Here is a 288,358-nt window from a genome sequence, read left to right as displayed (position 1 = left end):
TCCCGCTACTGACACCAACGATGGGGCACTATTCCCGCTACTGACACCAACGATGGGGCACTATTCCCACCACTGACACCAACGATGGGGCACTATTCCTTCCACTGACACCAACAATGGGGCACTATTCCTCCCACTGACACCAACAATGGGGCACTATTCCTCCCACTGACACCAACAATGGGGCACTATTCCTCCCACTGACACCAATGATGGGGCACTATTCCCGCTACTGACACCAATGATGGGGCACTATTCCCGCTACTGACACCAACGATGGGGCACTATTCCCGCTACTGACACCAACAATGTGCCATTATTTCTTCCACTGATACCGACAAAGAGGCACTATTCCTCCCAACGACACAAACTATGGGACACTATTTCTGACACCAATGATGGGAACTATTCCTGCCACTGACACCAAAGATGGGGCACTATTCCTGCCACTGACACCAATGACAAAATGCTGGATGGACCCTCTGCACACTGCTATACACCCTCTCTAGCAAACTATGCAATGAAAAACATGGACCTTGTTTTTCATTGCATAGTTTGCTGGAAAAGGTGTATAGCAGTGTGCAGAGGGTCCATCCAGAATTTGTAGTGCTAATATGGGACCACATATTAACACTACACCCCTTTAGCACCTGATAATTTAAATGCATGTACAAGCTTTTGGGATTTGAGCATTGGTATATCTTTTCACTATTCTTGTCACTGACACCAATGATGGGGCACTGTTGCTGCCACTGACACCAACAATTGGGGCACTATTCCTCCCCCTAATACCAAAGATGGGGCACTGCTTACTCACACTGTCAGGACATTTTTAACTTCCGCTGGCCACACTCCGGCTCCCCATAGTCGTAAACTTGTCCCTTTGTTTAAAAAATTTGGAGTCCCCTGCCCTACAGCATCCAAAAGCCTCTGACGCTGATGAGCAGGACAGAAGTGACGTCAATGCGGTATGCCATAGAATACTTTCTGCTCCCTTAAGGGCAAATGTGAGCCATCCCGGGAAAGGTTTCAGCACCTGTCCCATGTGCCCTATGGTGATCTGAACCCACAATACAGACAGGCATGTGGGGCGAGGTGGGATGGATGGGACAACCCCCCTCTGCATGTTAAAGCTCAACTCCTAGAGGAAAAAAAAAAAATAAAGGTTTCCCCATGCAGGGGGTCTGTGTCTGCACTGCAGGGGTCACCTGCTCACTTTTGTCTAAGGGGATTGGAGAACGGTGCTCTACTTACCTAATTTCCCAATCCTCTCTGCACAAGTCCGGTCTCTGTGGCTTTCGTCCCCCCCAATGGTCTAGCAATTTTGTGCGGTGGACTGTTCAACGTCATCATACCCACAGATCTGCTCTGGATGCAATTACTTCAGGAACAGTCCACTGCTGCATTGTGGGGGAGCGCTGTTTGCAGGTGGAGCCGAGGATTGGGTGGGCATACAGCTTTCTACTCTCCCCTGGACAATAATAGCAGTTGACCCGTGCAGCGCGGACACAGTCCCACTGCACGGGACATTTTTGTTTTGCCCGGATGTTGGGACCTAAGTCGGACATGACCACCGTAATGTCAAGAAACATGCTACCAAGGGCATGTGACAAGTGTCTTATCCCTGACACACACAGATCAAGCATGAGGGTCATCTCAGTCCATATTTAACATGGGAGGAGGCAAACTGGGCCCACTAAAACTGAACTTTACCATTAGGATGATCGGAACCTCAAGAGGAAAAAAAAAATCAAAAATATAAACCTCTGAAATAAGAGTAAGGAGCCCATATAAAAAAAATATATAATTTCTGCTGCCCACCTATCTTTCAGGTCCACTGTCCTGCAGTAAAAGCTTTGACCGGGCGGGGGACCCTGCAAACCCAGTACAGTGGCCTAAAGGGAATAGGTGACATTGTTCCTGCTAAGCCAAGGAAACATCAATATCTGAGGCCGACAATTTAATGTGAGCCTTGCGCTTCCTGTTTTAGGTAGGCAGAGAATTATGTATGTTCATGGAAGGTGATCTTTTACTAGGCAAGTCTGAGGAGGGCCTACAAAGTTCAGTCAATGCCCCTTTCTACTCCTTACCCATACAGCCATCTTCATCCAGGAATTGCTTTGATTTCAGGACTCTTCTACGCTTTCTCCTCTTCTCTCCAGGTTGTGTCTAAAGGGAAAAAAAAATGGATGTAAGCTCTCAGGATAAAAACCAGATCTGCACCCTAGAGATATCAAACATTAACCACTTCCCCCTAGGACGACGTCATATGACGTCGTAAACTTTGCGGGGGTATACCGGGATGATGCCTCTAGCTAGTTGTTTGAAGCCGACGGTCGGCTTTCCGTCGGTACCGATCGATGCGGCTCGGGAGCCGCTCGATCGTTACCCTGGGGGGCAGGAGGGGACGTCCCCCCCCTCCTGCGGCTTTTACCGGGGCTCCCGTCCCACCGGGAGCCCCGAGCACCCAGCCGGCGCGTCCGCCGGCTGGATGGAGTCCCGATGAATGCCGGAAACGGCATCGATCGGGTCTCCGATGACGTAACCCGGAGGCGGCGTCCATGACGTCACTTCCGGGTTAGTGTGCTGCAAAACGGCGCCAAATTTGAAAAACGGCTATATGCAAAAACGGCGTTTTGCATACAGGGAAGTGTAGTGGAGGGATCTAGGTTCTTTTAGACCCTCGATCCCTCCATAAAGTGTACCTGTCACTGCATATTGCTGTCACAAGGGATGTTTACATTGCTTGTGACAGCAATAAAAGTGATCAGATTTTTTTTTTTTTTTTAAAAACTGTAATAAAGTTAATAAATAAAATAAATGGGGAAAAAAAAAAAAAAAAAAAATTTAGCCGCCCCGATCACCGTTAGCTCGCGCACAAAAAAAAAAAACGTATACGGAAGTCGAGCCGCGAATGAAATTGCTGTTCAAACCACACATGTGAGGTATCGCCGCGATCGCCAGAGCGTGAGCAATAATTTAAAAAAAAGAGCTACACTCTAACTCTAAACTGGTAACCGTTAAATAAATTTAAAGCGTCGCCTATTGAGATCTCTATTGACCGTAGTTTGTCGCCATCCCACAGGGGGGCGCAATTTTAAACCGTAACATGTTGGGTATCCATTTACTCGGCATGACATCATCTTTCACAATATACAAAAAAAATGGGCTAACTTTACTGTTTATTATTTTTTAAATGCAGTGAAATGTAATTTTTCCCAAAAAAATGGCGTTTTAAAGACCGCTGCGCAAATACCGCGTGACAAAAAATATTGCAATGACCGCCATTTTATTCTCAAGAGTCTTTGCTAAAAAAATATATATAATGTTTGGGGGTTCTAAGTAGTTTTCTAGGAAAAAATACTGGTTTTAACTTGTAAACACAAAGTGTCCGAAATAGGCCTGGTATGGAAGTGGTTAAACAGAACAAATTGGGTGCTAAATGGACTGAAATACTTTAACTCCTCACCACCAGCTATAGATACATACATAACTGTCCCCTGAGGAAGTCACGTGACTGACAACACGCGTAGGGCGGAGCCGGGTGACGTGATTAACATCTGTAACCGGAAGGAAAGCGGGAGCCATGGCCCCGCTGTCAGATTTATGTGCCTGGCACTTTAAAGTAAATGTAAGTGCATTTTTAATTAAATAAAATCAGTTTTACAACTTACTGCATGATGAGGGGTTCCTACGTCTTGTAATCTTACTTGCAGAGTGGAGACCGGTACGGGGTCGAGACCTTAACCACTCTGCAACCGCTCACAGTAATACTACTGCGGCAGAGTGGTTCGTTATCGTCCAGCCACGTAGTATTAACGTGACTGGACACTCCCCCTTCTGGGCGGCGCTTGCGCGCCGCTGGAGGCTCGCTCCCGCTGTTTTCATTCACAGCGGGAGTCGGGCCAGGGGAGGAGCAGCGGCGATCGCCGCTGCTCTTACCCGATCGTCGGGGATCGAGTCTGGGATCTCCATAGTGACAGGGAGTGACAGATCGGACTGTTCAGCATAGCTGGACATCCGATCTGTCCTTCTGTCACACAGTCACCTCCCCCCCACACGTCAGTAAGCACCAGGCATACATTAACCCCTCCCTCTCCAATAAAATTAACCCCTTCCCTGCCAGTGTCATTTTTACAGTAACAGTGCACATATATATAGCACTGATTACTGCAGTAATGTCACTGGTACCCCCAAAAGTGTCAAAAATGTCAGTCAGGGGTCTGGTCTGTCCGCCGCAATGTCGCAGTCCCGCAAAAAAAAATCGCAGATCGCCGCCATTACGCGTTAAAAAAAAAACACCAAAAATGACAGAAATCTTTCCCTTTGTTAGTAAACGCAATAACTTTTGCGCAAACCAATCAAAATACGCTTATTGCGATTTTTTTTACCAAACATATGTAGCAGAAAACAAATTGGCCAAAAACTTTTAAAAAAATTGGTTTTTACATCTTTTTTGGGGGGAATTTCATATAAAAAAATGTGAAAAATATTGTTATTTTTTCAAAATAAACGCTCTTTTTTTGTTTATAGCGCAAAAAGTAAAAAATCGCACAGGTGATCAAATACCACCAAAAGAAAGCTCTGTTTGTGGGAAAAAAAGGACGTAAATTTCGTTTGGGTACGGCGTCGCACGACCGCGCAATTGTCAGTTGAAGTCGAACAGCGCCGAATCGCAAAAAGTGGCCTGGACGGAAGACAGCAAAATCCTCCGGTTGTAAAGTGGTTAAAGGGGCTCCACACCGGTTTGTCTTTGAGGTTCCATATGCCACCATCTTAGGTTTATAAGGAAGAGTGCCACCAGTAAAGACATCAGAGTGGAAGCTGAATAGATCCAGTGAGGCACAATGGTGGTGGGAGTCACTGAGCTCGATTTGAAGGATTCATTTACTATGATGTTTAATTTACACACATAGTGAATTGTGAATAAGAATTGACAAGAATAACAGCAGAGACTTTTTAGGTGGATTTTTATTGTTAAGCCGTATTTATGAGCACACAATATATCACATGTAAACAGGTGGCGCGGCATTCATTATCTAATATATATGTGGCAGTGTGGTGATGTGGTCTTTAACCGCTTGCCGACCGCCGCAAGTACATATACTGCGGCGGTCACCCCCGGCCAGGCAAAGTGACGTATAGGTATGTCACTAGCCTGGGAGCCAATAGCGGGCAAGCGCGTGCCCCCGCTCGTTCCCTAACGAGTCCGCGCGTGTGACCGGCGGACCAGATGTCCGCCGGTCGCTCGCGATCGTCCGCCGTGAAGGGAGAAAGGCAGGCGGCTAATGTAAACAAAGCCTCCTGTCATTCTCCCCTGTGTAAAAATGGAGATCAGACGGTTCTACTATGTAGGACCGTTGATCTCTGTTCTTACACTAGTAGCCATGTCCAATCACAGTAAGAAACACGCCCCTAGGGACACACTTAACCCCTCCTTCCCCAATAAAGTTAACCCCTTCCCTGCCAGTGTCATTTTTACAGTAACAGTGCATATGTATAGCACTGATTACTGCAGTAATGTCACTGGTAACCCCAAAGTGTCAAAAATGTCAGTCAAGGGTCCGATCTGTCCGCCGCAATGTTGCAGTCCCGCAAAAAAAAAAAAAAAAAACGCAGATCGCCGCCATTACTTAACCACTTGCCGACTGCCTAACGCCGATCTACGTCGGCAGTCAGCCCCTCACAGGCAAAGTGACGTAGGGCTACGTCACTAGCTTGTGAGGGTCTAGGGAGCGAGCGCCCCCGGAGGCGCGCTCCCGCGTGGTCACGGACCCCCCCCCGCGCGTGTGACCAGCGGACCCGATGTCCGCCGGTCACTCGGCGATCGGCGGGGGAGAGGGAGAATGTCAGGCAGCTTGTGTAAACAAAGCCACCTGTCATTCTCCTCGCTGTAAAGACACTGATCAAACGGATCTAGTATGTAGATCCGTTGATCAGTGTCCTTACAGCTCAAGCCACAGCCAATCACAGTAGAAAGCACGCCCCTAGGGATACACACAGCCCCTCCCTCCCAAATAAAGTTAACCCCTTCACAACCAGTGTATTTTTACAGTAACAGTGCCTATGTATAGCACTGATTACTGTAGAAATGTCACTGGTAACCCCAAAAGTGTCACAAATGTCAGTCAAGGGTCCGATCTGTCCGCCCCAATGTCGCAGTACCGCAAAAAAAAAAAAAAAAAAATCGCAGATCGCCGCCATTACGCGTTAAAAAAAAAAAAAACAACAAAAATTACAAATCTTTCCCTTGGTTAGTAAACGCGATAACTTTTGCGCAAACCAATCAAAATACGCTTTTTGCGATTTTTTTTACCAAACATATGTAGCATAAAACAAATTGGCCGAAAATTTTAAAAAATTTTGATTTTTACTTTTTTTTTGGGGGGAATTTCATATAAAAAAATGTGAAAAATATTGTTATTTTTGCAAAATTGACGCTCTTTTTTTGTTTATAGCGCGTGATCAAAAAAAATTGCACAGGTGATCAAATACCACCAAAAGAAAGCTCTGTTTGTGGGAAAAAAAAAAGGACGTCAAATTCGTTTAGGTACAGCGTCGCACAACCGCGCAATTGTCCGTTAAATTCACGCAGTGCCAAATCGCAAAATAGGCCCTGGTCAGGAAGGGGGTAAAATCTTCCGGGGCTTAAGTGGTTAAACACCAAGCTGCCATATACAGGTGCATCTTCAAAAATCTGAATACATGATGTATCATCAAAAAGTTAATTTCAGTAATATAAATCAAAAAGTGAACCTCATTATTTAGAGATTCATTACACGCAGAATTACATATTTCAAGCACTTCTCTTTTTTAATTATGAGGATTATGGCTTACAACTAGTGACCCCCCAAAATTCAGTATCTCCGAACAGTAGAATATTGTAGACTCACGGTGTCACACTCCTATCAGTTAATCAATTCAAAAACACCTGTAAAAGGTTTCCTGAGCCTTTAATTTGTCTCTCAGCCTGGTTCAGTAGGTTACACAATCATGGGGAAGACTGCTGACTTGACAGTTGTCCAGTAGACATCCTCCACAAGGTGGAAAAGTCACAAAAGGTCATTGCTAAAGAACATGGCTGTTCATGGAATTAATGGAAAGTTGAGTGGAAGGAAAAAGTGCGGTAGAAAAAAGTGCACAAGCAACAGGGATAACCGCAGCCTTGAGAGGATTGTGAAGCAAAGGGCATTCAAGAACTTGAGGGAGTTTCACAAGGAGGGAAATACAGCTGGTGTCAGTGCTTCAAGAGCTGCCAAACGGGCGGGCCTGTCCTGAAGCCGACCTGCACGGATGCTTAGGAGAGCCGCTTTCTCCGAGCCCGCAGCTACATCTTACATTTAGGGGGCTTTCCTCTCTTGCTACATGGGCAGATCCAGGCCCACTCGCCCCACTAAAGCCAGGGGACCCTCCCAACCTCCTCCGCATCGGCCGACATGCCGCCGGGAGGAGCAGACAAGTTGGCGACGCATGCCTCTCCATCCCGTGCCTCACCGCAGTTCTCTTCCTCAGTGGTGGATCGGGCTCCTGCGGACACCGTGATACCGGCCCAGGACGGCAAAAGCTCACCAACACCACCAGGAGCAGCGAGTGCTTCCCCCTGGCAACTCCCCTCTCTGCTGCACCGCGTGGAGCACAGGCCTCACCCACTCCAGCCCCCAGGTCCTACACCCAATGCTCTAACACCTTCCCGCTTCTGAGGAAAGCATCTGAACCCTGCCTGCATCCGTGCACTGATGGGGAAAGCCCTGGGTCCCCCGCTTCCTCGGACCACTCCAACTTCTTCCTTCTCATCATGGACCGCTGCAATCACCAGTCCATCCAGTGTCGGTGATCAGGTATTTGGAGTCACACATGCCCTCATGCCTCCATATCAGCACCCACCTCTCCCAAGTCTCAGAGGTCGCCTCAGTACCAAGATTCCAGCTCCTCCAGGGGTGCTACAGGGCCCCCCACACCTCTGTCTACGCCAATTGTTTTTCTGCTCCATTCCAAAGGGGGGGAATTCAGTCCACCTGCCTCCTCTCCCCCACACACTCTGGTGTGGTAGGAGCCGTGGGATCCTCACCTGCTGCCTCTCCTCCAAACTCAGCATGCTGTCCCAGTGGCGTCACAATTGGTGCCTTCTTCCCCCCCACCTGCCTTTACAGACGGTAGCAGCTGCTCCTCTTCCCCAAGTACCTCCTTCCTGGCATTCTCTTTTTCAAGTTATCCCCAATAAAGAAGACTTTAAGCAGTTAATAGGATGTTTTTGTTCTGCTCTTCAGCCATAAGTTAGCTCTGCCACCTAGCTGAAGTCTACTTAGTTACATCATAGTGTGGAGTGTGAACCATATTCTGTGGCATTGGGGTGGCTGAATGCCGAGTACCGCTCGGTTTAGCCGGCCCCGGGCCTCGACAATCCGGGTACTTATGTCGGGTTGCCAGGGTTGTGGGGTGGGGAGGTTGGACTGGGTTAGGGAGTCCCTCTTTTTCTGTATTCACGGTGTGAGGCTGTTATTTTTATGTTCTGTACTGTATATGTTTTTGTGGTTGTTCGTTGCAAAAATGGAATAAAAAGAATTTTACAAAAAAAAAAAAATAAAAAGCAGTTAATAGAAGATGTTAAGTCTATATGCCGTACTGAAATCCAAGCCCTCCAAACGGATCTCAAGCACCTTGCGGACGGGGTGGATATGGCGGAAGAGAAGATCCAGGAAACTAAATTGGCAGTTCATTGCCCCCAACTGCAAGGAGCTGACCATCGTCTCCTACTACGGGACTTGGACAATAGGGGGCGCAGGAACAATATTCGTGAGAGGCCTACCTGAGTCGGACGGCTCTGAAGATTTACAATCTACCCTACAGACTCTGTTTACCAACCCATTTATTGGGTGAACTCCCCACTAAATACATCGAGATGGACCGAGCTCATTGTGTCCTGCGACCTAAAAAGGTACTTCTTCTAAGCCATGAGATGTTATTTGCAGAATTTACTCAAATCCTTTGAAAGAGGACATTATGCGAGAAGCCCGCTCCTCCCACAAAGTGGTATTTGAAGGAACTCCGGTACAGCTATATCCTGATCTCTCACCTGAACGTCTCAGGTGAAAACCCCATATGCCCTGTCCTCTTCAGCCCAAGTGACTAATGGCACCCGACAGGGCTGCCCGCTTTCCCCCTTATTATTTGTATTATGTGTTGAGCCCCTAGCTGCATCTATCCGTCTTAGTCCGGACATATCTGTCAGAGGGAAGGAATTCAAATTTTGCTGTTCGTGGACGACATTATCCTTACCCTGACCTACCCTAGATCTCCCTACTAAACCTGTACGCTGAACTGGATTGTTATGAAGCCCTCTCGGTATACAAAGTAAACTCGTCTAAGTCGGAGGCCTTCCCCGTTAACATCCCTGGGGACGAATTCAGACACTTAATGACTTGTTTTCCTTACTCTTGGAAATATACTGCTCTAAAATATTTGGGGGTTTACATTACTCTGACTTTTGCTACACTGTATAAAGAATACTTTCCCCCCTCTCTATCAGATCAGATTAACAATACAACGATGGAAGCAGCATCATATCGCTTCGGTTAAGATGTCCATTCTTCCCAAGCTTCTGTACTTGTTCCAAACACTACCTATTCCTGCTCCCTCTGCACACATTAAAAAGATGCAAGCAGACCTCCTGTAATTTGTTTGGACACCAGAATGTCAGGATAGTCATCCAGCGAAGTCTACATCAATCTCCAGTAACATTTATTGCCCAGGGAATCCGAAATTTGGCACAGTTTAATATGCAAATACTGACATTTACATAAAGACAGCACTTGCTTCTGCCCATCCCATCCCATCTAATGACTGGTCAATGAGGCTGTCCATCACATCGATGGGCCAACCATGAGGCATGGAAGTGAGAGGGGTGGAGCCCGAGCACCAATATCCTAGTAGGAAGTCGGTATTTATATAAAATGAGCAAACATGGTTTTGGCCTCCCCAGTGAACTATGAAAGCTTTAGAGGAGGGCAGCCAGCTATGGAATCAGGCGGGCAGGTAAGGGCAGACTATACATTTCCCTCACAGCGGGGGTTTCCTTGTTAGGGCGACAGGTCCCCTTTTTTAAAAGGCCTCACCTGTGGCTGACTTTCAGTTTCCATCTTCACAGCAGGCTCCGGCGGAGGGGATGGTGTCCTCACATCTGGCACAGGAACCTCTACAGGAAGGAATACAGAGGGTAAGAAGACTAGACAGCTTAGTAATAATAAACCTGTACAAAGATATATTCCATCGTCACGTATCGAGTCCCGGCATTTTCCATTGAAGCAATTGTCTACTATTTACAACTCCACACTTGATGTGGTTGTTTCACCTTATTCTCTACAGTCTCTCCAGTAACATACAAATCAGCTTGCTGCACAATTCCATCCATTCCTTAAGATCTTTCTAATAGTACATCACAGACCGATAATGTGCCTGCACAGGACATGAAACCTGGAACAGGGAGGACATTGCACATCAGACACAGACGGCCATGCATACACTCTGCCAATTCAAGAAGAATGGCAGCCTAAAGTCCAAATATGGCAGGTTGACAGTTGGCCTTGATTGGGAGTGCGTCTATCGGTGCCGCCTCATCAGTGCCCACCAGCGCCGCCCTCATCAGTGCCCATCAGTGCCCACCAGCGCAGCGCTGTGTTCCTGCAGCAGGTTAGGGACTTCCTGTTTCACTCCCAGAACCAAATCAAGTCAGGCTGAGTACTGTTTAGCTATTCATGGGAAGCTTTGTATTCTATGCATGAGCCATCTATGAGCTCTCCGATTGGCTGAGGCGGAGATGTTTCCAGGAGTCTGACATTGCACCTGCCATCCACCGATTGGGTGGAAATAGCAGGCGCATGTAAAAAAAAAAAAAAAAGATAAAGTGGTTACACTCCATTAGGTGCCACATCCCTGAAAATTGGACACAAAGAAGGTGGGGGTTCCCCTATTAATGGGATATTCTAGGCACTCAATTATATACACCAAATGAAAAATACATTTCTTAAAAACAAGTACTTTTTTTTCAGTACAGCACTGGATAAAAGAAAAATACTTGGTATAAACAGCTATTAGATACACCAACTGTATGAATGTGATGATTATACAGTATAACTTCTTCCACCCGACGCGTTTCAGAGATTGAGAATCTCCTTCGTCAGGGGTATGAGAGGTATAGTTCATGATCAATCAAATGGTGCTAAAGTCGAACATTTAATATTTCAAATAAAATCAGTCCTAAAATTCTCCTGATCTGCCCGACCTTCAAGATAATATATCCAAGGGCGTTATTCCCCCCCCCCCCCCAAAAAAAAAAAAAAGGGGAAATAGGAAGACATTTATTTTTCATTTGGCATATAACCAAGTGCCTAGAAAGTAAGGATCCGCCGATATGCACTTTCCCCGATAAATCGAAATCGGCCCCGGAGGTTACCGATACTGCCGATATTTTGGGAAAGTGCTGTACTGGAGTGATGCCTGCAGCTAGAGGCATCACCCCGGTACCGGCGTCCATAGCCGATGGTGGGCTGTCTTGTAATGACAACTGATGCGGCTGAGAAGCCGCTCGGCTGTCATTACAAGGAGCGGGAGGGATCGTCCCCCCGTCCAACCATCCTGCACAGCCGCCGAAGAGAAGACCCGATCAAAGCCGCATTCGGCTCTCCATATAAAAACCCGGAAGTGATGTCATGACATCACTTCCGGGTACTCAGCGCCAGATTAAAAAAAATGACAGCATTCAAAACAGCCAAACTTGGCTGTTTTGAATGCTTTTAAGTTCAGAGGAGGGGTTTGAGGTCTTTTAGACCCCCAGGTCCCTCCACAACAGTACCTGTCAAGTGTATAAAAAAAAATAAAAAAATACCGATATTCAAATGGCCAAAATATCGTTATCGGTAACGAAAATCTAATGATCGGTCAATCACTACTAGAAAGTCCCATCAATAGGGGAACCCCCACCCTGTGTGTGTACTCTGAAGGAACCGCAACCCGGGCCGTTCCTCTTGAGCCCTGTACCGTAAACGGCGGCTCCCACATGCATGTGCAGGAGTGACATCATCGCTGCACCAGCCAGTCACAGAGCCGTAGTCAGAACTCAGAAGGAAGATGGGCGCGCCTGCAGCTCCGACATCTCGGCACTAGAAGGGCTTCATTTAAGGCAAGTTTAACAATGTGCTAGTAAGCAGGGCACGAAAAATAAGAAAATACGTCCAGTGGTCTACTACCACTTTAATGGTTATAGGGGGTTGTAGTGATTGGGTTTCCACTTAGAAAACCGATATACATTTATTTAATCTAAAATGCAGTCCACCCTGACCTAAGCTGACTCAGCAACATTAGTCTAAATGCAGTGATAGAAGATAAGCCATCATGGTTGTAAACGCTGGTCCAACTTCACCAGCCACATCTAGCTAACCTCATGTGACAAGCAGCGAATCGGTGACCTTTTCCAGCTTAGCATAAAGTGACACTGTGGAATAAAGGAACGTGTAACAAAAAAGGGACATGAACAGATACGGTGCCCAAGGGCCGAGCTCACTGCGGAGCTGGGGGGAGGCTCGGGGGCCCCGACTATGCAGGGAGGCACTTAAGCTGCTAACTTTACACTGGGCACAGCAGCCGCTGCCAGCTCTCATTAATGCTACTGGGTCTGAATCCCAGAGCTCGGCGGGACGGTGAAGAATGAAAACAAGACATCAAACGCAAAGCTGGTGTGACGGCCTTCCCCCAGGCGACGCAGGCCTGCGTGGTGCCCCGACGAGTACAGAAACAAACACTTGATCTTTGACGGGATGAATGGCCGTGTTTTGGCAGGCGGCGCTGCGGGAAGTGACAGGGAGCACAGTAAACAGTGTGTGGGTGTGATACGACGACTGAAGGAGTCCCATTTACATCAGCAGAGAAACCTTTACGCTATCTGACGGAACAGGCGCGGCGTCAGCAACTCACCGTCCTCCTCGTCACTGCTGTCCGGTCTGGGCTGTTTGATCCTACGCCTCCTTTTCACCAGCTTCACCTCTTCTTCTTCGCTGTCTGACATTTCTGCCCTCTTAAGCCTGCTGAGTAAAAAATCATGAACTCAGCGATTTAAAGCTGAACTCCAGGCAGATATAAGAGACACAAATAACGCAGCTCGCTATTCATTAATACATCATTAAATTTATTTTTTAAAGCTGAACTCCCGGGCCCCGATGGCATTCCTGGAGAGTGGTATAGGATGCACACGGCTGACCTTGCACCTAGGATTCTTCCCCTTTACTCTAATTGCATAGGACACATGGCACTACCCCCCTGTAACAAATCCACATTGTTTTAATTACTAAACCAGGGAAAAATTGGTCCAATTGTGCCTCCTATAGGCCAATTTCCATGTTAAATTTTGACTTTAAAAAGGGTAACCACTTTCGTGGGGGGGGGGGGGGGGAAACAATATAGCGTATACAAGTGCGACACAAATCCTATTGTAATTGAATGTTATTAAAAATGACCTTTCCTTTTCAATCTGCAGCTGTTGTCATTTTCTGAAAATGCAATTCAATATGGCCGCCTGGAGGTGTTCTGTTCACAGAATCTATACTGACCACACCCCCAGAAACATCATTTCCTGCTTGTGTGATTGGCTCACCAATTTTTCCAGAAGTCTAAAAACAAATGTTCCTGCGAGCAAACCAGATTTAGCACTTTTCTAGGGACTGCGGCAGGAACAACACTCTCTCATAGGTGTAAGCAATTAAATAAATTAATAGTGCTGCGCAGTTTAAAGTTCTCCAAAAGGGATATAGGTATAAATACGTGTAAAGATATTAAATTGACAAAATCAATATAACAGGGTGATCAACCTCTGTAAATAATATGAAATAATTCATCATAAATATATAAATTACATAAGTGATGATCAACACATTTATCAGAGCGATAAAAACGTGCAAAATTGATTGAATATAAATATAAAATCAGTCAATTAGTGCCGGTTCACACTGTTCCGACTTGTCAGGCGACTTGGTCGCCTGACAAGTCGCAGACCATGCTGTGCAATTGGAACCGCTCTAATAGGAGCGACTCAAGTCGCTCCGACTTAGAAAAAGGTTCCTGCACTACTTTTGGACAAAGTTGGAGCGACTTGCATTGACTTCCATTATGTGAAGTCCGTGCAAGTCGCGTCGCCATAGTGTGAACCGACACTAAAAGGAAAATATCTAAGTGATTCAAAGAGCATTTTGTAAACCGTGTTCTCTTATAAAGTGACTAAACTGCTAATAGCAATCTCTTCCGTGATCGTAAATTAATAATATATTACCAAAAAATGTGAAATAATATATATGAATATAGTCCACTTCAAAAAAGTGAAAAATAGTGTATCCAAAGGACTCCTCCGTAGTGAATCGTGCCTTCATCACCTGCCTAAGATACAAGTCAGATTTGAGGCATCCCCTACGACAAAAATATCATTTTTGGTGAGCTACTCCCAATAAAAAACATGTCTAAATGGATGCAGACCCAGCAGATTTCTTCATTAGAGCTCTGCAGCTGCCACAGCTGATAGATAATTATGAAACCACTCCCATTGACCCACTCAGCAGAGAGGAATAACAAAGGTAGGAATCTGCAAAAAAGTTTGTTAAAATCTCTGACGGTGGAGGTCTGTCTGCTGGGGGACCCTCCAGCCTATCACAGAGCCTCTAGAACCCTTATCAGACTATTTGTTGTTTTACGCCAGGAAGGCCATTGTGCTCAAATGGAAATCCACAACTGCCTCCACTCTCAATTTTTGGTAAAGGTCAATTTGACTGCCACTGCATAAGGCCACTTATTTATCAAGGGGATGTCCCAAAAAAAAAAAATATGTAAAAGTGTGGGATATTTGGGTTGACACTCCTTCCAACAATGCCGACGCATACTCTTCTGTTTAAATGAACTGGCTTTAAGATGACCCTTGTGATTTTACTGGTATCACATTATGGAATATGCAGTTCAGTTTTGGGCACCAGTTCTCAAAAAGGATATCGGGGAACTGGAGAAAGTGCAGAGAAGGGCAACCAAACTGATAAGAGGCATGGAGGAGGAGAAAAGATTAGAGGAACTGAATTTATTCTCTCTTGAGAAGAGGAGATTAAGGGGGGATATGATCAACATGTATAAATACATAAGGGGGTCCAAATAGTGAACTTAGTGTAGTTTTTTTTAATTTAAGGTCATCACAGAGAACAAGGGGGCGCTCTTTACATCTAGAGGAAAAGATTCCATCTCCAAATACAGAAAGGTTTCTTTACAGTAAGAGCTGTGAAAATGTGGAATGGACTCCCTCCAGAGGTGGTTCTGGTCAGCTCAGCAGATTGCTTTAAAAAAGGCCTGGATTCTTTCCTAGGTGTATACAGTAAACCCCCGCTCCAACGCGGTTCACTTTTTGCGGTCCCGGTATATTGCGTTTTTTTTCTGTAATGTTATTTTACCACATAAATCATTAAAAATTAAATATTTGTGTGTTTTCCATAGCTCTTGCTCTGTCTCTCTAATGTGTGTGTAAATGAGTTTCTATTGTTTTAAAAGTGTGTTTAGCCGGTTGCCGACCGCCGCACGACTATTTACTGCGGCGGTCAGCCCTGGCCAGGCAAAGTGACGTAGATCTACGTCACTAGCCTGGGAGCCAATAGCGGGCGAGCGTGCACCCCCGAAGGTGCGCTCCTACCCCGGCTCATTCACGAACGAGTCCACGCGTGTGACCGACGGACCTGATGTCCGCCGGTCACTTGTGATCGTCCGCCGTGAAGGGAGAAAGGCAGGCGGCTGATGTAAACAAAGCTGCCTGTCATTCTCCCCTGTGTAAAAATGGAGATCAGACGGTTCTACTATGTAGGACCGTTGGATCTCTGTTCTTACACCTGAAGCCATGTCCAATCACAGTTAGAAACACGCCCCTAGGGACACACTTAACCCCTCCTTCCCCAATAAAGTTAACCCCTTCCCTGCCAGTGTCATTTTTACAGTAACAGTGCATATTTATAGCACTGATTACTGCAGTAATGTCACTGGTACCCCCAAAAGTGTCAAAAATGTCAGTCAAGGGTCCGATCTGTCCGCAGCAGTCCCGCAAAAAAAAAAAAAAAAGACAAAAATCTTTCCCTTAGTTAGTAAACGCAATAACTTTTGCGCAAACCAATCAAAATACGCTTATTGTGATTTTTTTTTACCAAACATATGTAGCAGAAAACAAATTGGCCAAAAATGTTAAAAAATTTTGATTTTTACTTTGTTTGGGGGGGAATTTCATATAAAAAAGCTGGGTTATACTTACTGATAACTCCTTTTCTAATAGTCTTCCAGGACAGCCCATGAGACGTTAGGCTCCTCCCCCAGGGACAGGAAACACATTCCAAAATTAAAATAAAAGGCGGTCCCTTAGTCCTCACCTTCAGTATTTCATGAGAACCACAGGACACCCTGTAAAACATATACATAGATATATAGACACATATCATACATTATACATAATACCAGATAGTTCGGGTGGGAATCCGGCTGTCCTGGAAGACTATTAGAAAAGTAGTTATCAGTAAGTATAACCCAGCTTTTCTCAAAGTCGTCTTCCAGGACAGCCCATGAGACGATGAGCAAGCACTTACCAGTCTAGGGAGGGACAACTGCCTGGAGCACCTTTCGACCAAACGCCTGTTCCTGAGAAGAGAGGAGGTCCAGGCGATAATGTCTAACAAAGGTCGAAAAGTTAGACCAGGTAGCTGCCTTACAGATTTGGTCTGGTGAGGCACCGGCCCTTTCAGCCCAAGACGTGGACAATGCTCTAGTAGAGTGTGCAGTAATGAAAGGTGGAGCCACCTTTTTCACTATATAGGCTTCTGTGATAGCCTGTTTGATCCATCTAGCTAAGGTTGCCTTAGAAGCTTTTTCCCCTTTATGGGAGCCGGAAAATTGTAAAAACAAAGTATCAGTCTTCCTGAAGGTTTTAGTCACCTCCAGGTATCTCAGGAGGGCTCTTCTGACATCCAAACAGCTAAATTCTTTCTCTTTATTGTTGTTCGGGAAATTGCAAAAGGAAGGAAGGACTATGTCCTGAGTCCTATGAAAAGAAGAGACCCTTTTTGGCAAAAATCCTGGATCTGTTTTTAGCACAATCCTGTCATCAAAAATCATAAGAAAAGGTTCTCTGATTGAGAGAGCCTGTAATTCGCTAACTCTTCTAGCTGAAGTTATAGCTACTAAAAATAAAGTTTTTAGGGTGAGCATTTTTACTGATAGGTCTACCAAGGGTTCAAACGGACTGGTAACCAAGGCCTGGAGTACCAGGGATAGATTCCAAGCTGGACACGTTTTAAGCACGGTTGGCTTTGTCCGGGCAATTGCTCTGAAAAAGGCATTCACATTTGGGTCTTCTCTAAGGGAAAACTGAAGAAAGACACTAAGGGCGGCAGCCTGTACCTTTAAAGTCCCTAAGGAGAGACCTTTGTCTATGCCTTCCTGAAAAAAATCCAAGATAGTTGGTATATCTGGGGAATGTCTCTGATTCTCCATCATCCAAAAATGAAATTTCTTCCAGATTTTAGCATACATTTTTCTAGTGACCGGCTTTCGACAGCTGGTCAATGTTTTGATGACTCTGTCTGAGAACCCCTGAGAGCCTAGTATTTGTTCCTCAGATACCAGGCCGTCAGGTTTAGGGTCCTGAGAAATGGATGGACCACCGGACCTTGTGTTAAGAGATCTGGTCTCCAAGGTAAGGTCATTGGAGGTTGCGCTGCCAACGCCTGAAGGCGTGCAAACCATGGCCTTTTGGGCCAGTATGGGGTTATCAGTATCATCTCTGTGTCTTCTAGGATGAATTTCTGAAGAACCTGTGGGATCAATCTGATCGGAGGAAATGCGTAACAGAGTCTGACTTTCCAGGGGTGGGCGAAAGCGTCTATGCCTAACGCCTGATCCCCTTGAGTTATGGAAAAGAATTTTTCTGTTTTCCTGTTTGCCTGGGAGGCAAATAGATCCACTACCGGTAGGCCCCATGAGGTTGTGATTTTGAGAAACACCTCTGGGTTGAGGGACCAATTGTCCTGGTTCATCTGGTGGCGGCTGAGATGGTCTGCCAGATAATTCTGCGTCCCTTTTAGGTGAATGGCCGAAATGGATGTTAGGTTCCGCTCGGCCCAGACAAAGATTTTCTGTGCAATGGTTTGTAGGCCCAGACTTCGAGTACCTCCCTGCTTGTTCAGGTACGCTACCGTTGCTATATTGTCTGACCTGATCTGTAGATGGCTCCCTTCTACCTCTACCTGAAAAAACTCCAAGGCCTTTTGGACCGCCATAAGTTCTTTTTGGTTTGATGAAGACTTCCTTTGTGCTGGGGACCATGTACCCTGCGCCCATCTGTCCTGCAGATATGCTCCCCATCCGGAAGCGCTTGCATCCGTGGTAATCCTCTGTGATACCTGGATGGTCCAGTTTAGCCCTCTTGATAGGTGAAGAGAGGATCTCCACCACCAAAGAGTCCTTTTTATCTTGGTGGGAATCCTTACTTTTTGTTCCAAGGAACTTGACTGCCCATCCCAATTCTGTAGAAAGAATTTTTGGAGTGGACGTTGTTGGAACCTTGCCCAGGGGACTGCTGGGAAACAGGAGGTCATCAAGCCTATCACTCTTGTGACATCCCTCAGAGAGACCCATAAGTTGGTCTGTAAAGAGGCAACCATCAGGTTCATTTTCTCCATCTTGCACTGAGGGAGGAAGATCATCTGATCCCGTGAGGAGATTTCGTAACCCAGGTAGGTCACTCTTTGTGAGGGTACCAGGCAAGACTTTTGTCTGTTGATTATCCAGCCTAGGGAAGTTAAGAATTCCTGAACTATGAGGAGGTCGGCTTCCAGTTTCTGGTATGATTCTGCCACTACCAAGATGTCGTCCAGGTAGGGGGTGATCATGATAGCTTTTAGCCTTAGAGGGGCTAGTGCTTCCCCTAGGACTTTGGTAAAAATCCGTGGGGCTGAGGACAGCCCGAAGGGCAGTGCCCTGAACTGGAAGTGCTTGACTTCCGGTCCTATCTTTACTGCTAGCCTCAGGAATTTCTGATAGGATGTGTGTATGGGGATGTGAAAATACGCATCTTTCAAATCTAGGGTTGCCATGAAACACCCTGGGAACAGTAGGTTCCCTATGGAGTATATTGATTCCATGCGAAAGCGTTTGTATGCTATTGAAAGGTTCAGATTGCGTAAGTTCAGGATCAGTCGATGACTTCCTGAGGGTTTTTGAATCACAAAGATGTGAGAATAAAACCCTGTTCCTTGTTCTTCTCTGGGGACTGGGATAATTACTTTTTGATCTAATAGGTCCCCTAACTGAAGACTCAAGGCGGAGGCCTTGACTGGATCCCTGGGAAGATTTGTGATCAGGATCCTTTCTGGAGGTTGAAGACAGAACTCCAGCCTGTGTCCTTGGCCTAACATCTCCCGACCATGTCTTGAGCCATAGGCTTCTTCTGGCCGTATTAGCTAAAGCTGAGGTCCTTGCTTCCATTCTTACAGCTTCAGCTGAAGAATCCGCCAGGAATCCTATTGCCTGGAATAAGAGTGGAAATGATTTATTAATCTGTTCCCTCGATGTTCCTGCAGTCAAGTGTGTTTGGATTTGAGATAGCCACAGCTCCAGGTGTCTGGCTATGCAGGTGGATGCCAGGGCTGGCTTTAAGCTCATAATGGAGGCTTCCCAGACCCTACGTAAAGAGATATCAGTTCTCTTATCCATAGGGTCTTTTAGTGCTCCTGAATCCTCAAATTCCAAGTCAGTTCCTTTGGAGATTCTGGCAAGAGAGGCATCCAGCTTAGGGATTTTGTTCCAGGGCTGTTCCACACTTTCGTCAAATGGATACCTTCTTTTTAAGTTTCTTGGAAAAAAAGGCTTTTTATCAGGAGAATTCCATTCCTGTTTAATCACATCCAATAGTGAGCTATGCACAGGGAACACTCTAGCATGCTTTTTATGACTAGCGTACATTAAGTCATGCTTAGAGAGATGCACTTCTTCCTCCTCAATCTCTAGAGTGGTATAAACCGCTTTGAGTAGATCATTTACATCCTCCAGGCTCGGTTTAAAGTTGGAGCTATCATGGGAAACATTGCTTTTTGGTTCCTCTCCTGATCCTGATCCCTCTGCAGAAGAGTGGGAAGAAGAAACTTCCTCCTCCAAAATCAATTAGGGATGGTGGAGCCTGAGCTGGGGTGGAAGGCTGGGCTGGTGCCTGCATCTTTTCAATGAGAGTCCTGAATGAACTAAATGTACTTTTTAGTTCATCTCTCACTGAGGACAGCATTTTCTGGGTAGAGACTGCAGAATCGTCTCTGACCAGTTTAGCTATGCATGCCCGGCACACTGCTTTGTTCCAAGAGGAACTCAATTTTTCTCCGCATACAGCACATTTCTTTTTGGGGGGCTGAGGTGGGTTATTGTCCTGAGCCTTGGCCTGGAAGATAAAAGACAAGGGAATTTAATTAGAGATACTTGTCCTCCTCCCACCTCCCACTTTTCCCCCTCCACCTTGTGGATAGAAAAGAGGGAGCGGTGCTGCTTAACCCCTGCCCCTAACGATAGAAAAGAGAGGGGGGAAGGGGAACGGAGTTCCTAACAGGTACCTGCAAATAGGGTGTCGTTCCCCCTTGCTTACCTGAGAGGTGCCGATGCCAGAGCCGACTTCCGCCGCCTGTGCGGTTGCTGCCGTGGTGTCCATCGCTCTGTATGGTGGTCCCAGCAACTGCTGTTTCCCCTAACATCGGTCGCCCATTTGAACTCTCTGTTCGCGCCTTCGGAAACTGGAACGAGGGTTTCCGGCGCCCGCGGATGCCGTCACTGCGCCGGAAGTGACACTGTCACTTCCCGTGAGGCCAGAGTGGATACGCTGAGTTCCGCCCCCTCCGTCTTTGGCGCCAACTTCAAAATTTCTTCCGAAGTTAGCGGTTCACGGGTACACAGCACTGCTGCTCCAAGGAACCGGCCGACCAACGGAGTGAACTCCCCAACGCTCCACCAGACAGCATCCGTAGTCCTGCCGAGAGGCTAGGAGAACAGGAGACAGCGGTCAGCCCCTATTGCGGCACTAAGGGGTACCGCTATGGGCCGAGGAGATGCATCTTTCCAAGTCTTTCCATGGACAGTCCAGGAGACCGGGAGCTTCAGTTCCAGGAACATGTTACCCCCTGTCCGGAGGAAACAAAAATACTGAAGGTGAGGACTAAGGGACCGCCTTTTATTTTAATTTTGGAATGTGTTTCCTGTCCCTGGGGGAGGAGCCTAACGTCTCATGGGCTGTCCTGGAAGACGACTTTGAGAAAAAAATGTGAAAAATATTGTTATTTTTTCAAAATTGTCACTTTTTTTTGTTTATAGCGCGTGATCAAAAAAATCGCACAGGTGATCAAATACCACCAAAAGAAAGCTCTGTTTGTGGGAAAAAAAGGAAGTCAAATTAGTTTAGGTACAGCGTCACAGGACCGCGCAATTGTCCGTTAAAGTCACGCAGTGCCGAATCGCAAAATAGGGCCTGGTCAGGAAGGGGGTAAATTCTTCCGGGGCTTAAGTGGTTAGAGACCTCAATATATTTTTACACGTACATTGACAGTAAAAAACATGCCTACAGAGTATTTTAATAGGGCTTTTCTATTTCGCGGATTTTCACTTTTCGCAGCTGGGTCAGAACGTAACCCCCGCGATAGAGGGGGGTTTACTGTATACCAGGCCTCGATAATCCCCGGGCGCCAGGTCGCATTTGCGACTAGAATTAGCGACCTGGCGCCTGGGGTGCCCAGCAGGAGGTGTCCTGTCCCTTTTGCGCCCCCCACCTTCTTTCCCGAGTGCACAGACTTCCACGCCGTCCATAAATTGAGGCCCCGGCTTTTCGGCCTTCTTCTGTGAGATGAGAGGCTAGGGGAACTGGCGCCCTCTTGTGGTGGCCGGGAGGAATGCATGTTCTCAATGCCTTCCCTCTCATCTGCTCTTTGGAAGGAGATGGGAAGTTTTTGCAGGCTTCATCTCTGTCCAGTTACCTTTGCTTAAAAGGTAAGTGGACAGGGAGTGTGGTTATTATTATCATCAATTTATTTTTTAAATTTAATAAAAAAAAATAATTTCTTTCATTTTTTTTCAAATTATTATTAAAAATATATATATATATAATTTTTTTTTTCTCATCGTCGTGCCACAGCCGAAGGCCCCTTTCACACGGGCTGTCTGATCAGGTCCGCCTGTCAGTTTTTCAGGCAGACCTGATCGGACCCTTCATTCTCCTCTATGGAGCGGTAATCTGCCGCCATCTGATCCTGTCCTCCAAAAACAGATGGATGGTGGTTCTATTTTCTATCCATCCCGTGGATCGGATCAGATGGCATCGGATGGAAAGAGACAGACAGTCTCCCGGACTTTTACCGAACTTTTCCCGGACACCGAACCCCATTTCGGCCTTCTTCTGTGAGATGAGAAGCTAGGGGAACTGGCGCCCTCTTGTGGTGGCCGGGAGTAATGCATGTTCTCAATGCCAAAGAGGAGAAGAGAGGGAATTTTTTTTAAGGCTTCATCTCTCTGTCCAGTTACCTTTGCTTAAAGGTAAGTGGACAGGGAGTGTGGTTATTATTATTAATTTATTTTTTAAATGTAAAAAAAATAAATAATTTTTTTTTTTAATTATTAAAAAAAAAATATATATATATATATATATATATATATATATATTTTTTTTCCCCCTCATCGCCGTGCCACAGCCGAAGGCCCCTTTCACACGGGCTGTCTGATCAGGTCCGCCTGTCAGTTTTTCAGGCAGACCTGATCGGACCCTTCATTCTCCTCTATGGAGCAGTAATCTGCCGCCATCTGACCCTGCCCGCCAAAAACAGACGGATGGTGGTTCTATTTTCTATCCATCCCGTGGATCGGATCAGATGGCATCGGATGGAAAGAGACAGACAGTCTGTTTTCATCCAATTGCGCTATAGAGGAGAGTGGGGTTCTAGTCGTATTTATGTGTAAATTTAGTATCCGTTTTATTAAATAAAGCTTGGTTGTTAGTTTAAAAAAAAAAAAAAAAAAACTGGCTCCTAACTTTTTTAGCTGGCTCCTAGATTTCAGGCAAATTTGTCAAGCCCTGCTGTATACTATAACTGGTTACTAACATTTATAGGTAATATTGATCCAGGGAATATCCGATTGCCTCTTTGGGGGGGGGGGGGGGAATCAGGAAGAAATTTCTCCCCCTGCTATAACAAATTGGATCATACTTTGTTGGGGTTTTTCACCTTTCTCTGGAAGAACTGCGAGTATAGGATTGTGTATATGGGATTGCAAAATTTGTTTTTTTTTTTTTTATTGGTTGAGCTAAATGGACTTGAGTCTTTTTTCAACCTATGTAACATTATTTTGGCGTTTAGGACGAATCATGGAGAGAGCCTTTTCTATCCTATGATAGGTTTTATCCTGGATTCTCTGAGCCCTAGCATATTGTACAGGTCCCTGTGTGGTTGATAAGCGTGCTATTGTTTTGCTATTTGAGTATATATGTTGTGTGAAGCACCTATATGTACAGAATCGCACCTGGGAATGCCCAATAGGCTTCATTTTATATACTAATTTAAAAAAAAAAAAAAAAAAAAAAAAAAGGGAAGAAGAACTCCAGCCTGGAGAAATAAGAAATAAAATATAATAAAAATGTTCCTTACCTTGTGCAAAAATGCTTTTGCTTTTAAAAGGGATATTAACCACTTGCCGAGCGCCGCACGACAATTTACTGCGGCAGTCAGCCTCTCCTGGGCAAAGCAACATAGATCTATGTCGCTAACACACGAGCCTGTAGGGGGCAAGCGCACGCCACCGGTGGCGCGCTCCCGCCCCTGCTCGTTCCCTGCCTAACCAGCGCGTGTGACCGGCGGCTCTGATGTCCGCTGGCCAATCGCGATCTCCCACAGGAGAGGGAGAAAGACAGACGGATGATGTAAACACAGCCGTCCGTCATTCTCCCTGAAGTGATCACAGAGGCTATGTGATCCTGCTATATAGGATCGCATGTCTCTGATTACTTCACTAGCCACGCCCCCTAACAGTTAGAATCACGCCCCTAGGGACACACTTAACCGCTTGATCACCAATAATGTTAACCCCTTCCCTGCCAGTGTCATTTTTACAGTAACAGTGCATATTTATAGCCCCGATTACTGTAGTAATGTCACCGGTATCCCCAAAAGTGTAAAAAATGTCAGTCAGGGGTCCGATCTGACCGCTGCAAAAAAAAAAAAAAAAAAAACGCAGATCGCCACCATTAGTAGTTAAAAAATAAATAAAAATGACAAATCTTTCCCGTAGTTAGTAAACGCACTAACTTTTGCGCAAACCAATCAAAATACGCTTATTGCAATTTTTTTTACCAAAAATATGTAGCAGAAAACAAATTGGCCCAAAATGTTAAATTTTTACATTTTTTTGGGGAATTTCATATAAAATTTTTTTTAAAAAAATAGTTATTTTTTCAAAATTGTCGCTCTTTTTTTGTTTATAGCGCAAAAAAAAAAAAAAAAAAAAAAAAAAAAAAAAAAAAAAAAAAAAAATCGCACAGGTGATCAAATGCCACCAAAAGAAAGCTCTATTTGTGGGAAAAAAAGGACATCAATTTCATTTGGGTACAGCGTTGCACGCCCGCGCAATTGTCCGTTAAAGTCATGCAGTGCCGAATCGCAAAATAGTGTCTGGTCTTTGAGCAGCCAAATCCTCCGGGGCTAAAGGCATTTTTTTTTTTTTTTAAATAAACGTGTTCTACTCACCGACTTTGTGTAATAGTTTTGCACAAAGCAGCCCTCATCTTCTTCTCTTGCCATACTACCACTCCAAGCAGCTCCACCCGTTGACTATAGAACACACGCTGCCCCCCCCCCCCCCAATTCAATAAGGAGGAGGAAGACATTAGTAGTCCGTATCAGGAGAGCAGCCTAAAGTGAGGTACACGCTATAAGAAAGTCAGACGGACGATCGTCCGATTTTCCTTGCGTTTCACAGCAAATCTGAACCGAAAGGAAATTTGTACGAAAATTCTCGCACGACAAAAGCTTTTTTTGGTTGTTTATTGTATCTGATCATGCGCAGTCTTATTTTTCTGATGTTTCTTGTCCAAAAATCATACGAAAACAGTACACAGTAAACGAAAATCGTTCATCTTTTCCCTTACGAGAAAACATTTGAGTTTGTCCCATCGAGAATTTTCGTAAGAAAATTATGAATGGTCTGTAGAAAGTGGTGTACATACCAAAATCGTACGAAAATTCTTTGGATGAAAATGTTCGTCCAATTTTCTTATAGTGTGTACGAAGGTGACAAAGCTGCTCCTTCACAAACACAGGAAAGTGTTGTCACCCTAGGACAGGAAGTGTGTTACAGGCAGGATCATCAGTTGAAAATAGAGGAGATAAAAGCCTAAAAAAAGAAAACGAATGTAGCCACATCAAAGGCCTGACAAGCTGCAATGTGTTACATTACCGCCCTCAGGTTTAGATATGCTTCAAAAACACAAAAGGTTACACAGTCACCTCTTCTTCTCTTTTTCTGGTGCCTTTGTGTCTTTAACTTCTTTTGGTTCTGGGGGTGGCACATCGATTGGCTGGGCTGCTGGTTTCTCCTCCTTTACCGGCTCGATGGCTGGCGCGCTCGCTTTGGGTTTATCTAGGAATGAGCGTTACACAAGAGTCAGTCCCAGAAGGACAATCCTAGAACAGTATAGATAACATCCATGTAAGGGAGAGCGCTGCCATGTTCTGCACACCCCCATTGTAGATCAGTAGGACACATACAGCGGGGACTTCACACAGCACTTCAGAGTCAATATTAAGAGGTCAAAATTAGGAGACTTCCTGTCTCAGTGACCCCAGGGAGGGGAAAACCTACAGAAACATTAACCCTTTCCCACTCTGTCCAAAGCTAAAATACACATTTTAGCTAAAGAAATGACTTCTATGTTATGGCTGGGAAAAATATGGTTGCTGCAACTTTACCACTTGAAGACCCGGCCTTTTCCTGACATTGCTGCTTACAAGTTCAAATCAGTATTTTTTTCTAGAAAATTACTTAGAACACCCAAACATTTTATAATATATATATATATACACACACACACACACACACTATATCAGGGCTCAAAATTTCAAGTCATGAGCTACTAGCCAGGCCTTAAGGGTTACTCGCCACTTGTTGCCCCACCCAAACCCTACCCTGCCCCGCCCCTAAACACGCCCTCGTAAAATATCTTCTAAAATTACGCTGTTAAATGTTTTATTCAGAATTAAGTTACAAAAAAATATTAACAACTTTAGAGTGACCACAGCGTGCCCCCTTTCAATGCAGAGTGCCCACAGCGTGCTCCCTTTCAATGCAGAGTGCCCACAGCGTGCTCCCTTTCAATGCAGAGTGCCCACAGCGTGCTCCCTTTCAATGCAGAGTGCCCACAGCGTGCCCCCTTTCAATGCAGAGTGACCACAGTGAGCCCCCTTTCAATGCAGAGTGACCACAGCGTGCTCCCTTTCAATGCAGAGTGCCCACAGCGTGACCCCTTTCAATGCAGAGTGCCCACAGCGTGACCCCTTTCAATGCAGAGTGCCCACAGCGTGACCCCTTTCAATGCAGAGTGCCCACAGCGTGACCCCTTTCAATGCAGAGTGCCCACAGCGTGACCCCTTTCAATGCAGAGTGCCCACAGCGTGACCCCTTTCAATGCAGAGTGCCCACAGCGTGACCCCTTTCAATGCAGAGTGCCCACAGCGTGACCCCTTTCAATGCAGAGTGCCCACAGCGTGCTCCCTTTCAATGCAGAGAGCCCACAGCGTGACCCCTTTAAATGCAGAGAGACCACAGCGTGCTCCCTTTCAATGCAGAGTGCCCACAGCGTGACCCCTTTCAATGCAGAGTGCCCACAGCGTGCTCCCTTTCAATGCAGAGTGCCCATAGCGTGACCCCTTTCAATGCAGAGTGCCCATAGCGTGCCCCCTTTCAATGCAGAGTGCCCATAGCGTTACCCCTTTCAATGCAGAGTGCCCACAGCACCTGGAGAGAGTGCAGCTCCACCCAATCCACAGGAAACACTGCCAAATAAAAACTCTTCCTCTTCCACCATGCCTCAGTCATAGAGTTGCCTCCGACATGCTGGAAAACAGAACATAAACAACTACCACAGGTTAAACATTTACAAATTATATTATAAACAAAACCAAAGGGGGGGTAGCTGCTGCTGTCCTGAAAGGCTCCTAGAAATACCGTCACCGGTAAGTAACTAAGGTTTTCTCAGGTCGCCTTTCAGGACAGCACCTGGAGAGGATAAGCGAGTAACTTACACTTAGAGTGGGACCACTGCCTGCAGAACCTTTCTGCCAAAGGCTTGATCCTGAGCTGACAACAAGTCAAACCTGTAGTGTCTAATAAAGGTTGAAAAGCTGGACCAGGTAGCTGCGTTGCAAATCTTTTCAGGCGAAGCACCGGCCCTTTCAGCCCATGAGGTTGCCACAGACCTTGTAGAATGCGCCAAGATGCCTTCTGGAGGTTCTTCTCCTTGAGCTGCATAAGCCTGTTCAATTGCTCATCTGAGCCATTTGCCTAAAGTGCTCTTTGATGCTTTTTCTCCTATACGGGACCCTGAGAAGATGACAAATAATGCATTTGTCTTTCTAAATTCTTTAGTTACCAGAAGGAAGTGAAGTAAGCATCTCCTCATGTCCAAGGTATGAAAGGATTCTTCCCGAGTATTACTAGGAGTTGAGGAGAAGGTTGGTAAGACAATTTCTTGTGATCTATGAAAAGATGAAGGCTGGGTCCGTTCTTAGGACTACTCGATCTGCAAAAATTGTCAAAAAAGGGTCTGAAACTGAGAGGGCCTGAATCTCACTGATCCTTCTGGCCGAGGTTATTGCTATCAAAAAGATAGTCTTCAATACCAAATTCTCCAGATAAGCCCCTTTTAATGGTTCAAAAGGAAACTTTGTCAGACCTTGTAACACAATGGTCAAATCCCATTTGGGAAATACTTTAAGGGCTATTGGCCTATTGCGGGCTAATGCCTTGAAAAATCTAATAATTAGAGTCTCTTGGGACAAAGTCTTATCAAAAAAAACTGAAAGAGCCGCTACTTGCGTTTTTAGAGTGCTCGCTGCTAGTCCCTTCTCCATTCCTTCATGGAGGAACTCAAGCACTGAAACTAAATTCTTTAATTCCAAATTCTTGCTGGAACACCAGAAGTTATATTTTCTCCAGACTTTCATGTAAATATCCCTGGTCACCTTCTTCCTACTGAAAAGAAGGGTAGAGATAACTTTTTCCGACAGGCCTCTGGCTCTTAAGAGGTCTTCCTCAGAAACCACGCTGTCAGTTGTAAGTGGTCCAGTTCCGGATACACCAGGTTCCCCTGTGTCAAAAGATCTCTCCTGGACGGGAGTCTCCAGGGAGGTTCTGAGGCAAGATTCAGCAGGAGAGCAAACCAAGGTCTCTTTGGCCAAAAAGGTGTAATCAGAATTAAGTTGGTCTTTTCTTCCCTGAATTTTTTGAGAACCAACGGAATCAGCTGGAATGGAGGGAACGCGTAAGACAAAGGGAAGTCCCAGGGATGAGCTAGAGCATCCAGGCCCCAGTCCTGATCCTCCCTGTGTAGGGAAAAGAATCTTTGGACTTTGGTGTTCTGTTGACAAGCGAACAGATCTATTTGGGGAAGACCCAAGCTTCCACAATTTCCGTAAATACTTCTTGGTTCAGACTCCATTCTGATTCCAACACCTTTCTTCTGCTCAGCAAATCTGCTAGAAGATTTTGTGATCCTTTTAGATGTACAGCTGTCAAGGAGGCTAGATTTTTCTCCGACCAGGAGAGTAGCTGTATTGCCAGATCTGAAAGCTGCCTGCTTCTTGTGCCTCCTTGTTTTGATATAGGCCACCGCTGTCATGTTGTCCGACAGAACTTGCACATGATGCCCCTTGACTGCCTGTTGAAAGGACCAAAGACCCAGAAGGATGGCTTTCAACTCCCGCCAGTTGGATGACTTCCTGGACTCTGCTTCAGAACCATAACAGTCTTCCTCCCACTGGAAGACAGCTGTCACTTGCTTTTGGTCGCCTGGTCAGGTGGTCTGAAGAGGACTCCACCTTTCCCTTTGCCTTTTTGGGAGGCCTATCTTGATCTCTGATCTTGTTCACGTCCTCTGTTGGCTTGCTGAACAGAACGAAATCTCTTTTTAGGAGGCGATTTCTTTTTTGACGGAAAGGCCTTCTTTTTATCCGCCGTCCTGTCAAGAATTGCTTCCAGTTCTGGCCCAAACAGCAAGTCACCAGCAAAAGGTAAACCACAAAGTTTCACCTTAGAAGCTGAATCACCCGATCAAGTTTTCAACCAGACTGCCCTCCTGGTAGAGTTGACAAGGGCTGCTGACCTGGCGGACATTTTAATAGATTCAGCAGAAGCATCAGCCATATATTTTACTGCCTTTAGGAGCAGCGGAAAAGACTCCAGGAGATCTTTCCTTGCTGTCCCAGCCTCCACATGCCCTTTGAGTTGTTCGAGCCAGCATTCAAGGTTTCTGGCTACCACAGTGGAGGCCATGGCCGGCTTAAGGCTGGACGTAGAGGAATCCCAAGCCTTTTTAAGGAGAGAATCTGCCCTTTTATCCATGGCGTCCTTCAGAACACCCATGTCTTCAAAAGCCAAATCCGTGCGGCGAGACACCTGAGAAAAAGCCGCATCCACTCTGGGCTTTTTGTTCCACAGATGTGCCGTATCCTCTTCAAAAGGAAACCTCCTTTTTAGGGATTTAGAGAAAAAAAGGGGCCCTCTCCGGGTCCTTCCATTCTTTCTCAATGAATTCCGTAAGGACTTTCTGAACAGGAAAAACCCTGCGTTTTGTCTGCTCCAGGCCCTGGTACATTTTGTCATGTATCGAAACTTGCACTTTTTCCTCTGCGATTTCTAACGTGGTGTAAATTGCCCCAAGCAAATCCGCTACTTCTTCCAATGATAAAATTGTATCTGGAAGATCTAGCCACCTCTTTTACTTCCTCCTCTGAATCCCTGAGGGAACAGAGAGCACTTTCCCCTTCATCTTCTGAGTCACTAGATACTGCAGATTTAGAAGGATGGCTGGGAAGATGTTCCACCCGTTTGTTGGGAATCTGATAGAATTGGTGGCGTCCTGGATAACAGGGAACGAACTGAGGACAGGGTGTCTGTAAGTTCCTTGAATGAAGAGATGAAGTCACTATTCTGCTGAATAGACTCTTCTTTCACCAGATCAGCAATACAAGATTTGCAAAGTGGCTTCACCCAGGAATCTGAGCGGATTTTTGCATGAAGGGCATTTCCTTGATGCTGGGGCTCTGGTCTTCACTGTGGCTTTAACCTAGTAAAGAAAAAGCCACCATGAATCCCCAATAACCACTATTGAAAACCACCACCTAGTGATTTTATGAAAGGGAGAAACAGTGACCCACACCAAAAAAGGATCAGAGAAGAAAGACTCCCAGATGCATACATATCCTGTCAGACTAGGAACAGTTACTCAGTACTGCAGGGCAGGCTCCAAAGGAGGCAAAGAGAAAACCCCAAATAAAAGCTCACATGGTAATAGAAAAAGAGGCACCACTGCACTGCACCTCTCCTACCTGAGATTGGCCGGCGCTGGCGGTGCCTGCTTCCACCGACGCTGCAGTCCTTTCTTCCATGTCTTTCCGAAAGTGCAGCTTACTGGTAGATCTCTCCCAATTTAAATACCACTTCCCGCGTCCTCTGTGAACCGGAAGCGCTGACCTTGCGACCTGCCTCTGACCCCTGCGTGTAATACGGCCGGAGCTATAGCCGCCATGCCCCCACCGGAAGTCCCGTCCACCGGAAGGGACGTCGCGCGTCCCCGGGATCAGAGTCCGAAAGATGCGGGAGATTCAAAAGTCTAAAACGACTCCCCGCCTGCTGTAGAGCCGAAAGCGCAGACCTCTGACACCCGGACCGGATCCTCCGATGGGTCTCAGCTCCCTGAGCGAGCAAGGTGAGAGGCTCCGGAGCGTACCCCCTTTGACAACTCCAGGAAGGGGAGCTGGGATGGTCGCCATTACGGACAAACAAAAAATGGGCAATAACTTTTCTCCCCCTGGAGAGAGCGCAGCCCTTCCACACAGCTCCTGCAATGCTTCCACCATGGCGGAGGAAACACAAATGACTGAGGCATGGTGGAAGAGGAGGAGTTATTTGGCAGTGTTTCCTGTGGATTGGGTGGAGCTGCGCTCTCTCCAGGTGCTGTCCTGAAAGGCGACCTGAGAAAAAAAAAAAAAAGTCTGGCTACAACTTTGGGCAGCCCCAGGGTGTATATACCCTCTGTTATAGGTACTCAGTTTTGTTACAAGCAGTGTCAGAATTACAACTCCACAGAGGGGTGGATGCTGTGTCCGTCAATTAACATCAGAGAAATGGATTTTACGCCAAGTCAAAAATCCCATTTTCTTTTTTGTTCATTGACGGTCACAGCTCCCGATCTTCTTAACCATTGGGACGTCCCAAAGCAGTGTCAAACCTGAGAGGTGTGAACAGCGAAAAATAAATTCCCAAGGATAAACTATAGCCAACCAGGTAAACAGCTCAACCAAAACTGGAGCCCACCTGAAAAAACAGAATACAAAGAGGACCAGGTCCTCTAAACCGCATCCTGCAAAACTGTGCGGCCAAAAGAAGCATCCGCAGATACCAACATATCCACTTTATAGAACTTTGTGAAAATGTGGACAGACGACCAGGTGGCCGCCTTGCAAACCTGCATCACTGATGCCGGATGACGGAAAGCCTAGGAGGCACTGAGCGCCCGAGTAGAGTGCGCCTTCACAGGGAAAGAAGGAACCTGACACTTGATGAAATAGACCTGAAACCCCCGCCTGTCTGATCCATCTGGAAATGGTCGCAGAGAAAGCGGACAACCCTTTCCGAAGCCCATCCACAAGCACAAATAGAAAGTCTGACTTCCTAAAAAAAAAAGACTCCGAAACTGCCAGGTACACCCTAATCGCCCGGACCACATCCAAGGCATTCAAAGAAATTTCCTTCTGATGTGTTGGCCTGTGACACAGGGGCAGCGTAAGCAGGGGAATCTCCTGAATATTTTCAAAGGGAGGCTTCTGTAGAGCTGAAAGCACCAAATTAGAATCCCAAGGCGGCAACAGAGGCCGCACTGGAGGAACCAAATTTCGGACACCCTGAAGAAAGGTACGCACCAGGGAGTGTGTGGCCAAAGGTCATTGGAAGAAGACCGCTAAAGCAGACACCTGGCCGTTGATGGTACTCAAGGACATTTTCTGTTCAACTCCCCCGTTGAAGGAAGGTCAAGATCCCAGCTACCGAGAAGGAGCAAGGAAGAACCCCAAGAGACTCGCACGTCTTCCACGTACAATGGTAGACCTTCTTAGAGGTAGATTTCCTAGCTTTCAGCAGTGTAGGAATCACCGACTCAAGATAAACCCCTATCCTTCAGCACATGGCATTCAACAGCTAAGCCGCTAAAGCCAGCGACTGTAAAGAAGGATGGAAGATCGGTCCTTGGGACAGAAGATCCTGCCGGACAGGAAGCTGCCAAGGAACTTTGGGAACAGCCACACCAGATCGGCGTATCAAGCCCGTCGAGGCCAGTCTAGAGCCACTAAGATGACCGGAATCCCTTCTGGTTCCATGCGTAGAAGTCTGGGCAGAAGCTTGAGAGGAGGGAAGAAATAAATCAGACGATACTGACCCCACGGGGCCTCCAGCGCGTCTGTGGTGTCCACCAGAGGATCCCTTGACTGAGCCACAAACCTCTGCACCTTTTTGTTGAGCCGAGATGTCAACAGATCCACCTTGGGAATGCCCCCCTGGAGACACAGCTGAAACACCTATGGATGAAGGGACCACTCTCCGTGGTCCAACTCCTGCCACTGAGGTAATCCGCCTGCCAATTTTCCACCCCGGGAAGGTGTACCATGGAGAGGGCTGGAACGAACCGCCCTTCCCACATTAGAATGCCGGCTACCTCCAGAGCACCCATGACACTTCTTGTTCCCCCTTGGTGAGTGACACGGCCGTGGCATTGTCCGGTTGAATGTGCACTGGACAACTCTGAAGAGGATCAGTTCAATGATCCAGACAGCCTGATCGCTGTCCAATACATTAAAAATCGGGAGTCTGGTCTCTTTCAGCATTCAGATCCCCTGAGCAGAATGCTTGCCGAGGACGCCTTCCCAACCAGATAGGCTGGCATCCGCAGTGACCACTGTCCAATACAAGGGGAGGAAGGATTTTCCCAACCGAAGCGCCGGAGAATGAAGCCACCATATCAGGGACTCCGTGCCCCGACTCAGCCGGATCGGATTGTCCAGGGACTGCAGAATCTTGTCCCATTTGGTCAGAATTTTCCTTTGCAGGGACCTCGTATGGAACTGTGCAAACAGAACCGCTTTGAAGGTAGACACCATCAGGCCCAGCAAAGCAGGTGAGATGACCATTTGTTGGATAGCAGGAGGCAAATTGCAACTAGGGATGCACCGATCAGATATTCCGATTGGAAATCTGCCCCAATCGGGACAAAATAGCTGGATCGGAGATCGGTAAGATTTAGCCGTCCCACGGGTCGATCCGTTTTTTGCTGAATAACGGCTCAGCCATCCCTTACTAGGTGCAGTAATAGTATGGGATGGGAGCCGCTACTTCCTGTATAGGTCCGGCTCACAGGCAGAGTGATATCAGATGCACTCAGCCTGTAAATGGAGGAGCCACACACATGAAGCTTTGCTCTGTACTGCAGCCGCTTTGCTTTGTGTGGAGCTCCGGATCGGTTCCGTATCGGTATCGGCAATTTCACAATGCCAGATATCGGTATTGGCTCCAAAAAAGTCGGATCGGTGCATCCCTAATTGCAACCTGCAATTTTTGGAGTTTGTCCAGAGGAAGGAGCACTCTAGCTAAAGTAGAGTCCAGGATCAGGCCCACAGTCCAGCTTTGTGGACGGAACTAGAGTAGACTTCTGAAAATTCAGAACCCAGCCGAACTCCCGCAGAGTTCATATTGGGATCTCCAGGTTCCCCACCAGAGCAAAGGGAGACTCCGCTCGAAGAAGGAGAGTGTCCAAGTAGGCCAGTACCTCGATCCTCCGTTGGCGTAGCAAAGCTAGCACCCGGGCTAACACTTTTGTGAAGACCCCAGGAGCAGATGCGAGACCAAAGGGTAACGCAACAAACTGATAATGCTCCTCTCCCACAGCAAAGTGGAGAAAACGCTGGTGACTGGCACATATTGGAATCTGAAGGTAGGCATCCTTGATATCAATAGAGGCAAGGAAATCCCCCTGACGCTCGGATGCCACCACCATTCTGAACTTCTGTCCCTGCACAAAGCAGTTTAGCGACTTGAGGTCCAGGACCGGACGTACTTTGCCTTCCTTTCGGGAAACTGAACAGGTTTGAGTAAAAACCCTGAAAACGTTCCAAGGTCGAAACCGGGACAATCACCCCTTGAAGGAACAGGTCTTGTACCGCCCCAAACAGGCCCTATAAGTGGTCCAGGGACAGGCGCAAGTTGGAAGGAAAAACCTTGCCTGGGGACAAGAGCGAAACGCGATCTTGTAGCCGGACCAAATTACTTTGTGGACCCACTTGTCTTGCATTCGGGAAGTCCACGGGTTGGGAAAACAGGGAAGATGTCCCTCCACCCCTGATATGGGTGAGGGCGCACCTTCATGCAGAAGGAGCCTTGTTCACGGGTCTGGAGAAGCCCGATCTTGGCTTGCCAGACCAGGTTCGTTTGGATCCTCCAGAAGAGGCCCTGAAAGGCTTCGAGCCCTTGTCAATCGACCCTGAGGGATGAAAAAACTTCTTAGGAGCTGAGAAGGAAGGCCCATGTCTACTGCCCCCTTGTGGGCAGCGTTTGCGCGCCGCCGGAGGCTCGCTCCCGCTGTTTTCAGTCACAGCGGGAGTCGGGCCAGGGGAGGAGCAGTGGCGATCGCCTCTGCTCTTCCCCGATCGTCGGGGATCTAGTGTGGAGATCCGCCTGCTTGTTTAAACACAAGCGGGCGGATCTCCCAAGTGACAGGCAGGGTCAGATTGCAGGGTTCAGCATTGTGTCACACAGTCACCTGCCCCCCACACGTCAGTAAGCACCAGGCATACATTAACCCCTCCCTCTCCAATAAAATTAACCCCTTCCCTGCCAGTGTCATTTTTACAGTAACAGTGCATATATATAGCACCGATTACTGCAGTAATGTCACTGGTACCCCTAAAAGTGTCAAAAATGTCCGTCAAGGGTCCAATCTGTCCACCGCAATGTCGCAGTCCCGCATAAAAAAAAAAAAAAAATAAAAAAAACGCAGATCACTGGCCATTACGGGTTAAAAAAAAAACAAAAAAAAAAAAAAAAACAAAAATGACAGAAATCTTTCCCTTTGTTAGTAAATGCAATAACTTTTGCGCAAACCAATCAAAATACACTTATTGTGAATTTTTTTACCAAACATAGGTAGCAGAAAACAAATTGGCCAAAAATGTTAAAAAAAATTTGATTTTTACATTTTTTTGGAGGGAATTTCATATAAAAAAATTTAAAAAAATTTGAAAAATGTTGTTTTTTCAAAATTTACGCTTTTTTTTGTTTATAGCGCACAGGTGATCAAATACCACCAAAAGAAAGCTCTGTTTGTGGAAAAAAAAAGGACGTAAATTTCGTTTGGGTATGGCGTCGCACGACCGCGCAATTGTCAGTTAAAGTCGCACAGCGCCGAATCGCAAAAAGTGGCCCAGACGTAAGACAGCAAAATCCTCCGGTGGTAAAGTGGTTAAACAATGTCATCCAGGGTAGTTCCAAAAAGGCGATCTCCTTGAGAAGAAAGATTAGTCAAGGTCTTTTTTGAAGTCTGATCCACAGACCAGCACTTGACAAAACAGAGTCGAGCCATCAGGGGAGCCGCATCAAAAGAGGCATCACAGATATACTGCAGCCCCTGGACCGCCAGCTGGTCCGCCCTTCAGGTCACAGTGATGACACTAGGGCAATGATGAATACCGGCCTCACTGCAAAACCAGCCAAAGTGTACATAGTGCGGGCAACAGCCTCCGCCTTCCGGTCAGCCGGATCCTTAAAGACTGGGGACTCTTCAACCGGAATCATGGTTGCCTTGTTTAATCTGGAAACCGAAGGGTCCACCTCTTAAGGGACTCTTCCTAGGGGTAACGCCTAGTAAAGCGCTTAGGGACCCCACAGGGATGCTTTGGTCGTCCCCACTCATAGCGTCAATTCTGTCAAAATTCGCAGGGAAAGGAAACCCCTTTTGCCGCTCTGGATGGCTTGTGAGAGCCAAAGAGCAATTGCGCCTCTGTCGCACCTTCAGGGTCTCACACACAGATACAATCAGTGCATCCACCAGGGCCTTTTTGTGAGCGGTGTGTTGCCTATAAGGCAACAGGTGGCAGATGTGGAGGAATCATCCTCACTATCAGAGGATTCCAGGTGCGTGGTTGCTGACCCGGCAGGGTTACCCTCGTCCAGGGCAGCCAAATCAGATTCAGGATTGGAGGAGGCAGGGGAAGGCGGGGGGCGCTTTTTTGCTAGCCCGTCGCCCACAAGCCACCTCCACCAGGGACACAAGAGACTCCAGAACCACCGTCAGTGCATGGATGGATGGATGATTGGGACCGGAAGGGCCCCCGCAGCGTCAGAGAGGGGATCAGGTGGGGAAATGTGCTCCAAAGACTCCATGAGTCACCAGGGGGACCCCAAAAAAAGTGTAAAAATACTGCTAAGGGACAACCCCCACCGCGCTGGTAGCACCACCAAGCGATCCTCAGCAGAGAGGGAGAGGACCCCTTCAGAGTCAGCCCCCAGGAGAATATGCACTACACGTGTGGCGATCAGGAAGTAAAATGATCCAGGAGTCAGCACCATGGGATGAGGAGGGGCTCCCACCGCCGAAATCGCCGCCACTATTTCCTCGGGGGGGTCTGCTGTGAGGGTTTACCGGGATTATATATATATATATATATATATATATATATATATATATATATACACACATACATACATATACACACACACACACACACACACACACACACACACACACACACACACACATATATATATATACATACATATATATACCAAGCTTAACTGCAAGGTCACACATAGTGAGGTGAGCACCCACCCATTGGGGGGTCACGAGAGTGGAGGTGATGCACCTGACAAGCTGTTATTATATCTATCTATCTATCTATTACAATTTATCACTGGTGATTGGGACTGTTTGATTATCAACTTTTGAAAGGAATTCTTTACTTCTGTTTTCACATTTGCTTTAGTGATTAATCATCAATTGCACACATTGAAATTGTATATCATTTATAAATATTTTTTTTTCCTTTTATGAACAGTAATTATGTATATATTAAATTTAAATATTTAATAACACAAATTATAAAAAAATTTCAGTCGATCGCCCAGCCCCCATCGCCAGTTAGCGCCCTGCCCCCATCCCAGGAAAGTGGCCAGACCACCCAAACAGGTGATCAAATACCACCAAAAGAAAGCTCTATTTGTGGGGAAAAAAAAAGGACATCAATTTTATTTGGGTACAGCGACACACGACCGTGCAATTGTCCATTAAAGTAACGCAGTGCAGAATTTTTTGGGGAAAAAATTACGAAAAATCACATTTTACTGCATTTAAAAAATACTAAACAGTAAAGTTAGCCCATTTTTTTGTATATTGTGAAAGATGATGTCACGCCGAGTAAATAAATACCCAAAATGTTACGGTGTAATATTGCGCACACCCGTGGAATGGCGACAAACTACGGTCAATAGAAATCTCAATAGGCGACGCTTTAAATTTTTTTAGCGGTTACCAGCTTAGAGTTAGAGTGTAGTTCTTTTTTTTTTTTTTTTTAATTATTGCTCACGCTCTGGCGATCGCGGCGTTACCTCACATGTGTGGTTTGAACAGTGATTTAATTTGCGGCTCTACTTCGATATACGTTTTCTTTTGTGCGCAAGCTCACGGCGACGGGGGTGGCAAAACATTTTTTTTTTTAACTTTAACACAGGTTTAAAAAAAAAATAAAATAAAAATCTGATCACTTTTATTGCTGTCACAAGCAATGTAAACATCCCTTGTGACAGTAATAGGCAGTGACAGGTACTCTTTATGGAGAGATCGAGGGTCTAAAAGACCCCAAACCCCTCCACTACACTTCCATGTATTCAAAACGCCAAAAACTGCATTTTTGAATACAGCCGTTTTTTTAATCTTCCGCCTTTAGCAGCAGTGTAACCCGCTGCCTCCGGGTTACGTCATCGGAGACCCGATCGAAGCCGCTTCCGGCTTAGATCGGGACTGTATCCAGCCGGCGGACTTGACGCCTGGTTGCTCGGGTCTCCCGGTGGGACGGGAGACTCGGGCAAAGCCGCGGAAGGCGGTGGGAGGACGTCCCCTCCCGCTCGCCGGGGTAACGATCGAGCGGCTCCCAAGTCACATCGGTCGTTACCGGCGGAAAGCCGACCGCCGGCTCTAAACAACAGTACTGGGATGGTGCCTCTAGCTAGAGGCATCATCCCGGTATAACCCCGCAAAGTCAGCTGACGTACCCATACGTCACTTTGCGGTAAGTGGTTAAGGGGGAAAATCTTCGGGTCCAGAAGTGGTTAAAGTGCGATATTGCTGAAAGCTGAAAATTAGCCTGGGCAGGAAAGGGGTGAAAGTGCCCAGTAGTCAAGTGGTTAAACTTTAGGAGGATATAGGAGTCTGTAGGGCAGCTGTTTGGGGGTGCTAGGAGGTATTTTGGGGTGCCAAGCACCCTATTACAGTACATTCAGTTCTGGAACTGCGCACCGCCACATTTCTGCTGAAGTTCAGCTTCAAACACAAACTCAATAAGGGATTACTTACTTAGTGATGCTTTGCCAAAGAAGTTGTCCATAGATCTGGACTTGGTGGAGGATTTGCTGCTCGTTTCTGGAGCCTGGAGAAAACAAAAGTGAGGAAGAATATAAAGGTTACACCTACAGAAAAAGCTACAGGGCAACTGTAACCGTCATCCAAACCCAAGAAGAAAACTCAATACATTGCCTTACTAGTCCTCAGAGGTGTAAACTGCATTCGTTTTGCTTTATTTTCTCTGGTGATCCTACCAGTAACACCATCCTGTCCTAGTGTGACAACACCCACTCACTGCACCTATGAAGTATTAGCGTTGTCATCCTAGGACAAGAAGTGTTAGGACCACAAGCCCCCCCCACTCTCCTCATCCCCACGAATGAAGTGTTCTGTATTCCATGGAAAACTAAAATCGTTTAGAAACTAGAGCACCTCTATGACGTCAATCCATCACCATGGATGTATTGGGGTCAGTGGCAGCTGGGCAACAGCCATTCTTGTCTGTACTGGTTTACTGTAACCACATCAGCTCCTATCTTTATACCCCCTTAAAGCAGTGGTCCTCAACTCCGGTCCTCAGGGCCCACTAACAGGCCAGATTTTAAGTATTACCTTGGGGAGATGCAGGCTAGAATACTGCAATCACTGAGCAGCAAATGAGATCACCTGTGATGTAATTTAGTTATCTTGCAAACCTGGTCTGTTAGTGTACCCCGAGGACCGGAGTTGAAGACCCCTGCCTTAAAGGATAAGTTCGCCTGTAATCAGGGTTAGTCCTGCACTCGTCACAAATTAAAAAAGACGCAACCTTGGGGGGCCCCCATCCACGTGATTCATTCACAGAGTTCTGTAAATGGAAAACTACAAGTACCAACAGCCTTTACAGCTGTCAGCTTGTAGTTCTCAATCAACTACCAAGGCGCTGTTGATCACTCTAGGTCAGGGGTGTCAACCTCAATTTAATCGCGGACCGCATCAGCATTATAGTTGCCCTCAAAAGGGCCGGTAAGACCAGATGTCCAGAGCATCCCCTACCCTTACATAAGACGTCAAGAGCCTCAGAAACTGAGTCCTCCACCCTCCCTTACATCACCGTGCACCCCCTTATCTTGGGAAGAAGCTGTAGGCATTGCTGAAAAGCAAAAAGTACAGGGTCTGGAGGAGGACTGGAGCTCTCCTGCAGCTGCAGGATAGGTGCAAGGGCCACGTGAAATGGCCTTGAGGGCCTGATTTGGCCCGCGGGCCTTGTGTTTGACACCTGTGCTCTAGGTACTTAACCACTTCCCGCAAAATCTGTACCTCATTTTGAAGAAGTGGTTGCACCGGGGAGATGCCTGCAGCTAGAGGCATCACCCGGTACCATTTTTTAGAGCCGGCGGTCGGCTTTCTAGTAATAACAGACAACGGCGCAGACTTAAAAAAAAAAAAAAACTGAATTTTTGTAAAATCTTACCGTAAAATTCCTTTCTCTGAGTCCTCCGACAGTCGCCGCCCACTCACAAGTCTTCACCAATTGGTATTGACCTTTGCTCCGCAGGAGTAGCTAGGCAACAAGAATTGTTAATACAAAGCTTTTAACATAGACACACCCTAGGGGCTGTCCCCTCAGTCAATACCTCCCTGCACCAGCATTCCCAACTCAGTTTGGTAGCATAGAAGTAGGAGTACACAAAAACCCCAAAAGAGGGGCGGGGGGCGGCGACTGTCGGAGGACTCAGAGAAAGGAATTTTACGGTAAGATTTTACAAAAATTCCGTTTTCTCTTACGTCCTCCGACAGTCGCCACCCACTCACAAGTCTTCACCAATGGGATGTCCCAAAGCAGTGTAGACATGAGGGGTGGGAGACGCAACCGTAGAAAAGGCAACGCAGTACCCACAGAGAAAGGAACCTTACCATAGTAAGAGAACCAACTGGGCAACAGGAAAAACGTGCTCAACAGGAGCAACAACCCAGGAAAACAAGTAACCCAAGGGTAAAACACCCCAATAACCAAGGGCCCAAAAAAAACAAGGGTCCCTAAGAAACTGCCGCACTGAGAACTTTACGGCCAAAGGAGGCATCGGCCGATGCCTGAACGTCCACCTTATAAAATTTTGAGAAGGTGTGAACGGACGACCAAGTCGCTGCCTTACACACCTGGGCCACAGAAGCCTGATGACGGTAAGCCCAAGACGTACTCAAAGATCTGGTAGAGTGCGCCTTCACAGGGAAGGGAGGAACCTTCCCCTTCAAGGCATAGGCTTGCTCAATGGTCTGTCTGATCCATTTGGCGATGGTCGCAGCCGACGCCGCCATGCCCTTCCGAGGTCCCTCAGGAAGGACAAAGAGGGAATCCGACTTGCGAAAGGATTTAGTGGACGACAGGTAAACCCTGATAGCCCGAACAACATCCAAAGAATGCAAGGCAACCTCCTTCGGATGCTTAGGCTTCCCGCAGAGCGAAGGCAAGACAATGTCTTCATTAATGTGAAACTGAGATCCTTTTCGGAAGAAAGGATGGGTTAGGTCGCAAGACCACCTTATCCTTGTGAATCAAAAGGTAGGGAGAGCTGCAGGACAAAGCCGCAAGCTCCGACACCCTGCGAGCCAAAGTGATCGCCACCAAAAAGGCAACCTTTTTGGACAACAGAGACAACGAGATCTCCCTGATCTTTTCAAAGGGAGCCTGTTGTAACACGGACAGAACTAAGTTCAAGTCCCATGGAGGCCAAGGTTCCCTCCTAGGAGGGACCAAATGTCGCACCCCTTGAACAAAGGTGCCAACCAAAGAGTTAGACGCCACAGGGCGTTGAAAGAACAGCCAGCGCAGAAATCTGACCCTTAATCGTGGCCAACGCCAAACGCTGATCCACTCCAGTTTGGAGGAAAGCCAACACTCTTGACACCGAGTATGAGCGAGGGGAATACCCCCTGGACTCACACCAGGCAAAGTATGCTTTCCAAGTACGGTAGTAGATTTTTCCTGAAGAGGCTTTTCTAGCCTTGATCAAAGTGGGAATGACCTCAGGGGAGAGACCCCTATCCTTCAGGACCTGGCTTTCAACAGCCAGGCCGTTAAAGCCAGCGACTGTAAAGCAGGATGGAATATCGGCCCTTGAGACAGAAGGTCTTCCCGAAGCAGCAGGCGCCACGGAGCGTCGACTGCCAGATTTACGAGGTCTGCGTACCAAGACTGGCGAGGCCAGTCCGGTGCCACCAGAATCACCGCATGCTGTTCCGAGGCTAATCTGCGAAGCAGCCTGGACAGTAGTTGAATCGGGGGAAAGGCATCCCGATGGTCGTCGGCTGCGACCATCGCCAAATGGATCAGACAGACCATTGAGCAAGCCTATGCCTTGAAGGGGAAGGGTCCTCCCTTCCCTGTGAAGGCGCACTCTACATCAGACAATACTGATGCCAGGGCGCCACTAACGCGTCCGAGGCGTCCGCCCGAGGATCGCGCGTTCTTGCCACGAACCTTTCCACATCTGGAGAACCCCACTTCGAGCACAACATCTGGAAGACATCCGGGTGAAGGGACCATTCCCCCTGGTCCAGGGTCTGGCGACTCAGATAGTCCGCCTGCCAGTTCTCCACCCCCGGTACGTGAACTGCCGTTATCGCCGGGAAGTGCGTCTCGGCCCAAGACAGAATGTCGGCCACTTCCTGAGCAGCCCGGGCACTCCTGGTGCCCCCTTGATGGTCGATATAGGCTACCGCGGTGGCATTGTCCGTCTGAACCCAAACTGGACAGCCCCGAAGCCGGTCCGTCCATCGCAGAAGGCAAAGCTTCATCGCCCTCAATTCCAGAATGTTGATCGGAAGGGAGGACTCCTCCTCCGACCAAGTTCCCTGGTCGGACAGAATGCCCAGAACACCACCCCAGCCCGACAGGCTGGCATCCGTGGTGATCACCGTCCACAATAATGGACGAAAAGACACTGCCGGGGACTGGAGCCACCACAGAAGATCCCTTCTGGTGCTTTGGCTCAACGAGATCCGCAGATCCAGGGATTGCGGCCGCCTGCCCATCCCACTCGGCAAGAATCTCCGCTTGGAGACCCCGCGTGTGAAACTGGGCAAAGGGGATCGCCTCGAAAGCCGAGACCATTAAACCTAGGCATCTCATGCATGTCCGGAGAGACGAGTGCCGGTTGTCCCTGAGGGACCTGACCTCGTCCTGAAGTGTCCGAAGCTTGTCTTCCGGTAGGAAGACCCTCGCCTGGACAGAGTCCAGAATCATTCCCAGGTAGGGAAGACGAACTGAAGGACAGAGTCGACTTCGGAATGTTTATGGTCCAACCGAACTCCTGCAGTGTCCGCATCGTGGTGGACAGGTCGGTCATCAGGCACTGACTGGCGTTTGACCGTATCAGGATATCGTCCAGATACCCCAAGACAGCAATGCCCTGTGCTCGTAACAGGGCCAGAACCGGTGCCAGCACCTTGGTAAAAACCCGCGGAGCCAAAGCAAGACCGAAAGGCAACGCCACGAATTGGTAGTGATCCTCCGCAATGGCGAATCGAAGGTACCTCTGGTGACCCTCGAAAATGGGGATGTGTAGGTACGCATCCTTCAGATCGATGGAGGCCATGAATTCCCCCGGACTCAGGGCAGCCACCACTGAGCGCAGGGATTCCATGCGGAACTTGCGAACCCGCACAAAGCGGTTCAGAGCTTTCAAGTCCAGAATCGGACGCACCTTGCCCTCCTTTCTGGGCACAGTGAACAGATTGGAGTAAAACCCCCGAAATCTGTCCTGATGAGGCACCGGAACAACCACCCCTTGGGCCCGCACCGCCAGGTGCAGATCCTGCAAGCGCTCCGGAGACAGCTGAAGATTTGAGGGAAAAAATCTGCCCGCCGGCCGAGAGAGAAATTCGATCTTGTAACCAGATCGAACGATTTCCTGAACCCATCTGTCCCGAATGTGGGTCAGCCAAGGTTGTAGGAAACCGCGCAGACGTCCCCCCACCCCAGAAACGGGTGAGGGCGCCCCTTCAGGCGGAAGTGGTATGTGAAGTCGAACTGGACTGGCCGGACTTCTGCTTACCTGCCCACGGCTTCTTCTGGGAGCCTTGGCCTTTGAAGGGCTTGCCCTTGGATTGCGACCTAAAGGCACGAAAGGACCCCTGAGAGGGCCTAAACGAGGAATTCCGTTTACCACGGAAGGACTTATGCTTGTGAGACTGGGGTAAGAGAGTACTCTTGCCCCCCGTAACTCCCTTAATCAGAGTATCCAAAGCCTCGCCAAAAAGGCGAGATCCCGCGTAGGGAAAATCCGCCAGTGTCTTGCGAGAAGATTGGTCGACCGACCAACTTTTCAGCCATTTCAGACGACGGTTCAGTATTGCCACGCTGGACAGGCGCGCAGCCAAGGGAGCTAAATTCAAGTCCACATCACACAAGTACATGACACCCTGATGGATCTGATCCACCATAGCCAACGTGGTAGGCGGGGGCCGAATCAGCCACCAGGGTGCGCCTGAGCATCTTCGTCCAATCTGCAACAGCCTGTGCCGCCATAATGGAAGCAAAAATAGGCTTCAGCATAGAACCAGCAACCATATAGGCATGACGGGCAAGAGACTCCAATCTCCTGTCCGTGGGATCCCGGAAAACCGGGGTATCCTCAGAAGGAACCGCAGTAGCCTTGTTCAAAATGGCCACCGCGTGATCCACCTGAGGCGCCACACACCAACGCTCGTCGGTGGAGGGCGCAAACGGATAAAGCAGTTTAAACTTACTTGGCACAGTAAAGGGCTTCTTTAAATTGCGCCACTGCTCGTTAACAGTATGATGAAATTCCGCAGGGCAGGGAAAAACCTGCGCCGATTTTCGAGTTCTCTGCGTTCCAAAAGAGGACACCCTAGCAGGAGGAGTAGGCTCATCCTCTAGGTGCAAGGTGTCTTTAATGGAGGCAATCAGCTCATTCATGAGTGCAAGCTCTTCAGGCAAGCCAGGGGGAGAAACATCAACCCCCTCCACCTCTGCCTCCCCCTAGGACCCCATAAGGTCCAAAGATGAGCGGGACCCCGAGAAGGGTACGCCAGCCACATCGCCCTCTGAATTAGAGGAAATTGACAACCTGGCCCTTTTTGCGGATCGATCAGCCATCAGCATCTGCACCTGAGAAACCAAGGACACCACCACCGTGGCCAGATCAGCCCCCTCGGGGGGTGCAGCAGCCCCCTGGTCCCCCACCAGGGCGGGGGGGAAACTTGCTATCCTGAGAATCCATGCCCAAGCAATGAAAAGGAAAAAAAGGTACTGGCCCTTTAACACCACGGCGAGCGCAGCCCACCGTACACTACTGTATGCACCGATCCCGCAGGGATAGAGAACACTGAGCAAGGAATGACAGGACAAAGAAGGTAAAAACCTGGAGAGAGCACAACAGGCTGCTGCCACCGATCGCTGTTCCCAGAGAAAGAGGAAGTGATGCAATAGCTGGCTGACTGATATAGCCTATGAGGCTCCGCAAACATGGCCGCTCGGCTGAGGGATGAGGCTACAGGAAAATGGCGCCGACATGTGCTCGAACGAGCGTGGCCCGCAAAAATGGCGGCGAATGGCGCCAAAACACGGCGCTGTACAGGGACAGGGCCGGCCACAGCATACATGCAAAAAAATTGGCGGATCGCAGCAGCGGCCGCCGCACAACACATTCCTGTACCTAAATCTGCACCCAGAGCATAACTCACAGCAGAGCAGGATGGCCCCCCCCCCCCCCCCTCGCAGCTCACAGGCAATGCAGCCATACAGGGATCTGAGAGGGAGCCCGCATTTACACAGACATGGGGGGTTCTACACAGCCACAGACTGACACCCACACAGAAGGTCCTCACACAGAAGGTGCTTACCGTACCAGATGGCGTGGGGAGCCGTCTCCAGCGGCAAACCGCTATCAAGGCAGACAGGGAGTGCCGCAGCCAGGACGCTTGTGGACCGCAGCCATAGACCGCAGCATGGCGTCCAGTGAGGTAGCCACCTCACAAGGCAGCATCCCTGCAGCGAACAGGGATGGGTCGTTCAATGTGCCAGGGCAAACCTAAGCTGAACGCTCGATGGCAGGCTGGGGATCCATCTGGCACTCAGCCCTGAGATCCAGGGCGGCCAGTCCGAGACCCAGCTCCGCATGAACATCTTCATCCGAAGAACCCTAAACTAAAGCTGACAAAATAACAGCTAGTAAAGAAAAGAAAAATACTTTGAAATAAAATCAAAAAAGGGTAGAAGGCTGAGACTGAAGCCCCAGCACAGGAAAGCCTGCTACTCCTAAGCTAGGCAAGATCAAACTGAGTTGGGAATGCTGGTGCAGGGAGGTATTGACTGAGGGGACAGCCCCTAGGGGTGTGTCTATGCTGAAAGCTTTTATTAACAATTCTTGTTGCCTAGCTACTCCTGCGGAGCAAAGGTCAATACCCATTGGTGAAGACTTGTGAGTGGGCGGCGACTGTCGGAGGATGTAAGAGAAAGACAGTATTCAAAAAAGCCAATCTTGGCGTTTTGAATACTTTAAGTGCAGAGGAGGGGTCTGGTGTCTTTTAGACCCACGATCCCTCCATAAAGAATACCTGTCACTGCCTATTACTATCAAAAGGAATGTTTACAAAATGCAAAAGGGAAAGAGTAAAAATAAAATGAATAAGTAAAAAAAAAAAAAAAAAAAGTGCCCCATCGCTCCGTAGTCATGCGCCAAAGAAAAAAAGCATACGCAAATCGCACCTGCAAATGTAAACAGTGTTCAAATCACATGTGAGGCGTCGCCATGATCGTTAGAGCGAGAGCAATAATTCTAGCCCTAGACCTCCTCTGTAACTCTAAACTGGTAACTTTTAAAAGGTTTAAAGCGTTACCTATGGAAATTTTTTAAGTATCGTAGTTTTGTCACCATTCCACCAGAGTGCGCAATTTTAAAGCATGACATGTTAGAGGTATCTACTTACTCAGCATAACATCGTTCACAATACACAAAAAAAAAAAATTGGGATAACTTTACTGTTTAGTTTTTTTTAATTCATTGAAAAGTATATTTTCCCCAAAAAATTGTGCTGAAAGACCGCTGCGCAAATAGAGTTTGACATAAAATATTGCACCGACCGCCATTTTATTCTCTAGGGTCTCTGCTAAAAAATATATAATGTTTGGGGGTACCAAGTAATTTTCTAGCAAAAACGTATTTTAACTTGTCAACCAATAGGCCCGGTCTTGAAGTTGTTAACCACTTAAGCCCCGGAAGAATTTACCCCCTTCCTGACCAGGCCCTATTTTGCGATTCGGCACTGCGTGACTTTAACGGACAATTGCGCGGTCGTGCGACGCTGTACCTAAACGAATTTGACGTCCTTTTTTTCTTTTGGTGGTATTTGATCACCTGTGTGATTTTTTGATCATGCGCTATAAACAAAAAAAGAGCGACAATTTTGCAAAAATAACAATATTTTTCAAATTTTTTATATGAAATTCCCCCCCAAAAAAATGTCAAAATCAAAATTTAACATTTTAGGCCAATTGGTTTTCTGCTACATGTTTGGTAAAAAAAAAAAAAAAAATTTGCAATAAGCGTATTTTGATTGGTTTGCGCAAAAGTTATTGCGTTTACTAACAAAGGGAAAGATTTTTGTCATTTATTGTTTTTTTTTTTTTTTTTTTTAACGAGTAATGGCGGCGATCTGTGATATTTTTTGCGGGACTGTGACATTGTGGCGGACAGATCGGACCCTTGACTGACACTTTTGGGGTTACCAGTGACATTACTACAGTAATCAGTGCTATACATATGCACTGTTACTGTAAAAATGACACTGGCAGGGAAGGGGTTAACTTTATTGGAGAAGGAGGGGTTAAATGTGTCCCTAGGGGCGTGATTCTAACTGTGATTGGATGTGGCTGTTTGTGTAACTACAGAGATCTACGGTCCTAGATAGCAGGACCGTATGATCTCTGCATTTACACAGGGGAGAATGACAGGCGGCTGTGTTTACATCAGCCGCCTGCCTTTCTCCCTCTCCAGCAGGAGATCGCGAGTGGCCAGCGGACATCGGGTCCACTGGTCACACGCGCGGGCATCACAGTGAACGAGCGGGGGCGGAAGCGCGCCCCTGGCGGCGCGCGTTCGCCCCCTATTGGCTCGCAGGCGAGTGATGTACCCCTATGTTACTTTGCCTGCACGGGACTGACCGCTGCAATATATGTACTTGTGGCGGTCGGCAAGTGGTTAAGTGCAGAGGAGGGGTTTGGGGTCTTTTAGACCCCCGATCCCTCCATAAAGAGTACCTGTCACTGCCTATTACTGTCAAAAGGGATGTTTACATTCCTTGTGACAGCAATAAAAAAGTGATCAGAAACAAAATGTAAAAGGGAAAGAGTAAAAATAAAATTTATATATCTCTATATATCTATATATCTATATATATATATATATATATATATATATATATATATATATATATATATATATATATATATATATATATATATATATATATATATATATATTTTTTTTTTTTTTTAATGTGCCCCATCCCTCCGTAGTCATGCGTCAAAAAAAAAAAAAAAAAAAAAAAAAAAGCATACGCAAGTCAAACTTACAAATGTAAACGGTGTTCAAATCACATGTGAGGTATCGCCGTGATCGTTAGAGCGAGAGCAATAACTCTGGCCCTAAACCTTCTCTGTACCTCTAAATCATGATCATTCCAGGGAGAAGAATGGCAAGCTGTGTTTACAACAGCAGCCCGTCCTATCTCAGCGGGGGAGCGATCACGGGGTGGCCGGTGGCAATCGGAGCCGCCTTCCCCGTGCATCGGAGTCCCCGCTGCCGAGTAGCTGCAGGCAAGGGACCGACTTACAGTTACGTCGGTTTGCGCAGGAGGGGCTGCCTGCCGCAGCGGTCGCTGAGTAGTTAAAGACGTGTTACTCTTCCCTTCACATGGATGTGCCCTCTTTCAGAAAGGAAGATATCTCAGCACTAGAGGATGGAGTAAACCATACGGAATATAAAAACGGGGGAGTTGGCGACTGCTTATAATGAGGCTGAGGATGATATGCATGCAATAGAAATTATATTGGCCGATCTTAAAGATGGATCCCGCAGGAACAATATAAAAGTTCAGCGGGATATCGCAAACCGCGCTAGCGTCGGACCTATGGAGGTGCAACAGATGATTTCCACCCTACTCCCGGAAACGCCGGACAGAGAAATTGTCACATCTCCCGACAATACACCCAGAGACCTCATAGCTAAAATTCATTATTACCATGTCAAAGATGAATGGATGCCATTCTCAAGGAAAGAAATTCTCCCTTGCCTGGTCCTTCTATAGTGATACATCGTTATACGCTGACCTGTCTCATATCTTACAGACAAGGAACAGAGACAAAGCTACTACACAATCATATTATCCCTTACTGGATGGGACTTCCCACCAAACTGATACCAGAGAACACCGCGACCTACCATCAATCTCTGCCAATATCGATGGAACGACTATCAGCCCAGCCCCTCATGCCAAGGTCCTAGGTCTAGTCCTGGACTCTGAACTCTCCTGCAAGCCGCTAGGTCTAGTCCTGGACTCTGAACTCTCCTGCAAGCCGCTAGGTCTAGTCCTGGACTCTGAACTCTCCTGCAAGCCGCTAGGTCTAGTCCTGGACTCTGAACTCTCCTGCAAGCCGCTAGGTCTAGTCCTGGACTCTGAACTCTCCTGCAAGCCGCTAGGTCTAGTCCTGGACTCTGAACTCTCCTGCAAGCCGCTAGGTCTAGTCCTGGACTCCGAACTCTCCTGCAAGCCGCTAGGTCTAGTCCTGGACTCCGAACTCTCCTGCAAGCCGCTAGGTCTAGTCCTGGACTCCGAACTCTCCTGCAAGCCGCTAGGTCTAGTCCTGGACTCCGAACTCTCCTGCAAGCCGCTAGGTCTAGTCCTGGACTCCGAACTCTCCTGCAAGCCGCTAGGTCTAGTCCTGGACTCCGAACTCTCCTGCAAGCCGCTAGGTCTAGTCCTGGACTCCGAACTCTCCTGCAAGCCGCTAGGTCTAGTCCTGGACTCCGAACTCTCCTGCAAGCCGCTAGGTCTAGTCCTGGACTCCGAACTCTCCTGCAAGCCGCTAGGTCTAGTCCTGGACTCCGAACTCTCCTGCAAGCCGCTAGGTCTAGTCCTGGACTCCGAACTCTCCTGCAAGCCGCTAGGTCTAGTCCTGGACTCTGAACTCTCCTGCAAGCCCCACGTCCAATCGCTGTCCAAATCTTACCTCCTCAACATCTCCAAATATACTAAATACGCCCTTTTCTAACCAATGACACAACAAAACTCCTAGTTCACTCCCTGGTCATATCACGCCTTGACTACTGCAACTCCCTCCTCATTGGCTTACCTCAACATAGGCTCCCCCCCCCCTTCAATCCATCATGAATGCTGCTGCCAGACTCATCCACCTTACCAATCGCTCAGTGTCCTCTGCTCCTCCCTGCCGATCCCTCCACTGGCTTCCGCTCACCCAACTAATTAAATTCAAAATACTAACAATATCTTACAAAGCCATCCCCAGCTTAGCCCCTAACTACATCACTAGCCTAGTCTCAAAATACCAACGTAATCGCTCTCTTCGTTCCTCTCAAAACCTCCTGCTCTCTAGCCCCCTCGTCACCTCCAGGACTTTTCCAGAGCCTCTCCAATCCTATGGAACTCCTTACCCCAATCTGTCCGATTATCTCCTACTCTATTAGCTTTTAGACCATGGGTGTCCAAACTTTTGGCTTCTCTGGGCCACATGAGTGTAGAGAAATTTTCTCGGGCCGCATATAAAATATATAATAGTTAAGGTATATAAGTAATAAAATGTCGCCGCGCCCCCCCGCACTAACTTAGCACAACCAGAGGATGATCAAATGAAATGGAATCAGTATACAGAGGTTTACTTCTTCTGAGAGATAATAAAGGAACACTCTAACCACCATGTATTCAGTAATTTGAAGTGTTAACGGTGGTAGGAGTCAGAAACACTGCACATGCTCGCCCCCCCCCCCCCCCTTCCCTCCAAAGCAGCCTCTGCCTACAGTTAGTTGGAAGCTGCTGTGGCCATGCTCCCGACCCGACTTCCTTCCTCCCCAGCAACAAAAAAAAAAATTGTCAGGGGGCAGTGGGCCGCATTGCCTGCAGTTCCGGGCCGCAGGTTGGACATGCCTGTTTTAAACGATCCCTGAAAACCCTCTTCAAAGAAGCCTATCCTACCCATCAGTGAAAACCCTCCTCTTCAAAGAAGCCTATCCTACCCATCCGTGAAAACTCTCCTCTTCAAAGAAGCCTATCCTACCCATCCGTGAAAACTCTCCTCTTCAAAGAAGCCTATCCTACCCATCCGTGAAAACCCTCCTCTTCAAAGAAGCCTATCCTACCCATCAGTGAAAACCCTCCTCTTCAAAGAAGCCTATCCTACCCATCCGTGAAAACCCTCCTCTTCAAAGAAGCCTATCCTACCCATCCGTGAAAACCCTCCTCTTCAAAAGAAGCCTATCCTACCCATCCGTGAAAACCCTCCTCTTCAAAGAAGCCTATCCTACCTATCCGTGAAAACCCTCCTCTTCAAAGAAGCCTATCCTACCCACACCTAACAACAGTACTTCCATTTTCTCCATCAGCCCATCCCACTCGGTTATTGCCTTTTGTTTCACTTGATCCTCCCTTCTAGATTGTAAGCTCTAAAGAGCAGGGCCCTCTGATTCCTCCTGTATTGAATTGTATTATAACCGTATTGTTTTCCCTGCGCAAACTGTTGGCGCTATATAAATCCTGAACAATTATAATAATTTGCGATTCGCACTGAGGAGGAGGGAGTCAAACTGGACAAAAAAAAATGGATTTTTGTAAAATCTTACCGTAAAATCCTTTTCTCTTAGCTCATCGACAGACGTAGTCCTCGGTGATACACCACCTTCGGGTTATGTTACCTCCGCAGGAGCAGGACTAGACAGGAAATTAAAAAGCTCTGGCCACACCCTAGGGGCAGTCCCAGAGGGTATATCCTCTCTCTCTCTGCCTCAGCAAATCAGTTATGTGAAAAAGCAGTGCTTAGAGAATTTAACCCAACCCAACTCCAAAACAGAGGGGCGGGGACTACGTCTGTCGATGAGCTAAGAGAAAAGGATTTTACGGTAAGATTTTACAAAAATCCATTTTTCTCTAGCGCTCATCGACAGACGTAGTCCTCGGTGATACACCACCTTCGGGACGTCCCAGAGCAGTATCACAACTGAGGGGTGGGAAAATGGAAATCAATCCCAATCTAGAAGGCCCAACCGGTGCCAACTAGAAGTTTACAATGCTCATCCTTAATGATGAGACTCAACCAAAAAAAGAGAAAACAATTTTTTTTTTTTTTTTTTTTCAAACAGAAAAAAACCCTCGAGGTAGACCACCGGTCTCCTCAAATTACGGCCTGCAAAACCTTGCGGCCAAATGAGGCATCCGCCGATGCCGTCACATCAATTTTATAGAATTTAGTAAAGGTATGTACCGACGACCAGGTGGCCGCCTTACATACCTGGACCACTGACGCCTGATGGCGAAAGGCCCAGGAAGTACTGAGCGCTCGAGTGGAGTGCGCCCTAACAGGGAACGGAGGACTCTGACCCTTAATAGAATAAGCCTGTACCACCGTTTGTCTAATCCATGGCAATGGTCGCGGCAGATGCAGGCAAACCCTTTCTGGGGCCATCCGTGATCACAAAAAGTGAATCCGTCTTACGGAATGATTCCGTAGCTTTCAGGTATACCCTGATTGCCCGAACCACATCCAAGGAATGCAACGCATGTTCCCGATGATGCTTGGGCTGAGGACACAAGGAAGGTAGTACAATCTCTTCATTCAGATGAAAATCTGAAACCACCTTGGGAAGAAAAGATGGCTTAGGATGAAGTACTACCTTATCCCTATGAATCACTAGGTATGGTGACTGGCATGATAATGCAGCCAGTTCTGACACCCTGCGAGCAGAAGTAATAGCCACCAAGAAGGCCACCTTCTGGGATAGAGTAAGCAAGGGAATCTCCCTGATGTTTTCAAAGGGAGGTTTCTGTAGAACCGACAAAACCAAATTAAGATCCCAGGGCGGTAAGGGCGCGCGGACTGGAGGAGCCAGGTGCCGCACCCCCTGGATGAAATTCCGCACCAAGGATTTGGTAGCTAAAGGCTTCTGAAAGAAGATTGCTAATGCTGAAACTTGACCCTTGATGGTGCTCAAGGCTAGCTTCTGCTCAACCCCTTGTTGCAAAAAGGCCAATATTCGAGTCACCGAATAGGTACGTGGAGGAAATCCTAAAGATTCGCACCACGCAATATAAGTCTTCCATGTGTGATAATAGACTTTGCTGGAAGTCGCTTTCCTTGCTTTAATAAGGGTAGGAATGACTGAAGTAGACAAACCTCTGTCCTTCAGTACTTGGGTCTCAATGGCCAGGCCATTAAAACCAGCGACTGTAAAGCACGAAGGTAAATTGGTCCTTGAGACCACAGACACTCCCTGAGACGAAGTTCCCACGGAACGTCTGCGACTAACATGTCCAAGTCGGCCAGGCCGGCTTGAGGAGGCCAGCCTAGAATTTCTAGGACCACTGGCGCTGATTGGATCTGAACCAGGCGTCCCTAGAGCTATCTGGCCCCGACCATCCGAGAAAGTCTGGTCGTTTTCTGTTCCCACACATTTATCAGATACCTGATAGTTATCAGGAAAAGTGATCTTTTCTGGTTGAACCTCAGGGACCGAAGTCACCCGACTAGAGGCTGCTTGGCCTATCTGGTCAACCAGATCCGATTCCTGTGAGGTATAGGGACTAATCTTAGGAAAAGGTAAAGGAAAAGATCTATTCAGGGAACGATAACTACCGCTTCCTGTAGTACTTAAATGTTGGAAGGGAAGAATCGCACCGGTAGTAGTGGTTGATGCTCGATCTAATGTCCTGAATACCGGTGAAAACGTCCCCCCACCCTGAAACCGGGTGGGGGCGCACCTTCAGGCTGTGTACTCCTTTGCTTCGGGTTTGGCTGGGTTGGTCCCCTTCTTGAACCCTCCTGGAGGAGTCTTGCCTTTCCCGCTAGTACCAGCCGGGCGCCCTTTATGGGCGGTAAAGAAAGGTCCTCGCTTGTTGCGAGGTCCCTTAGCTTTTGCAGCCTGTGGCAAAAAAGTGCTCTTGCCCCCAGTGGCATCCTTAATGATTTCATCTAGGTTGGCCCCAAATAGACGATTCCCCTGAAAGGGGAGATTGGTCAAGGTCTTTTTGGAACCTAGGTCAGCTGACCAGCATTTTAACCACAGCACACGTCTGAGGATCACTGCTAACTTAGATGCATGCCCTAATAGGGGAGTAGTGTCCAAGGCTGCGTCACAGATAAACTGTAGCCCTTGTATGATCTGTTCCATCAAATCAGATGTCTCCTGGGGAATATCTTTTCCCCTAAGATCTTGGCGTACCATTTTCGCCCATTCCGTAAGTGTCTGGGAAACTAGACCAATAACAATTACTGGTCTAAATGCTGACCCTATCAGAGAGAAGATGGTGCGGGACTCTGCTTCTATCTTTCGATCCACCGGATCCTTAAAGGACGAAGTGTCCTCCACTGGAATAACCGTGGCTTTATTCAGCCTGGAAATAGGCGGATCCACGACTGGTGGTACCGTCCATTTCTTAATGATGGATTCCTCAAACGGATAGCGTCTAGCAATACGCTTGGAAATAGTAAAGGTACGTTTAGAATGCTCCCATTCTCCTTTAATCTGATTACCAAAACATTTAGGTACAGGAAAAGCCTTCGCCGTCTTGATGGGCTTATTAGTCCCAAAAGGCCTCTCTGTTTCAGTTGCCTCTGCCGGTAAAGCCTCAAGTTTTAAGGTTTCTTGCACTGCCACAACTAGTGCGTCCACCAATGCTTCTTCCTGAATTATAGCAAGAGAAGAAGCGTCCTCCTCACTGTCTGAGGGGGCTTTACCTGGGATAACAGCCTTTGCAGAGGAACCTGCAACTGCCGTGACCATCTCTGAATCTGAGTCAGAGGTGTCAGATGGTATAGGGGTAGGCGGGGGTCGCTTCCTAGACCCTCGCCCCTGACAGGCCGCCTCCACCCGAGCCACCATAGACTCCAAAATTGCTGTAAATGACTCTATACTCTGTGCACCGGCGGGTCCCGAGGCCCCCTCGAGGGAAACAGGTGGGGGAATATGTGTGGCAGGGTCCATGATAATTCCAGTTACTTCCTGGATAATATAATTCAAAAGTAAAGAAAAAAACCTTTTTTTTTTTTTTCTTTTCTGACCCCCAGCGCCACAAAAAAGCCCCTTAGTGTTACCTGCTTAGGGATCCCTATCGATCGAGAGAGAGAGAGAGATAAACCCCCAGGCTCACCACTTGATGCTCAGAGTTAAACTGCAACAGCTTACAGCGCTGTCTCGACAGACAGGAAGTCTCTTGGCTGGCTGCCCAGGAAGAAAGGAGGCGGCTCCGCCCCTCTGCACGCCTTCCGGCGCCTCCCCCAAGCTCCACGAGGTGTAGGATCACCTCAAACATGGCCGCCCCCATGCTGGAGACACGAGGCTACGCCAAAATGGCGGCTCGTGCGATCCAGCAAAAAAAATGGCGGCGGCCTAAACTGAATAGCGGTGTGCTGCAGGGCACACAACACTCTCTCTGCATGGGGATATGGCGTGGTTGGCGGTACCGGCCCTGGCGGACCGCGTGGCCGTTCGGGAGGCCTGCTATTAGCTGGAGATCTGATTTGGAAGGCAGTCTACATGTCCGTGGCTTCTGACTGGTAGGTAGCTTATACTTAACCCATAAGATTCCCAGAATGCCACAGATTACATCTTTAAAACATGTATACAATAGATTGTTAGCTCCCAAGCCAAGCCTCCTGGCTTTTGCACACATAAATCACACTCAAAGTAGGAGGATTTGTGACATGTTATAGGATAGAAAGGACTCTTTCTTACCATACAGAGAGGGGCCCGCGTTCACCACAAAACCCGTCAGGGAAAAAGGGGGAACATACTACTCACCATACCGGAACCAGGCGGGCACCAACTCCTGACAGTACCCCTCTCCACCGGGGCGGGAGGGCTGTCGACCGATACGGACGCCGTGACTCATGGTCTTTGGCGTTTCGGCGAGACGTTTAACTCGCGTGGGCAGTCCTTTAATGGGACTTTGTCGCGGCCGACCCAGCGCGGAGCTATGGCCTGCACGCGCTCGTAGGCTGAACTGGGGTGACCACCGGATCTCAACATCCAGCCCGTCGCCCAGTTCAGCTTTCTTGCTTGAAGATCTCACAGGAACACTGGAGAAAAAAAAAGCTGTCTAAAAAATCTTTTTAAGAAAAAAATCTTGCCAGGACCTAAGATCCCAGCAAGGTATCTAGGTCCTTACTCCTAACTAGACAGAAAATAACTGATTTGCTGAGGCAGAGAGAGAGAGGATATACCCTCTGGGACTGCCCCTAGGGTGTGGCCAGAGCTTTTTAATTTCCTGTCTAGTCCTGCTCCTGCGGAGGTAACATAACCCGAAGGTGGTGTATCACCGAGGACTACGTCTGTCGATGAGCGCTAGAGAAATGGGGTTTACTCCCGAGTGACAAGAACTCCCTGCCACTAGCAACTTCACCTAGCAGAGTCTCGAGGGAATGGGAAAAAGTACCTGTGCGCTCAACTACCCGCAGCCTTAACCACTTCTGTACCGGAAAGATTTGCCCCCTTAATGACCAGGCCATATTTTGCAATTCGGCACTGAGTTATTTTAACAAACAATTGCGCAGTCGTGCGACGCTGTACCCAAATAAAATTGATGTCTTTTTTTCCCCACAAATTTAACTTTCTTTTGGTGGTATTTGGTCACCTCTGCGATTTTAATTTTTTGCACTATAAACAAAAAAAGAGCGACAATTCTGAAAAAAATAAAAAATAAATAAATATATTTTTCACATTCTGCTATATGACATTCTCAAAAAAGAAATAATAAAAATCTAAATTTAACATTTTAGGCCAATTTGCTTTCCGTTACATATTTTAGGCAAAAAAAAAAAAAAAAAGAAAAAAAAAAAATCACAATAAGCGTATTTTGATTGGTTTGCACAAAAGTTATTGCATTTACAAACTACGGGAAAGATTTATCATTTTTATTGTTTTTTTTTTACTAACAATGGCGGTGATCTGCGATTTTTTTGCAGGACAGCGACATTGCGGCGGACAGATCGGACCCCTGACTGACACTTTTGGGGGGACCAGTGACATTACTACAGTAATCAATGCTATAAATATGCACTGTAATAATGACACTGGCAGGGAAGGGGTTAACACTGTGGGTGATCAAGAGGTTAAATGTGTACCTAGGGTCGTGTTTCTAACTGTATGGGGGCAGGGCTTGTGAAATGACCATAGAGACCTGTGTTCCTGTATAGAAGGATCACAGGCACTCTGATCATTGCAGGGAGAAGAACGGTCAGCTGTGTTTACAACATCCGACCGTCCTTCTCTCTCAGCGGGGAACGATCGTGGGTGTCAGGCGTCAATCAGAGCCGCCTGCCCGATGCATCGCAGTCCCTGCTGACGCCCCCACGGTTCGCTCAGGAGCGGCTGCCTGTCGCAGTATAACTGCGGTGGGTGGTCGTAAAGCGGTTAAAGGCCATGAAAGCCAGAACTGAGTAGTAACTGCAGTGGCAGTCTCAAACTATCCACATACTATTCACTATGTGCGGGACTGTGCTTCAGGCCCCCCGGAGGATACCCCTTCTAAATAATGTGGCGAAAGCCATTCATTGATGTTTTTTTATAGTAACTCTGAAAATTACACCGTAGTTTACAGGTATTGTTGTTTCCTAATTTTTCCTTTCTCTTTTACGTTCAATACACTAATGTCTGCTGAGCAACAATTGCTGAATATGTATCCACGGCTACGACGCTTTCCAAAGATGATCTCCAGAACTGTAAGTCTCTACCTACTAATAATCACATTAGTTTTCACCACCACATATCCACCACTAGAGGGCCTCCACTTCCATCTTCTGCACAGAAGAATAAAATAGGTTTGAAGGTAATCACCACCACATATCCACCACTAGAGGGCCTCCACTTCCATCTTCTGCACAGAAGAATAAAATGGGTTTGAAGGTACTATCTCTGAACGCACACAGCCTTATGGAACGTTGTCAGAAAACCTACCGTTCGATCACCATATATACTAGTTGTCTGTCTTTTCTGTTTGTTTGGGCTATATGGTTCTCTTTCTTACTAGAAATAGTATAGAATATTCTTGTGTACATTAGAAATGCACTACATTGTTGTTAGTAACATTTCTGTTGGTCACTTGGCCGTACCCTGACTGCTAAGTCAGAAATGCACAAAGGTTCCCAGCGTCATTTCTGTTATACCTACACTGCTATTAACCACTTCAGCCCCGGAGGATTTGGCTGCTCAAAGACCAGGCCCTATTTTGCGATTCGGCACTGCGTGACTTTAACTGACAACTGCGCGGTCGTGCGACGCTGTACCCAAATGAAATCGACGTCCTTTTTTTCCCACAAACAGAGCTTTCTTTTGATGGTATTTGATCACCTGTGCGATTTTTATTTTTTGTGCTATAAACAAAAAAAGAGCGACAATTTTGAAAAAATAATTTTTCTAATTTTTCAAAAAAAAAAAAATGTAAAAATCAAAATTTTTTAACATTCTAGGCCAATTTGTTTTCTGCTACATATTTCTGCTACAGCAGATTGTGGGTGCAATGCAACAGTCCTACTGTACCTCCGATACAGGCAGGCAGTTACACTCGGACAGGAAGCATCAATGAACTTCCACAGCACTCAGTGATATGGCGGTTGATTAAAAACTACAAACCGACAGCCGCAAAGGCTGCTGGACCTTGTAGTTTTTCCAGTCACAGAACTCAGAGTTTTTTGCAGACTGTGACAGCTAGAGGGGGGAGAGAAGATCCCCCGCTAGCTGTCAGAATAAGGGATTTGGGGGGGACATAGAATACGGGTGTAACATGTTACAAAAGGTGAACTTCTTTAAATCTGCAGTAACCATTATCAATTTCATAGTCTATTGGCGATTGAATGCTTTCCACACAGCGGGACTTACCGCGGCTTCCTTGGGTTCGGTCTTTGTCTCTTTTGGAGGTTCCTGGGATTTGGACGCAGGGCGTGAAAACATTCCCATAATGCCCTTGGGTTGCGGAGCGGCCGCTTTAGCAACAGGGGGTGAGGCGTGTCCATTGATCCTGGGAGTGCTGGTTACTTCTTGCGTTGTCTGGCAATTTACTTTCTGAAGCTGCGCAATTTCCTCAGGAGAACGCGGGACAGCGGCCGGACAATGGATAGCGCTGAACCTGGGATAAGGCAATAAAATAGTCAGGATCAGACATGGAGCATAAATCTCCCCATTTCCCATCTCTGTCAAGGAGGCCTCGTTCACACAGGCGTACAAAGGGCCATTTGTGCCCTCATGGGATGCACAGCTCTTCCATGTGTCTGAGTGCAAGCAGTCCCATTCATTGTCAATTAGGAGGCAGCGCCTGCAGACACAGCTGCTGCTCCCAATTTGATATCTGTGCAGGTGCAAGACTCCAAATTCCCAAAGTCTGCATTTAGAGACTTGTACCCACATGGATGTCAAATTAGGAACAGCAGCTACATCTGTGAAACTGCTGCGTCTGTCTGCGTTTGAGGACTTGTACCCACATGAAGTCAATTTGGAAGCAGCGACTGCATCTGTGCACTGTCTGCGTTCAGGGACTTGTACCCACATGGATGTCATATTGGGAACAGCAACCGCTGCGTCTCACATTGTCTGTGTTCGGGACTTGTACTCACATGGATGTCAAAATTAGTAGCAGCGGCTGCGTCTGTGCAAAAACTGCATCTCATCCTGCCTGCGTTCAGGGACTTGTACCCACATGGATATCAAATTGGGAGCAACGGCTGTGTCTGTGCAACCGCTGCGTTGTCTGCGTTCGGGGACTTGTACCCACATTGATATCAAATTGGGAACAGCGGCTGGGTCTGTGCAAATGCTGCATCTCATTCTGCCTGTGTTTGGGGACTTTTACCCACATGGTTGTCAAATAGGGAGCAGCGGCTGCGTCTGTGCAACCCCTACGTCTCACAGTCTGTGTTCAGGGGACTTGTACCCACATGGATGAAAAATAGGGAGCAGCAGCTGGGTCTGTGCAACCACTGCATCTCACATTGTCTGTGTTCAGGGACTTTTACCAACATGGATGTCAAGTTAGGAGCAGCAACGGTGACTGTGCAACCAGTGTGTCTCACACAGTCTGTGTTCGGGGACTTGTCCCCACATGGTTGTCAAATTGGGAGCAGCGGCTGCGTCTGTGCAACCACTGCATCTCACATTGTCTGTGTTCGGGGACTTGTACTCACATGTATTTCAAATTGGGAACAGCGGCTGGGTCTGTGCAAATGCTGCATCTCATCCTGTCTGCGTTTGGGGACTTTTACCCACATGGTTGTCAAATAGGGAGCAGCGGCTGCATCTGTGCAACCCCTACGCCTCACGGGCTGTGTTCAGGGGACTTGTACCCACATGGATGAAAAAGTGGGAGCAGCAGCGGTGACTGTGCAACCGTTGCATCTCACACAGTCTGCGTTTGGGGACTTTTACCCACATGGATGTCAAATTAGGAGCAGCAACGGTGACTGTGCAACCAGTGCACCTCAAACTGTCTGCGTTCGGAGACTTGTCCCCACATGGATGACAAATTGGGAGCAGCGGCAGCGTCTGTGCAAATGCTGCGTCTCATCCTGCCTGCGTTCAGGGACTTGTCCCCACATGGATGTCAAATTGGGAGCAACGGCTGCGTCTGTGCCACCACTGCATTTCACATTGTCTGTGTTCGGGGACTTGTACCTACATGCATTTCAAATTGGGAGCAGCGGCTGGGTCTGTGCAACCGCTATGTCTCACTGTCTGCGTTCAGGGACTTGTACCCACATGGATGACAAATTGGGAGCAGCAGCGGTGACTGTGCAACTGTTGCATCTCACGTGGTCTGCGTTCGGGGACTTGTACCCACAAGGATGACAAATTGGGAAGCAGCAGCTGTGACTGTGCAGCTGCTGCTTCCCAATTGACAATGAATGGGACTACCTGCATGCGAATACACAGAACACATGGGCATCCTTTATGGGGAAATACATATAACCTTTAGTACACCCATCTGAATGAGGTCTAACCCAAAGCTAGAACCAGCGAGGTGCTGGTCACATACTTGTTACAGTTCTGGAGATTATTCTTCACAATGTCATAGTCTGTATTGAAGAGGGGAGCGCTGTCCTTTAATGTCGCTTTCTGCACGCTATACACATGGATGTTCGCCACCACCGCCAGCTTGGATTTGGCTGCTACAAAAACAAAATAAAAAAATGGCGTGAGAAGAAAAATTTGCTTTAATTAGAATAATAACGCCTTATAAAAATAACTGCGTCTACCTTCAAGCTTCTCCTCCTTCACTACTGCCACCTTGTGGTACTGAAACGACAGTCAGCAGAGAACAGTGAAGAGAAGCACATATGCAAAATTATAATGAACCAAACTAAGTTTACTAAACAGCCTAAAGGGGGGGGGGGGGGGACTGCCATTGGCACCATCCTCTGAGAAAGCTCAATTAGCTATTTACAGCATTAAGACGTGTAGATGCATTTACATGCAGTAGAAACGCACAATCTGCACGGAATCAGGCGCATCTTTTATTACGCTGCTAAACGCAGCACGAAATAATATGCCCGTCTGAATGTCCCAACTCAATACCAGGCACTTTCACCCCTTCTTTTCCAGGCCAATTTTCAGTGCCCATAAGTGCTGCCTGTCAGTGCCCATCATTACCCTGATTACAGAAACGTGTAAAACAGTCCCAATCAGTGCCCACCATCAGTGCCTGCTCGTCTGTTTCCTGCCCGTCAGTACCGCCCGTCAGTGCCCATCATTGCCCTGATTACAGAAACCTGTAAAACAGTCCCAATCAGTGCCGCCCATCAGTGCCCTGATTACAGAAACGTGTAAAACAGTCCCAATCAGTGCCCACCATCAGTGCCGCCAGTCAGTGCACATCGTTGCCCTGATTAAAGAAACGTGTAAAACAGTCCCAATCAGTACCCACCATCAGTGCCTGCTCATCTGTGCCTCCCGTCAGTGCCCATCAGTGCCCCGATTACAGAAACCTGTAAAACAGTGCCAATCAGTGCCTGCTCATCTGTGCCACCCATCAGTGCCACCCGTCAGTGCCCTGATTACAGAAACGTGTAAAACAGTCCCAATCAGTGCCCACCATCAGTGCCTGCTCGTCTGTTTCCTGCCCGTCAGTACCGCCCGTCAGTGCCCATCATTGCCCTGATTACAGAAACCTGTAAAACAGTCCCAATCAGTGCCGCCCATCAGTGCCCTGATTACAGAAACGTGTAAAACAGTCCCAATCAGTGCCCACCATCAGTGCCGCCAGTCAGTGCACATCGTTGCCCTGATTAAAGAAACGTGTAACAGTGCCAATCAGTACCCACCATCAGTGCCTGCTCATCTGTGCCGCCCGTCAGTGCCCATCAGTGCCCTGATTACAGAAACCTGTAAAACAGTGCCAATCAGTGCCCACCATCAGTGCCTGCTCATCTGTGCCACCCATCAGTGCCACCCGTCAGTGCCCTGATTACAGAAACGTGTAAAACAGTCCCAATCAGTGCCCACCATCAGTGCCGCCAGTCAGTGCCCATCGTTGCCCTGATTAAAGAAATGTGTAAAACAGTCCCAATCAGTGCCCACCATCAGTGCCTGCTCATCAGTGTCGCCCGTCAGTGCCCTGATTACAGAAACCTGTAAAACAGTCCCAATCAGTGCCCACCATCAGTGCCTGCTCATCTGTGCCGCATATTAGTACCTCTTCATCAGTGCTGCCTCATCAGCGCACATCAGTGAAGGAGGAGAAAAAAATTATCTATTTTCAAAATTTACAGAAAATAAGAAAAACTTTTCAAAATTTTCTGTCTTTTTCCTTTTTTTTTTTTTTGTAAGAAATAAAAAACCCAGCAGTGATTAAATGCCACCAAAAGAAATCTCCATTTGTGTGAAAAAAATTATAACTTTTTTTATATAGGTACAGTGTAGCATGACAGCGCAACTGTCAAAGTGTAAGAGCGCTGAAAGCTGAAAATTGGCCTGGGCAGCAAGGGGGGTGAAAGTGCCTGGCATTGAAGTGGTTAAAAACACGTTTGAAAAAAAATTGCGGCGCAAATACCGTGCGACATAAAAAGCTGCAATGACCACCATTTTATTCCCTAAGGTCTCTGCTAAAAAAACAAATAACGTTTGGGGGTTCTGAGTAATTTTCTAGCAATAAAAAAAAAGATGATGATTTCTACATGTAGGAGAGGAATGCCGCGGGCGGTTATTCCTACTTACCGGAAATCCCTCGGTCACACATTTCCCGGTCACCAGATAGGTAACGTGTACGTGAGCGCTGCGATTCTCCTTCCTCTTCCGGGTGACGTAATCATACAACATCCTGCAGACCGGAGGGAAGAGTCCGTCATCTGTCCAACCAACTCCAGACAATTCCTACTCACATTGTTATGGAAGAACACCAACTTTACATTTACCAAACCTTTGTAATGTGAGGACCGGCCTAAACTAACCAATCAGACAGGCCCTTGCATTACATACTTCGTAGATCTAAAGGAAATTGTACAATCAGATTGTAACGTGTGTGGGGAGCATAAAGGACAGAAATATGGAAGCACACAGGACTGGATTTAGGGTACTCACTGTTTAGCTTGATTGACATGGACCCCCAGCGTGTGGCTCAGCCACTTATAGGTCACCTACAATTAGACAAAGAGGAACGGAAATTACAAACCAAAACCTGAGATTTCTAAACTAAAAAGAAGAGCAAAGCTGGAGGAAAGGAAAGGAAAGGCAAGGAGGAAAGGAAAGGAAAGGCAAGGAGGAAAGGAAAGGAAAGGCAAGGAGGAAAGGAAAGGAAAGGCAAGGAGGAAAGGAAAGGAAAGGCAAGGAGGAAAGGAAAGGAAAGGCAAGGAGGAAAGGCAAGGCAAGGCAAGGAGGAAAGGAAAGGCAAGGCAAGGCGGAAAGGAAAGGCAAGGCAAGGAGGAAAGGCGAGGAAAGGCAAGGAGGAAAGGCGAGGAAAGGCAAGGAGGAAAGGCGAGGAAAGGCAAGGCAAGGAGGAAAGGCAAGGCAAGGAGGAAAGGCAAGGAGGAAAGGAAAGGCAAGGAGGAAAGGCAAGGCAAGGAGGAAAGGCAAGGCAAGGAGGAAAGGCAAGGCAAGGAGGAAAGGAAAGGCAAGGAGGAAAGGAAAGGCAAGGCAAGGAGGAAAGGAAAGGCAAGGCAAGGAGGAAAGGAAAGGCAAGGCAAGGAGGAAAGGCAAGGCAAGGAGGAAAGGCAAGGCAAGGAGGAAAGGCAAGGCAAGGAGGAAAGGCAAGGCAAGGAGGAAAGGAAAGGCAAGGAGGAAAGGAAAGGCAAGGAGGAAAGGAAAGGCAAGGAGGAAAGGAAAGGCAAGGAGGAAAGGAAAGGCAAGGCGGAAAGGCAAGGCAAGGCGGAAAGGCAAGGCAAGGCGGAAAGGCAAGGAGGAAAGGCAAGGCAAGGAGGAAAGGAAAGGCCGGAGGAAAGGAAAGGAAAGGCCAGGGGAAAGGCTGGGGATGGATTTCTAAAACTGAAATATCTAATGCGGATGTGCATGGTAGCCAATCAGCTTCTAACTTCAGCTTGTTCAATTAAGCTTTGACAATAAAAGCTGGAAGCTGATTGGTGGGTATGCAGAGCTGCACACTTCAGTTTTAGTAAATCCCCCCCACTGTGATCAGGTCAGACTGGGCCAATAAAATAAGGGAATTAGAAAAAAGGAGGGGGGGGGGGGGCAGTGCACTGTAAGGTAGAATTATTAAAGGGATCGCTGGTGTAGAGGGTAATAGGCAGGTATGGGGGGGGGGGGGGGTAAGAAGAGGATATAGATGGGAGAGTCTTAAAGCTGACATTTAATCTGCTTAGACCCCCCCCCCCCCCCCCCAATCAACATGATAATGACATTAATAAATACATTACAAGCAGTAATCAGAGTGTCGGCTTTTCTGATTTTTTTTTCACAAAGAAATGAAAGAAAAAGAAAAAAAAAGACTTTGGAGGTCCACAGAGGATGGGAGGAGAAGGACCGCTTCAGGGTCGAGAGAGGTAACGGTGTTGTTGAGGGTGATGGGGGGACCCCAGGTAACGGTGTTGTTGGGGGGGGGGACCCCAGGTAACGGTGTTGTTGGGGTTGATGGGGGAGGGGTATTGGGGGGGGTCACGTGTCGGCTCTCACGATCTTGTTGTGGTCGGTGACCAGCTCATCGATGTTATCCAGGTACATCTCGTCCATGGCGGAGCCGGAGATTACGGTCTGGATCTCGGCGACAGATTTGGCGCCGCGGAAGACACGCTCAGAGCACTAAAAAGCACATGCGCCGAAACCTCATCTCTGATTGGCCATGGCGACGTCCCGACAGATTGCCGACCAATAAGAAGAAGTTCTCCGTGCGGCTAGACCCACGTGCTTGCTATTGGACGGCCTTGTCTTGTCTTTCTCTCGGCCAATCAGCGTTCAACCCCTCTGTCCTGCGGGAACTTAGTAACTCATTCGTTGCCGGTGATGCTGTGAGTCACGTGGTGAGGATAATAGAAGGCTCCCTGTGCTGGGGGTGAAGCTGATATAAAAGGAGAGCTGTGTATTTGTATTAGCTGTAAGGCTCTGCTCACAGTACAATACAATAGGACGCCTTTGGGTTTTTTGTGCATTGAGATAAAGTGCAGTGGGTGGGGGTTGATTTTGTAAAGCGTGCTGCAGAAAGGCGCACGGCGCTGCGTTTTATGTGATTTGGTGTTTTTCACGGACTTTATAAAGGTGGAATGAAGAGCCAATGACATCGCAGCGCGCCTGATAAAAAAAAAAAAAGTGTTTTTGTTCCCCACCTTTTTTTTTTTTTTTTTTTGCTATAATCAAAAAAAAGAGCGACAATTCTGGAAAAAAAAAAATATGTATTTTTTTAACATTCTGCTATATAATATTCCCAATAAAAAAATAAAAAAATGTCATAATTTTAGGCCAATTAGGTTTCTGCTCCATATTTTTGGTAAAAAAAAATCGCAATAAGCGTATTCTGATTGGTTTGCGCAAAAGTTATCGCGTCTACAAACTACGGGAAAGATTTGTAATTTTTTTTTTTTTACTAGTAATGGCGGCGATCTGCGATTTTTTGCAGGACTGTGACATTGCGGTGGACAGATCGGACCCTTGACTGACATTTTTGACACTTTTGGGGGGACCAGTGACATTACTGCAGTAATCAGTGCTATACATATGCACTGTTACTGTAATAATGACACTGGCAGGGAAGGAGTTAATATCGTGGGTGATCAAGGGGTTAAATGTGAGCCTAGGGGAGTGATTCTAACTGTGGGGGGGGGGGGGGGGGGCGTGGCTTGTGAAATGACCATAGAGACCGGGTGTCAGATGGCAATTGAAACCGCCTGACCCGTGCATCGGCTTCCCCATGCTCGCCCCCTAGCTGCCTGCGCACGACCGTCATAGACCTACGCAGGAGAGCCACCAATAGAGAAAATTAGATAGATGGTGCCAAGTATTTATCCCCAGAAAATTGGCAAAAAGGGAAGAGGAAATATCTTGGGACTTTAACCACTTTACCGCTGCTCACTAGAGCTCTACTGCGGCAAAGTGGTTCCTTATCGTAGACCTACGTCGCTAGACACTCCCCCTTCTCGGCGGCGCACGCGCGCCGCTGGAGGCTCGCTCCCGCTGTATTCAGTCACAGCGGGAGTTGGGCCAGGGGAGGAGCGGCGGTGATCACTGCCGCTCTTCCCCGATCGTCGGGGAATCGAGTCTTGTGTAAACAGAGCGGGCGGATCTCCTAAGTGACAGGCAGGGTCAGATTGCAGGGTTCAGCATAGCTGAACATGCGATCTGTCCTTGTGTCACTCAGTCACCTCCCCCCACACACGTCAGTAAGCACCAGGCATACATTAACCCCTCCCTCTCCAATAAAATTATCCCCTTCCCTGCCAGTGTCATTTTTACAGTAACAGTGCATATATATAGCACTGATTACTGTAGTAGTGTCACTGGTACCCCCAAAAGTGTCAAAAATGTCAGTCAAGGGTCCGATCTGTCCGCCGCAATGTCGCAGTCCCGCAAAAAAAAAAAAAAAAATAGCAGATCGCCGCCATTACTAGTTAAACAAAAAAAACATAAATCTTTCCCGTAGTTATTAAATGCAATAACTTATGCGCAAACCAATCTAAATACACTTATTGTGATTTTTTTTTTTTTTTACCAAAAATATGTAGCAGAAAACAAATTGGCCAAAAATGATAAAAATTTCGATTTTTAAATTTTTTTGGGGGGGAATTTCATATAAAAAAAATGATTTCTGTAGTAATGTCACTGGTAACCCCAAAAGTGTCAAAAATGTCAGTCAGGGGTCCGTTCTGTCCGCCGCAATGTCGCAGTACCGCAAAAAAAATCGCAGATCGCCGCCATTACTCGTTAAAAAAAAAAAAACACCAAAAATGACAGAAATCTTTCCCTTAGTTAGTAAACGCAATAACTTTTGCGCAAACCAATCAAAATATGCTTATTGCGATTTTTTCTTACCAAAAATAGGTAGCAGAAAACAAATTGGCCGAAAATGATAAAAAAATTTGATTTTTAAATTTTTTTGGGGGGAATTTCATATAAAAAAAATGTGAAAGATATTGTTATTTTTTCAAAATTTACACTCTTTTTTTGTTTATAGCGCAAAAAGTAAAAATCGCACAGGTGATCAAATACCACCAAAAGAAAGCTCTGTTTGTGGGAAAAAAAAGAACCTAAATTTAGTTTGGGTACAGCGTCACACGACCGCGCAATTGTCAGTTAAAGTCGCACAGCGCCGAATCACAAAAAGTGGCCCAGACGTAAGACAGCAAAATCCTCCGGTGGTAAAGTGGTTAAAGGCGCATGTTTTACTTTTTGTACTAGTACAACCAGAAAAAGAAATGACACATTAACCCCTTGCCGACCGCCGCACGACTATATACTGCGGCGGTCAGCCCCTGCTGGGCAAAGCGATATACCGGTACGTCGCTCGCCCACGAGCCTCTAGAGGGCGAGCGCGCGCCGCCAGAGGCACGCTCCCGCTCCCGCCCCCGCTCATTCCCTGACATCCCCGCGCGAGTGACCGGCGGCTCCGATGTCCGCTGGCCACCCGCGATCTCCCGCTGGAGAGGGAGAAAGGCAGGTGGCTGATGTAAACAAAGCCGCCTGTCATTCTCCCTGGTGTAACAGCAGAGATCATACGATCCTGCTATGTAGGATCATATGTCTCTATGGTTACATCACAAGCCACGCCCCCTGACAGTTAGAATCATGCCCCGAGGGATACATTTAACCCACTGATCACCAATAAAGTTAACCCCTTCCCTGCCAGTGTCATTTTTACAGTAACAGTGCATATTTTTAGCACTGATTACTGTAGTAATGTCACTGGTCCCCCCAAAAGTGTCAAAAATGTCAGTCAAGGGTCCGATCTGTCCGCAGCAATGTCGCAGTCCTGCAAAAAAAATCGCAGATCGCCGCCATTATTAGTTTAACAAAAAACAATAAAAATGACAGAAATCTTTCCTACTGTTAGTAAACGGAATAACTTTTGCGCAAGCCAATCAAAATACGCTTATTGCAATTTTTTTCACCAACAATTTGTAGCAGAAAACAAATTGGCCTAAAATGTTAAAAAAAAATTAGATTTTTTGGGGGGAAATTGATATAAAAAAATGTGAAAAATATTGTTATTTTTTCAGAATTGTCGCTCTTTTTTTGTTTATAGCGCAAAAAGTAAAAATCGCACAGGTGATCAAATACCACCAAAAGAAAGCTCTGTTTGTGGGAAAAAAAGGACATCAATTTTATTTGGGTACGGCGTCGCACGACCGCGCAATTGTCAGTTAAAATCACGCAGTGACGAATCGCAAAATACCCCCTGGTCTTTGAGCAGCCAAATCCTCCGGAGCTTAAGTGGTTAAAAAGAAAAAAAAAAACATATTCATTTTTATTAAAGTATCACAATTAAAATAGAATTCACAAACATTTAGCCCCGGTTCACACTGGGGCGACCTGGTCGCCTCACAGGTCGCCGCAGTTCGCCTCCCATAGGAAAGCTGCGGACCCGTTCTAATAGGAGCAACACAAGTCGCTCCGACCTAGAAAAAGGGTCCGGAGCTTCTTTGGGGCGACCAGGAGGCGACCGCCATAGACTTCAATGTTATGAAGTCCGTGGCGGCCGCTCCGAGGTCGCGGCGCTCCTATGTGAACCGGCGCTTAGACATGAGATGCCGATGTAATATGCCAAATACAAACATGAGACATGGATTGGTCCTTTACGCTGGACACAATCTGACCGGTTTCGCCAGAAAGGCATCTTCAGAGATTGTGCCTGAATGTGGATCCCACTATTAAGAGTCGGTTCACACTGAGGCGATCCGACTTCGGGGGGCGACCTGTGAAGTTGCGTGCACCGCTGTGCACTGCGACTTCGGCACGACTTGCAGGGACTTCACATAATGGAAGTCTATGCAAGTCGCTCTGAGGTCGCCCCAAAGAAGCTCCGGACCCTTTTTCTAAGTCGGAGCGACTTGTGTCGCTCCTATTAGAACCGGTCCTGTACTACTCAATGGACCGCGACTTGTCACGCTGACAAGTCACGGCAGTGTGAATGGGCTCTAAATAAAAATATATGTATCAGAAAAAAAATGTGAAATATACATACAGTAAACAAAAAACAGGGGATCTCATTCATCAGGACTGAATGTTCATTGCATGAAAACGTAGGCTGCCCTGCGAAACCCCAAAATAAAAATCTGGTCCATACCTGAGGCGTGGAACAGATATAGTGTGGGGGGATATGTGAGCATCGAACATCCAAAAAGCGTGTAAATCCCGCCGCTGGTGGTCACCCGCAGAGGGGGATAGGAGAACCAATATCACAAAGTTTGTACCCAGTAAGCATGACATGATAATATTAGCCTCTACAAACTAGGGGAAAGATTTAGAGCCGGTTCACACTGGGGCGACTTGTCAGGCGACCTGACAAGTCGCGGTGGGTCGCCTGCCATAGATTAGCACAGGACACGTTCTAATAGGAGCGATACAAGTCGCTCCGACTTACAAAAAGGGTCCTGTACTACTTTGGGGCGACCTCGGAGCGACCTGCATTGACGTCAATGATATGAAGTCCGTGCATGTCGCTCCGAGGTCGCGGTGCGCGCTGTGCACCGCGACTTCACAGGTCGCCCCGGCAAGTTGGATTGCCTCAGTGTGAACCGGCTCTTATGTCATTTTTATTTATTTATTTTTACTAGTAATGACGGCAATTTGTGATTTTTTATCGGGACTGCGACATTGCGGCGGACAAATCTGACACTTTTGGGGGCGTCTACAAACTAGGGGGAAGATTTATGTCATTTTTATTTTTCTAAATTTTTTTTTACTAGTAATGGCGGCGATCTGCATTTTTTAGCGGGACTGCGATATTGCGGCGGACACATCGGACCCCTAACTGACATTTTTGACACTTTTGGGGGTACCAGTGACATTACTACAGTAATCAGTGCTAAAAATATGCACTGTCACTGTACTAATGACACTGGCAGGGAAGGGGTTATCTCAGGGCAGACATGGGAGTAAGTCACACATGTGCAAGTCACAAGTAAGTCTCAAGTCTTAACCTTCAAGTCCCAAGCTACGGTGGCGAAAAGCAAGCAAGTCAAGTCGAGTCGCTGCTAGAAGTCAAGCAAGTCAAGTCATTTATTTTGGTCAAGTCACAAATCAATTCAAAATACCGATCTACCCCAATTTTCACCTTTAAATCAGTTAAAAGTCAGTGGTCAGGAAAGGTTTTGTTTTATTTTCCACATTAACAAAACTGCTTAGTGCTTTTTTCTTGGCGTATTAACCACTTAAGCCCCGGAATATTTTACCCCCTTCCTGACCAGGGGGTATTTTGCGATTCGGCACTGCGTGACTTTAACGGACAATTGCGCGGTCGTGCAATGCTGTACCTAAACGAATTTGGCGTCCTTTTTTCCCCACAAACAGAGCTTTCTTTTGGCGGTATTTGATCACCTGTGCGATTTTTTGATCACGCGCTATAAACAAAAAAAGAGCGTCAATTTTGCAAAAATAACAATATTTTTCCCTTTTTTTTATATGAAATTCCCCCCAAAAAAATGTAAAAATCAAAATTTTTTAACATTTTCGGCCAATTTGTTTTATGCTACCTATGTTTGATAAAAAAAATTGCAAAAAGCGTATTTTGATTGGTTTGCGCAAAAGTTATTGCGTTTACTAACTAAGGGAAAGATTTTTGTCATTTTTGTTGGTTTTTTTTAACGCGTAATGGCAGCGATCTGCGATTTTTTTTGCGGTACTGCGACATTGCGGCGGACAGATCGGACCCTTGACTGACATTTTTGACACTTTTGGGGTTACCAGTGACATTTCTACAGTAATCAGTGCTATACATATGCACTGTTACTGTAAAAATACACTGGTAGTGAAGGGGTTAACTTTATTTGGGAGGGAGGGGCTGTGTGTGTCCCTAGGGGCGTGCTTTCTACTGTGATTGGCTGTGGCTTGAGCTGTAAGGACACTGATCAACGGATCTACATAGTAGATCCATGTGATCAGTGTCTTTACAGCGAGGAGAATGACAGGTCGCTTGTTTACACAAGCTGCCTGACATTCTCCCTCTCCCCCGCCGATCGCCGAGTGGCCGGCGGACATCGGGTCCGCTGGTCACACGCGCGGGGGGGTCCGTGACCACGCGGGAGCGGGAGCGCGCCTCCGGCGGCGCGCGCTCGCTCCCTAGACCCTCACAAGCAAGCAATGTAGCCCTACGTTAGTTTGCCTGTGAGGGGCTGACCGCCGACGTAGATAGTCGTGCGGCGGTCGGCAAGTGGTTAAAGAAACACTTTGAATGCCCAAACAGATCAAAATCCTTCGTCCGGTCATGTTGCAACACCACAGTCACTAAAAACACGTTAAGTATTTCCATTGTTAAACAGCCAGTGTCCTAAAAATCAGAACACACTGAGGTGTTTTAAGTGACTGTGGTGTCAGAAACATAACAGGCACATTCATTTTGCTTTAACACTTCTTGAGAAAATGCAAATATTTAATAACTTAAAAAAGTAAAGTCATTTCGAGTCATATGTCTCAAGTCAAAGTCAAGTCTCAAGTCATGAATACCAAGTCAAAGTCAAGTCGAGTCTTTTATTCATTTTAGTCAAGCAAGTCCTCAAACTGGTGACTTAAGTTAAGTCATGTGACTCAAGTCCCCCACCTCTGTCTCAGGGGGTGATCAAAGGGTTAAGTGTGAGCCTAGGGGAGTGTTTTCTAACTGTATGGGGGAGGGACATGTGGAATCAACATCCTATATAGAAGGATCACAGGAGCTCTGTGTTCATTCCAGAGAGGAGAACGGTCAGCTGTGTTTACAACAGCAGACCGTCGTTCTCTCTCAGCATGGCTTAACAGCAGGGGGTGATCAAAGAGTTAAATGTGTGCCTAGGGGGTTCTTTCTAACTGTGTGGGGGTTGTAATCACTGGATGAACACAGAGATCTGAGTTCCTGAATAGGAGAATCACGGGATCCCTGTGTTTATCACTGACAGAAAAGCGGTGAGATTCCCATTCCCATAGACACACTCCTAAACCTTGTGGACAGCCTTCCCAGAAGAGTTGAAGCTGTTATAGCTGCAAAGGGTGGGCCAACTCAATATTGAACCCTATGGACTAAGACTGGGATGCCAAAAACCACTTACCGCAAATAGACGTAGCCCTGCGTCGGCTGCAGTAAGTGGTTGTACCGGGGTGATGCCTCCAGGCATCATCCCGGTACCGTTTTTAGAGCCAGCGGTTGGCTTTCAAGGCGGTAACAACCGTTGCGGCTCAGGAGCCACTCGATCATTACCCCAGCGAGCGGGAGGGGACCCCTCCCGCCGCCTTCCGCGGCTCTGACCGGGGTTTCCCGTCCCACCGGGAGATCCGAGCAACCAGCCGGCACCTCCGCCGGCTGGATGGAGTCCTGCTCAAAGCCGGATGCGGTTTCGATCGGGTCTCCGATGACGTAACCCGGAGGCGGCGTCCATGACGTCACATCCAGGTTACTCGGCTGCTAAAGGCGCCAAATTTAAAAAGTGACTGTATTCAAAAATGCAGTTTTTTCGGCATTTTGAATACATGGAAGTGTGGTGGAGGGGTTTGGGGTCTTTTAGACCCCCGATCCCTCCATAAAGAGTACCTGTCACTGCATACTACTGTGAAGGTAGTAGGCTCCGCGCTTAGGAGTATGTGATGTGGATATATTATGTAGGCTGCAGCCTCTCTATACTATAGTCAAAGACTATATAAAGGATGAGGTAAAATTAGGGGAATGGCACTGTCTACTAAAAAGATATATATATATAAAGTGATGGAAGTAATAATAAATAGTCGAGAAAATGTGTAAAAGATAATTGGTAGATAAATACACAAAATTGAGCAATAATAAACACAATAAATAAAATGCAGTGGGTAAAAAATGATGAGTGATGGAATCCAAAAGTGCTAAGAATAAATAAATAGTGGCAAATTGTATATCAATAGATGTGGTGGGCAAGTGCACACAAGAAATATAAATATATGTATCAAATATATAAAGTGCAATAAAGGTGCAAATAATCAATAATGTGATAATGTGCGCAAAATTGTCTGGAGGTCACCGAGCATCTCACCTATTACCCACCACCGGGTCACCTCCAGTATATATATATTTTTTTTTATACCAAGATTTTCATCACTTTTACCCATTTATGGACTGTCTATGCCACTTAGTCACCTTATTGGATTATTATTCTGCCACCTAGCCACTTTATTTTGTTCTACTGGCTATCTATATGAACTTTATTCATTTGTTGGCACTTGGTCACTTTATTTAATTCATTGCTCATGTGCACAGGTCGCTTTACTATCTTTACAGGGGCAATTTTGTGCACATTAACACTTTATTGATTATTTGCACCTTTATTGCACTTTATATATTTGATACATATATTTATATTTCTTGTGTGCACTTGCCCACCACATCTATTGATATACCATTTGCCATTATTTATTTATTCTTAGCACTTTTCGATTCCATCAGTCTCCGTTCACACTATGTTGGATCCGACTTCGGGGCGACTTGTGAAGTCGCGTGCAGCGCGAATTCGGCGCGACTTGCACGGACTTCATAAAATGAATGTCTATGCAAGTCGCTCAGGTCGCCCTGAAGTAGTACAGGACCCTTTTTCTAAGTCGGAGCGACTCGTGTCGCTCCTATTAGAACCGTTCCAGTACTACACTATGGGATGCGACGGTGCGTGACTCGTCAGGCTGACAAGTCGCGGTCCAAGTCGGATCAGTGTGAATGGGCTGTCACTCATCATTTTTTACCCACTGCATTTTATTTATTGTGTTTATTATTGCTCAATTTTGTGTATTTATCTACCAATTATCTTTTACACATTTTCTTGACTGTTTATTATTACTGACATGATATCACTTTATATATATATATATATATTTTTTTTAGAAGACGCATTCCCTTAATTTTACCACTGCCTATTGCTGTCACAAGGGATGTTTACTTTGCTTGTGGCAGCAATAAAAGTGATCAGATTTTTAGTTTTTTTTTAAAACCTGTGCTAAAATTAAAAAAAAAGAAAATAAATAGGAAATAAATATATATTTTAACCGCCCCCGTCGTATACGGAAGTCGCACCCGCATATGAAATCGCTGTTCAAACCACACATGTGAGGTATCGCTGCGATCGCCAGAGCGTGAGCAATAATTAAGAACAAAAGAGCTACTCTGTAACTCTAAACTGGTAACTGTTAAAATTTTTTAAAACGTCGCCTATGGAGATTTTTATTGACCGTAGTCTATCGCCATTCCGCAGGTGTGAGCAATTTTAAACCGTAACATGTTGGGTATCTATTTACTCAGCGTGACATCATTTTTCACAATATAAAAAAAAAAAAAACAGCTAACTTTACTGGTTCGTTTTTTTTTTTTTAAATGCAGTGAAATGTGATTTTTTCCCCCCTAAAAAATGACGTTTGAAAGACCGCTGCGCAAGCAAATACCGCATGACAAAAAATATTGCAATAACCGCCATTTTATTCTCCAGAGTCTTTACTAAAAAAAAAAATATATATATATATATATATATATATATATATAATGTTTGTGGGTTCTAAGTAATTTTCTAGCAAAAAATACTGATTTTAACTTGTAAACAACAAATGTCAGAAATGGGCTCGGTCCTTAATTGGTTAAAGTTGATGTGTGTGTAAAGGCAGGCGTCCCAATACTTTTGGTAATATGGTGTATGTGGATTATTCAAAATTCACGCGGTATTCCTGACATCACTGCTCTTTGTGTTTGCACATCCCTGTGTGCACTTTGGGTGAAGAATGGATGGTGTGTAATGGCTAGTTTGTTACCACTATGCATAAAAGCAGGTTGCCTCTAAAATAATTTTTATTATAATTATATTATAGTTGTTTATTATAAAAGAAAAGCGAGGTGCCAATAAAAAGTAAGAACGGCCCGAAGAAAAAAATAATGAATGAAATTTCACTTAAAAAATATAACCTTAGTCTACCTTAAGGTGGAACTTTAACCACTATAAGCCCCTTTGGATTTGGCTGCTCAAAGACCAGGCCCTATTTTGCGATTCGGCATTGTGTGATTTTAACGGACAATTGCGCGGTCGTGCGATGCTGTACCCAAATGAAATTGACGTCCTTTTTTCCCACAAACAGAGCTTTCTTTTGGTGGTATTTGATCACCTGTGCGATTTTTTTTTTTGCGATATAAACAAAAAAAGAGCAACAATTTTGAAAAAATAACAATATTTTTCAATTTTATTGATCTGAAATTCTCAAAAAAACAAATGTAAAAATCAAAATTTTTTTAAACTTTTTAGGCCAATTTGTTTTCTGCTACATATTTTTGGTAAAAAAAATCGCAATAAGCGTTTTTTGATTGGTTTGCGCAAAAGTTATTGCGTTTGCTAACTACGGGAAAGATTTATGTCATTTTTGTTTTTTTTTTTAACTAGTTATGGCAGCGATCTGCGATTTTTTTTGCGGGACTGCGACATTGCGGCGGACAGATCGGAAAAATCGAAGAAAAATTACCGCACTCAGGAGAAATATGAAGAATGAAGTGTTTATTCCCCCATGGAATATAAATCATACAAAGCTACACGTAGACACAGGACAGGTAAAAGCGTTTTGTGATTCTAGGATCGCTTAATCATTACCAATTTTTCAATCATTTTTGTTTTTTTTTAACTAGTTTTGGCGGCGATCTGCAATTTTTTTTGCGGGACTGCGACATTGCGGCGGACAGATTGGGCCCTTACTGTAGTAATGTAGTAGTAGCCCTTACTGTAGTAATGTCACTGGTACCCCCAACATTTTTGGGGGTACCAGTGACATTACTACAGTAATCAGTGCTATAAATATGCATTGTTACTGCAATAATGACACTGGCAGGGAAGGGGTTAACTTTATTGGTGATCGGTGGGTTAAATGTATCCCTAGGGGCGTGATTCTAACTGTGGGGGGGGGCGTGGCTTGTGATGTAACTACAGAGACATACGATCCTACATAGCAGGATCGTATGATCTCTGTTCTTACACCAGGGAGAATGACAGACGGCTGTGTTTACATCAGCCGCCTGCCTTTCTCCCTCTCCTGTGGGAGATCGCGAGTGACCGGCAGACATCGGAGCCGCGGGCGGGGATTCCTGTGAATGAGCAGGGGCGGGAGCGTGCCTCCGGCGGCGCGCTCGCCCCCTACAGGCTCCTGGATGAGCGAAGTAGCCCTACGTCGGTTTGCCCAGCAGCGTCTGACTGCCGCAGTGAATAGTCGTGCGGCGGTCAGCAAGTGGTTAGGTAGCATAAGATTTGCAAACGGGCACATATTTTTTTATTGCAGAAGAGATATGCTATGCATTAGAAAATTCTTACCTGCTTACCTGCAATTTTGCCATCTGCCAACATGAATGAATTCCTGTGCATGTAAAGGAGTGACGTAATCTCAGCCTGTCCAATCAAAGTGGCTGAAGATAATGATCGGAACCCAAAAGAAGGTGGTTGGAAGATGTTAATGGCCAGTGACTTCACAAGTGTACAGCGGTCATTAGTATGTAGGGCAGTGTACAGAGGTCAGTAGTTTTCTGGGCAGAGTATAAGGGTCAGTATTTTGTAGAGCAGATTACAAGGGACAGTAGTTTGCAGGGCATAGTATAGGGGTCGGTAGTTTGCAGGGCAGAATACAGGGTTCAGCAGTTTGCAGGGAAGAATATAGGGATCAGTAGTTTGCAGGGTTGAGTACAGGGTCAGTAGTTTGCACGGCTGAGTACAGCGGTCAGTAGTTTGCAGGGCTCAGTAGAGGGGTCAGTAGTTTGCAGGGCTCAGTACAGGGGTCATTCGTTTGCAGGGCTCAGTACGAGGGTCAGTAGTTTGTAGGGCTCAGTACAGGGGTCAGTAGTTTGCAGGGTTCAGGACAGGGGTCAGAAGTTTGCAGGGCTCAGGACAGGGGTCAGAAGTTTGCAGGGCTCAGTACAGGAGTAAGTAGTTTGCAGGGCTCAGAACAGGGGTCAGTAGTTTGTAGGGCTCAGTTCAGGGGTCAGTAGTTTGCACGGCTCACTACAGGAGTCAGTAGTTTGCAGGGCTCAGTACAGGAGTCATTAGTTTGTAGGGCTCAGTTCAGGGGTCAGTAGTTTGTAGGGCTCAGTACAGGAGTTAGTAGTTTGCAGGGCTCAGTACAGGGGTCAGTATTTTGCAGGGCTCAGTACAGAGGTCAGTAGTTTGTAGGGCTCAGTACAGGGGTCAGTAGTTTGCAGGGCTTAGTACAGGGGTCAGTATTTTGCAAGGCTTGATACAGGGGTCAGTAGTTTGCAGGGCTCAGTACAGGGGTCAGAAGTTTGCAGGGCTCAGTACAGGAGTCAGTAGTTTACAGGGCTCAGTAGTTTGCAGGGCTCAGTACGAGGGTCAGTAGTTTGCAGGCCTCAGTACAGGAGTCAGTAGTTTGCAGGGCTCAGTTCAGGGGTCAGTAGTTTGTAGGGCTCAGTACAGGAGTCAGTAGTTTACAGGGCTCGATACAGGGGTCAGTAGTTTACAGGGCTCGATACAGGAGTCAGTAGTTTACAGGGCTTGATACAGGGGTCAGTAGTTTGCAGGGCTCTGTACAGGGATCAGAAGTTTGCAGGGCTCAGTACAGAGGTCAGTAGTTTGCAGGGCTCAGTACGAGGGTCAGTAGTTTGCAGGGCTCAGTACGAGGGTCAGTAGTTTGCACGGCTCAGTAGTTTGCAGGGCTCAGTACAGGAGTCAGTAGTTTGCAGGGCTCAGTTCAGGGGTCAGTAGTTTGTAGGGCTAAGTACAGGAGTCAGTAGTTTACAGGGCTCGGTACAGGGGTCAGTAGTTTGCAGGGCTCGGTACAGGGGTCAGTAGTTTGCAGGGCTCTGTACAGGGGTCAGTAGTTTGCAGGGCTTAGTACAGGGGTCAAAAGTTTGCAGGGCTCAGTACGAGGGTCAGTAGTCTGCAGGGCTCAGTACGAGGATCAGTAGTTTGCAGGGCTCAGTACAGGGGTCAGTAGTTTGCAGGGCTCAGTACAGGGGTCAGTAGTTTGCAGGGCTCAGTACGAGGGTCAGTAGTTTGCAGGGCTCAGTACAAGGGTCAGTAGTTTGCAGGGCTCAGTACGAGGGTCAGTAGTTTGCAGGGCTCAGTACGAGGGTCAGTAGTTTGCAGGGCTCAGTACAGGGGTCAGTAGTTTGCATGGCTCAGTAGTTTGCAGGGCTCAGTACAGGGGGTCAGTAGTTTGCAGGGCTCAGTACAGGGGTCAGTAGTTTGCAGGGCTCAGTACAGGGGGTCAGTAGTGTGCAGGGCTCAGTACAGGGGTCAGTAGTTTGCAGGGCTCAGGACAGGGGTCAGAAGTTTGCAGGGCTCAGTACAGAAGTCAGAAGTTTGCAGGGCTCAGAACAGGGGTCTGTAGTTTGCAGGGCTTAGTACAGGGGCCAGTAGTTTGCAGGGCTCAGTACAGGAGTCAGTCGTTTGTAGGGCTCAGTTCAAGGGTCAGTAGTTTGTAGGGCTCAGTACAGGAGTCAGTAGTTTACAGGGCTCGGTACAGGGGTCAGTAGTTTGCAGGGCTCGGTACAGGGGTCACTAGTTTGCAGGGCTCTGTACAGGGGTCAGTAGTTTGCAGGGCTTAGTACAGGGGTCAGTAGTTTGCAGGGCTCAGTACAGTGGTCAGAAGTTTGCAGGGCTCAGTACGAGGGTCAGTAGTCTGCAGGGCTCAGTACGAGGATCAGTAGTTTGCACGGCTCAGTAGTTTGCACGGCTCAGTAGTTTGCAGGGCTCAGTACAGGGGTCAGTAGTTTGCAGGGCTCAGTACAGGGGTCAGTAGTTTGCAGGGCTCAGTACGAGGGTCAGTAGTTTGCAGGGCTCAGGACAGGGGTCAGAAGTTTGCAGAGCTCAGTACAGAAGTCAGAAGTTTGCATGGCTCAGTAGTTTGCAGGGCTCAGTACAGGGGGTCAGTAGTTTGCAGGGCTCAGTACAGGGGTCAGTAGTTTGCATGGCTCAGTAGTTTGCAGGGCTCAGTACAGGGGGTCAGTAGTTTGCAGGGCTCAGTACAGGGGTCAGTAGTTTGCAGGGCTCAGTACAGGGGGTCAGTAGTGTGCAGGGCTCAGTACAGGGGTCAGTAGTTTGCAGGGCTCAGGACAGGGGTCAGAAGTTTGCAGGGCTCAGTACAGAAGTCAGAAGTTTGCAGGGCTCAGAACAGGGGTCTGTAGTTTGCAGGGCTTAGTACAGGGGCCAGTAGTTTGCAGGGCTCAGTACAGGAGTCAGTTGTTTGTAGGGCTCAGTTCAAGGGTCAGTAGTTTGTAGGGCTCAGTACAGGAGTCAGTAGTTTACAGGGCTCGGTACAGGGGTCAGTAGTTTGCAGGGCTCGGTACAGGGGTCAGTAGTTTGCAGGGCTCTGTACAGGGGTCAGTATTTTGCAGGGCTCAGTACAGTGGTCAGAAGTTTGCAGGGCTCAGTACGAGGGTCAGTAGTCTGCAGGGCTCAGTACGAGGGTCAGTAGTTTGCACGGCTCAGTAGTTTGCAGGGCTCAGTACAGGGGTCAGTAGTTTGCAGGGCTCAGTACAGGGGTCAGTAGTTTGCAGGGCTCAGTACGAGGGTCAGTAGTTTGCAGGGCTCAGTACAAGGGTCAGTAGTTTGCAGGGCTCAGTACGAGGGTCAGTAGTTTGCAGGGCTCAGTACGAGGGTCAGTAGTTTGCAGGGCTCAGTACAGGGGTCAGTAGTTTGCATGGCTCAGTAGTTTGCAGGGCTCGGTAGTTTGCAGGGCTCAGTACAGGGGTCAGTAGTTTGCAGGGCTCAGGACAGGGGTCAGAAGTTTGCAGGGCTCAGTACAGAAGTCAGAAGTTTGCAGGGCTCAGAACAGGGGTCTGTAGTTTGCAGGGCTTAGTACAGGGGCCAGTAGTTTTCAGGGCTCAGTACAGGAGTCAGTCGTTTGTAGGGCTCAGTTCAAAGGTCAGTAGTTTGTAGGGCTCAGTTCAGGGGTCAGTAGTTTGTAGGGCTCAGTACAGGAGTCAGTAGTTTACAGGGCTCGGTACAGGGGTCAGTAGTTTGCAGGGCTCGGTACAGGGGTCAGTAGTTTGCAGGGCTCGGTACAGGGGTCAGTAGTTTGCAGGGCTTAGTATGAGGGTCAGTAGTTTGCACGGCTCAGTAGTTTGCAGGGCTCAGTACAGGGGTCAGTAGTTTGCAGGGCTCAGTACAGGGGTGAGTAGTTTGCAGGGCTCAGTACGAGGGTCAGTAGTTTGCAGGGCTTAGTACGAGGGTCAGTAGTTTGCATGGCTCAGTAGTTTGCAGGGCTCAGTACAGGGGGTCAGTAGTTTGCAGGGCTCAGTACAGGGGTCAGAAGTTTGCAGGGCTCAGTACAGGGGTCAGAAGTTTGCAGGGCTCAGTACAGGGGGTCAGTAGTTTGCAGGGCTCAGTACAGGGGTCAGAAGTTTGCAGGGCTCAGTACAGGAGTCAGTAGTTTGCAGGGCTCAGTACAGGGGTCAGTAGTTTGTAGGGCTCAGTACAGGGGTCAGTAGTTTGTAGGGCTCAGTACAGGGGTTAGTAGTTTGCAGGGCTCGGTACAGGGGTCAGTAGTTTGCAGGGCTCAGTACAGGGGTCAGTAGTTTGCAGGGCAGAGTGCAGGGGTCAGTAGTTTGTAGGGCTCAGTACAGGAGTCAGTAGTTTGCAGGGCTCAGTACAGGGGTCAGTAGTTTGCAGGGCTCAGTAGTTTGCAGGGCAGAGTGCAGGGGTCAGTAGTTTGCAGGGCTCAGTACAGGGGTCAGTAGTTTGTAGGGCTCAGTACAGGGGTCAGTAGTTTGTAGGGCTCAGTACAGGGGTCAGTAGTTTGTACAGCTCAGTACGGGGGTCAGTAGTTTGCAGGGCTCAGTACAGGGGTCAGTAGTTTGTAGGGCTCAGTAGTTTGTAGGGCTCAGTACAGGGGACAGTAGTTTTGAGGGCTCAGTACAGGAGTCAGTAGTTTGCAGGGCTCAGAACAGGGGACAGTAGTTTGGAGGGCTCAATACAGGAGTCAGTAGTTTTCAGGGCTCAGTACAGGAGTCAGTATTTTGCAGGGCTCAGTACAGGGGTCAGTAGTTTGCAGGGCTCAGTACAGGGGTCAGTAGTTTGCAGGGCTCAGTAGTTTGCAGGGCAGAGTAGGTTTCCATGCTGACAGTGTGCTCCCACCACCACAGCGACCAAGCTGTCATAGACAGCTCACAGTTTCTAGTCATGTGTTGGTAGCCAGCAGGATGAGCTCCAAATCATGTGACCACTGTAATAGCCAATGAAAGTGGTCACATGATCATGAAGTCCCTCCCTTCCCTGGAAGTAAAGACCCACCTAAGGGGACGCTGGGGCTGGGCAGGGAGGGAGGGATTTATGACGACTTTAGGTTTAAAATCTTTTAAGAATACAATGTTTTTGTTACACTTATTTTCCAGGATGTTGGTAATTTATTAAGTAATTGTTAACGAATCTCTTGATGGTCAATGATTTCTCAATGGGTTTTCTATCCACACTGATCTTGTATTTTTTGTGTTTTAGGGCTTGTATGCAGAAGTTGAGCTGCCCCAGCACCCCAAAAGCCTGCACCACTATGCCACAACTGCATGCCTTGCAAACGACCCCATACACCTGAACAGGGCAGATAATTCTTGTTGTGCCATGATGTTTTTCTTATGCACACCCGTCTGCTGAATCTGCAGTCTAAATGGAAACGGGTGGAGGGACAGTAAAAAATACGGCTTAACCACGTTCATATCCTGGCTTTTGCGCAGCCTTGACTGGTATTGGCATCTCACAGTGATATAGTCCTGGGTAAGTGTCAGACATTGAGTTCTTTTCATTTCATTACATTTCTAATAATCAATAGATCTGATTTCTCTCTTCTTATAGATCCCTGAAATAAGTGATGTAACGGGACCGCAACCCCACAAAGTGCTTGTGTGCTTCCGTCAGAATATCGCTTCCTTCAGTCTTTAACATAGATATCAGATATTACAGCCACCCCCATAAAAAACTAGCCGAGAATAGCTTGTATAAAATCTGAAACATTTATTGAACAATTCACACCGAATATATACCCCATCAGGTCAGGGGTTGCCTGATTATATTAATGCAGATGAAATTGTATACAGAAACATAATAAACCTGAGCTATTTACATAGCCATCTGGACAGAAACAATAGGTGAGTTAATTAACAATGATAGACATGCTTAACAGAAAATACAGAACACCTCAATACACAGACAATAGCAGGAGACCACCAGTGACAGACTGTCCGTCTCTTACATTGAAGAACATGGAACAGAGGCCAATGTGATTAGCTCTTTCAATGAACATGTTCAGAATCAAACAGACCAGGAATGGTCTTCATATATTTCTTGAGAGATATTACTAAAAAATATTAAATGTCCCATGTGAAGTAATCCAAACCATATTCTCAGTGTCCATTAAGTAGCTGTCCATATATTTTCTTGGTCACCCTGTGCCCCTAATAGACACCGGGTGACTTACACATAAGAGGGGCCAGGGAGCTGGAAAATGTATTTCCAGAGCTCTCAAAGGTAAGCTGGGTTCCACAGGCCCCCCAACCAAAGTGACTCTCGTCACATCCAAGTGATGTATCTATTAAAATAAAGTATAATTCTCATTTTAACTTATTTTTTTCTTGCTGTTTTTACAAACTGACAATTCCTCCTGATTTATTAAGCAACTTTTAGGTAGGTTTTACTTAACGCTGAGCACCAAATTAATGGTACAGAGGTAATGTACATGCATCTTTCATAGACTAATATTTCTGGGGGACAGTCAATACAGTTAGCCTTCTATTCCCTGAGAGACCAGTCACCTAAGAGCTTCTTTCCACACCTGCACCATAATGACGTAACTTGGCAAGCTCAACCTTCGCCCAAGAATTATTTAAGCCCAGATGTAGGCAGCTGCAGTGTACTTCCTCCCCTGCAGGTGGTTCTATTCCACAGCCGCACTGCAGCTGGAAAGGAAGTCAAGAGGAATATAGTTCCTCTATGTTTTCCTAGGTCATCGGAGAAGCGATCCAACTGGATGCTGCAGCCCCATGTGACTTAAGCAGCCATCCAGTGTCCGGCAGAGCCTATTTTAGGCCCCGGTTGTCAGGCTTGGCGCGCATTTTGCAAGTGGGCAAAGTAGAGAAAGGTACACCGTCTGTTAGGAACAGTACCAGCATTAAGGAAATGTTCCTGACGAGAAAGGAAGGCGTAGGGTCGCATCTCCTCTGGACTACTTCCTGATTGGTCACAAGATGGCCAGGCGACATTCTGTTCCCTCTCAACAGATGCTGTCAATCCAGTTGGAGTCTGCTTCTTTTACGTTGATGGAAACTGTGAGTTCATCCGGCTGGGAAGCCTTCCCGCAGTGTTTGTTGTGAACTGGTACTGCATTACTATAATACAAGTCTTCTATTGCACCTACCTGTGTGAGTTATTGCCTCTGCATCACCCCTACCTAGATGCTACCAAATTTGTTTGTGGTGAGGGTGTAGGGAAACTATAATGACGTTTCCAATTTTATGTTCTGTCATTCACCTGAACATTCCTTTTACTTCCTCCACCACAGCAACAAACGTCCACGTGCACATTTGCACAATGATTACAATACTCTATATCGGTACCACTGGGCTTCTCTAAGGCCCTGGTACCCAACCTGCGGCCTGGGAGCCACATGCAGCCCTTTGTTCTTTGACGTTGACCCATCCGCCCTAGCAGTCAGTAGAGGCAATACGTATTTGTAAAGAGGCCTTTAATAACAGTAATCTCTAGCAGTTTTGTGTAACGTTTTCCTAGCTTCTGACTGTCCCCTACAACATGACTTCAGTCTCCAACCACTCCTGTAGAACAGTCTCTGATCATTTCCTCTAGTAAGTCTTTAGTCTATGATGGTCTTCTCTAGCATTACATATAATATAGACTATATTGTCAAATGTATTGGGATGCCTGCCTTAGCATTCACATGAAATTGCATCCCAGTCTTAGTCCGTAGGGTTCAATATTGAGTTGGCCCACCCTTTGCAGCTATAACAGCTTTAACTCTTCTGGGAAGGCTGTCCACAAGATTTAGGAGCGTGTCTATGGAAATGTTTGACCATTCTTCCAGAAGCTCATTTGTGAGGTTAGACACTGATGTGGACAAGAGGCCTGGCTTGCAGTCTTCGCTCTAATTCATCCCAAAGTTGTTCTATCGGGTTGAGGTCAGAACTCTTAAGGCGTCAGCATACCAAGACATTTTGGACAATTTCATGCTCCCAACTTTGGGGATGACTCCTCTGGGTGCTCTACACCCTTACCTTACTGCTGTAAGGTAACAGCATGGGAAAGGTCGACTGGTGGTATTTTGGTGTTCACTCGTTGAGATGGAGAGGGACCCGTTAGATGACTTGGCTTCTTTATATATACTTAGGCAGTATTGTTTTAAACTCGAGCAGGATGACATGGAAGGATACAAAAATCCATATAGTGTAATATGTAGTGGCTCGTTTTAATGAAGTGAATATAAACACTCACATTTAAGTAGAGTATGAGAAACATAGGGCATAACAGTGATGTGTCCTCCCGTGGCTCCGCCGGCCGCACGTCCGGGTTTGCCTATCGTATACGTCCCAACGCGTATCATCAGGGTCACGACAGACTCAGAACTAGACTTGAAAAACTTAACATAAATAAGTCACCGAGACGAGATGGTTTACACCAGAGGGTCCTTAAGGAACTCAGCCAGGTGATAGCCAGGCCGTTGTTCCTGATTTTGGTGGATAGTCTTAGTCTACTGATGGAGATGGTACCAGCTGATTGGAAAAAGGCCAATGTGGTACCAATATTTAAAAAAGGGCCAAGATATATCCTGGGGAACTACAGGCCGGTTAGCCTAACATCAATAGTCTGTAAGATATTGGAGGGAATGATAAGGGACTATATACAAGACTTTAGTAATGAAAACAGTATCATTAGTAGAAATCAGCATGGAATCATGAAAAATCGCTCTTGCCAGACCAATCTATTAACCTTCTATGAAGAAGTTCGCTGCAATCTAGATAAAGGAAGGCCTGTGGATGTGGTGTATCTGGATTTTGCAAAGGCATTTGATACAGTTCCCAACAAACATTTACTGTACAAACTAAGCTACATAGGTATGGACCATAGAGTGAGTACCTGGATTGAAAACTGGCTTCAGGGGCGAGTCCAGAGGGTGGTGATAAATGGGGATCGGGACCAATCCTATTTAATTTATTCATAAACGACCTAGAGGATAGGATAAACAGCTCAATCTCTGTATTTGCGAACGATACTAAATTAAGCAGGGCAATAACTTCTACGCAGGAAGTGGTAATCTTACAGGATGACCTGAACAAAATAATGGGATGGGCATCTACATGGCAAATGAGGTTTAATGTTGAAAAATGTAAGGTAATGCATTTGGGTGCCAGAAATACGAACACAAGCTACTCACTAGGGGGAGAGCCTTTGGGGAAATCAATGATGGAAAAGGACCTGGGGGTCCTAGTAGACCTCAAGCTCAGCAATGGCTTGCAATGCCAAGCTGCTGCAAGCAAAGCCAACAGAATACTAGCATGTATTAAAAAGGGGATTCACTCTAGGGATAAAACAATTATTCTCCCACTCTACAAGACTCTGGTCCAGCCACATCTGGAGTATGCCATCCAGTTCTGGGCACCGGTCCTCAGGAAGGATGTGCTGGAACTGGAGAGAGTCCAGAGAAGGGCAACAAAGCTAATAAAGGGACTGGAGGATCTCAGCTATGAGGAAAGACTACAGGCATTGAACTTATTCTCTCTGGAGAAGAGACGCTTGAGAGTGGATAAGATATCAATGTATAAATACCGTACTGGTGATGATCCTAGCATATGGAACAAACTATTCAGTGAAAGGGAATACAAAAGGACTTGCGGCCATTCGCTAACATTAGAAGAGAAACGGTTTAACCTTAAACTGCGTAAAGGGATCTATGCCGTCAGAGCAGTAAGGATGTGAAATTCTCTTCCACAAGCAGTGGTATCAGCAGGGAGCATCAATAGTTTCAAAAAACTATTAGATGGGCACCTTAACAACCACAACATACAGGGGTATACAAGGTACTATATTGACATAAAACACTTATCACACACACTCATCATAGGTTGAACTGGATGGACTGGTGTATTTTTTTAGCCTCACTAACTATGTTAAATATGAGTGTTTTTATTCACTTCATTAAAACAAGCCACTACATATTACACTATATGGAGTTTTGTATTCTTCAATGTCATCCTGCCGAGTTTAAGAGTTTAAAACAATACTGCATAAGTATGTAGCACTGCCCCCATAGGGACTGCTTGATATTTATTCTGTAGGTTCCCCCTGGTTACCAGCACCCCGCCATACTGTAAGGACAAGTCCTTGATTCTCCTTGGCTCACACTCAAATCATCAATCCAGGGGTATTTGGTTGTTTTTCTGGTTTATTGTAAAATGGGGGATAGGAGAAGGAAATAACGGAATTTTTGTAAAATCTTACCTGTAAAATTCCTTTCTCTGAGTCCTCTGACAGTCGCCGCCTCTTCATATTAGTCACAATGGGGTATTAGACTTTGCTCCGAAGGAGTAGCTAGGCAACAGAATATTTTAACATTAAAGCTTTTAACATATCCCACCCACAGGGGGTGGTCCCCTCAGTCAATACCCTCCTACTTCCTGCAACCATATCTCAGTTTCAGTGGAATAGCAGTAGAGTATACAACCAAACCCCAAAAGAGGGGCGGGGGCGGCGACTGTCGGAGGACTCAGAGAAAGGAATTTTACAGGTAAGATTTTACAAAAATTCCGTTTTCTCTTACGTCCTCCGACAGTCGCCGCCTCTTCATATTCGTCACAATGGGGACGTCCCAAAGCAGTGCAAACATGAGGGGTGGGAAACGCAGCCGCGCCGTAAGGCAACGCAGTCTCCACATCAAAGAAAGGAACCTTACCAAAGGAAGGACACCAGCTGGGCAACAGGAAAAAAACTTGCTCAACAGGAGCAACAACCCAGGAAAAAACAAATAACCCAGGGATAAAAACGTATCCCAACAGCCAGGGGTCCAAAACAAAAGGACCCTAAGGAACTGCCGCACTAAGAACCTTGCGGCCAAAGGAAGCATCTGCCGATGCCTGAACATCTACTCTGTAGAATTTTGTGAAATTGTGTACGGTCGACCAGGTCGCCGCCTTACACACCTGGGCCACAGAAGCCCCATGACGACAGGCCCAAGACGTACTCAGACATCTAGTAGAGTGCGCCTTCACAGGCACAGGAGGAACTTTCCCCTGCAAAGCATATGCCTGTTCAATGGTCTGTCTGATCCATTTGGCGATGGTAGAAGCCGACGCCGCCATACCCTTCCGAGGACCCTCCGGAAGGACAAACAAAGAATCCGTCTTGCGAAAAGACTCAGTCGATTTAAGGTAAACCCTTATCGCCCGAACAACATCCAAAGAGTGCAACCTCACCTCCTTCGGATGTTTAGGCTTCGCGCACAGCGAAGGCAAGACAATATCCTCATTGAGATGGAATGCCGAAACTCGCTTCGGAAGAAAAGAAGGATTAGGTCGCAAGACCACCTTATCCAAGTGAATGACCAGATACGGAGACTTGCAGGACAAAGCCGCCAGCTCCGACACTCTGCGAGCCGAAGTGATCGCCACCAAAAAGGCGACCTTCTTGGACAACATGGACAACGAGATCTCCCTGATCTGTTCAAAGGGAGCACCTTGTAACACAGATAGAACGAGATTCAAGTCCCAAGGAGGCAGAGGTTCCCTCCTAGGAGGGACCAGATGCCGCACTCCTTGAACAAAAGTGGCAACCAAGGAGTTAGAAGCCACAGGACGTTGAAAAAGAAAGGCCAGCGCAGACACCTGACACTTGACCGTAGCCAGCGCCAAACGCTGGTCGACACCCGTTTGAAGGAAGGACAACACTCGAGAAACCGAGTACGTGCGAGGTGAAAACCCCCTGGACTCACACCAGGCAAAATAGGCCTTCCAAGTACGGTAATAGACCTTCCCTGAGGAAGGTTTCCTCGCGTTGATCAAAGTGCGAATGACCTCAGGGGAGAGACCCCTATCCTTCAGGACCTCGGTCTCAACAGCCAGGCCGTCAAAGCCAGCGACTGTAAAGCAGGATGGAATATCGGGCCCTGAGACAGGAGATCGTCTCGAAGAGGTAGACGCCATGGGGCGTCGACCGCCAGATTCACGAGGTCTGCGTACCAGGACCGGCGAGGCCAGTCCGGTGCCACAAGAATCACCGTGCTGCGTTCCGAGTGCAACCTGCGGAGGAACCTGGACAGCAATTGAATCGGTGGAAACGCATACATCAGTCTGTACTGATGCCACGGGGCTACCAACGCGTCTGATGCGTCTGCCCGAGGGTCGCGTGTCCTTGCCACGAACCTTCTATCCTTGTTGTTCAGACGAGACGCGAACAGGTCCACATCTGAAAGACCCCACTTCTCGCACAACATCTGGAAGACAGCCGGGTGGAGAGACCATTCCCCCTGATCCAGAGTCTGGCGACTCAGATAGTCCGCCTGCCAGTTCTCCACCCCCGGAATGTGAACTGCCGTTATCGCCGGGACATGGGTCTCGGCCCAAGACACAATGTCGGCCACTTCCCGAGCCGCTCGGGCACTCCTGGTGCCCCCTTGGTGGTTGATGTAGGCCACCGCCGTGGCATTGTCCGTCTGCACCCGAACCGGACAGCCCTGCAGTCGGTCCGTCCAGCGACGAAGGCAGAGATTTATCGCACGCAATTCCAGAATGTTGATCGGAAGGGAGGACTCCCCCTCCGACCAAGTTCCCTGGGCGGACAGAACGCCCAGAACACCACCCCAGCCCGACAGGCTGGCATCCGTGGTGATAACTGTCCATGAGATAGGACGAAAGGACTTGCCCCCCGATATCATCGGGGACTGGAGCCACCACAGAAGATCCCTTCTGGTGCGAAAGCTCAACGAAATTAGAAGATCCAGAGATTGCGGTCGCCCGTCCCACTTGGACAGGATCTCCGCCTGGAGACCCCGCGTGTGAAACTGGGCGAAGGGAATCGCCTCGAAAGCCGAGACCATCAATCCCAGACATCTCATGCATGTCCGGAGGGACGAGCACGGACTGTCCCTGAGGGACCTGACTTCCTCCTGAAGAGTCCTGAGCTTGTCTTCCAGCAGGAAGACCTTCGCCTGGATCGAGTCCAGGATCATTCCCAGGTAGGGAAGACGAACCGACGGACTCAGCGTCGACTTTGGAAAATCTATCGTCCAACCAAACTCCTGTAGAGTTTGCATCGTGACGGACAGGTCCTTTTCCAGACCCTGGCTGGACGCAGACCGAACCAGAATGTCGTCCAGATACCCCAGGACAGAGATGCCCTGAGCTCTCAACAAAGCAAGAACGGGAGCAAGCACCTTGGTGAAAACCCGAGGAGCCGAGGCGAGACCAAAAGGCAACGCCACGAATTGGTAATGATCCTCCGCAATGGCGAATCGAAGGAACCTCTGGTGACCCTCGAAAATCGGGATGTGAAGGTACGCATCCTTCAGATCGATGGAGGCCATGAATTCCCCCGGGAACCAGGGCAGCCACCACCGACCGCAGGGATTCCATGCGGAACTTGCGAACCCGCACAAAGCGGTTCAAAGCCTTTAAGTCCAGAATTAGACGAACCTTGCCCTCCTTCCTGGGCACAGTGAACAGATTTGAATAAAACCCCCGAAATCTGTCCCGATGAGGCACCGGAACCACCACTCCCTGAGCCCTCAGGTCCCGCACCGCTAGGTGCAGGTCCCGCAAACGCTCCGGAGACAGCTGAAGATTTAAGGGAAAGAATCTGCTCTCCGGCCGAGAGAGAAACTCGATCTTGTAGACAGATCGAACGATTTCCTGAACCCACCGGTCCCGCACGCGGGCCAGCCAGGGTTGAAGAAAAAAGAGCAAGCGTCCCCCCACCCCAGAACTTGGTGAGGGCGCCCCTTCAGGTCGCACTGTTATGGGTAGAGGGTCCGGACTGACCGGACTTCTGTTTTCCAGACCACGGCTTCTTTTGGGAGCCTTGACCCTTGGAACGGTTTGCCCTTGTAGTGCGACCGAAAGGCACGAAAGGACCCCTGAGGAGGCCGAAAATTAGTATGCTTCTTACCAGGGGCCCCCTTAGCCTTGGGGAAGTGGGGCAAGAGCGTGCTCTTACCGCCCGTGATCCCCTTAATCAACGTATCCAAGGACTCCCCAAAAAGGCGAGATCCATCATAAGGCAGATTGGCTAAGGTCTTGCGCGAAGATTGGTCCACCGACCAACACTTCAACCAAACCAGGCGGCGAGACAACACCGCCACGCTTTGTACATGTGCAGCCAACGGCACTAAGTCCAAGTCCGCATCACACAGGTACATGACACCCTGATGGATTTGATCCACCATATCCAATGTCGCCGGCGAGGCCGAATCAGCCACTAGGACGCGCCTAAGCACCTGCGTCCAACTTGCGACAGCCTGGGCTGCCATAAGAGAGGCAAACAGAGCTTTAAGCATCGAACCCGTAACAGAATAAGTATGCCGGGCAAGAGACTCCATCCTCCTATCCGTGGCATCTCGGAACACCGGGGTATCCTCTGCAGGAATCGCAGTGGATTTGTTCAAAACCGCAATGGCGTGATCCACCGGGGGTGGCACACACCACCGTTCATCAGTGGCAGGCGTGAAAGGATAACGCAGCCTGAACCTACTTGGCACAGCAAAAGGTTTGCGTAAATTGCGCCATTGTTCCTTAACAGCGCGCTGAAAATCATCAGTGCAGGGAAAGACCTGCGATGTCTTGCGTCTTTTCTGCGTCCCATAAGCTGCCAAGGCAGCGGGAGGACACAGTTCATCCTGCAAACGCAGCGTTTGTTTTATAGAAGCAACCAATTCATCCATGATTGCAAGCTCTTCAGGCGAGCCAGGGGGAGAATTATCAACCCCTTCAACCTCAGCCTCCACCTCGGACCCCACGAGATCCAGGGAGGAACGGGACCCTGATAAGGAGACCCCAGCCATAGCAGCCCCATCACCTTCACCCTCAGAATCAGAGGAAATAGAAACTCTGGGTCTTTTAGTGGATTGAGCAGCCACCAGCATCTGCACCTGAGCAGCAAGGTTAGCCACCACTTTGGCTAAATCCCCCCCTGGGGGGGGAAACAGCAGTCCCCTGGCTTCCCACCAAGGTGGCAGGAAATTTGCCCTCCTGAGAATCCATTTGCCCCCAAAAAATATGCCGGAGAATAAAGGGTTAACTGCCCCTTTAACAAGCGCGGCGAGCGCAGCCCACCGCACACACACACACAAGCACAATGAGACCCCCACAGGGATAAAACTGAACACAGGCAATGGATATAGGAAGGAACAGAAGGATAAAACCTGAGGAGACCCCTGCTGCTGCTGCCGCCTCGATCGGTGCACCCAGGAAAGAGGAAGTGATGCAATCAGGGCGCTCTATTAAAGCCTATGGAAGGCTACAAGAAAATGGCCGCCCGCAGTGAAAACATGCGGCTGGAGCGAGCGCAGGCAAAATGGCACCGTTTGGCGCCAAAACCGCCGCTCCCCCACTACTGTGATGCATATAACACCACCCATGTAAAAAACATGGCGGATCGCCGCAGCGATCGCTGTATCGTGCCCCAAACATGACAAAAACATGCCCCACAGCACACAGCCCTTCACACTGTATACAGGCTGACACAGACAGTGCCACACAGCCCCCCCCCTGCAGCCCACAGCATGCAGCCAGAGCGATAGGGAGACAAACAGTGTGAACAGAGGCAGGTTACACAGTCCCAGACTGACACCCCCCCGACAGACAGGTCCCCACATAGACACACTTACCTCATAATGGCGTGGGGAACCCGCACAGGCGAACAAGCCGCTGCACATGAGGCAGGGAGAGTCGCATCCAGGACGCACAAAATCGGGGTTAAGAAACCGCACAGCGTCCAGTGAGGTAGCCACCTCACCAATCATCCCTGCACCGAACAGGGATGGGTCGTTCACTGCGCCAGGAGCGTTACCTGGCTGAACGCTCGATGGCAGGCTGGGAAGCCACTGACCCACGTCCTGCGACCAGGGGGATCAGCCCGAGACCCAGCCCGCACGAATCCTCTTCATCAGAAGAACTAACGCTGACAAAAAGAACAGCTAAGTAAAGAGAGAGAAAAAACTCAAACAAAAAATCAAAAAAGAAGAGAAAGGCTGAGGCAAAAAGCCCCAGCATAGAGAGATCCAGCTACTCCTGACAAGCTAGACATTGAAACTGAGATATGGTTGCAGGAAGTAGGAGGGTATTGACTGAGGGGACCACCCCCTGTGGGTGGGATGTGTTAAAAGCTTTAATGTTAACATATTCTGTTGCCTAGCTACTCCTTCGGAGCAAAGTCTAATACCCCATTGTGACGAATATGAAGAGGCGGCGACTGTCGGAGGACGTAAGAGAAAGTGAGATACTCCAACTTTAACTATTCACAGTGATTGAGGACTCCTATATTCTCTGCTTTACTATAGATTTGGAACAGCCAGGCTGTTGATTCATTCTGCCACTTCGGATGAATGTGGATTAAGCCTCTTATTCCTAAGATGACTTGGTGAACAACTAGTTATCTTCAGGACACTCTCCCTAGTATCCTCTCTCTCTTCTTCAGCTGACACCCATCCACTGACTGTCCTACTAGCAGGGATGGCCCCCCTCAGGTCAGGCCCCTTGACACAAGTCACTGTATTCACGATACTGTAGTCCCAGGGTCTCCCCTCTCAGTCAGCTCTCCTGGACCTCTGGGTTCAGCTTCTCTCCACCACTCCTCTGGCCCTCAGAATGACTTCCTGCGACCAAATGGCACCCCTACAGAGGAGGAGGCAGCCGCCCCCTCCCTCCAGGACTCCGCTCTGCAGCCAAATACCCCGCAGCACATGTGCTCCTGGCTTTTATACAGTATCCCAGAATGCACCGAGGTGACCTGCCCTCTGCCAATCACCAGGAGTGATCAAAAGCCTATGCACCCATTCGTCAGGTTTCCTCCCACTTTCCAACATGCCTCCCTATTGGATCAGCGTAAAACACTCTTTAGACTGAATGAATTGCATATTGAGCACAATGAGCAGACCTCACTAATAGATCCTGCTCTCTGGTAGGCAGAGAACAATATAGATTTAGCTGCAGCTCCTCTGGTAAGCAGACAGAGCTCAAAACTATACTATCTCACTACCACCTACCTAGGAGGGTGCTACATGTATATTTAAAGAAACCAAGTCATCTAAAGGATCCCTCTCCATCTCATTGAGTGAACACCACAATGCCACCAGTGGACCTTTCCCATGCTGTTACCTTGCAGCAGTCAGGTAAGGGTGTAGAGCACCCAGGAGTCAACCCCTCCTTGGTTTATTGGTTTGGTGTTGGGTCTTGCCAAAATCACCTTCTCATCTTTATTCAGTGTTGTGTTTGTCACCACTCCAGGATTCACCACATTTGATTCACTTGTTTGATCCATGATCAAAGGACTTTATTAAGATTAATTTCACTTTGTTTATTGGTCATCTATTTCATTTTATATTGTCACATTGTTTATTCACTTTTTTAAACATCATATTTTATCACCTCAACTTGATTATACGGATAATGGATTCATTTGCTTGTATTTGTTTTTGAGCCACCACTATGATATTGTCATTATCATATACTGTATTACTGCCACATCCATCTTTAGAATACACACACTTTGTTCAACTTTCCTTGATTTTACCAATTATACACATCTTGTTTAACATTTCACATGTTCACCACATTTTTGGAGTTTTATCATTGTTTATTTGGTTAGCGCAGCTCCACACCCTGTTAACTTTATTGATATCTTTCTCAGCTTTGGAAAAGCTGATCAGTAGTTTCAGCTATCATTTGATTTTGATTATTTTCAAGATAGCGAAGGGGTATCTCCTTTATCTTGTCTGGGGGTGGCCCCTTCCTGTTCCAATATAATTGCACTCCAGTGCACAAAGCAAGGTCCATAGTCCTGACCTCAACCCGATAGAACACCTTTAGGATAAATTAGAGCGGAGACTGCGAGCCAGGCCTTCTCGTTCAACATCAGTGCCTGACCTCATAAATGCGCTTCAAGAAAAATGGTCAAACATTCACAAGACTAAACTTTGTTAACAGCCTTCCCAGAAGAGTTGAAGCTGTTATAGCTGCAAGGGGTGGACCAACTCAATATTGAACCCTAGGGACTAAGAATGGGATGCAATTAAAGTTTATGTGCATGTAAAGGAAGGTGTCCCAATACTTTTGACAATATAGTGTATATGGCCCTTTGGGCTCATCATGGGTTGCATTTGAGGCCCCCTTTACCTATAGCAGTGACCTTTAAACACGAGTAAAAAATGCTGTGAAGGACTAAAGATGAGCTGAACATTATACATGGGAGCCTGCAATAAAATATAGGGCCTACCTTCAAAAACATGTCTGTCCTCTGGCTCTCTGCCTTCGATACTTTAGTTACTGACTTGGAATAAGTATGTTATTTGTAAAGTCAGTGGAACGTTACCGCTTCTTCTAGCCCAATAACTAGGAAAGCATTGAAGCCCAGTAATCAACATCACAACTAGACCATTAGCATTTTATGGAAGGGTCAGTAATGACTGCCTTCTATACCTTGCTGGTAGAATTGCTAAATTGGAACTATAGTCTCCCATTTAAAAAAAAAAAAACATATGTACTGAAAACTTGCTAGTGCATATGCAATGCCCTGCTTCTGTTGCTGAAACCTCCCACTGTGAGCTGCAGTGTCTGGGAGGGGCATGTGTGAGACACAAATGAAGGAGGATTTGGCTCACTCAGAGACAGAAAATTAAGTTATTTTGTATTTTATGAGGCTTGTGCATAACAATGTCAGGGCCTGGACTTGAACCCAGGACCTCTACTGTGTCTGTCAGTAACTCTTCTTACTGAACTACCTGAGATGCTGGAAAGCACCCTATCTGACCAATTAGACAATCCTGCCTTGTTTTCTGCTAAACCTTGAACTCTTTACTCCTCCCATTAAATTCCTGATATAAGCCATGTCTCTGTACTTTGTTTGCCAGATTATTGTGCTCTTCTCCAGCCAATATCTTGCTTTTTTCACTCCTGCTGCACCCGTATCTCCGCTACCATTCATTACTGACTTTTTACTTGTTCCTCCAGTACCCTTCTGCCTAATCCCAACCTGCAACCACTTGTTACTGACCTTTGGCTTGTTTACTGACTATGCTTTTGCTTATCTCTACCTGCTATATCTGCTACTGGACCCCAGCTTGCTCATCTTCTGGTGGGACTATCCTGAGGACCGCAACCTGGTACTAACAGGCAGCAAAACCCATCTCCACAATCAGGAGCTCTGGTGAACAGCAGTTTGTACTTAGATCCCGCACCTCAGATGTGCCCCCGTCATCCACCAGGGTGACCTGCTAGTTAACATATCCTGCTGGTCAGTGGGACCCTCTCTACTACTATAGCTACTGGTCTCTGAGCTTGGCCGTGACACATAGTAAGTGGATTTGGGACCGGTTTAGACACACACAAGCATTTAGATGTACTTTAAGGCCCTCTCTAGTCCCGTATGGTTCTTATGATGCCTCTTCTGCTAAGCTTAGCATAACCTCCTGCTGTAAGCAAAAATGTCGCTGTCGACTGGAAACTTGTTCCCTGTGGTGCTGGGGGGTCATGGGAACCGAAGATACTTAACATCAATGACATCTATTATAGCAAAGTTTTCATTCACATTCACGAACGGCTGTCAAAATAGATTTCTCCTTATTTTGACAGCCGTATCATAAAAAAACTTAAGGCTTATATAGTATTTATAATCTACCCAATCCTACCTTCACCAGTGTGGTGTCTGTCAATAAAGCCTGTAAAACATGTCACAAAAAAATGTATCCTGTATAGACACAGAAAAAAAGAGGCACAACCAATGCATAGCTTCGTCTGGTGCCCAATAAGTGACTGATCTCATATAGGAGGGTAAAGTACCATCACACTCCCAGTGACTGTTCAGCACTTGTTAGATGTATTAGCACCACATACGTGCCGATCCACAGTATATATTGCACCAACCTTGTGGAAGCCGGCATACGCTCATGGTATGATCTCCATCAGGATGGCCTAGCGGTATTACTCACACCTGTGTACATTCATTAATTTGATGCTTGAACCGCAGGTAATGCGGGATGTATTCATAATGGCAGAAAGAGCCGCTCAGGTGAGGTAGAGTACTCCAGTACAGGTCGGATCCGCCGTCCAAATAGTTAGCAATCAAAAGGAAAGTTGACTGCACTTAGGAGCATGATGAAGTAGAAGTGCTTTAATTCCCCATAAAAGATGAATACATACAGTGCATCACAAGGACATGGGACAGGTTAACGCGTTTCACAATTTAGAAGATTGCTTACTCATAACTTTCCTTTTGATTGCTAACTATTCAGTGCGGCATGTAGGTTAAGCACATATGTTACATCTAAGATTTTAAGACATCACCATCTTTGATACGGAAGATCCATAGGTGTCGGGACCCCTCTGGTAACTGTGGACTTCTATTCACTGCGGAAATTGCCTTAAATATCACTGGAAGGTCCTAACCATATCATCGTCCCAATAGTAAGCTGGACTATGGTGTGTCAGGATGAATTTTTCTATTGGGGACACACCATAGTCCAGCTTACTATTGGGACGATGATATGGTCCACAGTAACCAGAGGGGTCCCGGCACTATTCATGGTTCTCATATAGTGCTTACCCTTATTGATCAGTCACTTGCCCTCACAGCTCGAGCTCCCAGGGGTCCACACAGGGGAATTCCACATTCACAAATAATTTGATAGGATACAGACACAACGTGTTTGCCGCTGGAAATCCTCCTGTCTTGCATTATTCCTGGCATCCAGAAGGTCTTTTCTTCTGTGTGGTTTTGAGTCTTGTTTTTTTTTTGTTTTATGCGAGTTTGGTCACACGCATTGATGTGGGTTTGGCATTTTTCCTGTCCGGGATATTTTTGATGTTTTTCGCATTTATTAAAGAAATGTCTCTAGTGTGAATAATAAAGCAACATTGCAAATATATTTTACAAACAGTATCCCTTCGCCACTTTTATTTGTCAACATAATAGCCTCTTTTTTCCTGTGTCTATACAGGATACATTTTTTTGGGACATGTTTTATAGGCTATGTTGACAGACGCCACACTGGTGAAGGTAGGATTGGGTAGATTATCAATACTATAAGCCTTAATTAAATTTTTTTTTATAATACTGCTGTCAAAATAAGGAGCAATCTAAATTTTTAAATCCAACCACATTGTCAAAGGTTCTATTGAATCGAGGTCGTCTTTTGAATGACACACATAATTGTTGAACTGTTGATAATATGAGTACAAAGTTCTTTGCTCAGCATTGCATGACATTATATGACCCATTAGCTGACACTGAAATAAGTCAAACTGAGAAGGAATTTTTTTTTTGGAAACATTTTAATAGTTATTGAATGTTCTACATCTTACAGTAAATATCGTACAGTTACAAACTCTTGGCTTAAATGTTTCAGGGAGATCTAGAAATGATCATTAAAATAAAAAAGAGCAACAAACTTTACACTTCATATTCACAAGGCGGAGTCCTGGGGCGTTTACGATTATCTGCGGTTAGGAGTGGAGACCTTGGAAGACTTGGCTTTGCTTTTCATCTGTTAATACCCAGGAAAGCAGAAGATACCAAATCCAATTAATCCATGTAAAAACGACTTCCCAGGTAGCAAATTAAATGGCGTTTGAAAAAAGCCTCATTTATGGTAGCTCAAACCCATCAAACGACTAATTAACTTACTGGGGCCATGTGAGGAAATACAGGAAACACCTGCCTATTCCTTCACTAGAAACCAGTGACATCACTGTGGTACTCCAGCCTGCCTATCTGTTCATTGGAAGCCAGTGACATCACTGTGGTACTCCAGCCTGCCTATCTGTTCACTGGAAGACAGTGACATTGCTGTGGTACTCCAGCAAATTAATTTACTAGAAGCCAATGGCATTGCTGTGGTATTCCAGCCTATCCTTCTACTGGAAGCCAGTGATGCCGTTGTGGTACTCCAGCCTATCCATTTACTGGAAGCCAGTGACATCACTGTGGTACTTCAGCCAATCCGCTAACTAGAAACCAGTAACATCACTGTGGTACTCCAGCCTACCCCTTCACTAGAAGCCAGGGACATCTTTGTGGTACTCAAGACTATGAGTTCACAGAAAGCCAGTGCTGTTGCTGTAGCACTCCCAGCAACCGATTCACTAAAAGCCAATGTTTTGGTGCTCCAGTCTATCTTCACTAGCAGCCAGTGACATCATTGTGGTACTCCAGCTTTCCCGATCACTGGAAGCCAGTGATATCACTGCGGTGCTCCAGCCTATCTGATCACTGAAAGCCAGTGATATTGCTGAGGTATTCCAGCCTATCCGATCACTGGAAGCCAGTAATATTGTTGCGGTACTCCAGCCTATCCGATCACTGGAAGCCAGTGATATCACCGCAGTACTCAAACCTATCTGATCATTAGAAGGCAGTGACATCATTGTAGTGCTCCAGCCCTGTCTTTTAACAGAAGCCACTGAGATTTCTGTGGTACAGCCACTCGCTGGAAGATGGTGGCGTCACAAAAAAAAGGGCCCCTCCACTGTCTAACTATGATAGTTACAGAATAGTAGGCCACATGCTACAAGTAAATTAATCGGTTAAACAATGTCTCCTTCACTGTCCATGGATGACAAATTAACTATTAAATTCAATTTTTCTTTATTTGCCTTGTATCTACGCTGGACTTTAACTGAAATTATTTTTTATTGAAAGGCAAGTCCACGGAAGCATGGTATATTACCCACTAGTTGTCTCCTGAAACCCTGGTGATCTGACCACCTGAGTTTCCAACTTGGTCCATCTATAGCTATGATGATGGGTCTTGATGGTATCTCCCTTTAAGATATGTTATGTGGAATTCACCAGAAAGAGACCCAATATCTTGACTTCTTAATCCAACTGCATCGGAAAGTAAGTGGAGTTGGGAGCCTTTTAAGAAGGTATTTCCTCCCACTGCCTGCTAGGGCTCTGGTATGAGTAGAACTGTCTAGTTCTCTTTTCTTGAATTGACTCTCCATTTAGTCATGTAGAGAATCCACAAAGCGTCTTATATAACCTCAACCATAAAGCTGGTACCACTGCCCCTGTTGGATTCTCCATGGAGAGAGAATGCTCTCCAGTGATAGGAAACAGAGAGTTCAACTCACAGCAGAGCATTTAACACTGCTTGGCCAGGCTAGGTGGACAGACAGTAGAAAAAACCCAAAAGATGTCCTAATCAATCTGTACTAATCAATTTCAAAATAGATGTTCAATTTTAATACATGTAAATGCTATAAACACTACCCCAAGAATGATGGCAGTAAAATCCCACTAGCGTCCAATAATTTAACCGAGTAATATTAAAAAATCAATTTTAAAGAACATTCTATCACCTTTATTACCGCAAACCTGGCTATGTACTTCATAGAGGCAGCCATCTTGGGTTCTTCACAATCAAAAAACTTTGCTCCTACCTACCCAATCATTTTTTCTATTTTATTCTCAAATTCACTTTAGCAGTAAAAGGATTCTCACTGCTTAGTGTTAAAGAAAACATACTTTGGACCCTTCATACATTGGGCCCAAGATGGCTGCTTTCAGGTTCTTAGTTGTGGCACCACCAATATTCACCCTTCAGTTATCAACATGTTTCCTCAATTTGCATGACTGTGTGTATACAACCTGCAACAGCTTATTTCACTAATTAGAGGTTTAGAGGTGCTTGCGTACTCATGACCATCGTGGCTTTTGTATGAAAAGGGAGCTCAAGGAGAACATTTTTTTTGTTCTCCACCTCTGAAAATCGAACAAGAGTTTGAGCAGCTGTATGGGCACACATTCCGTAAAACAGATCCACAGAGTTCCTGTAATGAAAGTGTGCGATAGCAAGAAACTCTTGCCGCCTCCACCAGCTCATGTTATTTTGAAAACGGCACTCTGGCAGCTATAGGCAAGAAGAAAATGTTCCATCTAGCACACTTCTCATACATCATCCCCATATGTATTTGTTATGCATCATACTGAACTGCAACTGGCAGTCGGGCTGAATACACACTTCTAACAGCATGAATAATAATATTTTTTTTGTTTGAACCTTAAATCTGAACCCAGGGGGAAAAAAAAAAAAAAAAACATTTACCCTTGTGATGCATCCCCTTCCCCACTGCAAGAGTTAACTGCTTGTTTCGCCTAAGGGATGACGGATGAGATGTTATACTTGCCTTATTTCTTGCTCCCCTCCGATGTCTGATGCTGTGGAACCTGGGTGGGCTCTCGGAGTACTCAAATACAATGCAGGACTGCTGCTCCTGCATTTCATGGGGTGACATCAGAGACCTGCAGCCAGTCAGGCAGTGAAGGGAGGAGGCTTTGAAGAGAGAATGGGGAATGGGGAATAAGGAAAGTGTATCGCTTTATCCATCATCCCCTAGGCAAAACGAGTTGGAAGATGGACCCCACTGCAAGGGCTTTTTTTTTTGTCTCTTGCAGTTTAGCTTTAAAGGAAAAAAAAAAAGCTACATGCTCCAACCAAGACAAATGCAAAAGCCCCAAGACTTGTGTTTCTGAAATGTTCTGCATCATTACATTTCTTCTAGTTAAGTTTAATAAACATCAACTGCTCAAACAAAAACGCAAATAACACTTATGGTAAAATAAAAAAAGTGTCATAAATTACATAATCAAACTGCAGAAAAATTAAAAAAATTAAACAAAAACACTAGCCGTCGTTCCTAAATTTACAAGAGCAAATACTCGTACACACAGATCAGCTTGCGTGGAGCTGACTATCGGGGCCAAGAAAACTATCAATATGCATTTTTTTTTCAAGTCTTGCATTACAGTATATTTAAAGCAAAGATATATTCCATTTATATTTATATATACGCATATAAGGGCTTGCTTACTAATGGTATAATTGTAGCACTGAACGGATATAACTACTATATGTTCATACTTTCCCCTTTACAAGGATTTGAATGTGGATTGTACACAATGTATCGATTGTAAGAAAATCCTTCTCTGTTTTCATCTCCACCTTATTAAAAAAAAAACTGAGCAGTGATCGATCTTACAGAAAACAAAAAATCCCAGACATTAAAAAGGACAAAAAACTAGTGACTATGTGGAGGGTTGGTATACAATGTACACAGAATAGCAGCTTCAAGATCAGTTTGTAGGTCAGGAGGTCCACTAGGCCGGGATCAATGAAGCGGAGTGAGTGAAGTGTGAAAATAAAAATAATGCTTGGAGGGAAGTATTTCATCAGGCTGTTTTTGTTGCCAAATGAAACAAATGAAATGTGAATTTTAGTCTCCCAATGCAATATGGGAGATTAAAAAAGGAGATTGCTTGCAAGACAATTTTTCCCTGAATTGTTTTGTAAATGAAACATACTGACTTGTTCTGTTCATCAGGGAAAATAATATGAAAATTAACGTCTCCTGGTAGGGGGCTGCAATGGGCACCAGTTCACACCCCTCTTAGCTAAAATTCAAACATCAACATAGAGGGCTGCAATGGGCACAGTACACACCCTTCTCTCTCTTCCTCAACTAAGTATCAAACATCGACACAGCCATACACAGTCTAAAAAAGGATTCACAGCACACAACCCTGCCATATAGAGGTAGAGAATAGACTACATTGTTTGCCTGGGTGTTAAGAGTTTCAGACTTTTATGATCCCAACACCTCAAGGAGACACAATAGTGGAGGTGGAGGTAGGCAAGATCAGTAAATATTGGTGGATATTGAAAGAACCATGTCCCATAACAGTTTTAAAGTGTATCAAAACCCATCAAATATTTAATAAATTGTAGCTTAGGGGTAACAGCTTCATTTGTTTTATTTTTCAGGCTTTTCTTTTTTCATCTAATTATCCTATGAATTATTGTTATTCTAGCACCGACAGTTGACACAGAGCTTTATATTCTGCACAGTCACATCAGTCCCTTCCCTTGAGGAGCTTACAATCTACAGCACACCCCATCTAAGGACTAGTAAGATGCATTATATTTTTATTCATGGGATTCAATATCCTTTAGCTACGGCGCCAATTGCAAACACCAAGAAGAGCCTGTGTGACGCAGAAAGGGCCCTTTAGGATTCACCTAACCCAAGGTATGTACCATATGCAAATTCCAGCAATTCACAGCTCTGGGACTCTTCCTTCATTCCAAAGCACAATTCAAAAACCACCAACAAAATATGCACAGTGCTTGCATTGCAGGAAGTGGGGAATTCCCACCCACATGGGTACAGATTTGAATATAAAATGTCAGCTCAGATTCTGGGGGTCACTGGATCAAATTTTTATGTGATCTAGGCATGGGTGCCATCAATAAGCGACTGAACTGCTTTTTAGTCTATTATGGTGAGAGGTTTCCTTTAAGTCACTAAGTCATGGAAGCAAGGGCTTTCTTTCATGCTATACTCATAGTGACCCAATGATCTCTCGCTAGTGCATTTGTCTTTTATGTAAAAAAAAGTTACTATTAATCTCGGAATCACATGATGCCAAAAAAGTTTGACATTATAGCAAAGTTTTTCTTAGGAAATGCTTATTTCAGTAAACTTAAAATAATCTGGTAAACTCTAAAGCCATCCCAAAAAGAGTGTCCTATTCAGTGTGATATATTGTACTATGTAGAGGATATCAAATTTAATGAACAAAGGTTAGATAGTAAATTTTCTGTCTTTGCAGTTCTACAGATAGGACTGTGGACATCAACAGAAATACGGTCCCAGAGACAGCAAGTGTATGATCTATGACACGGGGAGTCTGTGTGGGATTGATTTTTGTCCAATTTGGGTGAAAGGAAATTGTCATTGTAAATACTCATTTGATATTGAGGCACAATCTGCAGCAGTATGGAAAATGTGCATAGCTATATCAAAACATACACACGGGTGGTTTGCTGAAGCCAACTTGACCTTCAATGTTTAAATATCACTGTCGACTACATTTTATTGGTGGACTCCCCTTCAAAAAATGGTAGCTTACATTACATGGGTGGTGATAAGGTGACAGACACACTTATAGTGTATGTAAACACTAACAATGAACTTCTCCTGTTTGAAGAACCTGAAGATAAAATAATAAGCTAATTAAGCGAAGAGTGATTTAACGGCTTCGGGTCTTCAGGCAGAACAGCAGTACATATGGTACGACGGGGCTTCCTCCTCCATTAAGAAAAGTTCTTACATTGATTACACTGCCTGTAATACTATCTGTGAATTGGGGGAGAGAATCCTGTGACTGATCAGACTCTCCCTCATTTACAGATCATGGTACAAATAGTGTAATCAATGTAAGAACTTTTTTCAATGGAGGAGGAGGAACCCCCGTCATACCATCTGTACTGCTGTTCTGCCTGAACACCGAAAGCTGTTAACTAATGCATTAATGCATCATCAGAGGTTCAGAAACAGGAAAAGGACAGGAATCCTTGCAGTGAAGATTTCACCAGGATCCGGCTGCCTGCACAATGTCAGACATCCTTCATTACATGTAATGAGACTAGGATTTTTTTTTCTTTTTAGCTAAACTTATGCTTTAAAGTAAATGTATCATATATTTAGGCTTTTACAACACATGTGTGGATATGATTGATTGATGTACAGGTATTAGACCAAAAATAGGAGATGCCCGAACCTCACCTCCACCTCCCTGTGTTCAGCACACATGGCATGCCGCCACTGCATATAGGTGTGGTTACGCTGTACAAGCAGTGGTGTCCTGCAGAGTGTATCAGTGCTTGGCTGTTCTGTGGAGTAAAATATAAAGTTTTTGGAGAGTTACATGACCTATTATCATAGAATGCACTGTTCTAGGGAAAAAAGTGATGCTGGCATTTTTTGCTTGTCAATACCAGAGGGCACTGTGTAGTGAAAATGTACTGGCAGCATTTACTATGTTGACTTATCTGCAAAAACAAATCTAAAAATTAGGAAGTGCAGGTCTTCTTGCAGGGAGCTGTAATGGGCTCTATCAAACACCCCACTTAGTTTTCACTTGGCTTCATCACAATTCAACAATACACAGTTGAACAAGATTTACTCACAGCACAAAGGCAACAAATCAGCATCAAACTACATGTGCTCTCCCTGCTGGTTAAGCAATGCAAGGTGTGATCTGAGACCCCCCCCCCCTAACTGCTCAATACAGAGGAGTCTTGAAGCATTGTGTAGCTTCCATTTATATTTTAGAATGAAACTTTTAGTTATAAATTTGAAACAGGTTTGACAGGTCCAGTTTGCTTGTGGGGCTGAGTACATTTTACTAAAAGTGGTAGTAAACTCTGTTACACCACTTATATCTACAGATAAGCCAATAATGAGGCTTACCTGTAGGTACTGTGAATATCTCCTAAACTTGCACTGTTTAGGGCATATTCAGAGTGCATGCAGCCAGTGACTTCACCAGTATACAGTGCCGGACCTTCAGAGCCCGTGCTGTAAACGGCCGCTCCCACGTGCATGTGTTGGAGTGACGTCATTGCGCCCCCTGCCACTCATGTAGCCGGAGGCTGCGAACCCAGAAGGAAGACCAGAGGAAGATGTCAGCCCTCTCAGCAGTGACAGTGCAGCACTGGAGGGCTTCGTTCTAAGATAAGTTTCTAATAATGTGCTAGTATGCGATGCATATGCACATTATGACATTGCCTTGCAGGGAAATATTTTCCCCAATTGCTGTTTACTACCGCTTTAAGTGCTTGGGTGATTACTCCTCCAGTATGCACTTCTCCATGCTAGTTTTGAACTGAACATCGAATTAATTGTTATTTCTAATTAAATTGCATCATAATTTATTTTTAGTTCAGCAAGGCATCATGGAAGCAGAGTTCCTTCCTTAACGAGTGTAAGCTGAGCGGGAGCAGCTACATGGGGACTGTTATAGGCATGGACCTCGGTAGCTGCCAATTTCTTAGCAAATGCAGATTAACATGAAACTGCTAAATGTACACAGAGAGAGGTATGAAACTTTTTGAGGTTGACAAAGGTGGAGTAAATGTATCCTTTAAATGAAAACTATTTAACTATTTTAGCTATAAATGTAGATATAATACATTTAATGTAATGTGCCTACCCAGCCACACTCCTTTGCCGCTGCAACAACCCAACCTAAGCTTTAATGTTAGAACTTAGAAAGGGAGATGAGGTTATGCCTCTCCCCCAACCAACTTAACAGTGTCTGGGTCTGGTTACTGGTGGCACATTCTCGGTGGGCCAGTGTCACTTGAGTGTGGTCATGTGTTCCCCAAGGCCAAAAAGCAGTGGCATTGGAGGATGGCTGGGTAAGTGCAGTTACCAGGGGGTGAGCTATCTGCAGACTCTATCCCTGTGCTGTGAATGGAAATAGTCCAATTTTCTTTAACTATTAACACTTATCAAATTCCCTGATAAAAAAAGGGACCACTAGAGAGCGCATTTCTGTACAAAACAAGATTATGGATCAGCAAGTCTGTAAAAATGTGAAAGTCATGTTGAAAGTTGCTGGTAGCTAAATGTTGCACTACTGACCCAAATGAAACAAAATTCTCTTTAATTTCTGTTTAAACAGATAGAAAGGGGCAAACATAACAAGCACACAACACTTCACTGACACCCTCCTAGTCCTCTAAAGAGAAACATGAAAAAAATCCAAAATTTTTTATATTTTGCACATGCACACACAACAAATGTATTGCTTAAACCTAATCTCTCCGAATAACCTCAAGTACCGTCTGCAGAAGAAAGAGTAACAAGTGCAAAGTACCTTTACAAACACCTATGTCACTATTGTGCATCCAGGGAGGAGCAAGTCTATTGGTCAAGTAAAGAGCCCCTCCCCTCTTGCAGGAGGCAAGTTATTGCTACTACTTTTCATAGGTTCCTTCAATGTCAAATCAGCTAGACCACGCCACTTCTTGGAGAGCCAATTAAAAAGCCAGACAAGGAACAACTGCAGCCACAAAGACCGCACACAGTGCAATACTACATGACAACACTATACGGTATTTGCAACAAACACATCCGATGTACAACGCTGCTCAATATACAAAATGCTGGAAAAAATAGCGATTTTATTGTTTTCCTGAAAAGACTGGATACGTTTTGTATTAAAAGCCAGTAAAACCAATACACAAGTAGGTGACTGAATGTAGGTTTGTGTTGTCTCTTTGAGGGCATAATAAGCTGGCGCTGGACTATGTGGATTCAACAGATGCAGATTTGCACTGCGGTTTAAGAGCCATTCACGCCACACTATGGTGCGCTGCAACGCATGGGTTTGAGGCGCATTGCGTAAGTCCATTTTGAATTTGCTATCAATGCATGAAAAATAGAACCTGTGCTTTTTTCCAAAATGCATTACACTAAAATGCACAGAGCATTAGCATCTGTGTGTTATGATGCATTATGGTGCACTTCAGTCCAGGTGCATTGCAGCGTACTATAGATGCGCTCTGGGTGCAACAGACAATGAATGGTAATGCACAGCAACGCATTATAACATATAACATATAAGACCACGTGATGTGAACGAGTCCTAACATTTCAGCAGCAGAAAAAATACTTCCACCTGAAACTTTTAAAATTTGGATCAGAAGGTTTTTTTTGTTCCAGAGCTCCCTGGAGGCCCCTAAACCCAGTGCACTCAGTCTGATAGCCACTTCCAACTGCAATAGAGATGGTGGCACTACAGGATGGGAAAGGCATGCCAATTCATTGACCTCCTAGCTGCAATAGAGATGGTGGCACTACAGGATTGGAAAGGCATGCCAATTCATTGACCTCCAAGCTGCAATATAGATAGTGGCACTACAGTATGGGAAAGGCATGCCAACTCAATGACTTCCAAACTGCAATAGAGATGGCGGCATTGCAGAATGGGAAAGGCATGCCAAGTCATTGACTTCCAAGCGGCAATAGAGATGGTGGCACTGCAGGATGGGAAAGGCATGCCAAGTTATTGACTTCCAAGCTGCAACAGAGATGGCGGCACTGCAGGATGGGAAAGGCATGCCAAGTCATTGACCTTGAAGGTGCAATAGAGATGGTGGCACTACAGGATGGGAAAGGCATGCCAACTCAATGACTTCCAAACTGCAATAGAGTTGGTGGCATTGCAGAATGGGAAAGGCATACCAAGTCATTGACTTCCAAGCGGCAATAGAGATTCTGGCACTGCAGAAAGGGAAAGGCATGCCAAGTCACTGACTTCCATGCTGCAATACAGATGGTGGCACTGCAGGATGGGAAAGGCATGCCAAGTCATTGACTTCCAAGCTGCAATAGAGATGGTGGCACCACAGGATGGAAAAGGCATGCAAAGTCAATGACTTCCATGCTGCAATACAGATGGTGGCACTGCAGGATGGGAAAGGCATGCCAAGTCATTTACTTCCAAGCTGCACTAGATATGGTGGCACTGCAGGATGGGAAAGGCATGCCAAGTCGATGAGTTCTGAGCTGCAAGTCCGTAATTGTACTGCTAGGTTCTAAGCCCCCTGGTCTCTCTGTAAATGAAAAGGGACAAGACCTGTGGGAGTATAGGAACTCTGACATGCAAATTCATGGAAGGATATGCCACTCCCCCAGACTGTAAATGAGCCATGACGCCTCACTGCACCAGAGCCCATGTTAATCAAGAGGGGCTTCCAGGTATGAGGGAGCTTGTCACCTTCTTAATTTGACAGTGTCTGGGTCTGAGCTGCAACTCACCAAGACCCAACATTGTAACGTGGAAGGGCTCATGGGATAACCCTCCCTGTCTAGACTCCCAACACTGAGCCATAGACCAGATGGAATTCTGCAGTAGGAAGCAGCAGGTTGTTGGGTAAGTATACATGCTTGGGTTGATGGGCTATATGCAGACGATGTTACATTGTTCTAATTGGGAAAGGGGCTTCCAGGTATGAGGGAGCTCGTCACCTTCTTCATTTGACAGTGTCTGGGTCTGAGCTGCAACTCACAAAGACCCAACATTGTAACGTGGAAGGGCTCATGGGAAAACCCTCCCTGTCTAGACTCCCAACACTGAGCCATAGACCAGATGGGATTCTGCAGTAGGAAGCAGCAGGTTGTTGGGTAAGTATACATGCTTGGGTTGCTGGGCTATATGCAGACAATGTTACTTTGTCCTTATTGGGAAAGGTAAGTGTGTCTCTTTTGCAAGCTGCCCTTGGGGGCCCATCCCAAAGTTCAAAATGGCATTGTGAAACGATGACCAATACTGAAAATCACCAAAAAAATGAAACAAGGACTGGTCTGTAGTGTATTCTGAGGTTTAGTGTTCTAGAAAGTTAGGCTTATTGGAAATTCCAGTGCTAAGCTGAGGTAATTGTGTAATCGTGACTTGAGGGGTAGAAGAGGGGATGGTGGCCAAAATGTACACTAAAATACCACTTAATATATGACAGACTCCAGCTACAGAAACTAGAACCACAGCTAGAGGCATGGGCATTGGGCAAGTTGGCCTCTCTGTGGCGACAGGGGAACTACAATGTCCAGTGTGCCCTTAAAGACAAGCCGGAGCTTGCAGTTCCTCAGCCACAGGAAAGAGACCATGCGCCTGGACTAAGGCTTGTATATTGCATATCTGCTGCAGAGGCTTCATACATCTTTGCATTGAGCAGATAGTCATTGAACCGGACAAGCGGCTGTAAAAGGAGGGAGTCAAAGTTTCTTAATAGGAGGGTAAAAGTGGCTCACTGCTTTGCCATGGCAGGCCCTGTACATCGTGGAGTAATTGTTCATTCCTATGCGAACATGCAAACTAGGACTGAGCTATCTACAATAACACTCAAGCCTTTCTATCCATAACACTGTCTCACAAATACAACATCTCATCAACTAGAGTAAAAGACTGGACCGCGTGCGGGGTCCCAGGCGCCACTCGGGTCAATGACACCGGAATATGGGTACAATTGTAGTGTAATTGTGATAGCACGTTGGTATAGTGGTCTTGTGCCGGTTTTATTAACTGTTCAGATGAGGGGGCAAGGCCCGTGGCAGGGGGGGGGGGGATGTTTGATGCCCTCCAATATAAAAAAAAAAACACGAGACATGTCTGTATTTTGTGCTTTTACAGAAAAGTGGTGGTTAGTACGTAACATGTAGAATACTTCTAGTTTTTCCCACAAGAAAAAAAACTAGTATAGCAGCCTCGAATTTCATTGCAAAAATAAAACAAAGCAAAAAAAAAAAAACAAAAAAAGTTGCATTCGTTTCGTAGTTTTCTTGTGATAAAGCGAGGGCCATCACAGCTACGACGAGAACAGAATTTTCGACAATTCTCTAATGCCAGACAGTGAGCTTTGGAAGACACAATTTTAAAACTGCATTAATGAAATTTCGAAAACTGAAGGAGGAGAAAATAAAAAACAAAATAATAAACTGGGAAGAAAAAAAGAAATAAAAAAAAAAAGGGAAAATGTATTAATGAGTGGCAGAAAAATGAAACTGTGATACCAGTAAAAAGCGCAGAGACGTCAGCGATGTTGTAGGCGGAGAAGGGGGGGGGGCGGTCCCTGCGCTCGGGAACAGGTAACGCGTGACACATGAAAAACAGAAAAGGTGGCGGCTTACAGAAAAGCAGCTTTTACAAAAACACTAAGAATATTAAAGTGACCGATGCACTTTTTTTTTTTTGTGTGTGTTCCGTTGTTTTTGATCTTGCAGAAAGACTTGGTGCCGCTCATCAGTTGTTCCAGCACCCATGTAAGACTTGAGCGTTTGCATACAATGTTTTACTCCAGATCTGCAAGATAGAAAAACATTAAAAAGTTTGGTCACAGATATTATTATACAGGATTTATAAAGTGCCAACAGCTTGCTCAGTGCTTTATAGTACAAAGGGGGGGACAGTACAATTACAATACATTTCAATAAAGAAGGGATAGGAGGGCTCTGCTCACGGAGCCTACACCAAGTGGGCTTTTCACTATCTGCCTGGTTATATGCAAACATATTCATGTACAGTAAAAAAAATGAAGACCCCCCCATAATAAAAAATGGAAACTCAGATGTGTCATTCCAGAACCATTTATTCATAAGTCCTTCAGTTTAGTTATCCCTCTAGTCAGTTATCTTGCAAATCTGGCCTGTTAGTGGGTCCTGTAGGCCAGGGTTGAGGACCACTGTGATAAACCATAAAATGTCCATGCACAAATGGCGCCTCCACAAGGGGATTAGAAGTAAAATCCAGCATGAGCAACGAAGTATAAAAGAGAAGAAAGGCGCCTCTAAGTGTAGCAATATGGTTACATTTAACCACTTGCCGACCGCTCACATGGAGCATACTGCGGCAAAGTGGTTCGTTATCGTCCAGCGACGTAGACGTACGTCACTGGACTCCTCCCCTTGTGGGTGGCGCGCGAGCGCCACCGGAGGCTAGCTCCCGCTGTATTCAGACACAGCGGGAGTCGGGCCAGGGGAGAAGAGGCGATGATCACCGCCGCTCTTCCCTCATTGCCGGGGATCGAGTGAGGAGATCCGCCCGCTTGTGTAAACAAACAGTCACAGAATACAGGATTCAGCATAGCTGAACCTGCAATCTTTGTCTGTGTCACACAGTCCCCTCCCCCCACACACATCAGTAAGCACCAGGCATACATTAACCCCTTGATCACAAATAAAGTTAACCCCTTCCCTGCCAGTGACATTATTACAGTAACAGTGCATATGTATAGCACTGATTACTGTAGTAATGTCACTGGTACCCCCAAAAGTGTCAAAAATGTCAGTTAGGGGTCCGATCTGTCCGCCGCAATGTCGCAGTCCCACAAAAAAAATCGCAGATTACCGCCAGATCGCCGCCATTACTAGTTAAAAAAACAATAAAAATGACATAAATTTCCCGTAGCTGCGATAACTTTTGCGCAAACCAATCAAAATACGCTTATTGTGATTTTTTTTACCAAAAATATGTAGCAGAAAACAAATTGGCCTAAAATGTTAAAAAGTTTTGATTTTTACATTGGGGGGGGGGGGGGATTTCATATAAAAAAATTTGAAAAATATTGTTATTTTTTCAAAATTGTCGCGCAAAAAGTAAAAATCGCACAGGTGATCAAGTACCACCAAAAGAAAGCTCTATTTGTGGGGGAAAAAAAGGACATAAATTTAACTTGGGTACAGCGTCGCACGACCGCACAATTGTCCGTTAAAATAAAGCAGTGCCGAATCGCAAAATATGGCCTGGTCAGGAATGGGGTAAAATCTTCCGGTCTTAAAACGGTTAAAAATACGCTCATTGAGAATTTTTTTGTCAAAGACATGTAGCTAAATACATTTTGGCCTAAATATATGACAAAAATTGAATATATTGGATATTTTTTAACTGTCAAAGTAGAAAAATATTGTTATTTTTTCAAAATTGTCGCTCGTTTTTTTATTAATATCGCAAAAAATGAAAATCACAGAGGTGATCAAATACCACCAAAAGAAAGCTCTATTTGTGGGGAAAAAAGGACGTAAATTTCGTTTGGGTACGGCGTTGCATGACCGCGCAATTGTCAGTTAAAGTCGCACAGTGCCAAGTTGCAAAAAGTGGCCTGGACGTAAAGCAGGAAAATCCTCCGGTCCTAAAGTGGTTAATGAACGTTCAACATTTAGCCACTCAGATGGTTGATGTATAAAAGAGGCACATCTAAGTATGCAGGCATCCGGGGTAAAGCTGTCCACCTCTCTTCTCTTTTATACTAAGTTGGGACATGACCATACTTGTGTATCAAGACATTGCTTGTTTATCAAGTCAAAGTTTCTAAAAAAATTTTGCTTGTCTTGCAAAACGCTCTCAAACCAAGTTACTCTCAATACAAGGTTTTACTGTACTCACATGTACTTGCAGACCACCTAACGGGGAGAATACGTTACTCTGACCTTTGAATACGGGGGTATGGATGCAGCTAGATGCCATAGTCCTAGTACTGAAACTTTTTGCTAAAAGTGATCCGAGTGGCTGATTAGCTGCTGGATAAATTTAAGAAGTGGTGGGAGAGGTCCACTTTCTGCTGCTTTCTGGTGGTTCTCAGGCTTACATGGCTGGTCGTGAAGCCCACTTCAATTCAATCCGGCGGTTGGCCACAGAGATAAACAGAGGAAAGATGGCCTCTGCTCATCTCTATGGCCTAGGAGGACCGGACCAATGTCATGACGTCACTTCCGGTTCACGGCCGATATAAACAAGGACATTTTTTTTTTAAATCTTAGGCATTAAGCACTTTAAGACCGGAAGGATTTGCCCCCTTAATGACCAGGCCAAATGCTGGGCACTGCGTTATTTTAACGGACAATTGCGTGGTCGTGCGGCGCTGTACCCAAATAAAATTGACGTCCTTTTTACCCCACAAATATAGCTTTCGTTTGGTGGTATTTGATCACCTGTGCGATCTTTATTTTTTGCGCTATAAACAAAAAAATATTTTTCACATTCTGCTATATAACATTCCCCCCCAAAAAATGTAAAAATCTATATTTTTTTTTAACATTTTAGGCCAATTTGTTTTCTGCTACATATTTTTGGTAAAAAAAAAAAAAATCGCAGTAAGCGTATTTTGAGTGGTTTGCGCAAAAGTTATTGCGTTTACTAACTACGGGAAAGATTTGTCATTTTTATTGTTTTCTTTTTTTTTTTCTAATAATGGCGGCAATCTGCTTTTTTTTGAGGGACTGCGACAATGCGGCGGACAGATCGGACCTCTAGGTGACATTTTTGGGGGTACCAGTGACATTACTACAGTAATCAGTGCTAAAAATATGCACTGTTAGTGTAATAATGACATTGGTGGGGAAGGGGTTAACCCTGTGGGAGATCAAGGGGTTAAATGTAAGCCTAGGGGAGTGATTCTAACTGGGGGGGGGGGGGGGGGGGGCGTGGACATGTGATCCTATATAGAAGGAGCACAGGCGCTCTATGATCATTTCAGAGAGAAGAACGGTCAGATGTGTTAACAACAGCTGACCGTCCTTCTCTCTCGGTGGGGAGCGATCGCGGGTGTGTCAGGTGGCAATCAGAGCTGCCTGCCCCGTGCATCAGAGTCCCCGTTGACAAGGGGGGGCGGGAAACCGCTGGTGGCGGGTGCTAAACCCCTTTCCTGCCAGTGTCATTAGTACAGTGACAGTGCATTTTTTTATACCAAAAATATATAGCAGAATATATATTGGCCTAAATTGATGAAAAACGTAGATTTTTAACAAACAACAAAATGTGTTTTATAGCAGAAAGTAAAAAATATATATATTTTTTCAAAATTGTCGGTCTTTTTGTTTATATCACAAAAAGGAAAACCACAGCGGTGATCAAATACCACCAAAAGAAAGCTCTATACAAAAAAGTCATCAATTTTATTTGGGTACATTGTTGCATAACAACGCAATAGTCTGGTTAAAGTAACGCAGTGTCGTATGGCAAAAAAATATGGCCTGGTCATGAAGAGGAATATGGAAAATCCCCTATGGGTGGGACTTTAATGGCACCAAAAAGTAGTAGAGGGTAAATTGATAAAAGCTATTTTTATTAATATAAATTCATAAAAACGCTAATACATGGAAATATATAGCGGCATATACAAATATGATACAAACAGGAAGACATGGAGATACCAAGTATATAGCACCATGAGATACAACGGGTTGACATCAATCACCCAATGCGTTTCAGGGCTGAAAAGCTCCTTCATCAGGGGTATGACTGAAGATGACAACCTATATCAAAAAGTGATGTATAAGCCGGCCTGGCTCCCTGCTGTCTACGGAGACACATTGCTCCTGGATGTTGGACTATATCCTCTGGGTTTGCGCCCTTTCTTGACCCCAGCGTCCAAGTATAAAGCACCATGAGATACAACGGGTTGACATCAATCACCCAACACGTTCCGGGGCTGAAAAGCTCCTTCATCAGAGGTATGACTGAACTTGACAACCTATATCATTCTTTGGTGTCAGTGGGAGGAATTGTGCCCCATCATTGGTGTCAGTGGGAGGATTTGTGCCCCATCATTGGTGTCAGTGGGAGAAATTGTGCCCCATCTTTGGTGTCAGTGGGAGGAATTGTGCCCCATCTTTGGTATCAGTGGGAGGAATTTTGCCCCATCTTTGGTGTCAGTGGGAGGAATTTTGCACCATCTTTGGTGTCAGTGGGCCCAAATGTTGGTATCATTGGGATGTATTGTGCCCCATCTTTGGAGTCAGTGGGAGGAATTGTGCCCCATGTTTAGAATCATTGGGCCCAAACGTTGGTATAATTGGGTGGCATTGTGCTCCATCTTTGGTGTCAGTGGGAGGGACCGTGCCCCTTCATTGGTGTCATTGGGCCCAATTGTTGGTATCATTGGGAGAAATTGTGCCCCATCGATGGGGTTATAGGGGAGGAATCGTGCCCCTTTACTGGTCTCAGTGGGGGGGGGGGGAGGAATTGTGCCCAATTATTGGCATACAGTGCCCCAAGGGCCGCATAAAGGCAAGCAAAGGGCTGCATTTGGTCCCCAGGCCGCAGTTTGGAGACCACTGGCCTAGGCGGTCATAGAGGGTACCTGTCAAAATCAGATACCCCCGGAGGGAACTAGTCCTCAAAGCTGAACGTCCCCTTTTGGGTGGCGCTCCGCTTTAAATTAACGAGTATCATGACCCCCCCCCCCCCCCGTTGAATTTTGATAGAATACTCACCCGCTTAGTGAATCATGTCCTGTGATCACTTGAAAAGCCGGCACTCGCTGGGTCGTGCGACTTCATCTCCTTGGCTGGTGTCACCAGGAGGCTGGCTGTCTCTTTTGGGTCCTAGCAGCCAGCCTCCTGAATGACGCTCCACTGCGCAATTGCAGTGTGTTCTACATAACCCCAAAGCCTCCTGGGATGCATGACGTGTGTATCCTAGGAAGCTTTGTAACATGGGGAGACTTCCTTCTCGCCTAAGTGATAAAGGCAGGCTGCTCTCTGCAGAAAAAGTTTTTTTTTTTTTGTTTGCAATTTGCTGAAAAAAAAAACAGTGGCGGGGAGGAGGAGTAAGATGCATGAAAGTTGTAATAGTAAATAAATGTCCAACTTCACGTCAGGTTTTGTGACCTCCGACTGGGGAGATTTTCGCTCAATGGCTCCAGAGAGGCAGCTAACCTGAATTAAGGCTTCCTTACAACGGGAGGTGGAGGCAAGATGCCAAATGTACTAAAAATGAGATATTGAGTGCATATGCTTTATACACATTGTGACTCAATGACTGAAATGGCATGAGTGAGAGCAACGCACAATAGGAATGGGCCCTTGCTAAGTCAATTGTGTCCTAGCATGATCATGCTGTTCACTGAGGCACCATAAGAGGTCTCCCTAGTACCCCCATAGCTGTGTATATAAATGGGCCCTTGCTAAGTCAATTGTGTCCTAGCATGATCATGCAGTTCACTGAGGCACCACAAGAGGTCTCCCTAGTACCCCCATAGCTGTGTATATAAAGTATGAGCATGGCTATTGTACTTACATAGACAGGCCAGCGGATTACCAGTGGGGAGGTACATAGCTGTACGCTGGGGTTCCTTGAGCTCTGTATGTTGGCACAGAGACTTGATGTGCTCCTAGGGCAGTGTGCTGAGGCGTGGTCAGTAACGTGCCTGGATAAAAAGAAAAGTGATGAAAGTTAGGATCTGTCCTACTAATTCCATAAGATTCTATCATTCATGGTCAGTCTGCTTCATGACTTTGTCCTTCCTGTGGGACAGAGAGATTGCAATTGGCACAAATAATTTGGTGCGCCGTCAACATACCGCTGGATTGGAAAGAGTGATATCTCGGTCATCACTGCAGCGAAGAAGCCGCTGGATTACTTTTACAGGCTGCGGAAGGGGGTCTGACCTCCCCCTCCCTGCTCTCCCGTGCGATTTGGGAGCCTGGTAAGGATGCGACTGGAGGCATCCGGTTGCGAGGACACAATGAGAGGTACTGATGTTGCTCAGTACCTCTCAGAGGTATCCGAAACCAGAAGTGACGAGGATTTCATCACTTCCAGTCTTATATAAACAAGCCATTATTAGTTTGAACAAGCATCAGATCAACCTGATCTCTGTGTGATCAGATGCTTTGGAGGCCAGAGGAGAGATCTGGGGTATAATAGACCCCAGATCTCTCCATAAAGAGGACCTATCATGGCCTATGCTGTCACAACAGATGTTGTTCATCCCTTCTTTTTTTTAACCACTTACGGACTGCCCACCGTGTATTTACGTCAGTACTGACGTTAAATACCAGGGTTAGGGCAGCAGAAAGCTGCTATAACCCCGGTATTTTTTTAAACAGCAGGCAGTCCGCTTTAATATAAGGGTGGTCCCAGCGGCGGATTCGACGTGGGATCACCCTTATGGGTGGCGGGAGAGGTGTGTCCTCCCCACCTCCAGGTCGTATCCGGAGGCATCAGATTCCTGGGACACAATGAAAGGTACTGATGTTGTTCCTCCAACTATGTGACATCAGAAACCAGAAGTGACGAGGATTTCATCACTTCCGGTCTTATATAAACAAGCCGTTACCGGTTTGAACAAGCATCAGATCAGATGCTATGGAAGCCAGAGGAGAGATCTGGGGTGTAATAGACCCCAGATCTCTCCTTAAAGAGGACCTGTCATGGCCCAGCTGTTGTTCATCCCTTCTTTTTTTTAACCACTTACGGACTGCCTACCGTGTATTTACGTTGTTACTGATGTTATAGACCGGGGTTATGGCAGCAGATAGCCACCATAACCCCAGTATTTTTTTAAAAGGAGGGCGGACCGCTTTAACATAAGGGTGATCCCAGCGGCAGATTCGCCACGGGATCACCTTTACAGGGTTCATACACATTTTCAACAAAAAAATTCCATGATTTTTCCATGACTTCACGTAAAAATTCATGACCTAATGTTTCATGAAATGTCTATGTATACATGTTAAATAAGAAGAAAATCCATGTCCCACCCAGCATATTGTTACTAAAATAAATGACAATCTTTGTAGTGTACAGTACCTCTGCAGTTAGGGTTTAGTTTCTGGATACAGCGTGACTCAAAATGGTCCCTTGTTTTACAGTGGATGAGATGGAAGCACCGCTGCCGCAGCTGGGAGCCGGTGTCACTTCAGGCGCACGGGTGAAAAAGCCAGCGATCAGATTGGAAGCTGTCAAGCACGCAGCTGCAGACTGGTGCTTTGCACCTTTAGCGTGGCTAGACAGCGCTGCCTCTCCCATGTTCGAAATGTCAAACGTTTTACGACACACACTGTACATTTAGCGGACATGATACAGGAGAAGGTCAGAGGCTGCGGACATGATACAGGACAAGGTCAGAGGCTGCGGACATGATACAGGAGGTGGTCAGAGACTGCAGACATGATACAGGAGGTGGTCAGTCTGCGGACAGGATACAGGAGGTGGTCAGAGGCTGCGGACATGATACAGGAGGTGGTCAGAGGCTGCGGACATGATACAGGAGGTGGTCAGAGGCTGCGGACATGATACAGGAGGTGGTCAGAGGCTGCGGACATGATACAGGAGGTGGTCAGAGGCTGCGGACATGATACAGGAGGTGGTCAGAGGCTGCGGACATGATACAGGAGGTGGTCAGAGGCTGCGGACATGATACAGGAGGTGGTCAGAGGCTGCGGACATGATACAGGAGGTGCTCAAAGGCTGCGGACATGATACCGGAGGTGCTCAGAGGCTGCAGACATGATACAGGAGGTAGTCAGAGGCTGCGGACATGATACAAGAGAAGGTCAGAGACTGCGGACATGATAGAAGAGCACAGGGGAAGCAGAGAGCACTGGAGGAGCTGAAGGGCACGGGGGGGGGGGAGGGACTGGAGAGAATTAAGGGGGGGGTTTGGAAAGCATTGCAGGGGGGTTGGAAGGCGCGCGAAACGGTTACTGCCCCCTTCCGCGTCATCATCACGTTCATGCGGCCGGCCCGCCCTCCAGTGACGCTTTCGCTTGGTTGACAATCTCCCGGCTGTTACTGCTGCTGCTAGCCAGTCACAGTGTCTCCAGGCAAACCGCGGCCGGCCCTCCCCGCTGCCTGATTGGGTCATCTCTTCGGCTGCTGCTGGCCAATGACAGCCCGCACATACCGCGGACCCGGAAGGACGCTAATACAGCGAAATGTAAATACAGTATGTGGCAATATAATTATAAGATAATTAAAATAATTAAGCATCTGCTCCCCGCTTCTCCACAGTAATTTAATTCCATGACTTTTCCAAAACCTAGTGTGTTTCCTAATTTTCCATGACCTTTCCAGGCCTGGAAAGTGTCATCTAAAAATTCCAAAACATTTCCAGGATTTCCATGACCGTATGAATCCTGCCTTTAAGGGTGGCGGGAGAGGTGCGTCCCCCTCCTGCCACTTCCCCGCTTACCAGACCCGTCGGTACCGGGGAAAACGACCCGGTCTGCTCTCCTCTCAGGCAGGAAGTCGAGTCAGGGCAAGATGGCCCCCACTGCACTCTATGGCCTTGGAGGACCGGAGCGACGTCATATGTTGCTTACTAGCAACAGATTTAAAGAGCCCATTTTTTTCATCATAAAAAAAAAAATTACTTTTGGAGGAGGGCGAAACGTGTCAACGCAATTTCCGGCTTTACGCTAGACGATACGTCACTTCTGGTCACGGTGGAACGCAAGCCGGGACCAGCGCAGCCCCGAGCGAGCACTGCTTCATAGGAAGTCTCCTCAGCCGCCATATGATTACATCTGTAACAGGGCTTTTCTTACCATCTAAAATGTGAGTGTTACTCTTGCTGTATATAATAAACAAATTCAAACGGGATTACACTCATTTGAGTCTTCCTTCCCTACGGTTCTATATCCTACTGGTCCATCTGGGGGAGATCGATTACTGGAATCTAACCAGTCCTAAGGATAAAGATCCCATTCCACACCGGACCTAGCGTGCTTGACCCACATGCAGTATTGCTAGGGGGTCCTGGCAGTCTGGTAAGTGGAATCATCCATAGGGAGTGGATCCTCACGAGATTGTACCTTATTTTGGCACAGATTGGCACTGACCTGCATAATAAGAAGCACCTTAGCACCTTTGCACTTTCACTGGCTACTAGTTTAGAGAATTGAACTTTTTTGGGACTTATGAATATTAAAGCTTTTAACATATCCCACCCCCAGGGGGTGGTCCCCTCAGTTAATACCCTCCTGCTTCCTGTATCCATACCTCAGTTTCAGTAGAATAGCAGTAGAGTACACAAAACAAACCCCAAAAGAGGGGCGGCGACTATCGGAGGACTCAGAGAAAGGAATTTTACAGGTAAGATTTTACAAAAATTCAGTTTTCTCTTACGTCCTCCGACAGTCGCCGCCTCTTCATATTCGTCAGTATGGGGATGTCCCAAAGCAGTGCATACATGAGGAGTGGGAAACTCAGCCGCGCCCAAGGCAACGCAGTACCCACAGCAGAAAAAAGGAACCTTACCAAAGGAAGGAAACCAGCTGGGCAGCATGAAAAAACTTGCTCAACAGGAGCAACAACCCAGGTAAAACAAATAACCTAGGGACAAAAAAACATCCCAAAACAGCCAAGGGCCCAAAAATAAGGGACCCTAAGGCACTGCCGCACTAAGAACCTTGCGGCCAAAGGAAGCATCTGCCGATGCCTGAACATCCACTTTGTAGAACTTTGAGAAGGTGTGAACGGACGACCAAGTCGCTGCCTTACACACCTGAGCCACAGAAGCCCGATAATGACAGGCCCAAGACGTACTCAAAGATCTGGTAGAGTGCGCCTTCACAGGCATAGGAGGAACTTTTCCCTGCAAAGCATATGCCTGTTCAATGGTCTGTCTGATCCATTTGGCGATGGTAGAAGCCGACGCCGCCATGCCCTTCCGAGGCCCCTCTGGAAGGACATATAGAGAATCCATCTTGCAAAAGGATTTAGTCGATGACAGGTAAACCCTGATCGCCCGAACAACATCCAAGGAGTGTAAATCCACCTCCTTTAGATGTTTAGGCTTCGCGCAAAGCGAAGGCAAGACGATGTCCTCATTGAGATGAAACTCCGAATTCCTCTTCGGAAGAAAAGAAGGATTAGGTCGCAAGACCACCTTATCCAAGTGAATCACCAAATACGGAGACCTGCAGGACAAGGCTGCCAGCTCCGACACCCTACGAGCCGAGGTGATTGCCACCAAAAAAGCGACCTTCTTGGACAACATGGACAATGAGATCTCCCTGATCTTCTCAAAGGGAGCATGCTGTAACACGGACAGAACAAGGTTCAAGTCCCATGGAGGCAAAGGCTCCCTCCTAGGAGGGACCAGATGCCGCACCCCTTGAACAAAGGTGCTAACCAAGGGGTTAGATGCCACAGGGCGCTGAAAAAGAATGTCCAGCGCAGAAATCTGACCCTTAATCGTGGCCAACGCCAAACGCTGGTCCACACCCGTTTGAAGGAAAGACAACACCCTAGACACCGAGTATGAGCGAGGGGAAAACCCCCTGGACTCACACCAGGCAAAATAGGCCTTCCAAGTACGGTAGTAAACCTTCCCCGAAGAGGCCTTTCTAGCGTTGATCAAAGTGTGAATGACCTCAGGGGAGAGACCCCTATCCCTCAGGACCTCGGTTTCAACAGCCAGGCCGTCAAAGCTAGCGACTGTAAAGCAGGATGGAATATCGGTCCTTGAGACAGAAGATCTTCTCGTAAAGGCAGACGCCATGGAGCGTCGACCGCCAGATTCACGAGGTCTGCGTACCAAGACCGGCGAGGCCAGTCTGGCGCCACCAGAATCACCGTGAGCGGTTCCGAAGACAACCTGTGAAGGAACCTGGATAGCAGCTGAATCGGTGGAAATGCAAACATCAGTCGATACTGATGCCACGGAGCCACTAACGCGTCCGACGCGCGAGGATCGCGCGTCCTTGCCACGAACCTTCCCACCTTGTTGTTCAGACGAGACGCGAACAGGTCCACATCCGGGAGACCCCACTTCGCGCACAACATCTGGAAGACATCCGGGTGGAGTGACCATTCTCCCTGGTCCAGGGTCTGGCGACTCAGATAATCCGCCTGCCAGTTCTCCACCCCCGGAATGTGAACCGCCGTGATCGCTGGGACGTGCGTCTCGGCCCAAGACAGAATGTCGGCCACCTCCCGAGCCGCTCGGGCACTCCTGGTGCCCCCTTGGTGGTTGATGTAGGCCACCGCTGTGGCATTGTCCGTCTGCACCCGAACCGGACGGCCCTGAAGCCTGTCCGTCCAACGTCGAAGGCAGAGATTTATCGCCCGCAATTCCAGAATGTTGATCGGAAGGGAGGATTCCTCCTCCGACCAAGTTCCCTGGGCGGACAGAACACCCAGAACACCACCCCAGCCCGACAGGCTGGCATCCGTGGTGATCACCGTCCACGAAAGAGGGCGAAAAGACTTGCCCCCCGACACCGCCGGGGACTGTAGCCACCACAGAAGATCCCTTCTGGTGCGAGGACTCAACGAGATCTGAAGATCCAGAGATTGCGGTCGCCCGTCCCACCTGGACAGGTTCTCCGCTTGGAGACCCCTCGTGTGAAACTGGGCAAAGGGAATCGCCTCGAAAGCCGAGACCATCAATCCCAGACACCTCATGCCCGTCCGGAGGGACGAGCACGGAACGTCCCTGAGGGACCTGACTTCTTCCTGAAGTGTCCTGAGCTTGTCCTCCGGCAGGAAGACCTTCGCCTGAACAGAGTCCAGGATCATTCCCAGGTAGGGAAGACGAACCGACGGGCACAGCGTCGATTTTGGAAAGTTTATCGTCCAACCAAACTCCTGTAGAGTTTACATTGTGACGGACAGGTCTTTTACCAGACCCTGACTGGTCGCAGACCGAACCAGAATGTCGTCCAGATACCCCAGGACCGAGATGCCCTGGGCTCTCAATAAAGCCAGAACCGATGCAAGCACCTTGGTGAACACCCGCGGAGCCGAAGCGAGACCAAAAGGCAGCGCCACGAATTGGTAATGATCCTCCACAATGGCGAATCGAAGGTACCTCTGGTGACCCTCGAAAATGGGGATGTGAAGGTACGCATCCTTCAAATCGATGGATGCCATGAATTCTCCCGGAACTAGAGCAGCCACCACCGAGTGCAGGGATTCCATGCGGAACTTGCAAACCTGCACAGAGCGGTTCAGAGCTTTTAAGTCCAGAATCGGACGTACCTTGCCCTCCTTTCTGGGCACAGTGAACAGATTTGAATAAAACCCCCGAAATCTGTCCCGATGAGGCACCGGAACCACCACTCCCTGAGCCCGCAGGTCCCGCACCGCCAGGTGCAGATCCCGCAAACGCTCCGGAGACAGCTGAAGATTTGAGGGGAAAAATCTGCTCGCCGGCCGAGAGAGAAACTCGATCTTGTAACCGGACCGAACGATCTCCTGAACCCACCTGTCCCGAACGCGGGCCAGCCAGGGTTGAAGAAAACCGAGCAAACGTCCCCCCACCCCAGAACTGGGTGAGGGCGCCCCGTCAGGCCGCATTGTTATGGGCAGCGGACCCGGACTGGCCAGACTTCTGCTTACCTGTCCACGGCTTCTTTTGGGAGCCTTGACCTTTGAAGGGTTTGCCCTTATAGTGCGACCGAAAGGCACGAAAGGACCCCTGAGAGGGTCTAAACGAAGCATGCTTCTTACCTTGAGCAAACTTAGCCTTGTGAGACTGGGGCAAGAGCGTGCTCTTACCCCCAGTGATCCCCTTAATCAGTGTATCCAAGGAATCGCCAAAGAGGCGAGATCCCGTATAAGGTAGATTAGCTAAAGTTTTGCGAGAAGATTGGTCCACAGACCAACATTTCAGCCATATCAAGCGGCGTGTCAACACCGCCACGCTGTGCACACGTGCAGCCAAAGGGACTATATCTAAGTCCGCATCACACAAATACATGACACCCTGATGAATTTGATCCACCATAGCCAGCGTTGTCGGCGGGGCAGAATCAGCCACCAGGACGCGCCTGAGCACCTGCGTCCAATCCGCGACAGCCTGAGCTGCCATAAGGGAAGCAAAAATAGCTTGTAGCATGGAACCGGTAACCGAGTAAGTATGGCGGGCAAGAGACTCCAGTCTCCTGTCCGTGGGATCCCGGAACACCGGGGTATCCTCCGCCGGAATTGCAGTAGATTTATTCAAAACTGCCACCGCGTGATCCACCGGAGGCGGCACACATCAACGTTCATCAGTGGCGGGTGTGAAGGGATAACGCAGCTTGAACCTACTTGGCACAGCAAAAGGCTTCTTTATATTGCGCCATTGTTCACTAACAGCGCGCTGAAAATCCTCAGTGCAAGGAAAAACCTGCGATGATTTGCGTCTCCGCTGCGTCCCATAAGAGGCCAGGACGGCAGGAGGACATGGTTCATCCTGCAAATGCAGTGTTTGTTTGATAGAAGCAACCAATTCATCCATGATTGCAAGCTCTTCAGACGAGCCAGGGGGGGAATCATCAACCCCTTCAACCTCTGCCTCCCCTTCCGACCCTACAAGGTCCAGGGACGAGCGGGACCCCGAAAAGGGGACCCCAGCCATAGAAGCCCCATCACCATCGCCCTCTGAATCAGAGGAAATTGAAACTCTGGGCCATTTTGTGGATTGAGCCGCCACAAGCATCTGCACCTGAGCAGCTAGGTTAGCCACAATGGTAGCCAAATCGCCCCCCTCGGGGGAAGCAGCAGACCCTTGGCCCCCCACTAAAGTGGGAGGAAATTTGCTTTCCTGAGAATCCATGACCCAAAAGTTTGCAGGAAAAAAAGGGGTACTGCCCCTTTAAGATCGCGGCGAGCGTAGCCCACCGCACACACACAGTACACACCGACCCCCACAGGGAGAAGTACAAAACTCAGACAAGGAATACAGGAATAAGGAAGGTAAACCTGCTGCTGCATCGATCGCTGTTCTCAGGGCAAAGGAAGTGATGCAATACAGACCGCTCCTATAAAGCCTATGGAAGGCTACACAAAAATGGCCGCCGGAGGAGGACTGCAAAGGCAGAGACCATGCAGCGCTGACATGTGGCCTGAGCGACCGCCGCCAAAATGGCGGCGCTTGGCGCCAAAAACGCCGCTCTCCCCACACAGTATCGGCCACCATAAGCCTGCTGCAATAAAATGGCGGACCGCCGCAGTGGTCGCCGCAAGTATGCCCACAAACATGTCTCACATCATGCCCCACAGCATACAGCATGTCACACAGAAAAAAACACAGCCTGTTACACAAAACATGACAGAGGAACCCCCCCCCTTGCAGCCCACAGAAAGCAGCAATCCAGACAGAGAGCCCCATAGTGTTTTCAGACATGCAGGGTTACACAGTCCCAGACTGACACCCACTAAACAGACAGGTCCCCACATAGAGTACACTTACCTCCTGAATGGCGTGGGGAGCCCGCCCAAGCGATCAAGCCACTGCACAGAGGACAGGGAGAGTCGCAGTCAGGACGCAATAGAACTGTGGTGCGACACCGCATGGCGTCCAGTGAGGTAGCCACCTCACCACAGCATCCCTGCAGCGAACAGGGATGGGTCGTTCACACATGCCAGGAAAAAAACCTGACTGAACGCTCGATGGCAGGCTGGGAAGCCACTGGCCCTGAGCCCTAGAACCCCAGGGAGGCCAGCCCGAGACCCAGCACCGCACGATCATCTTCATCAGAAGAACCTAACTAGTGCTGAAAAATAAACAGCTAATAAAAGGAAGAGAAAAAACTTCAAATAAAATCAAAGAAAGAAAAGAAGCTGAGACTGAAAAGCCCCAGCACAGAATCAGCCAGCCTACTCCTGAGCTAGACAATTGAAACTGAGGTATGGATACAGGAAGCAGGAGGGTATTGACTGAGGGGACCACCCCCTGGGGGTGGGATATGTTAAAAGCTTTAATATTGACATATTCTGTTGCCTAGCTACTCCTACGGAGCAAAGGTCAATAACCCCATAGTGACGAATATGAAGAGGCGGCGACTGTCGGAGGACGTAAGAGAAATTAGAATTTTTGAACAGCAGCACTTAGGGTTTTGTTTTATGCATCCATAGCGCAGAGACATTATTAGGTTTGAATTTAGAGAGATTTCCTCTCACTTCCTGTTTCATCTTCAGGATAAAAACACAAATAGAAGTCTTCCCAATGGAACTGAGACAGAAAAAAATAAACCGACAGAGGGTTTTAACCCTTTCCTAGTCTATCCAAAAGTGATTTAAAAATTGGCTATAGGTATACATGCACTTTATTTGGACTTGTCTTTTAATCCCTCTATTTGGCCATAACGGACATCTGAATTTTAGATTATTTTCTGGCAGGCTGAATTAGCCACCAATTTCTGGAATTCATCTTCTAGATTCCAGTAGCTGAGGTCTCTGCACATCTATCACCGGACATTTTAATGACAGGTCCTCTTTGGTATTTCTTTGTGAGATAACACCATATCATGTATATTGATTTTTATCAAACATTAATAGAAATAAATAATTTTATAAATTTGAATAGGGTCAATATCTGAAGCACCTAGAAAATCCCATTACTGCCTGTAAAATGCCGATTTCTCTTTGGTACAGTTCACCTCTAGCTATGGGTGATTCGGACGGATGGAGAACTCACCTGCTGACATGGCCATGGTGGTTCCGGCAACCATTCCCATTGCAACGCCGTTAGTCCGCGGTGCTGCTACGGGGGCCGGGTATATCGCAGAGGGAATGCTGTTTGGTTGGACCACAGTGGTGTGGTGGATGACGTGGGGCTGTGCGGCGTAGACAGGCTGCGTGTAGTAAGCGCCCTGAGGAACAAGAATGAAAGGTCATTTAGATACAAAAGAGGTCATGTTATATATGCCAAAAAAACAAAATAACATTCAGTCAATCCAGTTGTTTGCAGTCAAAAGCGGGGACCAATTATGTGTCTCCTAGTCCTCCCTGGCTATTCAACAAGAGCCAAATGATTAATGAAAATGTTTCTTGCTGTCTTCCTTTGTTTTCCCCAACCCCCCTTCCAGGACAAACCGGCACTTAACTCCCCCCCCCCCCCACCTCCTCTATAACATTTATAATGCTGTTCTGTCTGGCTTGTGATTCAACACCTCAGTCGCACGGTGATCCAACTATTCAATATGGTATATCCCAGTGATAGCGAACCCTTGGCACGCAGAACCCTCTCTGTGGGCATGCGAGGAAGAAGGGTGCACACCGCTGACCGGCTAACCTTTACAAGGTCAGCAGATTTGTGGGGGTGCAATAGTGAGCAGGGCATGTAGAAGTAAGCAAAGAGGGGGGCTTTGGGATGCAGAGGTGAGTAGCTGGGTTGGGGTGCATTTACATATGCAGCATCCCTTGCTGCTCTTCTGAAAAGCAATCCACGGTGGATCAACTTTCAGACGGCAGTTGGCAGATGACTGGGAGGCAATATATCACATTCCCAGCCCCGGTATTAACTCTCTGGCGCTCTGAAACAGATAAGTGTTTCAGTTTGGGCACTCTGGCTAGAAAAGGTTCACCATCACTGTTATATCCTATGCCAACTATGTAACTATTCTTCCGTAAATAGTTGTATCAGCAGGGAGCATTGATAGTTTCAAAAAACTATTAGTTGGGCACCTTAAAGACCACAACATACAGGGGTATACAATGTACAACATACAGGGGTATACAATGTACAACATACAGTGGTATACAATGTACAACATACAGGGGTATACAATGTACAACATACAGGGATATACAATGTACAACATACAGGGGTATACAATGTACAACATACAGGGGTATACAATGTACAACATACAGGGGTATACAATGTACAACATACAGGGGTATTCAATGTACAACATACAGGGGTATACAATGTACAACATAAACGGGTATACAATGTACAACATACAGGGGTATACAATGTATGGTTAACAGCAAACACACACATCATAGGTTGAACTGGATGGACTGATGTCTTTTTTCAACCTCACAAACTATGTAACTAACTGCCTATAAGACCACAAGGAAAGTCAGTGTAACATAACCCTTTACATTAAAGTGAAACTAAAGGCTATTTTTTGATTTAAAACAAAAAAGAGGTATTATTTATCTGCTCTGTGCAATGATATTGCAGAGAGAGGTTGCTTAACTCCTCTTCTGTCAGTCCCTCCGTCAGCTTCTCTCTACTCCAGGTGCTTCCTTAGCAAGGCGGGTGCTATGGCGGCACCTATGCGTACACATTCCCAAGCAGTGCTGTGTGTATCCATAGACACACACAGCACCAGTAAGCCACACCCCCACTCCCTCCTCAAGGGGGGTTTGACTGACAGCAGCAGCCTATGGCTCCCGCTGCCGTCAGTGTCTCCAGTGAAAGCAGGAAGTGAAGGGAGCGGTGCTGGAGAGGTGACAGGAGTCAGGTAAGTGTTTAGGGATGGAGGTAGGTCAGGCAACTAGTGGGGCGTAGACGTTAGAGCCATATGAAGCTCCACACAACTAGTAGATAACATAGATGTTTCTTAATTGTGCCCCCGAAGTCTTACTTTAGATCTAACAAATTTCACTTTCCAATGTTCCTCTCTTCAGGGCTTCCCCGACCTCCCATTCAAGGATCATGCACAGACCTTGTGAGAGATCTTCATCAGGACTTCCCATGATTCCTTGTATGTAGCCCATAATACACATGCATCGCCCGGGCACAGCACCAATGCACCTGAGCATGCAAGGCACCAAGTGGCATGCAAATATTCAGTCCTAGCTGGGAGCTCACAAGAACGGGTCACTCCAGGGAGACTCTGCAAGACATAGGAGCCACCCTATAGGCAGAAACCCCACATACCAAACTTTCAAAGACTCATTATGCTGTAAGAAATGCATATTAAAGAGGGTTCAGGAAACAATAATGATGTAAAATATGCCGCTACATTTATTTATTTTCATGGAGGGTTTATAAAACCTTAGTCACACTACTGGGTGCTCTCCTCTCTCCTATACGCTGCCTTATCCTCTCCCAGTGGTCAGTGGAAGAAGGACCCCCTTATATTAGTGGTCAGTGGAAGAAGGACCCCCTTATATTAGTTGTCATTGGCACAAAGTCCCCCTTATATTGGCGGTCATCTGACGAAGGACTCCCTTATATTAGAGGTCATTGGGAGAAGGACCCCCTTATATTAGTGGTAATTGGGAGAAGGACCTGCTTATACTAGTTTTCATTGGGAGAAGGACTCCCTTATATTAGTGGTCATTGGAAGAAGGACTCCCTTATATTAGAGGTTATTGGGAGAAGGACCCCCTTATATTAGAGGTCATTGGGAGAAGGACCCCCTTATATTAGTGGCAATTGGGAGAAGGACCTGCTTATACTAGTTTTCATTGGTAGAAGGACCCCCTTATATTAGTGGTCATTGGAAGAAGGACCCCCTTATATAAGTGGTCATTGGGAGAAGGACCGCCCATATATTAGTGGTCAGTGAAAGATGGACCCCCTAATTTTAGTAGTCATTGGGAAAATGACTTTTCTTATATTGGTGATCAGTGGAAGTAGGACCCCCTATATTAGTGGTACAGTGGGAGATGGACTCCTTATATAAGTGGTCATTAGAAGAACCCCCCTTATATTAGTGTTCAATGAAAGGAGGACACACTTCGGCTACTTTCGCATGGGAAATTTGGTCCGGTGTGAATGGCAGTGGCAGGAATCTGCTGATTCTTGCTGCTGTTTTTGCCATACAATTTAATGACAGGCGAGCGGCAGCCACAGCTATCCGTGGCTGTTTGAACTCACACAAAGTCTAGCAGTGACTACCGCAGCCTAGCCGCTCATAGGTTGCAAAAACAGCAGCAGGTGTCAACAGATCATTGCCGCTGCCATTCATACCGAGCCGAATCACCCGTGTGAATGTAGCTTACCACTGTCTTCAGCGGGAAGACTGCCCATCTTTTAGAAGAATCATTGATGCCAGTTGTTACTGAGATAAAGACATTGCTCACTGTTCAAGGAACCCCTAACAACGTTTGGAGGAACTCTGACTGAGAAAGGCTGGTTTAGTGTATTGTGACAGTCATTATTCTGGGTGCAGTACTCTCTTCTGACTGTAGGTGGAGCTGTATGATGACACTGGATACAAGTGCTGCACTTTGGCCATTAGCCTTTACTAAGCAATTGCTTGTGACAGGCATAGAGGTAGAGGGTCAGTACACTGGAATAATAAAATGTGTCCTCCCCCCCTTTAATCTCTATAAGAGCCCATTCACCCCACAGTGCACCCCTTATCATGAGCATAACAAGGGCTGGTGTGAGCTTTAATCAGTGATGTGATTTTTTTTTCTAAACTTCAAACTGAACTTCAGGTGTGTATTTTTTTTTTTTTTTTTGCATAGTTAAATTAGTTCAGCTTGTCAACATTTGCTCTGTAGGACTGCTATGCAGATGGACCGCTTCTACAGTGATTGTCACTGTCTACCGAGAGGCTGCCCTGCTTTAGTCAATTTTCCTTTCCATTTACCAAAACCAGGGGCGTAACTACAGGGGTTGCAATTGCAACCGGGCCCCATGCTCCAGGGGGCCTGTGCGGCTCTCCCCTGTACACCTGGATAGGAGGGGGCGGGGAAGGCAGCATGTAGAGAAATCACTGTCCTCCTTTTTCCTTCTGTAGCTGCAGGAGGAAAATGGAGGAGATTGGTTCCTCTATATGCTGCCCCCGCCACTCCTCCTATCCAGTTCACTTGTGTTCTGCCATCTCTGGGCCCCTGTGTGCCCCCCCCCCCCACTGTGCTCCCTTCCCTCTCCTGCCGGCTGCTGCAGGGGATGTGTCACAATAGAGAACCAGGAAGGGGTCGGTAAATTTACCAGCTCATTCCTTTTCTGAATGGACAAAGTCATAGTCAGTGACATTGTAAATAAAATAAAATAGAATAAAATGATAAAAAAATAATACAATTAACCACTTTACCTCCGCTCACAGTAATATTACTGCAGCAGAGTGGCTCGTTATCGTCTGACGACGTAGTACTACGTCGTCAGACACTCCCCCTTCTGGGCGGCGATTGCGCGCCGCGGGAGGCTCGCTCCCACTGTATTCAGTCACAGCGGGAGTCGGGCCAGGGGAGGAGCAGCGACGATCGCCGCTGCTCTTACCCGATCGTCGGGGATCGAGTCTGGAGATCCGCCCGCTGTGTGTAAACAGAGCGGGCGGATCTCCATAGTGACAGGGAGTGACAGATCGGAGTGTTCAGCATAGCTGGACATCCGATCTGTCCCTGTCTCACACAGTCACCTCCCCCCCTACACGTCAGTAAGCACCAGGCATACATTAACCCCTCCCTCTCCAATAAAATTAACCCCTTCCCTGCCAGTGTCATTTTTACAGTAACAGTGCATATGTATAGCACTGATTACTGCAGTAATGTCACTGGTACCCCCAAAAGTGTCAAAAATGTCAGTCAAGGGTCCGATCTGTCCGCCGCAATGTTGCAGTCCTGCAAAAAAAAAATCGCAGATCGCCGCCATTACTCGTTAAAAAAAAAAACACCAAAAATGACAGAAATCTTTCCCTTTGTTAGTAAACGCAATAACTTTTGCGCAAACCAATCAAAATACGCTTATTGCAATTTTTTTTACCAAACATAGGTAGCAGAAAACAAATTGGCCAAAAATATTTTAAAAAATTGGTTTTTACATCTTTTTTGGGGGGAATTTCATATAAAAAAAATGTTAAAAATATTGTTATTTTTTTAAAATAAACGCTCTTTTTTTGTTTATAGCGCAAAAAGTAAAAATCGCACAGGTGATCAAATACCACCAAAAGAAAGCTCTGTTTGTGGGAAAAAAAGGACGTAAATTTCGTTTGTGTACGGCGTCGCACGACCGCGCAATTGTCAGTTGAAGTCGCACAGCGCCGAATCGCAAAAAGTGGCCTGGACGGAAGACAGCAAAATCCTCCGGTGGTAAAGTGGTTAAAATACCAAAAAAATAAAAACTACTGACACCAGTGGGTGAACTTCCAGGATCGCAAAGGTCACACTTGCAACCGGCCCCTGGCATTCCACAGTGGGGAGGCCCCAAGATGGCAGGAAGGGGGCCCACTGCAGAACTTGTAAAAGGGTCCCACTGAGGGACCATAATAAAAGGGCCCCACAATGAGAGTAAAGGGCCCCTTGCTTGTGAGACATAGATAAAGGTCACATTCCCTGCTGACTGGAGAGCTCCAGCTTTGACTCAGCAGGGAGTCGGGGGGGGGGGGGGGGGTCAGACCACGGCAGAGTGAGCACTGCTTCCACACAGAGAACAAGGGTCCTTCTTTTCAGAATGCAGGCTGGGGACAGACTTTTCTACTTAGGCTGTGGCTGCTTTCTAAAGCTGGACATACATAGATAGAAATGCGTCTGGTTCAGCAGGGACCGGACACGTTTTGCTCCATTTATAGGCACCTTGGTTATACAGAGTCAATCTACCAATCAACTTTTTTTAAAACAAGCCTGTTGGAAAATTTCCACATTGATCAGTGCTGCTGGCTATAGCCGACAGCGCTGATCAGTGTATTCTGATGGTGTGGAAGTCTCCCTGCCATCAGAACAAAATAGCAAAGTCTAAGAGGTTTCCCCATGCACCTCAAATGTTTAGATGGGGAAATCAGGCCATTCTTTTTTTTTTTTTTCACCCTGCTGATTGTACAAAAAAAAAAAAAAAAAATGAATCATGCATGGGCTGTCTAAGAAATGTATTTAGCCAATTTAAACTTAAAGTTCAAAGGGGCTTTAAAAAGACAAACATGGGGAAATGTATATGAACTTATGAATTCCTGAGATGCACTGATTATTTTTTAATTTGTATAATTTACAATTAATTAATTATAATTAATAATTATATAAAATATATTATAATATAAAATTATAAATTATAATTATAAATAAAAAATATATAAATTATATAATATAATTATTAATATTATATAATAATTAAAGATGCACTGATTATTTTTTAATTTGTAGAATTTGTAGAATTTACAATTAATTATAATTAATAACTATATAAAATATATTATAATATAAAATTATAAATTATAATTATAAATTAAAAATATATAAATTATATAATATAATATTAATATTATAATTAATTATAATAATAATTAATATTAGTATTATATAAAAATATATTATATAATTATATATAAATTATAATATAAAATTATTATAAAATAATTAGAGATGCACTGATTATTTTTAAATTTGTATAATTTACAATTTATTAATTATAATTAATAATTATATAAAATATATTATAATATAAAATTATACATTTTAATTATAAATTGAGAAAAGGTGAGAAGCAGCCTATATCTAGACAAATAGTCCTCATCCCGGTTAAGTGATTTGAAAAAAATTGAGTATTCCACATCAGTGATCAGTGTTTAATTATAAATTATAAATTAAAAATATATAAATTATATAATATAATATAAATAGTATAATAATAATTAATATTAGTATTATATAAAAATATAATATTATATAATATAATTATATATAAATTATAATATAAAATTATTATAAAATAATTAGAGATGCACTGATTATTTATAAATTTGTATAATTTACAATTTATTAATTATAATTAATAATTATATAAAATATATTATAATATAAAATTATAAATTATAATTATAAATTAAAAATATATAAATTATATAATATAATATAAATAGTATAATAATAATTAATATTAGTATTATATAAAAATATATTATATAATTATATATAAATAATATAAAATAATTAGAGATGCACTGATTATTTTTAAATTTGTATAATTTGTATAATTTACAATTAATAATTATATAAAATATATTATAATATAAAATTATAAATTATAATTATAAATTAAAAATATATAAATTATATACTATAATATTAAGATTAATAATTATAATAATTAATATTAGTATTATATAATAATATAATATTATATAATATAATATAATTATATATAAATTATAATATAAAATTATTATAAAATAATTAGAGATGCACTGATTCTTTTTTAATTTGTATAATTTACAATTAATTAATTATAATTTGTATAACTTGTATTTCCAGATATACACTTCAAATATGTGCTGTACATACGCAGGTCACCCATGTGCGTTACTGGCTAGTACCCTTACCTGGGCATACAGGTTCTGCTGGGGATAGGCACTTCGGATGGGGTACATCGCGGTCTGGTATGGGTTGGGGGATGGGGAATACGGCGGAGGAGCGCTATTACTCTGCGCTGGAGGGACTTTGTAAGGGGTGCCGGCTGTGTACCCTGCAGAAGGAAGAAAAAACAGGCAGCAGATTAATAACAATATAAAAGACATAAAGCACATACACTATATTTTCTGACTATTTAATAGAGAATTGTACAGTAGAGGACAAAGAGCTCCACTTCTGGATGCAACTGGTAATTAAAAAACAATCAGATAAAATACACTAAATGGTCATGGTCTGATCATTACACTCATTTTGTCACTAATTAATAATAAGTATTCCTGTGTGAGCGTATTTAATGTCCCGTATATATTGTGTTTTTGTCCTGGAATATATTATAATGCCTATTTTCATTGATCCCAAACATACACACATTGGTTTTTTATGTCTCAACAAACTTTTGACCACAGATTGATTACTTGGTTCAAAGGCAGAATAGGTTTAATATTTTTTTTTTTTTTTCGGTGTGGAACATAATTAAATCCCCAAAATATGACAATTCACACCTTAAAAGCTGTGTTAAAAATAAATAAATAAATATATATATATAGTGCAATGTATATGTAAATTGACAGCACTATATAAGAACCTGAAATAATTAAAAATAAAATAATATATATATATACATACACACTATATTATAGTTAGGGATGCACCGAAATGAAATTCTTGGCCGAAGCCGAATAATAATAAAATGTTTGGCCGAAGGCCGAATACCGAACGCGGTGTTTTGCATTTTTTCCATTTATTTTGCCAATTTTTTGTCCTCTCTCTTGTCCTCTCGTGTCTCTCTCTCTCTCTTGTCCTCTCACTCTCTCTCTCTCGTCCTCTCATGTCTCTCTCTCTCTCTTGTCCTCTCATGTCTCTCTCTCTCCCTAAATGTTACTGTAGGGAATGGGATTCAGTGCACACTGCAGCCTTGTACCATAGGGTTAATGTTAGTGACACTGTAGGGATTGGGAAGGATGCTGGGAATGGAAATCAGGAAGTATGCAGGCAGCCTTGTAAATTTTAATTGCAGATACAGGGCACTGGGCAGGTCAGGGTTAATGTGGTAACATCAATTACTCAGTGACAGTCAGTCAGTGTCAGTGTGGACTCGATCAGATTATACAGTGACAGACAGTCTCTCATAGTGGTGGTAGTAGGAGGCTGGAAAGGAGCACAGCCGCATACATACATTACTCACTCGTGCACTGCAGCCCGCCCCACACATTCAGTGAGTCTTACTCTCCTCCCTAGTTTTTTCAATGGCACATTCAGGAAGCCAATCACGCCGTGAGTAGCGGCACAGCGGAACCAATCAGGTGTGCAGGCACGCGTGATTGGTTCGCTGTGCAGCTAATCACGTATGTATGTATGTATGCTCACCGCTGAAGTGTCCCGGTGTTCTAAAATTTTGTCGGACCCGTGAAAAAATCGGACCTCGTCACTTCCGGTGACAGAGCGTCACAAAACAGTTGATAGGAGTCGTCCGTGCGCATGCGCAGAAGACATTTTTCGAGGTTTGGCAAAATTATAACAGAGAACGGACAGCTGATTGTGAGAAGGCGGGGCTGATGTGCGACGGGACGGAGGCACATATGCAGAGCTGGCGGAGGAGGCGGGACGGAGGTGCGGCCGTGTAATATATGCAGGGCTTAAGCGACTCCCTGTTTTATTATCTTTAGTAATTATCGTATTATTTATCCTTCGGATTTCATGACATTTAGTATTTCTATAATGCAAAATAAGAAATACTAAATGTAATGAAATCCTAAGGGTAAATAATACGATAATTAGTAAAGATAATAAAACAGAAGGAGTCGCTAAAGTCCTGCATTTATTACACGGTCGCACCTCCGTCCCGCCTCCTCTATTCAGCTCTGCAGATGACGCGGCGGTGTCTTCCGTCCCACCTCAGCCCCGCCTCCTCTCATTCAACTGGTCGCTCTGTGTTATAAGTTTACCAAACCAAGATAACCGGAAGTGACGAGGTCCGATTTTTTCACGGGTCCGACAAAATTTTACAACACCGGCTTCCCCTGCCTAACACGGAAGTCTGTGAGTCCTCCTCCGAGTCCCTTCCCCCTGTAAATATCGTGACCTCGGCGATATGAATATCGCCTACGGCCACAGAACGATAGTCAATATCATATCGACTATCGTTCAGCCCTATTATTCGGCACAAAATTATTCGGCTTTTTGACTGATTCGGCCGAACACCGAAAGTGCTATTTTTTCTATTTTCGGCTGAAAAATGTTCGGCCGCCGATTATTCGGTGCATCCCTAATTATAGTGTGTGTATATAGTGTATATTATTATTTATTTATAGTAATTTATATGCAGGTTGGGTAATCAGTTCAGTATTTGCAGCACCTGAGAAGGAATTATATTTTACTAGTTTTATTTATTATCCGACAGCGTGAGAGTCACCTATTTATATATACATACACTATATTGTCTAAAGTATTGGAACGCCTGCCTTTACACACACATTAACTTTAATGGCATCCCAGTCTTAGTCTGTAGGGTTCAATATTGAGTTGGCCCACGCTTTGCAGATATAACAGCTTCAACTCTTCTGGGAAGGCTCCACAAGGTTTAGGAGTGTGTCTATGGGAATGTTTGACCATTCTTCCAGAAGCGCATTTGTAAAGGTCAGGCACTGATGTTGGACGAGGCACTGATGTTGGACAAGAAGGCCTGGTTGGCAGTCTCTGCTCTAATTCACCCCAAAGGTGTTCTATCGGGTTGAGGTCAGGACTCTGTGCAGGCCAGTCAAGTTCCTCCATCCCAAACTCGCTCATCCACATCTTTATGGACCTTGCTTTGTGCACTGGTGCGCAGTCATGTTGGAACAGGAAGGGGCCGTCCCCAAACTGTTCCCACAAAGTTGGGAGCATTAAATTGTCCAAAATATCTTGGTATGCTGACACCTTAAGAGTTCCCTTCACTGGAACTAAGGGACCAAGCCCAACCCCTGAAAAACAACCCCACACCATAATCCCCCCTCCACCAAATGGAGACTGGGATGCCAATAAAGTTCATATGCGTGTAAAGGCAGGTGTCCCAATTCTTTTGACAATATAGTGTATATTTATATCTATCTATATTATATATATATATATATATATATATATATACACACACACAGTACCCCATAAAAGTGAGTACACCCCTTACATTTTTGTAAATATTTTATTCTATCTTTTCATGTGACAACACTGCAATAATGACACTTTGCTACAATGTAAAGTAGTGAGTGTACAGCTTGTATAACAGTGTAAATTTGCTGTCCCCTCAAAATAACTCAACACACAGCCATTAATGTCTAAACCACTGGCAACAAAAGTGAGTACACCCCTAAATGAAAATGTCTAAATTGGGCCCAATTAGCCATTTTCCCTCCCCGGTGTCATGTGACTCATTAGTGTTATAAGGTCTCAGGTGTAAATGGGGAGCAGGTGTGTTAAATTTGGTGTTATCGCTCTCACTCTCTCATACTGGTCACTGGAAGTTCAACATGACACCTCATGGCAAATAACTCTCTGAGGATCTGAAAAAAGAATTGTTGCTCTACATAAAGATGGCCTAGGCTATAAGAAGATTGCCATAACCCTGAAACTGAGCTTCAGCACATTGGCCAAGACCATACAGTGGTTTAACAGGACAGGTTCCACTCAGAACAGGACACGTTATGGTCGACCAAAGGAGTTAAGTGCACGTGCTCAGGGTCATATCCAGAGGTTGTCTTTGGGAAATAGACGTATGAGTGCTGCCAGCATTGCTGCAGAGGTTGCAGGGGTGGGGGGTCAGCCTGTCAGTGCTCAGACCATACGCCGCACACTGCATCAAATTGGTCTTCATGGCTGTCAGCCCAGAAGGAAGCCTCTTCTAAAGATGATGCAAAAAGAAAGCCCACAAACAGTTTGCTGAAAACAAGCAGACTAAGGACATGGATTACTGGAACCATGTCCTGTGGTCTGATGAGTCCAAGATAAACTTATTAGGTTCAGATGGTGTCAAGTGTGTGTGGCTGCAACCAGGTGAGGAGTACAAAGACAAGTGTGTCTTACCTACAGTCAAGCATGGTGGTGGGGGTGTCATGGTCTGGGGCTGCATGAGTGCTGCCGGCACTGGGGAGCTACAGTTCATTGAGGGAACCATGAATGCCAACATGTACTGTGACCTACTGAAGCAGAGCATGATCCCCTCCCTTCAGGAACTGGGCGGCAGGGCAGTATTCCAGCATGATAACGACCCCAAACACACCTCCATGACGACCATTGCCTTGCTAAAGAAGCTGAGGGTAAAGGTGATGGACTTGCCAAGCATGTCTCCAGACCTAAACCCTATTGAGCATCTTCAAATGGAAAGTGGAGGAGCGCAAGGTCTCTAACATCCACCAGCCCTTTGATGTCGTCATGGAGGAGTGGAAGAGGACTCCAGTGGCAACCTGTGAAGCTCTGGTGAACTCCATACCCAAGAGGGTTAAGGCACTGCTGGAAAAAAATGGTGGCTACACAAAATATTGAAAATTTGGGCCCAATTTGGACATTTTGACTTAGGGGTGTACTCACTTTTGTTGCCAGCGGTTTAGACATTAATGGCTGTGTGTTGAGTTCTTTTGAGGGGACAGCAAATTTACACTGTTATGCAAGCTGTACACTCACTACTTTACATTGTAGCAAAGTGTCATTTCTTCAGTGTTGTCACATGAAAAGATAGAATAAAATATTTACAAAAATGTGAGGGGTGCACTCACTTTTGTGAGATACTGTATATATATATATATGTATATATATATGAAAGAAAGACATAGTTCATCTTTCCCCATACTGAGAGGAGAACATCTGCCTGGTATTAATGTGTTTTCTAAGGCTGCCAACAAAAAAGATAATGACGACGGTGTGATCTATAGCCAGACGAGCGCTGAGTCAGCAAGTAAAGAGAGAAAATGGATTATTTACTGAAAGCTGCAGAAGAAGCCTGGTAAGTCCTGTTCTCAGAGCCATTGTCCACAGGCAGGTGGTAAGTGCCCTCGTTGGCACAGGATGATGAGGTCTGTGGCCATGCTTGTTTCATCAGAAGTGTTGCTTAAAGACAAAATAGAAAAAAAAAAAAAAGAAGGTTACACCATGGTGGGGGGGATTCAGACTTCCTCATCCCCGCATGGCAGCCTGTGCCAATCAGGGGGGACCTGCTCACTACTGCCAACACACCGGACAAATGCTTGGGACGAACCTTCATCAGAACACATATAAAATCACATTCTCTTATCATACATTAGCCCAAAAGCAGATGGTAAAAAAATATTGTGACGGTACTCACTGTCACTGGGTGTGAAAGAGAGATACTTAATGGTTTGAATTGCTTCAAGTGGGACAGTAATATTTGTCAGCCATGTATCTCGAGAAATATGTGAGGACTTTTCCTGTTTGATTCTGAACATGTTCATTGAAAGAGCTATACACATTGGATTCTGTTCTATGTCCTTCAATGTCAGAGACAGGCTTTCCCTATTGTTTGTGTATTGCGATAATGTGTATTGAACTTCAATGTCAGACAGGCTCTCTTCCTATTGTTTGTGTAATGAAGTGGGATGTGTATTCTGTCCAGATGGCTAGATAATTAGTTCAGGTTAATTCTGTTTCTGTATACAATTTATCTGCATGTGATAATGTAATCAGGCAGAGGGGAGGGATTGTGTACACTGCATGGGAGTGACTGAGTGTAAAACTCTGTTTTTATTGGATTGTGAATTTCATGTCCTGTTCCCCACAAGGTCCACCTGGGCAGTAACCTTGTGGAGGGAAACTGTATAAAAGAGCAGCTGTACCATTAAACCTAGAGTTCTACTTCACCCTCAAGAGTCCTGTCTCTTATTGGGGGAATCTGCTACAAGGGATTGCTATGCTCTTCATACTCCCTTGGATAATCACTAAGCTTTTGCAAGAGATTGTTCTTGTTCCTGCTTCACTCTCTGGAGAAAGAGAGGTTCACCCACTGGAACCTGGAGCCTTGTCGTAGGTCCAGGGTGGGTAGGAGACGGCGAGACCCCGACCAAGCTGCGGCAGTTTGTGGGGTCTGAGGTGGTTATGGCGTCTGGTGGAGTGCTTGGAGCCCTCGGGAAGCACTAGGAGCATCCGTCAACGGAGGTACCCAGTCGGGATGCCAGTTGATGAATTACAAATATATATATATTTCACATGAAACTGGCTCACTACATGTCCCAGAAGCCAGCACAGAGCTTGAGGTCCCATTACAGAAATCCCCTGCAAAAAAAAAATAATATAGCATATACAATTTCTATACAAGCCATCTTGTAATTTAAAGTGGATGTAAACCCCATTCATGAAATCTGCCCTGGGCACATAGATCTGTAGTGTTTACTTCTCTCTCTCCAAAGCTCTAAGTTCCGTGCCTTTCTGCTGATCCTTTCCTCTGTTATCAGCATGATAACTTCTGACAAGTTCTCTGACAGAGGAGATAAAAGCAGCTGGAAATTTGTGTCAGGGAGGGTGATTAGAGATAGATTAGTAGAGAGCTGGTCAATTCACAGCACAACTCTGCATGTTTCTCTGCCTATTGGGGGGGGGGGGGGGGTGCCTTTCCTCCAATCAGCTGTCACACAGTGTATGCCAAGACTCCACACCCAGTGCTGAAACCGGAAGAAAAAACTCTAACACAATGTTCACTTTCTAAACAGCGTAGAAAGCTGGAGATAGCAGATATACAAATAAAATGTATGTAGGGAGATTTGTTTAATCTGTTTATCATCTGAGGCAGTTCACTTCACCGGGTATATGTCAGAGTTTACATCCACTTTAACCACTTAATGACCGGAAGGTTTTACCCCTTAATGACCAGGCCATTTTTTTTTGCGATATGGCACTGCGTTAATTTAACTGACAATTGCACGGTCAAGCGACGCTGTACCCAAATAAAATTGATGTCCTTTTTTCTCACAAATAGAACTTTCTTATGGTGGTATTTGGTCACCTCTGCGGTTTTTATTCTTTTATTGCGCTAAAGCAAAAAAAGAGCGACAATTCAGGGGGGGGGGGGGGGGGGAACACAATATTTTTTACTTTCTGCTATAAAACATTCCCAATAAAAAAAAATTAAAAAATAAATGTTTTTCATCAGTTTAGGCCAATATGTATTCTGCTACAAAAAATCCTAATAAGCGTATTTTGATTGGTTTGCTCAAAAGTCATCGCGTCTACAAACTATGGGAGTGCGGCACTTGCTTGTGTCATCTCTGGATCCTGTTTTGATTGAATGCCCGTTATACTGTTTTAAATGTAAGTGTATCTACCTTATTCTCATTAAATTGCTTGAACGTACTTCACCATTTTTGGCCATTCCTTTATTTATATACCGCTGAGGAGCGTGAGGTTGGCGGAGGAGTGTGAAATAATTCTGATATACTGGCGATTGTAAGGTGGATCCTTCAGGAGGGCTCAGACTTGCTCTGGATTCTGATCATTGTGTCACAACTCTGCTTGCATTGACCCCCTATAATTAAGGGGTCGGTGCCTTCTGGTAAGCATTCCCATACACTGGGTGTCCATGTTGTGAAGGGAGTGAAGATTTGTTTCATGAGGAAGAATCATCCTTTGGAGACTGCACCATTTAATTTCTGTTGGTGTATGGGACTTTACCTATGATTCACTTATTTACCTATTGTTGATGCACTTTATATTTGATAATGCACTTTGTATAGGATTATTATTTATAATTCCCCATTTACTTGTTGATGCACTTTATACTTGATTATGCACTTTATATTTAAGAGTTTATAAATTACAATACCGTATATACTCGAGTATAAGCCGACCCGAATATAAGCCGAGACCCCTACTTTAAGCACAAAAAAGTGGGAAAACTTATTGACTCGAGTATAAGCCTAGGGTGGGAAATGCAGCAGCTACTGAACCCAACTGGTCCACCACGAGACACAAAACAGGAGCTGTGGGCATAGTACAGGCATTGCACAGGTCAGGGCACAGGTGATGGTACAGGCATGGCACAGGTGATGGTACAGGCATGGCACAGGTGATGGTACAGGCATGGCACAGGTGATGGTACAGGCATGGCACAGGTGATGGTACAGGCATGGCACAGGTCATGGTACAGGCATGGCACAGGCATGGCACAGGTCATGGTACAGGTCATGGTACAGGTCATGGTACAGGTCAGGGCACAGGTCATGGTACAGGCATGGCACAGGTCAGGGCACAGGTCAGGGCACAGGTGATGGTACAGGCATGGCACAGGTGATGGTACAGGCATGGCACAGGTCAGGGCACAGGTGATGGTACAGGCATGGCACAGGTCAGGGCACAGGTGATGGTACAGGCATGGCACAGGTCAGGGCACAGGTGATGGTACAGGCATGGCACAGGTCAGGGCACAGGTGATGGTACAGGCATGGCACAGGTCATGGTACAGGCATGGCACAGGTGATGGTATAGGCATAGCACAGGTGATGGTACAGGCATGGCACAGTATGTACAGGCATGGCACAGTAGGTATAGTGATGGCACAGTAGGTATAGGGATGGCACAGTAATTACAGGCATGGCACAGGAGATGCAGTGCTGCGGGCATGGTACAGGAGAATGTCCTGTACCATGCCCGCAGCACTGCATGAGGAAATGCAGGGGCTGCGGAGGCGTCTCGCTTACCTGTCGGTGAGGCACCGTCTTCTATTTAAAAATCGCGCCACCCGGCGCCTTCATACGTCACCGCAAATGCGCCGCCGATGCTCGGGTGTTCGGCTATTCTCGGGCATGCGGCACATGCGCAGTGACACGTCGGCGCCGAGCGGCGCCATTTTTAAAAAGACACTCCAGTCAGTGACTCGAGTATAAGCCGAGGGGTGCATTTTCAGCATGAAAAAACATGCTGAAAAACTCGGCTTATACTTCAGTATATACGGTATATTTAATATATTTATTAATCACATAGTGCACTTTAGGTGTATTTTATACCACATTTTCACGATTCAGCTGCAGCCCCTTTCTTTGGTTTACACCAATATATAAATTTGTGTCATATATGCACTTTTATATTGCACTTTATGGATTTTTTTAACACTTACTATATACTTGAATATTATCTACACCTTTTACCATTTGCACAGGTATTATTGGCGCATAACGCCAATTTATTCTATCATCATCTTCCAAGGTTGACAGCTGGGCTTGATTGGGAGTGCGACTATCATTACCACATCATCAGTGCTTATCAGTGCCACCTATCAATGCCCATCAGTGCCACCTGTCAGTGCTCATCAGTGCCGCCTGTCAGTGCCCATCAGTGCCACCTGTCAGTGCCCATCAGTGCCACCTGTCAGTGCCCATCAGTGCAGCCTCATCAGTGTCACCTGCCAGTGCCACCTCATCAATGCCCATCAGCGCAGCCTTGTCAGTGCCACCTTTTTTTCAATTTTCATTTTTTTTTTATCACTTGGCACCAGGCGCAAACAATTCTTATTGCCTGACACCCCGGACGTGCAGTTCGGGGCGCTGGGCAGCGGATTTAAAAAGCGGTCTCCTAACTTTTTTTGCTGGCTCCTAGATTCTAAGCAAATTTGTCAAGCCCTGCCATAACCTGTGGTAGCAAAATGACTTATCAGAGAAGGTGTCATCCTTTGAATATTATCACATGTAGGTGGACCCAATAGGCACCGAGAGTTTCAGAGAAATAAAATTACAAAAACTTGCGAAACAAAAAAAACAAATAATTAACGAGAAGAAAAAAGAAACAGGAGAACAGGAAGAGGAAGTTAAAGGGAAAGGAAGTGCCCCGAAAAAGAAGGAAAATCTGGGTTAAAGAGGAGACGGAGCAGGGGAGGAGGAGCATAGGGACCTTACCCTGCTATCAGTCTGAGGTAAAGGAACGTGGAGATATGTTGCCCAAGGTTGCCATCTTGTATTTTAATGTTGCTACAAATGACTTTTCTTTTTCAATCTGCAGCTGCTCTGATATTCTGTAAAATTTCATGCAACATGGCCACCTGGAGGCATTTCCTACACTGTTGGGAGTACAGAACGTCTCCAACAATGTATTTTCCTGCTTGTGCAATTGGTTTACTGATTTTCCTAGAAGTATGAACTAAGTTATGGTTCAGATTTTAGGTACAACCTGCAATAGGAATTTCAGTTTTGGTAAGATACTCCCCAAGCTGGTTGTAAACCCTTCCATTTACCCAGTGCAGTGACTGGCCTCAGGTGATACAAATCAAATCCTCCTACATAAGTTGTACTTGTTTATCTGCACTTTTCTCTTCTTTAAATCCCTTTAAATTGCAGATTTTTTATAAAGCTTGTCTGAGAGTTCAGAGAAAAGGAGGTGGAGAGCTGAATTTACACTCTGCAAAGCTCAGTGAGGAGAGCTCTGAGATCTGATTGGAGGGGAGGGACACACCCCCTCATCACACAGGAACAGAGCTGAGGATATCAATCACAGACTGTGTGCTGGAGATCCCCCCTCCCCTGTCACCTTTTTTCTCTTGGTGTCAGGAAAACTTGTCAGAAGTGACTCATGCTGATAGCAGAGGAAGGAGGCAGCAGACAGAAATGACACTTAGTGCTCTAGACTGAGACAAGTACATTGTATAGAGGGATATGCTTTGTTTATATTTCACATCGGAGGTTTACAACCACTTCAATACTTCTAAAGGGATGCGGACCCTGAAGCTTTTCTCACCAGAACACTGAGAGTGCACCAGGTGATTAAAATGAGCTAGTCTCCACGTTCCAATGTGAGAAAACTTATCACTACGATTATGCAGGAATGTTTTGCTTATACTACACATCCTAATGCTTGTTTTACTTATATTGCATACAGTGTTGCTGTACCTTTATTGCTAAGGTATTGTTATTCGATACTGTTGGGCAAATTCTAGTTATGTAAACTTAAAGTAAACATATTAAAAAAAAAGCCAGACCCTCCCATTTAGAATCAGTCTGAAAAGGACATGGTGAAACAAACAGCTTTTTCTTAAGAGTGTGACAGAGAGAGACTCTGTCACTGTAAGAATATAGGAAAATGTGACACATGATTCGCATTAAGGGTTGATTCAAGGTTCAGAACTCTCATTTCTGAGTGGAGAAAGATGTGTTTTTTGGCTTTCTCCAGATTCTGTTGTTCTGGATACGAACAGTCAATCCTGTCTCCGAGTTTTGCTAGATGCCTGCAACCGGGCTGACTACACAGGTGTGCAGGGTCATTATATACGCAGTTCTGAGGATAGCTCAGAGCTCCCAGTTTAGAGACAGCTTTGGAGACTGCCCCCAGTGTGGGAGAAGGAAGGTCTCACCCATGGTCAGGGGGCCCCAGCCAGAAGCCACGAGACAGAGGTCTCACCGAGAGGTAAGAGTGGCCAACCAAGAGCCAAGAGACAGAGGGACTCATCGAGGGGTCAGAGGGCCTAGCCAGAAGCCAAGAGATAGAGGGTCTCATCTAGGCGTCAGAGGGCCCAGCCAGACACCAAGAGACAGAGGGTCTCATTGTGGGGTCAGAGGGCCCAGCCAGCCAGTAGCCAAGAGACAGAGGGTCTCATTGAGGGGTCAGAGGGCCCAGCCAGAAGCCAGGAGACAGAGCATCTCATTGAGGGTTCAGAGTGCCCAGCCAGAAGCCAAGAGACAGAGGGTCTCATTGAGGGGTCAGAGGGCCCAGCCAGAAGCCAAGAGACACAGATTGAGGGGTCAGAGGGCCCAGCCAGAAGCCGAGACAGAGAATCTCATTGAGGGGTCAGAGGGCCCAGCCAGAAGCCGAGACAGAGGGTCTCATTGAGGGGTCAGAGGGCCCAGCCAGATGCAAAGACAGAGGGTCTCATCAAGGGGTCAGAGGGCCCAGCCAGACGCCAAGAGACAGAGGGTCTCATTGAGGGGTCAGAGGGCCCAGCCAGAAGCCGAGACAGAGGGTCTCATTGAGGGGTCAGAGGGCCCAGCCAGAAGCCAAGAGACAGAGGGTCTCATTGAGGGGTCAGAGGGCCCAGCCAGAAGCAAAGAGACAGAGGGTCTCATCGAGGGGTCAGAGGGCCCAGCCAGACGCCAAGAGACAGAGGGTCTCATTGAGGGGTCAGAGGGCCCAGCCAGAAGCCGAGACAGAGGGTCTCATTGAGGGGTCAGAGGGCCCAGCCAGAAGCCAAGAGACAGAGGGTCTCATTGAGGGGTCAGAGGGCCCAGCCAGAAGCCAAGAGACAGAGGGTCTCATTGAGGGGTCAGAGGGCCCAGCCAGAAGCCAGAGCATCTCATTGAGGGTTCAGAGTGCCCAGCCAGAAGCCAAGAGACAGAGGGTCTCATTGAGGGGTCAGAGGGCCCAGCCAGAAGCCAAGAGGCAGAGGGACTCATTGAGGGGTCAGAGGGCCCAGCCAGAAGCCAAGAGACACAGGGTCTCATTGAGGGGTCAGAGGGCCCAGCCAGAAGCCGAGACAGAGGGTCTCATTGAGGGGTCAGAGGGCCCAGCCAGAAGCCGAGACAGAGGGTCTCATTGAGGGGTCAGATGGCCAAGCCAGAAGCAAAGAGACAGAGGGTCTCATCGAGGGGTCAGAGGGCCCAGCCAGACGCCAAGAGACAGAGGGTCTCATTGAGGGGTCAGAGGGCCCAGCCAGAAGCCGAGACAGAGGGTCTCATTGAGGGGTCAGAGGGCCAAGCCAGAAGCCGAGACAGAGGGTCTCATTGAGGGGTCAGAGGGCCCAGCCAGAAGCAAAGAGACAGAGGGTCTCATCGAGGGGTCAGAGGGCCCAGCCAGACGCCAAGAGACAGAGGGTCTCATTGAGGGGTCAGAGGGCCCAGCCAGAAGCCGAGACAGAGGGTCTCATTGAGGGGTCAGAGGGCCCAGCCAGAAGCCAAGAGACAGAGGGTCTCATTGAGGGGTCAGAGGGCCCAGCCAGAAGCCAAGAGACAGAGGGTCTCATTGAGGGGTCAGAAGGCCCAGCCAGAAGCCAAGAGACAGAGGGTCTCATTGAGGGTTCAGAGGGCCCAGCCAGAAGCCAAGAGACAGGGTGTCTCAGTTCCAGGAGTCAAATAACCGGTTATCTGGGGTCTAAGGAGAACCCCAATCTATAGGCCAGAGGTAAGCTGAGCAGCAGGGTGCTGTGACTAAAGACTAGACAGCCAAGTGTTGCAGGAGAGCTGGACAACACAGTCAAAGGGCCTGGTAAGAGGAGCAGCAATGCTGCCAACAAATCAATCTGCAATAAAGTTAGCTAAAACCCAAGCCTTGCACATGTGTGCATAGATATATTACTGCTTTGTATTTAGCTGCTTTCTTAAAGTTCCATCCTAAGCTATCTAAATGGGGTGAGTTTTGGCTAGTTCAGCAAGGCCTGGCTGAGATTTAATCCATCTATGGGCTGGCTGGTTGTACTGAGGTCCATCCATCAATTGCCTGCAGTACAACCAACCTGCTGATTTTTGTGTGTGATTATGGCTGGCAGCTATAGCCACTGGCAGTATTAATTTTGTTTTACCAGCAGGGAAGGCTCCCTGTCGGCAGAATACAATAGTGCTGCAGGACACTAATTGTGCTGATGGGGGAATCAAGCAATTATCTCTGCATTAGGTTCACTATCTGAAGGACGTTGGTAGGTTGGCTTGTGCACCTGTCTGCCTCGAATCCTTACCTGGCTCTGCTACTTCATCGGAAAACAAAGGGGGCCAAACCGTACATCAGGAGTTACATACTCCACTGCTTTCGGATAAATGTCAAAGATAAAACACAATCTATCCGAGAACGGCAGAAGCCTTGCCGCGATCAAGAGGCGGCAACATCAGTATCCTGACAAGAACCCGCTGAATTTTCATCTTCCTCCGGCAGCTGCATAGAGAATGACAGCTCTTGACTGACAGGCAAATGCAGCCCTCAAACATAAATCAAACATGGATTCTGCTGGTTGATCAATGTGACCTCGCTGGAGTTATTCTTTTTTTTTTTTTTATTTCTCATACTGCGCTGAGATGTCAATCTTGTGGCACTTTGAAGGTCTCGGATCAAACTGCCACAGGAAGAAAGTGTCTAAATTGGAACACAAAAGATGTTGGATGTCAGACATGGCTATGAATTCGTCTCAAGCGGCGGCTTTATTATAAATTGTGGTTGTCCTAAAACGAAGACAAAGAGTAAAAAAAAAAAAAAAAACGTACAGCGGCTAAAATAAGTACTGAACACATAACCATTTTTCTAGGTAAATATATTTTCACCACGCCGGTAACAACCCACGCAATCCATACAAACAAAGTAGTGATTGACCGATATCGGTTTTTTAATGCTGATACCAATATTTTGGTCATCGCATATCGGTATCGGCCGATATTTTCAGGCATTTAAAATTTTTTTTTTTTTTTTTTTACAGGTACTCTTGTGGAGGGATCTGGAGGTCTAAAAGACCCCAAACCCCTCCTCTGCACTTAAAAACATTCAAAACGCCAAGTTTGGCTGTTTTGAATGCTGTAATTTTTTTGAACTTGGCGCTGAGTACCCGGAAGTGATGTCATGACAGCACTTCCGGGTTTTGACATGGAGACCCGATCAGAGCTGAATGCTGCTTTGATTGGGTCTTTTGCAGCCGTGCAGGTAGGTTGCCCAGGTCTCTCGGGGGGACGTGAGACCCGGCGAGCCGCGGAAGGCGGCGGGAGGGCGTCCCCTCCCGCTCCTTGGAATGACAGTCGAGCGGCTTCTCAGCCACATTGGTTGTCATTACCAGACAGCCGACCGTCAGCTATGGACGCCGGTACCGGGGTGATGCCTCTAGCTGCAGGCATCACTCCGGCACAAGCACTTTCCTGAAATATCGGCAATATCAGTAACCTCCGGGGCCGATTCCGATATATTGGGGAAAGTGCATATCGGCCCTCGATATATCGGTCAATCCCTAATACAAAGACACCAAAACAAATAAGTTCAGAAATTATGTTTTTTATAAAAAAAAATGGAATGACAGGAAAAACGTATCGGACACAGGAAGAAAGGGAGGTGAAAAAAGACATCAGCTGAAATCTATCAGTAATTAGAAAGCAATCCTGCCCCTTGCCAGTGCAAATTAATATCAGCTGGTTCACTCTCAACTGATGGCCCTATAAAAGGGTCTCATTACCAACAAGAAACATCTCATAATGAATAAAAGCAAAGAGCTCTCTCAAGATCTGGGCAACCTTATTTTTGCAAAACATATTGATGGCATTGGTTACAGAATAATTTCTAAACTTCTGAATGTTCCAGTGGGCACTGATGGGGCAATAACATGGAAGTGGAAAGAAGATAATTTCACCATAAACCGGCCACGACTAGGTACTCCTTGCAAGATTTCTGACAGAGGAGAGAAAAGAATTATCAGAAGAGTTATCGAAGAGCCAAGGACCACTTGTGGAGAGCTTCAGAAAGATCTGGAATTAGGAGGTACAATTGTTTCAAAAAAAACAATAAGTAATGCACTCAACCGCCATGGTCTGTATACACGCTCACCATGCAAGACTCCATTGCTGAAGAAAAAGCATGTTGAAGCTCATTTAAAGTTTGCTGCACAACATTTAAGGCCCATACACATGATACTAAAATCGGAAGTAAAATTTAGTCCGAAGAACAATCTGCCATTTTCGGATCGTTAGTATGGTGCTTTCGACAGCCGATTACAAATTTTCGGACGACAAAAACTGGATGTGCAGGCTATAAAATTTTTATCGTACGTCAACACATCTGATTTTCATTTAATTAGTACAGTTTTCGTCCAAAATAAAATCTTAAGAGCAAGACTAGGCATGCTCAGCAAAGAAAGAACACATACAAAACAATTCAACACATGACATCACTTCTGAAGTAGAATTTGGTCGTACGGGATTTTCGTATGAAAGTAACTTCTTCACTTTCGACATGAGACCAGCATGCAACAAAAAACGAACGAAAGATCGTCCGATAATCTGATCGTGTGTACGAGGCTTGAGACAAGCCTGTGAAATACTGGGAGAATATAGTCTGGTCAGATAAAACCAGTATTGAACTCTTTGGATGCCATAATACACACCATGTTTGGAGGTCAAATGGCACATCACCCCAAAAACACCCTCATACCAACCGTGAGGTTTGGAGGTGAGAACATCATGGTGTGGGGCTGTTTTTAGCATACAGTACTGGCAAACTTAATTTCATTGAAGGAAGGATGAATGGAAAAATGTACCAAGACATTCTTGATAACAATCTGCTGCTGTCTACTAGCATGATGAAGATGAAACGAGGGTGGACATTTCAGCAGGACAATCATCCCAAACACAAAGCCAAGGAACCTCTCAAATGGTTTCAAAGAAAAAGAAAATAAAGCTGATACAATGGCCCAGCCAATCACCTGACTTGAATCCAATATAAAATCTATGAAAAGAACTAAAGATCAGAGTTCATAGAAGAGACCCACGGGACCTTCAAGATTTGAAGAATGGGCAGAAATCAAACTTGAGCAATGCATGCGACTAGTTTATCCACACAAGGAAGCGTCTTGAATCTGTCTTTACCAACAAAGGATTTTGTAGCAAGTATTAAATAAATTTCAGTTATCAGGTTCAATAATTTTTGCCTGGTGTCATTCCATTTGATCACAAATATCTTCATTTCTGAACTTCTTTGTTTTGTTTTCTTTGTATGTATGGATTGCATGAGTTGTCTAGAAAAATGGGTCTGTAAATACCTGGGACTCTTCCATCGGGACCACAGTAGACTTGTTTAGTCTGGAAACTGGATGATCCACCTTTGGTGGCACGGTCCACCTAGTGGAAACCACTTCCGCGAAGGGGTAGTGCCTTTTAAAGCGCTTAGGCACCACTAACGTTTGATGCGCTACTGTTCACTGTCATTGTTGTCAAAAAGTTCCGGACAGGGAAAAACCTTGCCCGTCTTCTGGGATTTGCGGATGGCAAAAGACACCTGCGTCCCTGACGCTGTAGACTCATCCGCCATTTTTAAGGTTTCCTGCACTGACACAATAAGTGCCTCCACCAGCGCGCTTTCCCGCGTGGCAGCTGACGAGGATATATCCTCCTCGCCGCCAGAATGTGAGGACGCAGATACACCAGGGTGGTATGCATCCGCGGCGACCACATCTACCTCAGAATCTGAGGATACTATAGAGGCAGGTGAAGGCATAGGGCGCTTTCGGCTAGTGGCATTTTTTAAAACTAAATCCACTTTTGATACCAGGTTTTCCTAAACTGCTGTAAAAGCAGACAGGGGCTGCGACCTGGAGGGTCCCGCAACTGCACTGAGGGGGTCTGTAGGCGAGATTTGGTCCTGGGACTCCATAGTCACTGAGTACAAAAAAAGCAGTGTTACTTTAAGAAAGTTGCAAAAACCGCGATCTGCAACGCTGCACCAGCGGTACCACAAGTCCCAGCCCTAACACAGCCTGCAGCAGGGTGAGTGAGGAATACCTACAGGGACCCCAGAAACATGCCACCAAAATGGTCTGGAGACTGCAGGAACGTTCTGTGCAGAGATGAGAAACGATCTGGGTTATGCCAAGGGCCCCTAGCTTCTCCCGTGCTGTCCAGGGATCGTGCACTTCAAGAAAATGGCCGCCCCATGCATTTCTATGGGGAACTACCAAAACACAGCTGCCCTTGCATTCCAATGAGAAACCTTTATATTGATGCAAAGCAGAAAACTACAGCAAAATGGCAGCCCCCACGGCACGCCATGCAGTCTCCAGGACCCCCAGGGGGGTCTTCAGACAGTGGCATCGGGGGGTCCCAGGAGGAGACCCCGTCAGGACAAAACTTCCCCCTGCATAACCACCGCAATACATCCCCCCCCCCCCAGAGGTAGGAACCTGCTTGTGGGGGAGGGGACAGGCCTAAGGGGGGCCTGGTAACACCAAGAGGCTAGGGAAACTGAGGGCTACTCCCAGGGAGGGGGCCCACATCCACCAGAAACCCCAGAGAAATGGGGGGACACTTACTCACCATACCACAGCATCAGGTGGGCGCCACTCCGAACAGACTACCTCTCCACCCGGGGTGGGGGTGCTGACGGGCAGGGGGTACGCTGCGACTCATCCCAGGACGTGTGTGTCCCGGCAAAGTGTTTCACTCGTAGGCCAGCCCCCATCCATCGGGGGGCTCTGTCATGGCGAGGCCTAGTGCTGGACTATACCTGCTCACGCTCGCTGGCCAGGCTGGGAGACCTTGAGGATCTAGTATATCCAGTCTGAAACCCAGCTGGCTGCTGCTTGTAGTTCTCTCAGGAACACTAACTAAAAAAAATAAAGTCATACAAAAAGGTTCCCAAAAAAAAAAAGTCCCAGCTGGGAACAAGGTCCTACTCCTAAACTAGGCAGGAACAAACTGAAGGCTATAGTATGTGTGGGTGTATGCCTGCAGGGACTGCCCCATAGGCGTGGTAAAGCTTTCTCCTGCCTAGTGTCCTACTCCTGTAGGGGGCGGCATAACCCAATGGTCAAGAAGAATATGGAGCTGCGTCTGTCAATGAACGATAGAGAAAATACTGATTTTAACTTTTAAACATGGGCTTGGACCTTAAAGAGTTTGTAAACTCGTTTAAATGTTTTTTTTTTTTTTTACAACCTGAAAGACAAAGACATAATGAGCTAGTATGCATCGCATACTAGCTCATTATGAAATACTTACCTTAGAACGAGCCCCCGCCGTGCCGCTCACTCACCTGTATGACGGGCGACATGTTCAGTCGCCCATCTTCCAGGATCGCGGCATCCGGCCAGCTGATTGGCCAGAGCCGCGGTGACGTCACTCCCGCGCACGCGCGGGAGCCGACGGTCACGGCACGGGACTCTGAAGGAACGGCACCAGCGGCCGTTCCTTCAGAGCGCATGCGCCAGTGACGTCACTGGCTGCATGTAAGGTAAATATCTCCTAAACGGTACATGTTTAGGAGATATTTACAGTACCTATAGGTAAGCCTTAATATAGGCTTACCTATAGGTAAAAGTGTCAGAGGAGGGTTTACTTCCTCTTTAAGTGGTTAAGTGATTTTGAACGTGACATGATTGTTGGTACCAGACGGGCTGATCTGAGTATTTCAAAAGCTGCTGATCTACTGGGATTTTAACACACAACCATCTCTCAGGTTTACAGAGAATGGGCCAAAAAAGAAAAAATATCCAGTGAGTGGCAGTTGTGTGGACAACAATGCCTTGTAGATGTCACAGGTCAGAGGAGAATGGGCAGATGGTAGAAAGGCCACAGTAACTCAAATAACCATTCGTTACAACCAAGGTATGCAGAATACCATCTCTGAATGCCCAAAACATCAACCCTTGAAGCAGATGGGCTACAGCAGCAGAAGAGCACCCCGGGTGCCACTCCTGTGAGCTAAGAACAGGAAACTGAGGCTACAATTCACACCGGCTCACCAAAATCGGACAACAGAAGATTGGTTAAAACATTGCCTGGTCTGATGAGTCTCCATTTCAGCTGCAACATTCAGATTGTAGGGTCAGAATTTGGTGTAAACAACATCAAAGCATGGATCCATCCTGCCTTGTATCAGCGGTTCAGGCTGGTGGTGGTGGTGTAATGGTGTGGGGGATATTTTCTTGGCACACTTTGGGCCCCTTACCAATTGAGCATTGTTTGAATACCACGGCCTACCTGAGTATTGTTGCTGACCATGTCACTCCCTTTATGACTACAGTGTCCCCATCTTCTGATGGCTCCTTCCAGCAGGATAATGCACCATGTCACAAAGCTCAAATTATCTCACCACTGGTTTCTTGAACATGACAATGAGGTCACTGGCCTCCAATGGCCTCCACACTCACCACATCTCAATCCAAAAGAGCACCTTTGGGATGTGGTGGAATGGGAGATTTGCACCATGGATGTGCAGCTGACAAATCTACAGCAACTGTGTGATGCTACCATGTCAATATGGAGCAAAATCTCTGAGGAACGTTTCTAACACCTTGTTGAATCTATGCCCCGAAGAATGAAGGCAGTTCTGAAGGCAAAAGGGGGTCCAACCCGGTACTAGCAAGGTGTACCTAATAAGGTGGCTGGAGAGTGTATAGTTACATGGAAAAGTGACAATAAACCTAAAAAAAAAATGCACAGGTAAGATTTATATAACAGAAGAGACCCTATTGGGGCCTTCTCAGTGCCTGCCAACATTATTGTACACTGAGCCACAACATGGGAGCAGCGTCATCACAGCCCAGCCAACCAATTGGCCAAAGAATTGGAAGACCAGGAGAAGATGGCAGAGCCCATGTCCAATGGGAGTACTGACAGCCAGGTGTGTGGCAGAGCCCGTGTCCAATGGGAGTACTGACAGCCAGGTGTGTGGCAGAGCCCGTGTCCAATGGGAGTACTGACAGCCAGGTGTGTGGCAGAGCCCGTGTCCAATGGGAGTACTGACAGCCAGGTATGTGGCAGAGCCCGTGTCCAATGGGAGTACTGACAGCTAGGTATGTGGCAGAGCCTGTGTCCAATGGGAGTACTGATGGCCAGGTATGTGGCAGAGGCCATGTCCAATGGGAGTACTGACAGCCAGGTGTGTGGCAGAGCCCATGTCCAATGGGAGTACTGACAGCTAGGTATGTGGCAGAGCTCATGTCCAATGGGAATACTGACAGCTAGGTATGTGGCAGAGCCCATGTCCAATGGGAGTACTGACAGCCAGGTATGTGGCAGAGCCCATGTCCAATGGGAGTACTGACAGCCAGGTATGTGGCAGAGCCCATGTTCAATGGGAGTACTGACAGCCAGGTGTGTGGCAGAGCCCGTGTCCAATGGGAGTACTGACAGCCCGGTATGTGGCAGAGCCCATGTCCAATGGGAGTACTGACAGCCAGGTGTGTGGCAGAGCCCGTGTCCAATGGGAGTACTGACAGCCAGGTGTGTGGCAGAGCCCGTGTCCAATGGGAGTACTGACAGCCAGGTGTGTGGCAGAGCCCGTGTCCAATGGGAGTACTGACAGCCAGGTATGTGGCAGAGCCCGTGTCCAATGGGAGTACTGACAGCTAGGTATGTGGCAGAGCCTGTGTCCAATGGGAGTACTGATGGCCAGGTATGTGGCAGAGGCCATGTCCAATGGGAGTACTGGCAGCCAGGTGTGTGGCAGAGCCCATGTCCAATGGGAGTACTGACAGCCAGGTATGTGGCAGAGCTCATGTCCAATGGGAGTACTGACGGCCAGGTATGTGGCAGAGCCCATGTCCAATGGGAGTACTGACAGCTAGGTATGTGGCAGAGCTCATGTCCAATGGGAATACTGACAGCTAGGTATGTGGCAGAGCCCATGTCCAATGGGAGTACTGACAGCCAGGTATGTGGCAGAGCCCATGTCCAATGGGAGTACTGACAGCCAGGTATGTGGCAGAGCCCATGTTCAATGGGAGTACTGACAGCCAGGTGTGTGGCAGAGCCCGTGTCCAATGGGAGTACTGACAGCCCGGTATGTGGCAGAGCCCATGTCCAATGGGAGTACTGACAGCCAGGTATGTGGCAGAGCCTGTGTCCAATGGGAGTACTGATGGCCAGGTATGTGCCAGAGGCCATGTCCAATGGGAGTACTGACAGCCAGGTGTGTGGCAGAGCCCGTGTCCAATGGGAGTACTGACAGCCCGGTATGTGGCAGAGCCCATGTCCAATGGGAGTACTGACAGCCAGGTATGTGGCAGAGCCCATGTCCAATGGGAGTACTGACAGCCAGGTGTGTGGCAGAGCCCGTGTCCAATGGGAGTACTGACAGCCCGGTATGTGGCAGAGCCCATGTCCAATGGGAGTACTGACAGCCAGGTATGTGGCAGAGCCCACGTCCAATGGGAGTACTGACAGCCAGGTATGTGGCAGAGCCCATGTCCAATGGGAGTACTGACAGCCAGGTGTGTGGCAGAGCCCACGTCCAATGGGAGTACTGACAGCCAGGTATGTGGCAGAGCCCATGTCCAATGGGAGTACTGACAGCCAGGTATGTGGCAGAGCCCGTGTCCAATGGGAGTACTGACAGCCCGGTATGTGGCAGAGCCCATGTCCAATGGGAGTACTGACAGCCAGGTATGTGGCAGAGCCCACGTCCAATGGGAGTACTGACAGCCAGGTATGTGGCAGAGCCCATGTCCAATGGGAGTACTGACAGCCCGGTATGTGGCAGAGCCCACGTCCAATGGGAGTACTGACAGCCAGGTATGTGGCAGAGCCCATGTCCAATGGGAGTACTGACAGCCAGGTATGTGGCAGAGCCTGTGTCCAATGGGAGTACTGATGGCCAGGTATGTGGCAGAGGCCATGTCCAATGGGAGTACTGACAGCCCGGTATGTGGCAGAGCCCATGTCCAATGAGAGCACTGACAGCTAGGTATGTGGCAGAGCCCATGTCCAATGGGAGTACTGACAGCCAGGTGTGTGGCAGAGCCCGTGTCCAATGGGAGTACTGACAGCCCGGTATGTGGCAGAGCCCATGTCCAATGGGAGTACTGACAGCCAGGTATGTGGCAAAACCCACGTCCAATGGGAGTACTGACAGCCAGGTATGTGGCAGAGCCCACGTCCAATGGGAGTACTGACAGCCCGGTATGTGGCAGAGCCCACGTCCAATGGGAGTACTGACAGCCAGGTATGTGGCAGAGCCTGTGTCCAATGGGAGTACTGATGGCCAGGTATGTGGCAGAGGCCATGTCCAATGGGAGTACTGACAGCCCGGTATGTGGCAGAGCCCATGTCCAATGAGAGCACTGACAGCTAGGTATGTGGCAGAGCCCATGTCCAATGGGAGTACTGACAGCCAGGTGTGTGGCAGAGCCCGTGTCCAATGGGAGTACTGACAGCCCGGTATGTGGCAGAGCCCATGTCCAATGGGAGTACTGACAGCCAGGTATGTGGCAAAACCCACGTCCAATGGGAGTACTGACAGCCAGGTATGTGGCAGAGCCCACGTCCAATGGGAGTACTGACAGCCCGGTATGTGGCAGAGCCCACGTCCAATGGGAGTACTGACAGCCAGGTATGTGGCAGAGCCCATGTCCAATGGGAGTACTGACAGCCAGGTGTGTGGCAGAGCCCGTGTCCAATGGGAGTACTGACAGCCCGGTATGTGGCAGAGCCCATGTCCAATGGGAGTACTGACAGCCAGGTATGTGGCAGAGCCCACGTCCAATGGGAGTACTGACAGCCAGGTATGTGGCAGAGCCCGTGTCCAATGGGAGTACTGACAGCCCGGTATGTGGCAGAGCCCACGTCCAATGGGAGTACTGACAGCCAGGTATGTGGCAGAGCCCATGTCCAATGGGAGTACTGACAGCCAGGTGTGTGGCAGAGCCCGTGTCCAATGGGAGTACTGACAGCCCGGTATGTGGCAGAGCCCATGTCCAATGGGAGTACTGACAGCCAGGTATGTGGCAGAGCCCACGTCCAATGGGAGTACTGACAGCCAGGTATGTGGCAGAGCCCATGTCCAATGGGAGTACTGACAGCCAGGTATGTACTAATATGCTGTTTGTACTTGCACATTAAGGCTAAAAGCTCCCAGGGCCCATTATATTTATTTATATTTATGGCAAAAGTTTAATTTCCGAATTATAAATAATAGGAGATTCTAGTGAATGAGTTTACATCTACTTTAATGTATCCCTTCCCAGCAACACACAGGGGGCGATTTACTAAAACTGGTGCACACAGAATCTGGTGCAACTCTGCATAGTAACCAATCAGCTTCCAGGTTTGATTACCAAATCCTAATTGAACAAGCTGAAGTTAGAAGTGGACTGGTTACTATGCACACCAGACTTTGTGTGCACCAGTTTTTGTAAATCTCCCCCATAGTTACCTTCCTTTTGCTCTTTTCAATTTCCGGGAGTGAAGAACATTTGTGTGTAAGCCAGGAGTTGCCAGAGTTGTAGCTTACACAGTTCTTCAGACTTCCTTGATTGGCTGATTGCTGTCACATGATCTGCCGTACCAGAAAAACTGAGGACATTCAGTGAGTGCAGTATGTCATTGACCTGCTTGCTGGGGGGAGGGATACACCATGGCGTCCTGCACCCACATTTAATGACGCACGTCAACACTTCTCTCTGCACTATTGAGGACTGCCTACTTTTAGAAACGAGGACCCTGCATGTCACATGATGAGTCTACAGACATCTAGACAAGGATCGTATTAACAAGGATGGAAGAGGGGAAAGTCGAACATTTAATCTGTTTTAGTGCAACCTTCTCTTACAATCAGTGAAGGCCCGTCCTTTGGGGGCGCCGACCCCCATCCATGCGTCCGGCCCCCTAATCTACATGCAGGGCGCCGGATGCATGGATTCCAATAGGGGAATTTTTTTTTTTTTTTTTTGAAGCACATTATTAGAGCCAGAGGCTCTAATAGGCTTCAAAACAGGGTGGGCTCGGGAGCACTGCGCCCTGAGCCCACCTAGTTGTATGACAATAGCGAATGAATATTCGCTATTATCACACTGATTTGCCTCCCAGCCAATCAGGAAGCAGGTCGTGAGACCCCTTTCCTAATTGGCTGAAAAGAGAAGGAAGGCCAGGAAGAGGGAGGAGACGTACAGCCAAAGGAGACTCACAGCCGCTCGGAGAAGGAGGTAAGGATGCTGGCTGACCAACCCAGGAGGGGGTGGTAGAATTGATTGCCGGGGGGGGGTGGTGTTGGTTTTGCATCCCCCCCCCCAATTTTCATTCACCAGCCACGGCTGCTTACAATGTATTACCAGATTAACTGCGATAGAAGTCTTATGGCCGGAATACACGATTAGAATATCGCCCGATCATTCGACCACTGACTTATGAAAAAGTGTTCGTTGGTCAAAAACGTTGACAACATACAGGGGCCGAATATTGTATTGCCCGACCGTTGACCATCGAAACAGTTTTCAGCGTGATGATGTTCTACATATTTCAAATGAGCAACCTTAACACCAATGTATAGAATATCGTTCATTCGCAAACGAGACGACAGAATTTTTCGTTTTTTTAAAAAGGTATTTTCCGCTCACAATATGGATATTGGCCATTGATGGCTGGGCATTAAGGAGTAGAATATCGGCCGATCGTTCGCTGAACGGAAATTTTCGGCCGATTTTCTTATCGTGTATTCCGGCCATTAGTAATGACACTTTATTACATCAGGATTTCCGTATGTGGGAGATAAGGAGCATATAGTGGGGGCTTGTCTGGGAATTAAAGTCCTGCATTCCAAACAGGTAAGTAAAAAGGGGAGCACGGGAAAACTAACCAAAGCAAATGTGTTGGACGGGCAGGGCCGGTGCTTCCACTAGAAAAACTAGGCAGCCGCCTAGGGTGCATTGCAACCTAGTGGCGCAGCCATGAGTCGGCACTCTCTGTCCATTGCCAAGGGGAGGGGCAGCAGTGGGGGAGGAAGAATGGACAGAGGAAGATGCCAGGTGTCTGGGGCAGTGGCTGAACTACCAGGCCCTGGCTTTCCACCACTGTTGGGGGGGGGGCAAGAGGCAGGAAGGGAGCCCACAGGAGTGCTGCCTGCATGATGATCCTCTTTGGCTGGAGCTGAGTGGTGTAAACCCTGGGAAGGAAGTGACTCTCTGCACTGAGCTGGTGGGCAGCCGTTAATTTCCCTGGGTCGGTATTAAGCAGGGAGTGGAGGAGAGCTGAACCTGACCCCAAGCTTGGCACTGGAGGGCGGCACCTTTACTGGAGCAGAAACGACGAGGCACCAGAATGGTCTGAGGAGGTTGGGGATTAGGGACGTGCGGAGATCTCTGACTGCTGCTTCTCCCTTCACCAGGAGCCGGTTGTAGCTGTGGTGAGCACTGTGGTCCAGAAGAGGAGTATCCTAGGAGAAGAAATCAGCAGGATCACGGTTAAAATGAGGGCAGAGTGCGGGCCACTCTCTTCATACCACCCAGTGAGTGTCCCCAGAACAGGGGATCAGGGTCCCTGGGTGTGACATGGAGGTTCCCTGGTGTGAAAGGGAATCAGGGTCACCAGGTGTGCCATGGGGGATAGGTGTCACCGGGTGTAACAGGGTTTCAGGGTCACCAGGTGTGCCATGAGGAATTGGGGTCCCTGGGTGTGCCATGGGGGACTGAGGTCCCCAGGTGTGACATGGAGAAACATCAGGGTCCCCAAGGTGTGACATGGAAAAACATAAGGGTCTTTGGGTATGACATGGAGGAACATCAGGTGCCCCTGGTGTGACATGGAGGATCATCGGGGTCCCTTGGTGTGGCATAGAGTGACATTAGGGTCCCCAGGTGTGACATGGAAGAATATGGGGGTCACTGTGTGTGACAGCATAACATAGAGGAGCCATCAGATCAGGGTCACTGCGTATGACATAGAGGAGTTTTTAACCCCTTCCCTTCCCTTTTTATTTTATTTTTTTTTTGGGGGGGGGGGGGGCGCAAGTAGCTGGTCTTGCCTAGGGCGTAAAATAGTCTAGCACCGGCCCTGTGGACGGGTGCAATACGGCAATGGCTGGATGAGACACCAGAGTGCTGGGTAGGCAGGCTGTGCTCCATGGATGTGTTTCAAGGCTGACTTTCCAGTCTTGCTGGAGTGCAGCATTAAAAAGTAATTGATCGGGTACAGGAAGCAATAAGGAGATTAATTTCGCTAACAGTGGCTGTCACCAGCGAGGTGAGCAGCAGTAATCTCCGTGTCGTTTTTCTGCTGATAAGACCACTTTGGCATCACTGGATGTGTGCTATAACCTGCCGGGACTTTCTGTGCGTGTCGCTGTAATGAGCAGGCTGGACAGAAGTGGCCTACTTACACCGCTAAAAAACACTTGCAGGAAACTGTTCGGTAAGCAATTTGCTGCAAGAAAACTCCTCGTATCATTAGGCCGAAGTCTTACCCTTCACATTTTAAAGTATATAAAAATTCAGGAGACGTGACCAGGCTTAAAGGATAGGCGCACTTTACTTTAACCGCTTTAAGACCGGAAGGATTTTCCCCCTTCCTGACCAGGCCCTATTTTGCAATTTGGCACTGCGTTACTTTAACGGACAATTGCGCGGTTAGTGCGATGCTGTACCTAAACAAAATTGACGTCCTTTTTTCCCCACAAATGGAGCTTTCTTTGGGTGGTATTTGATCACCTGTGCGATTTTTATTTTTTGCGCTATAAAAAAAATAAGAGCGACAATTTTGAAAAAAAAAAAAAAAACAATATTTTTCACTTTCTGCTATAGGACATTCTCAAAAAAAAAATTAAAAATCAAAATTTTTTAACACTTTAGGCCTATTTGTTTTCTGCTACATATTTTTGGTAAAAAAAAAATCGCAATAAGCGTATTTTGATTGGTTTGCGCAAAAGTTATCGCATCTACTAAGTACGGGAAAGATTTATGTCACTTTTATTGTTTTTTTTTTTACTAGTAATGGCGGCAATCTGCGTTTTTTTGCGGGATTTTGACATTGCGGTGGACAGATCGGACCCCTAACTGACATTTTTGACACTTTTGGGGGGACCAGTGACATTACTACAGTAATCAGTGCTAAAAATATGAACTGTCACTGTAATAATGACACAGGCAGGGAAGAAGTTAACATTATGGGTGATCAGGGGGTTAAATGTGAGCCTATGGGAGTGATTCTAACTGTGTGTGTGTGTGTGTGGGGGGGGGGGGGCGTGGATTCTGAAATGACCATAGAGACCTGTGATCCTATATAGAACGATCACATGAGCTCTGTGATCATTCCAGGGAGAAGGATGGTCAGCTGTATTTACAACAGCTGACCGTTCTCTCTCAGCGGGGAACGATCGCGGGTGTCAGGCGGAAATCGGAGCCGCCTGCCCGCTGCATCGGCTTCCCCGCTGAAGAACGGGGCGGGAACGCGCCGGCGCGCGCTCGCCCCCTACATGTATGGAGATTTGCCTGTAAGCGGCTGCCTGCCGCAGTATATCTGCGGGCGGTCGTAAAGCGGTTAAAGTTAAAAAATGTTTTTGCCCTCTTCACCTTACTCAACTCCGCCTCTGTAACGGAACCGTAACCCACACTGTGTTTTTGGGCTTCCGTCAGAATACTGCTTCCTCCAGTCTGAACATAGATATTAGATATTCTAGCCGCCCCCATACAAAACTAGCCGAGAATAGCTTGTATAAGATCTGGAACATTTATTGAACAAACTCACACCGAATATATACCCCACCAGGTCAGGTGCCTGATTACATTATCATATGCAGATGAAATTGAGTACAGAAATATAATTAACATATCTAAGGAACAACCAACGCAAACAGTATTCTACTTTCCCACTGGGGAGCTACACCAGGATATTTTGGATGTGGAGCTACACTGGGATATTTGGATGGGGAGCTACAATAGGATATTTTGGATGGGGAGCTACAAAGAGATACGTTGGATGGGGAGCTACAAAGAGATACTTTGGATGGGGAGGTACACAGGGATACTTTGGATGGGGAGGTGCACAGGGATACTTTGGATGGGGAGCTACACTGGGATATTTTGGGTAGGGAGCTACACTGGGATATTTTGGATGGGGAGCTACACTGGGATATTTTGGATGGGGAGCTACACTGGGATATTTTGGATGGGGAGCTACACTGGGATATTTTGGATGGAGGGCTACACTGGGATATTTTGGATGGAGGGGCTACACTGGGATATTTTGGATAGGGAGCTACACTGGGATATTTTGGATGGGGAGCTACACTGGGATAGTTTGGATGGGGAGCTACACTGGGATAGTTTGGATGGGGAGCTACACTGGGATATTTTGGATGGGGACCTACACTGGGATATTTTGGATGGGGACCTACACTGGGATATTTTGGATGGGGACCTACACTGGGATATTTTGGATGGGGACCTACACTGAGATATTTTGGATAGGGATCTACACTGGAATATTTTGGCTGAGGAGCTAAACCGGGATATTTTGGATGGTAAGCTACACTGGGCTATTGTAGCTGGGGAGCTACACTGGGATATTTTGGATTGGGAGCTACACTGGGACATGCTGGCTGGGGAGCTACACTGGGATATTTTCTTTTTTTTTTTGTTTAACTGATAAAAATATTCCAATTTATTAATTAGTTAATTTATTATTATTACAATATGTTAGCTTCTTTTTTTTTTTCTATCGTATTTATATCTATTGCTGTCCCGTCTTCTAATTTCAGTCTTCTTCTCTTCCTGCTCCAGTTTGTGCCAAGCTCTGCTTCCCATTTTCCCAGAAAAGGCAGAGTCACTGATTTCACCATCCTAGTAAGAATCTTGTAAATCTGGGAAAGGCAGTGTCTCGGCACCTTCTGTAAACTGAGAATTTTTTCAAAAATTAAAATGTTTTCTCCTGACCTTATTGGTTGAGTTAATGTCTTATCAACATCTTATTAAACAGTGCGGTACTTAACTTATTTTCACCCAACTTTTTTCTTGCAAGTTACATGTCCAGTCTGTGACTCTACCCTGGGATATTTTGGATTGGGGGATACACTGGGATATTTTGGATTGGGAGCTACACTGGGATATTTTCAATGGGTGCTACACTGGGATATTTCGGATTGGGTGCTACACTGGGATATTTTGGATTGGGTGCTACACCGGGATATTTTGGATTGGGAGCTACACTGGGATATTTTGGATTGGGTGCTACACCGGGATATTTTGGATTGGGAGCTACACCGGGATATTTTCAATGGGTGCTACACTGGGATATTTTGGATTGGGTGCTACACTGGGATATTTTGGATTGGGTGCTACACCGGGATATTTTGGATTGGGAGCTACACTGGGATATTTTGGATTGGGAGCTACACTGGCATATATTGGATGGGTGCTACACTGGGATATTTTGGATTGAGAGTTGCACTGGGATATTTTGGATTAGGTGCTACACTGGGATCTTTTGGATTGGGTGCTACACTGGGATATTTTGGATTGGGTGCTACACCGGGATGTTTTGGATTGGGAGCTACACTGGCATATATTGGATGGGTGCTACACTGGGATATTTTGGATTGGGTGCTACACTGGGATATTTTGGATTGGGTGCTATACCGGGATATTTTGGATTGGGAGCTACACTGGGATATTTTGGATTAGGAGATACACTGGCATATATTGGATGGGTGCTACACAGGGATATTTTGGATTGAGAGCTGCACTGGGATATTTTGGATTTGGTGCTACACTGGGATCTTTTGGATTGGGTGCTACACTGGGATCTTTTGGATTGGGTGCTACACCGGGATGTTTTGGATTGGGAGCTACACTGGCATATATTGGATGGGTGCTACACTGGGATATTTTGGATTGGGAGCTACACTGGGATATTTTGGATTGGGAGCTACACTGGGATCTTTTGGATTGGGTGCTACACTGGGATATTTTGGATTGGGTGCTACACCGGGATATTTTGTATTGGGAGCTACACTGGGATATTTTGGATGGGGAGCTACACTGGGATATTTTGGATGGGGAGCTACACTGGGATATTTTGGATGGAGGGCTACACTGGGATATTTTGGATGGAGGGGCTACACTGGGATATTTTGGATAGGGAGCTACACTGGGATATTTTGGATGGGGAGCTACACTGGGATAGTTTGGATGGGGAGCTACACTGGGATAGTTTGGATGGGGAGCTACACTGGGATAGTTTGGATGGGGAGCTACACTGGGATATTTTGGATGGGGACCTACACTGGGATATTTTGGATGGGGACCTACACTGGGATATTTTGGATGGGGACCTACACTGGGATATTTTGGATGGGGACCTACACTGAGATATTTTGGATAGGGATCTACACTGGAATATTTTGGCTGAGGAGCTAAACCGGGATATTTTGGATGGTAAGCTACACTGGGCTATTGTAGCTGGGGAGCTACACTGGGATATTTTGGATTGGGAGCTACACTGGGACATGCTGGCTGGGGAGCTACACTGGGAAATTTTCTTTTTTTTTTTTTAACTGATAAAAATATTCCAATTTATTAATTAGTTAATTTATTATTATTACAATATGTTAGCTTCTTTTTTTTTTCTATCGTATTTATATCTATTGCTGTCCCGTCTTCTAATTTCAGTCTTCTTCTCTTCCTGCTCCAGTTTGTGCCAAGCTCTGCTTCCCATTTTCCCAGAAAAGGCAGAGTCACTGATTTCACCATCCTAGTAAGAATCTTGTAAATCTGGGAAAGGCAGTGTCTCGGCACCTTCTGTAAACTGAGAATTTTTTCAAAAATTAAAATGTTTCCTCCTGACCTTATTGGTTGAGTTAATGTCTTATCAACATCTTATTAAACAGTGCGGTACTTAACTTATTTTCACCCAACTTTTTTCTTGCAAGTTACATGTCCAGTCTGTGACTCTACCCTGGGATATTTTGGATTGGGGGATACACTGGGATATTTTGGATTGGGAGCTACACTGGGATATTTTCAATGGGTGCTACACTGGGATATTTTGGATTGGGTGCTACACTGGGATATTTTGGATTGGGTGCTACACCGGGATATTTTGGATTGGGAGCTACACTGGGATATTTTGGATTGGGTGCTACACCGGGATATTTTGGATTGGGAGCTACACCGGGATATTTTCAATGGGTGCTACACTGGGATATTTTGGATTGGGTGCTACACTGGGATATTTTGGATTGGGTGCTACACCGGGATATTTTGGATTGGGAGCTACACTGGGATATTTTGGATTGGGAGCTACACTGGCATATATTGGATGGGTGCTACACTGGGATATTTTGGATTGAGAGTTGCACTGGGATATTTTGGATTAGGTGCTACACTGGGATCTTTTGGATTGGGTGCTACACTGGGATATTTTGGATTGGGTGCTACACCGGGATGTTTTGGATTGGGAGCTACACTGGCATATATTGGATGGGTGCTACACTGGGATATTTTGGATTGGGTGCTACACTGGGATATTTTGGATTGGGTGCTATACCGGGATATTTTGGATTGGGAGCTACACTGGGATATTTTGGATTAGGAGATACACCGGCATATATTGGATGGGTGCTACACAGGGATATTTTGGATTGAGAGCTGCACTGGGATATTTTGGATTTGGTGCTACACTGGGATCTTTTGGATTGGGTGCTACACTGGGATCTTTTGGATTGGGTGCTACACCGGGATGTTTTGGATTGGGAGCTACACTGGCATATATTGGATGGGTGCTACACTGGGATATTTTGGATTGGGAGCTACACTGGGATATTTTGGATTGGGAGCTACACTGGGATCTTTTGGATTGGGTGCTACACTGGGATATTTTGGATTGGGTGCTACACCGGGATATTTTGTATTGGGAGCTACACTGGGATATTTTGGATTGGGAGCTACACTGGCATATTTTGGATTGGGAGCCACAATGGGATATTTTGGATTGGGAGCTACACTGGCATATTTTGGATGGGTGCTACACTGGGATATTTTGGATCGGGAGCTACACCGGGATATTTTGGCTTGGGAGCTACACCGGGATATTTTGGCTTGGGAGCTACACTGGGATATTTTGGATTGGGAGCTACACTGGGATATTTTGGATGGGTGCTACATTGGGATATTTTGGATGGGTGCTACACTGGGATATTTTGGATGGGTGCTACACTGGGATATTTTGGATGGGTGCTACACTGGGATATTGTGGATTGGGAGCTATATTGGAATATTTTGGATAGGGAGCTACACTGTCACCACTGCTAACTACGCAGCTGCTCCAGGTTCTTTTGCATGTGCAAGGAAAGATTCCAATTCTTCTAGAGAATCCAACTATAGTTGGAATACATAACAGACATCTTCTCTCCATTAAAATGAAAATGATTTTCTCAGAAGCTAGGGACTGGTTGGACAGTTTTCAGAGGTCGCTGTGCAGACTGCCCGTAGGCCACAACAGCAGGTTGTCACAGAAGCATGGACAGCTAAGTATAACATTTTGGGTAGGGGAGGTTACTTGTAGGACGACTATATAAAAGTACAGTTACCCTACACATTTTGCTAGAAAAGAAGAATTTAACAAGACAAAACGAGAAAGGATGAAAAGAGCTGGTTAATTATTGATGTGCAAAGACTCTTTGTGTAGGAGAGAATGGAAATAACTAGGACAAGGGCATGGCTGATGTCGGTATGAATATAGCTGAAGGAATTAGTCCATTACGTGGTTTCATTCAGTTGGGTTGCATTAAAGCTCAAGACTCAGCATCTGCCCACATGAGGTCATGACCAAGGACAGGTGAGGAATTCCCATTCTTGTAGTTCCACAATAGCTGGAGGGCTTCAGCTTTCCAAAACTATGCTGTAAATGATATCTTGGCAATGTTCCCAGAGCATTCTCTCAGCCCCGTCTTTTTTTTTCAGCTTGCCGACTACCTCATCCAGCTCTCCTTCCCTAACCTTTCCCTGTTATCAGGATACTGTCTAGCCTGATGATTCGGTACTGTGCTTCCTTTCTCCATTAATTTATCACTGATTCCATTTTGGCAAACCCAATGTCCTTGGAATGTCAAACAGTACGGGGATCATTTATGAATGAGAGTGGAAATCGCTATCTGTTCTCTGCTATGCACATAATGGCCCATCCCATTTTATACATTTAAATCTGGCTGCGGTGTATAGCAAACAAAACCTTGTGAAGTTCTCTCTGCTCAGTAGAGCAGAGTGAGCTTCGTGAATGGAGGGGCACTGATCATGTGACATGATGCGGGCATTTCACTCCTTTTTAAATGAGCCTCTAAAGTCTAAATACCCCCTGGGTCCCTTCCAAAGACCACACATTGCTATATTCATTTTCCTGAACACCATATACTCACATATTCTGTATTAATAATGAAAATGCATCCCTACTACCCACCTTTCTCTCAACTCACAGTGCATACCTTCCAAACTTTCCACCCCTCAGCTCACAGAGCATTCTTTCCACCCACCTGTTGTCAGTAGAAGGAAAAAATTGCATCCCATCATTAGTGTCAGTGAAAGAAATAGTGTTATTATGGGTGTCAGTAGAAGTAATAGTGCCCTATCATTGGTGTCCGTGGGAGAAATAGTATCCCATTATTGGTGTCAGTGGGTGGAATAGTGTCCCATCTTAGGACAGTGGGAGCTAAACTCGCTCATAATTGATGTCAGTGGGAGGAATACTAACCCATTATTGGTGTCAGTGGGAGGAATAGTGAACCACTGTTGGTGTCAGTGGGGGGGGGGGGGAGGCGAATAGTGCCGCATTATTAGTGTCAGTGGGAGGAATAGTGCCCCATTATTGGTGTCAGTGGGAGGAATAGTGCCCCATTATTGGTGTCATTGGGAGGAATAGTGCCCCATTATTGGTGTCAGTGGGAGGAATAGTTACCCGTTATTGGTGTCAGTGGGAGAAATAGTGCCCCATTATTGGTATCATTTGGGAGAAATAGTGTCCCATCATTGGGAGTAATAGTGACCCATCATTGGGAGGAATAGTGACCCATCATTGCTCCAATCCTCCTCTTCTCGGGTCCCCCACCTGTGACCTTGGCTTCTCCACTTCTTTGTGTGTTACAATAGCAAGCCGTTTTCTGTGTCAGGTCACCTGTGGCCAGGTGACAAATGCACCCTGTAGGAGGCAGGGGTGCAGCGCAAGGTAGTGAACCCGATAGCAGACTGCTGCGGATGGACCGGAACGTGAGCCAAAGATTCCCCATGGCGCGGAGTCTAAGACCCAGCAGGTGTTCACCAGAGCCTCTAATGGTGAGGATGGACTTGGCTGCAGCTGGGCCCAGGTCGCGGCCCCTGGGGTCCCCCGGGTCACGCTCCGTAGGGAGAGAAGGGAAGCAGCCACTCAGGACACACAGAATCGTGATGGGTAAGACGAGGTCGGGGTAACAGGCAGACGAGGGTAACCAAGGGACAGGCCAAAGGTCAGGGTAACAGGCAAACAGGAATAGTCAGAGACAAGCCAAAGTCGTTACACAGAGAGGTAGATACAAGCACACAGCAGACAGGAAACAGGAAACAAACACTGTTGAACAGCCAAGCAGACCTGCATTGCACTGGTTAATATAGACTTCCTGTGAAGACCTGGGTGGGGCTGAACAGGAGGGAGAGATGATAAAAAGGAACCAGAAGTGAAATCTGACCTCTAATACAGACATGAAGGAACAGGTAAACTGCCAAACACTATTGCAAGTTCATGACAGTACCCCCCCCTCTTACGAGGCCTCCCCCTACCCCGCCTGGGCCCGGGTTTAGAGGGACACCTCAGATGAAACCTTTTTAACAGATGAGGTGCAAAGACCTCCGATGCAGGAACCCAAGACCTCTCCTCAGGACCAAAGCCTTTCCAATGAGCAAGGTACTGAAGAACGCCTCTACAGAGTTGGGAATCCAGAACTTGACTGACCTCGTATCTGTGGGGAAGAATCACCTCAGCTGATTTCTTACAAAACACATTCCGGTAATCGCTGTATGCAGCGGGAAGGTCAGAAGATACCGATGTGGTAGCAACCGGAAGTCTCTCCTTTGGAGACATCTTGGAAAAGGCATGACGAGAGACATGAGGGGCCCCAAGCCAGGATCTGCCCAGAGACCCAGTCCACATGGGGAGAGTGGAGCTTTAGCCAAGGAAGGCCCAGTACAATGGGGCTTTGGGTAGGATATGAAAGGATATCCACTCCTGGTGGAGAATCCCTACCGACATCCTAATAGGTAGTGTCTGGAAGCTAATAGGGCCCCCTGGAAGAACAGTGCCATCAATTGCCGAGACTACTAATGGCGTAGAAAGGGGTGAAAGGGCGAGCTTCATAGACGAAGCAGTTCTCCAGTCCATAAAGTTGCCGGCAGCCCCGGAATCCAGATATGCAAGGGTCGATTGGGGAGAAGTGCTTACATGAAGAGACACCGGAAGAAGAAGATGGGATGGCGAAGATTCTGGGTTCAATATTCCACCTTCTAAATGTATTACCCGAGCGTTTCCCGGGCGAAGCGAGCAGGAGTCACGAAAGTGGCCCTTGCCGCCACAATAGAGGTATAAGCCCAAAGTTCTGCGCCTAGCATGTTCTTCGGGGGTTAGACTGGTCCGGCCCAGCTGCATAGGTTCCTCAACAGGTAGAGGATGCTCCGATGCAGGAACCCAAGACCTCTCCTCAGGACCAAAGCCTTTCCAATGAACAAGGTACTGAAGAACGCCTCTACAGAGTCGGGAATCCAGAACTTGACTGACCTCGTATTCCTTAGGAATGGGCAAAGGCATGAGGAGACCAGCAGGAGTTTGTGTGGAGGATTTAGACTGAGCACAGACATGACAAGCCTTGACATAGTCTTTGACCTCCGAGCGGAGATTAGGCCACCAGTAGTGACGGCTGATGAGCAAGAAGGACCTGAGAAAATCCGCCTGGCCCGCCACCTTGGAATCATGTCCCCAACTGAGAATCTTAGCTCTTAGCTCAGTGGGGACAAAGGTCTTACCAAGAGGAATTTGAGTCCAGGGTGGTAGAATGGGCAACAATGCATGAAGTTGGGACGATCGGCTCAGGTTCAGGAGTGGACTCCTTGTCCAAAGTGTCAAAGGACCTGTGGGGAAGAATCACCTCAGCTGATTTCTTACAAAACAAATTCCGGTAATCGCTGTATGCAGCGGAAAGGTCAGAAGATACCGGTGCGTTATTGCAACCCTAGCTTTTATCTTTAGTAACACTTTAAGGTGTATTTTTTTTTTTTTTTACTAAAAAATATACATTTGATAAACTGATGCACGACATAAAAATATGTAACACCCACTATTTTATTCTCTAGAGCCTCTGCATAAAATATATATATACATATATGTGTGTGTGTGTGTATATATATATATATATATATATATAATAAAATAGATCCAATCTTCAGCACCTGCATAACTGGATTTTTGACTTACCATAAATTCCTTTTCTCTAAAAGTGGAGTTCCATCCATTTTAATAAATTTAGATGTATGTAATGTCCTTTAAAAATACTTTTACCAATGGAAACTTTTTTTTTTTTGCAAGGAAATACCTTTTTTTCTTCTTTAATCATCCACACTTCCGGGTCCGGCTGCCTATAGGCGATTACGTCACTCGGCGATTCGCAAGGGCTGCTGGGATGTATCAGTCCGCGCTCCACCCCGCCTCCTCTCAGTGAGCACGTACTGAAAGCATTACATTCCGTAGAGCTCACTGAGAGGAGGCGGGGCGGAGCACGGACTCAATCCAATACATCTGGTGCCGATGTAATAATGCGAGATTTCGTCACTAGGCAATTCGCAAGGGCTGTTGGGATACAAATCGCCGAGTGACGTAATCGCCTATAGGCGGCCGGAACCGGAAGTGCGGATGAATAAAGAAAAAAAAAGGTATTTCCTTGCAAAAAAAAAAAATGAGTTTCCATTGGTAAAAGTTTTTTTAACCGCTTGCCGACCGCCGCAAGTAAATTTACTGCGGCGGTCAGCCCCTGCCAGGCAGAGTGACGTTAATTAACGTCACTAGCCTGGGAGGGTCTGGGGAGCGAGCGCGCACCTGCGGAGGCGCGCTCCCGCGCGGTCACGGACTCCCCCCCCCGCGCGTGTGACTGGCGGACCCGATGTCCGCCAGCCACTCTGCGATCGGCGGGGGAGAGGGAGAAAGTCAGGCAGCTTGTGTAAACAAGCTGCCTGTCATTCTCCTCGGTGTAAAGACACTGATCACACGGATCTACTATGTAGAACCGTTGATCAGTGTCCTTACAGCTCAAGCCACAGCCAATCACAGTAGAAAGCACGCCCCTAGGGGGGACACACACAGCCCCTCCCTCCCTCCCAAATAAAGTTAACCCCTTCACTACCAGTGTATTTTTACAGTAACAGTGCATATGTATAGCACTGTAGAAGTATCTGTAGAAATGTCACTGGTAACCCCAAAAGTGTCAAAAATGTCAGTCAAGGGTCCGATCTGTCCGCCGCAATGTCGCAGTACCGCAAAAAAAATCGCAGATCGCCGCCATTACGCGTTAAAAAAAAAAAACAACAAAAATGACAAAAATCTTTCCCTTTGTTAGTAAACGCTATAACTTTTGCGCAAACCAATCAAAATACGCTTTTTGCGATTTTTTTTACCAAACATAGGTAGCATAAAACAAATTGGCCGAAAATGTTAAAAAATTTTGATCTTTACATTTTTTTTGGGGGGAATTTCATATAAAAAATGTGAAAAATATTGCTATTTTTGCAAAATTGACGCTCTTTTTTTGTTTATAGCGCGTGATCAAAAAATCGCACAGGTGATCAAATACCACCAAAAGAAAGCTCTGTTTGTGGGAAAAAAAGGACGTCAAATTCGTTAAGGTACAGCGTCGCATGACCGCGCAATTGTCCGTTAAAGTCACGCAGTGCCGAATCGCAAAATACCCCCTGGTCTTTTAGCAGGAAAATCCTCCAGGGCTTAAGTGGTTAAAGGGAATTACATACATCTAAACTTATTAAAATGGGTGGAACTCCACTTTAAGTTTATTGACGGACGCAGTTCTCTCGGATTCATATCAGTAGGGTAATACTGCCCCCTAGGACACTAGGCAGGAAAAAGTTCTGGCTACGCCTATGGGCATTCCCTGGGGGTACACCCTCTCTCTTCCTGCATAGGATGTCAGTTTTAATCTGCCAAGTCAGGAGTAAGGACCTAGTTCCTTGCTAGGATCTTTGGTCCTGGCATATAAAGTATTTTTTTATGTAGATGTTTTTTATTTAGCTAGCTTTTTCTCCGGATTTTTACCTGTGAGATCTTAAAGGCAACTATGCCGGATATGGGCGACGGGCTGGATATCTAGATCCAGTGGTCACCCCAGCCGGCCAGTGAGCGTGCCGGATATGGGCGATGGGCTGGATATCTAGATCCAGTGGTCACCCCAGCTGGCCAGTGAGCGCACCGGATATGGGCGACGGGCTGGATATCTAGATACAGTGGTCACCCCAGCTGGCCAGTGAGCGCACCAGATATGGGCGACGGGCTGGATATCTAGATCCAGTGGTCACCCCAGCTGGCCAGTGAGCGCACCGGATATGGGCGACGGGCTGGATATCTAGATACAGTGGTCACCCCAGCTGGCCAGTGAGCGCACCAGATATGGGCGACGGGCTGGATATCTAGATCCAGTGGTCACCCCAGCTGGCCAGTGAGCGCACCGGATATGGGCGACGGGCTGGATATCTAGATACAGTGGTCACCCCAGCTGGCCAGTGAGCGCACCAGATATGGGCGACGGGCTGGATATCTAGATCCAGTGGTCACCCCAGCTGGCCAGTAAGCGCACCGGATATGGGCGACGGGCTGGATATCTAGATCCAGTGGTCACCCCAGCTGGCCAGTGAGCGCGTGCAGGCCTTAGCTCCGCGCTGGGTCGGCCGCAACATAGTCCCACTGGACGAGGACTGGCCCCACGAGTTAAACGTCTCGCCAGGTCGCACATGACTGGGTCTTGGCCTGTTGCAGCGTTCCTTTTTGGCCGACAGCCCCCCACTGTCAGGAGATGGCGCCCGCCTGTGTTCCCAGTACGGTGAGTAAATGTCCCCCTCTCTTCCCTGGTGGATTTTGGGGTTGGACACGGGTCACTCACTGGTCATTTCTCATAACTGAGCTCCTCCAGCCCCCCTTATTAGCTTTGCTGCTTTTCTCTGGTCTTTCTCCAGTTCCAGCAGAGGATTGCTGACCAGAAATGGATGGCATACTGAAGATGTGATCAGACCGGAGTTTTGTAAAATGGCAGAATTATAGTTTTATCTATTAAATAAATATCTTTTTTAATAATGCATGCTATTATTCTGCTGGCGTTGCTTGCTGCAGCTTGGCATTGCATGCTTTTGCTGAGTCTGTCATCTACAAGGATCCCTAGATCTTTCTCCATCCTGGATTCCCCCTGAGGTGTTAAAAATACAGCTAATGACAAGAAATAAACATCTGGATTAAACAGCCATCTTTTTTTTTATCTCCCGGCTCACAAAAAAATGACTTCTGAATTATGAAAGCAGTAGGGAATAATCAGATTTCCGCCTTTTGTGATCTCCGGTGATTACATAAGGGCAGTGCAGTATATAAATCATTTGTGGCCCCTGACATTAATGACGAGCGAGGATCCAAAGAAGCTAATATTATTGCTGTTTAAGGAACTTCTACTAGCTGTGGTAAAAGGACAGCTAACGACTAGGAGTATGAAACTGGATAAAATCTGGATTGTTTTTATCTGCCAGCCCAGGAATCATTGCATTATGAATTGCGAAAGCAGCAGGGAAATACTGCATTGCAAGAAGCTGCTGCTGCTTTAATGCCTTACGCTATCGCAAACCATTGATTTATTTAACATGCCGTCATGTGGAAACGGCTTTCATGAAAAATTTAATTTGAAAAAAGAAATGTAAAGTTCATGGCATGCTAGGATTACTTCCAGCCCAGTGATTCAGATAAACAATTAGAACATGTATTTCCACATTTAAAGTATATTTTTAGGGCACAGAATAAGGGCAGTGCAGAAAAAAAAAAAAAAAACTTCACCCAGCAAGTTCTTAAAAAGCAAGCAATTAAGAACTTTTTAAAAGTTTAAGATATAGTAAGGAAAAGATAAAACCTGTGTTGTTTGCTTAACCTTAGCGGTATTCCCGAGTGTGGCTCTGGGTTAAATTTCAGAGCCAAAAGCGGTAACCCCGAGCCACACTCTGTGTACCGCCAGAAGCATCGCTGGATCCTGGTAGAGGGGTTACTTACCTTGTCACCGGGATCCAGCAATGTACCCCGGCGGTGTCTAGCGGCGGATCTTCCTCCCGATCCTCTCCGTGCCTCGGCTTCCGTCTCCTGCGACGTGACGTTCGCAGGGGGGTGGAACCGGCGGCAAATTCAAATGTAAAATACACCAAACACACTGATACAATGCAAAATAAAATAAATTCACATTAGACTGCCCCCCAGTGCCCTTTCCTGCAATTTTACTGTACTTTTTATGTATTTTTATGTATATATATATATATATATATATATACGTATATGTATGTGTATATATATATATATATATATGTATGTATGTATATATATATATATATATATATATATATACACACACATACATATATATATATATATATATATATATATATACACACACGTATACATAATATATATAAATGTATATATATATATATATATATATATATATATATATATATATACATACATACTTTAACTTAATTTATAGTTTTTTATTATATTATAATTTATGATTTTGTGTTTCAAACTTTATCATATCCGAGATGTTATAAAGAAGAACACACAGTAAAAAAAAAAATCCTATGTATACAGTTGGTTTGGGCTGCTCATTCTTAAGAATTACATGCAAAATAATGGTACCGCTTTCAGCACCTAAAACCAGAAAGAATCATACCGCCAGGGAGGTTAAGTATGACAGCTAAGTACGACATGTTTATTCATATTAAAAAAAGATTAAAGCTTTAGAGCCGGCTCACACTACTCTGACTTGTCAGGCAACTTGGTCGCCTGACAAGTAGTGCTCCATGCTGTGCAATGGACCTGTTCTAATCAGAGCGACTCAAGTCGCTACGACTTAGAAAAAGGTTCCTGCACTATTTTTGGGCGAAGTCGGAGCGAGTTGCATTGACTTCTATTATAAGAAGTCATTTACAAGCCGCGATGAAGTGGTGCTGCACGGGCGACTTCAAAGTTGCCCAAAGTCGGGGCAACTTTGAGTCGTGGCAGTGTGAACCGGCTCTTACAATCACTTTTACTTTTGTTTTAACACAACACATGACATGCAAGGGTGTGATCCCGGGAGCACTGATAGGCTGCACTGATGGGCACTGATAGGCTGCACTGATGGGCGCTGATAGGCTGCACTGATGGGCGCTGTTAGGCTGCACTGATGGGCACTGATAGGCTGCACTGATGGGCACTGATAGGCTGCACTGATAATCAGGACACTGATGATCAGTGCCCTGATTATCAGTGTAGATATCCACTTTCACACTTGCCGGTTACCGGTTCTCCTCTCCTCACGCTGAAAGGAATGAGGACAACCAGCAAGTGTGTTTACATCGTGATCAGCTGTGATTGGACAACAGCTGATCATGTGATAAAAGGCCGCTGTGATTGGCCCTTTACCCCATTCTGTGATCAGCTGTGTCCACCGGGTGTGCGCAGCAGCGGGCGCGGTTCTGGAAGGACGTCAAAAGATGCCCTCCCAGAACTGGATGACTGCGCTGTAGCGGTCACTCGCCTTTAGCGCAGTTGGCAAGTGGTTAATGAAGAAATTTAGGTATGGATACTTTTCAACTTGGCTATAGTAGGGAAAAGATAAAACCTGTGTTGTTTGCTGTGCCCCTCTAGAGAGTTTTCCCTTCACTTTGTTCCGAAAACCCAACAAGTGAGAGAATCCATGTCTGTGCCGGTGGATCCCCCCCCCCCCCCCCTGCCCCCTTTATACTTACCTGATGTTGATCCAGCAAGGTGCAGGAGAGCAGCATCTCACTCTGCTTTCTCTCTCCTCACTAGGCAGATTTATAGTAGCGGGAGCCATTGACTCCTGCTGCTGTCAATCACATTTTCTGACCAGAGAGCGAGGGCAGGGCCGAGCCAGGCTATCCGTGACTACAGACACGGGCAGCGCAGCTTGGGATCGAACCCGCATGAATGCCCCCATAAAAAGTTGCTTTCTATGGGGGCACTTGCCGAAGGGGAGGAGCCAGGAGCGCCAGCAGGGAACCCCAGAAGAGGAGTATTGGGGTTGCTTTGTGCAAAACCATTACAAACTAGTAAGCATGAAATGGTTATTAATAATTTAAATGAATGAATAAATAAAGCATTACAATCACTTTACTTTAACACAATGCATGATATGCCTGGGATTTGATCCCGGCCTTTGATCAAAAGAAAGCCTGCTGGCCCAATTTCTAAGCTGCAGTCGCATTCTCACCTCCTCTCATACAATGCAGGATTAATAGCTCTGCTCTATATGTCATGAGGCTAAGAGGTTTTCCACAGTCTTCGAGTTGTTGCTATTCTGTCTCTCACTGTTAAAATAAACCTACCACTAAAATTATAGACTGATCATTTCTTTGTCAGTGGACAAACGTACAAAATCAGCAAATACTTTTTTCCCCTCACTGTAGCAGTAGCGCGATGGACAGTGTCAGTAGGGCAGAGATTGGTGTTAGTAGTGTATTTTTAATATTACTTTTTTTTACAATTTAATATTTTTATTTATTTCATTTTTACAATCATTTTTTTTTACAATCATTTTTTTTTATTTTTTAGGAGCCCTATTGGGGGTCTTTGGTGAAAAATCAGGAGTCTAAACAGACCCCTGATGTCTCACTTTTAGGACAGAGAAAGGGACTGAGGACATATAATTCCCAGTCCCTTTCTCTGCAGCTAAGCAGCATTGGAAATCTGTGCAGCACAGGGTGATTAGGGTGTGCTATGCAGCCTGTATTTTCAAAGCTAAAATCCAAGGAATTTCCTAAAAATTGAAATATGGACAACCAGAGGAAATTAGAGAGTGGGGCAGTGTAGTACCACTAAGCAAGCCGATGGTGTTCCCTAAATTTGTTTTAGCCACAACCACCTCCCAATCCACAGCAGTGGCGTAGCGTAGGGGGTGCAGGGGGGGCCGGCCGCACTGGGCGCAACATCTGGGGGGGGGGGGGGCGCATCCGCAGTGTCACTCTGTCTGTCTGACATACACAGTTCACACACTGTCTGCGGCTGCCTCCATCTTTAGCCTGGGATAAGTCCAGCGCGGCCACCCTATGGCTGAAAATGGCGGGTCGGGGCGAGGCTGGACTGTGCCTCACCTGTCCATTGGTGTAGGGTGGGGTGGCGTTGCAAGCCAAGCCTCGCCTATGCCATCTCACGCTGGTCATTCTGCATTGAAAGGGGGCACGCTGGTCATTCTGCATTGAAAGGGGGCACGCTGGTCTCTCTGCATTGAAAGGGGGCACACTGGTCATTCTGCATTAAAAGGGGGCACGCTGGTCACTCTGCATTAAAAGGGGGCACGCTGGTCTCTCTGCATTGAAAGAGGGCACGCTGGTCATTCTGCATTAAAAGGGGGCACGCTGGTCATTCTGCATTAAAGGGGGGCACGCTGGTCTCTCTGCATTGAAAGGGGGCACGCTGGTCACTCTGCATTAAAAGGGGGCACGCTGGTCACTCTGCATTAAAAGGGGGCACGCTGGTCACTCTGCATTAAAAGGGGGCACGCTGGTCACTCTGCATTAAAAGGGGGCACGCTGGTCACTCTGCATTGAAAGGGGGCACGCTGGTCACTCTGCATTGAAAGGGGGCACGCTGGTCACTCTGCATTGAAAGGGGGCACACTATACCTTGATTACTGAAGGCCCCTTTCACACTTTTGTGACCTCAAAGTCGGGTTAGGGGGTGCAAATTACTTGCCTTGCCCCGGGTGCTGACAACCCACGCTACGCCACTGATCCACAGAAACATCCGGCCTGACTCTTGGCCAAGCCCTGGTGTTAGCCGAAGTCGCAACTCTCTTTCTTACCCACAATATCCAACACTTCTGGGTATAGGTACTTTGTAAAGCACTGTGCAAACTGTTGGCACTATATAAATCCTGTATAATAATAATAGAGAAGCAGAAGACCTGCTCCTATGTGACGTGTGGTCTAGCAGCCAGATGCTAATCTCAAGCAACATCACATGGCCGGGGGGGGGGGGGGGGTTGTCCCCCGCTCCGTCATGTCACCAACATTTCATTGGCCATTGAGCAGTAAGAACCAGCAAGGTAGCACTGGTAAGGCAGGTATAGGGGGGAGTTGCCATATAGCACTACTAATGGGTTTGCTTTAATGTGTGGCTACAGGGATTTCTACCTCATCAGGTATAGGGATGTTGGGGCTCTTGCAGAGACAATATAATTTTGCCTAGCATGGACAAGGTGACAATGTCTCCTTAAAGCCATTTTTCCTAAAAGGAAGGCTTTGGGTGAGGATTAAAGGAAGGTTTGTGTAAAATATAAACATATAGGAACAATGTCCCAAACTGGGACACCAAAAGCAAGACTCTCTGCCCAAAGGCAGGCTAACATTTACTCAGACAAATGTGAAAACAGAACATTTTTTGGATGTTTTGAATGATATGAAGTCCGTGCAGGTCTCTCCGAGGTCGCGGTGCGCGCTGTGCACCGCGACCTCGCGGGTCGCTGCAATGTGAACCGGCTCTCAGACCTTCAGTATGGTGCCATCATCAGACTTTTTATGTGAGGATATTAAAGAAGAATGTTAGGTATGGTTAGAAATGTGGTAAAAAGGAGGGACTGCCAAGGGCACCAACGTCCTATTAAGACATACAAGATTAGAAAAAAAGTAAAGATGGACTTTTGAGGTGCCAACATAACACACCAATGTATAACCATATAACTTTATTATAACACAGTGCATAAAATCATCGGTTTTAAAACAGCATCTTGACAGCTGCGCATTCAGATTAGCTCAAGGGTGAGGGAAGGAGGAGGGGGCCAAACTTCCGAGGGACAGAACCGCGGCGCCGTCTCCCGGAAGTGGGGAAAGGTACCTGTCAAAAACAGGTACCTGTTCCCCTCCTCCCCCCTGAAAGGTGCCAAATGTGGCACCGGAGGGGGGGGGAGGAAGCAAATGAGCGGAAGTTCCACTTTTGGGTGGAACTCCGCTTTAAGTAGTTAAAATCTGTTATGATGCTGTTTGTTATGTTGGCACTAGTGATCGACCGATATCGTTTTTTTATTGCTGATACCAATATTTTGTTCATCGCATATCAGTATCGGCCAATATTTTCGTAAATTAAAACTTTTTTTTTTTTTTTTCTTGACAGGTACTCCTTGTGGAGGGATCTGGAGGTCTAAAAGACCCCAAACCCCTCCTCTGCACTTAAAAGCATTCAAAACGCCAAATTTAGCCGTTTTGAATGCTGTAATTGTTTTGAATTTGGCTTCGAGTACCCAGAAGTGATGTCAGGACATAATTTCCGGGTTTTTACATGGAGACCCGATCAGAGCCGAATGCTGCTTTGATCGGGTCTTCTCTTTGGTGGCGATGCAGGCTGGTTGCCCCGGGTCTCCCGGTGGGACGGGAGAGACGGGTGAGCCGCAGAAGGCGGCAGGAGAGGGGGGGGGAGGGGGGCTACTTCCCCTCCCGCTCCTTGTAATGACAGCCGAGCGGCTTCTCAGCCACATTGGTTGTCATTACAAGACAGCTGACCATCGGCTATGGAAGCCGCTACCGGGGTGATGCCTCTAGCTGCAGGAATCCCTCCGGTACAAGCACTTTCCGAAATATGGGTAACCTCCGGGGCCGATTCTGATATATCGGTGAAAGTGCATATCGGCCCTCGATATATTGGCTTTGCCGATAATCGGTCGATCCCTAGTTGGCACCTAAAAAGTCCATCTTTATTCTTTTCCAATCTTGTAATTTTACATAATTATATTGATTCAGCTTGAAGAAATGTAAGTTTGCATATACCATACCTATGGGATCCCCCTGACAGCAGGAAAGCCCTCTAGTAGGCACCACTACTCCAGTGGTCTCCACTAGCGTCTGGGTCCCATGGCATGTGGCTGCCCTGCTGCGATGTGAAGACAGGAGGTCGGCTCCATATAAACTTGACTGCCTTTCTTCTCATAAACTACTATTAAGCTGATATAGAAGTCTCAGGTCCTCTCTGACAATGAACAGGTGAAGCAGGGATCTCCCGTTAATAGTAGACAGTTGTGATCTCTGTCCTGTGCCGTATGGCTCTGCACCGCAGTGACTAAAAGGTGAATGGCAAAGATCTAACAGTATGTGTCAGATCCCCTCTGTCTGACAAACATGCAGCATGAAATATACATAATACAGCCTGTTGTGCGGGAAACAGCTTGATGGTGTTTGAAGTCAGCATGTGCTAGGAGACAGCGGCAGGATCTTACCTGGGGCATAGCCGGGGCTACTGGTAGCGTACATGTTGGGATTAAAGGCTGGCGCTGGTGTGGGATATCCAGCGGGGTAACCTGATGATGAAAGAGAAGAAATAATGAGTACACAGAACTCCAATGCAACAAATAAAAAAACTGCTGTGATTGTACTGCCATGTAAAGTGAGCAAATTACCCGGGGTGCAGGGAATAGTACAGGCGGGGTATTGTCCATAAAGAAAAGAATTAAGGGACATGGAGAGAAACTGATGGCACTATAAGGAAGATGAGCTAACAATAAACCTGCATGAGCACATCCCTGACATGTCACAGAATACGCTAACAATAATGTTTTATAGAAAAGCGCCGCCTTTTATTATTAGGAAGCCATCTTTCAACGTCAGTCAGCGTCTTTGCCTAGGCTGAGATGATGTCATAAGTCTGCTGCAGACAGGAGGAAGCATATCCTCAGTCTCCCCTCCCCTTGCAACATTGTAACAAGTCACAAGGTGCAAAGGCGGCAGCAGGGGCTGTTCTGTGTCAGACATTTGTCAACACAATCAGGAACTGCACAGTTACCATGATTTACATGACTGTCTTCTCTGAGCTGGCATCTCAGTCCAGGATGTAGATGGTTATCCTGGATATTTGATGCTAGGCCCACTTTTAACAGCAAATTCGGCTGTCAAACAGCAATGACATAAACTAGTAAAGATGTGCCAGTTCATGAACAGGATCATTTTGGGAGATTCTTAAAGAATTTGTAAACCCAACTTTTTATATTCCTGATCTGTGGCTGCTGTACCATGTACTTGTTGTATGAGAAAGTATCCTGTTCTCTTGTATTGCTTCCTTTATGTGAAATCACTGGTGTTCCTGCCAGTTCCTCAGCTTTCCTAATACAAACTGACCACACTAAGCAGAAGAACACATCGTGGTCAGTTCTCTAGCTGTGCTGGGAACTCAGTGTGCTCTCCTCCAATGATCAGACTTCTGCTAACATGCCACTGCTGAACAGCCGATCACTGGAAAGCTCAGTGTGCTGCTGTTTTGCCCCGTGGTCAGTTCCCTGGCTGTGCTGGGAACTCAGTGTGTTCTCCTCCAATGATTCTGCTGACATGCCCCTGCTGAGCAGCCGATCACTGGAAAGCTCAGTGTGTTCTCCTCCAATGATCAGACTTCTGCTGATATGCCCCTGCTGAACAGCCGATCACTGGAAAGCTCAGTGTGCTGCAGTTTTGCCCCCTGGTCAGTTCTCTAGCTGTGCTGGGAACTCAGTGTGTTCCCCTCCAATGATTCTGCTGACATGCCCCTGCTGAGCAGACGATCACTGGAAAGCTCAGTGTGTTCTCCTCCAGTGATAAGACTTCTGCTAACATGCCCCTGCTAAACAGCCGATCACTGGAAAGCTCAGTGTGCTGCAGATTTGCCCGATGGTCAGTTATCTAGTTATGCTGGGAACTCAGTGTGCTCTTCTCCAATGATCAGACCTCTGCTAACATGCCCCTGCTGAAGAGCTGATCACTGGAAAGCTCAGAGTGCTGCAGTTTTGCCTTGTGGTCAGTTCTCTAGCTGTGCTGGGAACTCAGTGTTCTCTCCTCCAATGATTCTGCTGACATGTCCATGCTGAACAGCCGATCACTGGAAACCTCAGTGTGCTCTCCTCCAATGATCAGACTTCTGCTGACATGCCCCTGCTGAACAGCCGATCACTGGAAAGCTCAGTGTGCTGCAGTTTTGCCCCCTGGTCAGTTCTCTAGCTGTGCTGGGAACTCAGTGTGTTCCCCTCCAATGATTCTGCTGACATGCCCCTGCTGAGCAGACGATCACTGGAAAGCTCAGTGTGTTCTCCTCCAGTGATAAGACTTCTGCTGACATGCCCCTGCTAAACAGCCGATCACTGGAAAGCTCAGTGTGCTGCTGTTTTGCCCCGTGGTCAGTTCCCTGGCTGTGCTGGGAACTCAGTGTGCTCTCCTCCAATGATCAGACTTCTGCTGACATGCCCCTGCTGCAAAGCCTATTACTGGAAAGCTCAGTGTGCTGCTGTTTTGCCCCGTGGTTAGTTCTCTAGCTGTGCTGGGAACTCAGTGTGCTCTCCTCCAATGATCAGACTTCTGCTGACATGCCCCTGCTGCAAAGCCTATTACTGGAAAGCTCAGTGTGCTGCTGTTTTGCCCCGTGGTTAGTTCTCTAGCTGTGCTGGGAACTCAGTGTGTTCTCCTCCAATGATTCTGCTGACATGCCCCTGCTGAGCAGCCGATCACTGGAAAGCTCAGTGTGTTCTCCTCCAATGATCAGACTTCTGCTGACATGCCCCTGCTGCAAAGCCTATTACTGGAAAGCTCATTGTGCTGCTGTTTTGCCCCGTGGTTAGTTCTCTAGCTGTGCTGGGAACTCAGTGTGTTCTCCTCCAATGATTCTGCTGACATGCCCCTGCTGAACAGCCGATCACTGGAAAGCTCAGTGTGTTCTCCTCCAATGATCAGACTTCTGCTGACATGTCACTGCTGAACAGCCGATCACTGGAAAGCTCAGTGTGCTGCTGTTTTGCCCCCTGGTCATTTCTCTAGCTGTGCTGGGAACTCAGTGTGCTCCCCTCCAATGAATGCTGACATGCCCCTGCTGAACAGCCGATCAATGGAAAGCTCAATTTGCTTCTGTTTTTCCTCCCCCACCTCTGTGCAGCTAAGAACAGAGGGAATATCAACACTTATAAACTGAGTACAAGGTGAGGGTTCACATATGCTTTAAAGCAGAACTCTAGGAAAGGATTTATTACAATGTTCTATTGGTCAAGGCTTGGACCAATGTAAGTATGTATACTCCACACCTGTGGGACTGCTGTGGAAGTCCCCACTATTACAGTCATTGCCACGGTCTTCTGGGTGCCAACTGCCTCCCTGTTGCATAGTAACCAGGCGGTCGCTCACTCAGCACAGTCACCATTTACAGCAAGCCTTGTATAATTCTCATTTAATGCAAAGTTTTCTCTGATTTGACAGATTGAAGATTGGGACATCACCGCCCCACCTATACACCTTGTTAAATCAGAGGATGCCTAAAGCCTAGTACACACAGGCAGAATGTCGGCCGGTTCAATAGAAACCGGCCGACATTCTGCCTGTGTACTGCAGCCGCTTCATCCAGCTTCTGTCGAAGGCTCATGACCGAAAAAGGTCTGCCAACCGGTTCCCGGTCAGTGCTTTCATCCAATGGCTGAGAGCGCTGACTGGGGTGTACAGCAGCTCCGACTGGATCGGTCAGTTTCTTTTTGTTCAACCCGCTGGGCTGGACGAAAAAAAAAACTAGTGTTGTGTTCGAGGCTTTACATTAACTGAAAAAAACACACAAGGTGTTCTGTGAATGGAGTCCATATCAAGCAACCACAATGGTCACTATGCAAAAAGACAGCCGCTCAACTTGGGACCCAAAAAAGCAAAGGCAGTCACTGTAGTAGCAGCACTACTACAGTGACGCTTTGCTTTCATATTGGTCACAGAGGAGTGAGAGGTGCTTGAAAGGGGGGCTGCCTGCGGTCCCTTCTCTCCAAACACCAGAGCGCAAACGTCACTGCAGGCCCACCAGTGATTAAAACCACTTCTGGACCGGAAGATTTACCCCCTTAATGACCAGGCCATTTTTTGCGATTCGGCACTGCCTTACTTTAACTGACAATTGCGCGGTCATGCGATGCTGTACCCAAATAAAATTGACGCCCTTTTTTTCCCACAAATAGAGATTTCTTTTGGTGGTATTTGATCCCCTCTGCGGTTTTTATTTTTTGCGCTATAAACAAAAATAGAGCGAAAATTCTGAAAAAAAAAAAAAACAATATTTTTCACTTTCTGCTATATAACATTCCCAATAAAAAAAATTTAAAAATCAACATTTTTCATCATTTTAGGCCAATTTGTTTTCTGCTACATATTTTTGGTTAAAAAAAATCCCAATAAACGTATTTTGATTGGTTTGCGCAAACGTTATCGCATCTACAAACTAGGGGAAAGATTTATGTAATTTTTATTTATTTATTTTTTACTAGTAATGGCGGCGATCTGCGATTTTTAGCGGGACTGCGACATTGCAGCAGACAGATTGGACCCGTAACTGACATTTTTGACACTTTTGGGGGGGGACCAGTGACATTACTGCAGTAATTAGTCCTAAATAATATGCGCTGTTACTGTAATAATGACACTGGCAGGGAAGGGATTAACCCAAGGGCGATCAAAGGGTTCAATGTATGCCTAGGGGGTGTTTTCTAACTGTGAGGGGGATGGACTTATGGAACCAACACAGAGACCTGTGATCCTAAATAGGAGGAACACAGGAGCTCTGTATTGATTCCTGAGAGAACAACGGTCTGCTGTGTTTACATCAGCAGACCGCCGTTCTCTATTCATGGGGAGCGATTGCGGGTGCCCGGTGGCAATCGCGGCCGCCGGCCCCGTGAATCAGTTTCCTCGCCTGTGAATGGGGGCGTGCGTGCCCCCCCCCCCCCAGGATCGCTACCGGTAAAGTGATTCGGGGGAACCTGCCGACCTTCCACTGTATATCAACGGCGGCTGGTCGGCAAGTGGTTAAAACTTACACTTTTTGTTGAAATAAATAAACCCCCCCGAAAAAATCTAATTTACTGATTTTAAAATACTGATCTTATTTATATAATTTATTAACGTATATCAATAAACTGATCATCTCCGACATTTAAATATATCTCCAGTTTTAACTTTTCAAAAGGTTTGTCAATCAATTCAAAATGGCTGTTTTATGTGCCTGTATCTCCCTCCAAAGTAGTTTTAAAGCAGAACTCCAGACAAAAATAAGGACACAAATGCGTAGCCTATTAAAAAAAAAAAAAAAAAAACAGCTATCGTTGCAATATTAATTTTCAATTGAAATCTTTCCCTTGCAGTACTTATTTTCTGCCACAAGGTGTCCTCAGTCTGATGGACATCTTGTCAACCCACAATATTGTCCTAGACCCGCCCCCAGCCTATGAATGGACAGTGAGAAGAGAAGCAGCACAGTAATGAGCGCTTGTCTCTCTCCGTCTTTTAGCCCCCTCCTTGGCAGAACATGAACAGATTGGCTCCTTGTTTTGCTTCTTCCTCTCATGCTCCAGCCCTGCTGTACAGACTGCAAGAGACTGATAGCAGGTCACACTCAGGTCCTTACACTGCTTGCATTCAAAAACATAGACGTAAAGATGTATTAATAATTGCAGAGCTGCTTTAATTTATGACTATTATAGCTATTATAATAGTCTATTATAGTTGGAGACAGTTTGCTGCAGGATATGTATGCTTGGCTGACACAACTGTGCATGTTTATGGGACAGCCTTCTGTGCAGATACATTTATATCCTCCCTACCAAGCTGTATACTTATCTGTGTTGGATCTAGAGAAATTGCTGTCTACACATCTGGTCTCTGCACTAGGGGGGGGTAACAGACTGGGGAAGAAATGCGGGGGGGGGGGGGGGGGGGTAAATTAGGATTAGGGTTCTTGTATATAATTATAAATACACCAAAGGTGGAATGACTCTTTAATGGGACGAAGACTGCACCCGTCTCTATTTTCCGTTAGAGATCCAGAAAAAAGGCCATCTTATGATCATCACAACTGAATATTGCATGTAACCGGTCCGTGACCCGGAAAATTCCAGAGAGGAGTCATTGAGGGACGATCGGGGACACAGAACTACGCAGCGCACTTATCGCCGGGATTTCCTTTTATATTTAATAAAGTGACGTCAGTACTATGGGCAACTCCCAAATTAACACAGCATTGTCTCACACACACATACAGTATATAAAGTATACACAAATAAAATAAATATAATAGGCATAAGATATGTTATATTATACAATTATACAGGAGTGACATCATCTCTCTCCAGATATTTTATATTATACAGGAGTGACATCATCTCTCTCCAGATATAAATTATATTATACAGGAGTGACATCATCTCTCTCCAGATATAAATTATATTATACAGGAGTGACATCATCCCTCTCTAGATATGTTATATTATACAGGAGTGACATCATCTCTCTCCAGATATTTTATATTATATAGGAGTGACATCATCTCTCTCCAAATATTAGTTATATTATGCAGGAGTGACATCATCTCTCTCCAGATATTAGTTATATTATACAGGAGTGACATCATCTCTCTACAGATATAAATTACATTATACAGGAGTGACATCATCCCTCTCCAGATATTTTATATTATATAGGAGTGACATCATCTCTCTCCAGATATTTTATATTATGCAGGAGTGACATCATCTCTCTCCAAATATAAATTATATTATACAGGAGTGACATCATCTCTCTCCAGATATAAATTATATTATACAGGAGTGACATCATCCCTCTCCAGATATAAATTATATTATACAGGAGTGACATCATCCCTCTCCAGATATAAATTATATTATACAGGAGTGACATCATCTCTCTCCAAATATAAATTATATTACACAGGAGTGACATCATCTCTCTCCAGATATAAATTATATTATACAGGAGTGACATCATCCCTCTCCAGATATAAATTATATTATACAGGAGTGACATCATCTCTCTCCAGATATTAGTTATATTATACAGGAGTGACATCATCTCTCTACAGATATAAATTACATTATACAGGAGTGACATCATCCCTCTCCAGATATAAATTATATTATACAGGAGTGACATCATCCCTCTCCAGATATTTTATATTATATAGGAGTGACATCATCTCTCTCCAGATATTTTATATTATGCAGGAGTGACATCATCTCTCTCCAGATATAAATTATATTATACAGGAGTGACATCATCCCTCTCCAGATATAAATTATATTATACAGGAGTGACATCATCCCTCTCCAGATATTTTATATTATATAGGAGTGACATCATCTCTCTCCAGATATTAGTTATATTACGCAGGAGTGACATCATCCCTCTCCAGATATAAATTATATTATACAGGAGTGACATCATCTCTCTCCAGATATAAATTACATTATACAGGAGTGACATCATCTCTCTCCAGATATAAATTATATTACACAGGAGTGACATCATCCCTCTCTAGATATAAATTATATTATACAGGAGTGACATCATCTCTCTCCAGATATTAGTTATATTACGCAGGAGTGACATCATCCCTCTCCAGATATAAATTATATTATACAGGAGTGACATCATCCCTCTCCAGATATAAATTATATTATACAGGAGTGACATCATCTCTCTCCAGATATAAATTATATTACACAGGAGTGACATCATCTCTCTCCAGATATAAATTATATTACACAGGAGTGACATCATCCCTCTCTAGATATGTTATATTATACAGGAGTGACATCATCTCTCTGCAGATATAAATTATATTATACAGGAGGGACATCATCTCTCTCCAGATATAAATTATATTATACAGGAGTGACATCATCCCTCTCCAGATATAAATTATATTATACAGGAGTGACATCATCCCTCTCCAGATATAAATTATATTATACAGGAGTGACATCATCCCTCTCCAGATATAAATTATATTATACAGGAGTGACATCATCCCTCTCCAGATATTTTATATTATATAGGAGTGACATCATCTCTCTCCAGATATTTTATATTATGCAGGAGTGACATCATCTCTCTCCAAATATAAATTATATTATACAGGAGTGACATCATCTCTCTCCAGATATAAATTATATTATACAGGAGTGACATCATCTCTCTCCAAATATAAATTATATTACACAGGAGTGACATCATCTCTCTCCAGATATAAATTATATTATACAGGAGTGACATCATCCCTCTCCAGATATAAATTATATTATACAGGAGTGACATCATCTCTCTCCAGATATTAGTTATATTATACAGGAGTGACATCATCTCTCTACAGATATAAATTACATTATACAGGAGTGACATCATCCCTCTCCAGATATAAATTATATTATGCAGGAGTGACATCATCTCTCTCCAAATATAAATTATATTATACAGGAGTGACATCATCTCTCTCCAGATATAAATTATATTATACAGGAGTGACATCATCTCTCTCCAAATATAAATTATATTACACAGGAGTGACATCATCTCTCTCCAGATATAAATTATATTATACAGGAGTGACATCATCCCTCTCCAGATATAAATTATATTATACAGGAGTGACATCATCCCTCTCCAGATATTTTATATTATATAGGAGTGACATCATCTCTCTCCAGATATTAGTTATATTACGCAGGAGTGACATCATCCCTCTCCAGATATAAATTATATTATACAGGAGTGACATCATCTCTCTCCAGATATAAATTACATTATACAGGAGTGACATCATCTCTCTCCAGATATAAATTATATTACACAGGAGTGACATCATCCCTCTCTAGATATAAATTATATTATACAGGAGTGACATCATCTCTCTCCAGATATTAGTTATATTACGCAGGAGTGACATCATCCCTCTCCAGATATAAATTATATTATACAGGAGTGACATCATCCCTCTCCAGATATAAATTATATTATACAGGAGTGACATCATCTCTCTCCAGATATAAATTATATTACACAGGAGTGACATCATCTCTCTCCAGATATAAATTATATTACACAGGAGTGACATCATCCCTCTCTAGATATGTTATATTATACAGGAGTGACATCATCTCTCTGCAGATATAAATTATATTATACAGGAGGGACATCATCTCTCTCCAGATATAAATTATATTATACAGAAGTGACATCATCCCTCTCCAGATATAAATTATATTATACAGGAGTGACATCATCTCTCTCCAGAAATAAGTTATTATATACAGGAGTGAAATCATCTCTCTCCAGATATAAATTATATTACACAGGAGTGACATCATTTCTCTCCAGATATAAATTATATTACACAGGAGTGACATCATTTCTCTCCAGATATAAATTATATTATACAGGAGTGACATCATCTCTTTCCAGATATAAATTATATTATACAGGAGTGACATCATCTCTCTCCAGATATAAATTATATTATACAGGAGTGACATCATCTCTCTCCAGATATAAATTATATTATACAGGAGTGACATCATCTCTCTCCAGATATGTTACATTGGGAGAAGCTCACAGTGTGCAGTGAAATCAGAATAAATAATTTCAGTCCAACTGTGGAAGACTGGAGGGAAGGCCGGGGGTCAGACTGAAGACTGGAGGGAAGGCCGGGGGTCAGACTGAAGACTTGAGGGAAGGCCGGGGGTCAGACTGAAGACTGGAGGGAAGGCCGGGGGTCAGACTGAAGACTGGAGGGAAGGCCAGAGGTCAGACTGAAGACTGGAGGGAAGGCCGGGGGTCAGACTGAAGACTGGAGGGAAGGCCGGGGGGCAGACTAAAGACTGGAGGGAAGGCCAGAGGTCAGACTGAAGACTGGAGGGAAGGCTGGGGGTCAGACTGAAGACTGGAGGGAAGGCCGGGGGGCAGACTGAAGACTGGAGGGAAGGCCAGAGGTCAGACTGAAGACTGGAGGGAAGGCCGGGGGTCAGACTGAAGACTGGAGGGAAGGCCGGGGGGCAGACTGAAGACTGGAGGGAAGGCCAGAGGTCAGACTGAAGACTGGAGGGAAGGCCGGGGGTCAGACTGAAGACTGGGGGTCAGACTGAAGACTGGAGGGAAGGCCGGGGGGCAGACTGAAGACTGGAGGGAAGGCCAGAGGTCAGACTGAAGACTGGAGGGAAGGCCGGAGGTCAGACTGAAGGGAAGGCCGGGGGTCAGACTGAAGACTGGAGGGAAGCAGTGGTGTATTTAGGTTTTGTGCTGCCCTAGGCCGGACTAAACTCGTGCACCCCCTAATTTAACTACGACCCACCCCTTCCTGTGAAGGCCACACCCTTTTATGTTTCAGACCCGCCCTGTCATCTGTAAACCCCACCCCTTCCTCATTAGGCTCCACCTTTTCCTCTTAGAGCTCCATCTCTTCCTCTCTGTACCTTAAAAGTGGGTACAAAGTGCCTACTTGTATATTTTGTGGTTTTGTATGGGTACGTCATTTTGGGGAGTGTTCCTGGGGGCCCCCGCTAGGCAGCGAGGATGCCAATCAAGAGAGAAATAAAGGAGGATGCCAATCCACAGGGCCGGTGGCTGCAATTGCCGCCGGGCCCCCGCGATCGCTCCACACTGAGAGAGAAGAGCGGTCCGCTGTTGTACACGCGGCAGACTGTTGTTCTCTCTGAAATGATCACAGAGCGCCTGTGATCCTCCTATTTAGGATCACATGTATCTGTGGTCATTTCACAAGTCCCCCCCCCCATACAGTTAGAAAACACCCCCTAGGCTCACATTTAGCCCCTTGATCACCCCTGGGTTAACCCCTTCCCTGCCAGTGTCATTATTACAGTAACAGTGCATATTTTTTGCACTGATTACTGTAGTAATGTCACTGGTCCCCCCAAAAGTGTCAAAAATGTCAGTTAGAGGTCCGATCTGTCCGCTGCAGTCCCGCTAAAAATCGCAATTGCCGCCATTACTAGTAAAAAAAAAAATGAAATAAATGAAAATGACATTTCTCCTAGTTTGTAGACGCGATAACTTTTGCGCAAACCAATCAAAATACGCTTATTGGGATTTTCTTTTTTTTAACAAAAATATGTAGCAGAAAACAAATTGGCCTAAAAGGATAAAAAAAAATTTGATTTTTTTAATTTTAATAACAAAATTAATAAAAATTGCAGAGGTGATCAAATACCACCAAAAGAAAGCTCTATTTGTGGGAAAAAAGTACATCAATTTTTTTAGGGTACAGCGTCGCACGACCACGCAATTGTCCGTTAAAGTAATGCAGTCCTGAATTGCAAAAAATGGCCTGGTCAATAAGGGGGAAAATCTTCCAGTCCAGAAGTGGTTAAAGCTTGGAGCACTTTGCAGTACATGAACTTTTACTGCCTGTGAACTGTTAAATGCATTTGCATTGATTTCAGCGTGCATGGAGCACTTTGTACACGCTGAAACCAATGCAAACTCTTTTACCAGTTCACATGCAGTGAAAGTTCATGTACTGCAAAGTGCTCCATATTTGTTAAAAATATATTTACTGCAAAAATGTAATGGAATTATTAATTTATAATTGTAGCAATAGCAGTGGGTGGTAACCTAAAATCGTGATTCCTACCTGCTGTCAGATGTCCTGACCTGGTTGGGGGTTCCCTTTTCCTCCTCTCTCTCCTCCTCCTCGACATAGATAGACCCTGCCCTGTGGAGAGGTTAGTCCCTCTTACATGCCGCGCGGAGGGTGGGTAGGTGGTATCCGCCCCCACCCACTCATTGAAGTGCATCCCGTCTGGCCACTCACTGCCGCTCTATGGGGGCAACAGTCCCTCCCTGCCTGGCAAGTATGTACGCCCCTCAGTGCTGGGACATGGCCATCCAGATTCCAGTGCCCTGGGCAAACTGCGCCCCCCCATGTGTATTCACAGTTCACATCTCGGTGTTAGTGTGACACTCGCTGGGAGTGAAGGCAGCTTCTCTTGTCTCCAGTCATGTGATATGTCACATGATAAGACAGTCTGCCCTCACTCTATAGTGGCACTGCGCTGAGACTGAGGCATTGCACGCAGTTCCGGGGAGTTTGCAGTGTGGCCCCATTCACTTGAACGGGTTGCCTTCAGCAGATGGTAGTGCATGCTGAAAGTGACGGCGGTATAATTCCTGCCACTGCTGCAAATCAAAATATTACAGCAGTGGCATCTGTAAACCTCTAGCTGCTGCCTCTGGCAGGAGTGATAGGGAGCTGTATTATGAGGCTCAGCAGCATGTTTTATTGCCCGCCAACCGCAAGTATAAATGAGCCCATGGCTAGGTTCACACTGTTACAGGTGGTTGCATGTGCGGGACAGTGTGTAAATGGCACCAATTCCCGCACCCACAACCACCTGCAGGAAAAATTCCCTGCTCTTTTACAGATGCCCAAGGCTGCCATTTACTCTTATTGGCACCCCCACACATCTGAAAATGCAGCACATTTTTTGGTGCGGGAAATTGCATGGTGCTTTTGCACCATGCGATTTCCCTGCGGCTGCGTTTTCCTAAAGGTGCAGGGACCTGTTTCCTGTAGGTACAGTAGTCTATTTAAATGAATTGGCTGCTGTGCCTGCGCAAATGTGAGTCACAGCAAACACATTAGTGTGAACATGACATAAAAGTCACCTAAAAGGAAAATACATACAGCAAAGTGACTCCAACATATTGTACTTACTAGCACAAAGTCACTTTATAAAATACCTCTGCTTAGTACTTCCCTAATTATCAATAATATACACAGTGCTCAGGTGAAAACAGCAGAACATCACTGCATTGTACCTGTAATTTTCAGAGTTCTTGGGTTTAATCTGGGCATCTTCTATCTGCTTCTGTCCCCATCTGAGTGTCAGCCTGCTCTCCACCTGCATTGCTTTAGTATCCTTAGCTCTGCCATGAGTCCCGACATTTTCTTCATCTTCTGCCGGCCTCTATCCCCGCACACTGGCCCGCCCACCACGTATAGCACTTCCCTAGACCATAAACTACAGGTCTGATAGGAGGTGGGCGGGGACAGAAGATGCAGAAAACTTCGGGACTCAACCTGGACACAGAGCTAAGAATTCTAAAGCAATGGTGGTGGGCGGGCTGACGATCGGGGACAGAAGCAGAGAGAAGATGCTGACACTAAACCCGAGCCCTAAGCATACAAAAGGCTTGCAGGTGGTGCTCGCATTATCAGCACTTCACCTCCGCTGCGCTCTCCCTACCGCCCACCCCCTGGCGACGCCCCTTCACTAAAAGCTGGAGAGTGGAGACTGTGTGTGTGGGAGGAGGCGGTGACAGGCAGGCAAGGACCAGGGGAGCAGACAATGAGGCGGGACTCGGCACGCAAAGTGACAGGAGCACTGCAGGCGAGCCTCACAGAGCGGATCGTTTTTTTTTTTTTTTTTTTTATGCGGGGACGGCGGCTTTTTTGCCGCCCCCCCACAAAGTGCCGCCCTAGGCCTAGGCCTAGTCGGCCTAGGCCAAAATACAGCAGTGGAGGGAAGGCCGGGGGTCAGACTGAAGACTGGAGGGAAGGCCGGGGGTCAGACTGAAGACTGGAGGGAAGGCCGGGGGTCAGACTGAAGACAGGAGGGAAGGCCGGGGGTCAGACTGAAGACTGGAGGGAAGGCCGGGGGTCAGACTGAAGACTGGAGGGAAGGCCGGGGGTCAGACTTAATACTGGAGGGAAGGCCGGGGGTCAGACTGAAAACTGGAGGGAAGGCCGGGGGTCAGACTGAAGACTGGAGGGAAGGCCGGGGGGCAGACTGAAGACTGGAGGGAAGGCCGGGGGTCAGACTGAAGACTGGAGGGAAGGCCGGGGGTCAGACTGAAGACTGGCGGGAAGGCTGGGGGTCAGACTGAAGACTGGAGGGAAGGCCGGGGGTCAGACTGAAGACTGGAGGGAAGGCCGGGGGTCAGACTGAAGACTGGAGGGAAGGCCGGGGGTCAGACTGAAGACTGGAGGGAAGGCCGGGGGTCAGACTGAAGACTGGAGGGAAGGCCGGGGGTCAGACTGAAGACTGGAGGGAAGGCCGGGGGTCAGACTGAAGACTGGAGGGAAGGCCGGGGGTCAGACTGAAGACTGGAGGGAAGGCCGGGGGTCAGACTGAAGACTGGAGGGAAGGCCGGGGGTCAGACTGAAGACTGGAGGGAAGGCCGGGGGTCAGACTGAAGACTGGAGGGAAGGCCGGGGGTCAGACTTAATACTGGAGGGAAGGCCGGGGGTCAGACTGAAAACTGGAGGGAAGGCCGGGGGTCAGACTGAAGACTGGAGGGAAGGCCGGGGGTCAGACTGAAGACTGGAGGGAAGGCCGGGGGGGCAGACTGAAGACTGGCGGGAAGGCCGGGGGTCAGACTGAAGACTGGCGGGAAGGCCGGGGGTCAGACTGAAGACTGGAGGGAAGGCCGGGGGTCAGACTGAAAACTGGAGGGAAGGCCGGGGGTCAGACTGAAAACTGGAGGGAAGGCCGGGGGTCAGACTGAAGACTGGAGGGAAGGCCGGGGGTCAGACTGAAGACTGGAGGGAAGGCCGGGGGTCAGACTGAAGACTGGAGGGAAGGCCGGGGGTCAGACTGAAGACTGGAGGGAAGGCCGGGGGTCAGACTGAAGATTGGAGGGAAGGCCGGGGGTCAGACTGAAGACTGGAGGGAAGGCCGGGGGTCAGACTGAAGACTGGAGGGAAGGCCGGGGGTCAGACTGAAGATTGGAGGGAAGGCCGGGGGTCAGACTGAAGACTGGAGGGAAGGCCGGGGGTCAGACTGAAGACTGGAGGGAAGGCCGGGGGGGCAGACTGAAGACTGGCGGGAAGGCCGGGGGTCAGACTGAAGACTGGCGGGAAGGCCGGGGGTCAGACTGAAGACTGGAGGGAAGGCCGGGGGTCAGACTGAAAACTGGAGGGAAGGCCGGGGGTCAGACTGAAAACTGGAGGGAAGGCCGGGGGTCAGACTGAAGACTGGAGGGAAGGCCGGGGGTCAGACTGAAGACTGGAGGGAAGGCCGGGGGTCAGACTGAAGACTGGAGGGAAGGCCGGGGGTCAGACTGAAGACTGGAGGGAAGGCCGGGGGTCAGACTGAAGATTGGAGGGAAGGCCGGGGGTCAGACTGAAGACTGGAGGGAAGGCCGGGGGTCAGACTGAAGACTGGAGGGAAGGCCGGGGGTCAGACTGAAGATTGGAGGGAAGGCCGGGGGTCAGACTTAGTACTGGAAGTGCTCTTCTAATATTGAACATGTGAAGAAATATCTTCTTCCACACCCTTCATCCATCCGTTGCAGCAAACTGGCATGTGACCAAATTGGCCTGCGGGTCGGTGGCAGTTCTGAGCACCTAAAACTCCCACTTTTCAATGTAAGAGGAGCGAGCACAATGTCATGAATATAACATCTCGCTGTAAATTATTCAGTGGACAGAGAGAAGAAAAATGATTCTAATGGGATATTCTGTCTCTTCTTCACAAGATGACGTTGTAAGAGGACGTCAGATATCATCCTTATGTTAATAGTGAAGGCTAAAGCTTTAAAGCTGACGTTTATTCTGCTTATATTTTGCTTACCCCTCATTAACACGATAATTACCGTATATACTCGAGTATAAGCCGAGATTTTCAGTTTTTTTATGCTGAAAATGCCCCCCTCGGCTTATACTCGAGTCACGTGTCACCGTGCATGTGCCGCATGCCCGGGGAAAAACCGAACGTGTACGGGCTTTCCCGGGCATCGGCGGCACATTTGCGGTGGCGTATTGGCGCCGGGAGGCGCGATTTTTAAATCAAAGGCGCCTCACCGAAAGGTAAGTGAGACTCCTCCGCAGCCCCTGCATTTCCTCATGCAGTGCTGCAGGCATGGTACAGGACATTCTCCTGTACCATGCCCGCAGCGCTGCATCTCCTGTGCCATGCCTGTACTTACTGTGCCATGCCTATACCTACTGTGCGCATGTACCTACTGTGCCATGCCTATACCTACTGTGCGCATGTACCTACTGTGCCATGCCTGTACATACTGTGCCATGCCTATACCTACTGTGCGCATGTACCTACTGTGCCATGCCTATACCTACTGTGCGCATGTACCTACTGTGTCATGCCTGTACATACTGTGCCATGCCTATACCTACTGTGCGCATGTACCTACTGTGCCATGCCTATACCATCTCCTGTACCATGACCTGTGCCATGCCTGTACCATGACCTGTGCCATGCCTGTACCATGCCCTTACCATGACCTGTGCCATGCCTATACCATGACCTGTGCCATGCCTGTACCATGCCCTTACCCTGTGCCATGCCTATACCATGACCTGCGCCATCTCCTGTACCATGCCCGCAGCCCCTGTTTTGTGTCTCGTGGTGGTCCAGTTGGGTCCAGTAGCTGCTGCATTTCCCACCCTAGGCTTATACTCGAGTCAATAAGTTTTCCCACTTTTTTGTGATAAAATTAGGGGCCTCGGCTTATATTCGAGTCCACTTATACTCGAGTATATACGGTACATTAATAAATTAAATCTTTCCATTTTCATTACATACCTAATTTTAGATGTCATCACTGGGTCTCTATGCTTCTCTATGTAATTCAGGCAGAATGGATGGGGGCAGGGCCATCTTTATTATTGATTGGACCGTGGGCAAACATTTTATTGGGCCTCTCAGGTTTTTCCTGAACAATCAGTGCCGCCAGCTACAGCTGTCAACACTGATCATTGTATTTTGCCGGCGGGGGGAGGCTCCCCACTGTCAGAATACCACAGTGGGAAAAATTTGAGTTGGATGGGGGACTCGGATCACATTTTTTTCATTCAACATGCTGATTGAATGAAAAAAAAAAAAAAGAATCATGTCTGGCCACCCTAAATCATACAGAAAATGTGTATCCATTTCTAACACACGAAGAGGAGCTTGGGAAGAATGAGGAGGAGTTAGAGAAGAATGACAAGGAGCTCATGAATAACTAGAGAAGAATGAGGAGGAGTTAGGGAAGAATGAGGAGGAGTTAGGGAAGAATGAGGAGGAGCTCATGAATAACTAGAGAAGAATGAGGAGGAGTTAGGGAAGAATGAGGAGGAGTTAGGGAAGAATGAGGAGGAGCTCAGGAAGAATGAGGAGGAGTTAGGGAAGAATGAGGAGGAGTTAGGGAAGAATGAGGAGGAGTTAGGGAAGAATGAGGAGGAGTTAGGGAAGAATGAGGAGGAGCTCAGGAAGAACTGGGGAAGAATAGAAAGGAGGGCTAGCTCTCTTTTGATCCACCAGAGGGCACACAGCCACCGGAGACCCAATAAAGTAGCCAGGAGCCTCTCATGCAGAGCCCAAGTGCCCGAATGGTCAGTCCACCCCTGGGATCAGCTGCCCTGGTTCACTGGGAAAACTATTTTCAGGCAGCGCTGGCTCAAGGGGCAGCTGCTTTGGGCACCACAACAATGACTGGGCCCAGGGCAGCTGCCCCTTTCGCCCTGTGTTAAAGATGGCCCTAGATAGTGGGAGGGGTTGTAAGGGTACATAGCTACCAGAAAATGTCACAGCCCTCAGTACTCCTCCCAAGAGCCATCAGCCCTGACATAACCGGTGGGCTGGCTGAGCTTTTGGGAGGAGATATGCAAATATCAAACTGCTTTGGTGGATGTCAGTCTGAAGGAGTGGGAGTTCCTAGATGGTCTGTATTTGCATGCAGACCACCCAGATGTGATGCCGAGCCTCCAGTACTGAAATCCAATGAATGAAAAGGGCTGGGCCAGGGACAGTGAGTCTGGGGATGTCTTCTAGCCAGGAAATGAGGTGGGCCCAGGGCTCGTTCACAGGCAGCAGCCTTTTCCACCCCTCTGAAAACGGAACTGTTTTTTTAGAGGGCAGTAGAGCATTGGCTACCATGAAGGTGATACAACCGCCTTCTGAATGGCTTTTTTTTTTTTTTTTTTTTTTGACAGTCGATTGGGAATTTTGTGTAAATTCCATACTGCAACCATGAGACAAGAGTCTGGCTGATGGTTGCAGTGCAGCCCCATTCACATGAAAGGGTTATGTTTGGCAGTGGCACTGCCCACCAAACTCCACAGGGGGGTATCATTTTTGCTGAGCCCCTGAAGCAAACCATCGAGCACGGTGGCATGTGTACAACCCTGAGTAGCGGCAATGGGGCAAATATGGAAAAATTTATATTTTAGATGGACCATGTTTAAATATTAACACATTACAAATATTTTATTTTCACTTCTAAAATATATAGAAAAACATTTTAGATTTGCATGTAAAAGTAAAAAAGTGGCTGAGAATAAAAATATTTAAAACTTAACCTCCTTTTCTCCTGTGTGGGCTGCAATCGTCTCCCTACAGATGTGGAAAGCCTGGTAATCAGCAGCTGTCAATCACACGAGAGCTGGGGAGATGTGCTCTGTAGTTCAGATTGTTTCTATATTATATGCAGCACCCCCGCTAAAATGACTGATATAACATTTATTACAACAGGACCTTTCAGCTCTCTGACCTCTGAGCGGAGATAAACAGAGATATGAGAAGGTTGAAGGCTTCACCGAGTACAATAATGGCGCTTTTCCATTGCATGGAACCGAACGGTTCGGCTCGCTTTTGTGTTTTTCCACTGCTGGTACCGCATGGTACGGTGTAGGAACAGTTCGGTATGGCGGCGCTTTTCCACTGCATGGAACCGAACGGTACGGCTCTCTAAAACAGTACCACCTCAATTGTGGTTCCAAGAGGTACCATACCGGTACCATATCCCACAATCCTTTGCAGCAGTCACTACTAGCCACTGATTGGTCAGAGAATCCCACCCACCCTGTTGTTATCCCACCCACTTAACTTTAGTACTACTTTAGTGGAAAAGCAAACCATACCAAATCGTACCGAACCGTTCCAACACCGTACCATGCGGTACCAGCAGTGGAAAAGCAAACCGGGCCAAGCAGGGCCGAGTAGAGCCGAGCTGGTACTTGCAGTGGAAAAGTGCCATAAGAGCAGTGCCAGGTATCTGAATTCCTGGGAGTGTCCATGAAGGACGATGCCACAGGCTATGATGTGTGGAAAAGAGACCCTGTCAAAAAAAATGAAACTGGCCTGAAAGTTCTACCCGCAAAAGTAGAAAATATCTGGCCAACATGTGCCACTGATTCCTGTGCCGTTGAAATGTAAGATCGCTGTGAAGTTTGCCAGAATGCGTCGTTTTCTGAACTCTGATCTTCCATTGCACTCAATAGCTCCCTCCTGCCAATCTCCATGCAACCACCGGTCACATACCCATGTGCAACAAAACTGTCCTTGAACAATCAACATCTTCCTAGACAAGCCTTTCACTAATAGGGTTTCTAAAGATGTTGCCAGGGCAACGTCTGCCTTTCAGATGAGTAACCACTGACATCAATGATTATTTTAGTAATCTGTAATGGGGAAATATTCCTAATGACCATGAATGTAAGGAGTCCAAGCAGGATGGAAGGTTGGTCCTTGGGACAGCAGATCCTCCCTGAGAGGAACCTTCCAAGTAATGTCAGCAACCAGCAGCACCAGATCGGCGTACCAAGCTTGACAAGGCCAGTCCAGGGCCATTAAGATGACTGGAATCCCTTCTGCCTCAATCCTGCGTAGAAGTTTTGGAAGAAGCTTGAGAGGAGGGAAGGCGTAAATCAGACGATACTGACCCCACGAAGCCACCAGCACGTCTATGGCGTCCATCAGAGGATCCTGTGACTGAGCCACAAACCTCTGCACCATTCTGAGATGCCAACAGATCCACTTCAGGGATGCTGGAGACACAACTGATGAAACACCTCCGGTGAAGGGACCACTCCCCGTGGTCCAACGCCTGCTGACTGAGGTAGCCCGCCTGCCAGTTTTCCACCCCGGGAATGTGTACGGCAGGGAGGACTGGAGCGATCCGTCCTGCCCACCTTAGAATACTGGCTACCTCCAAAGCTGCCAGGACACTTCTTGTGCCCCCCTGGTGATTGACATAAGGCACGGCCGTGGCAATGTCCGATTGAATGCGCACTGAAGACGATCTGTCCAATGTTCTAGGCACAGTCTGATCGCTCAGAGTTCCAAGACATTCATCGGTAGTCTGGACTCTTCTAGTGTCCAGATCCCCTGAGCAGAATTTTTGCAGAAGGCGCCTCCCCAGCCGGACAGGCTGGCATTCATGATGACCACTGTCCAATACAAGGGGAAGAAGGATTTGCCCAGTCAAATCACAGAAGAATAAGGCCACCACATCAAGGACTCTTTTGTTCGCTGGCTCAGTGGGATCTGATTGTCCAGAGACTGCAGATTTATGTCCCATTTGCCCAGAATCTCCCTCGTATAGAACTGTGCAAACGGAACCGTCTCGAAGGTAGACACCATTAGGCCAGGCACACGAATGCAAGTCCGGAGGGGTAACCGTCTGCTGGACAGCAGGAGAGGAATTGCAGCCTGCAGTTTCTGGAGTTTGTCCAGAGGAAGGAGCACTCTGGCTAAGGCTGAGTCCAGAGTCAGATAGTCCAGATTTGTGGATGGAACCAGAGCAGACTTCTGAAAATTCAGAATCCAGCCGAACTCCCTCAGAGTTTCTATGGTGATCTCCAAGTTTTCCACCAGAGCAGTAGGAGACGCCGCTTGCAGAAGGAGGTCGTCCAAGAAGCCCGTTGGCATAACAATGCTAGCACCGGGGTTAACACTTTTGTGAAGACCTGAGGAGCAGAGGCGAGACCAAAGGGTAATGCCAAAACTGATAATGCTCCTCTCCCACGGCAAAGCGGAGGAAGCGCTGGTGACTGGCACATATTAGAATGTGAAGGTAAGCATCCTTGATATAGATAGACGCAAGAAAATCCCCCTAATGCCGGGATGCCCCCACCGTGTAAACTGGACTCCATTCTGAACTTCTGCAACCGCACAAAGCAGTTCAGTGCCTTGAGTTCCAGGATTGGACGCACCTTGCCTTCCTTCCTGGGAACTGTAAACAGGTTTGAGTAAAAACCTTGAAAACGTTCCGGTGTTGGAACCAGGACAATCACCCCTTGAAGTAACAGGTCTTGCACCGCCCCAAACAGACCCTGCAAGCAGTCCGGGGACAGGCGCAAGTTTGAAGGAAAGAACCTTGCCGGGGGGTAAGAGCGAAACTCGATCTTGTAGCCGGACTGTATGACTTTGTGGACCCACTTGTCTTGTACCAGGGAAGTCCACAGGTCTGAAAACCAGCGAAGACGTCCCCCCACCCCCGATACGGGTGAGGGTGCACCGCCTAGGGAGGTCATCAGAGAAGACCTTCAAAATGTACTCTCAGGAAGACACATGGGAACCACACCACACGTCTGGTGACCATGCCCCCAAGCCGGATTTTATACGATTGAATGCTGCAGCCTGTGTTTTTCTCCACCGTGTATTTAAGATCTGCCTGGTTGTCTCTACGTTCATGTGAGTGTAATAACTTTTAATAAATTACCTTTGCTTTAAACGGTATCACGCTATGTGCCCTGTGTTCCTTTTTACATCTACGTGGTTCCCATGTGTCTTCCTGAGAGTACATTTTGAAGGTCTTCTCTGATGATCTGCACCTGATGGGTTTAACCCTTTATGCACATTTGGCTTTTCCATTAGTTTGGAAGCCAATATCATCTGGTAAGAAGCAATGTATATATGTGCACATATATTTAAGAATTTTCTTTGATACTCATTACTATTTAGTGCTACACGTTTTTTATATTATCTTTATGAACTTTTTCTATAGGTTTGTGTGAGCCGCTTGTTTTTTTTATCTATTTACATATTTTTGATTCACCATTTCATTCATTTCATCAGTAATAGCGCAGAATTTTTTCTGTTTATGTATAAATGTCTGATCATTGACAAAGATAAGCCATGGGTTGGAAATGTTCGGTAATTTGCAGAGAAGTCTTCAGCTGCAGATATGTGGTCACTGGCAGACAGAAGTCTTGGCTTGAAAAGGTCTGATCATTTGGTAGAGAAAAGCTTTGGGCTAAAGATGTTTGATCCTTTAAAGAAATAAGTTCCTTAGATTGGAGACATCTGGTATTTGGCAGGGATAAGTCTTGAGTTGAGATGTCTGATCATTAGCATAAATATGTTCTTTGGGTCAGAGATAAGTCTTCAGCTGGAGATGTGTAGTCCCTGGCAAAAAGAAGTCATGGCTTGGAGAGGTCTGGTCATTAGCAGAAATAAGCCTTGGCTTGAAGATGTTTGGTCATTTGCATAGGTAAGTCTTTAGGGTTGGGAATGTCTGGTCATATGTAGGAATAGGTCGGGCTGCAGATGTGTGCTCACTGGCTTAGATAAAGCATTACACATTGAGATTTCTAGCGTTCAGCAGCGTTAGAAGCATGGAAATCACTTAATTCCCCAATCCACCTAAACAGCGTAAATTAATTAATCTCCCCTGCCGACTATTGTATTCTGACAGCTGGAACCTGCAGCCATCAGAATACCCAAACAGTGCCTGCATCTGATTGGCGCTGTTTGGGCAAGAATTTTCCAACCAGCAACTGTGACGAAGGGCAATTTAAAAGTTGAATTTTGTTGAGCTGTGTGATGACGACAGGGCCATCCACTGAACAAATTTTGGTATATTCAGCTGGAATCAGTCGAAATGAAATTCATGTATGGCCAGCTTAATGGGCCATACACACTATAAGATTTTCTGAAGACTTTTTCCTTTAGTCTTACCAAAACCATATAATATGAGGTCAAACCTAAACACTTTCAATTTGTATGCAATCTGGCAGGCCCTTACACTACATAGTAAAGGTAAATCTGAAGGAAAAAGTCTTCAGAAAATCTTATAGTGTGTATGGCCCTTAAGTCTTGGCTTGGAGATATCTTGTTAGTCAGCAAACAGTTGAGGAGTTTGTCAACCCAATATAGAAGGCTTTTATAAAATGCCTGGGAGCATGCCTTTCTACTGACAACAACAGAAAAGGCTCAGAAAGCCTTTAGGCGCATTGGTGACCTTTCTTATAGGATTTCTCTAGTACTGTGCTCAGTTCATAAACTCTATGGCAAGGGTGACTGTTAGGTGTATGCTAGATAAATGGGCTCTATATACCGTAAATGAATAAAAGCAATCAATAAGATCCAGACTTTGCACAGGACACAGTAACAGCAACTGCACCAATAAATACAATTATTGACCGTCTCTCTTGCTAAAGAGTCTTTATTACTCCTCTCCTCCTCTTACAACGTGTACGGACTAAAGAGCAGCCAAGTGACCAATCCTGGAACCACGCCGCATCTCCTCATACCTATTGCAGTGGATTAGAGCTGATGGTTTTCTCTGTCTACAGAGAGAGAATTGTACTTCTGTGTCACCACTTACTGTAGTAATGCCCAGCAGTAGAAGACAAGCACCACTGACTGTAGTAATGCCCAGCAGTAGAAGACAAGCACCACTGACTGTAGTAATGCCCAGCAGTAGAAGACAAGCACCACTGACTGTAGTAATGCCCAGCAGTAGAAGACAAGCACCACTGACTGTAGTAATGCCCAGCAGTAGAAGACAAGCACCACTGACTGTAGTAATGCCCAGCAGTAGAAGACAAGCACCACTGACTGTAGTAATGCCCAGCAGTAGAAGACAAGCACCACTGACTGTAGTAATGCCCAGTAGTAGAAGACAAGCAGGACACTATTACGACAGAACTGCTCCATTTAAGGAAAACCTGCTGGTAGAATATCAATTACAACCTGCTAACTGAGGGAGATATATGATACCACAAGGCGATATAGTATACCACAAAGACAAAGTGGTAAGAACTCTATCAAGTCGGAGCTAGCTGGGAAGATAAACTTTGAAAGAAGCAATTAAAACAAATTGGTTTATCCATACTGCAAGAGGTGGTGGTGGGGGGTCATCAGATGAAGGGATTCATTGTCTCTCATGACATATACCTTATACACATGATTAAAGTGGAGTTCCAGCCACAAAAAAAATTTTCAATGAAAATACCCCCGGGACAGTCGGGGCTAGTACATTCCACAATGGATAGCCTCTGTACTGTCCCGGGTCGCACTTACCTTTTAGAAGAAATACTTACCTTGAAAATTTCTTCTCCAGCGCTGCCATCTCGGATGTGGGCAGCTGAAGCCAGCGCATCTTCTTCTGCGTCCTCTTCTCCCAGAATGCGCCTGCACCGGCCCCGCTCGTCACTTTCGGTGCGCGGGCGTCATCCCTCCACAGCTTCTGGGCATGCCCAGAAGCTGTTTAGCAGGGAATGAGGCGCCGCACCAGAAGTGATGAGCGGGGCCAGTGCAGGAGCATTGATTCCTGGGAGCGATGATGTTCAGCTCCCAGGAATCAATGCAAAGAGGAAGTGACGACGCGGGCCGTGGCCGCAGAAGGAGGAAGTGGAAGAAAGGTGAGTATATTTTTCTGCAATAACAATGTAAGTAAAAAAAATCGTAATTATCCATTTATTTTTCAGGTGACTAGAAGCAAGCGGATGGCTATGTCGATTTTGTGGCCGGAACTCCGCTTTATTAAGGAAAAAAAGATATTCATGACATGTTCTTATGCAGACGCAAAATTTAAAAAAATTTGCATCCACAAGGGATATGGATACTGACGGGGTAAGCAATACAATACACCACCCGATGGTCTACTCAGATTTGGCACCTCATCTCTGGAAGGGGGGTTCTTGGCAAATTTTGGTGGTTCTAAATATGATCCATATTATGAGATCTGTTTCATTATTTGAACTGTATATGCATCCTTGAAGAAGTGAACTTTGTTCCAAGAAACGCAATGGATGGAACATCTGCATGTGCAAGATTATCTGCGATGAAAATAATGTACACCGTGAACCAGATTACCTTTAACACTTTTACGACTACCACCACTAGCATAAGTCTTACAGCACTGACAGCAGAGGGTACACTCCACACAACAACTGTTGGAGTTCTAATGATAGTGATCTGGCAGCTGTACGTTTTTTTGTGACCCCCAGAGCATGCAGCCCCTTCCCCCACTAGGCTTCCCAGGCCCCGCTGTCCCATCTGCTAGCCTGGGATCCACATGGTGGGTGTTGCTGGGTGGAGGGGAGAGAGACCAGCAAACATCACTTTTTATGATTTTGAATGAACCCAAAAGCGACAATTCTATTTTCTGGTGTAATTTTCCCTGCACCTACAGTGCCTTGAAAAAGTATTTATACCCCTTGAAATCATTTTGTCATGTTACAACCAAAAATGTAAATATATTTTTTTGGTATTTTATGTAATAGACCGACACAAAGTGGCACATAATTGTGAAGTGGAAGGAAAATGATAAATGGTTTTCAAAATTTTTGACAAATAAATATGTGAAAAGTGTGGCGTGTATTTGTATTCACCCCCCCTGAGTCAATACTTTGTAGAACCTCCTTTCACTGCAACTACAGCTGCAAGTCTTTTTGGGGATGTCTCTACCAGCTTTGCACATCTAGAGAGGGACATTTTTGCCCATTCTTCTCTGCAAAATATCTCAAGCTCTGTCAGATTGGATGGAGAGCGTCTGAACAGCATTTTTTAAAGCCTCGTACACACGCATCGAAATTTGGCCGGGAATTTCCGTCCGACGACCGATCTGCCGATTTTCGGCTTGTTAGTATGATGCTTCCGACAACCAACTCCGACTTTTCGGCCGAAAAAATTCTGGTGTGCAGGCTATAAAAGTTTAGTCCTCCATCAAAACACGTCCGATTTTCGTGCAGTCAGTACAGATTTCGACAGGGAAAAATCTTATGAGCAAGACTGAGCATGCTCAGAAAAGAAAGAACACAAAGAAAGCAAACCAACACATGACATCACTTCTGAAGTAGAATTCTGTCATGCGGGAAAATTTGTGTTCAGTCTAGGCACATTCCAACCAACAAAACACAACTCTAGACAAAAGACGGACGACCGGTCGGCGGAAATTCGTTGGGTGTGTACTAAGCTTAAGTCTTGCCACAGATTCTCAATTGATTTTAGTTCTGGACTTTGACTGGGCCATTCTAACACATGAATATGCTTTGATCTAAACGATTCCATTGTAGCTCTGTATGTTTAGGGCCCTTGATCTGCTGGAAGGAGAATCTCCGCCCCCAGTCTCAAGTCTTTTGCAGACTCTAACAGGTTTTCTTCTAAGATTGACCTGTATTTGGCTCCATCCATCTTCCCATCAACTCTGAGCAGCTTCCCTGTCTCTGCTGAAGAAAAGCATCCCCACAACATGATGCTGCACCACCATGTTTCATGGTGGGGATGGTGTGTTCAGGGTGATGTGCAGTGTTTGTTTTCCGCCACACACAGCATTTTACTTTTAGGCCAAAAAGTTAAATTTTGGTCTCATCTGACCAGAGCACCTTCTTCCACATGTTTGCTGTGTCCCCCACATTGCTTCTTGCAGACTGCAAACAGGACTTCTTATGGCTTTCTTCTTGCCACTCTTCCATAAAGACCAGATTTGTGGAATGCACGACTAATAGTTGTCCTGTGGACAGATTCTCCCACCTGAGCTTAGGATCTCTGCAGCTCCTCCAGTTACCATGGGCCTCTTGGCTGCTTCCCTAATTAATGCTCTCCTTGCCCAGCCTGTCAGTTTAGGTGGACGGCCATATCTTGGTAGGTTGAACAGTGCTCCGTGATATGTTCAAAGCTTGGGATATTTTTTTTTTCTTAAACTAACTCTGCTTTAAACTTCTCTGCAACGTTACCCCTGACCTGTCTGGTGTGTTCCTTTGCCTTCATGATGCGGTTTGTTCACTAAGGTTCTCTAACAAACCTCTGAAGGCTTCACAGAAAAGCTGTATTTTGGTGCTCTCAAGGCAATTTGCTGCTTTAGCTGAGTCAGATTAGTACTTTGCTGAGAATAGTAACTTCTCTCCTACTGACAGTGCAGTTGGAAGCATCAGGGCCACCACACTGTTTGCACCTTACAATGGAGCGCATTCTTTAAATCTGATCTATGTACAATTTGTAGCTATATACAGGTCGACTGTTATAAGAGAGGTTGTGTCAGGTGGATGTGACGAGGAAGGACACTTGTGCGGCATTCCCTGAGCGCTTCCACTGTACTCAATGACTCCACTAATCTGCATTCCGAGCTCGCTCAGCAGGGACCGTGCTAAATATAGCACACGACATCTATAACAAAGCCTCGTGTCCATGTGCTGTAATTACCGAGGAAAAAAAACGAAATTAACCGAGACGGGTAATTACACTAAATTATAAATTTAGAAATTGGAAAGGTCGAATGTAAATTGAAAGAAATACAAGCACGTTGATGGCCGCATCTCTTGGGTAAAAATGTGTAAAACAGTTACATAATACGTCAACGCAATAAACAACTGATGTAGAAGAGAGGAAAACAAGGCTAAGAGAGGAGGAGGAGGAACAGGAAGAAGGGCACAGGAAAAAGAAAAGCAAATAGAGGGAGAACCATGGAAGATAAGAAAGATGGTAAATGGGACAGGGGAGGAGGGCAGGAGATGGTGAGGTGAAAGGAGAAAGGAATGAAGGTGCAAAATGAAAAAGGATTTTGGAATGGAAGGCAGAGAATGAGACAGATAAGGAAGGAGACAGGTAAGGAATGGAAATAGACAGGGAAATGTCAAGAATGGATAACAGAAAAGGGGGAGGGGAAGAGAAAAAATACAAAAGGAAAAGGAAGGAGTGGAGATAGGCGATGAGGAGAGGAGAGTAAGGAGGAGGAGAGGTGAGATGAATGGAGAAAATTATAAAAATGGGAGAGAACAGAAAGGGGAAGGGTGAGAGGAGTTAAAATGAAGAGTTTAGTACAGAGTGGTGGAGAAAGAGAAGTGAGATGAAGGGTGGAAGGTAGAGGAAGAGGAAGGAGAGGTAAAATGAAGAGAGGAGGGGGAGAGATGAGAAAAGGAGAGAAGAGGTAGAGGAGAGGAGGAGATGGAAGGAGGAAAGAAAGGGCGGAGGATAGGTCAGATAAAGAGATGAGGATAGAAAAGTATGGAAGGTGAAGGAGAGGTAAGATGAAGATAGGTAAGCACAGGGAGAGGAAGAGAAGTGAGCTGAAGAGGGAGGAAGGGGGTAGAAGAGGTAAGATGAAGAGATGAGGATAGAAAAGTGTGGAAGGTGAAGAAGAGGTAAGATGAAGATAGGTAAGCACAGGGAGAGGAAGAGAAGTGAGCTGAAGGGAGTAGAAGAGGTAAGATGAAGAGAGGAGGGATGAGAGAGGAGAGGTGAGATGAAGAGAGATTAGAGTGGGAGAGGAAGGGTGAGGGATTAGTGAGATAAAGAGAGGAGGGAAGAGATGAGAGCAGGAGAGGAAGGAGGAGGAGAGGTGAGATGAAGAGAGAAGGGGAGAGACTAGAGTAGGAGAGGAAGGAGGAGGAGAGGTGAGATGAAGAGAGAAGGGGAGAGACTAGAGTAGGAGAGGAAGGAGGAGGAGAGGTGAGATGAAGAGAGAAGGGGAGAGACTAGAGTAGGAGAGGAAGGAGGAGGAGAGGTGAGATGAAGAGAGAAGGGGAGAGACTAGAGTAGGAGAGGAAGAAGGAGGAGAGGTGAGATGAAGAGAGAAGGGGAGAGACTAGAGTAGGAGAGGAAGGGTCATGTAGAGGAGAGATTAGGAGGGAAATGAAGACAGGTTAGTACAGAGTGGTGGAGAAAGGCAAGTGAGATGAAGGGTGGAAGGTAGAGGAAGAGGCAGGAGAGGTAAGATGAAGTGAGGAGGGGAGAGATGAGAACAGAAGAGAAAAGGTAGAGGAGAGGAGGAGATGGAAGGAGGAAAGAAAGGAGCATAGATGAGATAAAGAGATGAGGATGGAAAAGTATGGGAGGTGAAGGAGAGGTAAGATGAAGATAGGTAAGCACAGGGAGAGGAAGAGAAGTGAGCTGAAGGGAGGAAGGGGGTAGAAGAGGTAAGATGAAGAGATGAGGATGGAAAAGTATGGAAGGTGGAGAGGTAAGATGACGATAGGTAAGCACAGGGAGAGGAAGAGAAGTGAGCTGAAAGGAGGAAGGGGTAGAAGAGGTAAGATGAAGAGAGGAGGGGAGGGATGAGAGAGGAGAGGTGAGATGAAGAGAGATTAGAGTGAGAGAGGTGGGATGGAGGAAGGGAGAGATGAAAGCAGGAGAGGAAGGAGGAGGAGGAGAGGTCAGATAAAGAGAGATTAGAGCGGAAGAGGAAGGGTGAGGAATTAGTGAGATAAAGAGAGGAGGGAAGAGATGAGAGCAGGAGAGGAAGGAGGAGGAGAGATGAGATGAAGAGAGAAGGGGAGAGACTAGAGTAGGAGAGGAAGAGAAGTGAGCTGAAGGGAGGAAAGGGTAGAAGAGGTAAGATGAAGAGAGGAGGGGAGGGATGAGAGAGGAGAAGTGAGATGACGAGAGATTAGAGTGGGAGAGGTGAGACGGAGGAAGGGAGAGATGAAAGCAGGAGAGGAAGGAGTAGGAGGAGAGGTCAGATGAAGAGAGATTAGAGCGGGAGAGGAAGGGTGAGGGATTGATGAGATAAAGAGAGGAGGGAAGAGATGAGAGCAGGAGAGGAAGGAGGAGGAGAGGTGAGAGGAAGGAGGAGGAGAGGTGAGAGGAAGGAGGAGGAGAGGTGAGAGGAAGGAGGAGGAGAGGTGAGATGAAGAGAGAAGGGGAGAGACTAGAGTAGGAGAGGAAGGGTCATGTAGAGGAGAGATTAGGAGGGAAAATGAAGACAGGTAAGTACAGAGTGGTGGAGAAAGAGAAGTGAGATTAAGGGTGGAAGGTAGAGGAAGAGGCAGGACAGGTAAGAGAGGAGGGGAGAGACGATAGCAGGAGAGGAAGGGTACAGGAGAGATAAGATGAGGAGGGGAGGGGATGAGAGGTGGGAAGAAAGGGGGGAGGAGGGGTGAGATGAAGAGCGGAAGAGATGAGGATGGGAAAGAACAGAAGAGGAAGGTTGAAGGAGAGGTAAGATGAAGACAGGTAAGTACACCTTAGGTGAGATGACAGGTGAGATGTAGGGAGGAAGGTAGAGGAAGGGGGAGGAGAGATAAAATAAAGAGAGGAGGGAAGAGATAAGAGCAGGAGAAGAGAGAGGAGAGGTGAGATGAAGAGAGATTAGAGCAGGAGAGGAAGGGTGAGGGAGAATGAGATGAAGAGAGGAGGGGGGGGGGGAGGTGAGAGCGGGAGAGGAAAATGGAGGAGAGACAAGATAAAGAGAGGAGGGGAGAGAAGAGAGTGGGAGTGGAAGGGTCAAGAAGAGGTGAGATGAGGTGGAAGGGGGAGACGAGACTGAGATAGGAAGGGGGAGGACAGGTGAGATAAAGAGGGAAGAGGAGAGATAAGAGGGAGAGGGGAAGAAGGAGGGGAGGTGAGATAAAGAGAGGAAGGGAGAGATGATAACACGAGGGCAAGGGAAATGACTTGTAGAGGGAGAGTTAGAAAAAAGGGGAAGAGAGGGTAGGGGGAAGGTAAAGAAAGGAGAGAAGAGGAAGAGAGAAGTGGAAAGGGGAAAAGAAAATCAGAGAAAGGGAGAGATCAGGAGAGGAGGGTAGGGGAGAAAAAGGGAAAGAAGAAAACAGATGAGGAATGAGGGGAGTAAAGAGGAGAAGATAAAGAGAGCTGAGAAGGGTAGCCATGAGAAGAGAAAGGGGGAGGAGGAGCAAGGAAAGGAGAGCATAGGGAGAAAGTAGGGGGAGAGGGAAAGGGGAAGACAAAAGGAAATGCGGTACGGGGAAGGGAGAGGGTGTAGGAGGAAGCAGATTGGGAAGAGGGGAAGGAGAGGAGAGACGGAGAAGAAGAGATCTTCCAACAGCCTTTATGTTAATAAGTTAAGCAGTAATGTCTCTTTCAGGGTTTGATTAAACATTTTTGGAGACTATGACAAGACCCTACAGAATTACAGTAAAATAATTTGGGGTTTTCAAAAGCATAGCAAAACGATATTTTTGTTACAATGTGTTTTTTTTTGTTTTTTTTTTACTCTTTTTTGCAAAGATGAAACGTTCAGTTTATTAAAGTAATTGCTGGATGTAACAGCTCTAAATACTGCTTTAATGGTATTTTAAAGAATGTTGCTGTATTTTTTTTTTTTAATAGACGTCAACTCATTAAAATTTTCATAAAGACCTTTGCTTCTTAAAGTGTAACTCCGTGTTTACTAAGAAAAAGAACAATCCTATCCTTGTCAGGTACATACATTGCAAGGACTGCTTGTAATAAGGACAAAAAAATCCTAAGAACAGTACAGCCATGGCCAGATGTTTTGAGAATGACACAAATATTAATTTTTCAAAGTCTGCTGCCTCAGTTTTTTTTTTTATGGCAATTTGAATATTCTCCAGAATGTTATATGAAGAGTGATCGGTTGAATTGCAATTCATTGCAAAGTCCCTCTTTGCTATGAAAATTAACTTAATCCCATGAAAAAAAAAAACATTTTCACTGCATTTGTGAAGAAGGCTTCAGGGTGCCCAAGTCCAGCAAGTGCCAGGACCATCTCCGACAGTTGATTCAGCTGCGGGATGGGGGCACCACCAGTGCAGAGCTTGCTCATGAATAGCAAAAGGCAGGTGTGTGTGGATATGCACGCACAGTGAGGAGAAGACTTTTGGAGGGTGGCCCAGTGCCAAGAAGGGCAGCAAAGAAGCCACTTCTCCCTAGGATAAACATCAAGGACAGATTGATTTTGTGCAAAAGGTACAGGGATTGGACTGCTGAGGGCTTACTCACTATTTTGCCTAAGAACACAGCCATAAAGAAAGGTACAAAAACATCCTCCAAGATCACCTTCTCCCAACCATACAAGAACAGTTTGGTGATGAACAATGTATTTTCCACCATGAAGGAGCATCTTGCCATAAGGCAAAAGTGATAACTAATGGGCCATAGACACTATAAGATTTTCTAAAGACTTTTTCCTTTAGTCTTACCAAAACCATATAATATGAGGTCAAACCTAAACACTTTCAATTTGTATGCAATCTGGCAGGCCCTTGCACTACATAGAAAAGGTAAATCTAAAGGAAAAAGTCTTCAGAAAATCTTATAGTGTGTATGGCCCTTTAGTGGGTTGGGGAACAAAACATCGAAAGGTACAGGGAGTGGACTGCTGAGGACTGGGGTAAAGTCATTTTCTCTAATGAATCCCCTTTCTGATTGTTTGGGACATCCGGAAAAAACCTTGTCCGGAGAAGAAAAAAGGAGCACTACCATTAGTCCTGTGTCATGCCAACAGTAAAGCATCCTGAGACCATTCATGTGTGGGGTTGCTTCTCAGCCAATGGAATGGGCTCACTCACAATTTTGCCTAAGAACACAGCCATAAAGAATGGTACAAAAACATCCTCCAAGATCAACTTCTCCCAACCATCCAAGAACAGTTTGGTGATGAACAATGTATTTTCCAGCATGATGGAGCACCTAGCCATAAGGCAAAAGTGATAACTAAGTAGGTTGGGGAACAAAACATTGAAAGGTACAGGGATTGGACTGCTGAGGACTGGGGTAAAGTCATTTTCTCCAATGAATCCCCTTTCTGATTGTTTGGGGCATCCGGAAAAAAAACCTTGTCTGGAGAAGAAAAAGGGAGCGCTACCATTAGTCCGGTGTCATGCCAACAGTAAGGCATTCTGAGACTATTCATGTGTCAAATTGCTTCTCAGCCAAGGGAACTGGCTCACTCACAATTTTGCCTAAGAAGACAGCCATATAGAAAGGTACAAAAACATCCTCCAAGGTCAACTTCTCCCAACCATCCAAGAACAGTTTGGTGATGAGCAATGCCTTTTCCAGCATGATGGAGCACCTTGCCATAAGGCAAAAGTGATAATTAAGTGGGTTGGGGAACAAAACATTGAAAGGTACAGTGAGTACGCATTCTGAGACCATTCATGTCTCGGGTTGCTTCTCAGCCAATTTTGCCTAAGAACACAACCATAAAGAATGGTACAAAAACATACTCCAAGATCAACTTCTCCCAACCATACAAGAACAGTTTGGTGATGAACAATGTATTTTCCACCATGATGGAGCACCTTGCCATAAGGCAAAAGTGATAACTAAGTGGGTTGGGGAACAAAACATTGAAAGGTACAGTGAGTACGCATTCTGAGACCATTCATGTGTCGGGTTGCTTCTCAGCCAATTTTGCCTAAGAACACAACCATAAAGAATGGTACAAAAACATACTCCAAGGTCAACTTCTCCCAACCATCCAAGAACAGTTTGGTGATGAGCAATGCCTTTTCCAGCATAATGGAGCACCTTGCCATACGGAAAAAAATGATAACTAAGTGGCCAGGAAACTCCCCAGACCCTAACCATTGAGAACTTCAATTCTCAAGAGGTGGGTAAACAAACAAAAACCCCACAGATTCTGACAAACTCCAAGCATTGATAATGCAAGTATGTTCTGCCATCAGTCAGGTTGTGGCCCAGAAGTTGATTGACAGCACGCCAGGATGACTTACAGAGGTCTTGAAAAAGAAGGGTCAACACTGCAAATATTGACTCTGCATAAACTTAATGTGATTGTCAATAAAAGCCTTTGACACTAATGAAATGCTTGTAATTATATTTCAGTATACCATAGTAACATCTGACAAATAGATCTAAAAACACTGAAGCAGCAGACTGTGCGAAAATTATTATTTGTGTCATTCAGAAACCTTTTGGCCATGGCTGTAATGACCAGCACATCACTGGGATTGGGAGGGCCACCATTTTAGGACAATGAGATTCTATTGTTACATATTTACATAGTTAGTGAGGTTGAAAAAAGACAACAGTCCATCCAGTTCAACCTATGATGTGTCTGTGTGTGTTTGCTTTTAACCGTACATTGTATACCCCTGTATGTTGTACATTGTATACCCCTGTATGTTGTACATTGTAAACCCCTGTATGTTGTACATTGTATACCCCTGTATGTTGTACATTGTATACCCCTGTATGTTGTGGTCTCTAAGATGCCCATCTAATAGTTTTTTGAAACTATCAATGCTACCTGCTGATACGACTGCTTGTGGAAGAGAATTCCACATCCTTACTGCTCTTACAGTGAAGAACCCCTTACGCACTTTAAGGTTAAACCGCCTTTCCTCTAGTTTTAGTGAGTGGCCACGTGTCTTATTGTATCTCCTTTCTCTGAAATATTGTTTGCTGTCAGTCTAGCACAGAAAGCTTACTGATAGGTAATAGGACAAAGGTATGACCTCATCAGTGAGCTGCTGTTGCTTTACTCAATTACTGGCAGGGGTGGTCCTTGACTGGGCTGCATTGCTGTAACCACAGCGGAGAAAAGTGAGGTCAGGAATGGGACTGAGGATTTAGATGATTGCCTACAGTTCTGCATTAAAATAACTCCTGTAGCTTACTGGAATGAATCATATCATGACAAAAAACCTCAGAAAATCAGCACGATCCACAGAAAGGAAACCGATCTGGAAAATTCCTAATGATGAGAAAGCCCCATTCACAGGATGGACCTTTCACCTGCACACTGGCTCAATACACCAGCCCACTTCTGGCATTTCAGCTGCTTTGAAGCTCCGATCGTATTTTAGAGGATCAATACTCAGCCTGTACAGAGGAGGGAGGCGAGCCTTCCTCCCCACTGGGATCAGTCGAGTCCAGATACCTACACGGCAACAAATGAAATAATAATCGCCGAACACAAAACATGACACACTCCATATTCCAGCCAGGAAAAAGCCTGGGGAGAAACAGACTGGGAAAAAAAAACACCACAATTCAAGGAATCCCCCTTTATCAAATTAAAATAACACAAGAGGTCCCAAATTAAATTTATCCGCCATGAAACTTCATTAGGTTCTGCTGTTTCAAGCAGATTGGCTAATGAAGTTATATGATGCACAGCTAGTGGTAATTGATATTGCAGCTTTTCCTTCCGCCGCACCAGTGCTAAAATGAGCAATGAAGTCAATTGCCGTTATAGATTAAAGAGAACCTGTCACGAGAGAGCAGATTGGAAATATTGGCTGTCTGCTGAAATTGGTGCTGGAATAGGGATGGGGTAGTAGACGTAGGCCACTGGAGAGGCAAGTATATTTATTTTCTATTTTAGGTACCTGCTCCCCCCCCCCCCATTGAATGGACGGGGGCCTCTGTAAAATGTTAACCACTTGCCGACTGCCTCACGTAGATTTACTGCGGCAGGGCGGCTCGGCTGCGCATAATCACGTATATGTATGTGATTATGTGAGCGCGCCGCCGGAGCCGCGCTCCCGCTGTGACTAGACACAGCGGGAGCCATGCAGTGGGAGGAGCGGGCTCGATCGCTGCCGGCCTCCCGCGGTCTTCAGAGAAACTGACAGAAGAGCCGCCTGCCTTTGTAAACAAAGCAGGGGGCTCTTCTGTCAGACAGGCACACAGAGGTCGTGTGTTTCAGCTAAGATGAAACACCGATCTCTGTGTGCCTGTCACAGTGCCCCCCCCCCCCCCCCCACAGTTAGCAAGCACAATTAGGCTTACATTTAACCCCTTGATCCACCCCAGTATTAACCCCTATCCTGCCAGTGTCATTTATACAGTAACAGTGCATAATATTTAGCACTGATTACTGTATTAATGTCACTGGTCCCCAAAAAGTGTCAAAAATGTCAGTTAGGGGTTCGATCTGTCCGCCGCATTGTCGCAGTCCCACTAAAAATCGCAGATCATCGCCATTAGTAATAAAAACAAAAAAAATAAAATAAAAAGTCCAAAAATCTATCCTATAGTTTGTAAACGCTATAACTTTTGCGCAAACCAATATAAAATATGCTTTTTTGGATTTTTTTTACCAAAAATTTGGCCTAAACTGATAAAAAAAAATCGATTTTTAAAAAAATTTTATTGGGAATGTTTTATAGCAGAAAGTAAAAAAAAATATTTTTTTTTTTTTTTTTTTTCAAAATTGTCTCTATTTTTTGTTTATAGCGCAAAATCTAAAAACCGCAGAGGTGATCAAATACCACCAAAAGAAAGCTCTATTTGTGGGGAAAAAAAATCTATTGTATTTGGGTACAGCGTCGCACGACCGCGCAATTGTTAAAGTAACGCCGAAACTCAAAAAATGGTCTGGTCATTAAGGGGGTAAAACCTTCCGGGGCTGAAAGCTTACACAAGGCTTCAGAGAATGGCTTACATATACTTGTAACTACAGGTTCACTTTAACAGACAATGAAGGTCCTCATTAGAAGACAGTCGTTATCCAACTACATATCTCCCATTACACCAATAGGCACCGCTACTACAATGATCTCTCACAGGAGGTTGGCCGCTTGGCATGGCCACCATTCAGAGAATGCTTTGCATTTTCTTAACCACTTGAAGACCAAGCGTTTTTCTGACACTTTTTGTTTACAAAGTTAAAATCAGTATTTTTTGCTAGAAAATTACTTAGAACACCCACACATGTCACGCTTTAAAATTGTGCACGCTTGTGGAATTGCGGAAAAATGCGAAAACATCCCTTGTAAAAACAATAGGCAGTGACAGGTACTCTTCATGGAGAGATCTGGGGTCTATTAGACCCCAGACCTCTCCTTTGCTCTAAAAGCATCTGATCACACCAAGATCAGTGTTTTCAGATGATTCACCCATTTAAAAAATGGCTCTGTTTACATCCAGGAAACCAGAAGTGACGTCGCTTTCTGTACTATGCAAATCATTGGGGACCTTCTGGTCCTCCATAAATTCTGATGTAAGCCAAGACGGGAGCTCCCTAAGAGGTTGCCCCTCCTGCAGCCTGTAAAATTATTATTATTATTATTATACAGGATTTATATAGCGCCAACAGTTTGCGCAGCGCTTTACAATGTGAAGGAAGACAATACAGTTACAATACAGTTCAAAACAGGAGGAACTAGATGGCCCTGCTCGTTAGAGCTTACAATCTAGAAGGGAGGGTCAAGTGAAACAAAAGGCAATAACTGTGGGGGATGGGTTGATGGAGAAAAGGAGGTACATTTGTTAGGGGTTGGTAGGATAGGCTTCCCTGAAGAGGAGGGTTTTCAGAGATCGCCTAAAAGCTAATAGAGTGGGGGATAATCGGACAGATAAGGGTAAGGAGCTCCATAGGATTGGAGAGGCTCTGGAAAAGTCCTGGAGGCGAGCATGGGAGGAGGTGATGAGTGAGCTAGAGAGCAGGAGTTTTGAGAAGAACGAAGAGAGCGATTAGGTTGGTATTTTGAGATGAGGCTGGCAATGTAGCTAGGGGCAAAGCTGTGGATTGCTTTGTAAGATGTTGTAAGTATTTTGAATTTAATTCGTTGGGTGAGCGGAAGCCAGTGGAGGGCTTAATCCAGCAGCTTTTACAAAATAAAATGATACCCGTTACAACCACTTAAAGCCAAATGTTTACAGGTATGTGATTTGGAGTAAAGTGTTTAATGAATGCAAAGACTTCTCTGACTGGACGAAGTGAGGAGCGTGATGTCACCGCCCCGCCTCTCCACCTTGTCCAATCATACAATGATTTGCATTCATTTAGAAAATGCAAAGCATTCTCTGAATGGCGCCTGTGCTGAGCCACCTCCTGTGTTCACATAGAAGCAGAGCAGCCACTCAGCACAGGACCCAGAAGCAAGTGGAGATCACAAGAACAGCAGGATCTACTTCATTGCTTTCTAGGTTTGGACACTGGCCAGGTATGGTATATACACAGTCACACTGGTCCAGAACTATGTAAAAATAAACCATGCCTTGAATTCATCAAGTTGGCAATTTAATGATCAGAATTTGGCCGGTTAAAGAGGAAGTAAACCCTCCTCTGTAACTTGTACCTATAGGTAAGCCTATGATAAGACTTACCTATAGGTACTGTAAATATCTCCTAAACATGTACCGTTTAGGAGATATTTACCTTACATGCAGCCAGTGACATCACTGGCGCATGCGCTCTGAAGGAACGGCCGCTCGTGCCGTTCCTTCAGAGCCCCGTGCCGTGACTGTCGGCTCGCACGCGCGTGCGCGGGAGTGACGTCACCGCGGCTCCGGCCAATCAGATGGCCGGAAGCCGCAATCCCGGAAGACGGGTGACTGGACATGTCGCCCGTCATACAGCGGACGGCACGGCGGGGGCTCGTTCTAAGGTAAGTATTTCATAATGAGCTAGTATCCGATGCATACTAGCTCATTATGTGTTTCTCTTGCAGGTTGCAAAAAGAAAAAAAAAATTTGGGGGGGTTTACAACCTCTTTAAGCAGGAACTGGCTGAATTTCGATATGTATGTGTCCATCCCCACTCTACAGAAGTCAATCGTTTGACTGACTTCTACTGAAGGAATATGTTGGAAGATTTTCCTGGATTGGCAGCTGCAGCCAATTGGGTCCCGCTGTCAGAATACAATGTCCCAGCGTTGGGTGGGATTCATCCATTCACCTCATTTGTGTTAATAGAAGTATCTGCTAGCTTTTTTTCGTTCAGCCAATCATGTATGGCCAACTTTACTGGAAGAAAGTGTCATGGGGACACCAGCATAGAGGCTGACCAACAGCTTACTGGCCTGACTCTCAGCTGCAAGTCAAGCTGTTACCAAGAACAACGGTAGTAAAAAAAAAAAAAAAGTCCTTAAAATAAAATAAATATCAAAAAATGAGTCCTTAAAATAAATATCAATACAAATTAAATTTAAAAAAATAAAAATTCAAAAAATTAATAAAAATTTAAACCAGGTGCAACACGCTGATTGATATTTTAGAATTGAGAGACAGAATTTCAATAACTTGGGCCAATGGACATTATAACATGTCTGATATATTCATATCATACAAAATGTAATTATTATTTATTGTTTTTTCCAGTGAAAGACTGAAATAAGCTGAGGCAGGGCTGCAGGCTCTTGAAAGCACATGAATAATGGTGTTTAAGGTCAACAGAAACAATCAATTAATCAATAATGTTAATGAATTTACCATAAAAGCCTATAAAATATTCAATAATTTCACAGTACTCCAAAATCAATAAAAAATAGTGTGCCTACACAGCAGGAAAGGACAAAGCACAGGGCAGGGCCAATCAATGCAGAAGTCAGAAGCCGGTCAGTCCAATCTAAGCATCAGAAGAGACATTTAATTGGAACCTTTCCTTTTGATATCTATCTAGTTTACCCATATAGAGCGCCGGTCCTCAAACTACGGCCCAATGCTTGCCATTGACTGCGCCTGCAATGAAAAGGCCTCACATGCAGAACTGAATGCAGAGTGGCAGGGAACGCCAAATGTTGCAATGTAGAGTGTTCCAGTAACTGGCAAAGCACGCTGGTACCGCTAGGCACAGTGCTTGCTTGCCCTACCGTGCCTGTTTAGTTCCAGCCATAATGTCATCCAGAAAGTACTGAACCAGTGCAGGACACATTTACTAAGGTAACTAACCACTGAACACCAATGCCAGGGGCCTTCCTGATTTCACTGACACCAAGGATGGGGCACTATTCCTCCCATTAACAAAAACATTGGGGCACCATTCTTCTTACAATTGACACAAACGATGGAACATCATGCCTCTTCCCACTGACACCAACAATGGGGTATTATTTCTTCTGCTGACAGCAACAATAGGGTACTAATCTTCCCGCTGACAGCAACAATAGGGTACTAATCTTCCCACTGACAGCAACAATAGCGCTCTATTTCTTCCACTGACACCAACAATGAGGCAATAGTCCTCCCGCTGACACCAATAATAGGGCATTATTCCACCCACTAACACCAACAATGGGGCACCATGTTTCTTTTCCCACTAACACCAACAATAGGGCACCATGTTTCTTTTCCCACTAACACCAATGGGGTACTTATACTTCCACTGCAACCAATAATCGGATACTAATCTTCCCACTGAAAGCAGCAATGGGGCTCTATATGTCCCACTAAAACCAATGATAAGAGTACTATTCCTGCTGCCAATACCAACAATGAGGCACTATTCCTCCCACTGACATCATTGATGAGGCACTATTCCTGCTGCTGATACCAATGATTGGGCACTATTCCTGCTGCTGATACCAATGATTGGGCACTATTCCTGCTGCTGATACCAATGATTGGGCACTATTCCTGCTGCTGATACCAACAATGGGGCACTATACCTCTCACTGATACCATTGATGGAGCACTATTCTTCTCACTGACACCAATAATGAGGCACTAGTTCTTCCACTGACACTGATGATGGGGTAAAATTTCTCCCACCGATACCGACAACAGGTAAGTGGTTACATGCAGACGGCCACGATTAGCTTTGGGAGTTGTCTGCATCCCATTGCTTTCAATGGGGCTTTGCTCACAGCTAACCCCTGGGAACCACTGCTGGGTCTTCAGCATGCAATCGCTAACAGCCCCATTCGCATTGAAGTCTTAGCTCCTTTTGAATTTTGGCACTCAGATTTATTATTCTGTAATTAATGAGTGTAACTTGCTATTAGCAGCACAACTACCTATGAGTGCAAACCTGATTAACCGATAACATGTCCAGCCCCAATGCATGCACTTCAGACTTCAGATCAGCCCCTATGCATGTACTTCAAGACCTTAGATCAGCCCCTATGCAGGCACTTCAGACCTCAGATCAGCCCCTATGCATGTACTTCAGACCTCAGATCAGCCCCCATGCAGGCACTTCAGACCTCAGATCAGCCCCTATGCATGCACTTCAGACCTCAGATCAGTCCCTATGCATGTATTTCAGACCTCAGATCAGCCCCCATGCATGCACTTCAGACCTCAGATCAGCCCCTATGCATGTACTTCAGACCTCAGATCAGCCCCATGCATGCACTTCAGACCTCAGATCAGCCCCCATGCATGCACTTCAGACCTCAGATCAGCCCCCATGCATGCACTTCAGACCTCAGATCAGCCCCTATGCATGTACTTCAGACCTCAGATCAGCCCCCATGCATGCACTTCAGACCTCAGATCAGCCCCCATGCATGCACTTCAGACCTCAGATCAGCCCCCATGCATGCACTTCAGACCTCAGATCAGCCCCTATGCATGTACTTCAGACCTCAGATCAGCCCCCATGCATGCACTTCAGACCTCAGATCAGCCCCCATGCATGCACTTCAGACCTCATATCAGCCCCTATGCGTGCACTTCAGACCTCAGATCAGCCCCACTACATAAACTTTATATCTCAGATCAGCCCCATACCCTGTACCTTATAAACGGCTGTAATCATGTAGGTAGGCTTATTCCACACATCAGGCTGATGTCCTCAGCTACCGGCAGACTTTTAGTGACATTAGGAAGATGGGTGGGCCAGGCTTGTGTCACAATTACAGCCATTGTCAACAATTTGCAACAAAACAGATTTCGCCCAATTTATTTCACTTCTGTCAAAATACTGTGAAACGAACGTCGAAATATCACTTTCCACCTTTTATGAATCGAATTGTTGCTTTGTCTTACGTGGTTTTTATAGGAAGCAAACAAAAACAACCTGCCTAGGTGTTAACCTCTGTAAAAGCCGGTGTATTAAATGGGTTTCCACGGAAATGACTGAACTAATAACAGCTGGATGTGAGCATGGTAAAGGCATTATCCCATTGCCATGGAAACCAAGGTTTAATATTAGAATGCTCAGCGACACATCACTGACAAATAAATGAGATTTTCTGCACCAGTATGTACAAATCTTTTCCAATTCACCTCCAGGCACGGCGAGCCATCCACCGCGACATGTGACAGAATACATTAGGCAACCCCCTCCATAATGCAGCCGCCATGTTAACATGTAGAGAGACCCCAGAAAATGACACTTTCATGAGCAGTGAATTAAGATCTGTTCAACCATTAGAGAGCATAGGACTGGTACTGCCACACTTCTGGAGCTTTACATATTCATCAGAACGTGGCAAATCATGCAGACAGTAAAAGGCAGCGGCACAGTTGAAGAACACTTTCATGGAAAAAGCAGGATGTCGTCTTTAAAGGATGAGATGTTACAACCCATGGTTATCGCATTGGCATCCTATTATTAAAGAGGAACTTCAGTTTCTTTTTTTTTTAAACAAATACTGTAGCTGCTGATTTTTAAAAATCGGATACTTACCAGTGACTGGGATCCAGCGCTGTTTTCCTGCAGCTGATTCTTCTTACTGCTGCGGGTTCCCGGCACCGCTGGTTTGGAAAGTTCCAGATTTGAGGTCACCTTGGCATCTGCTGAAAGCTGGGCAGCTGTAGCCACCATTGTGGCTTCCGAAGGGGTAAAGGTACTGGGGAGGCAGAACAAGATCTCCATTGCAGGAGGAACCAGCTCCAGATCCACAACCTTCGATGGGGGCCGCGAAGAGTTCAAGTCAACCAAAAAAGTCTGACCAAACTGATAACGGAGACACGGCTGCCTGGTAAAGCCGGCAGGCACATGTAGGCTTGTCTGATTCATCTTGCTTCAAACTTGCAGGCCATATTTCATTGAATCCTGGGTCTCCGGCACCACCATCTTGGATATGGGAGCCGGCTTTCTGAGGAAGCTAACTCACATGGTGCTTTGTCAATGGTCCTGTAGCCTCCTGTGACATTTCCCAGGAGGCTACAGCAGGGGGCATGGAAAAGGACGTTATCCTAACCTGAGGATTGTGGAAGTGGGAGCAGCTACAGATAAAAATTAGTTCTGGTGAGGATTGTGGAAGTGGGAGCAATTGGTACAGCAGGATTTGAGAGAAGTTCAGCTTTAAAATGAATAAGAAACCTATATAAAAAGTACCTGGCACCCTAGAAAAAAGGTTGTGTCTATGCCTATAGCCTAAAAGTGGGCCTACACTTAAAAGACAAGCATTTGCTATGTTATAAGAAAACATTTAGAAAGGTTATTTTTCATAAGCAATACACTGACAAAAATCTATCATTTTTATTGAAATCTTACTGAAAATTAGCAGTGCACTTCCTGGTACGTGAGTGTGCCTAGGCACTCCTGAGCCTACCGCTGTATATCCTCAATTATCACTGCTGCCTCTGATTTCTGGTCTGTAGAGAGTGGAGAATTGAAGTAAGATTTGTTAATCTCACTATTTTACTGCTCACTGTTCTCCTTGCTGGAGACTTGAGCAAAAGCTGGTCTTATACCTATAAAATTTCATTCGAAAACGTTTGTTTTCAGAATGTTCTTTCAATTATCAGATAAAGGGGACCCATCGCCAATCAGTTTCGACCAAAAAAAAAAAAAAATTGAAGGACAAAGATAGAATTTTTTTTTATAATCTAATGGGAACAAACAAACTTCTAATCGTTGAATTGACTCTCGGCTGAGAAAAATAGTAACTAGTCTCACGTGCGTGCAAATAAAGGTTGTTGTTCATTCCTGTATATTGGATTAGATCTCTTGCTGGATCATTAGCAGGTGTACGTTTCCCATGTTCTATCCAACAACTGTTATTGGGTAACAGCAGAAAAAAAGGAAAGTTGCTGGTTGTTCCTGTGTTAAAAAGAATAGAAGAGAAGGTAAGATGAGGAGGGAAGGGAACGGGAAAGGGATAATGAAAGGGAGAGGGATAATGAAAGGGAGAGGGATAATGAAAGGGAGAGGGGTAATGAAAGGGAGAGGGGTAATGAAAGGGAGAGGGGTAATGAAAGGGAGAGGGATAATGAAAGGGAGAGGGGTAATTAAAGGGAGAGGGATAAGGAAGGAGAGAGGGATAAGGAAGGAGAGAGGGATAAGGAAGGGAGAGGGATAAGGAAGGAGAGAGGGATAAGGAAGGAGAGAGGGATAAGGAAAGGGAGAGGGGTAATGAAAGGGAGAGGGGTAATGAAAGGGAGAGGGATAATGAAAGGGAGAGAGAGATAAGGAAGGAGAGAGGGATAAGGAAGCAGAGAGGGACAAGGAAAGGGAGAGGGATAAGGAAAGGGAGAGGGATAAGGAAAGGGAGAGGGATAAGGAAGGGAGAGGGATAAGGAAGGGAGAGGGATAAGGAAGGAGAGAGGGATAAGGAAAGGGAGAGGGATAAGGAAAGGGAGAGGGATAAGGAAAGGGAGGGGGATAAGGAAAGGGAGGGGGATAAGGAAAGGGATAAGAAAAGGGAGAGGGATAAGAAAAGGGAGGGGGATAAGGAAAGGGAGGGGGATAAGGAAAGGGAGGGGGATAAGGAAAGGGAGGGGGATAAGGAAAGGGAGGGGGATAAGGAAAGGGAGGGGGATAAGGAAAGGGAGGGGGATAAGGAAGAAGAGAGGGATAAGGAAGGAGAGAGGGATAATGAAAGGGAGAGGGGTAAGGAAAGGGAGGGGGATAAGGAAAGGGAGGGGGATAAGGAAAGGGAGGGGGATAAGGAAAGGGAGGGGGATAAGGAAAGGGAGGGGGATAAGGAAGAAGAGAGGGATAAGGAAGGAGAGAGGGATAATGAAAGGGAGAGGGGTAATGAAAGGGAGAGGGATAAGGAAGGAGAGAGGGATAAGGAAAGGGAGAGGGATAAGGAAGGAGAGAGGGATAAGGAAAGGGAGAGGGATAAGGAAAGGGAGAGGGATAAGGAAAGGGAGAGGGATAAGGAAAGGGAGAGGGATAAGAAAAGGGAGAGGGATAAGGAAAGGGAGAGGAAAAATGAAAGGGAGAGGGATAATAAAAGGGAGAGGGATAAGGAAAGGGAGAGGGATAAGAAAAGGGAGAGGGAAAATGAAAGGGATAAGGAAAGGGAGAGGGATAAGGAAAGGGAGAGGGATAAGGAAAGGGAGAGGGAAAAGAGAGAGGAGAAAGGAGAAGAAACAGAAAAAGGAAGGAAAAGGGAAAAGGATAGGGAAAGAAATCAAAGGATAGGAAAAAGGTAAAGAAACAGGAAAGGAAAAAAGAGAAGGGAATATAAAGAAAGGAAATGAAAGAAAGAGAAGGACAATAAAGAAAAAAAAGGAAAGGAAAGAGTAAAGGAAAAGGATGAGAAAGGGTAAATATGGGAGAGAAGGTAAAAGGAAAGGTAAAGGATTACAGTAGATGATAAGGAAAGGAAAATGAAAAGAAAAGGAAAGGGAGGGGAGAAAGAAAGAAAGAAAGAAAGGCAAGGAGGAAAGAAGAGCAGTGCAGAAAAGAGAAGGAAGAGTAAAAAAAAAAAAAAGGAAAAGGCGAAAGAAAGAAAAAGAAAGGAAGAAGAAAAAAAAAGAGGATGGAAAAAAAAAAGGTAAAAAAAAAACATTAAAGGGTAAAGATGAGGAGGGAAGGGAAAGAGAGAGGGAAAGGGAGAGAGTATAAAAGAGAAGAGGAAAAGGAAGAGGCAAAGGAAAGAAAACAGAAAAAGAAAGGAAAAGGGAAAATGATAGAGAAAAAAAGAAATGAAAGGAAAGGAAAAAAGAGAAGGGAATAGAAAGAAAGGAAATGAAAGAAAGAGAAGGAAAATAAAAGACAAAGGAAAGGAAAATGCAAAAGAAAAGGAGAAGGATGGGAAAGGGCAAAGATTGAAGATAAGGGAAAAGGAAAGGGAAAGAATTACAGTAGAAGAGAAAGAATGGAAAGAAAGAAAGAAAGAAGGGAGGAACAATGCAATGCAAGGGAAGGAAAGAAGAAAATGGCAGAAAACATAAGGGAAGGGATTTGGGGGGGGGGGGGGGGGGTTGGTGGTTGAAGAGTAAACAAAAAGGTAAAAGGCCAAAGAATGAAAAGGAAAGTAGAGATAAAAGGAAAAAGAAAAGGCTGCAAAGGGTATATTAACAAGGAAAAAGGAAAGTGGGAATAGAAAAATAATAGAAAAGAAGAGGAAATGAGGTCGTATGTTGGAAAAGGAAAAGTAAAAAAGATGGAGAAGTGATAACCAGAAGAGGAATCGGTAAGGATAGCAGAGATGAGGAACGGCATGAAGAGGCGGAACAGCAGGAAAGCAGCACCATGGAGAAGTCTTTCAAGCCTCATTTATATGGAGAGTTGCCAGGCAAAGTCAGTGAGGCAATATTTTCTTCCTGTGCTATGAGCCAGGACCCGGGGATCTAATAAAACATTCCTAGCTGCAGAGACATTAACATTCTAGTCTAGCTCTGTGTCTAGATGAATTGACTGGCAGCCAGGGACTGTGCGAGAATCTCATAATGAGCAATATAGAGGAGCTTAACCCCATCAATACTATCCGGGAGGTGGGGAGGTGAGACCATGGGCTATTCAATAAGGGTGAACACTTTCCCTTTCCGACCACTCAAGCCTGCAACTAATTTGCCTGCTAAAACATTCATTTCAAATGGATACTACCTGACTCCGGGCATGAAGCCCAAATGCTGAGTGTCTGTGCTTTTCACCCTAGCATTGTGAAAATTCCTGGATAAGTCTGCCCTGTTACAAAGATAAATATATTCATTGATCACATGAATCAGAAGGTGTAACTGAGAGTATAGGCAGCTGCTAAGGGACAGTAAATCTCCTCCTAAGTTACTATCTTTACAAAGCATATAAAATGATCCTCCAGCACTCACTCCTAGCCTTCTTCACCTAATCTAACTGCATATAATAAGGTAGTTATGTGACTTCCTTATCAGGATATCCAGAAGCTATAAATGTATCCAAATGTCAACATTGATACTGGTGACAGTCTCCTCACACTGGTGCGATGCGAGAACCACAGCGATTACTGGGTGCACTGCATCAGAATCGTAGGAAGTTCACACTGCACTCTGCGACCGCTGCAGGTGTCAAAATAAAGTTAACGACACCCCCAAAAAAGTTCCCAGAATGCAGTGCAAACTGTAGAATCGGTTGGAATTGAACTGCATGGGTCTGAACACCCATGCGATCTGATTTCAGTGCAGACCAAAAAAAAGGGTCCTGGCCCATTTTAGTGCGAATGTGATGCAATTTCAACCATACAAACTGCATGGCCGAATTCGTATAGCACTGACATCGCATGTGATGTGCACAGGAATGCGGTGCGAATCCCATGCCATGTCTGCAATCATTAGTGTGAACCGAGCCTTAGTCAGACTGTAAATACATATGGCTGTAAAGCTCCGTCTGACAGGTATCATAAAAGATGTAGTAAAACCTAAGTTGGCCATAAATGAAAAAAAAATTGAAGAGATTCCTTCATTCACGCTATACAACGCAGATAGATGATTTTTCAGTGGCGGTTTTTGTATTCTGACAGCTGCTTTTCTTCTAATTTCCACCCAGTTATATCTAAAACAAGGGATGTTGGGCAGGAGGGTGCTAACAGGGCCACCAACAAACTGAATTTTGGCCGGTTCTTGATCAAATGGATGAACTTTTCTCAGTGTATGGCCAGCTTTCAGCTAGGCAGAGTAATGTCCATTCTAAAAATATTGTTCCTCACAGCATGAATGCTTGTCAATGACTCAACAAATTTCACCCTTAAAAATGTTGTAGGGTTGCCATGCCAGTAGTTCAAACTTTAACATTCGACTTCCGGATGTACAGAAGTGATGCAACATTTTTGTCCATGTCCCCCCAGCACATATTGTGATATTTTCGGAGTCCAGATCACTAGCTAGCCGTCTTTGTAAAAAAAAAGAAAAAAAAAAATGTGTATGTGATGGGAGTCGCTTTGGTTGGGGGGGCCTGTGGAACCCAGCTTACCTTAGAGAAGTTGGGAAATCCCTGTCTCAGCTCCCTAGGCCCCATAATATGTGTACTCTCGATATTTCAAACAACTGAATCACCCAAGCGCTCACTCCAATGGAAATAATAGACATGCTGCTCTTCTCAGGTGGGGAACTCCAATCAGAAGTGCTACCTGAGGAAGGGAGCGTGTCTCCCGACACGCGTCAGCGGTCCAATTACAGGGATGAATACCTCCACATGTGGTGGACTCATACAATGCGATTTATGCTCTTCATGTCTGTATGTTTTTGGCATTTTAATGAAAAGTTTTAAAGGTGTCCAAGGGTAATGCACTAGGTGTCCTCTTATGTGTAAGTCACCCTGTGTCTATTAGTGACACAGGCTGACCAAGGAAAAGATAGACAGCTACTTAATGGACACAGAATATGGTTTGAATTACTTCAAATGGGACAGTAATATTTATTAACCATATATCACAATAAATATATGAAGACTATTCCTGGCTTGTCTGATTCTGAACACGTTCATTGAAAGAGCTAATCACATTGGCCTCTGTTCCATGTTCTTCAATGTCAGAGACGGACAGTCTGTCACTGGTGGTATCTTCCTATTGTCTGTATAATAAGGTGTTCTGTGTTTATACTTAGGATAATGTGTAATTTTGCTTTAGCCTTGTTGCCGGCAGTCTGATCATCTAGGCTGGTTTAGGTGCGCTGAGTTAATTAGCATGTTAATGATAACCTTGTCTAGATGGGATTAGCCATGAGTCAGCTGTACCTCGTTATTTAACCATTGTGTGAGGTTTTGGGTAAAAATTTGGGTCATTGTTTATGTAGTGACTGACATACTTCTCAAGTGTATAAAAAGTATGTTTCTTGTTCAATAAAGGGTAATGCTGGCCATACACCTGCCGAAAAATCGTTCGAAAATCTGTCATTTGGTCCAATTGTCCATTTTTCGTCCAGTTAATGGGCACAAATAGAAAATCATTTTTAACTTTTCAGAGCCGAAAATTTGAAGGAACAATTTGAAAATCTGCCGGCCGAACGATAAACGAACGATAAATTGAAAGGTTAATGTGTTTCTCAGCCGACCTGTTTGCACTAGGTATATGTGACAAACTGAATGAAAAATTGATTCATTTATGTCCATTGAGCGATTTACCTTTCAAAATTCAGTCATTACATGATGGCACGATCGTCTGCTCTAACGGCCGATTTTAGTTTTTCGAAAATGAGTTCTTCCGATATTTTGGCTAGTGTATGGTCAGCATTAGTTGTCTTCAGATACATACAAGCTAAGTTGTTGGCTAGTTTTGTATAGGGGCGGCTGGAATATCTGATATCTGTTCAAGACTCGAGGAAGCCGTATACTGAAGGAAGCCCACAAGCACAGTGTGGATCGTGGTTCCGTTACAGTATAATTCTTCAAAAAGGGCAAACAAAACATCATCAGCATTAAACAAACAAAACAGTCTACAAACTCTGGTACAAACAAAACTTTGGCTCACCGTCAGCATAAACGTGTCCAACAACAGGGTTTAAAGTCCCCACCTGCTCCAAGGGTGTAGGAGCTGTCCGAATAGCAGACTCCCAGCAGCCAAACAGCCACACAACCCCTCATGGACATCTATTACTTGCTTTAGATCCCTTTCATACAACTCTCACAGGTTGGGTAACCTATTCACGTCCAAAGTACCTGTAGTAAGGGCTGGCAACTCTTTCCCGCCCAAGATCTCTCGGAGCCTCCAAATTCTGGGCCCCACATAAGGACTTAAACATTCCTGGGGTTCTAGTTTCCTTACTCCACTAAAAAAGCATTGTTACTTGTGTGTTACTATTGAAAATGTTTCTTCACCCTGTCTGGTGAAACTTCCTATCATGGCAGGAAATGAGAGCAAATCTCGGGTTAACAGTAAAAACCCAACATGATTTCAAACAATTCCTCACTCTATCGTTGGGGAAGGGATTCACACATACACCCAAAGCTGCATCAAAGGAAGAAACAAAGGGCATCAAACACCTCCAGTACATGTATCAGTTATTTTGCAGACATTCTTTACAAAAAAGCAAGGAAGCTAACATTCAACTTAGATTTCAGAAACAAACTTGCACCAATTAATCAGCAGCAAGGCCAGGAATTCTCTTGCAGCTGCAATAAACTATTTTTATGAGTCTTATTTACAGAGACACATCTACGGGAACACAATAAAACACAAAAAAAACACCAGCCCTGGCACTTAATCAAGTGTCCTCAGATGAGGACAACATTTCTGTTCTTGTGCCAGGGAATACTAATGACATCTTAGACAAGAAAGTCAAGGTAACGTTCTCCACCAGACAGTAACTGAAGCTTCCCTGTAACTGCAACGTTACCCAAAAAAATAGACAGCAGCCATGTTGCCTACTGGAGCCATATTTCAAAAATGTACTCTATTTATTAAATAGTGACAGTGGGATGAGGTATTTGGTTTTATTTAGGAAGAACTCCGCTGCCGGATTCTTCTTGACATCTGCGACAAATACACTTGGAAGCTACGCTAAGCATAAATGATGAGCTTGTTTATATCAAAGAGTTTCGGGGCCTAATTTGCTGAGGAGTGCAGCGAAGAGAACACACGGTGGCATATTTATAACTGGGCAAAAGGGGAAATTGCCCCGGGCATCCCTGCCAGAGGAGGCCCCAGTCTTCCTTTATTAAAAAAAATGTAATAATTATAAAATTTGTTTTATTATTAAAAAAAATATATAAAGTGTGTGTAGGTGTTAGGATACAGAACAGTTAAACCTTCTCCAGAAGCAAAGAAAAGGATTAGGGCTCCTGGTAGATGTTTTACATTTCAAGTTCTCATTTTATTTCAATATTAAAGATGTTTGCTTTAACATGACTGTGTCGCGGAATTTATTGCTTTGTTTATGAGAGACAAGTGAATTGGACAATGGAAAAGTTCAAAAAATGTTGGAAAGTGCCAGGCAACAGCCCCGACCCCATTGTGTGGGAGCGAAGTCAATGATCAGCATTGATTTATAACAGTGAGAAACATGGGAGAGAAGCTCACTCCCCTCAAGGGGTGAATCAAATACTCCGTGATCTTGAATAGGATAAAACATTGTTATCAAGTTTTACCCAAAATTAAGTGTCTTGCACCGAGTGTTGTAAGGAAGTCAACTCCTGAGGAGTGGGTTTTTTTCCCCGAATTCTTCGAATAGACTTCCCAAAAGTGATTTTCCATTTCCCAAACCTTTCAGCCTGTGGATCGGTACATGCCACCTCCTGTGCGTCTGTCAACATCGTCCATTCAGCAAAAAGAGAGTCCATATTGCTCAGAAAAAGATTTTACAGAGAACTTAGAGAAAACGGTACCTAAGCTTGATGATGCTCACTCTCTTGTTTCGGGAACATCGTATTTTGATAACTCTCTATCTGCGAACTTGCGAACGTGTCACGTAAATTCTTCTCCTTAGATTAGAAAAAATGACTATGGTATACTGAAGTATAATTACAAGCGTTTCATAAGTGCCTAAGGCTTTTATTGACAATTACATTAAAAAAGTCAATATTTGCTGGGTTGACCCTTCTTTTTCAAGACCGCTGTAATTCGCCCTGGCATGCTGTCAATCAACTTCTGGGCCACATCCTGACAGATGGCAGCCCATTCTTGCATAATCAATGCTTGGAGTGTGTCAGAATTGTGAGGTTTTCTCTTGTTCACTGGCCTCTTGAGGATTGACCACAAGTTCTCAATTGCATTAAGGTCTGGGTAGTTTCCTGGCCATGGACCCAACATTTTGATGTTTTGTTCCCCAAGCCACTTACAGTAGTTATCAATTTTGCCTTATGGCAAGGTGCTCCGTCATGATGGCAAAAGGTATTGTTTCTCATCAAACTGTTCTTGGATGGTTGAGAAGTTGCTCTCGGAGGATATTTTTGTACCATTCTTTATTCATGGCTGTGTTTTTAGGCAAAATTGTGAGAGTGAGCCCACTACCTTGGCTGAGAAGCAACCCCACACATGAATGGTCTCAGGATTCTTTACTGTTGGCATGACACCACACTGATGATATGGCTCACCTCTGGACAATGTTTTTTCTGGATGCCCCAAACAATTCGAAAGGAGATTTATTAGAGAAAATGACTTTACCCCCCCAGTCCTCAGCACTCCAATCCCTGTACCTTTTGCAGAATATCAGTCTGTCCCTGAGGTTTTTCCTGGAGAGAAGTGTTTTCTTTGCTGCCCTTCCTGACACCAGGCCACCCTCCAAAAGTCTTCACCTCACTGTGTGTGCAGATGCACTCACACCTGCCTGCTGCTATTCAATGAGCAAGCTCAGCACTAGGGCTGCACGATATTGGGGGAAAAAGTACATTGCGATATTCGGTTTTCAACTATATATATCGCGATATTTCTCTGGGTGGAATGCAGAAGACACTGACAGTGTGGATTAGGCAGAGTCGGGACTCACAGTGGTGATAGGAGGTAGAAGAAGTTAGAACACAGCCCGACATGAGTGGAGCAGCCACAGCTCCTCACTGTTGTCCTGTCTGGAGCTCAGGATCAGATGGTGACCCGTCAGGCACAGGGTCCCGCCCACTGGCCAGGGTCGGTACAGGACCCACTTGTTCACCCGGGGGGTTTTGATCAGCTCTGTGAACTCCATAGCGGACACCGGAGGATCCCCGTCACCGTCCTCTCATCACCGGTACTACACCGGACACAGCGCTCCCACTCCCTCACCGGAGACGAGTTTCCCCTTGCTTTCGGCTGTGATCCCAGCTCTGCCTCTAGTCTCCAGCCAACCATTACTCCGCCCTGCTCCGCCCATTGTCTCTCCATTGACTCTATTTACAACACATTACAGCCTGATCCCGCCCCCGTGCGCGCCCCCGATGCAGCCATTGGGCAGAGCAGGGTGGAGTAATGGTCGGCTGGAGACTAGAGGCAGAGCTGGATTGCATCGGGCTGGAGGGGCGGAGTTCCGATCACAGCTGAAAGTAAGGGGAAACTCATTTGTGTCGGCTGCCTGCACAATATCGTGTCTTCGGCGATATGAATATCGCCCACGCCCGCAGAACGATAGTCGATATCCATCGCTTATCGTTCAGCCCTACTCAGCACTGGCGGTGCCCCGATCCCACAGCTATATCAACCGTTGGAGACGGTCCTGGAGCTTGCTGGACTTTCTTGGGCACTCTGAAGCCTTCATCAAAATTCAGTGGAAATGTTTTTTTTATGGGATTAAGTTAATTTTCATGGCAATTGCAATTCATCTGATCACGCTTCATAACATTCTGGAGTATATGCAAATTTCCATGATAAAAACTGCGGCAGCAGACTTTGTGAAAATTAATATTGCTGTCATTCTCAAAACTTTTGGCCACGGCTGTATTTCAGTGTTTGTCAGAACGCCAAAGAAAGATACAATACAGTGGAAGTAGAAGCAAAAAGTATAAGAGTCCATAACTTTAATCATTGACGGACCGCCTGCCACGTATTTACGTCATTACTTTGACGTTGAATACCAGGGTTATGGCAGCAGATAGCTGCCATAATCCCGGTATTTTTTTAAAAGGTGGGCGGTCCGCTTTAACATAAAAGTGGTCCCCGTGGCGGATTCACCATGGGATCACTTTTATGGGTGGCGGGAGAGGTGCCCCTCCATTGGCTTTCTGGTAGTTTTCCCCGCTTACCGGAGCCGTTGGTAGCGGGGAAAGCGATCCTGTTCTTTCCTCTCCTAGGAAGGAAGTAGAGAGGGAGCAAGCTGGCCCCCACTCAACTCTATGGCCTTGGAGGACTGGAGCGACGTCATACGTCGCTTCCTCCCAACAGCCTTAAAAGGCCAAATTTTTTAATGATGAATTACTTTTTTTTTTTTTTGCTTTTTTAGTGTAGATTTGAGATCTGAGTTCTTTTTGACCCCAGATCTCACATCTCTCTGTCCTGCTTATTTCTATTACAAGGGATTTTTACATTCCTTCATTTCTTGTAATAGGAATAAAAGTGATCAAAATTTTTTTTAAAGTGACAGTGTAAAAATAAATAGGAAAAGAAAAAACATTTTTTTAAGTGCCCTGTCCCTCTGAGCTCGCGCGCAGAAGTGAACGCATACGCAAGTCATGCCCACATATGTAAACGGTGTTCAAACCACACATTTGAGGTATCGCCGCGATCGTTAGAGCGAGAGCAATAATTCTAGCCCTAGACCTCCTCTGTAACTCTAAACTGGTAACCTGTAGTCATTTTTAAAATGTCACCTACGGAGATTTTTAAGTCCTGTATTTTGTCTACATTCCACAAGCGTGCGCAATATTTAAGCATGACATGTTGGGTATCTATTTATTCGGCATAACATCATCCTTCACATTATAAAAAAAATTGGGCTAACTTTACTGTTTTCTCATTTTTTAATTAAAAAAGTGTATTTTTTTTTTAAAAAAAAATTGCTTTTGAAAGACCGCTGCGCAAATACCGCGTGACAAAAAATAATGCCATTTTATTCTCCAGAGTCTTTGCTAACAAATAAATAAATAAATAAATATATATATATATATAAAACGTTTGGGGGTTCTAAGTAATTTTTTAGCAAAAAATACTGATTTTTAACTTATAAACAACTAGTGTCAGAAATAGGCCTGGTCCTTAAGTGGTTAATATCACTTTTAAGGGTTACATACACTTTAAAGCGGTCCAGTCACAACTAGGCTTATACAAGAATATGGATATTCAGATTTAAAGTGTGAGCAAAAACTAAAACCTCTCTTTTGAGTTTTAGACAGAGTAGGGAAGGGTTAAAGTCTTTTTTTGGGGGGTGGGAGGCTGTGTGCAGTGACACTACAGGAAGTGAAGGAAAATCCCCTCTTAGGCTCTGCCCATACAATGTGACTGAGCCGGCTGTGTATGCATCTCTAGCTGGCAGGTGCGGTGTGCAGACAGCCCTATGAGGACACAGACGCTCGTCCTAACACAACAGAGGTGCGGGTGCGTTGCGTGGAACGCAGACAAACTGCATCACATTGGGACGAGCGGCTGTGAATGTGCAGCTGCTCCGTCCTCATAGACTTGAATGGGCTGCCAGCACAAAGCTCCTTTCAGTAAGGAACAGCCCATTCACAGCGTATGAACCCAGCACCCGTGTGAATAAGGCCTTAAGCAGTCATCAGAGGATCAGGTTATCCCCATTTAAGCCCCAATAATGGTAAGGATCAGGTTATCCCCATTTAAGCCCCAATAATGGTAAGGATCAGGTTATCCCCATTTAAGCCCCAATAATGGTATCTCCGCCCAGGACTGTTTCGTTGCCAGAAACATTTTCCCACTTTTCCTAAAAATGCTAAAATGCACATTTTTTTTGGTGTGTAAATATCTAAAAACCTACAAAGCATTATACGCTTTTCTGAAAGCAGAGGACCTGTCGAATTTCTCTTTTTTTCCAGTAAAAAAAAAAAAAAAAAAATGCAATTAATTAAATTTAAGTGCACATAACACAGAATATAATACAAAAATTTGGGGTAAAACATAAAAGACGAGGCTGCGGGGAGTGAACAGATAGCACATACACTCACCGGCCACTTTATTAGCTACACCGGTTCAATTGCTTGGTAACACAAATTGGCTAATTAGCCAATCACATGGCAGCAAACTTAATGCATTTAGGCATCTAGCTGTGGTGAAGACGACTTGCTGAAGTTCAAACGGAGCATCAGAATGGGGAAGAAAGAGGATTAAAGTGACTTTGAACGTGGCATGGTTGTTAAAGCCAGACGGCTGGTCTGAGTATTTAAAAAACTGTGAATCTACTGGGATTTTCACACACAACCATCTCTTGGGTTTATAGAGAATGGTCCGGAAAAAAGAAAATATCCAGTGAGCGACAGTTGTGTGGAGGAAAGCGCATTGTTGATGTCAGAGGAGAATGGGCAGACTGGGTGATGGAAAGGTAACAGTAACTCAAATAACCACTCGTTACAACCAAGGTATGCAGAATACCATCTCTGAACGCACAACACATCAAACGTTGAAGCAGATGGGCTACAGTAGACCACACCGGGTGCCACTCTTGTCAGCTAATAACAGGAAACTGAGGCTACAATTGGCACAGGATCACCAAAATTGGACAAAAGAAGATTGGAAAAACGTTGCCTGGTCCGATGAGTCTCCATTTCAGCTGGTAGGGTAAGAAATTTGGTGTAAACAACATGAAAGCATGGATCCATCCTCCCTTGTATCACCCGTTCAGGCTGTTAGTAGTGGTGTAATGCAGTGGTCCTCAACTCCGGTCCTCGGGGCCCACTAACAGTCCAGGTTTGCAAGATAACTAAATTACATCACAGGTGATCTCATTTGCTGCTCAGTGATTGCAGTATTCTAGTCTGCCTCTCCCCAAGGTAATACTTAAAATCTGGCCTGTTAGTGTTCCCCGAGGACCGGAGTTGAGGACCACTGGTGTAATGGAGTGGGGGATATTTTCTTGGCACACTTTGGGCCCCTTAGTACCAATTGAGCATCGTTTAAACACCACGGCCTACCTGAGTATTGCTGCTGACCATATTCATCCCTTTATGACTACAGTGTCCCCATCTTCTGATGGCTCCTTCCAGCAGGATAATGCACCATGTCACAAAGCTCCAATCATCTCACCACTGGTTTCTTCACCATGACAATGAGGTCACCGTCCTCCAATGGCCTCCACACTCACCACATCTCATCCAATAGAGCACCTTTGGGATGTGGTGGAGCGGGAAATTGGCATCATGGATGTGCAGCCAACAAATCTGCCATCATGTCACTATGGAGGAAAATCTCTGAGGAATCTTTCGAACACCTTTTTCAATCTATGCCATGAAGAATGAAGGCAAAAGGGGGTCCAACCCGGTACTAGCAAGGTGTACCTAATAAAGTGGCTGGAAGGTGTATATCAAGCCTCAAATCTGCATGCCTCGGCCTAAGAGGGACAAACTACGATACCCAATATTGTCCACAGGGAAATGCACATTTTAGACCTGGAGGTTAGTTAAACCCCAAAAACATGATATATTTTCTGAAGACAGAAACCCTGAAGAATAAAATGATGGCGGTTGCATTTGCGATATCACACAGTAATCAAGCAACTGTTTTTTTAAACCCATATTTTTAAAAGAAAAAAAAAAAAGTTATTTCTTAGTTTTTGTCTGGGGGAGAAATAAGGGGGGGGGGGATATACTTATCTGATCCTCCCTTCCTTCCTGCACAAGACCAATCCCTGCAGCTCCGTCCGTCCCCCCCCAACACTCTAGCCATCTTGAGCGATGAACTGTTCTTGACATCTTTAAGTCCATAGCACCTACTCTGTATGTGAGGATGCCAGGAACAGTCCACCGTTGGATTGGGGGGGGGGGGGGAAATGTCATTTGACGGGGGAGCAGGGGATTAGGTGAGTGTAAGGCTTTCTCTATTCCCCCAGACAAAACTAATACTTATCCCTTGTAGTGAGAGTACAACCGCACTGGCAAGGGAAAACTTTTTTTTACTCACAGTCGGGCTATAAACCGTGACAAACCAAGGTACCTAAAATTGTCCAAAGGTGTGTCAATGAACACACAATGCCAGCTCGGGAGTGAGCCCGCACGAGTGCCCCCATAGCAAGCACCTTGCTATGGTGGGCACCCGGTGGGGGGGGGCAGGAACCCGAGTGGGGGCCCCAGAAAAGGAGGATCGGGGGCCGCTATTTAAAAAAACAAAATGTGATCTTTTACAATCACTTTAATGTGAACCTGTTAAAACTAGCTAGCAAGTATACTGTATCTAAAACCTTTTTTTTTTGTTTTTCAGTTTTGGATAGTTTCTAATTTTGTTATATACTTTTGAAGGCTTTTGTAAGTTGTGGCTGCAGCCTTCCCTATTACAACACTGAGTCTGATCAGATGATGACAGTGAAAGCAGACCTTCCCACTGAACAGTCAACTGGCCAGTAGAGATGGGCTCAGGCGTGTTCGGGATCCTATATCCAACCCACCTGCCCGATCCCGCCAAGATGTCGACAATGCACATCGCCAATCACAAGCAGTGAGACATTTCCCAATCTGTGCAGCTGCGGGCGGGGAAATGTCTCACTGCCTGTGATCAGCAGTGTGCAGCCTTGGCCTCCTGGCGGGATCGGGCAGGTGGGTTAGGACTAGGATCCCAAACACACCTGAGCCCATCTCTACTGGCCAGGTTTACATAAAACCCTAGTGAACACAACAAGCTAAGAACCTGCAGTACAGCTTGATAAAAACTCTTTCAATGTACACAGTTTGCTTGGCAGCGATTGCTCCACTTGCTGGACTTTCACGCCACGCTGACAAAACACTGCGATCTCTGCAGCCTTAGGAAGGGATGATGTGACGGTACAACTCATTAGTATTCTTTCTTTACAGAATGCAGGTAAACGGCTTAGAGGAGACCTATTTGTCCCCATGGAGCAGAATACTCTGTTCTTAACGTATAAAGAAGAAATGCCATTTAAGTGAGCAATCAGCACATTGCACTGCTGACCTCAAACACCGAACACAATGTTCTCTGCATAGAAAGCAGCCGCCGACTTGGCAGTTGGCTTTCAAAAATGAACCTCAGTGAGGACGAGGATAAAAGCAGTAAGACAAGTTCAGCCTGATCATTTAAAAGCAGCTATTCCCAACCAGGGTTAGTTATGGCTGCCATGAGCTGCAGCTAACTGACCTCCCATCTGATGATGGTTTGACAGTGGGTGTGGCTTGGCGATGGTGGCATGAAGATGTGCCATGTGTGAGCTCTGCCAGATGCCCTCACCTCTTGCACCAATTACATTAGACCTGTGCCCAATTTGGGGCTGCAAAGCTCAGAGACCCACCACAATATGTTCTGCCTCTTCTCAAGACCTGACATGACAAAACTGACATTTTCAAAGAAAATCAAATAAAAGATTAGTTAGGCTGAGACTGTGCCCCAGCACAGGGAATCCTAACCACTCCTGACGCTAGGCAGAAAGAAACTGAGTTGGGAGTGACCATGCAGGGGGGGTATTGACCAGATGGGACAGCCCCCGTGGGTGTGTATATGCAAATGCCTTTGTTCTTTTGACTAAGTCTTTATGCCTAGCCACTCCTGCGGAGCGGAAGTCAATACCCAACAGTGATGACTTAGGTGGCGACTGACGGAGGACGTAAGAGAAATTATTTTTTTAAAACCGGCCATAGACATTTCAAATCTCGGCTGGGTTCAGCAGGAACCGGACGAGATTCAAACCATGAATGCACCAAAGTTTAACAATCGATCAACCTGGATACAACCAGCCTGCCTGATTTGACATGTGATTATCGCTAGCAGCTGTTACAGCGGCTTCCCTCACCCCTCCTCCCCCCACCCCCCCGCCAGGAGAGCAAAATGGCTTGTCAGGAGGGATTCCCCTGTCAACACTGTCCTTGTTGATTGGGGAATCAAGCAAATTTCTTAAACCGGCCATAGACGGATCAAATCTCGGCTGGGTTCAGCAGGGACTGGATGAGATTCCAACCGTGTCCGGGCAGGCTGATAGTACCAAAGTTGATCAATCGATCAACTTGAATACAACCAACCTGCCTGATTTTACATGCGACTATTGCTAGCAGCTGTTATAGTGGCTTCACCCCAAACCCCCCAAACCCATTCCAGGACAGCACAATGACTTGTCAGGAGGGATTCCCCTGTCAACACGGTCTGTGTTGACAGGGGAATCAAATTTATTTCCTGCAACCCGTGGGCAGGAAACAAATTTACTCCATCTATGGCCGGCCTTGCCTACCTAGAGCAGCCTGCCCATGCCGGGGAAAGGTAACCCCTGGAGAACTGGCGGAGCTGCGAGTAGAAGTGTTGGCTACGGTCACCAGAATAGAGACCTTAGAGCAGCCTTTCTCAACCTTTCCAACACATAGGCAGTGGCACCCTTCAAAACAATGTTCAGTCTCAGGGAACCCCTGTTAAAAATGACTTCATCTACAACCTATGATACATTAGTGTGATGGTCAGCCTGAAGAATAATCCTTACACTTGTGGTCATTGGGAAGAATTCTCCGCTTACAGATAGCTAAAAGATCAAAGGTGTCAGTGGGAACTTATCTGAGAGGAAGAAGTTGGTCATTTCTCAAGGAACCCCTAGCAACCTCTGGAGTAACCCTAGGCTTTCATGGAACCCTGGTTGAAAAGGGTGCTCTAGAGGTAGCTAATGCAACAAACCTTGAACAATCTAGCCATTGCCCAGACATCCATCGAGTGGCAGTTTGCCTCATACCAACTAGCTAATGGTGTCTTCATAGTTCCAGGCCCAACACCACTTGGCAGAGCCAGCAACACAACTGCAAGTGTTTCATTCTGCCCACCCTTGTAAGGCGATGTAAGGGGTGTTTTGCAAATGATCCCTCATAGATCATTGGGAAAGGAGGGTTCCCCGAGACCTGAAATTTACTTCAAGAGTTCCTCTAGGGCAGTGGTCCTCAAACCACAGGGCCCACTATCAGGCCAGGTTTGCAAGATAACTGAAATACATCCCAGGTGATATAATTTGCTGCTTGGTGATTGCAGTACTCTAGTCTGCATCTCCCCAAGGTAATACTTAAAACCTGGCCCGTTAGTGGGCCCTGAGGACCGGAGTTGAGGACCACTGCTCTAGGGTAAAAAGGTTGAGAAATGCAGTGTTAAAGGGCTCTGACAGATTTCCATGCAGAGCACAGTAACGGTGTCTCTGCTAAGGCCTGCCCTACCCACAGATACTCATCATATGCCTGGTACACAATTAGAAAGTCAGACGGGAAAAAAAAAAAAACGCATTCGGAGTGATCGACAAAAAATGGCATGAAAAACAATTCTTGTATACAACGAAAATGTTCTTCTTGTCTTCGTCTTTTTAAGGACATTCCTGATGGCCAAAACTCCAAGGACAGCAATTGGAAGTGCTGACTCTTGCATTCCTTCTGTAAAGTATTCCATTTGGAAGACATGACTTTTGACTACAAACAAATCTACATGCGGAGAAACAATCTACATGCAAAGACCAATGCATGAATACGCTGTGACACTCCGAATAGGTATAGCAGAAGGTGCAGCAAGCAGAGGGGTCACACTTACATTAGATCACTTCTGATTACTCTGGTACATAGCTACGCACACGGGAACTTGTACTGGATTGTACAAAAATTTCCGTACACTTAGTAGCACTTTTGTGTTCACTATGAGGTCAGCATGCAAAAAAAAACCCTGAACGATCATTCGTCCGATTTTCTCATCTTGTGTACCAGGCATCAGCTGCGCTTCCTTGCAGCTCCTTGCATTGTAGTAAAGTGTCATTTCTTCAGTGTTGTCACGTGAAAAGATATAAAAATTTTTTTACAAAAATGTGAGGGGTGTACTCACTTTTGTGAGATACTGTATGGACTGTGAATGCTTCACATTTATTAATTTCTGCTGGTTATATAACAATAGACCCATCTCCTTGCCCCACCCTATGTTTGGTGTTGACTTGAAACTTGGCTTTTGCATATGCTAAATCCCCTGGTGGTGATGTTCCATGGTGGCTGTTAAGAGCTTGCCCTGGTTATCTCTGCTTGGGACCATTCGATATTCCTATCTGATTGGAGGCTTACACCCTTCAGTGTTGGGGTCCCGAGCTTACCTAAGAGACATCTGAGGGTTGAGAGAGCTGAGAGACGCCAATTACACAGGCTTACTTACATCAGAATCTGGTAAGCAGATCACTATACTGGGGGTGACTACAGCACTTCTGGTGATTTATTTGGATTCACACTCTTCACGGATATCTTTTTTCAACTCAGTTTATAGTAAAATAACTAATTATACTCACTATTGCAGTAACTTATTTTTGCACTTTATGATCACAATACATATTGTTTGACTATCATTATGTCTTCATTCACTTAGCGCAGCTTGTTTTATATTACATATTAGTGGTGCACCAATCCAATATTAGGCCTCGATACTGCCAAAATAGATGGATCGGGGATCGGTAAAATTAAGAAGTCCACAGGCCAATCTGGTCTCGCCGAAGCAGAACCTACCGCGCTGTCTGCTGAGTCTCGGCTCAGCCGTCACTTACTTGCATGGAGCCGCTACTTCCTGTATAGGTCCGGCTCACAGGCGGAGTGATATCAGATGGACTCCGTCTGTGAATGGAGGAGCCGTACACAGGAAGCAGAGGCTTTGCTGTACTGCAGCCGCATGCTTCCCAGGCTCAGCCAGACAGGACAGACACAGTGCCTATAAACAAATCCCTGCAAGTACCCTTATTGCTATTACTGTATACTGTGTGTGTGTGTGTGTATATATATACACACAGGATATATATATATATATATATATATATATATATATATATATATACAGTCAGGTCCATAAATATTGGGACCTCGACACAATTCTAATCTTTTTGGCTCTATACACCACCACCACAATAGATTTGAAATGAAACAAACAAGATGTGCTTTAACTGCAGACTTTCAGATTTAATTTGAGGGTATTTACATCCAAATCAGATGAACGGTGTAGGAATTACAACAGTTTGTATATGTGCCTCCCACTTTTTAAGGGGACAAAAGTAATGGGACAGATTAACAATCATAAATCAAACTTTCACTTTTTAATACTTGGATGCAAATCCTTTGCAGTCAATTACAGCCTGAAGTCTGAAATGCATAGACATCACCAGACGCTGGGTTTCACCCCTGGTGATGCTCTGCCAGGCCTCTACTGCAACTGTCTTCAGTTCCTGCTTGTTCTTGGGGCATTTTCCCTTCACTTTTGTCTTCAGCAAGTGAAATGCATGCTCAATCGGATTCAGGTCAGGTGATTGACTTGGCCATTGCATAACATTCCACTTCTTTCCCTTAAAAAACTCTTTGGTTGCTTTCGCAGTATGCTTCGGGTCATTGTCCATCTGCACTGTGAAGCGCCGTCCAATGAGTTCTGAAGCATTTGGCTGAATAGGAGCCGATAATATTGCCCGAAACACTTCAGAATTCATCCTGCTGCTTTTGTCAGCAGTCACATCATCAATAAATACAAGAGAACCAGTTCCATTGGCAGCCATACATGCCCACGCCATGACACTACCACCATCATGCTTCACTGATGAGGTGGTATGCTTTGGATCATGAGCAGTTCCTTTCCCTCTCCATACTCTTCTCTTCCCATCACTCTGGTACAAGTTGATCTTGGTCTCATCTGTCCATAGGATGTTGTTAGAGAACTGTGAAGGCTTTTTTAGATGTTGTTTGGCAAACTCTAATCTGGCCTTCCTGTTTTTGAGGCTCACCAATGGTTTACATCTTGTGGTGAACCCTCTGTATTCACTCTGGTGAAGTCTTCTCTTGATTGTTGACTTTGACACACATAAACCTACCTCCTGGAGAGTGATCTTGATCTGGCTAACTGTTGTGAAGGGTGTTTTCTTCACCAGGGAAAGAATTCTTCATTCATCAACCACAGTTGTTTTCCGTGGTCTTTTGGTGTTGCTGAGCTCACCGGTGCGTTCTTTCTTTTTAAGGATGTTCCAAACAGTTGATTTGGCCACACCTAATGTTTTTGCTATCTCTCTGATGGGTTTGTTTTGTTTTTTCAGCCTAATGATGGCTTCCTTCACTGATAGTGACAGCTCTTTGGATCTCATATTGAGAGTTGACAGCAACAGATTCCAAATGCAAATGCAAATAGCACGCCTGAAATGAACTCTCGACCTTTTATCTGCTCCTTGTAAATTAGATAATGAGGGAATAACACACACCTGGCCATGGAACAGCTGAGCAGCCAATTGTCCTATTACTTTTTGTCCCTTAAAAAGTGGGAGGCACATATACAAACTGTTGTAATTCCTACACCTTTCACCTGATTTGGATGTAAATACCCTCAAATTAAAGCTGAACGTCTTCAGTTAAAGCACATCTTGTTTGTTTTATTTCAAATCCATTGTGGTGGTGTATAGAGCCAAAAAGATTAGAATTGTGTCAATTGTCCCAATATTTATGGACCTGACTGTATATGATAGATAGATAGATAGATAGATAGATAGATAGATAGATAGATAGATAGATAGATAGATAGATAGATAGATAGATAGATAGATAGATAGATTTCTCAGGTTCAGCTGCTATGTTGTATGTTGCATTTTAAAATCCTGTTTGCAGGATTTTGCAATTCATATTTTTTACATGTTTACTGTTTGGGTATGTTCAAGCAATAAACTGTTTGTTTTTTTTTTCTTGTGGCTACATATATTTAATTTTGATTAAATATATTTTAGATTTTGAATGCACAATTGTTATAACAAAACAATAGTTCCGGATCGGTATCTGCAGATACACAAAGCCAGGTATCGGGAGTCGGGACTAGAAAAGTGGGATCGGTGCACCCTATTACATATAGCAATAGTGTATTGTTGTGTTCATAACTATTGGCACATTTGTATGTTATTTTCCAATACATCTACATTAGCCATCATTTAACAGCGCCTGCTTTATATGTATTATTTTTGTTTTTAGTGTTTTTCACTTAAAGGAGCAGCAGTTATGGGAACTCACTATATGGATGAGGCGCCCTTCATGGATTATTTCAGGGAGAAACGAACGCTGTTCCTGTTGAGGAGCATAAATGATATTGAGACTGCCTCCCTGCTCTAGAGGGGGGGGAGATGGAGATTTGGGGGGGGGGGATGTGGGTAATGCCTGGACATACACTATGAATGGAGGATTGGACTGACCAGAGTATCACTATATACAAGCTGCTCCAGAGTACAGGCTGTGAATAGAGACACAGGACAAGAGATACAGCAGCATAGAGATACCCTTCCTTCCCATCAACAAAATACAGGCACAGCAACATACCTGCGTAGGTCATGTTTTTTGGATTTCCGTAGGGAGTCCCTGGCTGTACAGGGCTGTAAACGGGATTCATTGTGGAAGACCAAAATCTCTGCAAAGACATAAAGAAGATACACCCATCAATCAAAAATAAGGATCAGTTATCTATTGAAGAAACCTATAATGATCATACAGTGCAGAATATTTAAGAAAATAAAACATTTTTTAAAATAACGTTAACTGGTATTTGTATACTTTTATCCTCTTCATGATCAGACCATTTTTTGCAATTCCGCACTGCGCTACTTTGAGGCCCTGTGTACATCTGAGTGTATTTCAGCTCGTAAAACGCTCATCTCTGAAGTCTCAAAACGCCCAACAAGCAAAATCCCATTCATTTCAATGGCCCCTGTTCACATCTGAGCACTTTGTCACCTGAAGCAAAATGCCTGAAGCTCAAAAAAAGTACATGAGCTTATTTTTTTTGGCTGATTACAGGCGTTTTTGTTAGTTGTCAATTAGGGATCGACCCATTGTCGACAAAGCTGATATATCGAAGGCCGATATGCACTTTCCCCGATATATCGGAATCGGCCCCTGAGGTTACCGATATTGCCGATATTTCAGGAAAGTGCTGTACTGGAGTGATGCCTGCAGCTAGAGACTAGGGCTGCAACTAACGATTAATTTGTCTGTCGAATAATCTATCGATTATTTTTACGATTAGTCGACTAATCTAACGATTATTTAAATTTTTTCTTTTTTTGCTTAATTGTTTCTTTGATTAGCTAATTAATCCTGTAATTAACCACTTTAGCCCCAGCCCTATTTCGGACACTTTTTGTTCACAAGTTAAAACCAGTATTTTTTTCTAGAAAACTACTTAGAACCCCCAAACATTATATATATTTTTTTAGCAAAGACTCTGGAGAATAAAATGTCGGTCATTGCAAAATTTTTTGTCACGCGGTATTTGCGCAGCGGTCTTTAAAACGCCATTTTTTTGGAAAAAATTTGAAAAATCACATTTCACTGCATTTAAAAAATACTAAACAGTAAAGTTAGCCCATTTTTTTTGTATATTGTGAAAGATGATGTCACGCCGAGTAAATAGATACCAAACATGTTACGGTTTAAAATTGCGCCCCCCCGTGGGATGGCGACAAACTACGGTCAATAGAGATCTCAATCTGCGACTCCCAGTGCAGACCCCTCAGTAAGCCCTCCCACCTAGTACAGACCACTTAGTAAGCCCCCCCTCCCAGTGCAGACCCCACAGTAAGCCCTCCCACCTAGTACAGACCACTTAGTAAGCCCCCCCCTCCCATTGCAGACCCCTCAGTAAGCCCTCCCACCTAGTACAGACCACTTAGTAAGCCCCCCTCCCATTGCAGACCCCTCAGTAAGCCCTCCCACCTAGTACAGACCACTTAGTAAGCCCCCCTCCCAGTGCAGACCCCTCAGTAAGCCCTCCCACCTAGTACAGACCACTTAGTAAGCCCCCCTCCCATTGCAGACCCCTCAGTAAGCCCTCCCACCTAGTACAGACCACTTAGTAAGCCCCCTCCCATTGCAGACCCCTCAGTAAGCCCTCCCACCTAGTACAGACCACTTAGTAAGCCCCTCCCATTGCAGACCCCTCAGTAAGCCCTCCCACCTAGTACAGCTGGCAGACCCCATGAACCCCAATAACAGATCCTATACACCCCCAGCTGGCAGACCCCATGTACCCCAATGACAGATCCCATGTACCACCAGCTAGCGGACCCCATGAACCCCAATCAATGACAGACCCCATGTACCCCAATGACAGATCCCATGTACCACCAGCTAGCAGACCCCATGAACCCCAATGACAGATCCTATACACCCCCAGCAGGCAGACTCCATGAATCCCCAACAACAGATCCCACACACCCCCCAGCTGGCAGACCCCCATGTACCCCCCACTGACAGGTCCAATAGACTCTAATGACAGGTCCCATGTCCCCCCAGTATTAGATCCCATGTCTCCCATGCACCCCAATTCCAATCCCAGCACATGACTCCGGACACTCATTTAGTAAATGCCTCTCCCAGGTCTATGACCACCGCGGTCTTCTCTCCCTGCGGTCTTCTCTCCCCCCGTCCCCAGCCCCTCGTACGGCGGCATCTCCTCCTCCCCGGGCCCGGTGTTCTGCTGCGGCGCACTGATTTCTCCCGGCCGGAAGCGGCGCTGCGGCCGGCCAGGGGGCGTGTGACGTCACACGTTGACGCGTCGACGCCTTTCACGCACGTCAACGTTTTTTGTAGTCGACGTAGTCGACTACGTCGACGCGTTGTGGCAGCCCTACTAGAGACATCAACCCGGTACCGGCATCCATAGCCGACGGTCCGCTGTCTTGTAATGGTAACCGATGCGGCTGAGAAGCTGCTCGGCTGTCATTACAAGGAGCAAGGGGACGCCCCCCGCCCGCCACCTTCCGCGGCTCGTCCGGGTCTCCCGTCCCACCGGGACACCCTGACAACCAGCCTGCACAGCCGCTGAAGACCTGATCAAAGCCGCATCTGGCTCTGATCGGGTCTCCATGCAAAAACCCGAAAATTATGTCATGACATCACTTCCGGGTATTCGGCGCCAGAGTCAAAAAAATGACAGCATTCAAAACAGCCAAACTTGGCGTTTTGAATGCTTTTAAGTTCAGAGGAGGGGTTTGGGGTCTTTTAGACCCCCAGATCCCTCCACAACAGTACCTGTAAAGTAAAAAAATATATATTTTTTAAATGTACGTAAATATCGGCCGATACCGATACGCGATGACCAAAATAGCGGTATCGGCAATGAAAAAATGATATCGGTCGATCTCTAATGTCAATGCCTGCCTCCAAACACCTGCAAAAATAGCCTGAAAAAAAAAAAAAACACCTGAAAAAAGCCCCCCAAAAAAACGCCTTAAAACGATACGCTCAGGTGTGAATGGAGCCTAACTGACCATTGGGCGGTCATGCAACGCTGTACCCAAATGAAAGTTATATCATTTTTTTTCACACAAATAGAGCTAATTAATTAATTGTTTGCCACAATGCACAGCACCACAGTCACAGCTGTGTACAACCCTGAGTGGCTGCATGTCGGTGTTCAGGTGGGAGGCCGGGTAGCGGAAAAGCCTGGGCAAAACGTGTGAATAAAGCATAGGGGCTCGTTCACACATCCAGGTAAGGGGCAGCAAGACCCCGTAGTTGAGTTAAGTTCAACCACCCCCCACCTTTAGCCGCAGAGTCGGCGGCCAGGGGTGTAAAAAATGCCATGGCAGCAATTATACCCCCTGTGAATGCTGCCGTTCCGCAAGTGCCCTACAACTGCGTGCAAAGCACATGGCTGTGGTGCGCTAGTGCCGAGGTTCAATGGGTTAAAGCAGAACGTGGATCGTTCTTCAGAGAGCAAAGCAAGTGTGAACGAGCCCTAATGGTGGTCGCCCCCACTTGCCACTGATTTTTACGGATTTCAGCAAGTTTCGACTAGAAAAACGAAATCTTGAAATCTTTCTAGACCAATAAGGAGGGATCCTCTCCACAATGCAATACACCACAAAACCCACATTTAAATGGATGTCAGCTCAACCTCCTCTCAGCAAATTTACAGGCATGCCTTGTCTATAGAGATGCACCAAAATTTCGGTGGCCGAAAATGGTGTTGTTTCAACAAAAAGGATGAGAGAGAGAAAATGGTGCTGATAATGGCACTGAAAACGCATACGATTTTGCCGCAATTTTACTGTGTTTATGGCGTGTTTTTCATAGGTCTCATGTGACTCAAAAAACTGCATCAAAATGGTAACATGGTGTGTTATCGATGCTTTCAATGCATTTCAAAGGTGCTTTTTTAAAGCAGTAGTAAACTGCAGTTGAGGGGGGGGGGGAATCTCCTGCAAGGCAATGTCATAATGTGCTAGTATGCATAGAATACTAGCACATTATGGGAGACTTCCCTCAAAATTAAGCCCTCCAGCACTGCCACTGCTGCGAGGGCTTCCATCTTCCCCCCCGGTCTTCCTTCCAGGTTCGCAGCCTCTGGCTACATGAGCGGCGTGATGACGTCACTCCAGCACATGCATGCGGGCACCGCCGTTTATGGCACAGGCTCTGTAGGTCCAGCATACAGTGATGTCACCGGTTTATTGCACTCTGAATATCTCCTAAACTGTGCAAATTTAGGAGATATTCACAGTACCTTCAGATAAGCCTTATCCATTTTACGACTGCCCGCCGCAGATGTACTGCGGCAGGCAGCCGCTCCATGGCAAATCGCCGTACATGTACGGCGCTCGCTCCTCAGCGGGGAAGTCGATGTAGCAGGCAGGCGGCTCCGATTGCCGACTGACACCAGCGATCGCTCCCAGCTGAGAGAGAAGGACGGTCGGCTGTTGTAAATACATCTGACCGTCTCTCTGGAATGATCACAGAGCTCCTGTAATCCTTCTATATAGGATCACATGTCTCTATGGTCATTTCACAAGCCACGCCCCCCCACACAGTTAGAATCACTCCCCTAGGCTCACATTTAACCCCTTGATCACCCACAATGTTAACCCCTTCCCTGCCAGTGTCATTATTACAGTAACAGTGCATATTTTTAGCACTGATTACTGTAGTAATGTCACTGGTACCCCCCAAAAGTGTCAAAAATGTCAGTTAGGGGTCCGATCTGTCCGCCGCAATATCACAGTTCCGCATAAAATTGCAGATCGCCACCATTACTAGTAAAAAAAAAAAAAAAAAACAATATAAATGACATAAATCTTTCCCGTATTTAGTAAACGCGATAACTTTTGCGCAAACCAACCAAAATACGCTTATTGCGATTTTTTTACCAAAAATTAGTAGCAGAAAACAAAATTGGCCTAAAATATTAAAAAATTTAGATTTTTACGTTTTTTGGGGGGAATGTCATATAGCAGAATGTGAAAAATATATATTTTTTTTTTTGTCGCTCTTTTTTTGTTTATAGCGCAAAAAATAAAAATCACACAGGTGATCACCATCAAAAGAAAGCTCTATTTGTGGAGAAAAAAAGGACATCAATTTTATTTGGGTACAGCGTCGCACGACCGTGCAATCGTCCGTTAAGGTAACGCAGTGCCGAATCGCAAAATATGGCCTGGTCATTAAGGGGGTAAATCCTTCCGGTCCAGAAGTGGTTAAAGGGAACGTGATCTTTTTTTTTTTTTTTAGGGTAACAAACGCTTTAACTCAGAGAGCGCCGTTTTCCTTTTCCCTTCAGCAAAAGTGGCTTTTGTGTTTGAGTTATGATAATTACACAAAATTCTCCACACTATTCAAATGTGAGCGCACTTCTTCACATCTGAGATTTGCGGTTAATCTGAAATATGGCCGCTAGAAGCCTTGAAGGATTTCTGTAGCTCTGGCCTGCGGCCCCTTGATAAGACGATATCTATAATGACATCAAAGAGAAGTCTTAATACAATCCGTAGTATATGACGGAGGAGATAACCGCATAGTCACTTCATCAAACCGCAGGAGCCATCGCCACTCTCACGCTTATCTCCCGAAGGATCGCCGATCCCAGGGAGGTCATCGGAGGACACTGGCATATAGATAATGCTCGTCACCCATTAAATCATAATCTATTATCAAAAACCCCTACGAAAAAAAATAATCTGAGACGGAGTTGGGATTTGGGGTCGGGTCTGCCGGAATCCGGCCTGGGGAAAGTGGAAGTGACAGGTCCCCGGACGCCCCCTGCGCAGAGGATTTTATCTACACAGATTTCTGCGTCTTTTCTCTTCTTTTCTGGGGTGGCTGCTGACAGCTCTCTGCAGCTACAAATCACCGCAGAAAATGGGAAAGACGATGGATTTGTGCTCACGGCCTAAAAAAAAGACTGAGCAGCACAATCACCCAAACTGCTAGGAAATGGTGATTTTAACCACTTCAGCTCCGGAAGGTTTTACCCTCTTAAGGACCAGGCCATTTTTTGCAATTCAGCGATAACCACTTTACGACCAGCCGCCGCAGATGTACTGCGGCAGTCTGGCTCGTACAGCCAAATCGCCGTACATGTACAGCGCTCGCCTTGGAGGAGCTAGGGGGCGATCGCGCGCCGCCCCCGCTCGTCAGCGGGGGAGCCAGTGCAGGAGTGAGGCGGCTTCAATGGCCGCCGGCCACCCGCGATCTCCCAACACTGACAGAGAAGGACGGATGGCTGATGTAAACACAGCCATCCGTACTTTTCCCTGAAGTGATCACAGATGTCATGTGATCCTGCTATATAGGATCACATGTCTCTGTGATGACTTCACAAGCCACCCCCCCGCCAAGTACAGTTAGAATCACGCACCTAGGGTCACATTTAACCCAATCCCTGCCAGTGTCATTATTACAGTAACAGTGCATATTTTTAGCACTGATTACTGTAGTAATGTCACTGGTACCCCCAAAAGTGTCAAAAATATCAGTCAGGGGTCCGATCTGTTCACCCCAATGTCGCAGTCCCGGAAAAAATCGCATATCGCCGCCATTACTGAGTCCAGAGTCAGTCCCAGATAAACCATTTTGGCTGGGACCAGAGCAGATTTTCTGAAATTGATGGTCTAACCGAACTCTTGCTGAGTCCGTACAGTGATTGACAGATCGCCCACCAGAACTGAGCGGGAGTCTGCTCTTAAGAGGAGATTGTCCAGGTACCCCAGTACTGCAATCGCCGCTGTCACAGTAATGCCAATACTGGAGCCAACACGTTGGTGAAGACCCTGGGGGACAGAGGCAAGACCAAAGGGCAACGCCACAAATTTATAATGTTCCTCTCCTACAGCGAAGCGGAGAAAACGCTGGTGTCCAGCGTAAATGGGGATGTGGAGATATGCGTCCTCGATATCGATAGAGGTCAAAAAGTCCCCTTGGTGTAGGAACGCCACTACCGTGCGAATGGACTCCATTCAAAACCTCTGTACCCGCACAAAGCAATTCAGAGCCTTGAGGTCCAGAATTGGACGCACTTTCCCTTCTTTCCTGGGAACAGTAAACAGGTTTGAATAAAACCCTGGAAAGCTTTCCCGAGAAGGAACTGGCACAATCACCCTTTGCGACAGCAAATCTTGTACCGCCTCTTAACCGATCTGAAGATAGGCGTAGAATAAATGGGAAGAATCTGTCTGATGGTCTGGACCTGAATTTGATCTTGTAACCCGTTTGTTGCAGTTCGTGGGCCCATTTGTCCTGAATCAAGGAGGTCCCAGGTTCCGGACAGAAAACCACGTTTTCCCCCCATGCCAGATACGGGTGAGGGCGTCCCTTCATGCAGACGGAGATTTATCCACAGATATGGAGGGGCCTGTTCTCAGCTTACCAGACCATGTCTTCTTGGAACCCCCAGATGACCTAAATGGCTTAGGTCCTTTCTCCTGCATGCCAAAGGCACAAAGGGGCTGCCTTTGCACTGATAAATAAGGGCCCTGTCTATTACGTGGTGACTTGCCCTTAGCGGATAGAGGAAGAAGAGTACTCTTCCCACCTGGGTGTCCTTTTATCAGTTCATCCAACAAAGACCCAAAAAGGCGGGCCCCCGTAAAGGGGAGATCTCATAGAGCCTTTTTAGAAGCCTGACCAACTTTTCAGCCACACCATGCGTGGTTACCATTATTGCGTTTAGAACATTCCACTGACTCACGACAATTTTGTCACAATAGGCGGGAAAAGGGAGTACGTTTGCCGCTTTTAGGGGGTCTGCAGGCCCCAAAGGGGAACGGCGCCCCCAATGTTAAAATTTTCTGCACGGATACAATCAGTGCATCCACCAGCACCCTTGCATGTGCAGTAAAAAAGGAATCATCTTCACCACAGAGCACCCGCAGTGCAAGGACGCAGACCCAGTAGAGTCGCTATATGCTAAGCTCACCCTGAGAACAAAACAAGCAGGGGAGGTCACCGACCACAGTTCCGCAAGGAGACGCCGGCTAAAGTTCCACAAAAAGACCCCTATTAGACCAAAGGGTCGCCCACCATAAATTACATAAAAGGACATAGCCCCCTATAAAGGCGAAGAGGGGGCCCGTAGTGACGCAGACGTGCAGGCAGAGAACCCCCACACAACAATGCCCCCACGGCGCCCCAGCCTGGCCAGCAGCTCAGACAGCCAGCCTCGAGTAGGCCGCAGAGCCGCAGCCTAAAGTTGGGGCCCGATCCGGTCGCAAGTCTGCCGTCAGCTCGATCAGCAGCTCAGACAGCTCAGTTAGGAGCTCTGACAGCCTGGTCAGTCGCCCGGACAGCTTGGTCAGTCACTCAGACAGCCAGCTCCATCAGCCACAAGTAGGCCACAAGCCGCGGCCTCAATTTTTGGCCTGATCCAACCGCGTGAGGCATCCGCTGGTCAGCTTGGTCAGGCACCTTAGCTCTGTCAGTCACTCAGACAGCTCTGTCAGCGTGAGAAGGCCGCAAGCCGCGGCCTCAATTTTCGGCCCAATCCGGCCGTGTGAGGCATCCGCCGGTCAGCTTGATCAGGCACCTCATCTCGATCAGCTTGGTCAGGTACCCGGACAGCTGCGAGTAGGCCGCTAAACCCGACCCAGACACGAGAGGCACAAACCCGTTGATGAAGACACATCCGCCCCCCCAAGCTTATACCCACCGCAGGGAACCCAAAGGACATCTCTGCCCCAATCACTAGCCGACCGGGGGCCGGGAACTTGCTCAAAGACCCCCGTGTGCGATCCGGACAGCCCGGTCAGCAACAACCACATCCACCCCCCTTACTGGAGTAAGTGGCAAAGCCAGCTCCTACCTAACCTGAACTTTAATTGGCTTATATTTTGCCCTCCTTGGATCAACCCCCCCCCCCCCCCCCTCAACATACAACAATACATTTTTATAAAAATTTTTATTACATAACTAATTGTTGACCCAGTGACATCATCATTACCGGGTCTCTGTGCTTCTCCATGCAATGGTTTGGAGGGGCCGCCAGGGTGCTGTACCTGGCTTCCTAAAAACGTCACAGCACCCCGCTTCAGTCCTCAGCTCTGATGTTGGCTGCTTCTGGGGAGGAGTTATGCAAATATCAAAATGCCTTGGTAAGTGGATGTCTGTCTGGAGGAGAAGGTGTGTTTACTTGCAGACCCGCCCTAGGCAACGCCCACATGTGATGCTGAGCCTTAATCAGTGGATGACATCACACAAGATCTGACCAATCCTTTTTCTGACCGAGTCAGCCCAAGAAACTTGATCCAAATTGGCTGGAGTACCCAATGCTGTGAATCTAGGTCAACTAAAAAAAAAAAAAAAAAAGCTGAATTCGCCTTTAAGTGTTCCCTTCAGAGTGACTTATAAGAATCCGATTCCCTCCGCCTTCGCTTTCTTTCCTTAATCCCTTTAAGCAAATATAAGGTGTAATACGTCGCGGTGCTCAGCTCAGATCCGGGGGTCTAACCTCCGCTTCCCCCGTAAGTCAGGACACCGCGGCCTTGTGCTTTTGACGTTCCTACAATGCGACAGAATTATTCGTACGCGGTCAGAACGTATTGCTCTTCATTAAACATTTCACAAAGCAGACGCGGGGAAGGAGAAGATCAGACTTCTGCCTTCCACAATCACATATCTTATTGTAAATCTCTTCTCAGAGACAGGGATTCCGAATAAGACAAACAAATCTTCCTCCGCAGGCCTGTGTACTACGGGAGGGATACAATCCCCCTTCCTTCATCGCAGAAACCGCCGCTACGGTTCGCACGCTCTCCGAAACCGACGCCTGGCGGGCATATACACCTCCCACTATTTTCTAGAGTCCTATTTTTTTTTTTTAAGAAGAGATGAGTGAAGGAGGCTTATTATAGAAGTAGTGGGTACATCCTAGATTGAACACATTTATAGAACGCCGGTGACAGTAGACAGGAACGGAGCTGACTCAGATGAAGCAACAATAGAAAGGATTGCTTGCTGGCAGTTTCATGATGCTGAAAATATCTGGAGGAAAGTGTGTCAGGCCACCCATTGGCATCGCGTGGCGGGATTAAAGTGGAAGTATAGTCCGCTTTTTAACCACTTAAAGACCAGGCCAATTTCTGACATTTGCTGCTTACAAGTTAAAATCAGTATATTTTGCTAGAAAATTACTTAAAACCCCCAAACATTATATAAACATTTATAGCAGAGACTTTGGAGAGTAAAATGGCGGTCGTATTTTATGTCACACGGTATAACGCAATTTCTTTGTAAAAAAATAAATTTCACTGAATTTAAAAAAAAAACATTAAAGTTAGCCCAGTTTTTTTGTATACAGTATTGTGAAAGATGATGTTACACCGAGTAAATAGATACCCAACATGTTACACGCAATTGCATGCACTCGTGGAATGGCGACAAACTACGGTACTTAAAAATCTCCATAGGCGACGTTTTAAAAAAATGTAACGGTTACCAGTTTAGAGTTACAGGGGAGGTCTTTTGCTAGAATTGTTGCTGTCGCTCTAACGATACCTCACATGTGTGATTTGAACACCGTTTACATTTGCAGGAGCGACTTATTTATGCGTTTTCTTTGGCGCGCAAGCACGTAGGAACAGGGACTTATTTCATTTTGTATTTTATTTTTACACTGTCCCTTCAAAACATCCCTTGTGACAGTAATAGGCAGTGACAGGTACACTTTATGACCCCAAACCCCTCCTCTGCACTTCAAAGTATTCAAAACGCCAATTTCGGCGTTTTTGAACACTGGCTTTTTTTAAATTGGGGCTGATGGCTGCCGAGTAAACCGGAAGTGACGTTGTGTTGTCTCTTCTGAGTTACTACATGGGAGACCCGATCAAAGCCGATTCCAGCTTTGTTTGGTCTCCAGCCAGCGGACGTTCCAGCTGGTCCCTCCGATCTCCCGGTGGGACGGGAGATCCGGGCAAAGCGGTAGAAGGTGGCAGGAAGGGAGATGTCCCCTCCCACTGCTTGTGATAATGACCGAGCGGCTGCTTAGCCGCATTGGTTGTTATCATATGAAACCTGACCGTCTTCTCTAAAAAACGGTACTGGGGTGATGCCTGCAGGTACAGGTATGTAATTTTGCGGGAAGTGGTTAACTTGTACCTGCAGGTAAGCCTATAATAAGGCACAGTGAATACCTCCTAAACGTGCAACTTTCAGGAGATATTCACACAGGATGTATCCGGTGACGTCACTGGCGCATGCACTCCAAAGGGATGGCATATCCGTACCGTACCTTCAGAGCTGCATGCCGGAGTGACTTCATCCTGGCCCCGGCCATTCATACAGCCAGAGCCCACGAACACGGAAGGAACACCGGGTGAAGATGGAAGCACTGGGGAGCCATTACAGCAGTGCGCTGGAGGGCTCCATGTGCAGGTAAGTCTGTCATAATGTGCTAGTATGCGGTGCATCTTAGTACATTATGGCTTAAGCATGCAGGGATTCCATTTTTTTTTTGTGGCAGTTTACTACCGCTTTGAAGAAGTCCCATCTTTGCTAATTTATCGTATTTTTCGCCGTATAAGACGCTCCGGAATATAAGACGCACCCAATTTTAAAGGAGGAAAATCTAGGAAAAAAAAGATTCTGAACCAAATACTGTAGTAAAATATTTTATATCAACTGTATAAAGTTAACAGCAGTTTAAGAACAATTTTATGTCAACCATGTAACATATTAAGAACTATCTTTACTCTCATTAACAGTCAGTAAACAGTGAAAGTAACACGGGCATCAAATCAAGTAGGAGCGGGGCGGAGCAGAGCACGGATAGCACACAGTAAATATTGGCCGGAGGAGGCGGAATGTATGGAGCAGGAGGGGCAGACGTGCGGACATTTCAGGGCAGCATAGATTGATACAGTGCCCGGGAGATATGCACAGAAGCGGCGCGATTGTGCCCACACTGCCCAGCAAGGAGTGAGACTGCCCGGGGAGACATGAGGAGGCACAGCCCGCACTGATGGAGGGAAAGGTACTGGTAAGCTCAGCAGAGCGTTGACATGGTGCCCGGGCAGCACGTGGTTAGACTGCTGGGAGGGGGGGACAAGGCGCGTTATAGGAGGGAGAGGGAAGCCCGAACACACACAGCCTGGCCGTGCAGGGAGGGTCAGAGAAGTCCCCACAGCCCGCACTACAGTGGGTACGGAAAGTATTCAGACCCCCTTAAATTTTTCACTCTTTGTTATATTGCAGCCATTTGCTAAAATCATTTAAGTTCATTCTTCTTCCTCATGAATGTACACATAGCACGCCATACTGACAGAAAAACACAGAATTGTTGACATTGTTGCAGATTTATTAAAAAAGAAAAACTGAAATATCACATGGTCCTAAGTATTCAGACCCTTTGCTCAGTATTTAGTAGAAGCCCCCTTTTGATCTAATACAGCCAGGAGTCTTTTTGGGAAAGATGCAACAAGTCTTTCACACCTGGATTTGGGGATCCTCTGCCATTCCTCCTTGCAGATCCTCTCCAGTTCTGTCAGGTTGGATGGTAAACGTTGGTGGACAGCCATTTTTAGGTCTCTCCAGAGATGCTCAATTGGGTTTAAGTCAGGGCTCTGGCTGGGCCATTCAAGAACAGTCACGGAGTTGTTGTGAAGCCACTCCTTCGTTATTTTAGCTGTGTGCTTAGGGTCATTGTCTTGTTGGAAGGTAAACCTTCGGCCCAGTCTGAGGTCCAGAGCACTCTGGAGAAGGTTTTTGTCCAGGATATCCCTGCACTTGGCCGCATTCATCTTTCCCTCGATTGCAACCAGTCGTCCTGTCCCTGCAGCTGAAAAACACCCCCACAGCATGATGCTGCCACCACCATGCTTCACTGTTGGGACTGTATTGGACAGGTAATGAGCAGTGCCTGGTTTTCTCCACACATACCGCTTAGAATTAAGGCCAAAAAGTTCTATTTTGGTCTCATCAGACCAGAGAATCTTATTTCTCACCATCTTGGAGTCCTTCAGGTGTTTTTTTAGCAAACTCCATGCGGGCTTTCATGTGTCTTACACTGAGGAGAGGCTTCCGTCGGGCCACTCTGCCATAAAGCCCCGACTGGTGGAGGGCTGCAGTGATGGTTGACTTTCTACAACTTTCTCCCATCTCCTGACTGCATCTCTGGAGCTCAGCCACAGTGATCTTTGGGTTCTTCTTTACCTCTCTCACCAAGGCTCTTCTCCCCCGATAGCTCAGTTTGGCCGGACGGCCAGCTCTAGGAAGGGTTCTGGTCGTCCCAAACGTCTTCCATTTGAGGATTATGGAGGCCACTGTGCTCTTAGGAACCTTAAGTGCAGCAGAAATCTTTTTGTAACCTTGGCCAGATCTGTGCCTTGCCACAATTCTGTCTCTGAGCTCTTCAGGCAGTTCCTTTGACCTCATGATTCTCATTTGCTCTGACATGCATTGTGATCTGGAAGGTCTTATATAGACAGGTGTGTGGCTTTCCTAATCAAGTCCAATCAGTATAATCAAACACAGCTGGACTCAAATGAAGGTGTAGAACCATCTCAAGGATGATCAGAAGAAATGGAAAGCACCTGAGTTAAATATATGAGTGTCACAGCAAAGGGTCTGAATACTTAGGACCATGTGATATTTCAGTTTTTCTTTTTTAATAAATCTGCAACAATGTCAACAATTCTGTGTTTTTCTGTCAGTATGGGGTGCTATGTGTACATTCATGAGGAAGAAGAATGAACTTAAATGATTTTAGCAAATGGCTGCAATATAACAAAGAGTGAAAAATGTAAGGGGGTCTGAATACTTTCCGTACCCACTGTACATGCGAGCAAGCACCACACAAAGTTAGGGGCAGTTTTAATGCAGGCAAAATGTGTATTTGTCGTATAAGACGCACCAACTCCCCCCCCCCCCCCCCCAGTTTTGGGGAAGAAAAAGTGCGTTTTATACGGCGAAAAATACGGTACATTTCAATAAGTTGGACACCCTGGTGTGCACCCATAAAGGAAGAGGGCCTGTACTATGAAAGCTGAGCCCAAACACAGAAAGTGGAGGGTGAAGGACTAGCCTCCAGTATTGCCTGTGGTCTCCCTGCAGCTTATCTTTTCCCGATCACTGACTTACCGTGCCTTGCTCTTCACTGTCTCTGTGACGAGGCGGCCATCTTCAAAGAGACAGGGCTTTTCTTCCTCATATGATACCTGTGCCCCTGATGACTGGTGGGGCAATATTCATAAAGCAGCAGGAGAGGTGGAGGAATCACAGATTCAAAGAAAAAGATAAAGCAGAAGCAGGAAGATGCTTGCACTGCAAGTCCTCAGGTACAGCTTTCTCTCCAGCAAGGAAAACAGTGAGCAACACTGTAGTGACATAACCAAATCTCGCTCCTGAGGCAGAAGTACTTTAGATGATCTCCAGTGATGACTGTGGCTTACAGCTAGTGAAAACCCAAAATCCAGTATCTCAGAAAAATAGAATATTACATAAGACTATGTTTTTAGAATATTACATAATGACTAGTAAAAAAAAAAAAGGATTTTTAATACAGAAATGTTGGCTTAATGAAAAGTCTGTCCATGTACAGTATAGAATTCAGTACTTGGTCGGGGGTCCTCTTGCATAAATTACTGCATCAATGCGGCGTGGCATGGATGTGATCAGCCTGTGGCACTGCTGAGGTGTTATGGAAGCCCAGGTTGCTTTAAAAACGGCCTTCAGCTCATCTGCATTGTTGGGTTTGGTGTCTCTCATCTTCCTCTTGACAATACCCCACAGATTCTTTATGGGGTTTAGGTCAGGTGTGTTTGCTGGCCAATCAAGCACAGTGATACCATGATCATGTGACCAGGTACTGGAAGTTTTGGCAGTGTGGACGGTGCCAAGTTCTGCTGGAAAATGAAATCAGCATCTCCATAAAACTGGTCAGCAGAGGGAAGCATGAAAAGCTCTAGAATTTCCTGGTAGAGGGTTGTGCTGACTTTGGACTTTATAAAACACAGTGGACCTACACCAGCAGATGACATGGCTCCCCAAATCACCAAGGACTGTTTAAAATGTTGCATTTCATTTGAAAATCAAGGTCCTGGAGTCTGGAGGAGGAGTGGAGAGGCACAAAATCCAAGTTGCGTGAGGTCCAGTATGAAGTTTCCACAGTCAGTGATGATTTGGGGAGTCAGGTCTTAAGCCATAATCCTCAAAATTAAAAAAAGAAATGCTTGAAATATATCGCTCCGTTTGAAACATATCTATATAAAATATATGTTTCACTATTTGAATTGAATTACAGAAAAAAAATAAATTTTTAACGATATTCAAATTTTTTTGGAGATGCACCTGTATGTTTCCAAAATAATACAAGGCAAAAGATAATTCCTTGTGGATGCTCCTTATTTACAATTAAAGCGATATTAGTGTCCATTCACACTAGTACGACTTGTCAGGCGACTTGGTCAGCCTGACAAGTCGTGCACCGTCTCGGTCCATACTGTAGTACAGGAACGGTTCTAATAGGGGCGACACAAGTCGCTCCGACTTAGAAAAAGGGTCCTGTACTACTTCGGGGCGACTTGCATAGACATTCATTCTGTGAAGTCCGTGCAAGTCGTGCCGAAGTCGCGCTGCACGCGACTTCACAGGTCGCCCCCCAAAGTCGTGCCGCTTCAGTGTGAATGCGGTCTCAAAGTCTTGTTTTTTATTTAAAAATAACAAACATGTTATACTTACCTCCTCTGTGCAGCCCGGATCCTCTTCTTGGGTCCCCACCGGTGCTCTTGGCCCCTCTCTTCTGCTGGGTGCCCCCACAGCAAGCAGGCATGCTTCCGAGTCGCGGCTGTGTGTGTCCATTCACACACGGAGCCACGGGAGGGCCCCACCCCCTCTATCTCTTGATTTCAGATCCTCAGAGAGTTCTTTGCCATGAGGTGTCATGTTGAATTTCCAGTGACCAGTATGAGAGAGTGAGAGCGATAACACCAAATTTAACACATCTGCTCCCCATTCACACCTGAGACCTTGTAATACTAATGAGTCACATGACACCGAGGAGGGAAAATAGATAATTGGGCCCAATTTGGACATTTTCACTTAGGGGTGTACTCACTTTTGATGCCAGCTGTTTAGACATTAATAGCCGCAGGTTGAGTTATTTTGATGGAACAGTAAATTTACACTGTTATACAAGCTGTACACTCACTACTTTACATTGTAGCAAAGTGTCATTTCTTCAGTGTTGTCACATGAAAAGATAGAATAAAATATTTACAAAAATGTGAAGGGTGTACTAACTTTTGTGAGATACTGTATAGGTAAAATTTAAAGATGAAAGTTTACTTCCTCTTTATTGTTTTTAATATGGTTGTAAGTAACATAAAAGGTGGCTGCAACATTCAGCACACAGTAGCAGCTGCGAATAGACTTGTTTTTGAAATGGTGACCAATATCAGACCAAGGACACAATCGGGTTCCTTGCAGCAAGCAACCACGGCAATGACTGCCAATATCCAGGCTGGAGCACAATATGGCTGCCGTTATTCAGCCAGGAGAAAAATGTGGATCTCCATGTCAGGCCAAGTGCACAATACTGCTGCTGCAAACCACAAAAAAAATGGATGCCGACATCCATTCGATTTTTCAGATAATTGCAGATAGCAGACCAAGCATAAACCCCAGCCTCCAACTTCCAGCCAAGAGCGCGATACGGCTGCCAATAGCGAGGACAACAAAAATTATATAGATGAGAATATCAAAATCCACTGTCAAAATTGTTGTCAATATTATAAATGTGATAAAGTGCACAGTATCATTAACCCCTTCCCTCCCACCCCGGCGTTCCTTTAACAGGGTTTTTATGTCTGGTGGGCAGGAAGGACTGTTGATTACCTGACCACTGTGATTGGCTGTCACATCGGTCCCATGATCAGCCACCTGTTTTTAAAGATTAAGAAGTGCTACACTTACACGTTATCATACATGCATGGAAAGTGATACAAAACAATATCCGTATCCTCCATAAAGAATCCATACATTGTCACCACTTAACCAATTCATCTCCGAAAGATCTACCGTCCCCCCCCCCCCCCCTTTCATGACCACGCCATTTTTTTGCGATACAGCACTTCGTTAGGTTTAACTGGCAATTGCACAGTCGTGCGACACTGTACCCAAATCCTTTTTTTCCCATAAATAGAGCTTTCTTTTGGTGGTATTTGATTCATTTTTGGGTTATAAACAAAAAAGACCGAACTAAAAAAAACAAAACAAAAGACAATATTTTTTACTTTCTGCTATAAAACGTATCCAATAAGAAAATGTAGAAAATCTCTACATCAATTTAGGCCTAGGCAGTGTAGACATGCCGCGGAGCCGCCACCCAAAGGTATCCACAGCGGAGGCCGCTACCCGGACAAAGCACAGCAGTGCGAAACATGTCGTCACGGCAACCCTGATGCTTTCCAGGCCAGGTCCCCACACTACACCTCTCATAGTCCATAGTTCATAATACATAGATTAAAGCCCAAAACCCATAGTTTATAATCCCTAGCCTAAAGCCCATATCCCAAAGTTCATAATCCATAGATTAAAACCCATAGCCCACAGTCCATAGCCCATAGTCCTTAATCCCTAGCCTACAGCCCATATTCCACAGTTCATAATCCCTAGCCTAAAGCCCATATCCCAAAGTTCATAATCCATAGATTAAAACCCATAGCCCACAGTCCATAGCCCATAATCCCTAGCCTAAAGCCAATATCCCACAGTTCATAATCCCTAGCCTAAAGCCAACAGCCCACAGTTCATAATCTGTAGATTAAAGTCCATAGCCCATAGTTCATAATCCCTAGCCTAAAGCCCACTGCCCACAGTTCATAATCAATAGATTAAAGCCCATAGCCCACAGTCCATAGCCCATAGTTACTAATCTGTAGCCTAAAGCCCATAGCCCGCAGTTCATAATCCATAGATTAAAGCCCATAGCCCATAGTTCATAATCCCTAGCTTAAAGCCCATAGCCCACAATTCATAATCCATAGATTAAAGCCCAAAGTTCACAATCTCTAGCCTAAAGCCCATAGCCCACAGTTCATAATCCATATATTAAAGCCCATAGTTCATAATCTCTAGCCTAAAACCCATAGTCCATAGCCCATAGTTCATAATCTATATATTAAAGCCCATAGTTCAAAATCTCTAGCCTAAAGCCAATAGCCCACAGTTTATAATCTATAGATTAAAGCCCATAGATCATAATCTCTAGCCTAAAGCCCATAGCCCATAATTCATAGATTAAAAACCATAGCCCATAGTTCATAATCCCAAGCCTGAAGCCCATAGCCCACAGTTCATAATCCATAGATTAAAGCCCATAGTCCATAGCCCATAATCCCAAACCTAAAGCCTATAGCCCACAGTTCATAATCTATAGATTAAAGCCCATAGATCATAATCTCAAGCCTAAAGCCCATAGCCCATAATTCATAGATTAAAAACCATAGCCCATAGTTCATATTACCAAGCCTAAAGCCCATAGCCCACAGTTCATAATCCATAGATTAAAGCCCATAGTCCATAGCCCATAATCCCAAACCTAAAGCCTATAGCCCACAGTTCATAATCTATAGATTAAAGCCCATAGATCATAATCCCAAGCCTAAAGCCCATAGCCCACAGTTTATAATCCATAGATTGAAGCCCATAACCCAAAGCCCAGCCCAGGAGTGAGTAAGAGAGGGTGGCAATGTTCCTAAATACAGTAGGACTATGGAGAACGAACGTTGTCACCCTCTAACAGGAAGTCAGATCACAGCTGTAAACAAAAATAATTTGGATATTTGGAGGAGGCTGAGAGCAATAGAAGGGACTTTTCTGAGTTACAGTAAGAATACATACCTTGAATATAACATTTGTTTAAACCAGAGTTTAGTGTCATTAATACATGAGATGACCGGTCCACTTCAATACAATTGCCTTTATTACAGTAATCAGCAGACCGCACATACAGCTTTCCAGTATCCCGCTGTCAGTACTGAACCATTATGAGGCCATGCATGCGCATGCAGAGTGGAGCTTTGCTGGTGCACACAGAGTCAGTGTGAAGCAGCGGGTTTATGTCAGCTCAGGTATGAATAATCCATTTTCACACACAGTAATTAAACCCTATCCCCTCCCCCCCTTCCTCGGCGCAGTGGGTCTCTGAAGTGGCTGTATGGAGAAGGGATATAATCGCGCTTTCTCTGGCTAATCACACATTTTGCTGCTCGGCTCGCTCTGCTTTGCTTATTGAATTCCTCTGCACATTATTATTAGTGGGCGCGCCGCTCTGAGTCATCCCCTCCCCCAGAGAAGACGCGCTCTAGATATTTATTAGAGAACAGAGACAGATGTGATGACACCTTATCAGCACCCTTCCCCCGGTGTCACATAAACACAAAATGGCCAGCAGACCCATCCACTAATATCAACCTCAAAGCTGAACTCCGGCCTTGCTTCTCTCCTGTACTGTAATCGCTTACTCTGAATTCAATGCACACTGTGAGCTTCTCATGTGTGCATGAGCCCTGAGAGCAGCTTCTTAGAGATGTAGTGTGTGCATGAGCCCTGAGAGCAGCTTCTTAGAGATGTAGTGTATGTATATGAGCCCTGAGAGCAGCTTCTTAGAGATGTTGTGTGTGCATGAGCCCTGAGAACAGCTTCTTAGAGATGTAGTGTGTGCATGAGCCCTAAGAGCAGCATTTTAGAGATGTAGTGTGTGCATGAGCCCTAAGAGCAGCTTCTTAGAGATATAGTGTGTGCATGAGCCCTGAGAGCAGCTTCTTAGAGATGTAGTGTGTGCATGAGCCTGAGAGCAGCTTCTTAGAGATGTAGTGTGTACAGGAGCCCTGAGAGCAGCTTCTTAGAGATGTAGTATGTGCATGAGCCCTGAGAGCTGCTTCTTAGAGATGTAGTATGTGCATGAGCCCTGAGAGCAGCTTCTTAGAGATGTAGTGTATGTATATGAGCCCTGAGAGCAGCTTCTTAGACATGTAGTGTGTGCATGAGCCCTGAGAGCAGCTTCTTAGACATGTAGTGTGTACAGGAGCCCTGAGAGCAGCTTCTTAGAGATGTAGTATGTGCATGAGCCCTGAGAGCAGCTTCTTAGAGATGTAGTGTATGTATATGAGCCCTGAGAGCAGCTTCTTAGACATGTAGTGTGTGCATGAGCCCTGAGAGCAGCTTCTTAGAGATGTAGTGTGTGCATAAGCCCTGAGAGCAGCTTCTTAGAGATATAGTGTGTGCATGAGCCCTGAGAGCAGCTTCTTAGAGATGTAGTATGTGCATGAGCCCTGAGAGCAGCTTCTTAGAGATGTAGTGTGTGCATGAGCCCTGACAGCAGCTTCTTAGAGATGTAGTGTGTGCATGAGCCCTGAGAGCAGCTTCTTAGACATGTAGTGTGTGCATGAGCCCTGACAGCAGCTTCTTAGAGATGTAGTGTGTGCATGAGCCCTGAGAGCAGCTTCTTAGACATGTAGTGTGTGCATGAGCCCTGAGAGCAGCTTCTTAGACATGTAGTGTGTGCATGAGCCCTGACAGCAGCTTCTTAGAGATGTAGTGTGTGCATGAGCCCTGAGAGCAGCTTCTTAGAGATGTAGTGTGTGCATGAGCCCTGGGAGCAGCTTCTTAGAGATGTAGTGTGTGCATGAGCCCTGAGAGCAGCTTCTTAGAGATGTAGTGTGTGCATGAGCCCTGAGAGCAGCTTCTTAGAGATGTAGTGTGTGCATGAGCCCTGAGAGCTGCTTCTTAGAAATATAGTGTGTGCATGAGCCCTGAGAGCAGCTTCTTAGAGATGTAGTGTGTGCATGAGCTCTGAGAGCAGCTTCTTAGAGATGTAGTGTGTGCATGAGCCCTGAGAGCAGCTTCTTAGAGATGTAGTGTGTGCATGAGCCCTGAGAGCTGCTTCTTAGAAATGTAGTGTGTACATGAGCCCTGAGAGCAGCTTCTTAGAGATGTAGTATGTACATGAGCCCTGAGAGCTGCTTCTTAGAAATGTAGTGTGTGCGTGAGCCCTGGGAGCAGCTTCTTAGAGATGTAGTGTGTGCATGAGCCCTGAGAGCAGCTTCTTAGAGATGTAGTGTGCGCATGAGCCCTGAGAGCAGCTTCTTAGAGATGTAGTGTGCGCATGAGCCCTGAGAGCAGCTTCTTAGAGATGTAGTGTGTGCATGAGCCCTGAGAGCAGCTTCTTAGAGATGTAGTGTGTACATGAGCCCTGAGAGCAGCTTCTTAGAGATGTAGTGTGTGCATGAGCCCTGACAGCAGCTTCTTAAGCCCCGTACACACGTACCGATGGTCGGCTTACAAATGTTCCTCTTTTCTCCCCGGGATGTCGGTGTCTGCTGAAAAGTGCAAAGACAGCACAAGGACAGCACAAGAATTTTGTCCGCCGACTGCAGAAGTGATGTCATGTAATGGTTAACTTTCCCTGTGTTTTCTATTTTCTGAGCATGCCCAGTCTTGCAAATCTGCGGTCTGTCGGCCGAATTGTGTACTGACAGGCGAACAATCGTCCGTTCTGGTGTCGGCATACAAATATTTTCATGTTTGCACGAAAGACTTTTGTCCGCGGATTGTGCGCAGACATCTGTCGGAGGCACCATACTAACACGCGTACAATCGGCAGATCCTTCGTCCACCGACGTTTGTATGCCGACGATCGGTACGTGTGTACGGGCCTTTAGAGATGTAGTGTGTGCATGAGCCCTGAGAGCAGCTTCTTAGACATGTAGTGTGTGCATGAGCCCTGACAGCAGCTTCTTAGAGATGTAGTGTGTGCATGAGCCCTGAGAGCAGCTTCTTAGACATGTAGTGTGTGCATGAGCCCTGAGAGCAGCTTCTTAGACATGTAGTGTGTGCATGAGCCCTGACAGCAGCTTCTTAGAGATGTAGTGTGTGCATGAGCCCTGAGAGCAGCTTCTTAGAGATGTAGTGTGTGCATGAGCCCTGGGAGCAGCTTCTTAGAGATGTAGTGTGTGCATGAGCCCTGAGAGCAGCTTCTTAGAGATGTAGTGTGTGCATGAGCCCTGAGAGCAGCTTCTTAGAGATGTAGTGTGTGCATGAGCTCTGAGAGCAGCTTCTTAGAGATGTAGTGTGTGCATGAGCCCTGAGAGCTGCTTCTTAGAAATATAGTGTGTGCATGAGCCCTGAGAGCAGCTTCTTAGAGATGTAGTGTGTGCATGAGCTCTGAGAGCAGCTTCTTAGAGATGTAGTGTGTGCATGAGCCCTGAGAGCAGCTTCTTAGAGATGTAGTGTGTGCATGAGCCCTGAGAGCTGCTTCTTAGAAATGTAGTGTGTACATGAGCCCTGAGAGCAGCTTCTTAGAGATGTAGTATGTACATGAGCCCTGAGAGCTGCTTCTTAGAAATGTAGTGTGTGCGTGAGCCCTGGGAGCAGCTTCTTAGAGATGTAGTGTGTGCATGAGCCCTGAGAGCAGCTTCTTAGAGATGTAGTGTGCGCATGAGCCCTGAGAGCAGCTTCTTAGAGATGTAGTGTGCGCATGAGCCCTGAGAGCAGCTTCTTAGAGATGTAGTGTGTGCATGAGCCCTGAGAGCAGCTTCTTAGAGATGTAGTATGTGCATGAGCCCTGAGAGCAGCTTCTTAGAGATGTAGTGTGGGCATGAGCCCTGAGAGCAGCTTCTTAGAGATATAGTGTGTGCATGAGCCCTGAGAGCAGCTTCTTAGAGATGTAGTGTGTGCATGAGCTCTGAGAGCAGCTTCTTAGAGATGTAGTGTGTGCATGAGCCCTGAGAGCTGCTTCTTAGAAATGTAGTGTGTGCATGAGCCCTGGGAGCAGCTTCTTAGAGATGTAGTGTGTGCATGAGCCCTGAGAGCAGCTTCTTAGAGATGTAGTGTGTGAATGAGCCCTGGGAGCAGCTTCTTAGAGATGTAGTGTGTGCATGAGCCCTGAGAGCAGCTTCTTAGAGATGTAGTATGTGCATGAGCCCTGAGAGCAGCTTCTTAGAGATGTAGTATGTGCATGAGGCCTGAGAGCAGCTTCTTAGAGATGTAGTGTGTGCATGAGGCCTGAGAGCAGCTTCTTAGAGATGTAGTGTGTACATGAGCCCTGAGAGCAGCTTCTTAGAGATGTAGTGTGTGCATGAGGCCTGAGAGCAGCTTCTTAGAGATGTAGTGTGGGCATGAGCCCTGAGAGCAGCTTCTTAGAGATGTAGTGTGTGCATGAGGCCTGAGAGCAGCTTCTTAGAGATGTAGTGTGGGCATGAGCCCTAAGAGCAGCTTCTTAAAGATGTAGTGTGTGCATGAGCCCTGTGAGCAGCTTCTTAGAGATGTAGTGTGCGCATGAGCCCTGAGAGCAGCTTCTTAGAGATGTAGTGTGCGCATGAGCCCTGAGAGCAGCTTCTTAGAGATGTAGTATGTGCATGAGCCCTGAGAGCAGCTTCTTAGAGATGTAGTATGTGCATGAGCCCTGAGAGCAGCTTCTTAGAGATGTAGTGTGTGCATGAGCTCTGAGAGCAGCTTCTTAGAGATGTAGTGTGTGCATGAGGCCTGAGAGCAGCTTCTTAGAGATGTAGTGTGGGCATGAGCCCTAAGAGCAGCTTCTTAAAGATGTAGTGTGTACATGAGCCCTGTGAGCAGCTTCTTAGAGATGTAGTGTGCGCCTGAGCCCTGAGAGCAGCATTTTAGAGATGTAGTATGTGCATGAGCCCTGAGAGCAGCTTCTTAGAGATGTAGTGTGCGCATGAGCCCTGAGAGCAGCTTCTTAGAGACGTAGTGTGTGCATGAGCACTGAGAGCAGCTTCTTAGAGATGTAGTGTGTGCATGAGCCCTGAGAGCAGCTTCTTAGAGATGTAGTGTGTGCATGAGCCCTGAGAGCAGCTTCTTAGAGATGCAGTGTGTGCATGAGCCCTGAGAGCATCTTCTTAGAAATGTAGTGTGTGCATGAGCCCTGGGAGCAGCTTCTTAGAGATGTAGTGTGTGCATGAGCCCTGAGAGCAGCTTCTTAGAGATGTAGTGTGTGCATGAGCCCTGAGAGCAGCTTCTTAGAGATGTAGTGTGTGCATGAGGCCTGAGAGCAGCTTCTTAGAGATGTAGTGTGTGCATGAGCCCTGAGAGCAGCTTCTTAGAGATGTAGTATGTGCATGAGCCCTGAGAGCAGCATTTTAGAGATGTAGTGTGTGCATGAGCCCTGAGAGCAGCTTCTTAGAGATGTAGTGTGTGCATGAGCCCTGACAGCAGCTTCTTAGAGATGTAGTGTGTGCATGAGCCCTGAGAGCAGCTTCTTAGAGATGTAGTGTGTGCATGAGCTCTGAGAGCAGCTTCTTAGAGATGTAGTGTGTGCATGAGGCCTGAGAGCAGCTTCTTAGAGATGTAGTGTGGGCATGAGCCCTAAGAGCAGCTTCTTAAAGATGTAGTGTGTACATGAGCCCTGTGAGCAGCTTCTTAGAGATGTAGTGTGCGCCTGAGCCCTGAGAGCAGCATTTTAGAGATGTAGTATGTGCATGAGCCCTGAGAGCAGCTTCTTAGAGATGTAGTGTGCGCATGAGCCCTGAGAGCAGCTTCTTAGAGACGTAGTGTGTGCATGAGCACTGAGAGCAGCTTCTTAGAGATGTAGTGTGTGCATGAGCCCTGAGAGCAGCTTCTTAGAGATGTAGTGTGTGCATGAGCCCTGAGAGCAGCTTCTTAGAGATGCAGTGTGTGCATGAGCCCTGAGAGCATCTTCTTAGAAATGTAGTGTGTGCATGAGCCCTGGGAGCAGCTTCTTAGAGATGTAGTGTGTGCATGAGCCCTGAGAGCAGCTTCTTAGGGATGTAGTGTGTGCATGAGCCCTGAGAGCAGCTTCTTAGAGATGTAGTGTGTGCATGAGGCCTGAGAGCAGCTTCTTAGAGATGTAGTGTGTGCATGAGCCCTGAGAGCAGCTTCTTAGAGATGTAGTATGTGCATGAGCCCTGAGAGCAGCATTTTAGAGATGTAGTGTGTGCATGAGCCCTGAGAGCTGCTTCTTAGAGATGTAGTGTGTGCATGAGCCCTGACAGCAGCTTCTTAGAGATGTAGTGTGTGCATGAGCCCTGAGAGCAGCTTCTTAGAGATGTAGTATGTGCATGAGCCCTGAGAGCAGCTTCTTAGAGATGTAGTGTGTGCATGAGCCCTGAGAGCAGCATTTTAGAGATGTAATGTGTGCATGAGCCCTGGGAGCAGCTTCTTAAGAGATGTAGTGTGTGCATGAGCCCTGACAGCAGCTTCTTAGAGATGTAGTGTGTGCATGAGGCCTGAGAGCAGCTTCTTAGAGATGTAGTGTGTGCATGAGGCCTGAGAGCAGCTTCTTAGAGATGTAGTGTGTACATGAGCCCTGAGAGCAGCTTCTTAGAGATGTAGTGTGTGCATGAGGCCTGAGAGCAGCTTCTTAGAGATGTAGTGTGTGCATGAGCCCTGAGAGCAGCTTCTTAGAGATGTAGTGTGTGCATGAGCCCTGGGAGCAGCTTCTTAGAGATGTAGTGTGTGCATGAGCCCTGAGAGCAGCATTTTAGAGATGTAGTGTGTGCATGAGCCCTGAGAGCAGCTTCTTAGAGATGTAGTGTGTGCATGAGCCCTAAAACACATTACGCTAGGTGACATCAGAGTCATAGGTGCACCCTACTTATTTGTACAAGAAAAAGATTTTATACATCTAGTTAAAAAAGGATAATAAAAAAGTTTAAAAATATAACTACATTTATTTGTAATATTTTGGTGCCAAACATTTTGCATTTGTAGTCTATCCGACAATATCAAACATCTTATTTTTTAGGAGCAGACAGGGCATTTTTTTATAGCAGATTTGTATATATTTTAATTAGGAAAAAAAGAGAAGTAAAAAAAAATGCCAATGTAGAATTTACAAAATAGCATGGCCCCAGGTATTTACTCATAACTCCTTAATAATAACTGGAAACCATCAGACAACAAGGATACCGCAAAAATGCCACAGTTACCGAACGCAGCACAAGTGTAATGCCCCAAGCTAAGGTTCACCTTGCGTTTTTCTTCTTTCAATGTTACACATTACATCATGATATAAATAATCTGTTTGCCTAAATTTAGTCTACCGTAGATCTCTGGCTAGGTTATGGAAGTTATTAACCCCTTGTAATAGCAATCAAGTGCAAATAAATAAAAAATAAATAAAAGAAAAAAGTTTAAAAAAGGAAACTATAATAAAATATATTAAAATAAAAAAAAAAAAGAAATTGCCAAAACCCCTGTTGCCCCGCACACCTGCACAAACGCAAGCTCAGGGTTTGCACACATATGTAAACCTCGGTCACACCAAACATGTGACATATCGCTGTGAACGTCAGAATGAAAACAAGAATTCTAGCACAAGAGCTTCTTAAAGCGGGGTTCCAGCTGAGGGAAAAAAATATTAAAAGTCAGCAGCTACAAATACTGTAGCTGCTGACTTTTTAATATATAGCCGCTTCCCTGTCCAGGGAGCCCGCGATGTCGGCGCCCCAGACGATTTTCGGATCTTGACTGGGAAAGTAGGAACCTGATCCCAAACAGCATAGGCCTGCACCACCGTCTGCCTAATCCATCTGGAAATGGTCGCAGCAGATGCAGCTGGCCCCTACAAGGTCTATCCGTAAGAACGAACCAAGAATCGGATTTCCGAATCGACTCAGTCACCCGAATTGCCCTGACCACATCCAAGGATGCAGAGCAATTTCTTTGGGATGTTTGCCTCATGGGACATGTAGTCCTGGCAAGGAGAAGGAAGTGATTTGAAGTCATTCTAAAGGCAGTTTTTTTTTACCTTGCTATAGGGGAACTCTATATTATACTTTGCGGCTTGCTATAGGGGCACTTTATAGACAAGGGGAGCAAGAGCTGACAGGGCACCCCAGAACAGAAAGTATGGGTACTGATACTTTTTCTCAAGTACTCTCCGATATCAATTACCGATAGCTATTTTTATTGATGTGACAGTTTTTTTTTTTTTTTTTAGACGAATGAAAAATTATTACCGTTTCTTTATAATTATGAACAGTTCTTCTGTGGCTTTGAAACTGCGCTACTTTAGCGTGAATTTAAAGCCGCAGATCAGTGCAGTTTGGACCTCTGATTTCATTGCAGCTTGCGACTTCATTTAACAGAACTCAATGCAAGTCAATGGAATCGCAAAAAATGTATCAGTTTTAGTATCAGAGAACCTTTTCCAACAAACTACACAATGAAAAACAGGGATATTTAGTTCACATATAGTCCATATAGAATGTATATTGTAATATGTGGTCACACACCTTTATCTGATAGTTTAAATACATGTACAAGCTATTGGGATTTGAGCACAGGTATATCTTTTCTCACCATATAGCAGGTTATTTGTATTTACCACTGCATACAGATATTCAAGAATAAATTGTCTTTTTTTAAACTTTAAATAACCAAATTATACCCCGCACTTTTTTTGATTTTTTTTTTTTTAAATCCAATTAATCGATGAATCGAAACAATAATCGGCCAACGAATCGATTATGAAAATAATCGTTAGTTGCAGCCCTACTGAGGAGACAGATGAGGCAAGAGAAGGCGGGGGGGGGGGCCTTTTGCTAGCCCGATGCCCAAAAATCATCTCCAACCAGGACGCAAAGGACTCCAGGACTGCAGTCAGTGCATCAATAGATGGTTGGGACCCGGAGTGCCATGCAGCCTCTGACAGGGGATCAAGTGGGGAAACGTGCTCCAAGGACTTCATAGGTCAATAGGGGGACCCCTACAAAAAAGTGCAAACACTGCTAAGGGACACCCCCACCATGCTGGCAGCACCACCCGGTCCCAAGCAACAGAGCACCCCATGATCCTGCAGCAGAGAGGGAAAGGACCCTACCAGGCTCACCACCCCACAGAATAAGCATCGGCAGCACCGGGATAATCTGCACTCCACATGCAGCATCCAGGGAAGAATGAGACCAAGGAGTCAGCACCAGGGGATGAGGAGGAGCTCCCACAGCCGAAATCGCCACCCATAAAGGCTCCACTGTCATGACTGCCGCTATTTCTAATACCAAACTACCACAAAATGGCCGCCTGACTACACAAACATGGCCGCCATGCATACAGCACACAGGCCACGGCAAAATGGCGCCCCTGTGCTGCACCTTGAGGCTCCCAGAGACCTAGGAGGGATACGTAGGTCTTAGAAAAAAAGCACAGACAGAAAGGGGGGTCGTGGCAGGAGCCCCCACCAGGTACAGGCGCCCTCCCCGGGAGCCGATTGCCCAGTCGCCAGCGGCACGCCCCCCTCCCGTCCTCAGGAACCTTGGGTCCAACAGTCCCATGGAGGGGCCAACGTCCACCCCAAAATCCTCCTGGGGGAGAGAGGGGACAGCTACTTACCATACCAGGAACCAGGCAGGAACTGCTCCAGACAGAACCTCCTCTCCATCGAAATGAGGGGCTGTTGGCCAGGAGGAACGCTGGGACGCAGGCCCCAAAACCCAGTCATATGCGACCTCACAGGATGCTTAACTCGCAGGCTAGCCCTTGTCCGGTGGGGTTATGTCGTGGCCAACCTAGCGCGGAGCCGAGGTCTGCATGCACTCGCTGGCCAGACTGGGGTAACCACTAGATCTAGATTATCCAGCCCGTCGCCCAGTCCGGCAGTTGATTGTAGATCTCTCAGGAAAAATTAGAAAAAATCTATATAAAGGGAATTAAATTGCCAGGTCCAAAGATCCCAGCAAGGAACTAGGTCCTTACTCCTGACTAGGCAGAAAAAAACCTATAGCAGAGAGGCGAAGTATATCTCCTGGGACTACCCATAGGCATAGTCAGTCTTTTTTTTCTGCCTAATGTCCTACTCCTGTAGGGGATAGTATAACCAATGGTTAAGAAGATCAGGATCTGTGTCCGTCAATGAACGAAAGAGAAAGAGAGGGTTCTTTTCCCCCCTTTTTAATTGATTGACATTTTAATCTGATTACACTTGCTTCCCTTTGTCCATGGGGAGGTCTGGCTTGATTAGGGTAGGAGGGAAACTTGATCTGGACCATCTTGCACCTCTGAAGCAATAACAATGATCTATTAATTGCTCGTATCACCAAACTTCAGATACGTGTTGAAGTGTTCCTCTGTAGCTCTGCTCCAAAATGGCCACCAGGGCTCCAAGAAAAGCTCAGTGGCCTCCGAGATTATGTCATGTTATTTTCCTTATACCCAAAAAGCCATATGTAACTAAATCAGAAGCCCGAGAGATGTCTGATGCAGCTCCTGGATTTAGCATCAAGCGCTAGCTACCGACTATGATTGACAACCTGCTGTTCCAGCCCCGAATCCAAATGCAGCAAGAAAAAAAGATGAAACAACGCTGCAGATGATTAATTACAACTCTCCACAAATACATGCTGATATAGCAAAACTATTCAACCTGGTCCTGAATGTCAGCTTCTTCCATCGAGTGTGGAGCCAAGGCCTCATTATCACCCATCACTAAGAGGATCACAGGTAGTATTCAGCCAACTCCAACCTCACACCATGCTGAGAAAATATTTAACAGTATGCTGGATAAAAAAAAGACCTTTCCCAACACAGAATCGTTTTCTACATAGAAACCAAGTAGGGTTAATACCAAATCAATACCCACAGGCCACATCTACCCCCAGCATAGCTTTATCAAGACCCAAAACCAAAATGTAAAACCTGGCAAAATATTTGGCCAGTTTATGCACTTTAAGAAGGCTTTTGTCAAATTGTGGCAACCAATTTGTTACATCTCCTTTAAACTGCAGGTAGAAAAATCACAAAAAGAAAAAAACAATAATTTTAAATGCTAAATAAGGAAGAGGAGAAAGAAGGAAGGGAGGACGAACAAGGAAACAAGAATGGGAGGATAAAGAAGGGAGGGAGGACAAAGAACTTTACAAGGGTAAAGAAGGGTAGGATGATGAAGAAAGAAGAACAGATGAAGAAGGAAAGGAGGATGAAGAAGGAAGGGAGGATGAAGAAGGAAAGGAAGGAGGATGAAAAAAGAGAGGGAGAATGAAGAAAAGAGGGGGATGAATAATGAAATGAATGATAAAGAAGGAATGGAGGCTAAAGAAGAGAGGAAGGTTAAAGGAGGAGGGAAAGATAAAGAAGGGAGGGGGGAAGGAAAGGGAAGGATAAGGAAGGGAGGGAGGGAGGGAGGATAAGGAAGGGAGGGAGGAAGGATAAAGAAGGAAGAGAAGGATAAAAAAGGAAGGGAGAAAGCATAAAGAAGGGTGGGAAGAAGGATAAGGGAGGGAGGGAGGAAGGATAAGGAAGGAAGGATAAAGAAGGAAGGGAGGAAGGATAAACAAGGGGAAGGATAAACAAGGGAGGGAGGATGGATAAAGAAGGGAAGGAGGAAGGATAAAAGAGGAAGGGAGGCAGGAAGGATAAAGAAGGGAGGCAGGAAGGATAAAGAAGGGAGGGAGGGAGGAAGGATAAGGAATGGAGGGAGGACGGATAAGGAATGGAGGGAGTAAGGATGAAGAAGGAAGGGAGGGAGGAAGGAAGGATGAAGAAGGAAGGGAGGGAGGAAGGAAGGATGAAGGAAGGGAGGGAGGAAGGATAAAGAAGGCAGGGAGGGAGGAGAGATGAAGAAGGGAAGGAGGAAGGATAAAGAAGGGAGGGAGGAAGGATAAAGAAGAAAGGATAAAGAAGGAAGGGAGGAAAGATAAAGAAGGGAGGGAGGAAAGATAAAGAAGGGAGGGAGGAAAGATAAAGAAGGGAGGGAGGAAAGATAAAGAAGGGAGGGAGGAAGGATAAAGAAGGGAGGGAGGAAGGATAAAGAAGGGAGGGAGGAAGGATAAAGACGGGAGGGAGGAAGGATAAAGACGGGAGGGAGGAAGGATAAAGACGGGAGGGAGGAAAGCTAAAGAAGGGAGGGAGGAAGGATAAAGAAGGGAGGGAGGAAGGATAAAGAAGGGAGGGAGGAAGGATAAAGAAGGGAGGGAGGAAGGATAAAGAAGGGAGGGAGGAAGGAAAAAGAAGGGAGGGAGGGAGGAAGGATAAGGAAGGAAGGGAGGAAGGATAAGAAAGGAAGGGAGGAAGGATAAAGAAGAGAGGGAGGAAGAATAAAAAAGAAAGGAAGGAATGATAAAGAAGGGAGGGAGGAACGATAAAGAAGGAAGAGAGGAAGGACAAAGAAGGGAGGGAAGAAGGATAAAAAAGGAAGGGAGGAAGGATAAGGAAGGAAGGGAGGAAGGCTAAGGAATGAAGGATAAAGAAGAGAGGGAGGAAGGATAAAGAAGGAAGGAAGGATAAAGAAGGGAGGAAGGATAAAGAAGGGAGGGAGGAAGGATAAAGAAGGGATGAAGGATGAGGGAGGGAGGGAGGGAGGGAGGGAGGGAGGGAGGGAGGAAGGATAAAGAAGGGAGGAAGGATAAAGAAGGGAGGAAGGATAAAGAAGGGAGGGAGGGAGGATAAAGAAGGGAGGGAGGGAGGATAAAGGAGGGAGGAAGGGAGGATAAAGAAGGGAGGGAGGGAGGATAAAAAAGGGAGGGAGGATAAAGAAGGGAGGGAGGGAGGGAGGATGAAAGAGTGAAAGCAGGAGGATGCAGAAGGGAGTGATGAAGGACTAAAAAGGTAGGCAGAGAGGAAGGGAGGATGAAAAAGGGAGGGGTGAAAAAGGGATAGAGGATGAAAAAAAGAAGAGGTAGGATAAAAGAGAAATGGGCGAATGAAGAAAAGGAGAAAGTTGTGGATGAGAATTGAAATGAGGGAGGATGAAGGGAAGGAAAGGAAAGGAAAGAGAAAGGAAAGGAAAAAAGGAAAAGGAGTGAGAAAGCACCCAGAAGACCCTGGCCATAATAGTAGTAGCTGGAGCTACCACACTGATTTCCAGCTTCCACAGAGGCCAATCAGATATCCCATATCTAGACTTACATTGTGCCAAGCTGAACCAATGTAAAATGTATGCAACATATATCATGCCTGCTTCAGCTTTAAAGACAGAATCCACTCTGTCTCGGATAACATGTAATAACATCAGGTCCACTTTATAACACTTGCAATCCCTTTTTTTTCACAGATGTGGCAGCATAAAAGAATTATCTATGATATTTAACAGTTGTGCTATTCCCAAGCCATGAGACACCTCTTATCCAGTAGTGTGTAGGCTGTGCTGACTAACTTGGAAAAAAGCTGCTTGAAGCAAGATATTCATTTGTACACAAATCATACCTCAAACGCACAATGTACAAGCTTTAAAATCGCTGGATAGTTCAAATTTGCACTGACAGCAAAGCATTTATTGTGGAAATTTCCCAGAGCATTGAACTGAGTAAAAGCCCTGATATAGGAGAGAGCTGTAAAATGAAGCCATGGATCACATGGGACAATTGTACTAAAACAGACTAGACACTTACACAAAAACACCTTCCAAGGTTGCCTAATCCATGGAAGAATGTGGGAAGAATGTCAGAGTTTGCATTAGCGATGGCCATCTGCTGTCTGAGACATTTGTAACATTTTGTAGGATTGGAAAGGAATGAGATCCAATCCATGTAAATAAACCTCAGTGGGGGCCATTTATCAATTCTGTCTCAAGAAATATAAACCGGAGCGGTGAGAAGCATTGTACAACAGATTTATTATAAGGTTACAGCTGGCGTCATTTCTTTAGGGATGGGCTATCCCACTAGAAAGCTGTCCACCAATCACAAGTTGCCGTGGCATTCCCTGCAGCCACACAGGGCCGATATATGACTGGTGGTGCGCGGTGACAGTTTTCTGGCGTTATAGCTTAGACAGGCTTGGACTAAGTTAAGGCTCATTCCGACTCTATAGTCACACTGCAAGGCAATAAAACCTGACCCTGACCCTGACCCACTCATCGTCAGTACGAAAATCTGTTGCAGTTGGCTGCCCAGGAAAACAGACGCACAGTAGCAAACGCACTAAACCTGTCACAGAGATTTTGATAACTGTGCGGCAGACAGATTTATGTCTGTGTGTGTCTAATTTCATTGATAAATGTCCCCCAATGTGTGAAAATGTTTCATGATTGGCTACATTGGCTACTGAAAATAGTGAATAACTTGTTACAGAAGACTAGACACTAGCTGAAATTTAAACTCAAGCCCCGTACACACGTACCGATGGTCGGCTTACAAATGTTCCTCTTTTCTCCCCGGGATGTCGGTGTCTGCTGAAAAGTGCAAAGACAGCACAAGGACAGCACAAGAATTTTGTCCGCCGACTGCAGAAGTGATGTCATGTAATGGTTAACTTTCCCTGTGTTTTCTATTTTCTGAGCATGCCCAGTCTTGCAAATCTGCGGTCTGTCGGCCGAATTGTGTACTGACAGGCGAACAATCGTCCGTTCTGGTGTCGGCATACAAAAATTTTCATGTTTGCAAGAAAGACTTTTGTCCGCGGATTGTGCGCAGACATCTGTCGGAGGCACCATACTAACACGCGTACAATCGGCAGATCCTTCGTCCACCGACGTTTGTATGCCGACGATCGGTACGTGTGTACGGGCCTTCATGCTGATAGTTTGCCAGCTGAGAGAGAGACAGCAATAGTTGGGGGAGCAATAAAGAAAGCAAGAGAAAAGGGGGGAGTGGGAGAGGGGAGCGATAAGAGAGACGGGGAAAGGGGGGGGGGGGGGAGGCGATAGTGGGAGTAAAATAAAGAAAGGAGAGACATTGAGAGAAAGACATGGAGAGTGAGAGATCATGGGAGAGCTAAAGGAAGCAAAAGACAGGGGGAGTGAGAGATGGGGAGTGAGAAATGGAGGAAGCAAAGGATAGAGGGAGCGAGGGATGGGGAGAGCAAAAGATAGACAGAACAAGAAACAGAGGAAGCGTGGCATAGAGGGAGTGGGTGATAGAGATGGGGGGAAGAGAGATAGAGGGAGTTAGGGATAGTGGGAGAGAGATATAGAGAAACCAAATAGAGAGGAATAGAGGAAGCAGGAAATGGAGGGAGCGAGTGATAGGAGGAGAGAGAAATAGAGGAAAGAGATAGGGGGAAAGAGAGATAGAGAAAGCAAAAGAGAGAGGAAGCGAGAGATAGGGAGTAAGGCATAGAGGGTGTGGGACAGGGGAGGGAGGGAAATAAGAAAAAATCCCCAGTAAAAGCACTATAGTCTCTAAATGACCCCAAGTATGTATCAAGAACTGGGAGAGAAATAGAAGCAGAGGAAATGAGAGATAGGGGGAGCAAGGGAGTGAGAAAAAGATGGAGCAGGGGATAGAGAGAAGTAAGAAATGAAGGGAGTGAGGGACAGAGGAAGTGAGAAATGGAGGGAGCGAGGCATAGAGGGAGCAAGAAATAGAGGGAGCAGGGGATAGAGAGCGCAAGAAATAGGGCGAGTGAAGGATAGAGGAAGCGAGAAATGGAGGGAGTGAGGGATAGAGGAAGCAAGAAATGGAGGGAGCGAGGGACAGAGAAAGCGAGAAATGAAGGGAGGGACAGAGGAAATGAGAAATGAAGGGATCGAGGGATAGAGGAAGCAAGAAATAGATGGAGCAAGGGATAGAGAGAGTGAGAAATAGGATGAGTGAAAGATAGAAGGAGCAGGGGATAGAGGAAGCAAGAAATGGAGTAAGGGAATGAGGGAGCGAGAAATAGAGGGAGCAGGGGATAGTGAGCACGAGAAATAGGGGGAGTGAAGGATAGAGGGAGAAAGGGATAGAATAGAGGAAGCGAGAAAGTGAGGGACAGAGGAAGCGAGAAATGGAGGGAGCGAGGTACAGAGGAAGCAAGAAATGGAGGGAGCGAGGGACAGAGGAAGCGAGAAATGGAGGGAGTGAGGAAAAGAGGAAGCAAAAAATAGGGCGAGTGAAAGATAGAGGGAGCAAGGGATAGAGGAAGCGATAAATGGAGGGAGGGAAGGAGCGAGATAGTGAGAAATGGAGGGAGCAGGAGATAGAGAGAGAGAGAGAAATAGGGCGAGTGAAAGACAGTGAGCAAAGGATAGAGGAAGTGAGAAATAAAGGGAGGGAATGAGGTAGTGAGAAATAGAGGAAATGAAACGGGGGGGGGGGGGGATAGATAGAGAAAGCAAAAGAGAGAGGAAGCAAGAGATAGGGGGAGCGAAGGATTGGGGGGAGGGGGTTAGAGGGAGTGAGAGATAGGGGGAGCGAGGGTGAAAGGGAGTGAAAGATAGGCCCCTTTCACAATGGCGGACGGATCAGGCCCGCCTGTCTATGGAGTGGCACACGTAAACAAACATATTTTCCACTTACACCTGCCGACATACAATCCAAACTACTAAAAACAGGCGGATGGGGATCTGGGGGCACATTCCCTGGCAGACTCCTAGCAGGGTTCGCTCATGTGAAAGGGGCTATAGAGGGAGCGAGGGATGGGGGGGGGGTTAAGATTAGAGGAAGTGAGAGAGAGGGAGAGAAAGATAGAGGGAGCGAGGGATGGGGGGGTGTTTAGAGGAGCCGAGAAATAGGGGGAGAAAGAGATAGAGGGAGCGAGGGATGGGGGAAGGAGTGTTTAGAGGAAATGAGAAATGGGGGGAAAGAGGTTGAGGGAGAGAAGGATGGGGGGGTGTTTAGAGGAGGTGAGAAATAGGGGGAGAAAGAGATAGAGGGATGGGGGGTGAGAGACTAAGGGAGCGAGGGATGGTGTGGGGGGGTGTTTAGAGCAGGTGAGAAATAGGGGGAGAAAGAGACTGAGGGAGTGAGTTATTGGGGGGGGGGGGGTGTTTAGAGGAGGCGAGAAATGGGGGGAGAAAGAGATTGAGGGAGGGAGGGATTGGGGGGGGGTGTTTAGAGGAGGCGCGAAATAGGGGGAGAAAGAGATTGAGGGAGCGAGGGATAGGGGTGTTTAGAGGAGGTAAGAAATAAGGGAAGAAAGAGATTGAGGAAGCGAGGGATGGGGGGGGGGTGTTTAGAGGAGGCGAGAAATAGGGGGAGAAAGAGACTGAGGGAGCGAGGGATGGGGGTGTTTACAGGAGGTGAGAAATAGGGGGAGAAAGAGATAGAGAGATAGAGGGAGTGAGGGTGGTGGGGGGGGGGGGTGTTTAGAGGAGGCGAGAAATAGGGTAAGAAAGAGATCGAGGGAGCGTGTTTAGAGGGGGCGAGAAATAGGGGGAGAAAGAGATAGAGGGAGCGAGGGATGGGGGGTGTTTAGAGGCGAGAAATAGAGGGAGAAAGAGATTGAGGGAGCGAGGGATGGGGGGGGAGGTGTTTAGAGGAGGCGAGAAATAGGGGGAGAAAGAGATAGAGGGAGCGAGGGATGGGGGGGGGGGTGTTTAGAGGAGGTGAGAAATAGGGGGAGAAAGAGATGAAGGGAGCGAGGGATGGGGGGGGGGGTGTTTAGAGCAGACGAGAAATAGGGGGAGAAAGAGATTGAGGGAGTGAGGGATTGGGGGGGGGGTTGGAGCACATGAGAAAAAGAGGGATGGAGAAATAGGGGGAGAGATGGGGTGCCAGGTCAGAGAGAAATATCCAAAACAAGGGAGAGGGAGAGAAAAGGAGATGAAGGGGCAGGAGAGGGATAGGAGGGACAACGGAAGGAGAGATGGAAGAAGGGAATGGGAAAGAGATAGAATGATGAAAGGGAAGGGAGACGGAATAAGAGAAAGGATTGTACAGAATGATAGAGATACCTCCAATACAGTCCAGGAATATAAACTCACATACCAAACATCTACCTCGTTTTTTTGTATTTGTGAAGTCTTATCATTTTTGTCTTTTTTTCCTGTACCTAGGATTCTGTTAGGTGATGAAGGCTGTATAATACCAGTGACGGGGTAATACAAGGTAGAATTCATCCAATTTTATTAATTAGCTATGATGAGTGAACAAAGCCCTCATATTGTGTCTCATAGGACACATCCAACGTACAGATATATTTTTAGATCTTTGTGATTGAAATAAATACACTCCCACTTCAGCGAGTAGGAGATATCCCTGACATGGAAGATGGATAGCGAGGATGCTCCAGCGGGACATATGGCTGGGGGGGGGGGAAGAGAGCAGAGCAGTCAGTGGGGGTTCAGGCTCCGGAGCACCAGGCAGCATCTGCTTGGCAGCCCAGCGTGGAGCTAGCACCAGCACTCCGCAGGATCCCAGTGCTGCACCAAACCCCATATGTTTCAGAGCCCTGGGGAACGCAAAGACAGCTGGTTGGGAATTGCAGCTCTGTATCACAGCCTCACAGTCGGTGGCCGAGCTTCATTTCAAATGCACCACTGGAGACATTACAAAGAATAAAAGCTCAAATTCTCATGCATAGATTCCTTTGTGAGATTTCCTAATACGTTTATGCAAAACACGCTGGCTAAAGTCAGCATAGGTATTTTTGCAGATGAAATGCACCTGCAAGTGCCAGCAGTCTAAACAAAGCAATTAACTGATCAAACTGCAGACATTGAGAAGGCAGCCTATCAATTCTCTATATATCTGTATCACCCAGCACACACAGCATAGCCATTATCTAGAGACTGGTGACATCACTGAGAATACAAGCAAGAGGCTGATGACATCACTGAGAACGAAACCTATTCATTCACAAGAGGCTGATGACATCAGTGAGAACAAAACCTATCCATTCACTAGAGACTGGTGACATCACTGAGAATGCAGCTTATCCATTCATTAGAGACTGGTGACATCACCGAGAATGCAGCCTATACATTCACTGGAGACCGGTGACATCACTGAGAACGAAACCTATTCATTCATTAGAGACTGGTGACATCACTCAGAATTCAGCCTATTAATTCACTAGAGACCGGTGACATCACTGAGAATGCAGCCTATCCATTCACCAGAGGCCGATGACATCACTGAGAACGAAACCTATTCATTCATTAGAGACTGGTGACATCACTGAGAACGAAACCTATCCATTCATTAGAGACTGGTGACATCACTCAGAATTCAGCCTATTAATTCACTAGAGACCGGTGACATCACTGAGAATGCAGCCTATCCATTCACAAGAGGCCGATGACATCACTGAGAACGAAACCTATTCATTCACAAGAGGCCAATGACATCACTGAGAACAAAACCTATCCATTCAGTAGAGACCGGTGACATCACTGAGAATGCAACCTATCCATTCACTAGAGACCGGTGACATCACTGAGAATGCAACCTATCCATTCACTAGAGACTGGTGACATCACTGAGAATGCAGCCTATCCATTCACTAGAGACCGGTGACATCACTGAGAATGCAGCCTATCCATTCACTAGAGACCAGTGACATCACTGAGAATGCAGCCTATCCATTCACTAGAGACCGGTGACATCACTGAGAATGCAGCCTATCCATTCATTAGAGACCGGTGACACCATTGAGAATGCAGCCTATTCATTCACTAGAGACCGGTGACATCACTGAAATTGCAGCCTATCCATTCACTAGAGACTGGTGACATCACTGAGAATGCAGCCTATCCATTCACTAGAGACTGGTGACATCACTGAGAACGCAGCCTATCCATTCACTAGAGACCGGTGACATCACTGAGAACGCAGCCTATCCATTCACTAGAGACCGGTGACATCACTGAGAACGCAGCCTATCCATTCACTAGAGACTGATGACATCACTGAGAACGCAGCCTATCCATTCATTAGAGACTGGTGACATCACTGAGAATGCAGCCTATTCATTATCTAGAGACCGGTGACATCACTGAGAATGCAGCCTATCCATTCATTAGAGACCGGTGACACCATTGAGAATGCAGCCTATTCATTCACTAGAGACCGGTGACATCACTGAAATTGCAGCCTATCCATTCACTAGAGACCGGTGACATCACTGAGAACGCAGCCTATCCATTCACTAGAGACCGGTGACATCACTGAGAACGCAGCCTATCCATTCACTAGAGACTGATGACATCACTGAGAACGCAGCCTATCCATTCATTAGAGACTGGTGACATCACTGAGAATGCAGCCTATTCATTATCTAGAGACCGGTGACATCACTGAGAATGCAGCCTATCCATTCACTAGAGACTGGTGACATCACTGAGAATGCAGCCTATCCATTCATTAGAGACCAGTGACATCACTGAGAATGCAGCCTATACATTCACTAGAGACTGGTGACATCATTGAGAATGCAGCCTATCCATTCATTAGAGACCAATGACATCACTGAGAATGCAGCCTATTCATTATCTAGAGACCGGTGACATCACTGAGAATGCAGCCTATCCATTCATTAGAGACCGGTGACACCATTGAGAATGCAGCCTATTCATTCACTAGAGACCGGTGACATCACTGAGAACGCAGCCTATCCATTCATTAGAGACTGGTGACATCACTGAGAATGCAGCCTATTCATTATCTAGAGACCGGTGACATCACTGAGAATGCAGCCTATCCATTCACTAGAGACTGGTGACATCACTGAGAATGCAGCCTATCCATTCACTAGAGACCGGTGACATCACTGAGAATGCAGCCTATCCATTCACTAGAGACTGGTGACATCACTGAGAATGCAGCCTATCCATTCATTAGAGACCGGTGACATCACTGAAATTGCAGCCTATCCATTCACTAGAGACCAGTGACATCACTGAGAATGCAGCCTATCCATTCACCAGAGACCGGTGACATCACTGAGAATGCAGCCTGTCCATTCATTAGCAGATCTCTACTTTTAAAGTTTAGGTTCACTTTATTTCTCCAACGTCTGTCAAGTCCTTTCAAAGGACAGAACACAAAAAAAAACACAAGATCGCTCAAAACATTTTACTTGCAATATTTTTTACATGAAACATACCATTTCTAAGCCTAATTCCTTTTATCCATGAAAGGTAAAATGAGAAAGAGAGATTAAATAGGAACTGTCTCTAAGAAGATAGGTAAGTGACACTCGGTGTTTATCATCACACCCACACAGCCCATTAAGAAGACCATCAATTCCTTCCAGGCAACAACAAATTAGTAGCAGAGAAGTTACAGAGAGAAAGAGATAAAAGCCAGTCATCCGCTTTATCTATTGTGCACATCATACATGGGCTGACTCCTCATCCTTCTCTTACCCAACGCAAGGTGAGCTAATGACATTTTAATTAATGTTTACAGATGGTAATTGCTCCGATCTGCATTAGAGTATCTTTCCTGAGGCATAAAAAGTGTTTAAAGTAAATTTCCACTGAGCCCTTCCTGTACTATTTTCATTAGAAATCACTCAATCACTGAGGCATTTGTGCTGTCAAATATTAGTAATCTAATAGCAGGCATTCTGAGTAGACCACACAATCCACAGTAACCAAATTGAAGTGTACCTGTGTCCTCATCAAGGTTTTTAAACTGTACTTCAGTCTGTAAAGAAGTACCTCCAAGTCTCTGTGTCAGGACCCAGGTCTGAACCTACAACCTCTGCTGTGTCTGGTAATGTCTTCTTGCTGAGCCACCTGAGATGCTGGACAGCTCCCTGTCTGATCTCTTACGACAACCTAGGTTTGTGTCACGTCTTTTCTTGCACCGTGAACCCTTTGCTCCCCCCATGAACTTCCTATTAAAGCCATGCCTTTGCACTCCATGTTTGCCAGATTATTGTGCTCTTCTCCAGTCAATATCTCACTCTTGTCACTCCTGCTGCCATCCGTATCTCAGCTACCACTCATTACCGACCTTTGGCTTGTTCCTCGACTGCGCATCTGCTTGATCCCAACCTGCAACTACTTGTTACTGAGCTTTGGCTTGTTTACCGACTATGGTTTTGTTTAATCCCTACCTGCTATATCTGCTACTGGGCCCTGGCTTGCTCACTTCCTGGTGGGGCAATTCTGAGGACCGTGACCCGTTACTAACATGCAGCAAAACCCATCTCCACCATCAGGAGCACTGGTATATACTGGTTAATACTTAGACCCCGCACCTCGGGTGAGCCTGTGGCATAGGCCTGCTTGTATACCTGTCCTGCTGGTCAGTGGGATTCTCTCTACTGCTATAGCTTCTGGCCTGAGCCTGACCGTGACACTCTGCTAATGCAATCAGAACCCACATTGTCAATGCTCTGGTCCACTATATGCCACCCCAAGCACCTCCCTATTGGCCAGGTTTTTGTGCCCCTGCACTCTCCCTCATCCCCCCACAACCTCATGGAAAGCCTCCTCAGATCTTAAAAAACTAAAACCCAAACCATTTTCCAGCATTCTTCATACCAGTACTTCCTCTTTTTCCTGGGTGGTGGCAGTTCCTCCTGATGGACAGAGCTGCCCTTGTGTAATGAAGTATGAAGATCGCTCAGTTCAAGAGTACTTTGAACCTAGGCTGCCTGATGATGTGCCACCAAGGGATTTCTTCACGACAACCTAGGCTCACTGAAACTGGGTTGAATGACACTGGGGGGGTTGATTTACCAAAACTAGAGTGTGCAAAATCTGGTGCAGCTCTGCACAGCTTTCAGTTTTTTGTTTTTTTTTTCGTCAAAGCTTAAAGCGGTGTTCCAGCCTCCAGCCTCCCCCTCCAAAAACAAAGTCAGCAGCTACACATGCTGTAGCTACTGACTTTTAATATTGGGACACTTACCTGTCCTGGAGTCCAGCAATGTTGGCACCGCAGCCATTGTTTCCATCGGCTGTCGGGTGCTGCCGCCGCCATTGCCGGTGAGGTAAAATCTTACCTTTAAAATTGATTGAAGAGCACGGCCATCTCCGGTGTGGGCGTCTGAAGCCGCTGTTTCCCCCGCTGTGTCCTTCTTCCTGGTTTCTGGCTACCCAGAATGCCTATTGCAATCTTGCGCATACGCTGTAGATTGCAATCGGCAATCAGAGTAGCGGCCGGCCATTCCCATTGCATCCTGGGATGGGTGACACAAATCTACCAGGACACAATGCGAAACTGGAAGCGACGTCCGGGGCCGGGGCCGCAGAAGGAGGAAGTCGGACAGAAATGCCTCTAAAATAAGGCAAGTGACCCCAAAAAAATAAATAAATTTGTGTCCAATTGTTTTTTAACATGCTTTTCCCTACAGGAATCAGAAAAGAAGAAAATGATGCCAGAACTCCGCTTTAATGCATAAAATGCATTAAGATAAAAAAAAACTTCTGACTTTACAACTCCTTTAACCACTTGCCGACCGCCGCAAGTACATATACTGCGGCGGTCAGCCCATCACAGGCAAAGTGACGTATGGGTACTCTGGGGAGCGAGCGAGCGCCGCCGGAGGCGCGCTCCCGCGCGGTCACGGACTCCCCCGCGCGTGTGACCAGCGGACCCGATGTCCGCCGGTCACTCGCGATCGTCGGGTGGAGAGGGAGAAAGGCAGGCGGCTAATGTAAACAAAGCCACCTGTCATTCTCCCCTGTGTAATAACAGAGATCATACGGTCCTGCTATGTAGGATCATATGTCTCTGTTGTTACACCACTAGCCACACCCCTTTACAGTTAGAATCACGCCCCTAGGGGGACACACCACCCCTCCCTCTCAAAAAAAGTTAACCCCTTCACTACCAGTGTCATTTTACAGTAACAGTGCATATGTATAGCACTAATTACTGTAGTAATGTCACTGGTAACCCCAAAAGTGTCAAAAATGTCAGTCAAGGGTCCGATCTGTCAGCCGCAATGTCGCAGTCCCGCAAAAAAAATCGTAGATCGCCGCCATTACGCAAAAAAAAAAAACAACAAAAATGACAAAAATCTTTCCCTTTGTTAGTAAACGCGATAACTTTTGCGCAAACCAATCAAAATACGCTTTTTGCAATTTTTTTTACCAAACATATGTAGCATAAAACAAATTGGACGAAAATGTTAAAAAATTTAGATTTTTACATTTTTTTTTGGGGGGGAGGGGATTTCATATAAAAAAATGTGTTATTTTTGCAAAATTGTCGCTCTTTTTTTGTTTATAGCGCATGATCAAAAAAACGCACAGGTGATCAAATACCACCAAAAGAAAGCTCTGTTTGTGGGGAAAAAAAGGACGTCAAATTCATTTAGGTACAGAGTCGCACGACCGCGCAATTGTCCATTAAAGTCACGCAGTGCCGAATCGCAAAATAGGCCCTGGTCAGGAAGGGGGTAAAATCTTCCGGGGCTTAAGTGGTTAAGGCTAGCAGTCTGAGGCAGCAAAGCCTAATGCCCCGTACACACGTGCAGATTATCTGAAGACTTTTGTCTTCAGATTTACCTTTTCTATGTAGTATAAGGGCCTGCCGGATTGCATACAAATTGAAAGTGTTTAGGTTTGACCTCATATTATATGGTTTTGGTAAGTCTACAGACAAAAGTCTTCAGATAATCTGCACGTGTGTACGGGGCATTAGGTGACCTCACACTGCAGATATACACCTATAGAGCTGCATGCCAAGAAAGGGCACTGCAATCTTTTTGCAGGAATTTGTCAAAAGATACATTTTTTTTTTTTTAAGGTAATGCATAGGAAAAAACCTTTCTAGATTTTCCTTATAACATTCAAAGGTTCACTTTTTGAAATAAGTCTAATTGAAGTCTACAATTTTCCATTTGACTTTCTGAATCATTAGAACTATAATCCTCTTTCAAAACTGTCCTAATTAACTATCAGGTGAAGATGCGGGGACACCTGGAGTGAATTCTAGGCTTTTAGGCTGGCCGCTGTCCAAAGGCGTTTCCCTTCTGAAATCTTTATTGGCGAAGACAAAGGGTAGATTGATGAACAGACAATTCTAGCCATGGGGAAAATTCATTATGAAGAGGCCAGAGCTAAGTTAAGCGCTCCGCCATTCTACTATCAATGAAACGGAGATGTCAGTGAATATTCGTTAAAGACAAAGTTGACCGCTGGGGGAGGGGGTGCTTAGAAAACAGCTTGCTCTGAAAG

At 46.1% G+C, this 288,358-nt stretch overlaps 2 protein-coding genes across 4 annotated transcripts in view; both read right to left on the bottom strand.

The window, feature by feature from the left end:
• The window catches only part of POLD3 (DNA polymerase delta 3, accessory subunit), a 70,401-nt gene extending 5,012 nt beyond the window's left edge, over positions 1-65,389 (bottom strand). The window contains exons 1-11 of one of the 2 annotated variants that reach the window (XM_082247313.1): positions 65,269-65,389; positions 63,724-63,779; positions 63,361-63,463; positions 61,404-61,443; positions 61,184-61,316; positions 59,038-59,284; positions 38,948-39,020; positions 25,569-25,701; positions 12,967-13,076; positions 10,113-10,192; positions 2,091-2,169 (exon numbers count right to left, since the gene is read on the bottom strand). In XM_082247313.1, the coding sequence (XP_082103439.1) occupies positions 2,091-2,169; positions 10,113-10,192; positions 12,967-13,076; positions 25,569-25,701; positions 38,948-39,020; positions 59,038-59,284; positions 61,184-61,316; positions 61,404-61,443; positions 63,361-63,463; positions 63,724-63,779; positions 65,269-65,325 (1,111 nt within the window). In that variant the 5' untranslated portion in view covers positions 65,326-65,389. The remainder of the gene's footprint in view (positions 1-2,090; positions 2,170-10,112; positions 10,193-12,966; positions 13,077-25,568; positions 25,702-38,947; positions 39,021-59,037; positions 59,285-61,183; positions 61,317-61,403; positions 61,444-63,360; positions 63,464-63,723; positions 63,780-65,268) is intronic. The other variant, XM_082247314.1, reaches the window with a different exon arrangement.
• A 44,863-nt stretch (positions 65,390-110,252) lies between these two features.
• FAM168A (family with sequence similarity 168 member A) lies at positions 110,253-244,806 on the bottom strand. 2 transcript variants are annotated; one of them, XM_082247405.1, is made up of 7 exons: positions 244,723-244,806; positions 180,897-180,977; positions 138,993-139,118; positions 133,955-134,097; positions 126,430-126,604; positions 116,313-116,442; positions 110,253-110,600 (listed from the first exon to the last, which is right to left on the bottom strand). In XM_082247405.1, the coding sequence occupies exons 1-6, from the start codon at positions 244,790-244,792 to the stop codon at positions 116,330-116,332; spliced, it is 708 nt and encodes a 235-aa protein (XP_082103531.1). In that variant the 5' UTR covers positions 244,793-244,806; the 3' UTR covers positions 110,253-110,600; positions 116,313-116,329. The 2 variants fall into 2 exon arrangements, with proteins under 2 accessions (XP_082103531.1, XP_082103532.1); XM_082247406.1 differs by lacking the exon at positions 138,993-139,118.
• Between the last annotated feature and the right edge of the window lie 43,552 nt (positions 244,807-288,358).

The sequence above is a fragment of the Pelophylax lessonae genome (genome assembly GCF_965119305.1).
Source record: "Pelophylax lessonae genome assembly, chromosome: 2".
Lineage (NCBI taxonomy): Eukaryota > Metazoa > Chordata > Amphibia > Anura > Ranidae > Pelophylax > Pelophylax lessonae.
Note: the sequence above shows the minus strand (reverse complement) of the source record. Positions and strands in the feature narration are given on the sequence as shown.

Bases quoted from the DNA above. Each gene is read 5' to 3' on its own strand.
- FAM168A (XM_082247405.1), bottom strand. From the start codon at position 244,792: ATGAATCCCGTTTACAGCCCTGTACAGCCAGGGACTCCCTACGGAAAT. The intron at 180,978-244,722 runs GTATGTTGCTGT...TTTCATCATCAG, and splicing joins AAAAAACATGACCTACGCAG to GTTACCCCGCTGGATATCCC. The intron at 139,119-180,896 runs GTAAGATCCTGC...TTTGTCTTTAAG, and splicing joins TAGCCCCGGCTATGCCCCAG to CAACACTTCTGATGAAACAA.